This window comes from Aotus nancymaae, unplaced genomic scaffold, assembly GCF_030222135.1.
Source record: "Aotus nancymaae isolate 86718 unplaced genomic scaffold, 86718_ANA_hifiasm-v0.15.2.pri h1tg000025l, whole genome shotgun sequence".
NCBI classification, from domain to species: Eukaryota; Metazoa; Chordata; class Mammalia; order Primates; family Aotidae; genus Aotus; species Aotus nancymaae.
Window position 1 is genome coordinate 24,747,263 of NW_026988438.1, and position 288,358 is coordinate 25,035,620.

A 288,358-nucleotide genomic window follows, 5' to 3' on the forward strand; every position below is an offset into this window, starting at 1 on the left:
GTGAGATATTTGGAGTGTTCCAGTCAGCAATTAGACATTAGCAAGCAGAGGCTGGGCGCAGTGGCTCACACCTGTTATCCTAGCACTTTGGAAGACCAAGGCAGACGGATCACTTGAGGTCGGGAGTTCAAGACCAGCCTGGCCAATATGGTGGAACCCCATCTCTACTAAAAATACAAAAATTAGCTGGGCATGGTGGCACACGCCTGTAATTCCAGCTACTTGGAAGGCTGAGGCAGGAGAATCGCTTGAACCCAAGAGGCGGAGGTTGCAGTGAGATGAGATCACATGCCACTGCACTCCAGCCTGGGCGACAGTGCGAGACTCTGTCTAAAAAATAAAAATAAATAAATAAATAGCAAGCAGAGAACATCCTGCAGTTTTTGAGTACCAAGAGCACCAAGAATCTGTGTGCTTCTCCACAATTCCCCACTAGAGGGAGCACTGGCTCTTTCCTTTTTCCCTTCCCCTCCCACTCTTCTCCCTTCCAGCATTTTATCTTTGGCTGGAGGCCCCCTAAAATGTTTAATTTTGCAAGTTGACCCTTGCAGCTAAATCCCAACCTAAACTCTGATTTCAAGCAAGTATCAGTGTTGTAGGTAAGATAAGTATATTTTAAGGAACCCAAGAGAGGGAGTTACCGAAGTCTCCTGCAGGCCTGTTCTAAAAGGTTTCCTCCTCCACCCAATGTAAATTTCACAGTCAAATCTGTCATAAAATTCCTTGGGATGATTTGGGCTTAAAAACAATATACATACTCTGTATATTTACAATTTGCATCTTGAGAAATATTTTGAATATTACTTCATTGTGTCTATTTGAAGTAATACCTGTGTGAGAGATGAGCAATTTGAAAATCGGATCCTGCTTTATCTCACCAGCACGACTGCCTTAGACACTTCTCAGTGAATCCAGCTTTTGTCCCTGTTAGAGAAGTGGGAGAGAGGAGGTATTCAGGAAAGTCACTAGATCCTCTGGCCAAGAGAAGCTTCTCAGCTCAACAAGTAATAGTGTCCCACAAACTGAGTTCTCCATTGTTTCTTTTTGTTTGTTTTGTTTTTTTGAGACAGAGTCTGGCTCTGTCACACAGGCCGGAGTGCAGTGGCGTAATCTCAGCTCACTGCAACCTCTGCCTCCTGGGTTCAAGTGATTTTTGTGCCTCAGCCTCCCGAGGAGCTAGAATTACAAGCATGTGCCACTATGCCCGGCTAATTCTTCTATTTTTAATAGTGACCAGGTTTTACCATGTTGGCCAGACTGGTATTGATCTTTTGGCCTCGAGAGATTCGCCCACCTAGGCCTCCCAAAGTTCTGGGATTACAGGAATGAGCCACCACACGCAGCCCCATTGTTTCTAGAGCACAGGCAAGGCTGCGAGAGTCACAGTTTCTAATCTTAAACCCCCTTTGCTTAGATAAACAACAGCTTTCTAGCTTTCCTCAGACCCTGGATGCCCAGTAACAATGCATTCTTCAGATCCTTTAAGCCTCTGGACTGTTTTCAAATAAAATACTGGAAATTGCAGAGGTCTGTCTCCCTCTCATCCCAGCCCACTATCCTCCAGGTACACAGACCTCCTGTAAACTGAGATTCCTTCCCGGGGCTGTTAGGCAAACTTCTGAAGTGCCTAGGAGTTAGATATGTGATTGGCTTTATCTGGGACAATTATATGAGAACATGAACGTACTATATGTTGAGGACGGGAATGGAGGCCTTTGCCTCCACAGCCTCCAGAGGCCATCTGGAAGCTGCCAATGCTGGGGGCCGAGGCTGAGGCTGGCTTTTTGAAGTTTTCATCCTCTTTTGCTTTCACTGCTCCTCGTTGGCAGCACATCTTCCACCCAAGAGCCTCAACAACAAAACTACTCAGAGTCTGACTGCTTCTTGCCGGGAGACCTATGAGACCCCTCTGGGGGATAAGTATGAAAAGATCTGATTTCCAGCTTCTTTGCAATTTGGTCTTCTTAGATAAGTAAATGATGATGAATGCAGTTCAGAAAAATTCAGAAGAAAACTTCAGAAAAATTCTTAGAGCTACAGTTGCTCACCAGTTCTGTAACTAGTAAGAATTTACCCAACATCAGTTTTGTTTGGTAATTAGATTAATAAAAAAAAAATCCTCACTGCCAGCTCCATTAGGACAGTGAAGCCAAGGACTTAATAAAATAGCCACAGTAACAATGGTTCTCCTGCTGTCATCTGTCTGTCAACTCCATCCTACACTTTTTCAGCTGCCTGACTGAACTCTGACATAGGGCCGGGTAGCTATTGTCCTTGCTACTGAAAGACTCCCTTATCTAGCCATTGAAAGCCACATCATAATTCCAAGTAAATAAACCACCACAGTTCTTGACACTTCAGTCATCCCCGTCTCTATCTATCATCTTTAGTATTATTTATGGTAGGCTCAAACTGGGCATGGTGGTGTATGTTCCCAGCTACTTGGGAGGCTGAGGCAGGAGGATCATATGAAGCAGGAGGAGTTTGAGGACAGCCTAGGCAAGATAGTGAGACCTCATTTCTAGAAAAAAAGATGTATAACACACACACACACACACACACACACACACACACACACGGTAGCACTCTGTTTTAACCAACTCCCTCTACGTCAGTATTTCTCGAAGTATGAGCCTCAGGGCACTGGCACCAATTCAAGTGGGCCACAGGCCAGGCCTAGTCAGTGTTTCTTCCTCAGACTCTGGGTTAGGGCTTAGGAATTTACATCTCAGAAAGCCCCACGGGTGATTCTTCCAGGTACCTATGTGTGAAGACCACTGCCCCAGAAAAATTTCTCCTTGCTGGATATCGTGAAGGAAACTAGCGGCCTGGGGAATTGCCCCCAATCACTCAGCATGTCTGGTGATACCATCAGACATGCTGAGTGATTCTGTCCTTGGCTTTTAGAGTCCAGGGAATGGGGAAGATTTATAGCCCAGAAAATTCTTAGGATCCCTTAATGCATAGAATAAGCATGGTGCCCATTTGCCAAGAGGTAAAGCCGTCTCTGGAATTTCTGTTTTAAAATGCTACTCCCAGGTGTCTCAGAACTCAGAACAAAGAGGCTGCCACACAGTACGCAGCGGGCCTGGGGCTGGCTCCTGTCACTATTCGGCTCTGTCCAAAGTAGCTGGTGCTAGCGCAGCCACAACCCCAGCCAATCACACTCACTGCTCATCGCCGGAGTCCTTCCTTAGTGCGCCTCACCCTGAACATAGATCCTTTAAGTAAATAATTCATCGTAATGAAAGTCAGCAGGACACGTAGGCGATTGTGTCCTCCATCACTGACTATGGATCGGAATTCGGCTGGCTAAGCAGACACTCTATCAGGCACTCCCAGAACCAAAAGCACCAAGCAAAGCCTTATGTGGTTTGACCTCAGAACGCAGGAAAACAGAAGCAGGTGGGAAATCCCTTCCACGGCCTTTTATCTCTCTCCCTTCTTCCTCCTGCCCAGGTCACCTGGAAGGAGGGAGTCGGTGAAACATCTCCGTGGAAGAAAGAACTCTCGGGGTTGAAAGCAGTGCCCTCTTTTTCTGCTCTTCTCTTTAGCAGGCCTTTGAACTTCACTGACCTTGCAGACCTGAGTTTTCCACATTACCAAGCCTCACCTGACCACCCAGGCATACAGATCCGATAAAAAGAGAGTGTCCCCCTCCACCCCGACCCTCCTGGAGGGAGAAAGGGAGGAGCAGGAGAAGCAAGAGCAAGGCTCCAGGGTACCTCGGACAGCACCCCGCCTTTGCCTTTGAAGCTTATCCTTGCTATCGCAGGCTGCACCTGCACTCCTGGCCTGCAGTGGCCCTGTGGCCTGGTCACCCCGAACCTCTGCCATCTCCTTTCTGCCGTCTGTGTGTTTCTGGGGCAAAACCAAGCTCTCAGGTCAACCTCAGCTACTCAGTCTTCTAAGCAGTTTCCAGAAAGCAGGAAGCTGCAGGAAATGCTATCTAGACTGTCTCATTTGCATAAACCCCACCCACCTTAGTCAAGGACATTTGTTTTGCTCCTTCCAATCTGATTTACCTTTCATTATCCTCCACCCACTGCGCTCACTCCTTAGCTCAGTAAAACTTGAGTCCCTAATGCCTTCCCAACAATAATAATTTAAATAATTTGTCGCAATGGAAGTCATCAGGGTGCTTGGGAATGGCATCTTCCATCACTGACTACTGGAACTTGGCCCGCTAAGCAGACACCGAAACCAAAAGCTGCAGGGCAAGCCTGTTACGGCCTTCCCCTGAAGGCCGGGGTCACTCCTGGCCCCACTGGTGGCCTCTCTCATGCCCAGGAAACTCCTTCCAGTAAGGGTCCTCTTGCCTGATTTTTCAGTGGTGGTTTAAACTGTGTGCCCTCACTTTTGATGGGGCCCTGGCATCTGAACTCGTCCCCCTGTATGGTGCTGGATCCCACAGAGGTGTCTCCTCGTGCCTGGCTGGGGGCCGTCCACCCCCGTATACTGCTCAGCTCTGGACAGCAGCCAGGATTGAAAGACGTCCTCCAGACTACAGGAAATCGCCCCCACCCTGGGGGCATGTACTGCGTTTCTCAATGCCATCCTGCCCACATTTTTATCACTGATACCACAGATCATAGATTTGGGTGGGCTGGGAACTCCCCAAACCCTTCCATCCACACTGCACTCCTGTCTTCCCTAGAGACACTTGGCCACCCCTGAAGATAAGGATGGTGGTGACGATTTTGTGACAAATACATTTCATTTCATCCTTATGACAATATTACAAGATAGCAGACATACCTCCATTTTTCAGGTAAAGAAACTGAGGCTCAGAGGTTGAGTGACTTTCCAAAGTCACACCAATAGAAATTTCCAGCAAGGATTTGAACAGGAGTTTGGGCCCATAACACCCATTAAGCCAAGCTCTTAGTGCTGACCAGGGCTCCTCTCACTCTCTTCCTGTCAATGCCCTGAAACTTGCTTCAACCTCCGGCTTCACCTGGCACCTTTCCAGGGACCCACTCCCAAAGGGTGGGTAAATGTCACCTTAGCTCTGCTCCTTAGATGCAGAGACACTGCAGAGAGGATGGGGTGGTGGTGGTGGAGGGAAGCAAGGGAGGGAGGGGACCCTGGAGGTGAGAGACAAGCTTCACTGGTGACCCCGGGGTTTCTCTACTCTCTGCTCTCTCCGTCCCCACATCAGGATCTACCCTGGGTGACGAGACTGAGAGAGGTGATGACTTGGTGGACACTGGCACCACCCCAGGTCCCCCTCCTATTTGTTGCTGCTCTTGGCTACACAGCCTTCTTTGGGGAGGTGGGCAGAACCACATTCCACCTGACTTGGGGGGGCTGAGTAGTTCTCCTGTCTTCCCTCCCTAAACTTTATTCATGAATTTGCTTCTCCAATGCCATGATGTGCCAGGTTCTGGGGATACAGGTGTGATCTATTAGTAGCCGAGTCAGGGGAAAAGTGGAGAAAGCTGAGTCAACCCTGAGGGGCTCTCGGGAAGCCATCATGACCATCCTCTCCAGCCCTTCAGTCCTTTCTCTGAGACTAGTGTGACCACCCCGGCCCCCACCAGCTCTACTAACACCTTAGCAGAAGGAGCACAAAATAATATGCAGGCAACATGAGGCATCCCCGGTCTCAGCACTGCCCGGCTCCCCGCACCACAGCTGCAGGCCCCCTCCTCTACCTGTTCCTACTCCCGCACCAGCCTGCAGTGCTCCCCAGTGTGGCAGAAACACCTCTAACATCCTTAGCCTGCCTTGGAAGAGCTGGCCTGTGGCTCCCTCCACACTCATCATAAGCTCTTGCCAAGAGAAGCCACATCACCGCTGTCCTTCCTCCACACCCCTGTCCTCCTGGTGCCCCCTGCTGGGGGTGCCATCTGCTATTCACACTCTCAAGGAGCCCCTTTCCCAAAAGATTCCTCGGACTCACCCCCAGCTGAGCGGGTGCTCTCTCCTTCCTCAGGTTCACACAGCACTTTTTATCTCAGCTGGAAACATTTTTCTGCATTTAAAAACCCAATTTTATCTACCACCAATCTTAAGACATTAAATGATTTCCAAAAATTTCTGGGTGATATCAATTGGATTCGTCCTAGTCTAAGGTTGACTACTGGTCAACTAAAACCTTTATTTGATACCCTAAAAGGCTCTTCTAATCCAACTTCTCCTAGGACCTTGTCTCCCCAAGCTTCAGAGGCTTTACACTTGGTCCATCAGGCTTTGTCACAACAAAAGTTGTCTAGAATTAAACATAATGTCTCATGGTGTTACTGTGTGCTCCGCACTTCTTATACTCCTACTGGTGTTTTTTGGCAACACGGTGTTTTGGAATGGATACATCTTCCTGCCACCCGCTCTAAAGTTATTTCTCCATATTTTGACCTTGTGGCTGTTTTGATTACCAAAGGCAGACAACGTGCTCTTACTTTGTTTGGTTTTGAACCTCCTGTTATTATCATTCCCTATTCTGCTGCACAGCAGCAATGGCTGTGGCAATTTTGTGATTCCTGGCAATTGGCATTTGCAGGATATCCCGGTCAGATCTCCTGCCACTATCCAGCTGACAAGATTTTACATTTTTATTCTCAATGTTCTCTCATTTTCCCTCAAAATTGTGTTAAAGCTTTACTTTGTATGACTGGTCTATCCCCGTTCCTCTTAGTAATTCTGCCTCTCATTATCAAGTTCCCGGAGGCTGGAGCACTCCCCTTGTCTCCACTCCCTCTGGCCACCTGTTCCCCTACCTATGGCGACTTTTTACTGCTTTGGTACCTACTTATCACAAAGTTGGTTCCCGCAGCCCTGCCTTCACTTCTTCCTCCCCTTCTTATCACTATGTTAAAGCTTGTGTTGCTGCTCCTTATGCTCTTCTTTATGGTTCTATCAATATTACTTATGCCTCTGGACAATATTTTATTTCTTGCTCCTCCTGTACACTTACCAATTGTTTGGATTCTTCTGCCTTTCCCACCCCCACCATCCTTGTTGTTCACCAACCACCTTATGTTATGCTTCCTGTTAATATTTCTGGTCCCTGGTATGATGAGCGTAGCCTGCAGATACTCCATCAGATTCGGGACCTTGTCATTCGCCCAAAACATTTTATTGGCTTGCTTGTTACTGGAATTTTGGCTATTGTTTCTATCGTGGCCACAGCTGCTACGGCGGCCGTAGGCCTTGCTCACAGTGTTCAAACTGCTACTTATGTTAATCATCTTGCTCAAAATGTTTCTGTTTCTTTGGGTACACAAATGGATATTGACAAGAAGTTGGAGGTAAAACTTAATGCTTTAGAACAAACTGTTACTTTATTAGGTGATAAGGTGTATAATATTCAGTCTCGTTTGCTGTTACGTTGTCATGTTGACTTTAAATATATTTGTGTTACCAATACGCCCTATAATGACACTCAGTGGAAATGGCCTTTAGTTAAAGCCCATTTACAAGGTATCTGGAGTCATAATAACTTGTCCCTTGATATTCTAAAACTTCAACAGCAAATTCATGCCATTGATTTCTCACGCCAAGACCTCCCACGGGATGATACCATTGCTCGTGATATTGTTAACACTTTATCCTCCTGGACTCATGACTTTCATCTGCCGTCCTTTTCTAGCATTTTGGCCATTGGCGGCTGTGTTCTTCTGCTTCTCATTCTTCTGCCCTTCCTCTTTCGACTTGTGTTCTCCTCCCTCCAGCGTATACAGCTCAAACTCTTTGAGCTACATTTAAAAAATAATAATAAAAATGGGAGAATTATGGAGATCGCTCCACCAGCGTAGAGACCCCTCCGTGTCTCCGCCATGACGGAGTTAGAGCCCGGACATATTCTCCCCACGCTGAGGGCAGTCGAGCTGAGGAAAAAAGAAGGAAGTGATAGAGGCCTGAGTTTGCAGAACCCTGTTCTTGATCCACTGAGCTAATGGCATGTCTGGGTGAGGCCTGCGTGACTATCTATGAGACTATTGTCTATTGAAGTTCCCATTCTGGGCTGGTTTTATGACTCTGTCTACCTGCATTCACTAAATCCCGTGATCGCTCACATGTTACTAGAAAAATGCTACCCCTCAAATTATTGCTCGCCTTGATGTTGTTTACTGTAACTGTAGTCATTGATGAGAGGATAAGAATCTTAATAGGATTAGAATCTTTTGTTTGTTTTGGGTTTAGTGATCTTTAGCTTAACCTGTATGCTACCCCCTCCCATACTTACTTTGTAATTTTCTGTTCCCTTCTGATAAAACTTTTGTAATGGGACCTACGTCAGACACTGTATGAAAAAACGTATATAAGCAACTGTGCACAAAGAATAAATCGCTGATCTGAGCATAGCTTTTATCAGACCTCCAGACCCATTTCTTTCTCTATCTCTCTTTTCTTCCGCGCACTCTCTCTTCCAGGTATTAGGACCCTCTTGCTGGTCAAGAGATCCCTGGCAGACGTGCCGATCTCACGGACCCCAACACTGCTTGAGCACAGGAGGCCGAGGCTGCAGTGAGCCGTGCTTGCACCACTGCACTGCAGCCTGGGAAACAGAGTGAGACCCTGTCTCAAAAACAGTGGCAGGCTGGACGCGGTGGCTCACGCCTGTAATCCCAGCACTTTGGGAGGCCGATGCGGGGGGGATCATGAGGTTAGGAGATCGAGACCATCCTGGCCAACATGGTGAAACCCCATCTCTACTAAAAATACAAAAATTAGCTGGGTATGGTGGTACATGCCTATAAGTAACTGAGGATGTTAACATAGCCCTTTCTTCTTTTCTCCCTAGGGATTTTAATTTACCCTCCAAATACATACATTTCAATGTTCTCCTTTTAGGATTAAACACTGAATTCCTTTTTGGGGATTCTTTCCAGGGACCAGCATGAAGGGAAGGAATTACAGAGGTGAATTCCTTCATACACGCCCACCCCTAACCACGAGAACACTGGCACCTGGGTCTACAAGCAAATGTAGTACTTGCTGATTCCTTTAAAAATTATAAATTTTGGCTGGGCGTGGTGGCTCATGCCTGTAATTCCAGCACTTTGGGAGGCCGAGGCGGATGGATCACCTGAAGTCAGGGGTTCAAGACCAGCCTGACCAACATGGAGAAACCCCGTCTGTACTAAAAATACAAAATTAGCCAGGCTTGGTGGCGCATGCCTGTAATCCCAGCTACTCGGGAGACTGAGGCAGGACAATTGCTTGAACCCAGGAGGTGGAGGTTGCAGTGAGCCGAGATCGTGTCATTGCACTCCATCTTGGGCAACAGAGCAAAAACTCCGTCTCCTCCCGAAAAATGTATAAATTTTATTTATACTTTAAATAAATGTAAGTATTCCTTTAAAAAGTGTAAATGTTTTACTGTTTTTTGTGGCTCGGGCTTTTTATTATTTATGCATTGCATTGTGTTGTGAAACATTTCAAGCATACACAAAAGCAGAAAGAAGTGTATCATGAACCCCTATGTCTCCATGACCCAGCTTCAGCAACTGTCTACGTTGCACAAATTTTAGTGGATTTCTAACTCTACTCAGTCCTCTCGAATTTCCCATGCAGGCGAAGGGGGAAGAGACAGACCATCTGTTTATTAATTAATCTTAAAATTTCTAGAAAACTTGCACTTCCAATTCTGTTTTATGAAAATCCTGACTTCTGGGCTGAGGAACGGCAAGCCCGGCTGCAGGGCCCAGGAGGCTCTCGGCAGGAGAGGCTGCTGTTGGGGAGGACGAGGCCGGAAGCCCTGGAGCTCAGCCATTCATTCCTGCAGCAGAATGCTCCGCTGGGGAGGGGCGCCGCCATTTCTCAGTCGCGGCTGAAACCGAGCCTCTCAAGGGCTAAAGGTACTCACCGTGAGCCAAGCAAGGACGCCACGTTCACAGCTCTGCTCAGCTGTTACTGTTCTGGGAGGCTGAGGTTCCTCTGCTGTCTCTGGTCACCCCACCAGCAGAGCTGTCCTGCGCTGCAGCCAGCTTGTCTCACGCTTCCACAGAGGCTGCTCCCGCGCTGGGTGGAGGACTGACTGAGAGGGGCCCCCAGGCAGAGCCCAGGGACGGAAGAACCTCCTCACGCACCAGGCCCGAGAGTGCTAAGCCATCAGCGATTTTCCAGATGGTTGCTGCCAGGCGCGATTTAAGACGTCTTCCCTGATTCCACTTAGGAAATACCGCAGACACCTGAGGCGGGGCCCAGGAATGCGGGAAAGGCTCTTGGGCTGACCCCGAGGAATTTGCCTGAGGAGGGCAAGTGTTTGTTCTGATAACTTATGAGGAAGGCAGTGGTGTCCCGGGCTCTGCTTGGATAAGTCGCGGCCTTCAGGACCTGCTGGAGGGAGACCAGCGTCCCAGCCTCTCTCTCAAGAGAGCTCCCTAAGGAATAGACGAGCTAGGAAGGGGCTGGGGCAGCAGCAGCTCCAGGGGAAGAAGGGGCTCAGCAGGTGCAGGAAGAAGGGAAGTCAGGTCAGTCCTTTTTTTCTTAACTTAGCTTTGTGTGCCTGATTTTATTATTTCCTTCCTGATTACCAAACTGATGCTTTCACATTCATTGCAGAAAATTAAGAATATATTTAAAAATGAAAACAAAAATGCTCTTTTGTTACACACGTATACACACACACACACAGAGAGAGAGAGAGAGAGAGAGAATGGAGTAAAAGTTTGGGCTAAGAACTCTGGCTTTGGCTGGTTGCTGTGGCTCATGCCTGTAATCCCAGCACCTTGGGAGGCTGAGGTGAGTGGATCACCTGAGGTCAGGAGTTCAAGACCAGCCTGGCCAACATGGTGAAACCCCACCTCTACTAAAAACACAAAAATTAGCTGGGTGTGGTGGCAGCTGTCGTCCCAGCTACTCAAGAGGCTGAGGCAAGAGACTCACCTGAATCCAGGAGGCAGAGGTTGCAGTGAGTTGAGATTGCGCCACTGCACTCCAGCCTAGGTGACAGAATGAGAGTCTGTCTCAAAAAAAAAAAAAAAAAAAAAAAAAGAGAGAGAGAGAACACAGGCTTTGTATTTAAGCTATTTTCAGCTCCCACCACTGGCTTCTGGAAACTAGTTCATCTCTGAGCCCTGGCACCCTGGGTACTAAGCCATGTTTCATTTGATTGTCTGGAGGACTATATGAGAAATATTCATAAAGTTTCTAATATAACTCCTGGTCCTAATAAGCCCTTGATAAATACCAGTTCTAATGTGATTGACAAATTCTTTGAAAAATTTAAATTTGCCTCCATTGTCCACCTAAGAGATGTTCCCTGCTTCACTGGAAGACAATAAGCCAGCAAGATGCCACCTCCACCCAGTCATCCTCACACGGGGGACTCACTGTGGTCAGCAGAGAAATGAAAGGACAGTGACTTGAGGCCAAACAAAAGTGTTTCTCCAGGATGGGGACTTTGCCATGGTCCTGCCTTGTCCCTTCCTAGTATCATCGTCTGTCTGGGTGTGTCCAAGTCTGTCTGTCTCCCTGGTTCAGCTCCTAGTCTAGCGTCTGATCTCATTGGTTAGTGGTTAGTGTCTTGAGGCTGTCAAAGCTACAACCTCGCCCCTGCTTAGTGCAGTGCCTTACCCACTAAAGATGATAAAGAACTTTTCTTTTTAGATGGATTCTTGCTCTGTAGCCCAGGCTGGAGTGCGATGGCTTGATATCAGCTCACTTCAACCTCTGCCTCCCAGGTTCAAGTGATTCTCCCACCTCAGCCTCCTGAGTAGCTGGGATTACAAGTGTATGCCACCATGCCTGGCTAAATTTTGTATTAGTAGAGAAGGGGTTTCATCATGTTGGCTAGGCTGGCCTCAAACTCCTGACCTTAGGTGATCCGCCCACCTCGGCCTCCCAAAGTGCTAGGATTACAGGTGTGAGCCACCATACCTGGCTGATAAATAACTTTTTTTTTTTTTTTTGGAGGCAGAGTCTTACTTACTCTGTTGCCCAGGCTGGAGTGCTGTCACAGTCTTGGCTCACTGCAATCTCCAACTCCCAGGTTCTAGCGATTCTCCTGCTTCAGCCTCCCTAGTAGCTGGGATTACAGACACCTGCCACCATGCCTGGCTAACTTTTCATAGTTTTAGTAGAGATGGAGTTTTACCACGTTGGCCAGGCTGGTCTAGCACTCCTGACCTCGTGGTCTGCCGGCCTCAGCCTCCCAAGTGCTGGGATTATAGGTGTGAGCCACCGCGCCTGGCCTAAAGAACTATTTTTTTTTAATGTAGATGGATGGAACTATCCATAAATTATTCTTACAACTACATCTGGCTTCTGTGCAGCAAGAATGTCTCTGCAATCTGTATGACAACAGCTAAGTTGATGAGGGACAGAAGTAAAGCCACTGGGAGGTGGCCAGACAGAGAACAGTGTTCAGCTTGCAGAGGCTCAAAGGGCACATTTCTGGAAGGGCCTGCAAGCCCTACAGTACCCAGAAGATGTGGCGGCACCTCTGATGTGGCAGGCTTCTATTGATAACCCGTTTTGTTATCTATCAATTTATGTAATTCGTACTTGTTTATATTTTCAATCAGGGTTTGGAAAAGAGATGAGGGAGGTGGAAGGGGGTGTTAATCATGGTAGAAGAAATGTGTCCTGGAAGTAAGCCCTGAGTAAAGGCACAGCTGCCTCGAACGATTGAAGTTCTATGACATGCCTGGCTCTGTGCTTGGGTCTTTGGACAGCAAAGTTGAACTAGGATGTGGTCATTAGCATACAACAGGGCTTCCTAACCTCTGCACTATTGACACTTGAGGTCAGACAATTGTGGGTGAAGCAGGGTTTGTCTGCATTGTAAGATGTTAGCAGTAAGATGTTAGATCCCTGGGTTCTACCCACTAGATGCCAGTAGCATCATCACTCCAGCTGTGACAACCAACAGTGTCTCCAGACATTGCAAAATGTACCTCTTCCCCATTGGAAACCACTTGGACCTCCATCCAATGTTAAGTAACAAGGTAAGACAGTGAGCAAATAAGTGCTGAGGAAATCCCGTGGACGTTTGGGACCTCTGGAGTCCAGGCAGGCTGGGAAACCGCGTGGAATGGAGTGGTTGCAGAAGACCCTGGGGGTGGAGGTTGGGGTAGGGATTGGGAAGGGCTTCTGGGATGGGTGGATTCCAGTGGATAGATTTTAGGCAGGAGGAAAAGCTCAGGGTCAGCAAAGAGGAAGGGCGCTAGAAGGGCAGTCAAGACTCTGAACTGACTGCAGAAGAGGGTATTTGTTTTCATTAAAAAATAACAGCATCCATGGCCAGGAGCAGTGGTTCATGTCTGTAATCCCAATACTTCGGGACGCAGATGTGGGCGGATCACCTGAGGTCAGGAGTTTGAAACCAGCCTGGCCAACATGGCGAGACCTCATCTCTACTAAAAATACAAAAATTAGCTGGGCACAGTGGTGGGTGCCTGTAATCCCAGCTACTTGGGAGGCTGAGGCAGGAGAATGGCTTGAACCCAGGAGGTGGGGGTTGCAGTGAGCCAAGATGGTGCCATTGCACTCCAGCCTGGGTGATAGAGTGAGACTCTGTCTCAAAAATAAATAATAAATAAATAAGTAAATAACAGCATCCATGCTTTAAAAATTGCAAGGCTCAATGAGGAGTCTAGGCTTCTCCCTCAGTATAGTTTGGTGGTTTGTGTGGTTTCAAGACTTTGTTCATATAAGCCGATGGGCCGTGTCGTTCCAGACTGAAGCCACTCCATCCTCCAGGCTTCTTCCCAGCTGTGGAGGAGCTGGGTCTTCAGCCATGTTTCGCCCTGAAGAACCAAGCCCTGGACTTGATGATGTGCTGGTAAATGTCTAACAGTGGGCTCTCAGGGGAAAGTATTTTGATTTGTAGCCTTTGTCAATCTCCATGGTGTAAATACTCCCACCAAGGGCAAGGCCAAGCTACCAGTAACTTAACAGCTGGCTAGCAAAATAGAAAACTGAACAATCAGCTCCCATGAGCAAGCAGGAGCTGACTCCAGCCCACTTCTGCCTGCATGGTGCTCTATGAGTCCTGTGGATAACTTTATTTTTTAGCAGCTCAAAAAAAAAGTCTTACATAGTTATTCCTGAGCCAAACTACAAGTTCAGAGCATAGGAACAAAGAGGAAAATCCTTCCTGCAATAAAATGTTTGACTGTCCAGATTGTGGTGATGTTTCTGGCTTGACGAGGTCAGAAACTAGGGATCTTGATACCGCATCAACGTGTGCATCTCAGGTCCAATTCCCAACAGCCCAGCTTGGTTCTGCCCCAGTGTCTGTCCTTGGAGTTGTGCCTGATGGTTTTTGCCATCACAGCTCACTGCAGCCTCGGAATCGCAGACTCAAGCAATCCTCCTGCCTCAGCCTCCCAAATAGCTGGGACTCCAGGTGTGTGCCACCATGCCCTGCCAGTACCTGACCTTATTACCAGTTTTCATCTGAATCCACTGGGGAATGGGATAATTTTGTTTTTCTTTCTTGACCAGGAATTGCTTAATCCTGAAAGTTTTGTGAGAAGACATGGTAAGAACAGGGCTCACATGGCCAGTGGTGGAGCACAGGAGAATGGGAGCACGGGAGCAAAGGAGCACAGGAGCACCGGAGGGTGGAAGAGTGGGAGCGTGGGAGTGCAGGAGGGCGGGAGAGTGGGAGTGTGGGAGTGCAGGAGGGCGGGAGAGTGGGAGCGTGGGAGTGCAGGAGGGCGGGAGGGCGGCAAGGTGGGAGCGCGGGCCTTGCCTACTATGCTCGTCCATGCTGGCCTTTCACTTGTTCAAATACATGTGGCCTCCATTTCAGGGGTCAGCACCAATTTTTGAGGGGGAGGGGCTAATTTAAAAAATGTTTACTGAACTGGATTATTTATCTTAAATGGAGGCTTTTTCCACCTAAATTGCCATGAAACTTATTTTCATGAGAGGGGCAAACACTGCCCCTCTCAGGGGGTTCTTCTCTCCGGGATGTAGTGGTGGGTCACGCTGAGGCATGATCTCTTAAGTCATCTCCAATCCTCTCCTGGCTGATTCCTCTAGAGCACAAGACCTGCCCTAATGACGGCATGGCCCACCCTTCCCAACCCCCTCGCAACGCCACTCACAGTGTGTCTGCTCATGCAGGCTGCCCTGCGGAGTCTCCTGGAGAGGCTGAGCCTGCCAAATCTAGTGACTGTCCCAGGGAATGTTGGTCGTCCCTCTCCTGCAGGAATTCACCCAGTGGTCACCTGTCATCATGCTCATGGTACATTCAAGGTGCTGTGTGTGCTGTCCCCAGAGAAGCTTTATTGAGTTCCCCACCGAGTTTCTCTGCCAGGAATAGCTGGAGCCTGGGAGCAGCAGTTTTTGGCCCTCAGAGAGCCTCTGGGCTTTTCTCAATAATCAGCGTGCATGTGACAGGTACCACTGGGCTGGCGGGTCCCTACTTCTGAGGGCTCAGATTGACCAGTGGAAAGTATAGAATTACGTGCTATTGGGAAATCACAAAGCTTGGAAGGAGCAGAGAGAGCATGGGGATAAAATTTAAACACTAAGAAATCAGCAGTGAAAAATGATTTTTAGAAACGCTGCCACTTAGTGAGCCCTTATGAAGTGTCAGGACATTTGAAACAAATGGCTCCCCTGTGGCGTCATACCACTGGCCCTGCGGTCAGATGTCCTGAGAGCTGGGCAGATGTTTCTTTTTCACAACCTTCTCAGAGGGGTTTTGCCCTCACTTAATAGACAAGAAAACTGGGACTTTGCCAGACAAGTTGAACGTGCAGGGGCCAGCAGCTATGACACAGAGAGCTGGGACAGAAGCCAGGTCTGCTGCCTCCAAATCCCAGGCATGTGGCCATCGAGCAATGACACCACACCCAGGGTCCTGAGGGGAAAAGTGCCACCCAGTCTGTCTGTGGTGTAAGAGTTTATGTCCAGCTAAGCCCAGGCAGAAGCACGTCACCTGTGGGTGCACAGTGTGCTGGTAGAAAGCGATGCTGGTGGGCAGGCATTCTAGCTCTGCCCTTTCTCATTACACAGCCCTAGCCTGGTTACCTGCTCCATGCCTCAGTTTCCCCCTCTGTAAAAGGAACAGAAGGAATGGCACCAACTTGATTGCACTGCTGTGAAGATTCAGTTAAAAGTATGAAGTGCTTAGAACAGTCAGGAGTCAATAAGCATGGGCAATGGGGCATTTGAAAGTGTGTGCTGAGTTTAAGATCAGTGAGTGGTGCTGAAGTCATTAATTCCTTTCCCCAGAAAACAAACCCTGTGGCTGTCTCAGGTGAGACGCGCTTACCTCCCCCGCACAGATGGTGGAGATTTAGGCTGCGCTGAGGAGAACTGAAAACCCAGGTGTTAGAATTCTCACCCATCCCAGAGGGTGATGCCATCTGCACCGAGGAGAATTCTGACGTCAGAACCAAAGAAACACAGAGCAGAAAACAGCATCCCCTTGACTTTGGAAGAACGCAGCCCTTTAGGCAAGGCTGAGCCCATGTCCTCCCTTGCAGTCCTTAGAACAGCCAAGATGGGTCAAAACTTGGGCCTGGTTATTGGAGGCCCAGCAGGGCTTCTGGCCTCTAGTCGGTCACCCCTGCTAAATCTGTGACAAAGGCAGAGCTGGGGCTGGCAGAGCTGATAGAGATGGCTGGGGCCCCACCCCTGCCTAGGAAGAGCCAGCTCCGATCTGCTGGGGGACAATGGGCAGGAGAGGAGAGGGTCCACTGGGGCCAGGAAGGGGCGGCTGGCTGCCTGCGGTGCTCCTGTGGCAGGGAGAGCCGGGAGAAAGCCGTGGGCTCCCAGTCAGCACCTGCAGGACTGTAAGCTTTTCTGGCTCCAGATCCCTTCTTCCCCTCCCAACCCCCGGCTCAGCAGCAGGGGACTCCCCTTGGCTTCTCCAACAATGTCCTTCGCAGTTAGGCCCCTTCTCAGACAATCTTGGAAGACGGAGAAGAGAGAAAAGAATGGAGAGGGAGAACGGAAGAGGTGGAATTGGACAGAAATGCTGCATTTGTGGGCGGAGCTGGGGATGGGGTGGGAGGAAGCTCTGGGGAAGGCGCAGAAACGATCCAAGGGAAGTAGGTCAATTCCACAGAAAAGAACTATAGGGCCACAGAAAGACACAGAGCAAGCTTAAATGCATGTGGCTAGGGGTAGAAGCCCACCCGAAAAGGCTTCATATGCTACTATTCCAACCAAACGACACCCTGGAAAAGGCAAAACTATGGAGATGCTGAAAAGAGCGGTGATTGTCATGGGTTAGGGGGAGGGAGGCATGGATGAATGGGTGGAGAGCAAGGGCATTTTGTTTTAGATGGAGTATCGCTCTGTCGCCCAGGCTAGAGTACAATGGCGTGATTTCGGCTCACTGCAACCTCTCCCTCCCAGGTTCAAGCAATTCTCGTGCCTCAGCCTCCCAAGTAGCTGGGATTACAGGTGTTAGCCACCATGCCCAGCTAGTTGTTGTATTTTTAGTAGAGATGGGCTTTCACCATGTTGGCCAGCCTGGTCTCGAACTCCTGGCCTCATATGATCTGCCTGCCTCCACCTCCCAAAGTTCTGGGATTACAGGCGTGAACCACCATGCCCCACCACAATGGCATTTTTAGATCAGAGGAGCTATTCTGAATGACTCTGTAGCATGGTGGTACATGTCATTATACATATGTCAAAACCCATAGGCTGCACAACGCAAAGAGTGAACTTTAAACCATGATCTGCAGCTAATAATAATGAATACGGGCTCATAAATTGTAACAAAGTGCCACTTAATGAATTGTAACAAAGTGTCACACTAATACAACATGCTAATTAGAGGGGGAAATATGCAAACAACTAATTAGAGGGGGAAATATGCAAAGAATTAGGCACAATGGGAATCCCTTTGTGCCTAATTTTTCTGTAAACGTAAAACTGCTCTTACAAATGAAGCCTATTAATTAAAACAACAAAATGCAAAGCAAAAACTAAAACCGAAACAGCAAACACCCAGTGGGTTGAGCTGGAGTAAGAACGGCTGCAGCACACCTCCTGGGCCACTGAGTCCTGGGTGTGAGAAGCAAAACAGCCAGTAAGGTGTGGCTGGGACTCAGCTCCCCAGCCTCTGGCTCAAGCCCAACTATGCCCACAAAGGTCACCTGATTGGATTTCCTTTTCCCTCAGCTCACTTAAGGAGGCTTTTCTGTCCACAGCTTGGTGCAGAAAGCAATCTGGTTAAAGGGTCTGGGACATCGGCTGGTGAACGTAGGGGAGATTTTACCTTTAGATGAGGCACTAGAAATGATGTGCTCCCTGGCAGCATCCTGACCTGCCCCTCTTGACTTTGATGCTAACCCTGCTGCTTTTCCTCAAGGCTCAGCCATCCCATTTCGATGCTTCCAGAGGCACAGCCTGAACCCAAGGGCAGGAGCTGCCACCCTCCCACTGGAGAGATCTCAGAATGGACACAACTGATTCCCAAGTACCCTTAGAGCTCCCGGAAGAGGGTCCCCTCCCGTGCCCAAGACCAGCGATGCTCCTTGGAGCCAGGTGGCCCCAAAAGGATGGCCTTTGGGGAAAAAGGGGCCCCCTTCACAGCCCATTGGCTCCAGGTCAGAAAAGCCACTGGGTTCACACTGCTTGGGGACAGGAGGGCTCTTGGCACTGGTCTGTATTTAGTGGTCTGTGTGGAAAGAGGAATAAGCCCTCAGCTTCCATGGGACACTGGAATAATCTAGGTAATCTCAGCTCATCACTTACCTTTTCACTATTCACTTTCATACTTTTCCATTCATGGTAAGCAGAAAGTTGAAATGTGAGCACACAGCAAAACCTGAGTCTGCTCTATTTACCCAGTGGTGTGACCTTGAGGAGGTCGAGCGCTCTAAGCCTCAGTTTCTTCAGCTGTGAAACGGGCATTGTGCCAGATTGCCTGGGATGGAGTTACCTAACGGAGATCACTCCTGGCTTGGGCTCAGGGATGCAGATGCCTGGCAGGCACACACCCCTGCCTCCGCCCCACAACCTCTCCCAGCCCCACAACCAACTGCCCCCACCCCCGGTCACTAGGAGGGACACTCTTCATGGATACTCAGAGGTTTAACTTCCTTTGTATCCTGACACAGCATACATTCCTGAAGAGTCAACTCCGGGAGGCTCCAGGCTAAAAACTGGCATGAGTGGGGAGGAGGGAGGAGGCGAAACCACTCCGAGAGAATTCTTGTCCTGCAAAGAGAACTAAACAAATGGTGCTCCAGGCAAAAGCCAAGCAGATGAAGGAGGCAGGGGATGAAGGATGGCTGGGAGGGGAGATGACAGAGCGACTTCACAGAGGTGCAGGTAAGGGGATGGGGGCTTGAGAGGCACCTCTGCCAGACCGCAAGGCAGGGACATAAAAGGTGCAGGGGAGGTGGAGCTGGTCAGGGCTCGACCCTAGCTCCACACAGAGGCATCTGCCATGGTGCAAACACACGCTGTGGGCCAGGTGGGTGGGTGCTGGGGATTCGTCCCATACTCTCACTGCAGCCAGGCAGGTTAATCTCTGTTTATTTTTTCAAAACAAAACTAAAAATCACCACTCAATGTATCTGAGCAGAGCGCCTGATCACAGTTAAAAGCTTTCTGTAACGTGCAGCCAGAACGTCACAGCCTGGTGGTCAGAAATGAGAGCTTCTGGCGCTGCTGGGCCAGGGCCCGGCAGCCTGAGCGCCCCTTCTTCTCCCTCTGCTCCTGCTGTCCTTGTGCGGCCATCCAGTCAGCAGCAGACAGCAGCCCGATGCTGCTCAGGTCCGTGGCATCTAGAGATAAAAGGCGTCTCTGTTCCCCACAGGCTTCTGCTTCGCTTGCCTAGTGGGGTATACACCTGGCACGCCATCCCCTCAGTGGTCCTTAATGGTCCACAGAGAAGGCGCGAGGCAAAGCCCCAGTGCCGATGCTCTGAGAATGAAGATTAAAAGGCAGTTCTGGCCCTGAAGTGTCACCCTCAGGGCCCACTCCTTGGCTGTGCCCTCCTGGGTCCGAAGGTGGACACATGAGTTTGGTGTCATCATCGCTCGTGCTTGATGTTGGCTTCACTTCGCTCCAAGGCCACCCCGCTGCCATTCCGAGGGGCGTCCTTCTTGCTCCAGTCCTTTTCCGTGTAGAGCTCGCCGAGCACCGGGCAGTGTTCAGAAGCCACCCCGCCCCAAGACCAGTTATCTGGAATCCAAGGGTTCGTGAGGCCTTCTCTCACCACAGCCCAGTGACCTCAAGGAAGAGGAAAGAAAACGAGAATCAGGACGCGGGTGTGTGGGGGTCCTGGGCTGGCAGGTGGAGGGCCACGCTGCATGTCTGCAGGCCGGAGAGCCCGGAGAGGCCGCCTCAGGTAGCTGGGAGGTGCCTGTGCATTTGCCTGTGCATATGAAAGGTCTTGGCCAATTTGATATTCCACCTAAATGAGGGTTTCTGCATTTAGGCCACGAAACCACCCAGAGGCCAGGCCTCCTGTCCATCCAGACTCACAGGGGCACATGGGCTGACTTGTCCTCATACACGCGCTGCTGTGAGTCTGATCGCAAGGCAGAGACAGATGCCTCATAAAGACATCCAAAGCAAAGGTCCAATTTTGCAAAGCAAAAGACACTAAGGGAGGTAGGGGTAGAAATTCTTTCTACAGAAAGGGTAAAAAAGAGAAAATTACAGAAGCTTATGAGAAAGTAACAGTATTTTAAAAATGAGGATTTAGAAATCTATGAAAAAGGAGGTATATTTGAATATAATTAAGTAATGAATAGTTACAAAACCATTCGAGAATGGCTGGAAAGCGCAGTGCGGTCCTCTGAAGCAAGGCAAGGCTAGTGCAGGATTGACAGGGGCCTGGATTTGGGGTGGAGCTTCGGCACAGGCTGCCGATTGCTGTGTGATGGGAAACTCCTCCCTGAGCTCAGTAACTGAACAGGGAGGGAACCACTAAAAGGATTTCCAACTTCCCTCCAGCCCTATGGGCTCAGCTTCCCCAGCTGTCTTCCTTCCGTGGACACCTACCTGGGAGCCCACACAGGCTGCGGGCTGGTCTCTGGCCCTGGCCCATAATGCATTTCTGCAAACCGAAGCTAGTTTGACAACTATCACTCTCCCTGAGACCCACTTCCTTTATCAATTGGGTCCTCCCATGACAGAGTACAACAGGAAGCCAGTGCCCCGAGAGACAGGGGAGAAGCTGGTGACAGTCAAGCCCAGACGTCCTGGTCTTGAAGATCTTGACCTTGGCTGCACGTTAGCCTCACTCGCAATAAAACCCAGGCCCTGCGACTTCTCTTATTTTTAAATTTCTCACTGAAGTATAATAGGCATCAGTGGGGCTTTGCAAAGTGTCCAGTCAGAGTTTAGATACACTGTTCTTGTCTTTCATCAGAAGACCTTACTGTCTCTTCCATGTTGCTGACTGTCTCCTGACTCAGCAGGTTACCAGTTTGCAGGGAGGGTGAAATCACCCCCACACCCCGCTCCTTGTGGAGCACTGAGCACTTCTCCTGTCCCATTGTGACACTACCTGAGACATCTGCTCACCTCATGGCATGTCCACCTCCCAGCATGTCTACGCTGCATTCTACAACACAGCGCTGGAGCGTCTGACAAGTGTTCGCTAGAGGACTAAGTGTCCTAAAATTAACATTATCAGCTCATCTCTGAATCAGGACTCTGCTAGTCTATCACCAGCTTTGCCTGAAACACATCTGCTTGCTGTAGGTCAGCGGGTATTCTAAAATTATTTGCCACACCCCCTTTCAGTTTGAAAAGCATCTCGGATTGAATGACGGTGATAGTCATCTAAACAACAACCCCATGCATGCCCCAAAGGAGGTGAGATGACGCATAGGTTCAGACATGCTTCTCTCACTCCAGTCCTGAACAGGGAAAAGGTCAAGTGAGTTCTGCCTCACCTGTGAAAACCTTCTTTAAGCTTTTGCTGATCCAGATGTTATCCAGAGACTTCGAACCTTGAGGGTTCTTGGTGCTGATGTTGGTAAAGGTGTGCGCCGGGATCAGGTGGTAGAATTTTTCTTTCCTCAGGATATCATAGTCATTGCTGTCTGGCCCTTGGCCAAAATCCCCTAAAATAACGACATCTTTTTCTCCTGGAAGTGGAAGGAAGAAAATGAGTTGAAGAGTTGGTGGGAAGTAAAACCCAACATCAACCACGGCCCTTTGAAACGGGACTGTGATTCTCTGATTTGACTCCCATGGGGTTAGGATTGCAGCATGGTTCTCATTCTCCTAACTTTTCCAAATTTCTTGTGCATATCAACCCCCCCATCAATATTAAGAATAGGTCAGCAACGCGTTTGGAAGTGAGGGGTGGTGTGACACAAAAATCACCCTTGTTGAAGCTTATGGGGTCCAAATCTTATGATAAAAAAAAAAAAAGGCCTAAGGGTCTTGCCCAGATATTTAACAAAAACTCAGCATACATTTACTGGGCACTTACTGTGCAGGAAATCCAGAGATGAATAAAATGCAACTCCTGGCCTGGCTGGGTACGGTGGCTCACACCTGTAATCCCAGCACTTTGGGAGGCCAATGTGGGTGGATAATGAGGTCAGGAGTTCAAGACCAGCCTGGCCAACATGGTGAAACCCTGTCTCTACTAAAAATACAAAAATTAGCAGGGCGTGGTGGCAAGCACCTGTAATCCCAGCTACTGAGGAGGCTGAGGCAGGAGAATCGCTTGAACCCAGGAGACGGAGCTTGCAGTGAGCCGAGATTGCACCATTGCACTCCAGCCTGGGCATCAGAGCGAGACTCTGTCTCAAAAAAAAAAAAAAAAGGAACTCCTGCTCTAAGAGACAGACTAGAAAACAGACAAGAGCAGAGAGTAGGTGCAAAAACAAAAACACATACTGAAACCAACATAGCATAGGGAAAGGTGGTCAGGGAGGGCTTCTTGGAGGAGGCAATGCCTGACTTGGGTCTCAGAGGAGGCACAGAAGTGCTCGGTTCAACACAAATGAGAGGGAACCCAGGCAAGGCCAGGGAGCTAAGAAACAGCCTGGTTTCCTGGGGGTGGGTGGGTATCTGAGGTTCAGTATCGAGAAATCAGATGTTAAAGATGAGGCTGGAGATATAAGCAGTAGCCGCTCCTAGACTGGAAACTGTGCTGTCTACCTGAGAGTCAAATTCAGATCAAGAGACCAGGGGAAAACCCTGGGTCTTCCCGGCATTCAATAGGCAGCCCGCAGCATCCATCCATCCCAGCATGTTGATACACATAATATACCGTTTTCCTGCTGCTGGTCGCTTTTAAGGCTGTTCCCAGTAGCCATTGCTATAAATAATGCTGAAGTGAACAGCATCTCATTGAAATATCTGTATCCCTGCTTTTTTTTTTTTTGAGACAAAGTCTCACTCTGTTGCCCAGGCTGGCGTGCAGTGGGCAGTGGTGCAGTGGCACAATCTTGGTTCACTGCAACCTCCGCATCCTGGGTTCAAGTGATTCTCCTGCCTCAGCCTCCTGAGTAGCTGGGACTATAGGCACCCACCACTATGCTTGGCTAATTTTTATATTTTTAGCAGAGACAGGGTTTCACTGTATTGGCCAGGCTGGTCTCAAACTCCTGACCTCAAGTGATTGGCTCGATTCAGCGTGCCAAAGTGCTGGGATTATGGGTGTGAGTCACTGTGCCTGGCCTACCATGCTGTGTATTTTCTCAGTCCTGGCATCAGCCATTTCTCTGAGGAGCCCTGTTCCCTCCATCGGAGAATGGCATCAGAAACAAGACCTGGGTGCCAGGTGTGCCTGCCGTGTCTATTTTTTGCACAGGGTATTAGTGTTTTATTGATTTATATGAACTCTCCATGTATAAAAATATCAATAGGGACTGGTTTTTAGTTTCTCATTTGCCTTTTCATTTGCTCTATGATCAAACCGAAGCTTTCGAAAAAACACAAAAGTTAAATAAAAAAATGTTAAATGTAGTACAATCTGGCAGAATTTTCCTAGAGAGCCTCCAAAATCAAACAAATATCCACCAAGTTCTTTTTATGGTTCCGTTTCTTACATTTCACTGTTATTTTCCCACTGCCCCCTATGTGATGACACATTTCACTCTTTAACTTGTCTAGAATTTACTTTTATTTTTCATACAAATAACTAACCCCCTCTGCCAGTATCACTTCTAGAAGAATCCTTTTTTTCTCAACTAAATTATAATAGTTGCCTGTTATCTTAAATATCTTTTGTGTAACATATCTATTTCTGAGCTTTATTCTACCCATCTTTTTTTGAGCGATTACTATATGTTTTAATATTCTTTCATTTAAAATGTTTACGTATTCTCATGATATTGAAACTTTTATTGCAAATTTTTTTTTAAATCTAAACTCAAGTTAATTTTAAGGCTGTTCTCTGTTCCTTGTGTCTCCTTCTAGACACTCTATACAGAGAGGAGCAGATGTGTATATTTATAGTTGTTTTCACTCAAGTGATAGTAATTTTACCTATCAAGTCCTACTTTTTTTTCTTCACAGTACATCCTGGAGATGGATCTGCTTCAAATAAACAGTTTTTAAGGTTTTTTTGAGAAGGAGTCTCACTCTGTCACCCAGGCTGGAGTGCAGAGGTGCGATCTCGGCTCACTGCAGCCTCTGCCTCCCGGGTTCAAGTGATTCTCCTGCCTCAGTCTCTCGAGTAGCTGGGATTACAGATGTGTGCCATTGCACCTGGCTAATTTTTGTATTTTTAATAGAGGCAGGGTTTCATCATGTTGGCCAGGCTGGTCTCAAACTCCTGACCTCAGGTGATCTGCCCGCCTCCGTCTCCCAAAGTGCTGGGATTACAGGCATGAGCCACTGCGCCCAGCTAAACATTTTTTCTTTTTAAAATGTATGGGGCGGGTGGGGGGGTTCCTTTTCTCAAATGAGATCCTGAAGGAAGCCCCAAAAGTAGAGAGGGTAAAAGTGGAGCTTCTCTGACTGAAGTGGAAGGGGAGGGCTCTACAAAAAGCCCTTGGGGCATTGGGGGTTCAAAAAATGTTAATGCTTGAGTCCCACTCTCAGAAATTGGAGTCCACCTGGAGAGACTCTGATTTAGTGTCTCTGGTGGCCTGGTATTCAGCACTTCCTGAAGCTCTCTGGGATTCCATGCCCAGCCAGATGTGGGAACCACACCTAGAACATTGAGAGCTCTGCTGAGACCTGGTGCAGTCAATTACGCGGAAACATGGTAAGTACGGGTACCTCGAGCTGTCAGCACGGCTCACCCAAGAACGCCATGCCATGGTTCTCCACTGATGCAAGAATTTCTTAAAAAAAAAAATCTTTGCTAAAGGCTTATCATTTCCTTCACTTTACCACATGTCTAAGTATTTTATATTTTCGATTTTTATTATGAATGGGATCTTTGCTTTATCTCATTATATTTTCTCTATCTCATTGTATTTATCTCATTATCTCATTATATTTTCTCTAATGATTTATCTCATTATATTTTTATCTCATATTTATCTCATCATATTTCTCTAATGATTATTATTTTGTTAATTTTTTATTTCCATAGGTTATTATTGATATATATCAAAAGGACTAATTTTTATTTTTCTTTTGTAACTAGGCAGTTTTCTTAATTCTATTACTGGGAATAATTTTTTTTTAACTCTAGGTGTAACAAACTGACAATCATATTCTCTGAAAACAATGACACTTCAGTGTCCTGTCTCCCAAGTCCTCATTTCACCTTATTAATCCAGATTGACTAGGAGGAAGGGTGGTCACAGAGGGGCTGAAAATGAAACAAAACCCAAGACAGGAGCATATTTGAAAACAGTGGCTCTAGGCTGGGTGTGGTGGCTCACATCGGTTAATCCCAGCACTTTGGGAGGCCGAGGTGGGCGGATCACCTGAGGTCGGAGTTCGAGACCAGCCTGGCCAACATGGTGAAACCGCATCTCTACTAAAGATACAAAAATTAGGCAGGCATAGTGGTGGGCACCTGTAATTTCAGCTATTTGGGAGGCTGAGGCAGGAGAAGAGCTTGAACCTGAGAAGCAGAGGTTGCAGTGAGCCTAGATTGCTCCACTGCCCTCCAGCCAGGGCTGGAGTGAGACTCTGTGTCAAAAAAAGAAAGAAAGAAAACAGTGGTTCTCAGCCCCGGTTCTAAGAGAAAATGGCTGGATGACTCTGAGTATGGAATTCGAGGTTTGTCACTTCCCAGCTTCGAGACCTTGGCAGGCCTTTTAGTCCATAAAAGAGAAAGAACAAGCCATTTCCTCCCAGGTTGGTGTCAGGATTAGAGGAGCCACCAGAAGCGCCTGGCATGGGCACTCACATATAGCTTGGGCCCTCTTCCTGATCAGTTTCCTGATCCAGCTTCACATGTTTATCAGGGAGAGACACCCAGCAGAAAGTTAAATATTTGTGTGTAAGAACTACGAGGGGACTTCAGGGCCAAGAGGGAAAGGTTTTTCTCTTAAAGCCTTTTAGACATTTCTCCCACAGTCTGATTTACTCTAGAGGAAGTGGGATAGTCATGAAGTATTTTCCACGTAAAGCGAGTAGAAATCCTGAAAGAACACCTGCCCCCCAGCTGGGCTCTGTGGGACTCCCCTTGGCTCTGCCTGACCCTTGTCCCACAGCAGGAGGTGGCATTTCTGCCACACCTTGTGAAGGAGGCTTTAGGGAAAGCAGTTCATAAACGAAGTCATAAATGTATCTTAGACACTTGGCAAATCTTTTTTTCCTGGCCACGGATGTGCTTCGGGAACAACGGCTAGAGGGAAAGGAATCTGTAGGGAAGCCACTCGGGCCACCACCAGAGGGCGCGTGTGCATTGCAGGTGGCGCCCTCCTCCAGGAGGCATGAGGACAGTGGGTGGGATGGAAGCCTCTCCTGCAGGGCCACCCACGCCGTGGAGAAATCAGTGCCAGCTTGAATAACAGTCATGGCACTGTGCTGACCACTTCCTCGATAGTATGACACTTAACGGCCACAACCCGTGGGGCAGGTGCTATTACCATCTCTCCTTTCCAGGGAGGAACTGAAGCTCCCAGAGGTAGGAAGATTTGCCCAAAGTCAACAGGCCAGGCCTCAAATCCAGGGCTCATCATAAAAGGCTAGAATGAAAGAACCACATGGATGTGGCCGCTGTTCACTGCGACACGAAGTGCGTAGGCAGACACTCAATAACTATGTGGTCAGTCACCAGACAAGTGGAACCACAAATGCCCCAGAATTAGAGCGCAGTTTGATTTGGAAAGGAACAAAGAGAAAGATGCTACATTCACTGAATATCAAAGAAAACAAAGTTCCCACATAATGAGGGAGGTTTTCATGGGGATGCAGGCCTGAAAAGTTCTGGGCTAAAAAAGACAATTCCAAAACCAGGAGAGATGCTGGTGGCAAGGGTCAGTCGAGCCAGCTCTGTGTAGCTTCAGGAGTGACAATGCTTCTCTTTTTGAATGAGCACATCCGGATTTCTGACAACTCATGTTCTTCTGGTTGAATCTGTGTCGGTGATGACATCAGGCAGTTCTTGCCTCTGAAAATCCACAGGTAGATGCACAGGAGCCTGGTTCTCTTCCTAAAAAGCCGCTCATCTGGGCTGGGCTCCTTTGTCACTCCCTTTATTCCCAGCAGTGAGAGGAGAACGCTGGGGGCTGACTTCCTCAGAGAGTCTCTAGATTCATAAAACGCCAGTGACAACTGTGGGAACCGGTTCCCACCGAGGGACCCCCTGCCCAGATGTGAAGTGTTATTACACACCCTGTTTCACTCTTGCTCAGTTCACAGAGGGAGACCCTGTCCCCAAGCCCCGATGAGGTCTGAGAAGAAGGTTCCACCAGGGGACCAGCATATCCCCATTGACGTCAGCCTGCATGCACGTTCCAGACAAAGGCAGAAAGGCCCAGAGCTTGCTAACCGTATCAGTTCTGCTTGCTCTGACAGAAGCCTATGGAATGAAGGCTTTGTCTTTGCTTTAGCTGAACCCCTCTGCTGACCTGTTTACCCTGGTAAGACCTGGGCAGGCTGGATTGCTTCCTGAATCCCTGGGTCTGGAGTGTCACCAGTTAATAATTAATTGGGTATTAGTTACAAGCAGGGGACACAGGCAGCATGAGTCACTGTCCCTACTCGGACAAGTCAAGGCCAAGCCAGGCTGTGGGTCAACATTACCTTGGCAATCTGGAATAATAACCTGCCCAAGGTTTTCTGCCCAAATCCTGACCACTCCCTGGATACCAGGGGCGAAGTAGGGGGAAGGTGACTCCCTAAGGCTGTCTGAGAACTTAGGAGCCGGCATCTTTCCTTTCTGCTTTCACGTACAGTTTGAGGCCAGGAACAATAGTAATGTCCACAGATGTGACAAGCTATCAAGTCGTCCTTTTTCCAGATTAGAGTCTAACAATGGGTGGACAATCTCCCACACAGCCGCTTCTTGGATAGCACATCTTCTGACTGTTTTTAGCCTGGGGACTCATCCTTGAAGTAGAACCTTGGTCACGGCATGTCCTGGTTCAAAATAAAAGCTGCTGCACACAATATTCACAGCAGCATTGTTCACAATAGGCCAAAGATGGAAGCCAGCCAAGTGTCTATCAGCAGGTGAATGGATAAGCAACAAAATATGGCAGGCAGATGCACAGTGGGATATTACTCAGCCTCAGAAAGTGGGGAAATTCTGACACATGCTACGACATGGATGAACCTTGAAGATACTCTGCTAAGTGAAACAAGCCAGACACAAAAGGACAAATGTTACATGATTCTACTTATATGGGGCACCTAGAGTAGTGAAATTAATAGAGACAGAAAGTAGAATGGTGGCTGCCAGGGGCTGCGGGGAGGGGCGCATGGGGAGATATTGTTGAATGAAGATGAAAAGGTTCTGGAGATGGATGGTGGTAATGTTTGTACAGCAATCTGAATACATCAGTAGCACTGAACTGAATATGTAACATGATTAAAATGACCAATTTTATGTTACATATATTTTACCACAATAAAAAAATCTTTTTTGTTAGAAATGCAATTTCAAATACATACATACATCCTTTAAAATGCGAGCCTATCGTTTGACTGAAATATTTTTGTAGCCAAATCTTCATGAATCTCCCAATGTGAGGGGCCAGTTTAACAAGGAAGTCTTTAAAAAGCTAGAGAATATTGGTCAAGACTCAAAAGGCAGAAGAGAATTCCAGGCCTCCAGCTACAAGCTCACCTAGACAAGGTCAGCATTCTGAAAAATCGATCCAGAAGGACAAGCTCACGGTCTTGACAGCCTTGTCACCCTTTCCTTTTGGTAAACCAAGTGCAGAAAACCATCTATATTTGTTGGGACATAGCCCCCCTTTCTGCTGGAGTTCAGCTCCTTTTTTTTTTTTTTTTTAAGAGATGGCATCTTGCTCTGTTGCCCAGACTGGAGTACAGTGGTGCGATCATAGCTTACTGCAGCCTCCACCTCCTGGCCTCAAGTGGTTTTTCCTCCTTAACCTGCCGAGTATCTGGGACTACTGGTGTGTACCATCATGCCCGGCTAATTTTTTTCATTTTTTTGTAGAGATGGGGTCTCACTGTGTTGCCCAAGATGCTCTTGAATTCCTGGGCTCAAGTGATCCTCCAGCCTTGGCCTCCCAAAGTGCTGAGATTAGAGGCATGAGTACGGCGCCTGGCCAGAATTCAGCTCTTTTCATGTTCTCTTAATTCTTCTAGTGTTTTAGAGTCAGCTCATGTACATGGAGTCCCTACTGTGTGCTTGGTATTGCTGCAGACAGTTAGTTAACCCTCTGGGTACTGCTATGAGATGAGTACTGTCCCCCATCAGATGGGAGCTTGAAGTGGTTTGGTGACTTGCCTGAGGTCCTACACGATTGAAAGCCAGCATTTCTGACAGGTTCAGGGCTTCTTCAGCATGCTCTGTATCCCACCAGGGAGAAAAACTCAATTCAGCGATAATCAGGAATTTACCAATTCTCCTTGTCGCCGCCCGTCTCTCTTTCACAGGAAGAGCACATGCAAATCCGCAGGGAGCACCACCAGAGTGATGCCCGAGGCAGCTGGACCCAGGATGAACTGTCCTGGGGGGAGGGCATCATCACTTACATTCTTCCCCCCAATCCTTTCCATCTAAATGAGGCTAAAGAGCCACAGAGCCGACACCTTGGAATGCATATGCTAGGTCCACAGAGACAACGATGTGGCCGTGCAGAGTCAGCTGGACTCCATGGGATGCTGGAGGTTTGACTGTCCCCCATACCTGCAACTCATGTTGCTGACAAACAGCCAGCCCAAGTGGTCAGAGATGGCTCGGAAGAGGCAGCGCTGCTGCTCTGCAAAAGAGTAGCCCAGCCATGGAGAAAGACAATTTCCTACCTTTCAGGGTTTCCTGTAGGGTCTGTGCAAAGCTCGCCAACCGGTGGCCATCACTGTGATTCTTGCTTGGATTCTCGCTCCCCGGGAGGGTCAGGGCTGCCAGGTGAAGGTTAACAAGGGTCAGGTCGTGACTTCCCACCTGGGCAGCGGGAAACAAAGCAACAGGGAGAGGCTCAGAAGCTCGTATTTCCTGTATCCGTTACAACCAACTCATAAATGGCTTTGTGCAGTGTTGACAACGGTAAACAAGAACAAGGCTGGCTCACACCCCCAGGAAATAATCCAAGGTCTTTAATCTTCGATTTTTCCAAGGCGCCTGCAGGAACAAGAACTATTTTCTTCTACCAGTCCACCCCTAACATCCTACTTCCTACTCCTCCCTTACAGCCTAAAAGATTGGGCATATCTGCATATCTGTAAATGTCTTGAGTTTTTTTCTTTCTTTCTAAGCAGTCATATATAAGAAGGAGGTGGGAGGCCAGGCATGGCGGCTTATGCCTGGAATTCCAACACTTTTTTTTTTTTTTTTTTGAGAAGGAATCTCACTGTCACCCAGGCTGGAGTGCAGTGGTGTGATCTCAGCTCACTGCAATTTCTGCCTCCCGGGTTCAAGTGATTCTCTCCTGCCTCAGTCTCCCAAGTAGCTGGGATTACAAGTGTGTGCCACCACACCCAGCTAATTTTTGTATTTTTAGTAGAGACTTTACCATGTTGTCCAGGCTGGTCTCGAACTCCTGACCTTAAGTGATCTGCCCGCCTCAGTCTTCCAAAGTTCTGGAATTCCAAAGTTCTGGGATACCAGGGATTACAGGCATGAGCTATCATACCTGGCCACAACCCCAAGCACTTTGGAAGGCTAAGGTGGGAGGATCACTTGAGGTGATTTGAGACCAGCTTGGGCAACATAGCGAAACCCCAATTCAATCAATCAATCAAAGAAGGAGGTGACTCTGACAACTGGTTGGTATTAGACTTGGAGCTTTTCTCCACAGGGCCAGTCCAAGGTCTCCTGCCAGGACCCACTGCTGAGATCCGCCACCTCCTCCTCCTGACACCTCCCACACACTCCCCTCTGTGTTCTTTGCTCTCTGGAGCCCACTATACCCGGATGCTCACTTTAACCTAATTTCAAATGTGTCCAAACCAAAAGCTTACAGAACCTAGGCAGCTCGAACATGCCCCAGCCCTGCATCCCAAAGGGCAAGTGCAGAAACACGGGGGCAGTTTGTCTCTGGGCATCACAGCACTGCTCAGCTGCTCAGGGCTTAGCAATCTCGCCCTTCCGTTTATCATGGCAACCAACACAGCACTGCCAGGAAGGGAAGGGGTTTAGGGGAAGCCCCCAGGAAGTGGAGGGTGCCAGTCTTATCTTACGGATGTGGTCCCAGTTTGCCACCACCCAGGACCAAGAGCTCTGCAGCTGCAGCTCCGCCTGCTAGAGAAAGCATCTTAAGGCCGGGTCGGGGGCACGGTGCCTGAAGAGATGAGCCTCCTCTCTGCACCGCACCACCGACCTGGCCTAGAATGTGACGTGAAGTACAAGGGGCCAAGTGCCTGTTTAGGGGGCCGCTTTATTTAGAGGATTGGGGCTAATCAGCATTTTCTCATTAAGCCCTTAAAAACAGCCTGCCTTGGGCTGGGCGCGGTGACTCATGCCTGTAATCCCAGCACTTTGGGAGGCTGAGATGGGTGGATCACGAGGTCAAGAGATCGAGACCATCCTGGTCAACATGGTGAAGCCCCGTCTCTACTAAAAATACAAAAAATTAGCTGGGCATGGTGGCACGTGCCTGTAATCCCAGCTACTCAGGAGGCTGAGGCAGGAGAATTGCCTGAACCCAGGAGGCGGAGGTTGCGGTGAGCCGAGATCGCGCCATTGCACTCCAGCCTGGGTAACAAGAGCAAAACGCCGTCTCAAAAAAAAAAAAAAACAGCCTACCTTTTGGTGATACTGGCTGGTTCTGACCTAATGCGGCCAATACTGGAACAGCCACTTGACATAAAAAAGAGGCCCAGGGTGGTGTGAGAAGGCTTAAAGGTGATGATACCTGGCTGACTTACACATCAGTACCACAGATACAACCCAGGGACACCCCCAGGTGTATGTGTGCAGACAGAGCCCCGTCAATATCATAGACAGAGGTATGAGAGGGGGTGCTGGGTGCGACAAATACTCTGAGGGTGAGCACACACCCACCCTCATCAACTCACAGCTACGAGTGTATAAGGTGGCTTGGGGACTTGCAGCCTCAACACGGGGGTTGCTCCCAACCCTCAGCTGGCACATACCTCCTGGGCTGGGGTTTCAGGTGACTGTCAGGCTCCAGAACTTCTCTGGAGCACACAGAAAGCAGGGGGCCCACACCCAGCAGGGGATGTGCTTGCTGGGCTCCAAGGCACCGGACCTGCTTGCCTGGCCTGTGAGTTCACGGTCAAGGGTCACGGGGATAAGGCTCATTGACTGCCAACTTCATGACCTGCTTTGGCTTCTGCTGCCCAGCTCCTGACCATTTTGCAGTTCATTAACACTTCCCAAGGGCATCAGGGAGAACCAGAGAGGCTGCACTCGATCAATCTGCTGAGCTGCTCCCAGACTCTGCGGGGAGAGAGACTCCCACATGGGCGATGCCAGTGATGGGGCTGCCCCTGGCCCACAGCCCAGAGCTCTTCCTGAACCCCCTACAAACCCAAATGACCCCTTGAGGGGCCCCTCTCCCTGGTAATAAAGGAATCGGGCCTGAGATGCAGCTGAGAAGAAGGGGCACCTCCGGTCAGTTCTGCTGCCCTCCAATCCAGCCATTCCCAAACACCAGGCCTTGTGAACCAGTGCCGGGAAGGTGAAGGATCACTGAAGGGGCTTTTGGAAAGCAGGCCATCCAGGGCCCCATTCCCCAAATTCTGTGTCTGGTGGGGTTTAGGAATCCCTGACTGTAGGAAAATCTCCCCAGGAGACTCTGATGAGGGTCAGGTTCAGGAGCTATCCCGGATCTCCCTCCCTCCCCCCCCCTCCCCCCTTGCCCTCTCTCCTGCCCAGATGCCAGAGTTACTGGGGCTGAGAGTCTCAAAATCTCTTTCATTCCTGCCCCGGTCAAGTTCGCCTGCCAAGGAAGCCCCAGGAGAGACAAAAATCTCCAACCATGAGGGACTGAAATCAAGGCAAAAGAGGGTCTTGCTCATGGTTTTATAAAATGAGACCTTTTCTTTCCTTTTTAGAAAGAAGTGGATTCCACGTCACAAAGTGTGGAGCGGGTACCTTGAACCTCGCGAGATACGGGCTGGGGCCCGCTGGCTTCCCGTGCCCGTTGCTGGGCGAGCTCTCCTGTGAGCCCGCGTCTCTCAGCTCCACGCTGGCTGCTGCGTCCCACAGGAATCCCGCATACCCGGCTCCCTGCAGCGGAGAGGGAGACAGTGTTGGTGCCAGAGCCCTAGTGGTGCCTGGCGAAAGGAGGCAGAGAGGCCAGAGAGACTGAGAGGCAGCAGTCCCTGCTCTGGTTCAAGCTGCTTCTAAACCAAAAGCCACAGTCACTCTCCCTTGCCGTTCCCCAGTCCAAATAATTTCACATATTGCCAGTTTCAGAGCTTTCCATACAGCCAGGGTGGCCTGGGCTCTTCTGTCTTTGCGGGGAGGTGGGTGAAGCCTAGGCTAGGCGCAGAGTTATCTTCGGAATCATTGTATCCCATGAGGTAGCGATTCATGCTCCCATTTCCCAGATGAGGCCACCGAGGCTCAAAGAGGTTAAGTGACGTTCCTGAAATCCCACAGCTGATCACAATGCTGAGACTAAAACATGACTCCAAGGGATGGTTTTTGTTTACTGATTAGCTGCAGCTTACAATAAATGGTGCCAGCACCTAGTAAGAGCCCACTCAGTGTTTGCTGGGTGAGTGCAGGTCACAGCTGACAGTCCTAATGGCCTGTGGCTGCTTGAGGGCCCTCCGAAGGTGGATGGGGCCACAGCTGAGGTGTGAAGCTTGGGTCAGAAGCGCCAGGGCTGGCGGTGGGGCAGGGTCCTAGTGCCTGGTGTTAACCCCTGCTGCTCTGAATGTGCCTGCTTTGCGCTGGCCGCTGCGGGGGGCTTGTGAAAGAACACAGGCTTCTCCTTCCCATCCCACCCCAGCCTCTGCTGGTTATGAGAGTGCTTCCTCTGCACCTGCTGTCTGGGAGCCATCTGCGTGTCATTGGAGGGGCCAGCAGTGCTCGTCACCACTCTTCCTCATTGCAAAAGCAGGGGAAGTGACTCTGCACAACCACCCTCCTGAGCAGCCACCACAAAGTCCCCAGGGTCAGCTCAGGTCTAAGCCACACACCTGCCAGGCTCAAATCCTTGTCTGAACATGCATGTTTTTAGGAGGAGGGAGGGAGGAAGGAAATAAATGTATGCTGTGCAATTCTATATTTGAAATTATCTAGCCAGGTGTGGTGGTTCACGCCTGTAATCCCAGCACTTTGGGAGGCTGAGGTGGGGAAGTCACAAGGTCAGGAGTTCGAGACCAGCCTGGCCAACATGGTGAAACCACAACTCTACTAAAAATATAAAAATTAGCCAGGCGTGGTGGCGGGCACCTATAGTCCCAGCTACTTGGGAGGCTGAGGCAGGAGAATCACATGAACTCAGGAGGCAGAGGTTGCAGTGAGCTGAGATCGCGCCACTGCACTCCAGCCTGGGCAACAGAGCAAGACTCCATCTCAAAAAAAAAGAAAAAAATTATCTCCTTGCCCACCCACTGGAGAGCACGCTGGTTTGAGAACGAGAAGACCCAGGCCTCAGTCCCACCTGAGTCACTTAGCTGTGGGACCCTGGGGGAGCCATTCAGGTTTTCTAAGCCTCAGCTTCCTCTGGTATGGAGGGAGGTAAGTATGACTGTCCTGCTGGCTCTGGAGGGTTATCTCTCCATCTGCCATTTCCTAAGCCATGGTGCCAGAGTAACTTACCTAAAGCATCACTCAAGTCATCTTCTGCCCAAAAGCCTTCAGGGGCTCCTGGAAGGCCCTGGAGGGGGAGCCCCTGCAGTGGGGCTTGCTCCTTCCTCTGCCTCCCACACCTGCTCAGCACTGTCTTCCCCGCCCCCCACACTTCCCTTCTTGCTGGTGCTGCTCCTTCCACTGCTGGTTTCTCGCCCCCTCCTGGGAGCCTTTCCCAATGCCTCTGACTTAGGCGCTCCCCTCTCCTCCAGAACAGCAGCTGGAGGAGCAGGGTTTCCAGCCAGAGATGGCAAACTGGGCTCAGGTCCAAGCGCCACCTCACATTGCAAAAGGGTGGCTTGTGGGCAAATTTCATCCTATTAGGTCTCCATCCTCACAGCTGTAAACCACCCCTCTGGCTATCGTGTGAGTCCTAGGGAGCTGGGGAGAAGATGCCTGGGCAGAATTTCAGGCACCGGAGAAATGGTCCCAGCGGTTACCACTTTCTTATGTTTGTCTAGGGACAGAGATTGAACATTTTCAACCCGCAGGTATATTCGGTTTGATTCACATAGTGTTTAAATTTTTTTTTGGATTATCTGTTCATCTTTAAAATTCAGGAAATTTCTCATTAAAATGAAACTAGGAGGTTTGGCCACAATGGGCCCACAATACTGCATGGAACAACGGGGTGCACATGGACTCAGCTGCAGCCAGAGCCAGGCATGAGCTCTCTCAGTCCACCACAGGCAGCCAGCCTGCCACTCATGCCCATCCTGCCTGGCCCTGGCCTGTGCTGTGTTAATGACACATTCTAACGCACAGTATCTTTTAAAATCCTATAGCCACCATATAGGTGAGCTAAGGAAGGGTTATCGCTCCCATTTTACAGATGGAGGAATTGAGGCCGAGAGGTTTTGGTGGATGGAACTCGGGTCTCCCTGCAACCTTATGTTGTTTTCCAATGGCCTCGATACCCTGACCTGGAGCAGGGTTACCTGTCTTGCCCTCCAAAGGGCTGTGTGCTCCCTGCGGGAGGGGCCAGGTCAGGCTCCAGCTGGGATCCCCACTGTGTCTCGCAAAGAGTGAAAATGTGCAGGCCTGGATAGCTGGGGCTGTTTTTCTCCCCATTGTGTATCTTGCATGAAACATAATGCCTGCTACATAGCCACCTTCATTAATGATTTGTTGAATGAATGAATATAGTGCTGAATGGACTATAAAAGGCTCATGAAGCTCAGACACCTGCATACATGTAAAGTGCGATTAGAAAGGGAAGGTAGCATTGTTCTTACTATTTCTCTGTGGACTGGAAGGGAGCATGGTGGACTAGACAAATTTGAATTCAGCTTTATCTCCAGCCTTCTCTGAATACGTGCTGACTCACTGTCAGTGGCAGGAGCCATTTACACCCCCAAACATAAAACCCAGAGGCATAAGATTTACATGCACCTTTTTAAGTAGTAGCCAAAAAGAGAGTAGGGGCTTACTGTCAAAAAATGGCCACTTTTAATCCAGCACACATTTATGACGTAAGAGCCCAAATTACAAACATTAATCATATAAGTATAAATCACATGTGTTTGTAAGCATGTCAGGTATACAAGGGATTAAAAAACCTGCATTTATAGGAAAATTATGTAATAATACATTTTCAACTCCAGTTATTATCAGGAGTCTGTTTAAAAATCTAAAACTCCACTGATGTTAAGCATGGCAAGGTGAATAAATCTGGTCTTGAATAATAATATGAGGGGAAATGTGTATTTACAGAGATTTACCCTTACCTGCCTATATGGGTGATACTGATGAAAGAAAATTCAAAACCAAAATCTCCTGAACATTCCAATAGAACATTTCTATATTGGAATTATGTGCATAATTTCCACCACTAGAAGCAAATACTTCATGTGTGAACTAAGGTGAATCTGAAGTTTTCAGTCAATGAGTAATGAGCTCTGCACGAACTTGGCAGAAGACAGAACTGTGGCGAAAGGATCAGAAGGACAAAGGACAGAAACACCCGCTTGTTGCCCTGGCCCTGGACAGGATTTCTCCTCTCCTCCCAACACCCTAAGCTCTCATTTCCGTCTGGGCAGGAGTCCATTCCTGACCTAAACATGAAACAAGAACCAGGGCATTTGGAAACCAATGTCAAGGATTTAAAATGGGCAGAAATACAAAACTGCATCAAGGATATTGACAAAGGAAATTTTTAAGTGCCCTTAATTAGAAAGGAAAAGTGTGTTTAAATTAAATGAAGAGAAAGGCCAGGTTTTGCAGATGAGGGTACCTTCTGGAGCTGACTCGAGGGCTTCTCAGCAACCACGGCTTTCCAGCATCCCCGGGGCCCCTTCCACTTGCGGATGTTGGGCAGGGTCGGCTGGTTTAGCTCCATGCAGAACTGCAAAGACAGAGCACAGGTCAGCGAGCATGGGTTCGCACCTAAAGCAGTCCCGGCTGGTGGCCTGAGAAGCCAGGCACTGCATGATTCTGAGTCATCAGCCTTATTCAGAGACTGCTGAGCTACGTCCCCGTTTTTTCAAACACCAGGGTTTGCAAGACCCAGACGACTAAACAAGCACCACACATTAAAAAGAAAACTGCCTGTGTGTGAAACACCAAATTATCACCTGGGGACTCTCAGTTCACAGAAATGGATTCTCTCTGTGGCACTCTTGCCCAAACAGTTCAAAAAAAAAGTCATCAGACTCCTTTTCATCCTTGTAAAAGCAGCGGACTGAAGGTCCCAGGAGGATCTGGATCAGTGTCAAATCCAAAGAAGAAAAAAGATGGATACATGGTGCCTTTCCTTTTCCGGGCTCAGCTTAGTGGGGCAAAAAATGACCTCCAGCTTCAACTTGAACCACCATAGTGCTCGCTGTGCTTTCCTCCTGCTGCGGACGGCTGCTGCACCCATGTATGTGCACGCAGCATGCACTTCGTTTGCTAATGCGTGTTCCACCAATGTGGCTGTAAAGTGATTGTCACTGAGGCAAAATAAAATTGCACTCAGTAGGATAAGGAGCGGAAGAACTATCCACTTCAAAGTATGGAGACCAGCTCCTCTAACTCACGTCTCAAACACAACCCCTTCTCTTGGGGACGTGCCCCCTTGTCCTTCACAAGCCTTGGAGCACTGCACTCATTTGTCTCTCTACCCACCCCTATGAGTGACAGCCTCTTGGCTTTCTTCCCAGCACATCACCACTATGTTCCCTTAAGATCTCTCATTCAGCCCCACTGACGCAGTTTATACCTCTATCCAGAAGACCCCAGCATCTGTACCTGTTGCAGATTGCTCTCCTGAGTTTTTAACTGGACTTCCCACCGCCTCCTTAACATCTCCACCTGGAAGTCTCCTTAGCCCCTCACACCAGCAGGTCCCAAAGGGAACATGTTATTTCCTCCCCCACCCAGTGCCCATCTCGGTCCAAGGCACTTCCATCCTTCCCACTGCTTGAACTCCCTCGCCTCCCGCCAGCGCATTGATTCCACTGTCGCGTGTGTCTGGGGTGCCTCCTTCATGTTCTCCAGCCCACCTGCTGGAGCCTGTTTCAGAGTCCCATCTTCTCTTAAAGGTTGGGGGGGGGGGGTGGTGGCCCTGGCATAGCTTCTAAGAAGTCTGTCACTGGACCACCGTATAGCTCTTCACTGGATTCCTGTCATGGCTATGCGGATGCGCACCTCTGTGGTCCTCAAAGTGTGGTCCAGGGATCAGTAGCCACAGCATCACCTGAGAACTTGCTAGAAATCCCCTGGCTCCATCCTGGACCTACTGGATCAGCAGCTCTGAGGTGGGCCCGGCGATCCGGCCACCCAGGTCCTCCCTCAGCTTCTGCCCCAGATCCTGGCAGTGTGTGAGCAGCCACCGCCCTCCCAATGCCTATGCTGCAGAAAGCCGCTCTCATGCCCTCTGGGCAGCCCACATCCAAAGGTTAGGAGAGCCCAGTGTCTAAAGGCCTGGTCTTTGCCCTCACGTTGCTTACTTTGTAAGAGGGAAGATGAGGCACCAGCAAGTACTTAGCCAGTCATTTCTACAGGGACAAGCGCTATGGAGAAGATGAAACCAGGGAAGGGGAGGGAGAGTGCTGGGAGGTCTGCTTTAGAAATGGGCTATTCTAGGAGTGATGCTGCATTTACAGTTAGTCATGTAAGCATCTGTCTTTCTCCAGCCGTGGACTCCACAGGCAGGGACTGTACCTGAATCTCCTTTATAAACCACCACCTGGCACAGAGCACAGCACCCAGTGATGCTCTCAAGCATCTGCTGGTGAATCAGAAAACTTAAGGCAAGACTGCAGTCTTCAAATCTGTGCATGACAAGCAAAGTGGGGAAGGCTGGGGTTGATGGTGGAGAATTTCTCCTTAGGCTATTATCCAAGTCATTGCCTCAATTGTAACCTGACTCTTTGCATACAGCTATGTTCTATGCTGCTGAGTTTGTCTGGAAAGCATTCTTTCTGGAATTTGGTCATCAGTGACTTTTAAGAGTTCTACTTTCAACACTGCCCAGAGCAGAGTAGCTGTGGACAGAGTCACTGTTGACAGGGTGAAGGAGTGGGGAAGGTGGAGAGGGTGGGGTTTCACCCTGGATAAGTCCCCTTGGCCAGATGCTCCTGGCTGGAAGCCATCCTCGGATGGGAAATAAAACACTTTGGAAGATGCAGCCGGAATTTATCGACTGTAACTTTAGGGATCCTGCGAGGAAATGTACTTCACAAAGGGTCCCATTTCCTGCGGGCGAATCATGCTTGCTGAGCGATCATTAGTGCTGCATCCAAGAATCATTACAAACGGAGCAGCTCTCCAGTGCCCAGCTGGTGCTTCGCTGTTCTCCATGCAGGGGGTCCCAAACCTGGTTGCTCATCAGAATCTCCTGGGATGCAGATGTACCCTGGAAAGCTCTATTTTTAAGAAGCCCCCACACCCAGCCCGCCAGGGGATCAGCCAACCAGGTAGATCAGAGAGGCCCAGCCTAGGGTGTGGGGGACACACCACAGTGCTGTGACTCACTGTCTGCAGGCAGCAGTGCCACCAGGATCATTCTCTTTTTCCAGAATTCTAATCTCTCCTAACCCCCAGGAGGATCTTCCTTCAGATACCTGAGGGCAGGTGAATCTCCCATTCACACCCAAACTCCACCCCAGCTTAGAAAACCCCTTCCTGGTAACACCACTTGGATGGGAGGGGTTGGGAGTGTGAGGAGGTGGCCCAGGCTGACAGCACTGGTTTCCATGCCCACGGCTCTCACAGGTGGTCTTTGGAGCTGGTCACAGTGTGAGCACCAATGTCACCTGGGAACCTTTTCAAAATGCAAATTCCCAGGCTCTACCCCTGATCTACTTAAGACTCTCAGGAGTGGGGCCGAGAAGTCTGCATTTTAACAGCACCCCTAGATAACTGACATGTTCAAGTTGATTTCATGGATGAAGAAAATACATTCTCATTTTTCTTTGCAATTAATATTTAAAAACCTTTCACCCACAGGCAAACTCTAGGAGCCCTAAGGGAGCAGAATCCCTGACCCCTAAGAGCCATCTTTATTCTGTACACCTGAAGCCTCAACCTTAATAACCTCTCTCAGCCCACAGAGCCACTCACCCCTCGCTCTGCCCTCTTCTTCAGTATTTATGTTACTGGGGATCATTAATAACTTGAGAGACCAGGGAGGTGAGTGTTTACGGCTACAAGCATTCTGTGTCCTAATTTTCATGATCAGAGTTAAGGAAGGGGTAAGCATTTTCTTCTATTTTTAGGACTCAAAAAAGAATTGTTAACTTAGCTATCTCCACTAACTGTTCAAAGAAAACCTAAGATGGTAAGCACTTTTCAGACCCTTGTTACTCAAAGTGTGGTCCATGGACCAGCAACATCAACCTCACCTGGGAGCCTGCCAGAAATGCAAACTCTCAGGCCCACCCTAGACCTGCTGTACCAGAATCTGCATCATTTTCTCAAGGCCCCAGCTGAGCTCTGAGCTTCTCAAGCTGGAGAATCCTGCTTTAGAGCCTTCCTGTTGACCCGTACCAAGGCAGATGCCATTGTACGCACCGTCTTTATTATTCCCGGCACAGCTAACACGAGGCAACTGCTATCAGTTATTCATGAGCACAGTGCTGCACAGAAAGGTTAAGCCCAAGTCTGAGTTCATACTCAAAGTTACACAGTTAGTGGTAGGGGCTGGTTCCTGCTGCTGTACCTCCTGGCCTCAACAGGTGGAAGAGGGGAGGCAGGGCAGATTCAAAAGGGTTGGGGCTGGCCCCCCTCTACTGAATCTTTGGCTCCCTTCTCCCAAAAATTTCAAAGGAAAACAAAAGCATCCTCTGAGTGTTCTCAATCTGAACTCCACCTTCCATTGTTTTATTTAGGGCAGCTAGTTCTCACGTTTTTTGCTTTGCCCACAAAATGGAGAAATAATTCTCTTACATAAAAGCAGCCCACCAGGGCAGAAAGGTGACAATGGAAGAGGGAAGGTTTGTGTTCATCACAAAGTGTCCCAGATCAGTCTGGTCTCCAAAGCCCAGCTGCTGCCACCCCACCCTCTCAGGTTCTGAACCCCCAGTGGCTAATTCATCACCTATCCCCATCTGGTTCTTGTTTTTAAAACCTTGGATTAGTGGACCCCATCCCTGATTGACTGAGTCTGCTTCTTTGAGATTCTGGCCAAGGTTTGTACTTCTAACAATTTCCCACAAGCAATTCTAAACTACAGTTTGAGAAGCTCAGGCAAGGCTAGACAATTGCTGATTTAGCACTCAGCTTTCCTAGTTTTAATTCCTGTGGCCTGGGAATACAGCTTATATTATTTTAAACAAATACTATTTCCGCTCTCCTGGGACCGTGTATCTCAAAAGCCTCTGAACTTGTGGCTGTTAACAGATAACCCTGTGAGATCATGTATGAGGGCAATACACTGAGCCTGCTACACTATGGCACACAGTGGGCATGCAATGGGCGTTTGTTGAATGGACGAATCAGTGGAACCTCTCCTAGGGATCCCAGCTTCTCTCACCCAGAATCAGTTATAAGAACTACCAACGGGTTTGATTTGTTTCTCCAGCAACAGACCAAATGGGGTAAAATCATCATTGTTTAACACCCATCCCATAACCAACTGGTTAGAAGGGAGAACACTTGCTCACTACCTCACCCTTGGGCTCAGCCACAAGCGGCCTCAAAGTCAGACATTTATTTTAAAAATTTTTAATTTTAAAGTGAAAGCCAGTTTATTAAGAAAGTCAAGGAATAAAGAATGGCTACTCCAAAGGCAGAGCAGTGGCACTGGGCTGCTTGACTGAGTATACTTAAAGTTACTTCTTGATTAGATGCTAAACAGGGGGTAGATTATTCATAAGTTTTCCAGGGAAGAGGTGGGCAATTCCTGGAACTGAGGGTTCCTCCCCTTTTTAGACTATAAGGGGAACTTCCTGATGTTGCCATGGGATTTGTAAACTGGAGCTGATGGGAGTGTCTTTTAGCTTGCTCTTGCATTATAATTAGTGTATAATGAGCGGTGAAGATGACAAAAGGTCACTTCCATTGCCATCTTGGTTTTGGTGGGATTTGGCCAGCTTCTTTACTGAAAATTGTTTTATCAGCAAGGTCTTTATGGCCTGTCCCTTGCGCCGACCTCCTATCTCACCCCGTGACTTAATGCCTAACCTCCTGGGAATGCAGCTCAATGGGTCTCAGCCTCACTTTACCCAGCCCGTATTCAAGATGGAGTCTCTCTGGTTCAAACACCTCTGAAAGTTGGATATTTAAACTCAAATCTATGAGATGTACAAGGTACTGGCATTTAGAAATGCCAAGTCCTAAAAGCAAAGACCACTTTGGCTACCACCTTGGGCTGTGCTGCATCTTGCGTCAGCCCTGGGTCAGCTGACTCTGCAGTGACAAAGGGTTCTAAGGCTTGAAAGCAACCAATTTGTTACTTGTGGACCTTTGGGCCTTTTTTTCCTCCTACTTTGGCTCCTCCCTCTTTCTGAAAAGAATATTTCATAATTCATCTGGTGCTGACTAGGAAATAAAAATAATAAAGGTGAGCCAGGCATGGTGGCTCATGCCTGTAATCCCAGCACTTTGGGAGGCCGACGGGGGTGGATTACGAGGTGAGGAGTTTGAGACCAGCCTGACCAATATGGTGAAACCTCGTCTCTACTAAAAATACAAAAATTAGCTGGGTATAGTGGTGCATGCCTGTAATCCTAGCTACTCAGGAGGCTGAGGCAGGAGAATTGCTTGAACTCAGGAGATGGAGGTTGCAGTGAGCCGAGATTGCGCCACTGCACTCCAGCCTGGGCGACAGAGTGAGACTCTGTTCCAAAATAATAATAATAATAGTAAAGCCGTTCCGACTCCACTCAGTGGTCTGTCCAGCCGCCATCAAGCTCAGAGATCCTTTAGTCTTTCCCTTCCAGTGAAATTAAGATGCAACCTGTGAGCAATTTATAAAGATGTGTTGCTAACGGTGACCACAGAGTTAGCTGGCAGCAGAATATCAACAGTACTGGTAGGCATTTTAAAGTAGACTGTGAATGGCCATCCCCATCCTGCTTCCTGGATGGGTGGGGAGGGCATGTTTTCATTTTGAACCCTCTAGGTCAAATTTCCAGATGAAGCTGCTGCACCGAGGTGGGTGTTTCACTTGCTTTCCTGACTCTGGACGTGACTTCCCTTTGACAATGAGTTTTGCACATGGCAGCAATTTCCTCTGTGTCCTCAGCGGCAGCACTGAAAACGCCATCTCTTTTGGTGGATGAAGATGCATAGGTGAGGTCTCCTTAAAAAGATAAATCCTTACCATAAAAGAGAAAAGCCCTTGTCTTAGGCCATGCAAAGCCAGGAGACTGAACTTCATTTGAATACAATAGGACACAGGGCAAATGACAGAGGTAACATTTTTAGAAATGTGTACGGTAAGCAAGGGTGCCCGTGTGCCAGAAGCTTGAGCATGGGCATGTTAACAACCGATAGTAGAAGCCACTGCACCTGAGGGTATCTGTGGGCGACCACACGGGGGCAAAAACCGAGGAGTGGGTAGGGTCATTACAAAATGTCAATGGAGGGACCGCATTAGGAAAAATAGCTAATGCATGCTGGGCTGAATAGCTAGGTGACGGGTTGACAGGTGCAGCAAACCACCATGGCACATGTTTATCTATGTAACAAACCCACATATCCTGCACATATAGCCCAGAACTTAAAATAAAAATAAAAACTAAAAAAAAGTCAATTTATGAGAAAAGTGAAAATGTGAAAGCCAAATCATCTCCAAGTGTAAACGAAATATTAACCATGTTTGGCCTTTTAAATATAACAAAGAAGTCTACTACAAAGTTTTTCTAGGATATTTAAAATATCAAATCAAGATGTTGATATTTTGAAAGGCCATGTGGCCTACAGAAATCTACTTTCTCTGCTGAGGTCTACTGAATGCCAAGTGACTTCATGCTTCTTCGTGGCCGTACAGGCCCTGGCTCTCCTCTGGGTGAAACAGGAGCTCGCACACTGGATGTAACATGGTCATAAAGCAAGAGCAAGGAGTATGTCAACCTTCTTTCTCTCTCAATCTGTATGAAAGAAAACATTTCTCATTGGCTCATGCCTTTGAAAGAGAAGAGTTGGGTTCCCGCAGAGCCAAGAGGAGGTGTAGCGACCTTTGCTCCAGTGCAAACGCAGGCATGCATCCCAGAGCAGGCAGGCCCAAGGTAGAGCAGGGAGCAATGTGTCTTGGGGCTCCAGGGCCACTGGAAACCCTCACACCACACTGCCACAGCACTACCTCTAGGATTCATTCCTAGAGGCCCAGGAGCTCATGGAGAGAGAAGAGGCAAGTCATTCCCTGGGCCACTTAGAGGCTCAGTGAGCAACTATCCTTTTCCAATAATGAAAGAGCCAACCGCGCTTGCTTCTTCGTAGCTTTGTCGGTTACCTCAGAGGGCCACATTGACGGGTGGAACAGGAGCACAGAGGAGCTCTGGGACCCTGCACACATCACTCAACCTTCTGCCTCAGTCTCCCCATCTGTTAAGTAAAGGGTTGGGAGGAGATGACCCCAGCCTAGGGTACCTCTAGTTTTAAAAGTGCCTGATTCTAGAACTCTGGGAGGAAAAGGCAGGAGGGAGGGGCTAGCCTACAACTGAGAGAGGAAATATGAGTCTCATAAACATGAAAACCTCTTTCTCCCTCCCTCTCTGTGATAATTGCCATACGAGCTCCACCTAAAGACCCCTTGCTAAACTGCCTGGAATAAGAGCTCACTTTTAAGCTCTTATTTACTTAGGTAGTAATCCCAAGAGATTAATTTGGGTAAATCCAACAATGGTAAGAAGACACAGATGGCCAGGAAGCTACAACAAGGTTAACTCCTGAGTCCTGTTTTTTTTTTTAAAAAAAGCCAGGGGGAGGAATGGGGAGAAAAAGGGAACCAACATTTGCTAAGTACCAAAGATATGGCAGGCACTAGTCACAGCCAACACTCAGCCCTCACGACAACCCTGGGGGGTTGGGAATAACAGTCCCATTTGACACACGACGAAACCAGGGCTCAGAAAGGTAACATGGCTGGGACACTTACTGCCACTCAGAAAACAGAAACCAATCGACCCGTGAGAGTGTGTGTGTGTGTGTGCGCGCACCACATGCATTCCAACTTTTCAGTTCCCTGGAGCTGCACAGCCACCACCCTGCTGAGGTCAGTTTTGTCACTGATGCCTTGGGTCACATAGGCCCTGATGACCCAGATTTCACAGAATGCTCAGCACATCAGTCAACTTTCTCCCGGGAGGGGCCGGGGCTGGTGGGCCATGCCCGCTCCATGCCACACGCCTAGCATTCAGAGCTTCATAAGGAAGCCCTGCTCTAAATGCTCAGGCCCCACCCTTCCTTGTCAAGAGGAGCCATGGCCTTCCTGCTTCTGTGTCACAATGCGCCATTTGTAGGGTGGTTCTTCCCCATTCTTCTTCCATGGGGGCCAGGAAGGCATGCTGGATGACGGTGCATCCTTGTTTAAACGTTCTTATCACACAGAGGAAGGTAGAAAGCAAACAAGGAGGCATTTCCTCAGCCCCTGCCATTAGCTAATTATTAGCTGTTTTTACAGAACCAAGGGAAGTGGCACCCACGTGCTGTGCCGCCACCAGCCAGTGCTGGCTCTGTTAGCCTCTCCATTGCCCCAAAGATACCAACCACATGGTTCCTGAGCAAGATGGTTACAAATAAGCGAAGGGAGCCCCAAAACAGAACAACAGGAAAACCTTTGCAAGGGCAATTATGAAATTGACAGCAAGAGGCAGTGGAGACTGAAGTGAAGTTGGGAGCAGGGAGGAGCTGCCTGGGGCACAAGCACACTCCTTAGGGATTCTGCACTTCCACACCGATGCCATTGTCATCACTGTCACCTTCATCACTCATCTCTGCCCTTTAGGAAGTTCCAAAGGTTCTTTACTTCTGCAAAGGTCTTTGGATGCTAAGACTCTTAATCCTAGATGGGAATTAAGACTTCCATAGTAATTTAATGGGCTTTATCTTCTTTCTCTTTAAATTAATGGCAGGGCGCAGTGGTTCATGCCTGTAATCCTAGCTCTTTGGGAGGCCAAGGCTGGTGAATCACTTGAAGTCAGGCATTTAAAGCCAGCCTGGCCAACATGGTGAAACCTTGTCTCTACTAAAAATACAAAAAATTAGAGGGGCATTGTGGTAGGTGCCTGTAATCCCAGCCGCTTGGGAGGCTGAGACAGGAGAATCACTTGAACCTGGGAAGTGGAGGTGGAAATTTTAAATTAGAATAGAGATGGGATCTCACTGTGGGAATCACTGAGACGGGATTTCCCAGGCTGGTTTTGAACTCCTGGGTTCAGATGATCCTTCCACATGGGCCTCCTGAAGTACTGGGATTCCAGGCGTGAGCCACTGTGCCCAGCCTGCTTTGTTTTAATCTACCTGCCTGTGATAACCAGATGGCAGCACAGGGACCTGGGGAATGAATGACCAAAGACATTCGCCCCCAAAACGTATGATCAGAAAGGACATGACTCTTTAATTTTTTAGAGACAGGGTCTTCCTATGTTGCCCAGTTTAGACTCCAGCTCCTGGGCTTAAGTCATCCTACCTTGGCCTCTTAAGTAGCTGGGACCAGGTGCAAGCCGCTACACCTGGCTTGACTCTTTCCTTTTTAAATCTCTGACTGACACAAGACAAGAGTCTTAATAAATAGCTTAGTTTTTTTCATCTGAAGATAAATAGTCCTCACCTTAATTTTGTCCCCCTAGCTTTGTTTATAATAAAATGGTTCTTTAGAGAATTTGTCTTGACATCAACCTGTATTTGTTAGGACCTTCAGGAGCATGTGAAGCCCTAAATAAGCTGAGTAGTTTGGTCTGTGTGTGTTTAAAATGGCCATAGGAGTGGCAAGCCAGAACTTGGTGGGAATGTCCACTGCCCACTCCAGTGCTCTAAACAAACCCGTGCAGACTCCAGCAGGAAACACCACCACCATCACTCGGATTTCTCTTCTACGAGAAGAGTTCTTTCACGTCCTGAATGCTTAAGTCCACTTATTATTTAACAGTAGGGTTAAGAACACAGACTCTAGAGAAAGGCCGCCTGGATTCAAACTTTGGATCTACCACTTACCAATCTGGGCAATGACTCATGTATTCTGTGCCTCAGTTTTACCATCTGTAACAAGGGGCAAAGAATCATTCCTGCCTCATGTATTTGCTATTTCTAAAGCAGGTGGCACAGGCCTAGCACTCAGCAAGTCTCTATGCCCTCCTGGTTGTTGGGCACACTGGGCTGCTCCCTCAGGCCTAGACCACAGAGAGATAGACCCCCCTTCAACATTCCACACCTGGCAGCATAATTTCTGAAATACAGCAGTGGAGGAAGGAGGCAAGAGTCACGGTTGGGGCCAGGAGCCAGCATTGCATGCTGGGAGGTAGATCCCCCCAAAATAAAGCATTGCCGGCATGGATGGAAGGACTGGAAGCTGTGGTTGGTAATATTCTCTGATGATGAGAATTGACTCATCTGATCATTCATTACTAACTTCACAAGCACCAAACAGGTGGCCAACCTGGGCTAGGTTCTTACCTTAGGCAGTTCAGGGCTGCTATAACAAATACAATAGACTGGGTGGCTCAAACAACAAATATTTATTTCTCACAATTCTGGAGGCTGGAAGTCCAAGACCAAGGTTCCAGCGATTCTATTCCTGGTGAGGGCTCACCTCCCAGTCTGCAGATGGTGACCTTCTTCCTGTGTCCTCACATGGCAGAGAGTAGATCATCGATCTCATGTCTCTTCTCATAAGGGCACTCGTCTCGTTGATAAGGGCTGCACCCTCATGACCTAATTACCTCCCAAGGACTCTACCTCCGAACATCATCACATTGGGGATTAGGACTTGAACATAGGAAGCTAGTAGTATGCAGGGGATACAAACATCCAGTCCATAGCAATTCTGGAGCTATAACGGGGAGCAAAACAGACATGGTCCTTTGCCCAACCTGAGCTTACAGTCTTACAAATAATCACCTGCATGTAAAACTGCAGCTGGGGCCTGGGGTGCAGAGGACTGCTTCCGGGAGCTTGTGTGCATCCAGGATGGTGTTGGTGTTGACTTAGTTGGGGAAAGCTTCTCCAAAGAAGTGATGCTTGAGCCCAGACCTCAAGGATAAGAGGAGTTAATCAGGCCAAGAGGAGGGGAGAGCATTCTAGGCAGCACAGGTAGCATGTGCAAAGGGCCTGTGGTGGGACAGAGCATGGAGAGTTTGTAGGACAGAGAGGCCAGTGTGGCTGCAGCATAGATAGGGAGGGGGCAGGGTGGGAAAATGAGCTTGCAGAGGCCTGGCCATGCAGGGCTTCCCCACACCCTGAAAGAAGTTTGTTTCTTATCCCTTGAGCAATCCTAAGGTCACTGCAGGGTGTGAACAGGGGACCTGAATTTTGAAAAGTCCATGGGTCTATGATATAGAGTACAGGTTGCAGAAGGGCCAAGGTGGTCACAAAAATGCCAGCTGAGTACTGTGGTAAGAGAGGTGGGGAGCTTGACTGGGAGGACAGCAGTGGACAGGCTCCAGAGATAATTAGGAGTTAATGTGCTTGGTCCAAAAGAAGAGAGAACAGTATTCAAACAAATCCTTTACATGAATGTTCACAGGAGCACTATTCCCAGTAGCCCAAAGATGAAAACAACCCAAACATTCACCAGATGAATGGATGAACAAAATGTGGTATATTAATGCAATAAAATATTATTCAGCCATAAAAAAGCAATGAAGTATTGATACACAGATGAACCTTGAAAACATTATACTAAGTGAAAAAAGCTAGACAGAAAAGGCTACATATTGTATGATTCCATTTGTATAAGACATCCGTAGTAGGTAAATCCTACTTTGGACAGAATCCAGATTGGTAGTTGCCAGGGGCTGGGGCGAGAGGGAATGGGGAGTGACTACTTAATAGGTTTCAGGTTTCCTTTTTGGATGATAAAAATATCTTGGAACTAGATAGAGATGATGGTTGTATAAGATGTGATGATCCGAAATGCTGCTGAATTGCTTACTTTAAAATCGTTGATCATTAATTTTATGTTACATGAATTATACCTCAATAATTTAAAAAGTGACTTGTGTGATGGGCTAGATGCTGAGGGTGATACAGAGGAACCACTCCTTCAATCAACAAACACTGAGGAATTCACAGGCACCAGGTGCTGCTCTGGGCTATTGCTGTGGTGGAGCTCCCGGTCAGGGGAGAGACGAGGTCAGTGCTCCCCGCTGGGGAGGCTGCCTCTGGACTGGAAGGATTCACAGGTCTCTCCACATAAGATTACTGAGCACCTAGGGGCGGTGCACAGCCCAGTAATTCTTGGAATACTGGTTCTTTGAAGTGTAAAAAAAGACAGTTTTAGGGCAAATTAAATAAGTACTTCTTTCCAAATTAGGCACTAAACTTGTGAGTAATTATTGAAATGAATTATTCTAAGTGGAAACAGGTCTGAAAATAGTACTGACTTTTGGAGGATTTTGTGGCTATTTCTGGAACGTCTAGGGAAGTTACAGGCAGAGAGAGGCAAACCCCAGGTGAGAGCGAAACACTGGGATGGCCACGTCGTGGTTTGAACCGGACCTTTCCTTCCATAGGTTCTAAGGTTTACATGCCTGAGATGCATGCCGGTGAGGAAGGCTGAGAAGGCAGAGTTTCATTTGGCACTCCCTGTTGAAATGCTGAACCCCAAATTCGGCAGGAAATGTCAGCCATGCCTGTTACAACATTTAGCTTGTAAGCAAAAAGGGATCTGCCCCAGGTTTGCAAGGTGATGATAACTTGTTTCCTCAAACAAACCATGTTGATTTAGCCAACCATTGATCTCCCTTTCTAGAGTTTTCTTCCTCTTTGATGTTTTCAAGTTTACAGGCTCAAAGAATGGGTAAGACAGACACAGGAGAGAGACAGTCTCCAAACCCAAGAAACCACCCAACGATAAAACTGAATCGCAGGAGCATGTTTACCCCTGAGGTGTCAAAAGTCAGATATGCCAACAGAAAGGGCAGGGGTGGGAAGAAGGAAGATGGAAGACAGCCAACACAAGGGGAAAGGATTAATAATTATTTAGGTGCTCAAATCCAAAGAAAATGACTTGTGAGTAGGACCAAGCTGGTAGCTGATAATAACTCCCAATCCATCCCTACTCTTTTACATGAACGTCCACTTATTTTTTAATCCCCAGGGATACATTCTTTCAGTCTGTAAACACTGAAGACTGCTGGTTCCCTCTCAGGCAGGCTCTAGACTGCCAGGCTCCCAGAACTGCACATGCATATTTCTGTGAAGAACCCAGAGCTTTTCAGGAATTGTCACATTAAACAGAATTAGGACTTATGGACCCTCAGGGAAATCATTCTGGTTGCCATTTTTCTTATGCAATGCCAGCCTCCAGCTATTCTAAATGGTGTTTATGCAGCCGGCTCTCCTCTGCAATGGCAATAGTCATAAAAATAAAGGCTTCAAAGCCCTGGGTGAAAGTCCTACTGATTCATGACTTACTTTATTTTGATTTGCATTATGTCAAATCCTAGTCTTTAAAGCCTGCATGTTTCCTACTTTATTTCAAGGCAAACCACACAGATTTAATTGTTTCATTTTTCAGTGTGGGGAGCAAGAACTACAGGTGGCAGTTCATGAAAGAGCATTCTCACTTCCTGAGAGAACGTCCTGAGAGTCACTGGTTCTCAGTTTTCTTTTGTGCTAAAGCCAAATCCTCAAGCTATCTTTCAGTTGAGCTCCTTTCCCATTAAACTTTTGGCCAGAAGCGCTTAAAAATAGACAAACTGTTTGGTGCTAGTTCCACAGGCTTTTCTGGCTCCCTCCAACATACTGGGAGTGGGTGGGCCAAAAGCAAACTGGACACAGAGTAAGAGAGACGGGTTACAAAAATCAAATTAAATACCAGGCAAGGGCCATATCAGGGATGCCATGACGGTGTCCTGCAGGCCAGGAAGAGACACTTCATATTAATAACTTGGAACCACAGCAGCTTGCATTTCCTAGAATGCTCACCATGTGCCAATGCTGCAGACCCTTTATGCACGTAAAGGCACATGCCACGTGCATGTGCCACACACGTGCCACGATGTGGTCCACGTGATGGCTCTGCATGGGTGGGAGGCTCATCATCCTTGCTCGACAGAGGAGGAATGCAGGGCAGAAGGGGTTAAGTAGCAGGCTCAAGATTACCCAGGGGGTAAATGACTGGGCCAGGACTCAAATCCACATCTATCGTCCTGACCCCACTGCGGGATTCCCCCCAAGTGACTCTAAGGAAGGAGTAATAGGATCAAGCTTGTGTTTCCAAAGGGTTACTCTGGTAACAATATAAATGAGGAAGTGAAACAAAATGAGACTAGAGAGATCAAACTGTAATTCTGTATGTTTTACTTTTTCTTCTTACTTTAAAATTTTCTAGAATTTTGACTTTTCTAGCCATAGTATGAATACCAATTAACTGGTGTGAGCTTTATCCATGTAAAAGTCTCTCCCTCTCCCACAAACATATAACTTTTTCACAGATAAAAGCTGATTGAGTGCTGTTTCCAAATAAATTAAGCACTGAAACCATCAAAAACATCCCTGCCACATCCTGAAATGAAGCATCAAAATACTTGTTGCTTCCTCTCCTCTGACTCGCAAATGTATCTTTGCAAAGCAAATGTCCAACAAGAATGTGTGGGTCAAGAGAAACAAAATAAACAATTGCTACACAGCGATTCATTCTCCAACCAGGAGATTTAGGCGGGTGGATGGAGGGAGGAAACACACAACCTACCCGCTAGAGGTGAGCTATAATACAAAACTGTGGTCTCCTGAATTGTAACCACGGGAGAAAGGCCCTGATGCTCTCCCAATCCCAGAATGTGACATCTTCTTTTCCAGGTTTACCCCTTCGAATTGGACATGCTGCGGATCTTGTTTTAATCCTGGACACTTCTGACCCCTGGAAATCCCCAGTGCTATACACACTGGGAAGATGCTCTGCTCTATGACTCAACAGTGCTTCCATGGAGCCTCTTAGATAGATCGCTTGACTGCCTCCTTGTGTAGGAAGTCACTGACAGGTAAACCAAGAGAGCAGGTAATTTCAGAGTCACTTCTACGTGAGGTGCTGCTTTATTTTCTTTGGCTGTCTTCTTCAAAGCTAATTAATTCTGCTTTTTTTTTTTTCCTTGAGACAGGGTGTCTCTCTGTCACCAAGGCTGGAATGCAGTGGTACAATCACAGCCCACTGCAGCTTCAACCTTCTGGGCTCAAGCAATACTCCCGCCTCAGCCTACTGAGTAGCTGGGACTACAGGTGTGCACCACGATGCCTGGCCAATTTTTGTATATTTTGTAGAGATGGAATTTCACCATGTTGCCCAGGCTGGACTTGAACTCCTGGGCTCAAGCAATCCTCCTACCTCAGCCTCCCAAGTAGATGGGACCACAGGCATGCACCACCATGAACAGCTAATGTTTTTATTATTTTATTTCTTGTAGAGACAGAATCTCCTATTATTAGAGCAGGTAGTTAGTCAGACATGAGCAAGACAGGAGAGGGCCCTCCCCTACCCCATACACCAGGACTGTCAGGTGACCATCAAGTGATGGTCAGGCAGTTGTAAAAGTGTCTCCCTAAAATAGTAATTGGTCACAGTCGACCCCAGGAAAAGGCAGTCTCCCAACAGAAAAATACCTGGAGTTGGTGATCGGCAGCTTCCCCATAAGATCCCAGGAATTGGGTGAGTAGGCTCAAACGTGTACTTAAAGGCAAAATGGCAGAGTGTAACTGGTATATGACCTTCCTCCAGGAACACGCGACTGGTAAGGCCAAAATGCCTCAAGTGAGCATGTGTACAACTTCACTAAACACATTGTACATGCTCCCCTCCCAAGTGCTAGCAGACCACTGGGCACGATGACAGCCCACTCCAAGAGAAGAATCAGGGGAGATGAGACACAACCTCCTGAAAACATGCCAGCATATGAAATCCCAAGACAAAGGTCAAACCACATACTTGAATCTCTCAAGTCACCCGCTTGGCCCTCTTCCAAGTGTACTTTACTTCCTTTTGTTCCTACTCTAAAAGTTTTTAAGAAACGTTCACTCTTGCTGTAAAACTTGCCATGGTCTTTCACTCTGCCTGATGACCCTCAGACAAGGCAAAAAGACCCTCTGAGAAGGCAAAAAATAAGGTTGCTGTAGAGCCTATGGATTCACCATTACTAACACTGCATTGCCCAGGCAGGTCTCGAACTCTTGGGGTCAAGCAATCCTCCATGCTTCAGCCTTCCAAGATGCTGGAGTTATGGATGTGAGCCGCCATGCCAGGCTAACTCTGCAGGTAAAAATGAGTCTGCATTTCATGGACAAGAGTTGACGGGGGCAAGTCTTAGGGCATGGGCAAGAACAGGGTGGTGGCAGAGTTGGTGGTGGTGGGGGGGAACCAAGTCCAGGATCTAGAAGGGAGTCTTGGATAATGCTCCTAAGGGATGTCAGTGAACACTTTTGAATTTCTACAAGGATGGAGCAAAATTTCTGAAACAAGGTTGGATGCATTCCCCAAAATTTGAAATCTTGTTCAGGCCTAAACTCGTCATTTCAAGGCCTCCTGAAGGTTAATAAAAATATTTTATCAGTTGTAGGAATTACTCATTCCAAATGCATTGTTAGCAATGTGACAGAACTCTCCACTGAATTATTTTCTGGCAAAGCAAGCTTTAATGGCCTGCTCAATCAGGATAATTTTACCTGCTGAGACCATCAAGCATGAATGTGTTTAGCAACTTAGCAAAAACTGTATCACCTGCCTGCCCTTCTGTTGCACTTAAAATTACTGACTAGCCCAAACTTCGCTGAATACAAAGTCATGATCTCCAGAAATGAATGAATGAATCATTCATGAAAAGTGAGAAACCTCTAAAAAAGTGAATTGAAAGTTCTCTCAGCACCAAGTCATTGTTAGCATTTCCTGATAAGAGGTATTTGAGGGTGGACTGAAAAAAGCAGGAAATTGCATATAACTCCTGTCATCGTGGCTGTGTGAGAGTTTGTGTGAGGTGGTGGCTATGTGCAACAATTTTGAAGGGACAGCAGTGAGTTGGGCACATTTTCTTTCTGCTAGGAAGTAAAACAGAGTTAAGAGACTAACAAGGCAGGAGGGAAAAGTGCTTAGGATATACCCAAGGGCAAGCAGAGGCCCTTTCATTACTGGAAAAATCCCAGAGTGGGTCTTCCTCCACCCAATAAATAGACTGGAACAGCAACTTTCAAACATTCTGGACCATGGCAATCTGGTATATTCTATTTTTCTGCCTGCCAACAGTCATCCGTCCACCCACCCGGTTGTCCATCCACCCACCCATTCGTCCATGCACACATTCACACATACATCTATACATATACAGTCATCCCTGGTATTCATGGAGGACTGGTTCTAGGACCTCCCTCAAATACCAAAATCCACAGATGCTCAAGTCCCTGATACAAAATTGCATAGTATTTGCATATAATCTATGCATACCTTCTTATAGACGATTACTTATAACACCAAATACAATGTCAATGCTATGTAAATAGATGTTATACTCTATTGCTTGGGCAATAATGACAAGAAAAAGTGTACAAGTTCAGTAGAGATGCAACTTTTTTGGTTTTGAATATTTTCAATCCATGGTTGGTTGAATCTACAGATGTGGAGGGCTGACTATACTGAAACAAAGACTGGGTGAAATTTACTAAAATGATTTTATGATCTATTATTTGAGAGTGAAACTCAGGTCTTTCTCACTACAAAGTCCTTGATCTTTCTAGAATATCATGAGGCTTTCTCCTTTGCCTTTTATCTTTGCCAAAACCATGTGAAATGTTTTTGTTGGACTTTTTGCAAATAATGCCTTAGAAGTCTCCTCAAGCAAAGGAAACTGTCACCAAATCCAGTCCAGCTCTGGGACACTAAAGAAGTATGAGTTGCTCTTCAGAAACCCAATAAGTGAAAAACCACGCTCAGTAAATATGGTGGCCTTCGGCCCCCAGCAATACATCTAGCTTTCAAAAATCACGTGATGCCAGAAAGATTAACTGCTGAATTTTCATCAGAAACAAAGGAAGCCAGAGGCAGTAAGATGGCATATTCAAAGCACTGAAAGAGAAAAACGATCAACCAGTCTTACATCCAGGAAAACTATCTTTCAAAAATGAAGATGAATTATAGTCCCAAACAAAAACTGAGAGAATTTGTTGCTAACAGACCTGCCTGACAAGAAACCCAAAAGAAAGATTTTTAGGCTGAAAGCAAGTGACCCCAGACCAAGTGGAATCTTTATGACAAAATAAACAGCATCAGTAAAGGTAATTATAAAAGACACACTTGCATATTTCTCCTCCTCCATTTTCTTAACTGATTTAAAAAGCATTTGTGTAAAACAATAGGTATACGACTGTACTGCTGGGCCTATAACATGAAATGTAATATAGGTAAAAATAATGACAAAGGACCTACATGGGACTGGAGATGTATTGGAGTAAGGAAGTCTACCAAATGGTAACTGAAATTCACAGGAACAAATGAAAACTAGAAATGGTAAACAAAATGGTTAATATAGCTAACTCTGTAAATATACACTACTCTACTTTTGTATCTTGTCTACTTTAGAAGACATAAAAATACGTAAGATAATAGGCCAGGTGTGGTGGCTCATGCCTGTAATCCCAACACTCCGGGAGGCCAAGGTGGGAGGATTACTTGAGTCTAGGAGTTTAAGACCAGCCCGGGCAACACAGAGAAACTCTGTCTCTACTAAAAATAAAAAAAAATTATTATAGCCGAGCATGGTGGTACGTGCCTGTAATCCCAGCTTCTCGGGAAGCTGAGGTGGGAAAATCACCTGACCTCAGGAGGTTGAGGCTGCAGTGAGCTGAGACTGGGCCACTGCATTCCAGCCTGGGCAACCAGAGTGAGACTCTGTTTCAAAAAAAAAAAATTATATATATATATATATATATATATATGAGAGAATAATTTTTATAACAATGTGTAGTATAAGGTGTAACATATACAGATGCATAAACAGCACAAAATGGGGAAAGAGGGAATAGTGCTATATAATAGTAACATTTTTATATCTTACTAACATTAAGTGAGCATAAGTCTGAAATAGAGTATAAATTTGAAGTAAGTTAGTACAAATCTGGTAAGTTAAGATATATATGGGTAGGCTGGCAAGATGGCTGAATAGGAAACTCTCCAGTCTGCAGCTCCCAGCAAGATCAACACAGAAGGTGGGTGATTTCTGCATTTCAAACTGAGGTACCTGGCTCATCTCAATGGGACTGGTTAGACAGCAGGTGCAGCCCAAGAGGATGAGCCGAAGCAGGGTGGGTCATTGCCTCACCTGGGAAGCACAGGAGGTCGGGGAATTCCCTCTACTAGCCAAGGGAAGCCGTGAGGGACTATGCCATGAGGAATTGTACCTTCTGGCCCTGATGCTATACTTTTCCCATAAATTTCACAACCCACAGACCAAGAGATACCCTCGGGTGCCTACACCACCAGGGCCCTGGGTTTCAAGCACAAAACTGGGTGGCCATTTGGGCAGACACTGAGCTAGCTGCAGGAGTTTTCTTTCATACCCCAGTGGCACTTGGAACACTAGGAGACAGAACCACTCACTCCCCTGGAAAGGGGGCCCAAGCCAGGGAGCCAAGTGGTCTAGTGCAGTGGATCCTACCCTCACAGAGCCCAGCAAGCTAGGATCCAATGGCTTGAAATTCTTGCTGCTAGCACAGCAGTCTGAAGTTGACCTGGGACACTTGAGCTTGGTGGTAGGAGAGGTGTCCGCCATTACTGAGGCTTGAGTAGGCGGTTTTCCCCTCACAATGTAAACAAAGCCAGCCGCTGGGAAGTTCAAACTGGGCAGAGCCCACTGCAGCTCAGCAAAGCAGCTGTAGGCAGACTACCTCTCTAGATTCCTCCTCTCTGGCAGGACATCTCTGAAAGAAAGGCAGCAGCCCCAGTCAGGGGCTTACAGATAAAACTCCCATCTCCCTGGGACAGAGCACCTGGGGGGAGGGGTGGTTGTGAGCACAGCTTCAGCAAACTTAAATGTTTCGGCCTGCTGGATCTGAAGTGAACAGCAGATCTCCCAGCACAGCACTTGAGCTCTGATAAGGGACAGTCTGCCTCCTCAAGTGGTCCTTGACCCCCATGCCTCCTGACTGGGTGAACAGGCAACAAACAGAATGGGAGAAAATTTTTGCAATCTATCCATCTGACAAAGGGCTGATATCCAGAATCTACAAAGAACTTAAACAAAACAAACAACCCCATCAAAAAGTGGGCGAAGAATATGAACAGACACTTCTCAAAAGAAATGTATATGGCCAACAAACATATTAAAAATCGCTCATCATCACTGGTCTTAGAGAAATTCAAATCAAAACCACAATGAGATACTACCATCTCACAGCAGTTAGAAGGCTGATCATTAAAAAGTCAGGAAACAACAGATGCTGGAGAGGATGTGGAGAAACAGGAATGCTTTTACACTGTTGGTGGAAGTGTAAATTAGTTCAACCATTGTGGAAGACAGTGTGGCCATTCCTCAAGGATCTACAACCAGAAATAACATTTGACCCAGCAATCCCATTACTGGGTATATACCCAAAGGATTATAAATCATTCTACTCTAAGGACACATGCACACGTATTTTTACTACAGCACTATTTACAATAGCAAAGACTTGGAAGCAACCCAAATGCCCATGAATGATAGACTGAATAAAGAAAATATGGCATATATACACCACGGAATACTATGTAGCCATAAAAAAGGATGAGATCATGTCTTTTGCAGGGACATGGATGAAGCTGGAAACCATCATTCTCAGCAAACTAACGCAGGAACAGAAAACCAAACACCACATGTTCTCACTCACAAGTGGGAGGTGAATAATGAGAACTTGTGGACACAGGGAGGGGGACATCACACACTGGGGCCTGTTGGTGGGTTGGGGGCTAGGGGAGGGATAGCATTAGGAGAAATACTTCATGTACATGATGGGTTGATGGGTGCATCAAACCACCATGGCATGTGTATACCTATGTAACAAACCTGCACGTTCTGCACAGGTATCCCAGAACTTAAAGTACAACTAAATATATATATATATATATATATATATATATATGCTAAATTCTAGCACAATCACTAAGAAATTAACTCAAGATAGTGAAAAAATTATTAAAATAATTAAAATGTCATATTAGAAAATATTCACTTAATGCAAAAGAAAGTAATGAGGAACACAAGAATAAAAAAAGACCTAAGACATCAAAAACAAGAGGTAAAATGGCAGACATAAATTCAACTACAGCAATAATATTAAATATGAATGGATTAAACAATCCAATAAAAAGGCAGAGACTAAAACTGGATTAAAAACAAGATCCAACTATATGCTGTGTACAGGAGACACATTTAAGATGCAAAGATACAAGTAACTGAACGTAATAGGATGGAAAAAGGTATATCACGCAAATAGCAACCATAGGAAAGCTGAAGTTAAAATATAAGAAAAATAGACTTTAAAACAAAATCTGTTATTAGAGGTGAAGATGAACATCCCATAATAATAAAAGTTAATCAATTAAAAAACCCAGTCATTATAAATATATGTGTACCTAATGACAGGACCCCAAGATACATAAAGCAAAAACTGAGAGAATTCAAGTGAAAAACAATTCAATAATAATAGTTGGAGAGTTCAATACCTACTTTCAATAACAGAACAACCAGACAGAAGATCAACAAGGAAATAAAAGACTTGAACTACAATATAAACCAACTAGTCCTCCAGACATCCACAGAAGACTCCATCCAACAAAAGCAGAATACACATTCTTCTGAAGTGCACATGGAACATTCTTTGGGACAGACCCTATGCTAGGCCATAAAACAAGCCTCAATTCGTTCACAAGGACTGAAGTCAAACAAAATATGTTTTCTGACCACAGTGATATGGAATGAAATTAGAAATTAATAACATAAGAAATTCACAAATTTGTGGAAATTAAATAACACACTTGTAAATAACTAATGGGCCAAAGGAGAAATCACAAGGGAACTCTAAAAATGCTTTGAGGTGAATTAAAATTAAGGTACAACATACTAGCTAAAGCAGCACTTAGAGTGAAATTTATAGGGGTAGATCTTCTTTAGTGATGTAAAGAAAGATGTCAAATCAATAACCTAAGCTTCCACCTTAAGACAGTGGGCAAAGAAGATCAAACTAAACCTAAAGGAAGGAGAAGGAGAGAAACATAAAGATGAGAGCAGAAATTAATGAAATAGAGGGTGGGAAAAAAAAGAAAAATCAATGAAACCAAAAGTTCTTTGAGAAATTTAGCAAAAACTGAGAAACCTTTACCTAGACTGATTTAAAAAAAAAAGGAGAGAACACTCATGCTATCACACCAGAGATCTTCACTTTCTATCTGAGCTCTGGCTGCCCCCACGGTCTGGGGTGTCCCATAAGGGAGAAAGCCAGATTGATGCAGACCTCACCAACAGCTGGTTCCTTCTCTCAGTGGCTAAAGCTCCTCCAGCTTCCGCCTGCTTTGGCCACACTTCGGTACCTTCAAATACTAGTGTGCATTTTCCCTAGCGTTTATATTGCTATTTGAGGGAAGGTTATTCTGATATAATTTGCTCTGTCATTATCAGAACTGGAAACTCCAGGTGCCCTCCCGGAAAAAAAGACGGCATCTCAAGGAGGTAGAACGCTCACAGGAAATGTTTTTAGCATGGGCACGCTATGCTTAAACCGTGGGCTAGACAAGTTCACACAACCAGCCTATCGTTTATGAGCCACCATGACAGGCCAGCACAACTCTCTCTAGTTGATGGTAACAGAAGTCTCAGCAAAACATGGAGGCAGGGGTGGGGTGGGGGTCATGATTTTTCATGGCCAGAATGAACCAGGCTCTCCTGTACACATTTAGACCCAAACTACTGCAAAAGGCAACTCCACCCCCAAAACCTTTAGGCCTGACTGAAATGACCTTTCTGTCCTTGAGGTAGGCCCTGCCTTGGCCTCTGCCTGAGTCTGTAATTCACATGGATATTATAAGACTTCTGTTGTTTTCTTCAGTAAATCCAGAATCAATTAGAAGACTGAGAAGTAATGAAAATTTTAGAGTATGAAGAACAATTAATTAAACAACCACCATGAGTAAAAGATGGCAGTGATGCAGACTCCCCAAGCTGCTCATTTGACCTAGATAAGCTAAGTTCCAGGCATGATTTATTTCCTTTTCTCACTCCTGAATTCACATTGTTGTGTTTAAGTGGCTACAAAATTAAAATTTATATTTCAGTGTACAATCAACGTTTTCATTATAAAAATCAAGTAACTGTACAGAAATTACCAAAAAATAATTGCATATACATAATTTTAAATTCTACATAAAATTATTTCATAATACTTTTTAATACTAGAAAGCAAAACACTTTTGAAAACTAAAATGCTTTGGTAAGTTAGGTTAGAAGTTGGTGAGCTATGACGTGTTAGATTAACTGGGACAGAGGCCAGGTTCTTAAGAGGTAAGGATAGCCGAGAAGGGATGAAGGCTGGCTGTGTAGGATGAGAATTTACCTTTAAGAAAACTATCAGTAGAGGAAAGAAGAGAAATAGGACAGTGGCAAAAATGACAGGAGGGCAAATGCCAGCACGATTGCAGGTTTAAGGAGATCTACATGAGTCTGAAGTTACAGAGGAAGGAAATGGTTCTAGAAAGAAGGAGATTAAGAATGGGAGCACAGATGTCTATAAACCAGATAATTCCTTTAGAATAACCCATGTGGGGTCAAACCATAAGCCACAGAAAGAGAACGGATGGGATGTTGTTTCTACACCAGTGGGACATGATATTGTCTAAAATCTGACTGGACTCTAACCACATAAATGCCCCCACCCTGCACCCCATTGACTGGGCACTAAACCTCACTGGTAAGGATTGATTCATTTCCTCACTAGGTTTATCTCATTCAGTAGATGAGAGAAGCTATTTCAAGATGTTGAGGGGAAAGAAATGAATCCTACCTCCACTAGTGTCAAGAAGTATGAACCCGAGGGCTCCATGGAGAAGCTTCAAGAGTGTTGGGACCTCCTGAATATGGAACCTCAATGAATACCTCTATGTGTGGAGAGGTACATATATGCATCTTTCTGGGAAGAGAGCATGAAGCTTTCATCTGATATTTAAAGAGGTCAGTAGCCAAGCACCATTGATCTAAAACAAGAGTTGGCAAACTCTATCTCTGTGAAAGGCCAAGTAAGATATATTTTGGACTTTACGGGCTATACTGTCTCTGTCACAACAATTTAACCTGTTGTTACAGTGCGAAAGCAGCCACAGAAAATAAGTTGAATGGGTATATTTGTGTTCCAATAAAACTTTATAAAAACAAGCTATGGGCCAGATTTCACCTGCAGACTGACCATAGGTTGCTCTGATCTAGAAGGGCCTCCCTGTGCAGGATTCTGGGCCACTCAGGGCGGCTCCATCTCTGTGTACCATCCACCCTTCTAGCTCTGTGCACCTCCAGCCACCTATTCCCTTCCTCCTGCTCCTCCAGCCACAGCTGCCCAGGGGATCTTAAAAAGTTCAGTCCAGGAATATTAAATTGATTTTAAAAGCTGAAAATGGAAACAAAGTTATCTAATTATTACTTTTAATGTTTTTTTCTTTTGAGGCAGGGTCTTGCCCTGTCACCCAGACAGGAGTGCAGTCGTGCAATCATGGCTTGCTGTGGTCTCAGCCTCCCGGGCTCAAGTGATCCTCCCACCTCAGCCTCCTGAGTAGCTGGGACTACAAGTGTGTGCTACCATGCCCAGCTGATTTTTAAAAACTTGTAGAGAGAGGGTCTCACTATTAGAGAGACTTTTAAAAACTTTTGTAGAGAGAGGGTCTCACTATTAGAGAGCCCAGGAGTTAGAGACCAGGTTGCCCAGGCTGGTCTTTAACTCCTGGGCTCAAGTGATCCTCCTGCCTCAGCCTCCCAGAGTGTTGGGATTAGGTGTGAGCCACTGCACCTGGCCTTAAATATTTTTTTGATGTCTTGAGAACATTAGGTGAGGATCTCTCTCTTGACAACCTGTTTGGTTTTTTTTAAGCACTTTCACTACTGTATTTAAATAAACATTTGTGTAATTGCGAAGGTTTTCCTCTTAAATTACAAAGTGAGCTACAGGAGATAGGAAAGGGAAAGGTCCTGTCCGCAGCTGTAGGCATCTTCCAGCCTAGACCAAGCCCTGATGAAAGGAGGTACTCAATACACACTGGTTGAAAGAATAAATATATGTTTTACATAGTTGTAACCGCCGTAGGTATAACGGCTTACTCTCCCTTACGGCAAATATCATACCACATTTCTATGAGGCTAAAAGATCTTATCACAGCCTCATAGAAATGTGGCATCCAGGCCCTTGGGTAGATCTACCACAGATTTTTTAACCTCTCTCCCTACACAGCACTGAACTGCCTCCCACTTATTCACGATTATAAAGCATGCTATAGCGTGCTCATTATTTCTCCATTTTTACAGATCATTTCCTTAAGATACACTCCCAGGAAAGGGATGACAGGTCAAAGGAGAGGGACATCGCAATTGCTAATGAAATACGCTGTCCAAGAACTTGACAGCACCATATCACCTGCCCTCCCCAGCGGTGGCCGGGGCACAACTTCACCATCACACATCATGCTTTCAAACTTTGCTAATGCAACACACTTAAAATGAACCCTCATGGTTTAATTTGCTTATCTTTGATATCTGAGAGAACTAAAGACAGTTTAAAAGTCCTATTTGGGGACTCTAATTTTTGCTCACTTTGAAGAAAAGCTTTTCATAAAAAGAAAAAGGTAGTGAGAACCTCTAAATATATGTGGTATCTTGTGATGATTTTCAAATAAGGAACAAATCTGTGCGTGTGTGTGTGCGTGCGTGTGTGTGTGTGTATTTAATGAACCATGGAGCCTAGCCCATAATTCACTAAAATGCCCACTTTGTGGCAGCCAGGTGCTGGGTGGATCCTGAGCGCTCAGTTTGTGACGGGGAGCTGGTGGCAGCTGTGGTGGCTGCAGTGAGCCTCATTAGACTCCACGCCACGGAATTTGGGCTCCACAATTCTGCTCATCAGCCTTTTCAAGGAGAAGTTGCCAGCTTCCTGCTGATAGAAATTTAGCCAGGAAAGTGATTACAATGAGTTTACTCGTGATTAGCCACTGACTGATCTGGCTAAACCTAATGGAAAAAACAAATTTATACATATATATGAATACTGATCATTCAAGGTGGTATTCAAGTTCAGCTCCGACTACATGAAGGGCTAAGTGTTGGGGGGAAAATAATCTAAGGGATCTGAAGAATCTCATTTTGATATTTTTAAAAGAACACACACACACACACACACACACACACACACACACACACACACACATATTTAAAAAGTATCTGGCCGGGGGTGGTGGCTCATGCCTGTAATCCCAGCACTTTGGAAGGCTGAGGTGGGCAGATTATTTGAGGCTAGGAGTTTGAGACCAGCCTGGGCAACACAGTAAAACCAAGTCTCTACTAAAAATAGAAAAAATTAGCAGGGTGTGGTGGTGCAAGCCTATAATCCTAGCTACTAGGGAGGCTGAGATGGGAGAAGTGGTTGAGCTCAGAAGCTGCAGGTTGCAGTGAGCTGAGATCGCACCACTGCACTCCAGCCTGGGCAACAGAGTGAGATTCTGTCTCAAAAAAAAAAAAGCACCTCAAAGTATATATATTTTTATAAGTTAAGATTCTTGAAGCAATTCATTTGGACACCAAACCCAAATGAAGGATGTGTCCAATCCACGTTCTCCATCCTCTCATATGTGCTCTTGGCCCCCATAACCTCCTGCTAGGTGGATGGTCTCCAGGCAGCCCTCACACCCTGCATGCTCCTTCACTTTTAGGTGCTTCTCTGACATTGTCCAAATCTGGAACTCAGAACTGGCTACTGCCTCCTCTCTATCCCCCATCCCACATTCTCTGTCCCTCCTGCTAGAGGAGGCTAACACCAACCGTACAAGTCTGTTTTGCTACAAGTCACACTATCAGAAGACCTGGGCATTGGCGCCCCACCACCTGGGCCAGGACTGATCCTCTGGACCTGCTCCCACTCCCGGGAAATGCAGAGATAGAATCGTCCAGTATGCCTGCTAAGGCTGATGTCCAGATTAAATGAGATCATAGAAGATGGGCAGCTGGCTGCACTTAGGGGATCTGGGAAATGGAGCCCAGTCTGCTGGGATGAGTCCCGGATTACCAGTGCACCTGCTGTGGACCTGGGGCAGGGGGCACTTCAACCGCCTTGGCCTCAATGTCCTGTCTGCAAAACGACAGGGTTGGATTAGATGATTTTAAGTCTCCCTCGTTCTGACATTCTGGGATTCTATGCATGCCCTTCAAATGTAAATGTATCTCTATAATCAAATGTATCATTATAACTTTATCCCTCATGGTAAATAGTACAATTTTAGCACAGAGCAAGCACTCAATTGTTGCAGAAACTAAATTAATTGCAAGTCCAAATCACAGTAAAAAAACACTCCAAAAACACATAATAAAAGAGGTAGTGTTTATGGATGTGCATGTGTGTATATTCAGAAAACACCCTCATGAATTACAGATACAAGCACTTTGCATCCTTAGGTTACTCACACATGTCTATGTGAAAATGGTTTACCATCCTCTTTCCTTCTGAAAATTCCTGGTAAGTTATTAACCTATCATTTTAATGTTACCCACCACTAGGGTTCGCCTGGAAAGTCCCTGACTAATTTTTCAAGTTCAATTTTTCTTTTTTTAGATGGAGTCTCACTCTGTCACTCAGGCTGGAGTACATTGGTGCGACTGTGGTTCACTGCAACCTATGCCTCCTGGGTTCAAGCGATTCTCCTGCCTTAGCCTTCCAAGTAGCTGGAATTACAGGTGTGTGCCACCACGCCCAACTAATTTTTGTAGTTTTAGTAGAGATGGGGTTTCACCATATCAGCCAGGCTGATCTCAAACTCCTGACCTCAGGTGATCAACCTGCCTTGGCCTCCCAAAGTGCTGGGATTACAGGTGTGAGCCACCACACCCAGCCCAAGTTGAATTTTTCTAGTCCCAGGCTTGCTGATGAAATGCACACACTTTGTCACACATGTAAAGGACTCTAAGACATCTTCGAGGTCATCTGCTCGATCTTCAGGAAAACTAGACTAGAAGTTGGGATCCAGGGAGGACTGACAGGCATCTTTTCCTAGACAATTTGGCAAAAGGAGCAGCGGCGATGTAGCTTCTTTCACATCTTCTAATGGCAACAAATCGATCTCAAATTGGGCTTCTCCAGAGAGAAGTAAGGACCAGATGCCAATGATGACGATGATGACGACCACATCAGCAGCTAATTAGCAGTAGAAGGGATAGCACAGCTACTGCCGTTCTGGTGCTTACGATATACATAATGGCTTTTCTTTCACACATCTCACTTAGTTCTTACAAGAAAATATCATAACAGGGTAGGTATTATTGTGAAGCTGTGTGTTAAAAAACAACTGAGGCTGGCCAGGCACGGTGGCTTACGCCTGTAATCCCAGCACTTTGGGAGGCCGAGGCAGGCGGATCACAAGGTTAGGAGTTCAAGACCAGCCTGATCAACATGGCAAAACCCCGTCTCTACTAAAAATACAAAAATTAGCCGGGTATGGTGGTGAACGCCTGCAATCCCAGCTACTCAGGAGGCTGAGGGAGGAGAATTGCTTGAACCTGCGAGGCGGAGGTTGCAGTGAGCCAAGATTGTGCCACTGCACTCCAGCCTGGGTGACAGAACAAGACTCCATCTCAAAAAAAAACAACAAAAAACTGAGGTTAGCCAGTAACTGGCCTCACAGGTCCCTCAGCTAGCAAATGGCAGGGCTGGCTTCAACCCCCACCTGTGCCCTCACAGCAGGAACTCAGTGGACTTGTGATTATGACAGTCATGGCCTGGGAGGCAGCACTGGCGAGGCCACCAGGCGGGGGTCCTGTGCCTCCAGAGGGCCCAGCTCACACAGGCAGCTTCTCAGGCAGGCACTAGTCTCAGGCTGGGTCAGCTGGTGGCCTACCCTCTAGTCTTACCACAGTAAGGGTGACCTCCAGCTGGAGTGACGGGCCAAACTATTGTTTGTGGCTTTGCAGGAAGCGGTTTGAAAGGGTCATTGAAAAATGATCTTTCTAAATCAAGCTGTACCAATATTTTTACTTCCTTTTATGAAATGCCACATTTAAAGGCATTAGATGGGCCTGTGTTTAGAGCCTGGGAAACACGTCCCTGTGACTTAAGTTCAGAAAAACAAAAGTGTCCCACTCTCAGAGCAGAAAGAACAGAGAACTGCATGGCATGTATCCTTCTTACAGCAAGTTCTTGCTCTTGGGACCTAATGGATGTTTGACCAAAAAAAAAAGCACATTTTAATCCAAAACACTTTTTCAGATCAATGTCACATGCCCTGACACTCACACATCTTAGAGTGTCTGCTCATGGTTCTAACCATTTTTCGAAGCAAGAAATTGGAAGAGGAACTTAGATTGTTAATTGTATGGTTTATAACATTTTTTAAATAAATGATAAGTCACTTTTACCAGTCTGGGAACTGGCTCTGTGTAGTGTTAGCAGGGAAGAGAAACTCAGAAGCCTGACCCCTCAAGTGTCCCCCACCTCCTACCCAATCTACTGCACCTAAATTAAGACAAAGAATAAGAGGCAAAAACTAGAATCCTACTGATCTGTGTCTTGGGGTCTCTGTGTATCTATGTACTGGGCTTGTGTTCACCATTCACCTCTTCCTGGAACAGGTGATTTGATGGTAAATAGGGTAGGTGAAACAGGAAAGCCCTCAAACACAGTAAGGACCACTGGAGCAAGCAATTGGAGAAAATACTAGAAAACTGCGTACACAAGGGCAAAACTTCCCCCTCTTCAAAATGTGATCAAGAATCAACTCTGTGACCGGGCACAGTGGTTCATGCCTGTAATCCCAGCGCTTTCGGAGGCCAAGGCGAGTGGATAACCTGAGGTCTGGAGTTCGAGACCAGCCTGGCCAACGTGGTGAAACTTCATCTCTACTAAAAATACAAAAAAATTAGCTGGGTGTGGTGGCAGGTGCCTGTAATCCCAGCTACTCAGGAGGGTGAGGCAGGAAATTGCTTGAAACTGGGAGGTGGAGGTTGCAGTGAGCCGAGATTGCACCATTGTACTCCAGCCTGGGCAACAGAGTCAGACTTCATCTCAAAAAAAAAAAGAAAAGAAAAGAAAAGAAAAAAATCAACTCTGTAAAATGAAGCCCAGGTGTTGAAGAGTGGGAAGGAACCACAGAGAGCAGTTTCACAGACTAGGAAAGGAACTGAGGCCTTCAGGGAAGATCCTCCACCAGACAGAGCAGCTCAGCAGAGGCCACACCAGGAGGAGAACTTGGCTCTGCCACAGGGAACCTCCTCAGAGCTGGCTCTGGGCTCTGTAGAAAACAGGAAAACCTTGGCACGTCTAAAAATGGGAAGGATGTCTACCTAAAATCAAGCAATGTTTAAGCAAATGGCTGGTCATTTTAAGTTAAAAATACTAAGATCCTAGTAACAAGGCCTAATATTTGCAAGAAAAAGCACTTATTTTCTATGAGACCCTAAAAGACTGCTGCCTTTTTAGCTTTTTATGTTGTTTTACATAATTTAAATCTTTTATTGTTCAAATTTCATCTACCAGTACTTGTGAAGGAAACGGCCCCTTTGGAATAGCTCCCATCTTACAACAGGGAGGCCTGTGCAGGTCCCTACTGTTGGGATCGTCTGGCTAGAAGCGACCAGTTCTATCACAGTGGGGTGTCGGGAGTTCAGATTACAAAACTCAAAGGCAGGTTGCCGTTTGAAGCTCAGCTGCATGACAGTAAAAGAGGTTTGAGATTTGCAGAATGTGTGTCTAACTAAGTCCTTTTTTGCTGGCTCTACCTATTGAATTAATACTATTTTCTTAATGAAAAGAAGCAGCAGGAGAACTAAAAATAAAAACTGGGTTCTCACAAATAAAATGACCGTGTTTACTTCTTCTCTTTTGGTGCCAAAAAAAAAAGGGCTTAATTGCCTATAAAAGACAAATTGACAGCTCACAGATTCTTTCTGACTAGTTAATAATAGCGATGGTGATAATAAATAATAGTCTACAGCAGTGTTCTTAAACTTTCGAGCACATAATCACCTGGGGGCTTTTTAGAATGTAACTCTGATTCGGGGGTCTGAATTCAGGGAGCTGAGATTCTGCGTTTCTAACAAGCTTCTAATGCTGCGGGTCTGCGGGCCACACTTCGAGTAACAAAGCTCTACATTTGACAGTAAGTTTTCTTGGTAGCTCTTTAATCAGTCCAGGTGGAAGGGAATCTGTAAGTCATGAGGCCCTTTAGGAACTCATCTAATTCCAGCATATCAACTGGGCCAATCCCCCTTTTTTTTTTTTTTTTTTTTTTTTGAGGTAGAGTCTTGCTCTGTCGCCCAGGCTGGAGTGCAGTGGCGTGATCTTGGCTCACTGCAACCTTCGCCTCCTGGGTTCAAGTGATTCTCCTGCCTTAGCTTCCTGAGTAGCTGGGAGGCACCTACCACCATATCTGGCTGATTTTTTGTTTTGTTTTATATTTTTAGTAGAGACAGGGTTTCACCACGTTGGTCAGGCTGGTCTTGAACTCCTGACATCAGGTGATCTGCCCACCTCGGCCTCCCAAAGTGCTGGAATTACAGGCATGAGCCACCATGCCCGGCCTCAACTGGACCAATCTTGATGCACAAAATAGCACTATGCCAGGTAATATATCATATGTCACTCAAAATGTAACTAGCTTTCAAGCTCATGATGACTATTTGCTTCTGAACTTTTTGAGAAATGTTTGCTACTTGCCTGGCACACCGGAAGCTCAACAAATGCCTGTAGCATAAGGGAATAAATGAATGAACAGAAGGAAGGAGGAGGACACTCAGTGAATCTGGCTCCCTGCTGCCCTCTGTGTGTATTCAGACCATCTTGTAAAGCTTTCTACTGGTCCTGTTTTCAGATGGGGGGAACAATACAAAACCATCAGGAGACTTGGGGAGGCAGGATCGGGGTCGGGGGGGAGGAGGAGGAGGAGGAAGAGGAAGGAACACAGGCAGCAGCTAACTGTTGGAGATCACTGAGTACCAGGCACAGTGTCAAAGTCCTTTACATGAACTATCTAATTAGTCATAAAACCTCTGTGAGTTACAAATTAGAATCGTTTCCCTTTTATAAACTGGGAAACTGAGACATGAGAAAGGAAGTAATCCAAGTTAATCCAGTTAGTTAGGAGGGTTTAGGGCCTGCTCCACTGAAGCCTCAGCATCAAAATCAAATCCTCAGGGCAGCACAACTGGCTGCGCCACCAGCCACAGTAATCTCTGACCCCACTTCTCTGTTAGGTTTTGCAAGTCGTTAACACCCACAGATTGGCTTGGCTCTGCAGCCTCAATAAATTGGACGTACACCTAGTTCAAAAGACATAACCGTTATTTCTGTTTTCATTTTTGTTTTCTGTTTTTGAGACAGGGTCTCACTTTCTCACCCAGACTGCAGTGCAGTGGTGCGATCTCGGCTCACTGCAACCTCCACCTCTCAGGCTCAAGCAATTCTCCTGCCTCAACCTTCTGAGAAACTGGGATTACAGGCAGAAACCACTACTGCCCGGCTAATTTTTGCATTTTTAGTAGAGACGGGGTTACACCACATTGGCCAGGCTGGTCTTGAACTTCAGACCTCAAATGATCCACCCTCCTCAGCCTCCCAAAGTGCTAGGATTACTGGCGTGAGCCACCGTGCCTGGCCATAACCATTATTTGGCACCTGCATTTTTATTATACTGATATACCCCAGCACTGGGCTCTACATTTGCTAGCTTTGTCTGATGGTTTTTTAAATTGAGGAATAAAACAAATAAGCATAATGAATACCAAGCTGACAATTTTTTTGAGGGGGAAAAGGTTTTAAAAAGTTTCAAGAATGTACAAGGAACTCATATACCCCTTTACACAGAAGGATCAATTGTTTGTATTTTGCCTTATTTACTCGATGAATTATGCTCATCTTTCTCTGGCTCTATCTGATATATATACATCACTATTTTTTTTTCTTGGATCATTTGAGAACAAGTTATAAACATGCCCCTTTATTCCTAAATACACCTGTGTTAATTCCTAAGAACAGGGGTCCCCAGTTTGTGCTCTCCTTATGAGAATCTAATGTCTGATGATCTGAGGAGGCAGTTTCATTTCATCCTGAAACTATCTCCTCAACCCAGGTCTGTGCAAAAATTTTCCTGCATGAAACTGGTCCCTGGTACCAAAAAGGTTGGGAACCGCTGCTGAAGAACAAGGCCATTCTCTTACATGATCACAAGCCAATGATCAACTTCAGGAAATGTTAATGTTAATATAATACCTTCATCTCATTTACCATCCACATCCATTGTTGCCATTTGGCCCAGTGATGTCTTTTATAGCCTGACCACTATGTTTTAATGGCTGAATGCATATTAAGAATTGATATAAGTAATTAAGAATTAATATGAGTAGAGTGCTTTGGCATTTAGAAAGCGCTTTTGCTACATTAACTCATTTGTTTCTTGCTTTGCCTCTCTGAGGTCAGGCAGCAGCTCTATCCTTGGTTGACCTAAGATAGAAATGAGGCTGAGGGGACATCAAATCCAAAGCAGTGTTCAGCCCCCATTCTCCCCTCACACCACTGGTTGGTGTTTATTTTAAAGACTTTATTTGTTTTGGTGCCAACCAGCAGACTGACTACTAACCCAAACATTTTATTTTTTGAGACAGGGTCTCTTGCTCTGTCTTCCAGGCTGGAGTGAAGTGGCATGATCTTGGCTCACTGTAGCCTCAGCCTCGTGGGCTCCAGTGATCCTCCTGCCTCAGCCTCCCATGGAATTGGGACCACAGGTGTGCATCACCACACCTGGCCAATTTTTTTATTTTCTGAAGAGATGAGGTCTCACTTTGTTGCCCAGGCTGGTCTCAAACTCCTGGGCTCAAGCAACCCTCCAGCCTCAGTCTCCTAAAGTGCTGGGACTACAGGCAGAGCCACCTCACCTGGCCCCCCACAGTTTAAATTCCAAAACTAAATGAATACAGTTCAAGTGCTTATCTCTCTAACCAAAAATAAATGAGTATTGTTTGGGTGCTTTTCCTTCATGTTAGCATTACAGATTCTAATTATCACCTGCAGCTATGTATGCGGGAAGAGTCTTGAACTCCCCAGGGTCTGAGAGCTTAGTATCAGTTGGGAGGCCCCTGATGGGCAAGTAGGGGGGCCTAGCCTCCTCAGCACCCACCCAGCCTGTTTTGTGGAGCCCACCCCACCACTCATGCCAAACCTGAACCCTCAATTGGCAAAGGATCCCCAACTGCAGGCCTGATTTGAACATAGAAAGCCGAGACACACTAGGGGGTCTCTTCCAGTGCACAGTGAAACGTTAGTTTGGGGGCAGGGAGGCAGTTTCCCAATCCTCAGTACTAGCCTAAAAAGAGTCACAAACTCATGAACTTGACTACTGCATAGAGAAGTATTGGTTTTGGAAATGGAACTCTTGGGATTCAAATCATCACTCTTCTATTGAGTTCATTTGCCTTGGGCAAGTTACCTGGGTCTCAATTCTATCGTCCCTACACCCAGATAATAACACACAGCAAGCAGAAATGGAGTGAGGTGGCCAGCACAGATTCCAGCACGCAGGAGGCCTCTGGCTCCGGATGATTCAAAGCACAGAAAGCCTCCTCCAGAGTATGGCCCCCCGCAGCGCGAGCCTATGCCTTTCACGCAACCCGCACGCAACCCTGAGGGAGCCAGGCACAGCCAAGTTTATAGATGTGAACACAGTGTCAGCAAGGTCGGGGGCTGAGGTTAAAATTCTGCATGATTCGCTGACGGTCAAGAATACAAAACAACTGACCGTCTTTTCAGTAAGGGCTGTCTCCGGTGACAGGGAGGTGAATTTTTCCTATGTGGTGGCCCTCTGTTCTCGGTTTGTGAATACGGGGCAGAAAGAGCAAAATGTTTACCTTTTCCAAGGCCTCTCTGTCAAGCAGTTCTTGCACAGCTAGAAGCTTGATGCTGTAAGAAAAAAATCAAAACCACACTTGAAAACTAATCATTTCATGTTACCAAGGATCATCAAACAAGTCACAGAAAAAAAGGCTGAGATGTCATCCTGCATTTCTGTGTCACCTCACATCTTAGGGTGACCTTTTGCTTAAATCAAAATGACCATTTTGAAAGTATTTAAAATGTTTCTAAATTCTGAAAGTAATTTTTACCATATGATCCAGGAATTTCACTTTTAAGTATATTCCCTGAAGAATTGAAAACAAGAACTCGAATAGATAATTGCACACCGATGTTCATAGCAGCATTATTCACAACAGCCAAAAGGCAGAAACAACATAAATGACCATCAACAGATGAATGAATAAGCAAAATGTAGTACATACACTTAATGGGCTGTATTACTCAGCCTTAACAAAGGACATTCTGATACACGCCACGCTGAGGATGAACCTTGGAGACACGCTAAATGAGATAAGCCAGTCACAAAAGACAAATACCATATGAATCCACTTGCACGAGGTATCTTAGAGTAACTTGCACACAGACAGAAAGTAGAATTGTCAGGGGCGTTTGAACCACAGCGATTCCATCTTGAATAGGGGCTGGGTAAAGTAAGGCGGAGACCTACTGGGCTGCATTCCCAGGAGGTTAGGCATTAAGTCACAGGGTGAGATAGGAGGTCGGCACAAGGTACAGGCCATAAAGACCTTGTGGATAAAACAGGATGCGGTAAAGAGGCTGATTAAATGACTAAAACTGACTAAATCCCACCAAAATCAAGATGGCCACAAAAGTGACCTCTGGTCATCCTCACTGCTCATACGCTAATTATAATGCATCAGCATGCTAAGAGACACTCCCACCAATGCCATGACAATTTAGAGGTGACATGGCAATGTCAGGAAGTTACCCTACATGGGTCTAAAAAGGGGAGGAACCCTCAGTTCCAGGAATTGCCCCTTTCCTGGAAAACTCATAAATAATCTACCCCTTGTGTAGCATATAATAAAGAAATAACCATACAAATAGCAGGCCATTCTCTCTCTCTTTTTTTTTTTTTGAGACAGTCTTTGTCATCCAGGCTGGAATGCAGTGACCTGATCTTGGCTCACTGCAACATTTACCTTCCCAGTTCAAGCCATTCTCCTGCCTCAGCCTCCCGAATAGCTGGTTTAATAGTTGTGTGCCATTATGTCTGGCTAATTTTTGTATTTTTAGTAGAGATGGGGTTTCACCATGTTGGTCAGGTGGGTCTCAAACTCCTGGCCTCAAATGATCCACCTGCCTCAGCCTCCCAAAGTGCTGGGATTACAGGCGTGAGCCACTGTGTTTGGCCCTAGCCAGCCATTCTTTATTTCTTTACTTTACCAATAAAGTTGCTTTCACTTCATAGATTCGTCCCAAATTCATTCTTGTACAAGGTCCAAGGACCCTCTTTTGGGGTCTGCATTGAGACCCCTTTCCGGTAACAGAATGGTGCTTATCAGGGACTGGGAGAAAAGGAGGATGGAGAGGTATTGTTTAAAAGGTATAGAATTTCATTTGGGGATTAAGAAAAAGTTCTAGAGGGCCAGCACAGTGGCTCATGCCTGTAATTCTAGCACTTTGGGAGGCCAAGGCAGGAGAACTGCTTGAGCTCAGGAGTTCAGGAGCAGCCTGGGCAACATCACAAGACCCCGTCTCTACTAAAAATACAAAAAATTAGCTGGGCGTGGTGGTACATGCCTGTGATCCCAGCTACTCGAGAGACTGAGGTAGGAGAATCTCTTGAGCCTGGGAGGTCAAGGCTGCAGTGAACTGAGATCGCGCCACTGTACTCCAGCCTGGGCGACACACTCCATCTCAAAAAAGAAAAAGAAAAAAAAGAAAAGAAAAAAAGTTCTAGAGACAATGAATGGTGGTGATGTTACACAATAACGTAAATGTACTTTATGCCACGCCATTAACTGTACACTTAACAAGGGTTAAAATGCTAAATGTTATTTATGAACATTTTGCCAGAAAATATTCTAAAAGTAGCTGACAGCTACTTACTGTAAGGAATTTGAATACATTCAGAAGAATACAAAGAAGAAAACATTCACCCAAATAGCTAAAACCATTGCTCGCAAAAGGACCCTGCTCAGCCACTCATTTGTTTTCCAAACATTGACAGAGCCCTACTGTGGGCAGGTGACCGAGGATCCATGATGGTTATGGCATTCCCTGCCTGGAAGGCACTCACGGCCAGTCCAGAATGTGATGTACTGTATGCCAAGTGGGCATACAGAGACGCAGAGAGGAGCCAGGCCCAGCCGAGGCCAGAGAAGGATTCCTGGAGGGACCAGGTTAACTTTGTCAGGGAAGGGGGCTAGGAAAAAAGGCGATCGCAGAGGAGGTCTCCAGAGGCACCAAGGGGAGAAATGACTTGCCGGTTTCCGGCACAGGCGCCTGAACCGAGGCTATGGCCAGCAGCCAGGGTGACAGAACGAGAAGAGCACGCAGATTCACAGGGGAGGTATTTTCCCCTTTTTGACATGTTGCTCTGAAGTGTTCATGGACCCAATGAACAGGTGGTCAAGCCTGTGCGGGAGGCCTGGGCTGGACTCTGCACACAGTAAAAGCATGCGAGCTCCAAGGGACTGTTCAGGGAGTGGGTCAGCTGTGGATGGTGTCACGGCACTCGCTGCCCACCCAGCTAATGTGCTAATGGTCACTGGCCATTTCCTCCCCACTCCAGCAACCTGCACAGGTTCTGCAGCATAGAAATGGGCCCACTCTTGAAGCATATGCCTCCCTCCAAAGGAATTAGACAACTTTTTCTTTTTCTTTCTTTCTTTTTTTTTTTTTTGAGACAGGGTCTCCCTTTGTCACCCAGGCTGGAGTACAGTGGCACCATCTTGGCTCACTGCAGCTTTGACCTCCAGGGTTTAAGTGATTCTCCTGCCTCAGCCTTCCAAGCAGCTTGGACTACAGGTACACGCCACCATACCAGGCTAATTTTTGTATTTTTAGTAGAGATGAGGTTTCACCATGGTGCCCAGGCTGGTCTCGAACTCCTGAGCACAAGTGATTCACCTGCCTTGGCCTCCCACAGTACTAGGATTACAGGTGTGAGCCACCACAACTGGTTAGAATTAGTCAATTTTTAAAGTTCACCTTAATTTGTAGACTTCTTCATACCCTTTGTAAAACTAAGCAAACACTGTCTCACCAAATGCAATGGCTAATTTAAAAGCAGTTTCAAGAAGTACAATAAAAGTTTTCAAGGCTTATAAGAAACCACCACCACCAACAACAAATTAGGCCGGGTGCAGTGGCTCACGCTTGTAATCCCAGCACTTTGGGAGGCCAAGGTGGGTGGATCATTTGAAGTCAGGACTTTGAGACTAGTCTGACCAACATGGTGAAATCCTAACTCTACCAAAAATACAAAAATTAGCCAGGCATGGTGAGGGGGACCTGTAATCCCCTCTATTCTGGAGGCTGAAGTGGGAGAATCGCTTGAACCCGGCAGCGGTTGCAGTGAGCCAAGATCGCACCACTGCACTCCAGCCTGGGCAACAGAGTGAGACTCCATCTCAAAAGCCAACAAAACAAAACAAAACACACACACACACAAAACAGCAAAAACAAAACAACAAATTAGCAAACATCCAGGCTAATGGACAAGAGTGTGGGCGTTCTCTCTGCTCCAACCCTGTTGGCTTTGGTTCCATCTCTTAGGCAGGTTTGCTTTTGCTGTTTGTCTGTCTTGGAAGGGTCTTCCCCAGGATCTTTCCAACACTATCTGTCTCATCCCCTCATTCCAGTCTAACTCTGAATGCCATCTCCTCCAAGCAACCCTCCCTGGACACCCGAGTTAAACCAGCATCCCAGATCACAAATACGCTATTTTCTTCAGTGGACTTTGTGCTACCTTGAAACATGTGTTTATTGGGGTGCTTCTGTCTCCTCCCAAAAAGCATGGAAGCCCCCTTAAGGCTGGGGGCTCAGACATTCTTGCTCATTACATTTGTGGTGTCTACAACTGGCACATGGAAACTCTCAAGGAATTTATTTGCTGACCAGGCCTGGAGGCCGTCAGGCCAAGTTGCTATCATAGCTCACACATTCCAGGCTGAATGGGTAATAGCAAAGGCCATGCCTCAGTTTCTCCTTCTGAAAAGAATGCCTCAAACAAGATGACGGGGTGGATCCTCCCTTGGCGACAGGTGCTACGTGCATTTATGTAACTGACTGCTATTCATGAAATATGGCTGGTGGCAGATCAAGGACATTGGCCACTTCTCAGCACATTCTGATTCCCAGTGTGCAAATCCAGATTCCAGGTTACCAATTTGGACAGCAACTTATATGCTAAGTTAGGACTATGCCGTTGTAGCTCAAATTTCAGAAGCTTAAACTGCCTCTGAAATAACCACGATAAATATTTACACTGGAGGGACTTTTCAAATAGTCTCCCATTCCTGCCCCTTTTATGGTCATGAAGTCCAATTTAGTATCGGGTATCAGATGGCAACAGTTTAGAGAAAAGGTCTCAACACTGTTAAGATATTCAGCTCTATTTTTCTCCCTACTATTCACTAAGATACTACATTCAAGCCACAGCAGAACAAGATTTGAAAACCAACAATTTCAGGCTCTGAAATGAAATGACATTAAAATAACTTCAACTGACTCTTACTGAAGTCAAAACCTGAAGGATGCCACACTCTGCTCTCATCACTTACTGTCCTCCAGAACACACACGACACAGCCCGGCATGCACGGTGCTACTCTCCAGCCCTGCAACCTCCACGGAACTCTCCCCACTGAACTTAGATTCAGCTTCCAAATCCTTCTCAACACTCCAGTGAGCCACAACCAATCTACTGCAATTGGCATATGAGATAAAAACCCATTTATCATCTGCTCTAAAACCAATACCAAATAGTATCAGTGCGTTAGGAGTAGGGAGAGGGGCAAAAAGAAACAAAACCCAGAGACATTCTTACACTACTAAAACCCAGCAACGCCAAATGCGATCGTTTAGGGGCAGGGGGAGAGGAGATGATAAGACACTCAGATTTACACAGTTTGTGTTTGGAAATGAGAACAATGCATATTAAGAAGCTACTGCTACAGTTGCTTATAACTTGGGATTTCTTCAGAAAGCTGTTTTGTCCTCCTGAGAGTTGCAGTCCTTAAGGGTACTCTGAGATGTTTCCTGTTATATAACTATCCTGATTTTATTTTTAACCTTATTGGAAATCCTTCCAGTTTAGGGTATTTATTTCAGTATTTATGATATCAGATTCTTCTAGCACATCAGATACTCCCTGGGAGGAAATTTCAGACATATGAAGGAGCAATAAGCCCATTTACCAAATCGTCCATTCGACATCATCTAACTTCTTGCCCTGGAAGGAATCTGATAGCTCATATTTTCAATTCTGCCCCTTTCTCCCTCCTTTCTTCTGCTGATTCTGCAAACTTACACTGAATACCTCCTATATTTCAGAAACTGCCATGCATCTGGGGACAAGTCCTCCACAGGAGCTCACAGAAGTTAGGAAGCTGCTTTAGCATATGTCTGAGGAGGAGGAAGGGGTCTCCCTGAGAGTCTCCTGGGTTCCAACGTGGACCAGTAGAGCCGGGCCTAAGAGGTTGTGTCTGTCAGTGGCCTGGAGCTTGGTCCGTCCTCTGAGAACAGCAGAGCCCCAGGAAGATGAAAGCTGTGATGAACTATAATTTCTTTTTCTGTACCCTACTTTGAGAAGAGTGGCAAATCACACAAAAGCAGCTGATAGCAGGGATTTATTTAGATAAATGACAGCTTGAAGGGCAAGTTCTGAAGTCAGGATAAGCAACACTTAGGAGGACCTAGAATGCATGCAATTAAGATCTATAATGGGATTATAGAAAGGGTGTTGGGGAAAGTGCCAGGCAGACACGGACAGCACAGAAGATAAGCAGCAGCACCAAGGAGACAGAAGCCAGAGGGCACCCTGCAGTCCAGATGGCATGGGACACAGACTGCATGAGCCTCGATGGCCCCCAAAAAGATACAGGATAACTCTATGGATGTTTCAAAAGCACTTAAAGGATAAGCTCCCAACTATAGAGACACTCATGCTTCCAGAATAGATTATAACCAAAAGGATGCTACGGTCAGGAGTCACTCTGGTTCCCTTTCTCTGAGGGTTCTGGCACTTTGAGTTCCCATTGCATTTATTAAATGACATAGTATAGTCCATGAGACAGAGCAGCATGTAACAGATAGAGAATGAATGTGGTATGATGGATCCATTCATTCACTGCATGGATAAAAGATCTAAGGCTATACATTATGCACCAGGCACTCCTGGGTGCTGGGGACACACTGATGAGCAAAAGCAGCCTCTGCCCCTGGGCATCTGAGTGTCTAATGGAGGAACCAAGTAAGTGCATCAGTTGCATAATGGACACTCTCAGGAGGCAAACACACGGTGCCATGTGCCTGTAAAGCTGGGAGCTCCTGGGAAGTGGCCTCTACACTGACACCTTTGGGCCTGCACAGCAGAGGGGAGGATGGCAGTGTTCCAGGTAGGGTGGCAGGAACAGCAAGAGCAAAGGAACGAGGGGACAGAGTGAGCATGGCCTGCTCAGGGACTGTGCGCCAACCAGGGACATGGGGCGGTGGGGCTGAAGGTGGGAGGTAGGCACCCAAGGATTATTCTGCGGAAACAGGTGGGGCTGGGCCTGCTCCGAGGGTTTGTCAAGCCACATCAAGGAATTTGGCAAGGGGTAGCCACAGACAATTCAGGGCAGTGATGTGGCAGAGGCCCAGGGACACAGAAAGTAACTAATAAAAATATGAATATGGCCATGGTGTGGAGAATGGGTGGGGGTGGGGTGGGGGTGGCAATGCTGGAGGTAGAGAGACCCGGGATGGGTCCAGGTAAGAGATGAAGGTGGCCTGTGCAGGGAAATGGCACTGTGCTAATTCTACACAGGTGAGCAGCTGGTAGGGCCTGATGAATGAATGGATGAGGGAACAAGAGAGAAATTATCACCCTAGTTTCTACCTTGTGAAACTGGGTGCTGAAGGAACCATCTACTTAGAGAGCCGAGCTGGGCTGGAGATGCAAATCTGGTCTTGGACACACTGGGGTTCAGGGCCTTGGGACCTCTGAGTGGAGTTTGAGGAGGTAACTAGCTGTACCTCAGCAGGTCCTGGGCTATAGATTTGGACATCAGGAGCAGGAGGATGGTGACGAAGGGGAGAGACTATCCAGCAGGCTGTGCGGACAGAGAAGATGGTCCTGGATAGGTGCCCAAGGGCCATCAACATTTAAAAGCTGGAGAGGGGAATGGGAGCCTGTCATGGAAGCGGCAAAGGGACTGCCAGGAAGGTAGAAGGGAAACCTGGAGCACGTGGCCGGCAGCCATGGTGGGAGAGTGCTGCAAGAGGGCGGGGAGCAAGCAAAGGCTGGTGGCATTGGAGAGAGTGACTGCAGGGAGTGGTGGAGATGATGCCAGGTTTCAGTGGGTGAGAAGTGGGTAGAAGTGAAGGAGGAGAAATGACGACATTAAAATCTAGGTACAAGATGTTGGGTGGCTTCTCACAGATGATTTTCCAAGGAGAATAACTCAAAGCCAGCAGGTATTAGCCTTATTCAAGTGAAAGCAATTATTAAAGCACAAACAGTCCCACTCACAGCTGTGCATTCACATTCGCTCTCTCTCTCTTCCCCCCATGCCTTCCCTCCCCTCCCCAAATGATATAATCATGGAACCCAGTTTTTCTCTCAGAGCATAATCACTATTTGCAGGATTTGGAAGAAAACAAAAGGTCATGAAAGTTGTAAATGATGCCTGGGGTAGTTTTGTTTTATAATATAATACTTCCACACCCTCCGCTGCAAGAAAAAGAAGAATGTGAAGACCCTAAACTGAAGAGCCCACACCAAACCCCAGTGCCTCCAGCAATGCTGGTGACACAGGCCCTGTACCTCGTGTACCAGCCCACACTGTCTCCAGGACTGTGCAGCAAGTGACAGCGAAGGGGTGAGGGGTTCAGTAGCATAAACCTGGGGAGAGAGGGCCTTTCCAGGCAGCCTATCAGTAAAGGAGAGAGGAGGCCCAAGAGGAGAACACGGGGCAAAGGTGTAATTGCAGCCGGGGCCCGTGGCTGAGGGCAACGGCCACTCTCTACTCTCATGTCGCAGTGACAAACCTTCTGAGCAGGCCTGGACCCACCTGTGTCTGCAGAATAACTAACTCCTTCACTCATATCACTGATTTCATTTTCCATAGCATTTGTTTTTTTTTTGAGGGGAGTCTTACTCTATTGGCCAGGCTGGACTGTAGTGGCACAATCTCAGCTCACTGCAGCCACTGCCTCCCGGGTTCAAGCAATTCTCCTGCCTCAGCCTCCTGAGTAGCTGGGACTAAGGTGTGTGCCACCATGCCCGGCTAATTTTGTATTTTTAGCATGGAGTTTCACCATGTTGGCCAGGCTGGTCTTGAACTCCTGACCTCAAGTGATCTGCCTGACTTGGCTTCCCAAAGTGCTGGGATTACAGGTGTGAGACACTGTGCCCGGCCTGTATTTGTTTTATGTGGGGTGGAGTTACTTAAGAAGTTTTATGAAAGTCAAATTCACAAACGGCATCAATCCAGATGTCCGAACACACCTCCTTTCCCTTTCAAGGAAAGTTCCAGGTTAACTTCTGAGTAAATTAAAAAAGGAACCCCCCAACCCTTCTTTAATAGAGATAGGGTCTCACTGTGTTGCCCAGGCTGGTCTCAAACTCCTGGGCTCAAGTGATCCTCCCACCTCAGCCTCCCAGAGTGCTGGGATTAGGCTGGGCACGGTGGCTCGTGCCTGTAATCCCATCATTTTGGGAGGCCAAGGCAGATCACCTGAGGCCGGGAGTTTGAGGTCAGCCTGACCAACATGGTGAAACCCCATCTCTACTAAAAATACAAAAATTAGCTGGGCATGGTGGCATGTAATTGCAATCCTAGTTACTTGGGAGGCTGAGGTAGGAGAATTGCTTGAACCCGTGAGGTGGAGTTTGCAGTGCATTGCACTCCAGTCTGGGCAACAAGAGTGAAACTCTGTCTCAAAAAAAAGAAACAAAAACAAAGTGCTGGGATTACAGGTGTGAGTCACTGTGCCCGGCCAAGAATCTCTTGTCTCTTGTTTTTATCACCAAATTTTAGAAGCCATCATGGGTGTCAGATGCAGGCCTGTTTTCTCCCATGCTTACTTTCTTCCCTCATTGGCTCAGAGCTGAGGAAACACAGGGGCCATCAGTGTCTGAACATCAGTGGACATGCCCAGGGGGAGGGGATGGGCTCCGGAGAAGGAGCTGCTTTTCCTAAAAATGTCTTTGACAGCGCTGCATCCCATCACTGCCAAGACATCCTTCCTTGCCAAAGCCAAGTGCAGGATTAGGATGTTAGCACAGAACAATTTCCGTGGAATTTAGCTTGGGCAGTAACTGTTCTTAGCGGGTTTGAAAGAATTAGTCCGCAAAACAATCCGGGCAGGAAACTTCTTTGATGACAGTGCCCATATTTTTTGTTCCATTCAGGTTTTCAACTGCTTGAATTGGTTACAGTATATATTCTGTTTTCTTAGAAAATTGTCCAATCCACTCAGATTTTCAAATTTTGAGCCCAAAATTATACGAGTAATCACTTTAAACCTAATAACCACCTCTGCATCTGCTTCTGGCCACCCCCTCCCTTCTTTAAGATGGGTAGATATTGTTCTTATTTTGAAAATCAGATCGTAAGAAATCAGTCTACTTTATTGATTTCCTAAAAATTAGCACCAGGATTATCAATTCTACCATTCCTTTTGTAATTAAGGTTCATATTTATCTTAATTCTCTGATTTTCCATTGTTTTGGTTTCTCTCTCACCTACTTTTGTTTAAGTGATTTATTATATATAGAGCCATACTTTTTTTCTCAATGTATTTATCCTTGTTTCAAATTTCATTATGCAGTCTTCCTGTTACTTTCTATGTAGTCTACAGTTGTAGTTTTGATCTCTTATTGGATTCAATAGTTATTTGAATTGTGTTTTTCTATCTCTGAGTAATTGGGTTTTAAATTTTATTTTCTATAGTTCTAGCACACTTTTTTTAATTTCAAAATATTTTTATTCCTTTTCAAAGTAAAATATCATGTTTCATAAACATTTTTTTTTATTGCATTTTAGGTTTTGGGGTACATGTGAAAAACATGCAAGGTTGTTGCATAGGTGCACACGTGGCAGTGTGATTTGCTGCCTTCCTCCCCTTCACCTATATGTGGCATTTCTCCCCATGTTATCTCTCCCCAACTCCCCACCCCCTGCTGTCCCCCCACTCACCCCCAACAGACCCCAGTGTGTAGTGCTCCCCTCCCTGTGTCCATGTGTTCCCATTGTTCAATACCCATCTATGAGTGAGAACATGAGATGTTTGATTTTGTGTTCTTGTGTCAGTTTGCTGAGAATGATGGTTTCCAGGTTCATCCATATCCCTACAAAGGACGCGAACTCATCGTTTTTGATGGCTGCATAATATTCCATGGTGTATATGTGCCACATTTTCCCTGTCCAGTCTATCATTAATGGGCATTTGGGTTGGTTCCAGGTCTTTGCTATTGTAAACTGTAGCACACTCTTATTAGGGGAAGCACCCTGTGTATTTCCTGATTTTTAAAATGTATTGATACTCTTTTGGATCTACTTTGTGCTGAGTTTCGCGTTTCCATTTCCCAAGCATTTGAGTAGTTCCAGAATGTGCTTTTGGATCTATCAGTGTTCACTTTTAAGTTTTCATATTAATATAGGAAACAAGAGTGAGTTCAAGCTGCACTGTCTACTGGCCGCTGGGTCTTAAGGAACCTGAAGAACTCAGCATCGGGTAGGAAGAGAGAGAGAACCTAGTGCCCGCCTCTGTGGCCAGGTGCAGAGGTGAGTAATGTAAAGTACTTTGCACACTGCTTTGCTCATAAGCCTCTCTAAATGTCAGCCATTACTACTCATCATTCAGAGCCTTTCTTTAGGCAGTAACACCTCTCGAAGAACAGAATAAAGACTGAAACAACTTTTTTTTTGATACCATCCCATTTTAGATAAGCAGCATTACAACCCTTATCTCTCCTACCCTCTTTGATCTTCGTTAGCCATACCCTAAGGCTTAGATCCAGAATACAGGCATTTGCTTGTCTTTCTATTACATAGCTTATTGTAACAACAATTTTTGACATTTGTATTTGTTTGTTAATCAGACTTATAACAATAATTTAAACTGCTCTCTAGTTTTACAGAATCTGGTGCTTATGTTACCTACTCTTGAGCTCTGTTTTAACTCTTGAGCATCTATGACAGGCTTTAAAGTGAATTTTAAAAAAAGGAGCAGGTTTGTGTACTTCTCTAAGCCCCTGTATGTCTGAGAAAGTCTTTCTGATTGGCTTCACAGACAAAAGGCACCTCGGCTGAGCATAAAATTGCTTGGGTTGCAGCATAACCCCCCAACTTTGTAGAGGGTTCACAAACTTATTTGATAATTAGAAGAACTTTTAATGCTTCAGATTCTCAGGCTCCACACGTAGGTTGGTGTTATGGGGCCTGGGAATAGAGCCAATTTTTTTTTTTTTCAATTCCCAGATGTTTTAATTTTCTGACAGGTTCTGTAAACACGGTTTCTGTGTTACACAGAACAAGTCTAAAGTCGACTTAAGTTTTGTTACTTTTTGCTCTGTTTGGATGAAATGCTTATCCCCCTCTTTTACCCGTTATTCTTTATTATTCCCAGGGTGTGCTCAGATGTAGCTGTCTCTTCCCTGACTTTGTTCAGAATGAGCTTGAGTGAACCCTTTGAAATTCACGCACAGTCCCTCGTGAGCACAGGGTTTCCTTCTGTCACAGTTTGGATGACGGATCACTGATTTCAATAATCACCAATGCCAAAAATCTGAATGTGGGCAGTCAGTTCCATCTTCCACATGTATAACTTTGTCTCTTGTTTTTCTCTTGCATTTTCCAGAACCTTTCTCTACTTTTTCCTCCCTCACTCATATTACTGATTTGATTTTCCATGGCATTTGTGTTGTTTTCTGTGGCTGTTCTAACAAATTATCACAAAATTGGTGACTTAACACAACAGAAAGTCATTCCCTCAGTTCTGGGGGCCAGAAGTCTCAGGCTCACTGGGATGAAATCAAGCTGTTGGAATGGCCGCGCTCCCTCTGAGGCTCGAGAGGAGAGTCTATTTTTTTAATCTCTGGTGGCTGCCTGCATTCCTTTGTTTGTGGCCTCATCACTCCACTCTGTCTATGGTCATGTTGCCTTCTCTCCTGTCTATCATCACATTTCCTTCTTCCTGTCTCTTACAAGGATGCTTGTGATTGCATTTAGAACCCATAAACCAGCATGACCCAGTATAACCCCCTTACCTCTCAACATCCTTCACTTAATCAAATTGGCAAAACTTTTTTTTTCCCATGTGAGGTAATACTCACAAGTGCTAAGAATTAGGATACAGAAAACTTTTGGAGGCCATTATTCAGTTTACTATACATGAATACTTTTCTATACTCTTGCTAATTTGGATTTTAGTTCTGTTATTAGATCCTTAAAACCTTGCCTTATTGAGTCCATCCCCTTGTTTTTCCCTTTCTGTTGCTTTTCCATATCAAACAACCTTTCTTCATGTTTTACTGTTCCTGTTCCAGGGAGACCATGTCCTTTTGCTGTATACTGAGGATGCCACACATTTTCCCAAAACCATCTTCTGGATTCTGCTGTAGATGGTTTTTCAAAAGTAGAAAGTCCATCTAAGTCTTCAGAAGCTCTTGCTTTTATCTTGTTCTGCAGGACTTTTCTACAGCCTTTTTTTTTAAGTCTTTATGAATCCTTAAACAAGGAAATATTTGTCCAGCTATTAGGAGTGGACTGAGTGTCAGCCCATTTTCTACCCGCCTGTGTAAAGGACCAATCTCTCCTTCTCAGACCCACCTGGGGAGGGGACAGGGAAAGAGCTCAGCTTCTAGCCAACTGGAAACCTTTCACTCCACTGAGATGCCACTGAACAGAGGTGACGATGGACAGCAAAAGTCAGGCTGGCTGCTGACCAGAGACTCAGAAACACTTCCATATACATCCTTTTTTTTTCCCCAGCAGCAAACTGCCTATTTAATGACACTTTTTAAAAAGCTGAAACATTTAACCTAATCTAAGATCTGAGGCCCCACAGGAAAGTCCATTAGAAAGTTAATGGCTTGGCTTAGCTGCAATTTTATTCCTAGAAAATTTGGAAGAAAAGGCAGGGGAACAGACTGAACTGCAGAAAGAACCAGCGAAGAGGAGAAAGAGGATTCAGTTGAAAGTGTTTTCCAGATGTTGGTACCCTGCTAAGCCTTGATTACATTATTTTACTTACATCTGCAAATTTCTCCTTGCAGACATCGTTGTAACAAACTGCAGATTCTAAAGTTAAACTAAGTATTCAAAGACTGACTGTGTGATTTGTACGCTACAATATTAACTTTTCAACCTTCTCCCCCTGGCCCTTGGCTTTGGGAGATCTTCATCCTCAACTGAAGAGGCAGGGATTTTGATTCATATTTTACAGCATCAGAGAGATGAAGTGGCTGATGCAAGGTCCGTATAGGGATGAGCCCAAGCTTGTAATGATTTAAAAGCAAGCACTGCTTTTTATTCATTCAACAAATATTTACTAAGCAGCTACTATGTGCCAGACATAGTTCTCGACACCAGAGGTAGGGTGATAAGGCAAGGAATAAATCAGAATCTTCACTCTGATGAAGCTTACATTTTAATGAGGGGTTGGGAGTGGTGGCCTGCAGGTCAATATTTAACCACTGGCTCCAAGGGTTGGGGATGCAGTTGCCGCATTTGCCAATTTCTGTGGTGTCTTCCGTACTCCCACCAAGGCCCATTTGAAGTCACCAAACTGGTATGACTGAATGCAGAACTGGGAAGAGATGTGTACAAAAGGCTCCTGAGAGCCCTTCCACACAGCTCCACCCAGCATGCAACAGTGAGGAGGTGCTGAGGTCTGGATGTCAGTATCCCCTCTTCCCCTCAATTCCTATGCTGAAATTTATTTATTATTATTACTTTTATTTATTTATTTATTTATTTTTTGAGACAGAATCTTGCTCTTTTGCCCAGGTTGGAGTGCAATGGTGTGATCTCGGCTCACTGCAACCTCCACCTCCCGGGTTCAAGCGATTCTCCTGCCTCAGCCGCCCAAGTGGCTGGGATTACAGGCGCCTGCCACCATGCCTGGCTAATTTTTGTATTTTTAGCAGAGATGGGATTTTGCCATGTTGGCCAGGCTGGTCTTGAACTCTTGACCTCAAGAGATCTGCCCACCTCGGCCTCCCAAAGTGCTGGGATTACAGGCGTGAGCCACCTGTGTTGCAATTTAATGACTGGTGTCATGGTATTTGGAGGTTAGGCCTTAGGGAGGTGATTAGGACATGAGGGATTAGCACCTTTATAAAAGAGGCCCCAAGAGAGCTGCTTTGCTCCTTCTACCATGTGGGGACCCAGTTAGGAGGTGCCATCTATGAAGTAGGAAATGGGCTCTTGCCAAACACTGAATTTGCCGGCACCTTGATCTTAGACTTACCAGCCTCCAGACTGTGATAAATAAATGTCTGTTGCTTATAAGCCACCCAATATATAGTATTTTGTTACAGTACTCCAAAAACACTGAGACAGGAAGGATCTGCAATGAACATTATGTAGTTATCATATAATTGTTCGTTCAAGGGTTAACTGTATCCTGAATACAATACAAAATAAATTAATGCCATCATATAATGTGTCTAGTGATAAATTTATTAAAAATAAAGCCAGGCAAGGGAACATGAGTGACAGGGAACATGGGTCCATATGTGCCCAGTGTGCTGTGAGGAGGCCACAGAGGACCTGTCCCATAAAGAGGCATTTGATCAGAGATTGGATTTTCTCATCTATAAAATCAGGATAACAATTGCAGCTATTTAGAAAATCAATGAAATGGCATCTGTGGCAATATATTGCTTCTAGCATATAACAGATATACCATAAATGACAGTTATTAATATTTATCTGAATTGAAATGGACATGATCTCATACATGATTCTTACCTTTTTTATAACTGATCAGAATATAAAGCTTTCATTCCTCAAAATCACATTGGTATTCTAGCCACCTAAAAAAACAGTATCTAAATGACTGACCAACAACCTGAAAATGTTCCTATAAAGGTGGAATTGCTTAGTTAAGATTTTAGGGTGCCAGGCTGGGGCATGTGGTTCTGCCGTGCCCCTGTTATTATTATTAAATAATCTGATTACATTCTTTAACAGTTAGCACTTTAATTGTAGATCAATCCAGGCTCGTCCTTCTTAAAGAAGTACAAAGAATATCATAACTTTTCTGGAGCTGAGCATACAACAGTTTTGTTCTCCATCTTCTAAAATTAAAAATAAAGAGAAACACAGATAATAAACATATACTATAGAGCCCACTCTTAAATACTTTCTAAGCTGTAACATTCGTTCAAAATGCAAGTTTGTTTGTTAAAAGATGATAAGGAACAAGCTCCAAAAGATAAGGTTGTATAAAATGTTGAAAAGAAATTACATATTGGGTTCTTTTAAATTGAAGAATGAAACTCTTCCCTCAAACTGAGAAAAATTACTACTTTGATTATTTAAGAACTCAGTGTAGTTGGCTGGATATGGTGGCTCATGCCTGTAATCTCAGCACTTTGGGATGCCGAAACAGGTGGATCATTTGAGGCCAGGAGTTCGAGATCAGCCTGACCAACACGGTGAAACCCTGTCTCTACTAAAATATAAAAATTAGCCAGGTGTGGTGGCGGACACCTGTAATCTTAGCAACTTGGGAGGCTGAAGCAGGAGAATTGCTTGAACCCAGGAGGCAGAGGTTGCAGTGAGCAGAGATGGAGCCACTGCACTCCAGCCTGGCGACAGAGCAAGACTTCCTCTCAAAGAAAAAAAAAAAAAGAATTCAGGGTAGTTATAAGTTCGTTATGGGCAGAGGGTGAAAGGAGAAGGAGAAAACATTTTTTCTCAACCTGCAATCTGACACACTCTGAACCACGTGTCAGAAACATTCTCATGTTCTCTGCAGGATATGAGATGGAGTGGTTGCCATTAGCTCTGCTTCAGAGATGAGGACAACGGGGCCAAACGAACAGAAAAAGCAAAGTGCCATTTGCCACTGGGGCTCACGGCTTCTACAGGCACCTCTTTCTTTCATCCCAAACTTCCTCACCAGTCACATCCAACTGGTAAGAGATGAAGCTATAGAACTTCCATGAGGTTCTTTTCGGTTATTCTTAATCCATGTGGTTATGATGACACAAGTCCAGGTATCTCCAAAGCAAGGAAGGGCTCTCTGATTGGAGCTGTTCATATCCCCAATCCAAGTGAATTGGGGACTTCTCCTTGGAACTTGAGTCTTTCCCTTCCCCCCTAATTTTTTTCCATGTTTTATTTTATTTTATTTTTTTGAGATGGAGTCTTGCTCTGTCTGCCAGGCTGGAGGGCAGTGGCATGATCTCGGCTCACTGCAACCTCTGCTGCCCAGGTTCAAGCGATTCTCCTGTCTCAGCCTCCCAAGTAGCTAGGGCTACAGGCGCACGCCACCACACCAACTAATTTTTGTATTTTAGTAGAGAGGGGGTTTCACCATATTGGTCATGCTGGTCTCGAACTCCTGACCTCAGGTGATGCACCTGCTTTGGCCTCCCAAAGTGCTGGGATTACAGGCATGAGCCACTGTGCCCGCCACCACTCCCCTAATATTTTTCAACATGCTTTCACCCAAGAAGGAACCATCTGCTCAATAAAAATCAGAAAATGCTGCAAACATCATCTGAAGGCATTTGTTCCTTCAGGAAAAAGTCATTTTTACCACCCTTCTTCCCAGTTGTTCTTCTTGAATTGTTCTTTGGTTATTTCTTGGCTTTCACTGGAGGAAGCATAAGAAGCAACAAGATCAAACTAGCTTTTTTCATCTACTGTGGGGACAGCGTCCCTATCCTCCAGGACCTCACCTGCTAGCAGAGGGCTCTTGCTGGGCCTGTTCCCCTCTGTACTTCCATTCTCCTGCGCTCTTCCTGCGCAACCTGCGCAGGCCATGTGGGATGGACTTCTAGGGGCCAATCTTTTCTGATTTTCTTACCTTTCCTTTCCATTCACTAGCTTCCCCTCAAATATCTTTTGTGTTTTACGTATCTCTTTATGTGTATCTAAGCCTGTGAAAATGAAGTAAACACACACTCTCTCTCTGTCTTTAAATGTATGCTGGATAGCTATCAGGTCAGTAATTAGGAGGTTTGAGCTGTTTTTGGTCCTCACCTTTTTTTTTTTCTTTCTTTCTTTTTTTTTTTTTTTTAAAGAGACAGGGTTTTGCTATGTTGCTCAGGCTGGTTTTGCACTCCTGGGCTCAAGCAATCCTCTTGCCTTGGCCTCCCAAAGTGCTGGGATTACAGGTGTAAACCACCACACTCGGCCTGGTCCCCACCTTTTTGTATTTTGGAATTCATAGGGGATTCCTTGTTACTTGTTTTTTTTTTTCTGTAAAATGTCCACGAGTTTAGGTTTTGCTGTCTAGTTGCTCTTTTGTTGCTAACATTTTAATTACGATTTCTTTCAAACCTACAAGAAAGTTTAGGGCACTATACAGTGAAAACTCATAGACACACCGCCTACATTCCACAATTACCATTATCATTATCACACATCTGCCCACCTAATCAGACATCAGTCCATGTTATTTTCTAAGATGCATTTCAAAGTATGTTACAAATCAATGGTTTGGTTTTTTGATATTTCCCACAAAGGAAAGGTAATTTCTCTTATTTTCTGTAGGAAAGTCCCTACAGACTTCCAGACACCAACCCAAAACCCTACTTTCTTGCTCTACCTAAAAGCCAATATGAACACTTCTCCTTCAGAATGGCCATTCTCCCTCCCACTGGCCTGTCTCTTCCACCTTCTAATGCTCTCATCCTAAGCTTGTCAAGCCAGCATGACATGCCTATATTTCTAAAGCACAACTTTACATTTAATCACGCAGTTTTAGCAAAAAGAGGGTAATATTTTCACATAGTACAGTAGTCACCCCATATCTGCAGTTTCACTTTTCAAAATTTCAGTGACCCACAGCCAATGGAATATTAAATGGAAAATTCTGGAAATATACAATTCACGATCTCACACTGCACTGCTCTGTCTCACCAGGGATGTGAACCCTCCCCTTTGCTCAGCGTCTTCATCTGTAGATGCTTCCCTTCCTTTAGACACTCAGCAGGTTTCCTATTATCTCATATCAGCACAAGAAGAAGAGTGAGTACAGTATAATAAGGTGTTTTGAGAAAGAGAGAGAATACATTCACATACATTTTTATTACAGTCTATTGTTATAATTTTTTTTAGTTTTTTTCTGCTCTTCCTCCCCCTCCTGTTACAAATTTTCTATTTTATTATTAGTTATTGTTGTTCATCTCTTTCTGTACCTAATTTATAAGTTAAACTTTACCATACGTATGTATGGATGGGAAAAAAATATATACAGGGTTTGGTATATCTGAAGTCTCAGAAGATATCCCCCGAGGACAAGGGGGACCTACCGTACTCAGGATAAATGAGCCCCCCTCGTGCACGTGAAAATGGAATGATACTGGCTCTGCCCTGGGCCCTTAGGGACCATTACCCAGCTCTTAATAACAACCAGAGTATCATTTCTGCCCAGCCAGGCTTACTGCTGCTGTTCTCAACCACGCATTGCCATCATCTTAAGCACTTCTTGTTTCATTTCTCTGGGAAAGAGTAAGAGTGATTAACTGAACATGCAAGAGAAAAAGAAATTTCCGCTTTCACAGCACACTGAAAATTAGAAAGTTAGCTAACACAATACAGGGTCTGTGATTGCAAATTAATAGTCCAGCCAAAATTCCTCATCTGGCATTCAGTGCTAACCTTTCACCCCTTAGCAAGGCTTCTCTTCCTTTTATGTCAGGCGAAATTTACCTCTGCGTTTTGTCAGAGACCATGGCCTCACTAATCAGCAAAAAGCAATCCCCTCTCTCTCCCTGTAACACAAACCAGCCAGTTAGGCTCTCTGGGCAGGGAGTTGTTTGAAGTAGCAATTATAAGAGCACATTTCCTATGAATCTTTTGGTTATTTATTTTTAAAGTATCAGAGGCATTTGAACCAGAGTGACTCCATATTGAATAGGCTGGGTAAAATAAGGCTGAGACCTACAAGGCTGCATTCCCAGGCGGTTAGGCATTCTAAGTCACAGGATAAGACTGGAGGTTGCCCCAACATACAGGTCATAAACACCTTGCTGATAAAACAGTTTGCAGTAAAGAAGTGGGTCAAAACCCACCAAAATCAAGATGGTGATGAAAGTGACCTCTGGTCATCTTCACTACTCATTACACACTAATTATAATACATTAGCATGCTAAAAGACACTCCCACCAGTGCCATGACAGTTTATAAGTGACAATTTACAGGAAGTTACCCTTCATGGTCTAAAAAGGGGAGGAACTCTCAGTTCCAGGAACTGCCCATCCCTTTCCTGGAAAACTCATGAATAATCCACCCCTTGTTTAGCATATAATCAAGAAATAACCATAATTATTGGCAACTGGTGGCCCATGCTGCTGCTCTGCCTATGGAGTAGCCATTGTTTATTCCTTTACTCTCCTGATAAACTTGCTTTCACTTTACTCCATGGATTTGCCCCAAATTCTTTCTTGTGCGAGATCTAAGAACCGTCTCTTGGGGTCTGGATCGGGACCCCTTTCTACTAACAAAAGCAGTTATTTATAAAGCATATAGTTACTGCAGAAAATTTTTAAAATACAGAAAAAGTAAAGGAAACATCAGCCATAATTCTGCTACCTAGGAATTACCATTAAGGTCTTGATATGTATCCTTCTAGACCTTTAAAATATGAATCTATACATTTAATAAAATGGGAATCATTGCATGGGCTGCTTTCTGTTATTTTAAGTTGCCACCAAGTAATGTTATATATTACTCTCATTATTACTCATTGACATATGACCTCGTGTCATTGTTATTTGACATGATTTTAATGGAGCTGTATACACATATATAGATACATGCTATAATTTAATAAGTCTTTTTGAACATTTGAACATCAAGGCTATTTCAAACTTTTGTGAAAAACTTTGAACTCTGAACAACTTTAACTGTTTCAAACAATCCATTCCCAGGAATGCTAGGTCAAGAGCCTGTGTGCATTTTTAAGGTTTGTACTAACTTTTGCAAAATTGCTTTGCAGATTTAGAATTCCACTAGCAGCTGCATAACCCACCCCCTTGCTCTGGGTAACTCTGAAAATCCTGATCAATCCAATAGGTGGAAAAGGTGTTATTAGGCAATTTACATTTACATTTACTTGAGCACTAAAGAGACTGAAGACTTTACTGACCATTGCCAGTTGCTTCCTCAGGACCAGCGAACAATGGTGACAGGAGGGGAACAGTCCCAGGGGACTGTCTCCACCACCCCTGTGAGTCACATGGGAAGGTCCACTGAGCTCAGCAGCCCTGTGTGGGGCAGTCAATAGACAACAGGACCTCTGCACCTTAGCTGAGCTTTGGAACCTCTTCCCTCCTTCCTCTCCTTTGGTAATTGGATGTATTTCTCTGGATAAACTGGAACACTATGTATAGGATTTTAAGATTCCCAAATCTAACTACTATCAATATCTTGCCCCAGAGGTTTTGTGTGGGGGCCTACCAGCTGGAATAAGTATGATTAAAGCCCACCCACTGGAGAGAGAGGGAAACAAAGGTATTTGAAAAGATTTACCCACTGGCTCAAAATCATATGGGTAAACTAGACCCAGGAGATGTGGCTCCCATCCTCTCTTTGTCTTTGGCTGAAAAGGAAGACTTACCCACAGAAGCGTACACAATGTGAAAGAATTTGGTTGTATTGGACACATGCCTGCAGTCTGCAAGGAGGCCCAGAGATTTTCCAGAAGGGGAGAGGGATCTCCCAGAGACATCACAGGCACTTGCTTGCTCTCGCCTCCCACCCGGAAACAGCCCTAATACCAGGGGAAGGGGACCAGCCCTCACTCCCCAAGGATCTAACCACAACACTGCACTCAACCATGCAGAACAGACTGGCACAAAAATCCCAGGCAGCAAGGGCCCCAACACATGGTGCCTACAGGCCTTGAGAATGAGAGTGGGCATCCCTCTTCAGGGACAAATGGGCACTTACTCTGCATTGAGAGCCTTGGCTGTCTGTGAAATTTCAAACCTAGTTTCTGGAATCAGCTTCCAGATGTGTGGGGATCTGGCTGGCCTCTGGATATCTGTGCATCTGCATTACAAAGAGGAAAAAACGTTCCACCTACCTCTCCAGCAATTAACTTCTGCAGCTGGGTGTCCATACTGAAAGCTGCAGTTAAAAGGTCGAGCCCCTTAAAAGCAGCAGCAGCAGCCCCTAGTCCCGCCAAATTGGCTTTCATCTCCTGGGGAACAGGCGGGTGCCTTAGGGGCTTGATGACCCCGCATAGCGCTGAGGCCCCCACTGCCCTGATGCAACGCTGCGGGCCACAGAGTCACAGGGAGGACAGCAGCGGGTGGGCTCGGGTCTGGTTTTCGTTAAGCAACAGCATCTCACCCGTGTCTTCAAAGCTACGGTTCCCAGACGCCACCACTATGAATTCCAGCTGCTATGCATGAAACCCTATCCTCCAGCCTGCAATTGAGGCCCCTCTGGTCCTTCATAGTCTACAATTTAAAATACCAAATTCAGGGGGGCCCAGGAGCTCCTCACTGACTCAGAACCTCATGGGCAGATCAGAGTCAAGTCTGGAAAGCTGCCTGGGATCCCAGCAGAAACTGCTGACCCCATGATACCGAGTGGCTGCATGACAGGGGCCTCTAATTATATGAGCTTGATTCTCCCAGCTCAGGGAATTCCAAAGGAGTTTCTGAATGAAGTCAACTTCAAAAGCACTTCCAAGAAGGTGGCAGGAGGAAATATCCATCCCTGCTGGGAAGCTCCCGCATCAATGTCAGCCAGCGCTAGTTAGCTTACAACAACTGCTGGCTTGTATTTCTGGTTAGGATAATGGTTCTCCAGGTTTAGCAAACATTACCTGGGAGTGTTCCTAAAACACATAGCTGGGCCCCACCCGCAGAGTTTCCTACTTAAGTCGGTCTGAAGTGAGGCCTGACAATTTGCATTTCCAACAAGTTAGCAGAAGAGGCAGATGCCGCTAGACTGAACAGAGTATGATATCAAATTAATGATGCCACTTTGACGAAGATTGCACCATAGCCAACTTTACGTGGTATCATGGACGAGCTCCCTGACCAGACCTGTGGATGAGGAGCAGCAGCAGTCTCTGGGGGATACCCAGTGGTTTTGTGGGGGTGCAAGATGGGACAGCCCAACTTCATCTCTCAAATAGGACATATATTTCCTGTGGATGCTGTTTGAAAAATCAAATGTCACCATCTGAGAGCAGTCAACCCAGCCAACCTGGAGCCATGATGTCAGTTTACTATGTGCCCTTCTTTCCTTCTTCCATACTTGTCTCATCCTCTGTCCTGCCCACTCAGAAGAGCTTCTACAGCTTTTCCCAAGAACAGTTAACCCACCTGTGATCTGGACAGAATCGATCCATTCCTTTCCCCCAGGACCTGCTTCCATCCCTACTCTAAGAAAGCTTTCTCTTTCTAAATCTTTCCGGAGCCCATCTTTCTTGATCTCTCATCACTGGCACTGGTATCTGCTCTCTCCTTGAAACTCTTCTCTCAAAACTCTCCTGGACCACCAACATCTCCTCTGAATAATTGCCTATCCTGTGGATCCCCCTTATCCATCACTTTGCAGGTTTGCCTGCCACATACTTTCATTCACACAGCCCCCCCAGAAAACCTGTGTCAAGCAGCGCGCTAGACAACAGCGATGAACAGAGGACAAGACAGACCCTGCCGTGCCTGTGCTCTCGTGGAGCTGACAGTCCAGCAGGGTACATGCCCACCAACCGATTTCATGACAAACATGGTCAGGCCCTCCAAATGACAAGTGCAGGGTGATGAGCCTTCATGTGACGGGGCGAGGGGTAGTCGAGGCTGTGGGGAGGAAAGGTCTTAAGAGTGGAGTCATATTAAGGAATGTGGCTGAAGCAGTGTCTGGAGTTAGAGCTGGCCTGGCACTTCCTTTGCCAGGGCCTTTAATGTTGGTGAACTCAAGGACCTGTCTCCTGTGCTCTTTCTCACTCCCTCTATGCCACTCCTAGCCAATCACGTTTTTTCCCTTACGATGACCACCAATGATCCGAACAATCTTTCTCTCTAGTCCCTGCTTTGCTTCTGGACTCCAACTCTGTCTCTTCATCATCTGCTGGAACTGTAACTACAGTGCCTCGCAGGAACTTCAAACTCGACATGGTAAATGAGACTTTCCAAGCAAGTTGCACCACACCCCTTTCCCCATCTCAGACACCATCTGATCAAGCCCCAGCTACACTATTCTTGAACCCCCCATTCCCCACCTCATCCACCACATCTAAAAAGCTACCAGTGCCAGTTAATTCCATCAACCCAACTACCTCCTGAATCTGTCTATTATAATATATTAGCTTAGCATCTCCAAATCCAGAGGCATGCTTTCTAATTTTTTTTTGGAGTTGGAATCTTGCTGTGTTGCCCGGGCTGGAGTGCAGCGGTGTGATCTCGGCTCAGCAACCTCCGCCTCCCGGGTACAAGCCATTCTCCTGCCTCAGCCTCCCAAGTAGCTGAGATTACAGGCATGTGCCACCATGTCCAGCTACATTTTGTATTTTTAGTAGAGACGGGATTTCACCATGTTGGCCAGGCTGGTCTTGAACTTCTAACCTCAGGTGATCCACCCACCTTGGTCTTCCAAAGTGCTGGGATTACAGGCATGAGCCACCTCACCCAGCCACAGCCATGCTTTCTTAAGGCATACTTCTGTTTATGATGATAAAATATATGCTTGTTATAGGAAATTTTGAAAATACACAGAACAATAAATTTAAAATAACCATTGTTTACATACTGGTATATTTCTACACGTACATATGTCTTTATGTCTTACATTTAGAAATTTCAATCATATCATGAATATATTCAGTAGACGGTTACATGGTGGCCCCCAGTACTCAGCCCTCGTATAGCTCCCACTGAGTCTGGCTTAGCCGTGTGACTTGCTTTGGCCAATGGAACATTAGCAAGCATGATGCAAGTGGAGATTAAGAACCACTACATTAAATAACCTTAAAAATTATTTTTAAAGGATACATGATATTCCAGGGGATACATCCTATAATGGACTATTTCCTCTATTGCTGGATATTTAATTTTTTCACATTTTTCTGACTTACAATTAATGAATATCTTTGCATATATATGGGATGCATTTCTAATGAACTCCTTAAGCTGGATTTCTAGAGGTGGACTTACTAGGTCAAAAGATTTATACATAGTTAAGCCGCTTCAAACTGTGTGCCAGAAAAGCTATTTCTAGCTATACTCCCACCAGCAATTTAGAAAAGTATCTTTCTTAACATAATCCCCATTGGGTTACTTGCTAGAGGAAAACTGACATCTCATTTTACTTTGCATTTGTTTGATTACCCATAAGTTAAACATTTCTCCATGCTACTTGGCTGCATGTATGTCTTCTGTGCAGAATCTATATCCTTCCTTTGGCTAATTTTTCTATTGAGATATAAATGATCATCACTTTAGATTTATATAAGTAATTTCTATATTACAGGCTTTAAACGTTTTTTTCTGTCACTTGAGTTAATTTTTCTACATTTACTTTACATTTTGTTTCTAATGCTTGTGATACACAAAAGTTATTTTTTAAAAGCAGTCCAACCCACTGCTCTTCCTTCTGATTTTTTTTCCTCAGGGTTTTGTGCTTAAAAAGCCAACCCCTCCTTAGAAAAGAAGATACTCTCATATATTTTCTTTTTCTTTGAATTTAATTTGGAATGTCTAGTTGGAATTTAGTTGTGAGGAGACGATCTAATTATTTTTCATCGGTCATTTACTAAATTATCCTTCCTGTCTCCCTACTAATTTGTGCTGCTTTTTCATCATCCATTAAATTCTCATAAATGCTAGGGTTGGCTCTGAGTTATTATTCAGTTCCTTTAATCTGTGTCTCTACTCAGACACCAATTGCTATTTTAACACTGTGCATGCATAGCATGTTTTACTATCATGCTATTCACTCAATAAATACTTCCCAAGCCCACAGAATGTGCCAGGTATAGTTCTGGGCACTGAAGATACTGCCAGTGAACCAGACAAGGCGCTTCTGTCTGCTTGCCTTTCTGGTATGGGGCGAATGAAGGTTGAACAAGCAAGCTTCTGGGCATCAGCTCTCCTCATCTGTGTAATGGGAAAAACAGCAGTAAGAGGTGAAGCCAGACGCGACTGCAGGCAGCTCCGGTCGGAGGCCATGCTCTGAGCCACCACACTATAAATAAAGTGTGCAATTCAGATGAAAATCGAGGAGAAGAAATGACAGGAACGAGTGTCATAGAGATGGGATGGTCGGGGAAGGCTTCCCAGAGAAGCCATTTAAGTAGAGGCCACAAGAACATCACAAGAACAAGTGAGTCATGAGAAAGAAAAAGGTCTACGCGGAGGCAGCAGCAAATGTGCAGTTGGGAAGAAGTGTTATGTTTTCTAGGAGAAGGAAGGCAGGAGAGCCAGAGCTAGGAAAGCAAGCGCTCGAGGGAGGAGGTGTTGAAGGCTAGCCAGGCGGGCCACACAGGTCCCAGGAAAGGACACAGGTTTATTCGAACAGCCACAGATGACACAAGCAGCCAGGATTTGCTTCATGGCTTAAAAAGATGGCTCTGGAGGGTGTGCGGGGAACAAGCTGAAGGAAACATCGTTATCCTCTTTTATGAAAAAAAATCCCCTCGCTATTTTCAGCTGCTTATTCTTTCAGAGGAATCTTAGAATCATTTGGTCGTGTTCCCAAAAATTCCATGGGGATTTCATTGGAATCATATTAAATGCCCTTTGCATTGGCTTGGAAGACCTGTCATCTTTATAAAATGTAGTCTTCTCGGCCAGGAATCTGGTTTATTTTTCCTTTTATTCAAATCATTCAAAAAAACCCACCAGTAACAAGTTTGAAATTTTCTTTACAAACACCCAACCTGTATTTCTGGGCCCTTATTATCACTCTCCTTCTCTGTTACAACAAATTAACTCTTAAAACAGTGGTCCTGCCTTCCCTCCACTCCCTCTACCCACCCACTACCTCACCCACAGCTGCCTGTCTGCTTCAGAAACCTTCGCTGCCTGCAGGAAGTCCAAACCCACCTCAATGTACTCTCCATCCTCCCCCGAGTGCTCCTCCACGGTCTAAGGGAGCTTGTCCTCCCTCTGCCCTGGCTGACTCAGTCACCTCCAAGGCCAACCAGCACAAGGTACCCGACATAGTTTGGATGTTTGTCCCCCACAAATCTCATGCTAAAATGTGACCTATGTTGGAGGCGGTGTCTCATGGGATTTGTGTCTTACATCCCATATACAGAAATGGGATAGTTTCCATATCTGTGTTTGGGTCATGAGGGTGGACCCCCTCATGAATGGCTTGGTACTCTTCCCACAGTAATGAGTGACTTCTCGCTCTGGTAGTTCACACGAGATCTGCCCACAAACCACATGCAGCCTCCTGCTAATTGGCCCTAAACATGTGCAGCCCATGTGACTCCTCTGACCTGTGGTGTTCAGTGGTGGCTCTGAATAGCCGCCCATTAAAACCCAGCTACAGGAAAGGATCAGAAATTCACACTAAGTTGACTGGCAAAAACCAACAGCAGCAGAAGAGAGCACGCCACACCCCGGCACACGCAGGACAATAATAAATAAAATAGTAATAAAATAATAACAACAATAATAAAATAACAATAATAATAAAACACACACACTCATCAATAATGGCACACATGTATGTGCCCAGCCAGCTCAGGCTTGGCTCTAAGATCCTCCTCACAGGGCCCTGGCAGCCCCTACTACAGAAACAGAGCTGGCAATGAGAAAGAAAACCACCTTGCTAGACTTGACCTACAGAGTAACCTACTTTTTTTTTTTTTGCTTTTGCAGAATTAGACACCTTAACCGCTAATTAAATTAGATTGCTAAGAGAAAATCCATATAAAATAATGAGTAAACAGCCTTGAAGTTAAACAGACATGGGATCAATGCTAGTAAGTTACAGCAAACACTTATGGTATGCTTACCACATGCCCAGCACCATGGCTGGTTTTAACATACATTGCATAATGTAATCCCATACAGCCCCACAATGTAGGTACTGTTGTTATCCCACTCTACAGATGAGACCACTGAGGCACAGAAATGGCTGCAGAACTTGCTGAAGGCCAAACACCTGAGGCTTGAACCTATTCTAGCTCCAGGTCTTTGCTCTACCTCTCCAGGAGGGGTTTCCAAGCTTTAGCGTGAATGGGGATCACCCGGGAGCTTGTTAAACTACAGACTGCTGGGCCTCATTTGAATCTTGATTCCATAGACGATGGGTGGGGCCTGAGAACCTGCATTCCTAACAAGTTCCCAAGGGATGTAGATGCTGCTGTCTGGGAACCACACTTGGAGCATCACTGCCTCTAATGAGGATAAGCTCAGTTGTGTGGAACTCGCAGGAATACACAGGAAAAGTACTTAGTACAGTTCCTGGTACCGCAGAGAGGACTCACAAGTATTCTTTCTCTTCCCTCTAAACCAAGTGTATCTCAGGCATCAGCCAACAGAGGGGTGGGGGGCCCATCTGTCTTCCTGTTTCTCAAACTCTACCAGACCCCCTGCCTCCAGCATTGGGCAGCCACTGCTGACTACTCAATTCCAGTGACACAGCACACCCACAGTGCCCAACCACTGAGTATTAAACCACTCTCCACCATACTGTTCCAATGCATCAGCACAGAGACAACCGTCAAAGCCACTGGGCCTGAATTGTGTCTTCAGCCAAACACTGAGAGGTACACATGCTTCATTTTGCATTTCTAAATGTCAACATCTACACCGTGCAAGTGCTGCTTACTCTTTGTAAAGGGCTGCTGTGAATCAAACGAGAAAGGGGGAATACAGGCCCCAGTTTATTTTTAGCACGAAGTCCTCCTGGTTTGAGTACTTGTCAGTTGAGCAGGCCTCTTGTGCCTCTGGCCTCAGGAAGCCCACCTACCCTGCCCCCATCCAGCCACACAGGATCCAGCATCTCTGCCACTCCAGCCCAGGGTCGCCGCTGAACTCAAGTAACCTGGTCCTGTTGGCCCAGGCCCAGGCAGACGGCTCATTTGGGTCACTAGGATTCACACTTCAAAAGGAGGAACACGCTGATGAGATAAAAATAAAAACTGCTGAGTACAGAGGAGGCACCGTTCCTGGAGGGCCGCAGGCTTCAGGCAGGCCCTGTCTCTGTTCTACCCTAGGGGTGGCCAACGGCCTGTGTAGACAAAGGCAAGATCCTGGCTCCCTGTCTAGGTTAAGAAAGAAAACAACAACACTTCACTGAGATTCCAGACAAGCAGCCAGTTCACCTGGGGTTCAAAATGTCCAGGAAATGGTGACTCTTCTCCTAAGACTCCAGGATTACTAAAGTAGAAACACTTTATAAGCAGTACTTCAAGCACACATCCTTACTGAACTTTAGCATGATGACTCAGCAGAATTCTATGCAAAATATTCTGCAGATTTCAAAACCAAAAATGGTGGCTGCGCACAGGAAAGGACCCTGGAATTGAGGTCACCTCATGGAGCAGGTTCTAGGGCTGGAACCCTTCCCACGCCTATCCCCGTCCTAAAGACCTTGCACGGAAGAACCACCTTCTCCAGATGAGTTGCTGCTCTACGACTGACCAGCCCAAACTCCTGGGTTCCAGCCCCATCTCCTGTGAACACATGGTAGGATTTCAAGCAGGTGGCCTAACATGCCTGGGGTCTAAAATGGACATACCAGGGTCAGAAGTTCTGACCCAGATGGACCATGTTCAGAATGTGCGGTGCCCCTTCCACCCTCACTTACCTGCCCAGCAAAGAGCTCCTCATTCTGTATCCTTCTAATCAAATATCCCTTCTTTGAAGAACCTCCCCAATATCTTGGGCACATTACAGTGTTTCTCACGTGTTGCCACAGCTGCGCTCATATTCCCACTACCATTCGAACCATGCTGACACCATAGTTTGTTTTCCCCTTCCACTAGAATCTAAACTCTAGGAATGCAGGAGTTGTATGCAAATTAGGGCCTAGCACCTGGCAGGCCCTCAATAATATTTGCCAAAAGAATGGTATCTGCTTGCCTCCCTCATAGAATTTTTGTTTGTTTGTTTTTTGTTTTTTGAGATGGAGTCTTGTTCTGTTGCCCAGGCTGGAGTGCGTGGCACAATCTCAGCTCACTGCAACCTCTGCTTCCCAGGTTCAAGCGATTATTCTGCCTCAGCCTCCTGAGTAGCTGGCATTATAGGCGTGCACTAACAGGACTGGCTAATTTTTATATTTTTGGTAGAGACGGGGTTTCACCATGTTGGCCAGGCTGGTCTTGAACTGCTGACCTCATGTGATCCACCTGCCTCAGCCTCCCAAAGTTCTGGGAATACAGGCATGAGCCACTGTGCTCAGCCTCCTCATAGAGTTTCTAGGCGCACAGGAAAGCATACCAAAGTGCCCTGTACCTGGAAAGGCCCCGTGAAAATGTAAATAATTCTCCCTACCTATAATTGACGAGGTGTAAAGCTTTTGTTTTTAATGGCAGATGAATATTAGGAGGACTCTACATGAGATGCAGGGACTTCATGGGCCAGACAGCATCCTTGCAGCTTTCCAGCCTCACTCTGTAAGGTGCTGAGTGATATGGCTTCTAGCGCTTGTGTCCAATATGGCAGCCACAAGCCACATGTGGCTACTGGGTACCTGAAATATGGTGGGTCTGGGTTGAGATTTTGAAGAGTACACGAAAAGAATGTAAAACATTTCCTTCATAGTTTTCATATTGATTATGTGCATAAGTGTGAATATTTTAGATATACTGGATTAAATTTAAACAAATTAGAATGACTGTCCCCCATTTTTTCTTGACTTTTAAAGATGTGCTACCAGAAAATTTGAAATTGCGGATGTGGCTCACATTACACACAGCCCCATAGCAGATAGTTCACCAAGTACTGTTCTCTCCGACCTAGCCCTGGAGCCCAAGGAGATTTGCTCATTTCTTGGGATTATACGATAAAATCCTATGTCTTAGCCAGTGTTTCTGGTCAGGGATTTAGCCCTATTATCACTCAATCTTCAGCCAAGCCCCTTGAGCCAGGAAAGCTTCTGTGGGCGGGGTTGGGGCAGTCTGGCTGGCATGGGGCAGTGGCCCACATATCATCTGGGGCCCGAATGCACACAGGCCCGGTGTGTGAATGGAAGACACGGCGCCCTCAATTCAGCCTGTCCTGCAGCCTGAGCTCATTGTACTCAGCAGATTCCTGTTCTTATTTAGGTCAGTGGCCCCATTACCCCAGAGTCTGAGAGAGAGTTTCTATGGGGTTTTGTCTGTGCCACTCTTTGCTATCCTTGTCTCCTGTTTGCAGAAAACGCAACTTTGCTGGGCAGTCACACTTTAAAAATAGTCAGAGACCTGGTTTATGCTTGCTACTCATTCCCCACCTCGCTGCTCACTTTGGGAATTTCTTACCATTTTCAAAGGTTAAATACATAATTAAAAATTGAATGCCACTTCACGTGGCAGAAAAGAATCATATTCTATGCTTTTAACCTGCTCGGTTTTCCAGATCAGCCCCTAGCACCACGCTTTTACCCTTCCAGATGCAGCGTTGGGACCCGAAGCCTGCAGGCTGCATGGGCACAGACACATGAACACTTTGCAAAGCTCCAAAGAGGCCAGAAATACTTTATGGGCTGCTCCTGCCTCTCCCATGTAAAATGTGGGTCATATCTTCCTCACTGCAAGATCATCAGGTTGCAGTGACTTAAGTATGATACAATGTGAAAGGAGATGTATCTTCTTTGCAATATTGTTTCCTTATATTGTCTATTAAATCATTTTATTTGTACAAATAATACATGACTACATTCTCACTGCAAAGAAAATCCCAATAATACAGAAGTGAGTGAGGGACAAAAAGTCTCACCTCACTGCCACCTTCAGAACTTCATTCCAGCTTTTGTTCCTCATGGAATGTGATGTGTGAGTTTGTGTTGTCTCTATCAGCTGCTGACCCCCTCCCTGCCCATCTCACACCTCCCTGAGGGCCAGGTCCCTGAGCACACCTAACCCCTTCCCTGCTGAGAGTCAGTGTGGTTGACAGTGGGGGACTGGAAATGAACTGGACGCACAGGCCAGTGGTGAGAACAAAAATGAGCCTGGACCACTGCCCCTGGCTTTATGCACAGCTAAGCTTTAGCCCTGTCTTATAAGGATTCCAAAATGGTCTTTCCCACCAGTTTCTAGAGGGCAGCGGCCACAATTTACTCGTTCCTACACCTCCCGCATCAAGCCCAGGGTCTCATACCCAGGAAGTCATTAACAGACATCTGCCACACTGTCCTAAGGCTCAGTTTTTTAAAAAAAAATGAAAACAAACAACACACTGTCGCACAGTGATTTCCAGCCACTCCAGAAATTCTGGGAAGCCTTCCAGAATATAGAGGGGGAGGAGGTGCACCCAGGAAGGTGGAAGCCCCAGGCTCTGCAGCTCAGGTGAGCCCCATCTATCTGCCAGGCTTGGGGTATCTGCAGGCTTTGCTCTACTGGGGTCCTCCTCATCTGTCCCAGGGGCAGCTGCAAAGAACTCAGCGGACCCCTAAATCACATTGGGATACCTCAAGGCAAGGTGAGCATCTCACTTAGGTGGGCAGACAACCCACACCCACATAGCCCAGTGAGTTTTTTGCAAAGGGGTTTGGTCCAGGGAATGGCTTACAGCAAGTCCTATACAAAAGTCCTTCCTCCTTCTTCTCCTCCTCCTCCTCATTATCAATGCTGCTGTTCTTAGATAAATTATTATGCCTTCATCCAATGCAGCCATTGTAAATGCTACTTATAAGGGCATTTACACCTGGGCACAGTGGCTCCCAACTATAATCCCAATGTTTTGGGAGACTGAGGTGGGAGGATCGCTTGAGGCCAGGAGTTTGAGACCTGCCTGGGCAACAGAGTGAGACCCTTTCTCTATAAAAATTTTTTTTTGATTGGCTGGGTATGGTGGTGCACACCTGTAGTTCCAGTTACTCAGAAGACTAAGGTGGGAGGACAATTGAGCCCAGGAGGTCAAGGCTGCCGTGAACTGTGATCACATCACTTGCACTCCAGCCACGAGTGCCATTTACCACGCAAAAAGGGGGCGTTCTGACCCTGGGTCTCCAGGCACAAAACTCTTCCCTCTTTGGGAGTCAGGGACCCAAACCCAGAACCCAACACTTATCCCCAACATGCCAAGAGTGGCCACCAGCACATCCCACCCCACCTGGTTAATCCAGGGCAAGGACACAGACACAGGAAGAGCCCTGCAGAGCTATGACCTCCACCCTGCCTGTGAGAAAGCGCTGGTTTGACTGTCCTGTTTCAGATGCCAGGCAAGAGCTGGGATCAGTACAGCATAGGGTTCAAAAGCTGGGCTCCAAACTCAAGAGAATTCTGGGTTGAAATCCCAGCTCCGCATACAAGCTACATGACCTTGGGACTCATTATCCTTTGTAAGGTCCAGTGTTCAGGGCTATAAAATGGGGCTAGTGGTAGTTTCACCTTGTAGGGTCACGGTGAAAGTTAAACAACAAAAAATATAAAGCACATGGCTTGGTTCTCAAGGACACCGAGTCATTCAAGAAACAGCTTAGATTAAAATACAGCCTATTCAGTACCTGAGTCAAGTTGAGTTATTTAGTCTCACCACAAAGCCTCTATCATTTAAAAGCAATCTGTGCAGTTCATTTCCTGTGGACACCCTCGCAGAGCCTGATGCCAGCTCCACCACCCTCAGAAACAGGCTACAGTACTGGTTGTGAATTGCTCTGGCAGCAAAAGTTTACTGTGTGGAGGCTCTGGGCATGCTTGATCCAAGCTAGCAAACAGGATGAGAAACCCACGTCCCTATGGAAAATAAGCAGCACCCCCAGGCAAGACCCTGACTAGGACACCCAATGCCGAGGCCCTGACTGAAATGCAAGGCTGTCGGCAGGATCTTGGGCCCCAGAACTCCACACAAGGGTCTGGCTGGGAATGACTCATGTCCTGCAGATTTTTCTAACCCATGTTCGCACTTCTCAGCTCTCACACTGACTCCTATTTAGCCCTCCACTGTGGAGGCACACGATAAGAAGGCAATCTGTTCTTTCAGCTGGGAGTCAACCTCTATGACAAGTCCTTGAGTAGAGAATGTCTCAAACTTGAATCATGAATCACCTGGGAATCTTGGACATGGGCAGGTCCTGAGTCTGTGGGTCTGGGATGGGGCCCGAGATTCTGCATTTCTAACAAGCTCTCAGGTGATGCTGATGCTGCTGATCCAGGGACCATACGGTGAGTCGCAGGGGGGTGGAACCCTTTGAATGAGAATTCTAAGGGAAGCCAGAACTCACAAAAAGATTGCTGAGGAAGGGCTCAATTTGACCTCAGGCTCCATCTGGCAAGAAACAGAGAAAGTTTCTCATCTCAGATTTCTAGATCTTGGGAGTAAATGCCCCTGCAGACATTTTGGAAAACATCATCCAAGAGGTTGCATGGTGAGGGTTGGCAGAGATAAGGGACAGTTAGGGGAAAGGCTGGAAAGAAGAAAAGAAGACGAGTTGGTGGTTTACAGCTGGGGAGGCAAGGAGGGAGGAGGGGAGTGTTACCTACTGTGCACCAAACACTGCACTTCATTTATCCTTGCAGTAACTTCAGGAGGTGGGCAGTTCATCTCTGTTTGCAGATCAGGAAACAGAAGCTCAGACAGGTAATGGGACCTGCCCCGAGTTACTCGGCTGATAGTCATCAGAAACAAGTTTTGAACCTAGTCCAATGTTTCCTGCTCCTACACCTGAGTGCTTTTCTCCATGCCATGCTGCAGAGAAGATGCTCGCAATCTTCACCCAGCTCCCCTGAAAGTTAATATCTTACAAAACACAGTACATTATCAAAATCAGGAAACTAATAGTGATGCAATACTATTAAGTACTCTAGAACCTATATTCATTTTTTGCCATTTGTCCACAAATGTTCTTTTCCGGGTCCAGGATTCCAACAGTGCATTCAGTTGCCATCTTTCCTTGTCTCTTCCAATCTGGGGCTGTTTCTCAGTCTGTTTTCCATAACTCTAGAATATTTTAAGAGTACTGGTCAGTTATTTGTAGACTGTCTCTCAGATCTGACTTGTTGATTGTTTGTGATTAAATTCTGATTACGCATTTTTGGCAAAAATGCCACAGACATAAGATTGTACTCTTCTGGGGCATCCTATCAGGAGATCATACAGGAAGACAGGTATATCCCATTACAGGTGATTTAACTTGGGTCATCTGATTTAGGTGGTGTCTATCAGGTGTCTCCAATACAAAATTTTCCCCTTTGTGATGAATAAGCATCTTGCAAAAAGATACTTTGAATTATCCAAACATTCCAACAGGTGGTTCTGGTACACGCTCATGTTTGAGAGCTACTGCTGGGCTCGTGGAGCAATGAGTAGGGACAGGCATGAGAAACCTGGTGACAGGTTTGTTAAGATGGAGCTGGCACAACAGATAACCTGCAGAAGACTCCAGCAAACCTCTGCAACCACAGCCTTTAGCAGGAATCCAGTCTGGGAAATGTAATCTCAGTGATGACCAGAACGAAAAGCAGAAACCAAAAAAAAACTCCAGGTCAACCTCCCAACAGCAATGTTCTGAAGGACAAATCTAGCATCCTGCAGCATCCTTGAGAGAAAATTAGAATGTGAGGATAATGATTCCCTGAAAGTAAGTTCTTCTTTTTAGACTTGGCCTCTTAGCTTAAGCAAAATTATGCATGCTTCAAGAAATATGATGCAGAAGAAAATACCCATAAATCTTAGAAAAGAACAGGAAGAATTCAAGATTTACAAGGTAAAGCTATCTTTAAAGTCGTGTAATCAACCTAAATGTCCATCAATGGCAGAATGAATAAAGAAAAATGTGGTACATATATGCCACGGAATACTATGCAGCCATTAAAAAAATGAGATCATGTCCTTTGCAGGAACATGGATGGAATTGGCGGCCATCATTAAACTAACACAGGAACAGAAAACCAAATACCACATGTTCTCACTTATAAGTGGGAGCTAAATGATGAGAACACATGGACACAGAGAGGGGCGCATCACACACTTGAGGATGGAGAGTGGGAGGAGGGAGTGGATAAAAAAAAAAAAGAAACAATTGGGTACTACCAGGCTTAGTACCTGGGTGATGAAATAATCTGTACAATAAATCCCCATGACACGAGTTTACCTATATAACAAACCTGCACATGTACCCCTGAACCTAAAATAAAAGTTAATAGCTATTCTTTATAAATGCCTACACAGGGCCAGGTGTCCCACGGAGCGTGCATTAGAGTTGGTCTTCCAGACAATCCCATTCAACAGGTTGGAAGAGGAGCTCATCATATTCCATAGATGCTTTTCCCAATCTGCACCCGCAGCCCCTCAGTTCTGGTACTCCTGGCCCACTATCCTCAGGGAAGTGCCCCCCACCTTCCTCGCTGTTGGGAACCACTACAGCTTTTGAAAGTAGAACTGCCGAGTGTCTCAGCATGGGGTAAAGCAAGGGGTCTTATCACCATTTTAGGGTCAAAGCAGCTGAGACTCAGAGAGGATACTGTCACTTAGAAGAGGGAAAAGGGTCCCTGAAGTCAGGCAGTCTGTGCTCCCCACCCACTGTTGCCCCCAGGGCTCTGCAGACCTGGCCCAGGATGCTCAGGGAGCCCAAGAAAAATGTCCTGGGAGTTTAGAGTCATTACAACCCTGGACATGAGGCCTCATTCCCATAAATGCCATGCTCCTGCCACCCACACCTACCCTCTCTTAGCAAGTCTTCATCCTCCCCATTTCTCAGGCCATACCACTAATCAGGCAAGTTACAAATTCTAAAGTAATGAGCCTTCAATAATGATAACTAAAAATTTCTCTTCCCCAAAAATTCTTATCACCAAGACAGTCCCTACCCTGGAAAACTGAGTCAACTCAAGTTTCCTAATACCCAAAGGAGATACTGCTGGTGAGGGCCACCCTTGATAAACACAAGGGTCTGAGTCAGTCTGTGCTGAGCATTCTGTGGTGGCAAGACACCACAACTTCTCAGAACTTTCTTCAGATTTCTCAGAAAGCAAAAGACCTCTCATTTTCTCATTTTCTGAGGACAAACTGGCATTTCTGGGCCGAGATTCCAGTGGAAGACATGCAAAATGTGTGCGTCGTGCTGGGACTAGCTGGGTAAGTGTGAAGTCGAGGGCCTGTGGGCAATGTGTAGGGTACTCTGCGTTAGAGAAGGAGAGGAAGAGGCTCTTCCTGGTTCTCCTCTGTGCTCCACCCCTCACTCTAGAGGGCTATCTGCACATCTACAAGAGCACTTCATCCCACCAGCTGCACTGCCCAGGCCACAGCACAGCAGTCAGTCGGGCCCCGCAAGACGGGCGGTGGCAGGAGGAGGGGGCTCCACCAGAGCGACCACGACTGGCACACCCATGGAGATGGCTCTTGCTGAGGCCTCCTGGGAAGGAGACAAGAAGGCCAAAGAAGTGATCAATCAGAAATTGTGTACTGACAGATGGGGTTCATTTCATCCCCATATACTAAGGAATATAGAATGCCTAATCCTTTAAAGCTTTCCTTTTGCTTTTCAGGGAAGAAAGACTTGCCCTTCCAGCACTGGAGTGCTCTCAGTCACGCGTGATGCCCCCAAGAGCACCATGCTCACCTAACATCTTGTGAGCTTACTTACTTACGTATTCACTGACAGATAAAAATCGTACAGTCACGTACCGCATAATGACATTTCTGTCAACAATGGGCTGCATATACAATGGTGGTCCCATGAGATTATAATGGAGCTGAAAGATTTCTACTGCCTAGTGATGTTGTGGTCATCCTAACATCACAGCAGTTACTTTTTAAAAAAATAAATTTAGTGTAGCCTAAGTTTACAGTGTTTATCAAATCTACAGGCGTATACAGCAATGCTCTAGGCCTTCACATTCACTCACCACTCACTCACTGACTCACCCAGAGCAACTCCGAGTCCTGCAAGCTCCATTCGTGCTATATATAGGTGTACCATTTTTATCTTTTATACCATATTTTTACCGTACTTTTTCTATGTTTAGCTAGATGCGCAAATCCTTACCCTAGTGTTACAGTTGCCCGTGGTATTCAGTACAGTAACGTGCTGTGCAGGTTTGCAGCCTAGGAGCAATAGGCCACACCATAGATAGTCTAGGTGTATAGTGATCTCTACAATCTGGGTTTGTGGAAATGCACTCTAGGATGTTTGCACAACAAAGAAATCACCTAAGGACACATTTCTCAGGACTTATCCCAGTTGTTAATCAAGGCATGACTACATATATTTACAGTAAACAACATGACGTTTTGAAATATGTATACATTGTGGAAAGGTGAAATCAAGTGAATTAATACGCACATCTCACATCCTTACCATTTTTCTGTGATAAGAACACTTATAATCTACTCTCAGTAGTTTTCAATTATATAATACATTGTTATTCTCTACAGCCACCATGCAGTACAAGAGATCTCTTGAACTTATCCATCCTATCTAACTGAAATTTTGGATCCTCTGACTGACATCTCCCCAATCCACCCCCACCCTACCCCCCACCCCAACCCCTTTAACCACCGTTCTACTCTCTGCTTCGGTAATTTAATTTTTTTAGATTCCACATGTATGTGAGATCGGTTCTGAAATAAAATTGCAAAGTTGCTAGAAACTCAGTTCATAAAGGTGTCAGGCCTTCTCTGATGGATTTCTCCACTTCTTATGTGAAGGAAACCACCTCTCTGTCATGGAGGGGGCAGGTAGTGGACAGCATTCTGTCAGGAAGCCATCCATCGCTGGGCTGCTTTGCCCCAGGCACACTGGGTCAGGGCAGGAAGCAAATCTGGCATGCTCCCCCTTCCCCACTTCGGGCCTGTGTCTGGTCTCAATGAGCAGCTCTCCAAGAAGGCTGTTCCCCTCCCGAGTTACTATGAGTTAACAGTTTACTGCTGTGGAACTCGGAAGGGAGCCCCAACTCTCGTGTTGTCCAGGACCTTGCCAGGTCCCTGCAGAATGAGCACCCATGACACCTGATCACTACCAGAATACATGAATGAAGAGAAGAGGACATGGATGCGGGAGGGATGGGCTGGAAATCAGGAGCTCTGCCTGGGGCATTAGGAAGGATTTCACAGTTGGAAAAAGAAAGATTTTGGTAGCCTCCAGGTTTTTGAGTATTTGTGTCTGGTAATTGTAGATTAGGTGAGGACACATTCCATCACCACTGGAATCAACGAATTATTCCTGGCACACTCAGGGACACATCGATATCTGATAAAGAAATGAATCCCTCCAAACTAAAGGTTAGGCAAGTGAAGATGCGGTGGGCCAATGAAGAACCCCCTACTGCCTCTCCATCCACCTGCCTCATGGCAGAACTCCATGATCAATTGCTCTACGCTTTCAGGTCCAGCCCAGACCTGGCCTGGGATTCCTTCTAGATACTAGAGTCATATCCCTGGAAAGCCAGATAGGGGGCTTTTTCCCATGCGTGTGAGATCTGAGATGAATGTTTACAAGTTCTAGGGGATTCGATTCAGAACACTTAGGTTTTGATGGGAGGGAAAGCAGAGGTAACAAGCCGGGGAAGGAAGGTGGTAAGAGGAGGAGCCAGGATGGGGAACTCCTCTGTGCTGCCCCCACCTTAAAGAGACACACACTCATCTTGGAGAGGGTCACAAGGAAGAGATGGGGCAGGATGCCAGAATTACTTTGGGGTAAAAATCACTAACTCAAATATCCTGCCTCAGGTTGAAATTTTAATTAATTAATTAATTAATTAATTCATCCATCCATCCATCCATCCATCCATCCATTCAAGAATTTCTTCCTCCAACATGTAATTATGGTGCCTGGACCTGGATCTGAAGCTAAAGCTATTTCCACGGAAGCCCTCAGGGCCTGGAGAACATGCCAAATGAGAAGACATTCACTGAAAGCAGCATACCACCAAATTCAGAACTGCAGACACCCACATCCTCTTCACCACACAGAGCTAGAATTCTGAAGGTCCCTATCAGATGGACTAGATCTTCTTTTGGCCTCACAACAGAAGTAGCCATAGTTCATCTGTGATGAAAAGAACTCAAAATATGGAGTTCAAAGCCCACACAAAATAAACCCAGAACTAGAGAGTCCTGCAGGGCCCTGAGGATGTGAATGGGGATAAGAGGCTCCTGAACCCTCAAGATGCTCACATTATGTCCACAGCCTAATTTTACTGTCATCTCTCCCACACAATAGTGACAGGGCCTCCCAGGCTCTCCCAGAGGGAGGTGGTGATTACCCTGCGGGAGCTGTAAAGAGAGGACACCAGGATGGGTGTGGCTGCTCTGCCTCTGGCCACAGGCTAACCAAGGGACCTGATGACCTGGGTTTTTGAATTCCTCCTGGAAAACACAGCCCTAGGGACATTTTCTTGTTCAAGACTGCCCCTCACCGAAGGCAGAACAACACCCACAATGTCCAAAGGTGGGGCCATCTGAAGGCTGTGGTCCTTGGAGCTTTTCTAGACACACGACTCTTCTAGGAGAGGGGACCCAGCACCTCTGGGAAGCACCCCATCAACACACAGAAGATATACCCAGAGCCCAGCCCTGGGCGCTTCCCATGGCCTCCCTCTGCTTCTGCCTTCAGGGGACCGCACTCCCCTGGGGACCTCCCAAGGCTGGCATGAAGTGGCCGCTCTCTCCTCATCCAGCTGCATCGCTCCCTTGCCCTCCTGGGAAGCATTCCCTCTGCTCTCCAGCCATCCCTCATCCCGCCTTTATCACTCTAAAGGCATTCTCTCTTCTCCAGGCTCCAGGCTTCTGCACACTCTCCCTCTCGGGAACTCTGCTCTCTGGGCCTCTTCTCCATCTAACTTCTCCTTGTTGGCATTTCCAAGCTTGGCATCCCTCATCAGTTCTTCTGGGATCCTTCCCTGCCATCCCACTCACCGCAAGATGTGGCAGCATGCCTGCTGCCAATGTCCATGGAACCCTGTGCCTGCATCATGATGCACCGCTCTGTGCCCTGCTTACCTTCCCAACAGGACTGGGGGTTCTTCATTGCAGACTAGTGCCCAGCAGCGTCCGGCTGAGACCATCAGGAGACAGCAGTGGAGAGTCCAGGCCTGAGCTGCCCCTCACTGCCCATCCCCCCCTCCAGTAACCAAGCCCCACCCAGGAAACCAACAAAGAGAAGGGATGCCCTGCACAGCCTTCCATCTGGTCCGGGGATCTGACCACCACTTGTCCTCATGGAGCACCCCAACCAGGCTGCTGGAGCCAGACAGAAGACAGAATGCTTCCCACTCAGACACTCTGCGTTTCTTGATCCAGAAGATCTCTAACCGAGTTCATGAAAACACCATTTAGTTCTAGTCATGGTCCAAGGAGTACTTATTACTTCTTAGATTTTAATCTCATTTTTTAAAAAAAAAGTAGGAGGAGCTGGGTTTTATAATAGGCTATTTCATAACCCACGTGTGTTGAGTTAGACACAGGCCTTCACCGGGTAAGGTTCTGTGACTTGAGTTACAGGTTGGCTCACTTTGCGACAATACTGCACGCTTCTCTGATTGCTGTACTTTTCAGTATGTCTACAATTGTTAAAAATTCTTTTTTTAAAAAAAGAGAAAGAAGAAATACATACACACAAAGACGGACAGTGTTAATGTCCTGGAAACTGGACATAAAGAAAGGGGTCTCTCCCCGAGAAGCAGGCACACAGAACTCCCTGCCCCACCCGGGATGCTAGTCTTCCCTCTGCTATTGCTCAGAAACGCATCTGGTGGAGTTTTTCTCCTCAACTCACGTGATACAAGGAGTTTGCTGCATCTGTTCTTTTGCTTTCTTCCCTTTTAAGAATAATTTGTGGTTTGTGTGTTTTTACACAATACAGATTAGCTGGCGGTGGATGCGTCACTGCTCATACGCCGTCACTCACAGTGTTTAAAAATAAAAATCGCATCTGCAATGCAAAGCTCATGTGCTCCTCTTTTAGAAAACAGTGAAGGGCTTGGGTGCCCAGGGCCTTCTTTTAAATTCAACTCAGGCCTGTGTACCTGTGTAGAACACAGAGATGAGGCATTTTAACCTGTGGGATTCCGACAACCCGGGCAGAGTTTCGTAAAGACTCTTGTAAAGACCTAGATTATTCCAAAGAAGAGCCCCTAACCTTTACCTCCTGAAACTGCCCCTTCAAACTTAAGGGCATGTGGCAGGGGTCACAGAACAGTTTAGGATTCCAGATTCCCACACCAGAAAAGACTGCAGTTCCTGGTCACAAACTCTCCCCATGATAAGCTCCCTGAGACTAACAGAAATGAGCAACTTCCTAAAATGAAACATGTCTGATGGAATGGTCAGGGTGTAAGTCTGCATTTAAGTCCAAAGTGCTGAAGATCTGCACCTTCTGGGATGACTCAAATTATAATAGACCAGGCAGCTGAATGTCACTGAATCATTCCCAGTCTGAGCCTTCTTCTCTCTTCTTCTGTGTGGGGTGAAATCTCACTGTGGAAAACCAGTTCTAGTTAGCTCCAGCCAGTCCCACCTTTGGTCTCAGCTGTCACAGGGGCAAGATGTGGCAGCCGGGAGGACAGCAGCATCACTGGCGGCTCCAGAGTCTACTGCAGCATCTCTGCCCCTCTCCTGCACTCTCTCCTTCTGTCTGAGCCTCATCTTCTCTCCCACTCTTATCTCCTGTGCATACATTCTCCTCTATGCTTATCTGTCCAGCTGTGCTGGAAAGGTTTCAGCCTAATTTTCAGTTCTCAGCAGAAGCCACTCTGGCCTAGGAATGACCAGGCTAACCTCTCTCCTTGTCCTGTTTATTCCCTCTTGTCATTTCAAGCACATGCTCAATTTCAGGACCAGGACCCAAGGTGTCCAAGGTAACGATGCTTGGCACAAACCAGCACTTCTCAGGAGAACATTTCCCTGACAGAAACGAGGCACACTTCATGACCTGATACCAGTGTGCTCACTTCCAAGGACCGTTTGATTTTATGCCACCTGGTTCAAATGAGCAAACAAAAGTCCCCGAGTAAAAGTGGACATAGAAATCATTTCAAGTCTAGAGACCTCTTAAGCCTTTTTCTGGGGAAGAGGTCAGTGACTGGTAATGACTTAAGGGAAGGCGGCCTGCAAGAGACCAAAATGAGGAAGGCTGGGCGTTCCAGGGGTGGTGGCTGCAAGTCAGGCCTGAGCCTGTCCTGAGACGCAACCCAGGAAGGATAATGACCCTTACCCCAGCGTGGGCTTCTCTCTAACGGTAACCTGGGATAACCAAGTTACATGCTTTATCCCCAGTGTCCCCTGCTTTGAAGTAGTCATTTGTTTAATAGCTGTACCCAGATTAGTGTGATTTTTCTGTGCCAGTCTTCCACTAGGTATCAGAGACTCAGAGGGCTAAAATAAACCCAAAGGAACAAAGGAAGCCAAAGGAAGCTGCCAGATGTTTTCCCCTCTGCAAGTCTGCCAAGGTGCCCCCAGGTGCTGGTTTTCACTCCCACAGATTCTCCCACATGGTGGCCCATGTCTAAAAATGAGCTTGCAGCTCTGAAGAGTCAGGCAAAGACTGTTTCTCAGTCAGGATGATGTTGATTTTTGTCTGATTATGGGAATGAGAGTAGGGGATAAGACACACAAGCCAAATCAAGAGTCAGCCCAAACTTGAAACAATGGTTAGCATCTCACCATGTGTTGTATTTGTTTGTTTGAGACAGGGTCTCACTCTGTTGCCCAGGCTGGAGTGCAGTGGCGCAATCATAGCTGACTGTAGCCTCTCACTCCTGTGTTCAAGCAATTCTCCTGTCTCAGCCTCTCAAGTAGCTGGGACTACAGGCATGAACCACCATGCTCAGCTAACTTTAAAATTTGATGTTGAGACAGAATCTCCCTATGTTGCCCACGTGGGTCTCAAACTCCTGGGCTCAAGTGATCCTCTCAACTTGGCTTCCCAAAGTGTTGGGATTATAAGCGTAAGCCACCACACTCAGCCTTCACTACGTGTTTTATACATGCCAAGCACCATGCTAAAGGAGACTTCCATACTTTTCCACATGCCATCAACATCATGTAATTATGATGACTGTTATTTTAAGATATGGGGTCTTACTATATTGCTCAGGCTGTCCTCAAACTTGTGGGCTCAAGCAATCCTCCTGCCTCAGCCTCCTGAGTCGCTGGGACTATAGGCACATGCCATCGTGCCAGGCTCATGTTATTTGTTTTATTTTATAGATGAGAAAACTGACACAAGACAGAGCAAAGTAATTTGCTTAAAATGTCAGACACAGTGTCAGACAAAGGAACTGAACCAAACCCCTTTGCAGGCCTCTCCTCTTTATCCCAGTGTTAAATACCCTCAGCAAGAAAACAGGGGGAACTCATTTCTTGGAAGCTTTCCTTCTCAGTCATCTTTGGACAGGGACAGGGTCATGCACTTTCTTCTATCCCCATAGCACCTACACCGAGTCCTCTGCACCCAAGGCAGGTGGCCAACAAAAAGCCCTTAGTGATTGGATTTCAAGATTCTATCATTCAACAAAATTCTACCTACAAAAGATAATACTGTTAAGAACATCACCAAAGATTTAGGAAAACTAATATCTATGGATAATATAAATCAGCTTAACATTCTATACCATAGTTTTTGCACATTTAATTAGGTTAGTTTTAACACTTCAAAACCAAGTAAAATGATTCATTGATTTGTTTTTCTTAGGATTTGGAATTTTAAAAAAAATCTCCATCAACCAGACAAATGTTCTGTACTTCAGAATTTAGATCAACATTCCTTTTGAAATTTCTGCAAATTGGATTAACCAGCCAGCAAATATTTTGGGGGGACCACCCTGTGTCAGACACTGTGTCAGGAGCCCCTGTGTCAGGAGCCCCCATAAGGGCTAAGACCCTCCCAGCCCTTGTGGGGGCTCTGCTTGTGTTTCGTGTCCTGTGGGGGCTGGTACAACAAGCAGGGTCTGACACCTACAGACACCAACTGCGGGAGCCCTGGCAAAGGGCAGGAATGTCTCAACGGTGCTGGTTACAGCAGCAGACTATTCAAGATTTCCACTGTGTCTGTCGAATTGAACCCACTGAATGGCTCAACTGGTCATCCGGTAAACAGATATTTTTAAAACATGGAAATCAATATTCACTAATGCATTATAATAAAGCATTCCCAAATATGAAATTATACCAACCCATAGCAATACTTAAACACTTCCATAATGAAACACCAGAAGTAACCCATGGGCCTCACGAGCATTCATTTACTCATTTTCTGAACATATTTAAAAATAAATATCTGTAATTAGCCATTCACATAGTTCAGAGCTCAATTTTTTTTTAATGCAAACCAGTCATTTCAGCAGATGAGCAGGAATCAGAACAAGAGAAAAAGGATGAAGAATTAATTTTCACCATTTATTTACTGGATGAAGCAAAAGCCCTGGTTGAAATTTTATTGTTACAGAATTTGATTACTGACTCATAACCTTTGGGATCACTGGACCCCGCCCCCACCCCCACCTACTTTCAATACACAGTAATCCCTGCAGGACCCATCCAGCTTGTGTGTCTCAGTTCGCCACAGCACCGCTGGCTCCAGCCTGCCAACTCCTAACAGAATGTTTCACACATGCATCAAAGCCCATGACCACAGCACCCAGACTGACCCCAACCCAGAGCCAGAAGGTACCAAACACACACGATGACCCAAAAAATACATCATTATACTCCACTGATGTCAGTGCGAAGAGGAGGTGCCTCTTTCTACCCATTCCTGGTCTCATCATCAAATACAATCATTACTGCTATGCTGATGATGAAAAAGGGTACACTTTCAAAAATTCTGTAGTAAAACGAATAAGGCTTATGGAAAGAAAGAGAGAAAAAGAGAGACTAAGACAGAGAAAGAGACTCATAGACCATCCATTGAATAGTGGTGTAAATTTGTACCCAGAGAATTAACAAGAGAGTAACAACTACAATTTTAAAAAATACCAGTGGAGTTAAAAACCCGTTAAATTACTAATAAGTAAAGAACTAGGACTTGCAGGGACTCAAACAGGTATTTGTACACCCATGTTCATAGCAGCATTATTCACAATAACCAAAAAGTGGAAGCAACTTAAGTATTCATCAACACTTAATTAATAAACAAAATGGGGTATATGTACAATGAAATGCTATTGGCCTTTTTTTTTTTTTTTTTTTTTTTGAGATGGAGTCTCACTCTGTCGTTCAGGCTGGAGTGCAATGGCGCAATCTCGAGCTTACTGTAACCTCCGTCCCCCAGGTTCAAGCAATTCTCCTGCCTCAGCCTCCCGAGTAGCTGGGATTACAGGCACCTGCCACTGCACCCAGCTAATTTTTGTGTTTTTAGTAGAGACAGGGTTTTACCATCTTGGTCAGGCTGATCTTGAACTCCTGAGCTTGTGATCCACCTGCCTCGGCCTCCCAAAGTGCTAGGATTACAGGCGTGAGCCACCACACCCAGCTTTATTGGGCCTTAAAAAGGAAGAAAATTCTGACACATGCTACAACATAGGTAAACTCTGACAACATTATGCTAAGTGAAATAAGCCAGATACAAAACACAAAAGGACAAATACTATAAAACTCCACTTGTATGAGACAAGTAGAGTGGTCAAATTCCTAGAGACAGAAATTAGAATGGTGGCTGCCAGGGGCTGGAAGACGGGGAATGGGAAGTTTGTGTTTAATGGGGACACAGTTTCAGTTTGAAAAGATGGAAAGAGTTCTGAAGATGGATGGTGGTGAAGAGAACAACGTGAATGTACTTAATGCCACTGCATACCTAAAAATGATTAAAATGGAACACTTTAGGTGAGATATATTTTACCACTATTTAAAAATATTTTAAATAAAGAAAAGAATGCAACTTTGCTTAACATTTTAAAAAGGTAATACTGACTTCACTGAAGAGGAGGTAAAAAGAGTTGAGGCAGCTGAGTTGTAAGAAGGGCAAATCGCACAGAGCTCAGAGAGAGCCATGCAAAATCACTTCCGGAACAGAGCCACGGCCAGTGCAAACCAAGAAGGACAAGGTGAATGCGTTCTGTGTGTCTCCGCAGCTTACAGAATTCTGCTGGCTTTGTGCACCACTGCAAAATACAGACACGCTGGGGAAACACTGGCTTCCACATTATTGACATCATTCCCATGTTTACAATCATAATAGTAGATGAGCTAACCTGTGTTACAGAAACACATGTTGTGGCAAAAGCGGTTTGCTATTTAACATTTCGGATACTAGTTTGTAAGAAAACTGAAAGAATGCTTAGCTTACTAAATTTTAATCAGTCCCAATTTTGCATATATCCTAGTGGCAGCATGACCCTGTCTACACCTCCACCCACGCAAGTACACATTCATGCACCCTCAGTTACACATTTATTTTGAATTACTTTTCACTGCTTCCCTTGAATTATTCTACTTCTGCTTAGATCAGTGTAGAAACTTTTGATTTAGTCATGAAGGAAAAAAAAAAAACAACAACTATTGGGTCCTTCCAGTGGGCTGCTAGTGTGTTTTCACAAGATGACTATATAGGAGACTGTGGTGCTGCATTTTTGCTGTCCTTGAATGAACCTGACAGAACCCTCTAAGACTTCCATTGAAGGTGTGAATTGGGGCCAGAGAAATGAACCCTGCTTTTCCTTCTGGGAATCACACTTAGAACTTCAGGTTGGCCTCACTTATGAAAGACTTTCAGGGGTCAAAAGAGCGGCCCTGACTCAAAGCCCTTTCCCTACTGGCCATTCCCATCCTTTATGGTAAACCCTTGGGAAGTGACTGCAGAGGTAGATTTTGAGGAAGAGAAGTGTAAAAGGCAGAAGGAAGGGAAAGGCAGGAGAAAGCGGTGTGCCACTACCCAGCGGAGAGTGGGCCCAGAGAGGTGTGCTGGCAGGGCCGGAGCACCAACAAAGTCTAGTCTGCCCGTTTGGGCCCTGGGTCCAGGGGAATGCAAAGCTAAGATCATATTTTGATCGTTTTCTACAAATATCAGGAAGAAACCAACCCTGCAAAGGAAATAAAAGTTCCAGAAAGGAAAAAGTGAGGGTAAATGCACTTCAAATGTGTCGACATAGTAGATGAATCACAGCCAGTTTTACTTGTTCCAGTGTTAAATGGGCCCTTTCAACAGCTGGCAAAGGGATATTCTGATTTGCTGTACACTTTTAGGCCGAGGTAAGGGCCCTCTATTGAGCATAAAAGAAATTTTATATAGAAGACACTATAAATGTCTGCAAAGCTTAATGACACACCAAATGAACACAGTGTCACCAACACAAAGGGCATAAAATGAAAAATTAAGCCTGCTTAGGAAGCATGAGCAGATGTAGAGCCATGATTTTCCTCACCTTATAGGAGCCATCGCTAACTCAGGATGCATGAGTTGGAAAGGGCAGCATCTTCCTAGGGTAGCAATATGATGGGCATTAGGGCCAGGGACCTGGAATCCACATGCTCACCAGTCACTGGTAAATCGGGTCTGCCACATGGATGCCTCATACCAGTGTGATCAATAAAGTAAAAATTCAAAGCTGGCCATTCTATTTCTAATCTATTCCCAAGAGAAATTTTTGCTCCCAAGTACCAACAGACAGGTATAAGACTGTTAAAAGCAGCATGCTTGTAATAACAAAAACTGGAAATGATCTAAATGTCCATCCACCACAGAATGAATGAGTAAATTGTGGGATACCCACACAATGGAACATAGTACCGTGGTGAAACTGAATAGATTGCAGTTACATGCAACAGCAGGCAGGGGCCTCAGGGACCAGAGGTTGAACGAAACAGAAAGCGAGCTGCAGATGAACAAGTGGCATGCTATTCCATTTATAAGAAGTGCAACTTGGGAGGCCGAGGCGGGTGGATCACGAGGTCAAGAGATCGAGACCATCCTGGTCAACATGGTGAAACCCCATCTCTGCTAAAAATACAAAAAATTAGCTGGGCATGGTGGCGCATGCCTGTAATCCCAGCTACCCAGGAGGCTGAGGCAGGAGAATTGCCTGAACCCAGGAGGCGGAGGTTGCGGTGAGCCGAGATCGCGCCATTGCGCTCCAGCCTGGGTAACGAGAGCGAAACTCTGTCTCAAAAAAAAAAAAAAGAAGTGCAACAATGCATCTGTGCAGGGATGCAGACACCTGTGGCGAAACTGTCTGGAAAAGTAACGGAATAGAGAATACAAATTTCCAGCAAGTAGCCTTCCCTGTGTTGGGAGGGCACAAAGGGAGCTTCAAAGTAATGGTGTTCAGAGGCAGACATATAGATTGTTCACTGGATCATTAATTCTTTATATTTTAGGCCAGGAGTGGTGGCTCACACCTGTAATCAGCATTTTGGAAGGCCCAGGCAGGCAGATCCCTTGAGGTCAGGAGTTTGAGACCATCCTGGCCAACATACTGAAACCCCATCTCTAATAAAAACCCCAAAATCAGCTAGATACATGTCTGTAATCCCAGCTATTTGGGAGGCTGAGGCAGGAGAATCACTTGAACCCAGGAGACAGAGGTTGCAGTGAGCTGAGATCATGCCACTGCACTCCAGCCCGGGCAAGAGAGCGAGACCCTATCTCAAAAAAAAATTAAATTTAAAAAAATTCTTTATATTTTATACATATTTTATAACAGTGTTGGATTAACTGATATAATAAAGATGCTTTCTTAAGAGGGAGTCAACAGTCTACTGCCTGGTTATGAAAGAACTGTAAGGAGACTTTCATGCCTCAAACTGAAGGGACTGCCACTCTTTAGGAGAGGGAAGAAATGGAGATTGGTTGCTCCAGAGCTTACTCCTGCCCTCACACAGTCCTGGGGGTGGTATTCCCAGGTGCATGTGAATCTTGACTCTGACTGTCATTCAAATAAGATGGATGCTGGGTTGAGCACTGATCGTGGCTGCTAATTGGAATGCCTTCTCTTTCTTGCAAGTGCTCAAAACACAGCAGTGCTCTGGAGAAGGCATCAGCAGACTGCAGCCCACGGGCCATATCCAGCTGGCCACCTGATTTTGTACAGCTTGGAAAGTAAGAATGGCTTTGGCATATTTTTTTAGTGGTTAAAAGATATCAAAAAACAATAATACTTTATAACATGAGAAAATTATAATTCTGTGACATTCAAATGTTAGTGGCCATACAATTTTGTTAGAACACAATCACCTTCACCTATTTATCGGCTGTGGCTGCTTTCACTCGACAACAGCAAAGTGAGTAATTGTGAGACAAGGTGGAAACCCCTGAAATATTTATTATCTGAGCCTTTGCAGACAATGCTGATTCCTGCACAAGAGAAAAATGAAACAAATCAAGTACAGAAGAACCTAAGACACACAGTTTGCTCCTTTGTTTATACTGAGATTCATTCCACAAAGAATTTGTGGCTGTTTGTGAGAAAACATAATAACAACATACATTTTTTTAAAAACCCCAAAAAACGAGGGCTAGGAATAACCTGGAAAGAACAGGAAGGTTGTGGGCCCAGGGAGAAACACCGTCAAGAATACAAAGTCTGGCAGGACACAGTGGCTCACGCCTGTAATCCCAGCACTTTAGGAGGCTGAGGTGGGAAGACTGAGCCCAGGAGTTCGAGACCAGCCTGGGCAACATAGTAAGACCCCATCTCTACAAAAAAAAAAAAAAAAAAAAGAATACCAAGCCTCCACAAGCATCAATACTGGAATACAAATCTGTGTATTAAGCCAGCCAAAGGAGAAAGGTAGACAACTGTAGAAAACTTTAAGAGTCACAGGAAAACAAACAAAAACATTATAGTTATGCAGACCAAAGCAGTTCTCCCATCAGGTGTGAAGCTCGCAAACAGACTGGCAGTTTTGACAACACCCCCACAGCACAAGTGGCAACAGGCTTTGGGGCTTTCTGTGACAGAAGCCAGGCATGCAGTTCTCCAATATGCTGGGGAAAGCAGTCCAGGGAGCCCTCTTGTCAGGCTGGTCTCACAGGGAGACATGACCACACTTCAGCAGAAAGAGACCATGCTCAGGCTGACCAAGTCCTCATCATGTTCTACTGGGAGCACAACTCAATTGTATTAGCCAAGTTCACAACCTGTGCCAAGAGAGTCAGGTTCTGTTCTCATGGAGAACATGATGATATGTGTGTGCCATCTGCACAGCGAAGACACTCAGGAACACCACACAGTCAGATGCTCCAAGTCAACAGTTAGAACAATTGGACTTTGAGCTGGCTCAGGAGTGGGGTTTCGGGATGAGGCCACCCTCCTGGCTCTCCACTCAGAGGCCTGCCTGAGCCCTGTCCACCTGAGCTGCCCTGACTCATCCAGGCTGGACCTGCTCACCTGACCCCAGAGCTGCAGGGGTTGCATGGCTACCGCTTTCCACAAAGGGAAGGCGTCAAAGGTCACATGAGATGACCACTGGGTCCTAACTGGATGCAGATAGCCCAAAGAGCATGAAGACAGGAAGCACAACTTGGAAAAGGGTGAAAAGACACAGGATACTGGGTTTAACTTCACAGGTGCAGTTTTAGTGCTGCATCTGTGAATTTGTGCCGTGTCCATCGCTGAGGGGAAGTACCCTCTGCTCCACTTCCATTTTAGGATCCCCAGGTTAGAGATCAGGAGTCCAATTCTGACCTGACTGCTTTCCCGCTGCGCATCACTGGGCAAGTCCACACCCTACTTGTAGAGACGAAATGAGAAGCTTGTGACAAAAGCCCTGCAGGGCTCCAGGCAGGGCAAACGTGGCCGGCAAGTGGTTTGGTGTTAACAACAAAAGAATGATCAGCCTATTTATAGAACTTTAAACTTATTTATAACTTTAAATCATATTTTACATATTGTTTTTAACTGCTGTATCATTTTTCAAAGGTGAGATATTCAAATGATTCAAAAAAAATCAAGATGCTGTAAAAAAGAGAGGTACACTGAGGAATCTGGCTCCCATGCTGTCCCAGCTGTCCCTGCCCCGCCCCCCACGGACTGACATTGTGTTGGCGCTTTGGTGTCTACCCAGCATCTCTCAATTATTTACAAATAAACACAAATATTCTCTTACAAGAAAAAGCAAAGAAGATATATATTGTTCTGTACCTTACTTTTTGCTCCGAACACTACAGAACAGGAATTTTTCCATGTGGGCATTCTCTTCCTTCTATCCCAGCTATGGAATGTCCCATTTTGTTGCTGGACTACAGTCTGTTTAAGTGGACACAGAGACTGTTTCCACAACCAACGCTGCAAAGCCAACCTTATCCACACTGTTAAGACAAATTCCCAGAAGCGCACCTAGATTTTAATTTCCCCATGCTATTATTTTATCAGTCATTTTTATTCTTGTCAATGGCTTTAGTCAATGGTAAGAAACATAAGAGATGGGAACTGGGATGGCAAAAGGCTGGGGAATCCCAGTTTTCACTGGTGCCATTGGAGAAGGAGTAGCAGATGGGACAAGGCTATCCTGTCGTTCTGCCCCCCTCCTCCTCCTCTTGGCTGACATTGCCACACAGAGAGTTGAAGAAAGAACAAATAGGGACATGGGCCCTAAAAATAAATGTGCATGTAATTTTCCATGAAAGAGGGAGCTCTGAACTCCATATAACCCACTGCTCCATGATGCTGAGGTCTTGGAAGCACCAACACAAAATCCAGACACTTCCTAACTTGGATTGTGTTGCCATATTTCTTTATCTCCTGCACATTTACATCTTCACTTACCACCTCTCCCTGAAAAATGAGGGCAGTGTTTGGGGGCTAGGCACATGAGGGAGTCACAGAATACAGGCCAACTCGAGGTGCTTCTCACTCTGGCTGCCCTCAACTCACAAATTCAAAACTGTTTATTTCTGCCTCCGATGTGTTAGGCTGTGCTAGACAGATGTTAGGAGTGCAAAGATATAATCGCTTAAGTCAAAATGATTGATTCTGAGACAGGCATTGCATTCCACAGCTATCAAACACAGAGGTGAGCACAGGACACCAGGAGGGAGTCACAGCCAGGAGGGCCACGCAACAGCATCTGTGCATATCGACAGCACAGCCACAGCCCTCTAAGTGAAGGGGAACAGAGGCACGTGAGGGGAAATTAGGCAGTGGGGTGTGGCAGATGGGGTGTACAGGGCACGGGGCAGAGTCACGAGATGCAGAGGGCATGTGGACAGGAGACTGTAAACCGCCTGTAGACCCTGACCAGTGGTCCCTAAACGTCTGCCTTCACCAGCATCACCAGAGAGCTTGTCAAATGCACATTCCCCAGGCTACCCACAAAGGTCAGCCCTAGCAGGTCTTGGGTAAGCTCAAGAAAGCACCCCAGGGAATCCTTCTACAGATCCAACCCGGCTTTAGGAAATGCTGCTGAGGGCAGTGGAAGTGTGGGGTGGTGGTCCAGGTCACCCTGGAGCTGGCAGCGGGGAAAAGGTGAGAGGCCAGGAGCCAAATGAGGGGGACCCCAATTCAGGAGTCCGGGCGCATGATGAGGAGGTGGGGGACCTGAGTCTGCAGAGCAAGGGACAGATCTGGGGTACAGCTGAGTAGATGTATGACTGAAGCCACTGTCCCAGCAGGCATGCAGCAGGGAAGGAGCCCGATCAGTCCAGAATTGGAACCGGCTTCCCAGAGAAAGTGATTTTAAGTTGGGACCTGAGGATGAGATGGTATTTGTGAGGTAGCCAGGCAGACATGTGCGGACTCCTAAAATAGTCACCTAAACTTCTCAGGGCTGCCCTGAGAGCCACGATCCATGTATGTGTTCCAGGCATGTTTAATAAAGTTTCTCCCACCTACCTCCCTGCTTTAGGACTGTAGCTGTGGGTACAGTCACAGGATCCTCAATATTCCAACAGGAAGGCCAGGGAGGGGCACCATGGACCTGGGTTCTGGGAAGGGAGCAGCAGCCTTTCCTTCCACTACCCCCAGAATGGAGAATGAAAGTGTCGGCAGGGCATGAAGGAGACAGGAAGAAAATGGCTGCCGCTTCGTCCCCTTTGCCTCCCCCTGACACCCCCAGGAAGCCAAATAGAAAAAGTACAATGGGATGGGACATCTGGTACTAACGAAGACGAATGGAGATCAGATATGCGACTTTCAGCCCATACACAGGGGTGAGTGACCCTTCTCCTGCATCGCCTTCTCCAGGCATCAGCTAGGTATTCTAAACATCTCATGCCAATTACCTAATTCCTTTATTAATGAACCTAATTTTGTTGGAAACAGTCTTCCTAGTCTTTCCTATTGCTCTCTACCTCCGCATGCTGCATCCAAGTCCCTCAGGGGGGTGTCTGGGAGCCATGGCTCAGTTTGCTGGGGAGGAGCCGCTCTTGGAATCAGCCGGGAAGCTCAACACCCACCCCGGCCCCTCTCGGGCCAGCAAAGAGCATCCTGAGAGTGGAAGCCAGGGGTCGGGGACAACCTTAAGGTTCCTTGGGGGACTCAGGTGACTGTGCTTCACACACAGAATCCAGCATCACTGCTGAGGAGGTTGAGCCAAAGGGCCCAAGCCTTCATCCCGAGCCCCTCTGCTTACATCTCTGTGCTGTGCACACACTGGAGGAGGTCTACCTGTCATTTCTTTAACAGAAAAGATGTGCTGATTTCTACAGTCTGCAAACCACCGTACAGACACGGTTCTATGTAATCATTATCCTGTTCCTAATTTTCTTTTCTTTCTTTCTTTTCTTTTCTTTTCTTTTTTTTTTTTGAGATGGAGTCTTACTCTGTCACCCAGGCTGGAGTGCAGTGGTGTGATATCAGCTCACTGCAACATCGCCTCTCAAGTTCAAGCAATTCTCCTGCCTCAGCGTCCTGAATATTTGGGATCACAGGTGTGCACCACTATGCCAACCTAACTTTTTTTCCTGTGTGTATTTTTTGTAGGGACAGGGTTTCACCATGTTGGCCGGGCTGGTCTCAAACTCCTGGCCTCATATGATCCGCCTGCCTTAGCTTTCCAAAGTGCTGGGATTACTGGCATGAGCCACTGCGCCCAGCTTCTTTTTTTATTTTTAAGACAGTGTGTTCCTTTCTTGCCATCTTGGTCAGGCTGGTCTCGAACTCCTGAGCTTCAAGCAATCCTCCTGCCTTGCCTCCCAAAGTGCTGGGATTACAGCATATGCCACTGTGTCCGGCCCTGTTCCTAATTCTAAAATAATGCATCACAACTTCAACCATCTTTATAGCACTTGACCATCTAACCCCAAAATATGTATATATTACTTATTAATAAATCATGTAGAAGTCCTAATGTAATATTATACACCTTATGAAATGCAGCTAAGCTAGAAATGTTCAAAGATGGGATAACATGCACACAAATAGAAGTTATGGGAACCACCAGCCCCCACCAGCCCAGTAGTGGTGAGGGAAGGGAAAGGCTGGTTACCAGCGGGGGTAGTAAACCACTGGATCCATTGCTTCATTCAAATGTATCTTTAAAATACACGTTTGGAAAAATAAAGAGGAACTCTGCAAGAAAAAGTTGGTTTGCAAGTTGATACATGGTTCGCGGTAATTTCTTCTATTCTTTTCTTCCCCTAGGAAAAGTACCATCCTGCCAAAAGCCAAGGCCATAATCTCTTTTCAAGTTTAAATCAAACCTCCAGAATTCATAAAGGAATATTCTCTTGAACAGACTCAGAGAAAGGATTCTAGACTTTAGGCTTTCTAAATTAACTGAACATGCACTTGGATTAAGTTATCTCCCTGGAGTAATTAAGAGAGGAAGGCAGCTCATCACTTTAGAGACACCGTTTACCTCCGAGGGCTGCTAGCCTTGTGCTAGGCACAGTTGGAAGCCACACCAGTGCAGGGCAGGAGAGCACAGCCTACCTCATGGGGGCTCATGGTGGTGCACAGGTGACCATGGTAATTACAATTCTGGAGGGCGTCTGAGGGGGCACAGAGGAGAGAGGGCCTAACATGCACTCCTGCTGGCTTTTCCAATACCCACGTGACGCTGGTTCCTAAAGGAAGAGCAGGGGTTGGCAGAAGAGAGGGAAGACTGTCCCAGGCAAAGCCCCGGTGAGATCTGGAAGAATTTCCAAGTGGCAGGAGAATCGAGGGCTTAGAGACAGCTGAAGGAATCACGAGACGAGGAGACCAAGAAGGGGCCCAGGTGAGGGGGGAGGGCCCCTGTGGCCGTGAGGAGTCTGAACTCACCTAAAGCATAAGGGAGCCCCAGTGCTTTTAGAAAGATTCAGCTCTCATTCAGAATTCCACCCTGACTGCAGCATGTGGCTAGGAGAGGCGAGGCAGTGAGCCTGAACTAGAGACCTGGCCTTGGCCAGGCTGGAGAAGAAAGTGACGAGAGCAGTGAACAGCAACCACCGGGATGGCAGTGGTGGTGATGACACTAGGAGCCAGGTGTGTGGTACAACTGCTTTACACTTATTTGTTCCATTAACTGACACAACAGTTTCCTGAGGTAGGAACATTGTCACCCCCATTTTCCAGGGAAGAAGATGAGGGCCTGAGGGCTTATGTGACTTGCCTTAAGTCAGACACTTGAAGAAAAAAGTGAAACAATAAGACATAAAAACTGTGAAGGTGCCAGGCGCAGAGGCTCACGCCTGTAATCCCAGCACTTTGGGAGACTGAGGCAGGGGGATCACCTCAGGTCAGGAGTTTGAGACCTGCCTGACCATCATGGTGAAACCCCGTCTTTACTAAAAATAAAAAAAGTAGTCGGGTGTGGAGGTGTGCACCTATATAATCCCAGCTACTTGGGAGGCTGATGCAGGAGAATCACTTGAACCTGAGAGGCGGAGGTTGCAATGAACCGAGATCACACCACTGCACTCCAGCCTGGGTGACAAAGTGAGACTCTGTCTCAAAAACAAAAACAAAAACAAAAACAAAAAAACTGCTAAGGCAAATAAGGTGTCATGAAATCAACCCAGATGCTCATCAACAGCCGATTGGATAAAGTGGTTCCTATATACCATGGAATACTACACAGCCATAAAAAGGAATGAAATCATGTCCTTTGAAGCAACATGAATGCAGCTGGAAGCCATTATCCTAAGTGAATTAATGCAGGAACAGAAAGCAAATACTCTGCGTTTTCACTTATAAGTGAGAGCTAAGCATTAGGTACACATGGACATAAAGATGGGAACAAGAGACACTGGGGACTCCCAGAGGGGAGGGAGAGGGGAAAGGGTTGAAAAAAGCTCCCTATTGGGTACTACACTCACTACCTGGGTGATGGGATCATTCATACCCCAAACCTCAGCATCATGCAATATACACATGTAACAAACCAGCATATGCACCCCCAAATCAAAAATAAAAGTTGAAATTACAAAACATTTAAAAATGAAAAAAGAAACAAATAAGATGTCATTTAAAGCACACAACAATAACTATGTTATTGCTTTAGTGACATAAAATTCACATATAGAATTTACCCATTGCAAGTGTAAAATTCAGTGATTTTTAGTAAAGTTATAGTTATGCAACCATCACCACAATCCAATTTTAGAACATTTTAATCATCCCAAAATATTTCCCTTGTGCCAATGTGCAGTCAATCCCAACTCCCAGCTCCGGTCCCAACCACAGATCCACGTTCTGTCTCTAAAAACATATGTGATAACAGTTTAAGTCCAAATATATTTAATCATGTTTGGATTTATTATTTTTCCTTCCACTGAAGACATCCAAAGTACCTAAGAGTTACTTGAGGAGAACCAGGCAGCTTTATTTTTAGTTTGTATAACTTTATGCCATATGCTATTTCCCTCCCACTTCTTTTTCCTCACTGAAAAGGATTTATTCTGCCCTTGGCATTGGTTTCTCTAGGATTGTATTATAATAAAGTCAAACGCATATCAAGTTAGCATGATCTGAAGTCAATATACTATCTTTTTAATTGTAGATGTTTCTCTGTACACAAAAAGAATACTTTATTCCAGTGAAGCTTTCATTTTGTTTTATGGAGTCATTACTAAGGAAAAATTATAATCTTCTTCACAGAACTACAACCAGCAGTCCTGGAGTATTTCCAACCCTGAAAATGCTTTACCTGCATGTTCACAGCTATCATAGTGCTACAACATAGCATCAGAATCAAAATAACTTTATTCCAAAATCCGTTGCATGGGAGAACTTGCTGAATTCACGAGGCTTCCATGAGACCTGATTTTCCTACCCTAAAATGAGGCTCAAGGGTAGGAAACCCTGCCTCTTCTTTCCTTCTTCCAAACTTCTGCTCTTTGTGGCATACCGTGAGGGAGGGGGTTGTCTTCAGGCCACTCCTTGAGTGATTTGCAGTCTTCCAAATGCACTGACCATCCCCACCCCAGCCACCACCAGCAGGCCTGGCTTTATCCTCTTCATGAATCTTCCTTCCCAGGAGCCTTTCTCAGAGGCTCTGCCCTTCCCTGGCCCCACCCTTTCCCCCACTGTATCACCAGGGTGGTGGATCTGTTTGTGGTTCCCAAGTTCCTCCTTTACTCAGGAAGTCTCAGCGAGAAGCAAGGGCGGGTGAGGGTTCCCTGGGCCTCCCCTCCTGAGCCCTGCCTTCTACTCACGCTGCACACTCAGGACCAAAACGGCCCACGCCATAGCCTCTTGCCTCCCAGCTCTCCCTGAAAGCTCACATGTATTCATCACCTCATGGGGACCCGGCAGTGGCCTGCTCAGCCCCTCTGGCTTCACCTCCTCCCCATCCAGCTGAGGCTGCAGGGTCTAGGGCTTCTACTAAAGCCAAGGAAAATCTGTCAGGTCCAGCTGTGGTCCCCACAGTGGTGGCACCGCTCCTTGTACCTTTAAAATGGCTCTGGAGAAGCAGCTCTCAACTGGAGATGATTCTGCTCCCAAGGGCATGTTCATTTGGCAATGTCTGAAGACACTGAGCTGTCACACCTGGGAAGGGAGGTGAGGTTCTCATGGCATCTAGGGAATAGAACCAGCGATTTGCTAAACATCCTACAAAACACAGGTCAGCCCCACAACGAAGAGTCTTCCGGCCCAAAATGTCAAATGTCAACTAAATGTGACTCTATAATAATCTCAAATTTAAACAAAAAAGGGTCAGGCATGGTGGCTCACACCTGTAACCTCAACACTTTGGGGGGCCAAAGTGGGAGGATTGCTTGAACCCAGGAGTTTGAGACAAGCCTGGGCAACATAGTGAGACCCCATCTCTAAAAAAATATTAAAAATTAGTCAGGTATGGTGGCATGCACCTGTAGTCCCAGCTACTCGGGAGGCTGAGGTGGGAGGATCACTTAAGCCCAGGAGTTCGAGACTGCAGTGAGCTATGATCATGCCACTGCAGACCTGCTGGAAAGCACATCCCACTTTATCCATGAGGGCTGTTAAATCAAGTTTAGCATAAAGCTGCCCCCTTACATATTTTAAATTTGGCCTAAAGGTTTCTCTCTAAGTAGTGAACTATAACCTACGTGGAGGTGTCAATAGACTGTAACCTATTCTTATGCCAGTCACTGAGTTTTGGCCAAAGTGGACCAATTGTTTCAACCATGTTCAAATAAGGCAAGCTTTGTAACCAATCCAGCTGTTTCTGTAGTACCTCACTAATGTTTTCTGTACACATCACTTTCCTCTTTCTGTCCATAAATCTTCTTCTACTGCATGACTGTGCTGGAGTCTCTCTGAGCCTATGCTGCCTTGGGAGCCTGCCTGATTTGGGCATTGCTCTCCACTCAATTAAACTCTATTAAAAATTTAATTTGGCTAAGATCTTTCTTTTAATAGGGCAAATACCAGCCCTTGCTAACTAGTTGACTGCTAAGTTTTTTAATCTTAGAAATGGACCAGTATTTTGAAGGGGCCTCTAAGAGGCATGTAATCTCTTTGATCCAGGTATCCACACTTGTGCAGGGCCTGCACACAGGACAGAACGTCACCATTCACCCAGTGAAAGCAATCAGAAGGCAGAAAAGGCCAGTGTCTTGGAGGAGACAAACAGCACATGAAGGGCCCTGGAAATGCACACTGATTTAGAACTAGCAGCAAACATCAACTCCTTCTCATCCAGCGGCTGTCTGGTAAAGACCAGGGACTGGGTAACACGGGCAGGGAGGCAGTAATCAATCTAGAATGTTCAGGGCAATGGATTTCAACTATGTTTTATGTACTGGCAATTGACTCCAGGGCCCTAATGCAGAGCAGCACCTCTTTTACCAGCATCATGTGTTACGCTTCCTCATAAGATTTCATTTAATGAAAGGCTTCCTTGACTAAAAAGAATTTTAAAACCACTAGTCCAGGCCGGGCATGGTGGCTCACACCTGTAATCTCAGCACTTTGGGAGGTCAAGGTGGGCAGATCACGGGGTCAGGAAATTGAGACCATCCTGGCTAACATGGTTAAACCCTGTCTCCACTAAAAATACAAAAAATTAGCCAGGTCTGATGGCATGTGCCTGTAGTCCCAGATACTCAGGAGGCTGAAGCCAGAGAATTGCTTGAACCTGGGAGGTGGTGGTTGCAGTGAGCCGTGATCATGCCACTGCACTCCAGCCTGGGTGACAGAGTGAGACTACATCTCAAAAAAAATCACTGGTTCAGCATCTGTGTATCAGGGTGTATCAATTAAGATTCTTAATTGCAAGAAACAGAAATCAACAATGCCTGATTTAAGCAGAGAAGTACTTTGCTAAGAGGATAATAAGGAGGTAGGGGTGGGCAATTAGAAACAAGAGGCAAACATACCCCAGGACTGGTCAGGTGAGGACCCCACTGCAGCAATGCAAAGCCCTCAGTGCCACAGCCTGTGCAGCCAACAGCACCAGCCCTGGCCACCACTTACTGCCACTAGCCACACAATCTCTGCCATCCCAAAGACTCAGCCCTCTATAAATTATTCCCACAACCAGACTGAGTTATTCATAGTCCCTGAACTTTTGGTGCCACTGGCTCTCAATCAGAGATTAGGATGATTGCACCGACCTGCAGAGCCCAGACCCTAGCTGCAAAGGATGTTGGGAAGTGAATCTCTGCATCTGTATTTTTCCCACTGGGTGGTGGACTCTGCTGCTCACCAAGTGTCGTAAGGAAGGAAATTTTCCAAGCACAGAAAGGGATCTAAAAGGATGACAGTGGGTATGTACAGAAAAAACTCTCTCAAGCTGTGTTTTTCCTCTACTTTCACACCACAACAATCAACACAGAAGACTTCTGTATTAGTTCGTTTTCACACTGCTATAAAGATGTATCTGAGACTGGGTAATTTATAAACTAAAGAGGTTTAATTGACTCACAGTCCCACATGGCTGGAGAGGCCTCAGGAAACTTACAATCATGGCAGAAGGGGAAGGGGAAGAAAGGCACGTCTTACATGGCAGCAGGAGAGAGCATGGGGGTGGGGGAACTGCCAAACACTTTTAAACCATCAGTTCTCATCAGCACTCACTCACTATCATGACAATAGCATGAGGGAAACTGTCCCCATGATCCAATCCCCTCCTACCAGGTCCCTCCCTTGACACGTTAAGATTACAATTGAAGAAGAGATTTGGGTGGGGACACAGAGCCAAACCATGTTAGTGACCAAATGTGTAGAGTTTTTCCCACACACGTCAAGCATCAGAAACCAGTTGGGTGTCCTCCAATGCAGTTTATATACTACCTACCTGGAGGGACTACCAGACCCCCCACTGGTTTGGGGCTCAGTCTCCACTAGTTACAAGTCTGAACCTCCAGAACTTCTGATCAACTGGTTTCAAGTTGGGGTTTCCATGATCCCCTGTTTGGGTTTGGTTAATTTGCTGAAGCAACTCACAGAACTTGGGGAAACACTTACTTAAGGTTTACTGGCTTATTATAAAGCAGAGGTGTCCAATCTTTTGGCTTCCCTGGGCTACAGTGGAAGAAGAATTGTCCTGGGCCACACATAAAATATGCTAACACTAATGATAGCTGATGAGCTTAAAAAAAAAAAACTCCTAATATTTTAAGAAAGTTTATAAATTTGTGTTGGGGTGCACTTAAAGCCATCCTAGGCTGCATGCAGCCTGCAGGCCATGTGTTGGACAAGCTTGTTATAAAGGATACTGCAAAGAATATAGATGAAGAGATGCATAGGACAAGGTATGGCAGAAGGGGCACAGAGCTTCCATGCCCTCCCTGGGTCGCTGCCCTCTAGGAACCTCCACATGTTCAGCTATCCAGAAGCTCTCGAACCTAGTAGTCTTGGGTTTCTATGGAAGCATTTCTTCTCTCAGGGTATGAGAGAAGTCCGTCTCAGGGAGGGTCTTGAGAAAAGACCCACAATCAAAAAGGGAGGGGAAGATTAGAGTCCTGCCTTGAGGCAGGTGAAAGGAAGGCAGGACAGAGATTCAACTTTCCTGAGGCCTAATGCACCCAACATTGTAACAAAAGAGTGAAACTAGGGATATGGCGGTTATAGAGCTAGGAACCGTGGGTGAAAACCAATGTATATCATAACAACACCACAGTAAGACAGAAGAGACCTAAGTCCCCATGAAAGTGAAATATACTGACAAGAGGAAAAAAGGGGCCAAGTATTATTTATGTTGTATGTATAACTATTTAACATAAACATGTATTAGCATATTTTTTATGTTTTAAATATTTCATATAAAAAGTAAAATCCCCTACTTGGACATCAAAAATGAACTCCACAGTTTGGCCTTGAACTATGTAAACACCAAGGTCATGGCACCTGACTCTGATGTTAGCAGCCATCAGGCAGGTTGCTTTGAAACTAATCAGATGCCAGCTACCGTTGAGCTTGGCTGAAACTAACTACAGAGAAGAGTTTACAATTAATGAGTGAGAAGGCAGTATATGGCCAACTGTATATATAGGTCTTCCCAAGTATACTTACTCACTGAGAAAGTGGAAGAAGCAAAGACACAATTACCACCAAAGATAAAGATCTATTTTAAAAGATGGGCATATTTATAATTCACACATACTCAGACACTCCGTGGGAGGAGACACGTACAAACATATGTCTGTGGTCAGACAAATACAAATCCATGGAGATGTGAAAAGCAAGAAAGATTTACTAAAACAAGATTCAATCAATGATGTCTGAACTATGAAAGATAATTCCAAGGTCTTTGATCTTGTTTGACCTCTGACAAAGTCTGACTCACTGTTGGAGTTGTTTTGCACAAGTAAAATTTAAACGCTTATAATTTAGAGTCACTATATATATATATTTTTTATTTGTTTTAAGCCAGCAACATGTGTTTTGGCTTTTCTGCGGGGTCCACTCATTTTTGTGTATCTATTCACACACGAGTATACCTGGAAAATCTGAGGTTTAGAGTATAGTCAAAATTGATTTTTGCTTAAAAATATGAAGCATGGGGCTGGGCACGGTGGCTCATGCCTGTAATCCCAGCACTTTGGGAGGCCAAGGTGGGAGGATTGTCTGAGCCCAGGAGTTCAAGACCAGCCTGGGCCATATAATGAGGCTCTGTTTCCACATAAACAATAAAAATTAGCCAGATGTGGGGGTGCGCATCTGTAGTCTCAGCTACAGATAGAGGATGAGGAAGGAGGATTCCTTGAGCCTCAGAGTTTGTGGCTGCAGTGAGCTGTGATCATGCCACTGTACTTCCACAGCCTGGGCAACAGAGTGACACCTTGTATCAAAAAAAAAAAAAAAGAAAAGAAAAGAAACATGGAAAAAGGTCAAATGAACCAAAACTATCCTATTCTGAGTGAGAAGATAAGATGAAAGGAGACTGAAGTGATATGGTAATAAGGACAGTTAAACAATTGGACTGGATCTCCAATGCAGTTGGAGGATGAACAGGTAATCTACAGTGAATGACCAAGCCACATCCAGAAGCCGAAACTAGCTGGAAATCTTAAGAACACAGCATTTTTATAGATTAAAGACACTGTATTTTTCAAGGCGATGTCCGAGGACATATATGTAATACTTTGAACTTGGAATCTGTGGGAGGGGAATGAAGAAAAAAAGACACTTTAATCTTTCTTGAGGGGAGCTCTGAAAAAAAAAGACACTTTTTAAATGAAACCAAAGAGAAGCAGGCTCTGCAATGACTGATACAGGTTTCCATGAAATGAAGAGCATAATGACTTAACTCTCCACAGCAGGGGTTAAAAAGAACAAGGAAATAAACATTTTATATATATAAAATATGTACTTTTTTTTTTGGAGACAGAGTCTTACTCTGTCACCCAGGCTGGAGTGCAATGGTATGATCTTGACTCACTGCAACCTCTGCCTCACAGATTCAAGTGATTCTCCTACCTCAGTCTCCCGAGTAGCTGGAACTACAGGTGCCCACCACCATACCCGGCTAATTTTTGTATTTTCAGTAGAGACGAGGTCTCGCCATGTTGGAGACATCATAGGTTCCAGAAGTCTGGGGCAGTCACCATCAAGAAGCCTCTCTCAGGGGCCAGAACTCTTTTGCCAGTATGGATTTCTCAAGTTGGGACTGAATAATTAAAGCAGTTGCAGTTTTTTTTTTTGTTTTTTTTTTACAGCTTTTTCTCCCAAAAAAAGGCAGCACTCTGCCCTGATATGTGTGCTCTACAATAAAAACCAAATCTAATATATATATATATATATAAACTGGCCAGTCATGGTGGCTCACGCCTGTAATCCCAGGACTTTGGGAGGTTGAGGCGAGCAGATCAAAAGGTCAGGAGTTTGAGACCATCCTGGCCAACATGGTGAAACCTCATCTCTACTTAAAAGAAAAAAAAAAAGTTATGGATATCTCCAACTCCTGACCTCAGGTGATCCTCAGGTCTGCTTCAGCCTCCCAAAGAGCTGGGATTACAGGTGTGAGCCACCGCACCCAGCCAAAATGTATAATTTTTAATGTACATAGAAAATGTCATTTGTGGGTGATGGTGCAGGCAGCAACCCATGAAAGATGTTCCTTCAAGGTTATTTCCTGGCCCAGGGGCCTGTATTTGCAGATATTGTGATGAAATTGCCAAAGCTCACCTCTCATTGGAGTTATTTTGGTGAAATTCCTAAAGCTCACCTGGCATACTGTCCATTATATTTTGGTTTTTGATAAAAAAGTGCTAAACTTCCATCAAAAATGCATAACTTAAGTGTGAAAACCAGAGGACACCAAATACTTCTCAAGGACATTGTTAAAGCCCAGTTCAGACAGAACACACTCCAGCCAGAATCATGGAGTGTGGGAGTTCAGTCAGGGTGGTGGGAAAAATTTTAGAGGAAAAATTATAGTTATAGAAAATAGTCACAAACTTTCTTGGAAGGCCAGGGGGATTGTATAGCTTCAGTAAAAGGTTTGGCTGAAGGCAGCTGAATTCTCTTAAAAGCTTAGGGCACAAATGTGCAGGAATGTAGAGGAGTTCATCTAAATAGCTTGTTTACTCAAATGTTCTTAAAACCAATTTTTGATCATATGCATGGGGAACTGCTCTTTACTCAGGGGGTTGGCAAAGTCAATTATCCTCTAGTGGTGTTAACTCAAAACCTTTGTCATTTAATCTGTACTAAATAAATGTGAACTTCACTGGCTGATTAGGGCCACAGCTGCTGACTCTGAGTGGCCCAGACCCCTAAGCCCACTCTTCCACTGATATCTGTGTCTGAGTGCATTTGTTTATCCATCGCTAAGTCAGAGTCTACCAGTCAGACCCAACAGTTGGTGGCCCGTGTGAGGAATGCTGCAACACAGATCACAATGGAACCCTCAAAAATGAAAGTGAAGAAGACCGCGCAGTCAGTAAGTTGATACGTCACTAAGTCATTGGTGTCTGCTTAGGATTATGACATCCCAAATGGAGTTCTCCTAGGCTCTTTTCCAGATGGAAGGTTTGCTTCTGTAGGATGTTGGGTACTTTTTCCTATTACAAAACAATTATTCCAGGTTATGTCCTGGTACAGTGATGCCATGACTAAGGGGTGAGGAAGAAGGGAAGATGGAGTGAAAGAAAATCAACACAAAGATACCTTGTCTGTTTTCAGCTTAGAAACAAGGTTGAAAATGACCCACACAGATCTGAATAGACGTTTTTCCAAAGAAGATATACAAATGACCAGCAAACACATGACAGGATCCTAAACATCATTAGTTCTTAGGAAAATGCAATTTAAACCCCCAAAAAGATACCATTTCAATCACACTAGAATGGCTTTAATCAAAAAGACAGATGATGACAACTGTTGATGAGGATGTAGAGAAATTGGCCCTGACACTTTGCTGGTGGAAATGTAAACTGGGGCAGCCACCCTGGAAAACAATCTGGCAGTTCCTCAAAAAGTGAAACATAAAATTACCCTATGACCCAGCAATTCTGCTCCTAGGTATATACCTAAAAGAAATGAAAATATATGTCCATATAAAAACTTGTACATGAATGTTCTTAGTAGCATTATTCGTAATAGCCAAAAAGTGGAAACAACCCAAACATCCATCACCTGATGAATGGATAAAGAAAATGTGGTACATCTATATAGCAGAATATTATTCAACTATTAAGAAAAAAAAAGAAATACTGATACACGCTTCACCATGGACAAACCTTGAAAATATTACACAAAGTAAAAAAAGATATAAAGGTCATATACTGTAAAATTTGTATGCAATATCCAGAAAAGGCAAAGTCACAGAGACAAAAAGTAGATGGTAAATGGGGCCAAAAGTAGATGGAGCTGATGGGCAGGAAGTAACTGCTAAGGGGTATGGGGTCTCTTTTTAGGCTGATGAAAATGTTATGAAATTAGATAGTAATAACTGTCACATAACTGTGTGAATATATAATACTAAAAACCATGGGCACAGTGGCTCATGCCTGCAGTCCCAGCACTTTGGGAGGCTGAGGTGGGTGGATCACAAGGTCAGGAGCTTGAGATCAGCCTGACCAATATGGTGAAACCCCATCTCTACTAAAAATATAAAAATTAGCTTGGCATGGTGGCATGCACCTATAATCCCAGCTACTCAGGAGGCTGAGACAGGAGAATCGCTTGAACCTGGGAGGCAGAGGTTGCAGTGAGTTGAGATCACGCCACTGCACTTCAGCCTGGGCAACAGAGAGAGACTCTGTATCCAAAATAATAAATAAATAAATCCAGGCCTTGCACAGCCCAGCATTCCTGACCTCCTGGGATGAGGAGGAAGAAATCCTCAAATCGAATCAGATAATTTCAAGTGCTGGCAGGGCTGCACTCCAAGAGGAAAGGGCACTTTACCCCCAGTTAAATTTGTCTCTTCATACTTTCTAGATCTAGAAAGGCTAGGAAACAGCTGTCTTCTTTCTTAATCTTCTGGCCCCATATCCAAGTTTATGCATTGCTACCTCTGCACCTAAAGGAGTTTGGGCTCTGGGTAATTCCAGTCTCATCAAACACATCACTTCATGCAAGTCAGCTTATATTCTTTAAGTTTCCTTTTGTGTAAAGTGGACATAGTTTACCTACCTCACTGAGGTGGTGTGAGCATAAAGTTAGTTAATGAATCTCAAAGGCAACAAAAAGTAAGACAAAATAAATAATAAATGTTAGTGGTCACTTATTCTTGCCACAAATGCCTGAGTGCTACTGTGCAAAAACCCCGCTATATGTGCATGGCTCCTGCCCTTATGAAACCCTCAGTCCACAGGGCAGACAGCACCAACACACAATTACAACAGAGTGATGGTCATAAGGGAAATGTGCTGCCAGGGGAGCCCATAGCTGATGTGCTTAACCATGGAAGTCAGGGAAAGCCCTGCTTGAGTTGGCTTCACTGGGGTCACTCTGAATCTTGACCTTCACCGGCAATTCTAAATGGCACTGAAGACCAGCTTGGCTAATATGGTGAAACCCTGTCTCTACTAAAAATACAAAAATTAGCGAGGCTTGGTGGTACATGTCTGTAGTCCCAGCTACTCAGCAGGCTGAGGCAGGAGAATCACTTGAACCTGGGAGGCGGAGGTTGTAGTGAGACGATATTGAGCCATTGCACTCCTGCCTGGGCAACAGGGCTAGACTCCATCTCACATAATAAAAATAAAAATAATAATAATAATAAAGGGCATTATATTCTAAATGGCACTAAATCTCTACCTGAAATTGGTGCCCAGGGTTTGGCAAATTCATGCATCAATCTTACCTGTAGCCAAGGGCAAGCAAGGAACTTGGCCAATTGGAGGCTGCTGCATGGGGGTGGCAGTGTAGAAGGCTCCAGGTCACTGCTCTCATTTCAGAAGAAAACCCAGACTAGCAAATCTGAAGGAGAGAAGTGTGAGGGAGATGAATCCTAGGCCCTAAGAGCTGGACCATATCTACTATGGCCCAGCAAGGAAGCCATTCCTCTCGGCAGAGTAGTGTGTCACTCCAGGAACTCAAATGAAGCTTTCTCTAGCATTTAAACTGTGACACAAGTACCTTGAAATTGTCATCTCTCCAGAAAACAAATTAGAGGAGCAAGTTGCTCACAAACAGCCCAGAAGTAAATCCCTAATTTTCCTTGAACCATCTTGTCGTGGGTTGAATTGTGTTGCGCAAATTCCTGTGTTGAAGCCCTAACCCCCAGTACTTCAGAACGTGAGTGCATTTGGAGATAGGGCCTTTAAAGAGTTGATTAAGGTAAAAGGAGGCCATCTAGGTAAGCGCTAATCCATTATGACTGGTGACCTCATAAGAAGTGATTTTTGGTACAGAGGAAAGACCATGTGAAGACACAGGGAGAGGACGGTCATCTGCAAATCACGGAAAGAGGACTGAGAAAAAATCAAGCTGGCCGACGTCTTGATCTCAAACTCCCAGCGTCCAGAACTGTAAAACGATCATTTCTGTTTTTTAAGCCCCTCAATCTGTGGGACTTTATTATAGCATCCCTAAAAATCAAACACATCTTTCTTTCTTTCTTTCTTTCTTTCTTTTTTGAGACAGAGTCTTGCTCTGTCACCAGGCTGGAGTGCAATGGCGCGATCTCAGCTCACTGCAACCTCTGCCTCCCGAGTTCAAGCGATTATTCTGCCTCAGCCTCCCAAGTAGCTGGGGCTACAGGCGCACTCCACCACTCCTGTCTAATTTTTGTATGTTTAGTAGAGACAAGGTGTCACCATGTTGGCCAGGCTGGTCTCTAACTCCTGACCTCATGATCAGCCCACCTCAGCCTCCCAACGTACTGGGATTACAGACGTAAGCCACCGTGCCCAGCACAAACACATCTTATCTATAGAACAGCTACTCTTCCTTCTCAGTATTCAAGGGTATTTGGTAGCAACTGTGATTATTTTCTCTCTCTGTGGAAAAAGCCTCAGGATTGGAAGGGACTTTTGTGATTTGAAAGAAATGCATGTATTTAAATACATAATCTTAACCAATAGAATCAATCAATGGAAACACCACAGCAGTCTGCATGAACACAAATATGGTATTTGAAATCAGGGGTTATGGGTGATTTCACAGTCTCATTTCTCATTCTTCGTCAAGTTTATTTTGCTTGGGTTGACCAATGACAAAAAGTCCCATTTTTTGTTTGTTTGTTTGCTTGTTTGTGAGACGGGGGTCTCAATATGTTGCCAGGGCTGGTCTCAACCTCCTAGGCTCAAGTGATCCTTCCACCTCGGCCTCCCAAAGTTCTGGGATTATAGGTGTGAGCCACTGTGCCTGGCCTCCTGATTTTCATAGTTAAGTGGTTGCAAATGGTAATATCTTAAACATCCATTTTGTAATTCCAAATGCTCTTAATAAAATTTACCTCAAGGTTTAAAAGATAGAATTCAACTTAGAATTCCTTTTCTAAGTTGAAATTCTAACAATACCGAACAACTACTTGCATTTTTATTACAAATTCAGGAGACACCCAAACTGACATAACATAAAAAATTACAAATCAACTCCAAACACTCTTGCCTGGCATTAAACTGAGTTCAGCAAATGTATACTGTAATGGACAGTTTCTTGTGCAGTTTCACTTGTGTGGACATGTATTCAATATTTTAAGAATTAGACTTTAAAATTCAATTCAGAACATTTTTAAAAGACAGTGTGGCATCACAAACTTGGGAAAGTATTTATAAGCCATCTAGTCCCATCCTCCTGCCTGAATCCTTCTCAGTTTACAGCATTCATTGGTTTTGTGAGCAGTTCATCTGCATCACTGAAGAAAATGCTGACTAGTGCAGGTATTAAATCAAAATAAAACTCACTAGGACTTTGCCTTTTTTATTTCTAAGAGTTGCAGGAGACTTTTCAGGAGAAATTGGGATAATATATCAATTTGAGTCAAACTATCAATTTATGAGTCAAATTCTTGACTTCATAAATACAATCATGAACCATTTAACAATGGGGATATGTTCTAAGAGATGGATCATTAGGTGATTTCATTGTTGTGCAAACTTCACAGAGTGGACGTTCACAGACCTAGATGGTAGAGCCTGCTCCTAGGCTATAAACCTACATGGTATGTTATTGTACTGAAGACTGTAGCCAATTGTAATACAATGGTCTTTAAACAGAGAAAAAGTATAGTAGAAATACAGCATACAATGTAAAATATGGCACATCTGTGTAGGGCACTTGCCATGAATGGATCTTGCAGGACTGGAAGTTGCTGTGAGTGAGTGGGTGAGTGGTGACAGAATGTGAAGCCCAGGACATGACTGTGCACTACTGTAGATTTTATAACACCGTGCACTTAGGCTATGCTAAACTAAAAGTTTTTTCTTTCTTCACTAATACATTACCCTTAGCTTACTGTAACATTTTGACTTTATAAACTTTTACATTTTTTAATCTTTTTGACTTTTGTAATAACGTAGCTTAAAACTCAAACACAGTACAACTGTATAAAAACAAAGTATAAAAACATTTTCTTTCTTTATATCCTTACTTTATAAGCTTTTTCTATTGTTAAATATATTTCTTTTTTACTTTTTAAACTTTTTTGTTAAAAATTAAGACACACACACATTATCCTAGGCCTTCATGGGATCAGGATCATGCAGATATTACCAGGCAACAGGAATTTCCAGTTCCATTATAATCTTCTGGGACCACCGTCATATACACAGGCCGTCACTGACCAAAATATTACTCAGTGCATGACTGTCTTCTCCAGAGATTGACTTTTTCAGTCAATCTCCTAGAGGAAAGAATGGTGGGTTAGTAACAACCTGTAGTTACCTGTTGGGGTCTACAGTAAACATGTACAGCAAACACTGAATCTACGTTAAATAAACAACTTGGGTACAATACTAATCTTTTTAAAAAACATAACAGATGTTCTCCTAACCAACTTCCACTCAAGGGACCTATTAAAGTGTCCCCATTCCCTTTGTAAAACAAGCTGAGGGATGCCCATGGTGCAATGAGGATGCCTGGCTTGATCAGCTGTGAGTAGGGCATCATGTGCTTACCAGAGAGTCAATTGTATCTGTCCTTAAACTGTATATGTCAGTTGTACATATTACTATGATCTTCTAAAATGTGATGATCAACTGGTGAAATACAAGCATGAGCGGAAAGATGAGTTGTTTCTAAGAAAACGAAGATGGATGCTTGAAAAGCTTCTTAAAAAGCAAGTTGTTTAGGAAATTGCTGTCAAAATAAGCATGGGTAAGACAATTAAAGTCATAAAATTATACTATCCTGCAATCAGTTTGCTTTGCAAATATCCTTGCTAAACCCTAGGACAAATACACATGCTCACAGACGCATCATGATATCATTATATATCAGGATACTTATGAAAAATCATAACCTAGGGAACCCAAGCCAGGCTGGTTAAGAGAGCATCTAGTCTAGAATGCAGGCTGGGTGATGAATAAATACAACTACTCTGAGAAGCATTACTCAACAGAATAGCTTTGAAATAGTCTATTTCAAAGTTTGATTTGAAATAGACTCCAAATTAAACTTTGGAGTCAAACTGCAAAGACTTTGGATTGTAATCCAAGTTCCACCGTCTAAAAGCAGTAACATTTCTCAGCTTCCCTGAGCCATGTCTTCTGCATCTATAACTTAGCTATGGGCCTCAGCCACAGCAATTGTCAGTGTTAATTATCATTGTTTTTGTTCTAGCACAACCTCTACTACCAGTGGACACGAAAAGTCTACGATGGTGAGGGAGAGGGGAGGAACACGAAGTATTTTGCTATTTAAAATGAGTCCTCAAATTAAAACTTTAAAAGATTGGGAATCACTTAGAAAAGAAAACAACAACAACAACAAAAATCTACCCATAAGATAACACAATAATCCAAAGCCACAGAGGCTGCCCACCAAGAAAGGAAGGAAGGGGCTCTGAGACCGCTGGCAGTTGAGACCAAGGCCTAATGTCACCCAATTATTGACTTTTTCCCATTCAAGAAACAGAAACTGCTAAAAAAAAAAAAAAAAGTCAGACTGAATTTGCTTCACAGAAAATACCCTCTAAAGAAGTGTTTTTTAACAGGATACTGGATAGATATATTTTTTTAAAACAACAACCCACCTGAGACCTCCCTCTCTTAGCATAAGCTGAGAAAGACAAAGTACCAGTTTTATTCTCCAGTTTTTGGGTGAGCAAACAAGATTGCAGATCCATAGAACATCCAAAGCACGTGCAACCTTAAATGTGGCAATGGGAATGACGCTGTTGGCTAAGCACTGCATTTCAGGAGTACACGGCAGCCTCTAAGTAAAACAATTTAAGGCCCGGCTTAACAGCTTAATCAGGTAATGACTGAACCAAAATAGAATTCACAGGAAACAAGGGCTGACTGGTAACAAACAACAAATCAATATTAGCTGGGGACTGTAGTCAGTATAGAAAACCTAGGGTTTTCTTTTCGTTTGTTTGAGACAAGGTCTAGCTCTGTGTCCAGGCTGGAGTGCAGTGGCACAATCTCAGCTCACTGCAACCTCCACCTCCCAGGCTCAAGCTAACTCCCTACATCAGCCTCCCAAGTAGCTGGAACTATGGGTGTGCACCACCAACCTTGGCTAACTTTTGTAATTTTGTAGAGAGAGGATTTCACCATGTTGCCCAGGTTAGTCTTAAACTTCTGAGCTCAAGTGATCCACCCACCTCGGCCTCCCAAATTTGGGATTACAGGTGTGAGCCACCGCGCCCAGCCAACCCAAGCTTTCTTTATTCAAGAGTCTGCAAGAGGAATTCCAGACTTCTCTTTATAATGAAATGTTTACTCTGAGCATACCTCTCCAGGGTTCCCAGTCACTTGACTTCAGCAGTTTGGCTGCTGTCAATCAAGACATTACATAAGAACTTTGGCCTGTGTATACTCATGAAGAAGAGGGTAAGGAAGCTGCTAAGGTTCCCTAAATATTTGTTGAGGACTAACACCCTGTCAGGTAAAGCAGGACATTTTTGTGGCATTTCCTGGATGTTACGATGTGAGAAGTCATCAGTGTGGAATTCCACCCAGCTGTAAATTACCACACACAAACCAGAATGTCCATGATGAGCAAACAGAATTTCAGTGAAATGCATCACTTTACTTGTTACTGACAGAGATCATTATTAGGGAATTCTGGGATAAAATCCTTTGTAAAGTAGAGTAATTTTTTTTTTTTTTTTTTGAGAGACAGGGTCTCACTCCGTCACTGAGGCTGGAGAACAATGGCATGATCACAGATCACTGCAACCTTGAATTCCTGGGCTCAAATGACCCTCTTACCTCAGCCTTCCAATTAGCTGGGACTACAGGCATGTAGTCCCACTGTTACTACCCTACTCATCTAAGTTTTAAATTTTTGTAGCCATAGGGTCTTGCTATGTTGCCCAGGCTGGGGAAGGTCATTTTGAAGATAAAATGACACACACCTTCCTGCTTATAAGCTTGGCATTTGTATACCAGATTCTCTCACTGTGAGGATCCCTGTGTGGGAGGCTGCCGTGTCCCTGGCTGAGTATTTCAGATCGTAAGCCTCAGTGGATGGCCAAGCTTGGACCTCCCCCTCCTCAGCAGTGTGTGTGTGCATGGAGGAGGGGGGACGCTGACTTTCAGCCTCAATTGTCACTACGTCACTACATTCCTTCCTCTAGACCCTGACCTCCCATCCACCTGACTTGGTCCTCTCCCCTCATCCCTGATCAGATGCTGAGTTCTCACATACCTGCAAAGGCAAGCAGACAGCAACCAAATCTCTGTGCTCTCAGGTCTCTTAGCACGCTTCACATCCTCCCTCATCCCACACATCATCCTGGAAATACCCGCTGAACGTGTGTGTCCTTGAGACAGTGAGCTCTCTGACCACAAGGCGGGGTCTTTCCATGCCCGTGCTTCTGACCTCATCAGGTAGTGAGCTGCTCAGTGTTGAACTGAATGTATGTGAACCTCTCCTGATAGAAATAGTTACCTAAAGTCCCCAGAGTGTGCCCTGGTTCTATATGTCATTGATGCTGAAGAGCGTATCCGTGGCCTTGTCAGATGCCCCATCTGCAAAGGACAGACCGGCCTCATACTCCATCTGCTATGGACCTAAGACCCCACACCCAGGGCACAACAGTGGCTGAGGGGAAGGGGAAGGGGAAGGTGAACGCCCTGCATCGTGTTAAAACAACACAGAGGCACATGTGTCAGCCCCAGGGTTTCTTATTATATGTGCCTCTGCACCTATCCCCTAGAAACCTCAGAGCATTTCAAACTAGCTACCTGCTGAATCTCACACTATCCAAAATACAGGCAAGTCTTGCCAGTTTTTACCTCTAAAAGGCTTCTCATCTCTGCCCACTTCCCCATCTCCCCAGACATTATTGCCTTCAGCCTGAATCCCGTGATAGCCTCTTCACTCAACTCCCAGGACCCACTCCATGCGCCACCCCCAGCAGCCAGACTATCTGGTAAGAGGTCGTTTCATCAGCCTCTGCTTCTAACCATCTGTGGCCTCCTCCTGCTGTTAGAAGAAAAGCCTTGAAGGCCCCACCTAATCTGGCGTGGCCTTGCTCTACAGCCCCACCCACCTGTCACTCTAGAACTCTGACCCTCTGTCTGGAACTAGCAATCTCAGGGCCTCTGCACTTGCCAGTTCCTCCGTGGAGCATGCTTTTCCCCAGCTTGTTCCATGTCTGGCTTCTTCTTATCCATCAGCTCTCAGCTGAGGCCTTCCCTGACCCCCATCTAAACAGGCTTCTCTTTACCTCACCTCCATCACCCTCAGCATGCACCAATATCTGTAATTATTGATCTGTGTGTGAACCTGCTTGTCTCTCTGCCTAGAACAGAAGTTCCACAAGTGCAGGGACTTTGTCTTCTTCTCTACTTTATTACCAGAGCCTGATACAGAACCTGGCACCTAGTGGGAGTGCCAAACAGATCTGCTAATTGATTGAATGAATGGATGAATGAGTGAATAAGAAAAGAATGGATACTCCCTGAGAAAATCAATACCATCAAACTCCCAAAATGGGCCCAGCTTCCTTGAAAAAGTAACACCTTTCCATTTAGTGAAATAAACCCTAAGTCCTGCCTACATTGAAACTTCCCTGCATTCACACTGTCTTCTCTTACAAATCCACAACATTCTTCTTACTGACCATCTTTCTATTTAGAAACAACTTAGAGTTCCTTGGCTCAGAAAACCGGAACTTGACCTTGGAGTCAGGCCCAAGGTCACAGACTCACACTTGAGGGGCTGGGTGGAGAGCCCTGACACCCTCTGAATTGGTTCTACCTCTGGCCCCAAGCCCCATCCTTTAGAGGAACAAAAATGAGAAAAAAGCAGAGGCTCCCAGAGGCATGACGTAATCTCAGGGTTGTAGGGAAGCTCTACTTCTCCCCAAGACCCTGTTGCCTGGCCAGCCAAAGACCCAAGGGAGGGAGGAAATGTGGGTGGGCTGGGAGTGAGAGGCAGCGGAAGGGCATGGAGTCTGGGAAAAGACACGCCTAATCCGGCCTAATCCCTCTGCTTTGAAAGCAGACAAACTTCAAATCCTGACTCCAATATCTACATTTCTGAAGGCCACACAGATGCTATTTAACCTATCAGAGCCTCAGTTTCCACAAATGTAAAATGGATTTCACGATTTCTACTTTAAGAGGATTGCTGGGCAGTCTATCCCCAGATGTTACACCTGGCGGCATCCACCTACCCTTTAATCTCCCAGGATGAGCCTATTGTTAATATGAGAAAAATACAACCCTGTATCAATCATTCCCTGTGACTTGCCCCCCAAATCTGGGTTTACTAGACTGTTTTGAGGCTGGGCCATACAAACTAATCTACATTGACTTAAGTTTGGTAAGTAACGGGGCCAAGCTAATCCCTGAATTTAGCTTATATATGCACAGCAGACATTCAATACATATTTTTCAATGAATGAATTAAATGCCAAGAAGGGTTATGTTTATATTGATCCTACTAATCAAGTCTAATAAAGTAAAATCTCTTTTTTCACTATCGGTGTGTGTTGCTAGGCACTAATCCACCTTGTGCTTTGATACCACAGACATGTGGCAAGAAAACAGATTTAAGCCATTATAGGGCTAAAGACTTTGACACTCAGGTTCTCTCCTTATGTAGGCCACAGGGAAAATAAGCAACTGGGTGTTAAAGCTCCTTATTTCTTTTAGAGATTATCTTTCAGCTCCCTTAGGGTTTATACTTTCAATAGCCAAAGGGACTCTCAAAACAGAATGACTTCCCAGTAAAAAAATAAGTAAAAATGAAAAATGAACCAATCTTCATTCCAGATGTGAATGTCTCCGAATGTTGCAAGCATATTTAGGAGAAGCATTCCCCTTTAATCTTGCTCCATAAATACTGAACAAGGAAGAATATTGCCTAAGACTGAGATTTGGCTAAAGAGTCTAATGAAACCTGTCAGTTCTGTACTACCAGCATGGCATCCCTGAAGGCTCCTGGTGACTGTATGATTATCAAATAATGCTGTCCTACCTTATGCCTCACTTGCAAAACAGTTTCTTATAGTTCACACTTGCTGTAAGAAGGGTAAGAGAAGACTAACTCCCATCCCATACAGCTACCCTTCAGCCTAAGAAAACACACCTACTAAAGCAAATTCACAGGAAAATTAAGTCACTATTCCCTTTGCAAAGGAACTGCCTGAGAGTACCTTTAAAATGCCTTTAAAATGGATTTAATTTAAGAAACTGTGACTGGCTCACAATTTGGCAAGTGCCCTTGATGAGGCACAGGGTGGATGCCTAACCAAGAGGCAGGTTAAAGGTGCCATGCTTACAAAACACAGCATGCCTGCAAAGGGCATAGGTCTAAAGTCAGAAGGTCCGGGTCCCAGCTGTCACTAATGAGCTGCATGATGGAGTCACATTATTTAACTTACTTGGTTTTAGTTTCCTTACTCAGAGATGAAGAATCATTAATAAAAGCCAGTGTTACCTACATCCCAGTTATTAGGAAAATCAAATAAAATGTGAAAGCTGGCCTCACCAGCTTTCAAGTTAGAAAACACAAAGGTATGCCCAGAAGTTAGGAAACTTTTATTCAAGTATACATGGATGCAAATAAATAAGAGCCACCCAGAAAATCATGTGCACCCATTCTTGCTCATACTAAATGTATTTCCACTTACTAATATAGGAACAATTGGAATGGGAGAGATTTCTGTGAATCAGGACGAACACAAGCTCTTAGAGAATGGATGCTGCTATCATTAAGGACATGAGATCTACTCTGTGACAGCTTTTGACGCCCTAGGACAGTCACACAGGCAATGCACTCACCCCACTCTGTAGGGGATCAGGCCCTGAGGCCATTGTTTAATGTTTACCAAACATGAGCAATGTGCTAGGAGTGTGTGGAATACTGAATCCATTGTGACCAGGCAAAGAGAACCACCAACCCCCCAACACATTTGGCCTAAAGTGACAACATCATGGTGTAGGTCACCTTCCCAGTCACTTACAGGTGATCCTTCTACACCCTGGAGGGTTTGGGTAAGCTTTTCCTGCACTTTGGCCTGATGACAGCAGTTCAATGTCTTCAGCAAATCATCATCTCTCTAGGAAACACAAAGAAGAAGAAAAAAAACCAGGACAACCCCAGCACCTTCACACTGGACAAGAGTTATCAGGGCCCCTGCTCAGTGGGCTGCAGGGTGGAGCCAGCGCTGAGGCTGGCTGTCTTTGCTCACTCTCCTATTCTCTACCTTTCACATTCATATGTCCTAGAAGCTGAATAAGCTCCTCAAGCCTTGGCCAGAAAGAACATCGCAAGGTTGAATAACTATAAGGATGATCAGAATAATCAGAGGGGAGAACAAAAAGTACAGTTGTACCTTGGTATCTGCAAGGATTAATTCCAGGAGCCCCGGTGATACCAAAATCCATAATGCTCAAGTCCCTGATATAAAATGGCATATTATTTACTTATAACCTATGCACATCCTCCAGTATTTTTAATTCATCTCTAGATTACTTAGAATACCTAATACAACGGCTTGAACAATTATCAAGCCGTTCTTTATAAATATAAATGTAAATGTTATGTAAATAGTTGTCACACTGGATTGTTTAGGGAATGACAAGAAAAAAACTCCATACATGTTCAGTATAGACGCAACCTTTCTTTTCCTGAATATTTTCCATCTACAGTTAGTTGAATCTATGGATATGGAACCCACAGATATGGAGGGCAACTGTACCTGAAAAGCTCTGCATGAATTCACTGACCTTGCCAGAAAAGCCAGTACAGGGCAAGGGACTTCCAAGAGACACCCAGAGGGACAGCTGATTGGCTAACACCTAGTGGTTCTCAAACTTTAGTGTGCATCTGAACTGCCTGGAGGGTATGTTAAAACACAGAAATGCCAAGTTTCTGAGTTAGTAGCTGATGTCGCTGGTCCCTGGGAGGACAACACTTTAGAAACCACTAACATAATAAATGGGCAAGGGCTGCCTAGTCAGTCAGTCCCACTAGACCAACGTTTGATGCCCTAGGACAGTCACACAGGCAATGCACTCACCCCACTCTGTAGGGGATCAGGCCCTGAGGCCTTTATTTCATGTTTTCCAAACATTAACAATGTGCTGAATCCATGGTTAATTAATCCGTCACATTCTCACTCTTGGCTGAATGTGTTGGAGGTTGGTGGTTCTCTTTGCCTGTTCACAATGGATTCATCCATCACCTCCCTCCCAAACTGAGCCACTAGAAACGTACTAGGAATTAAGCAGCTGTATCCTTTCCTGCCTCCCCCCTCCTCATTTCCCATTCATACACCCAGGCTGCTATGGATAAAGAGAACAATTATCAAGCCATTCTTTATAAATCTCTCCCGGGGCTGAGTCCAGCTCTCACCTGTGCACAAGGAGACTCTGCAAAAGGAGTGAGTTAGGCGGCAAAAGAGAGGACACAGCAGCGCAGGCAGAGCATTCAAGGTCTCCCCAGGCTAGTTCCCTCTGACCCAGTGTGGAGTCCCTCTCTCAGAGATGAGAGCGTGCCACTGGGTCAGTGCCAGGGAAACGTTGTGACCTGATTTTCTCCTCACTAATTTTCCTAGTGATCTGCCATGCACTGTGATTTCCCGCTGAGAGTTCACTTTGTGTCACCAAACTGCCACCCCTGCCGGCAGCCTCACCAACAACTCAGTGCAAAGGAAATCAATGAGTAGCCACAAACACTGCACCCCTGGTGGGTGGCAGGGCAAAACACTTCAAGTCCAGGATCATAGCACTTATGACCTGGAAGGGATTGCCACAAATATTTCTTTCCTTCCCACACCTGATTACATTATACAGTATGCTATTTTACTAACAGCAGGAGTTACTGCCAAAATAATATTGTTTTTGTTTTATGATGAGGCTAACAGAAGTTCCTACAGAGAGCAGTATTGTGAATAATGTAAATGCTCTGTGGTAATGGCCTATCCTATTAGACTCTTTTCTTTGGTTTAAATGGGGAAAATCTGGCCAATTTTCACACACACATCAGCTTGCTTTTTTCTGGCTATGGGACAGAAAAGGTTACACACATTTTGGGCTACAATTGTAGGGCTGAAAACCAGCTTCAGGTTAAATAAGGAAAAAGAATGGAGAGTGATTCATTCATAGCATTTTGGTAAATATAGACACTGTGTTTGTTTACAAATACTCGGCCTGTAAGATGATCTTGTGTGCACAAATGGGCATATTGGATGGAACAAATATGATTTTCCCATCCATTAATAATCAAAATCCAATGAGCTCTCTCTCACATGCAAAACTGCATCAGTTCCCATGCTCTGAGTGCCTGACTTGGTGTACACCCAGCATTCTCCAAAGCAGTAACACCAACACAGCCTCCACTTACACCAAAATCATGAATCAGTCTCAGATATCTCACACACAAGACATGGGCCACAAGCCCAGCTGTATTCAGAAAATTCTGGAGCAGAAGGACAGCTCATTCTCAGTGACAATATTGGCTGAGGCTTCAAGAACATTGATTAAAAACTCTTGCACCCTCCTTACACACAGAATCCACTCATTTGTATCCCTAGATGAGGCCACGTACAAGCTGCCTTCACACCCAACACCCATGGTGGTTCCTGTCCTCACCTGTTTTCCAGGAGGGTCATGCACACCACCTCTCGCACCCCAGGGTTGTTGGCCTTCTCCACGGAACAGCCCTGCAAGTTCCACGTAGCCAGCCTCAGCACAGGCCTCCCATCCCTTGTGCCTCCAAAGGCCTCCACGGAGGGCCGAGTGGAGATAATCTGCGTGGGACCCCCTGGTGGCAGGTCCAGGTCCTCACTCTGCAGGCTCAGGGAAGTAGGGCTCGGGTGAGGCTTGGCGGTGAAGGTTAGGCCCCCATTCGTGTGGGTGGATGGGGGCCTGGACCGCTCAGCAAACACCTGGTGTCGTATCCTGTCCAGGAAGGCAGCATTGATACCATCCATCCTCACTAGGTCCTCAACGCTGCGAAAGGGCCCATGCTCGCGGCGGAAGTCCACGATGCTGAGGGCCATTTTCTCCGAGAGGCCTCGCACGCTCATGAGCTGGGCCGGGGTGGCTGTGTTAATGTTGACACGTGGGGTGAGGGGCACAGCTGTGGCCAGGTGGTGAGGCTGCTGCTCCGCCAGCAGGTCCCGCCGCAGGGAGCTGGGAGAGTGCTGCGCGGAGCTGCCTTTGCTGCTCACACAGATCTCAAACTTGACCTGCTCCAGCTTGGTGGCGCCTACACCACTGACCAGTGCCAGGTCCTCCACCTTCTTGAAGCCACCAATATACTCTCGGTACTCCACGATGCTACGTGCCACAGCACGTGTTACACCAGGCAGGGTCATCAGCTCCTCCTCTGTGGCAGTGTTGATGTTGAGCCGCTCCTGATTCACCAGGATGTTGCTGAAGTTACAGGCTGCGCTGAACTTGCGGCTATGGGACAGGTCCGAGGGGTCCCTCGGGATGGAGCGGTGGCAGCCCAGGGTGCTCCCCATGGTCCGCCAGGATCAGGGCCCAGGAAGGCCTCACCGCTGCAAAAGAGATCTCTGGCTCGGGAGGAAGCCCAGTAGGGCGTACAAGCACTGAAAAATGGAAGGTGCAGGATTCAAGGGCTGAAGAGGTGGTTACTACAGACACACCGAATCCTCCATGCCGTTCACTTGGCCGCCTAGAAAATAAATTAATAAACATAAAACATATTAATAAACATAAAAATCCATTGAATTAAGCAATTAGCATTAGCACCCCCTACCCAGTGCTGGAGTTAGTAACCAGGAGTCCGGGGCTGGTGACTGCTGTGAGCCCCTAAAAACACAGGCACAATGAGGATTGGCCCATCTGGATACTCCTCTGGGGACGTCCGGATTTTACCACATTGTAATACAAAAAGGCTACGAGCGGCTTCTCTTGGGAAGAGACCCATCACCGTCAGCCTCAGGCTTCTCCTCTCGGCCTCTCTCAACTCTGGCACTTGGGTCACCCCCACTCGGGCTCACGAAGACGGGAGGGCCACCCCACCTCCCCCGCGGTCCGGGTCTGACACAGCGCCACCTGCAACCTGGGAAGTCCGTGCTCACCGGTGTGGGCACTGAGAAGAGGCTTATCGACTCCCCCACTCGACTCGCCGCGGGTCCCTGTGCCCCACCTCTCGGCCACTCCGCGGGGCGCCGGTTCCTCTTCCACCTGCGGCTCCGAAGCCTAAGCCCAGCCCCGGACAGCGCGGGCACCCTGGCTCCAGCCGAGGCGCCGCGGAGGTGCAGGTCACTGGCCGGGCCCTGGAAGCCTCCTACGCCGCCTCGGTCTGCCTGTCCCGGCTCTTTCTGCGGGAGAAACTCAGCATCGCTCTCTCAGAGTGAACAAACAGAAGCCGCGGGGCTGCTCGGGGACGGCGGCAGCAGCGGCGAAATCCGCCGCGGAGGCTGCACCAAGACTTGCGGCGGCGCCGCAGTTGCGTTTATCCCGGCAAAAAGTCCCGAGCCCAACTCGGGCGCGGGATCCGCCAGAGCCGGTCCAGACCCAGCACCAGCCACAAGGCTCCCGCTCTCAGTCGGTGTCAAAGCCAAAGTCCCGGCCGCGACGCTCGCGCCTCGGCAGGCACCACGGCCACGCCTCCTCCGCGCGGTAACTCCTCCCCTGGACTCCCGAGGGCACGAGGGGGAGGGGCCCGGGCGCGGGGCGCGGCCTGGCACCAGAGGGTGGAGAGAGGAACCCAAGAGCGCAAGGGCGGGCCTGGCGTGCAAGAGGCGGGGCCACGGAGGAGGGGGCGGGGCCAGGGCGCAAGAGGGTGGAGAGCGAACCCGAGAGCGCGAGGGGCGGCCCTGGCGTGCGAGAGGCGGAGCCATGGGGTGTGGGGGCGGGGCCTGGCACAAACGGTTGGAGAGTGGAACCGGGGAGCGCGTGGGGCGGGCCTGGAGTGCGAGAGGCGGGGTCATAGAGTGTGGGAGTGGGTCCAGGGAGCAAGGGGGTGGGAAGCGCGGGGGCGGGGCCCTGAGCGCGGGGGTGGGTCCTGGAATCGCAGACGCAGGACTTAGGGCTGAAGGGGCGGCGCCGTGCCAGGGAGGGCGGGTCACAGGGAGGCTGTCCTAAGTCAGCTGCCGCCGGACCAGGGTTGCCGCCTGGGACCTAGGACTGGTTGTGCCCGGTAGAGGCTGTTTAGGATCGCCCGAGGCGAGACCTGACCAGCTGCTGCTCGTCCATCTTTGAGGTGTGCGGATGAAGGCCGGGGCAATCCCTGAGAGGGCATCCCTGTAGGTCCAGGGTCTCACGGAGTTTTGCAGAACGTTCCAGAGGGGACTGAATGGGGTCGTCTTAATTTCTGTCCCCACTTTCAGCCTTTTCTTTTCTTCCACCAGTGTATTACCTTTATTCCTTTCAGAGAGATGTCCTCTAATAACGCCAGCGACTGATTGTGCCCCTAGCAGAGGGCATGCACCACCCTCCTGTGTTCGCATAGGTCAAACACAGGTTTGCTCCTTTGCACATTTAGCTCTGTGAGTAAACAAGGATACGTTTCTGTAATTATTAAGCCTCATCATTACGAAGAAAGGAAATGGGGGCTGCTTCCCAAAGCTTAGAACGGCTTTTGGATCGCACTGCTAAATGACAATTTGGTTAAAGATTAAAGAGCCCGCCGCATTATAGTGGATACCCAGAGCTAGAGTATTCGATTAAGCAAACCATGCGGTGATACCGTTGAATACTTTGACCCTGGCCGTTTAGCGTTCTCTGAAGTTTCATTCCCAACCAATGTGACCAGTGCATCTGGTTTCAATTCCAAGGACTGGGTGAGCAAAAATAGTACCTCTCACAGGCAGAAGGTATTTCGGATGTAAAATGAGCGGCAGCCCAGGTTTGGAAAATTATTCTGCCTTTCTGAGGCACATTCCCCTGCTGTGTATATTAGTCAGGAAAACCAAGTCAAACTAGCTTAGACCAAAAAAAGGGGATTTCTTGGTTTCTTGTGGAAAAGTTAAGGTAAGGAACTTACCTCAGGTATGGCTGCATCCAGCCAAGCGATGTCATCAGGACATGGCAGGACTCCCTCCATCTCTGGCTCCACGGTCCTCTTTGTTGGCTTCATTTTTAGGCAAGCTGTCTCCACTTGATGGAAAAATGCCTTCCTCCCTACCACCCCCTTCCAACCAAACACTGAGCTACATTATGCCACTTACTGAAATCCTGGTGCAGTGAGGAAAAAATTGTTTAAGACAAGCAGGAAAACTTTTTTAAAGAAGAGAAAGCTCTTTGTTGAGCAGAATGCCTTGATGGGCAATGTGGCTGTAGAAGAACAGACGGGGAGCGTGGCTACTTGGGCTAGAAGCAGAGAAAACATATATTTTTATCATCCAAACCAGGACACTTTGGAGGTGAAGAGGGGATATTACTAATAATATCCTAGAACAAAATAATCTGGTTTTATTCCCCCATAAACCTAGAAAATGCTCCCTCTTGGTATAAATGAAGCCAAGCGTTGGCTAAACCAAAGTGCATTTAAAAACACACATACATACACCCCACAAAAGCATGCAATGAGATGGCTAACTTTAAAATGACTGATTGTATGCAATGTTGATGAGGACACAGAGCAATTGAGATGGTCATACATTGCTGGTAGAGGCGTAAGATGGTACAACTACTTTGGAAATCAGTTTGGAAGTTTCCTAAGAAGTTAAACATATACCTATCATGTGACTCAACTAATCTACTTATAGGTATTTACCAAAGAAAAAAGGAAAGCATGAAACCCAAAGACTTGAATGTGGGTATTCATAGGAGCTTTGCTTGTTATAGGCAAACACACACACACACACACACACACACACACACACACAGCAAAACAATAAGAAAAATCCATCAGTAGATGAATGAATTGTAGTATATCCAGACAATGGAATGCTACTGAGCAATAAAGACAAACTATTAGTACACGCAACATTGAAAAATCTCAAAATCGTTATAGTGAGTGAAAGAAGCAAGGCAAAAAAGAACATACTGTATGATTCTATTTATATAAAACACCAGAAAATACAAACTGATATACATATAGAGAAAGCAGATCAGTGGTTGCCTGGGGATGAGGGGGAGGGAGGAATGAATTTTAAAGGGCACAGAGAAACTTTGGGTGCTGATGGCAATATAGTTTGAGAGGTGACAGTTTCATGGGCATATGAATGTCAAAACTGACAGAATCATATACTTTAAATATCTACATTTTGGTGTACTTCAGTGACAACGCAACAGCTTTGGAAAAATCTTCAAAAAATGAAAAAAAAAGACATATTCTCTGAACTTAAAAAAAACAAGGCATTGTTTTGGGGGAGAGTGGTGTAGGTGAGCATGGGTGGAGATGAGAAGGTTGAGGGGGATAAAGGGGTCAAGAAGAAGTTGAGCAGACAGCTAACAGAAGAGAATATTCCCCAATTTGGCTTGGGGTGGCCCAGGAAAGTGGGCAACAGAGGCCTTTAAACTGATGATGTCTAAAAGTATATTTTATCTGCTGTGCTATTTCATGATGCAATCCTCCCACCCCTATCCCCATGCACAGACACTAAATCTTTGCAAGATATGTATGTAATGGCCTTCCATAAGTGATGTTTAGGAGAGATAAAGTAAAGGAGCTGAATCTTTCCAGGTAGATTAAAGACAGAAAGAAAAAGGGCAGCTAAAACATGAAAAATGAGAGGAAGAGAGATCCAGGATTCAGTGGAAGCAGAAAATCAGAATGCGAGGAGATCCAGGGAAATATCATTGAGTTTGGGAAGTTGACTGGGGGTCTCATTCTACAAGGAATGGGAATTTGCTTTGCATTTTATTATTCTGGGCTGTAGCTGACATCTGAGCTACATGAGGATGTCCTAGGGCAAAGGTTACATCATTCCAGCCATACACCACATCCTGTGGCCACTGCCCCTTACGACATAGTTCTCACCTGGGGCCTGGTCAGAGAGGACCAAGGTCATTGGCCTTTTGCTTCTTAGTCAGCAGTGTCAAAGTAAACTAGAGAAGGGAGAGGTAGCAGACAGCAAGAAGGGGAAACATTTGTCAGTTTGCAATTTCAACACCCATGGAGCTAGGCACTGGAGGTACAGTGAGGAGCACATTCCTGACTCTTCTATTCCTGGAGCTGATGGGTCAGCAGGACTGCAGACACTAAATCAGTAAGAGTACAGCCTGTTGAAATAGGAGAGAGGAAGAGAATATGGACATAAATCACAAGTGATTTCTTCTAGGCAACTTTCTGGGAAGTGAGGGTCAAGATGAGATTTGCAAGCTGAATAGAGAAATGTTGCCCCAACCCACAAGCCCTCAGTCCTGGCAAAGCAAGCCCCATTTCCCCAGTCAATGAGTTCAGTCAGGCTACTGACAGTGACCTTGGCATCAACTTGTGTGCAGTGGCCAAGCTGGATGCTGTCCTGAATTATTTCAGTGTGACAAGGCAATGTCTCCTTTAGTGTGACCTCAACAGTGGTTTTGTCCCTCTCTATCAGAGTAGGCTCCCTGTGTTCCCAAACTCAGGAAACTACAGGTATTGGCAGTCCACTTGCACATTCTACATCAGATCCTGCCTCACTGGGAGTCATGGCAGAGGGTGGCACAGAATGACCACAGACAGACACCATGAACAAACACCATGGACAGACACCATGACGGGGCAATGAACAAAGCTTCATGGTCTACACACAGGCATGGAATTCTGCTTTATCTTCTGCTCCTGTCTATAGACACAGCCAGAAATACCACCACCAGGAGCATTTTCATCCACTTCTCTAAAGGAGTCCAGTGCTCTGCTGCATAGCAGTGTGTGATAGACTGTCCATGAATGCCCAGTGGGTCCAGCATCCCTGCACTCTCCTCCCTGTGTGATCCCTCCTTACATTCACTCCAAACTTGGCCATGTGATTTGTAAGAGTGAGACAAACAGAGACAAGCACTAGTCCATTCCTCCTGGAATCTTCCCTCCTGGAACCCAGCTGCCATGCTATAGGGAAGTATTGACTCTCCTGTTGTGACTGAGAGGCCACAGGAAGAAAAACTGAGGCATTCCAGCCCTCAATCAGCACCAGGGCCTCAGACTGTGAGAGAATCCTCTGGGACCTTGCAGTCCAGCCCAGTCAACAGTGGATTTGTCCCTCTCTAAAGAGTAGGCTCCCTGTATTCCCAAACTCAGGAAACTACAGGCATTGGCAATCCACTTGCACATTCTACATCAGATCCTGCCCACAGAAGTGAGCCCAGCAGAGACCCCACCACCCAGGAGCAGAGCAACCACCCAACTGAACCCAGCCACCCACAGGACATGAGAGAGGATACACTGGGATTGTTTTAGGATTATACACAATGGGGTTGCTGTCTCAGAGCAGTATTTATCACACAGATGTGACCCTCAGGCCTTGTTTCCCAACAACAAGAGCCACTGCACAGCTTCAGGGAAGGCCTCTTTATAGCCATTAACAGTTGTCCCACTCTCGGGATGCTCTTGCAGGCCTTGGTTTCTGTTGAGGATAGTGTCTTTGTTATCATTTTCAGGTGGGTCACGAGAGCATTTTCAAGGGTTCAGAACCCTCCCCTTGGACATTATAGGCAATTGTCTTATGACTGCTATTTTCATAGAGCAGGGCTGTTTTTTTTTTTAACTATTGTATTTAAATATAATGAATTGACATATATATTTTTGTATGTATTGATTGTATTTGTTTATTTCTATAGAAACATCTCCTTTCCCCAGTAAACACAGAACACAAGACAGAGAGGAACATGGGAGGGGAGAAGAGCCCCTAGGGAAGCAGTCCGGTCTCTGCAGTTTCCCCAGCTGGGTCAGAGGGTCCGCCCACCTCTCTTGTTCCCAGGCAGCTCCTGGCTGACTTTTCAGGTCAGCACTTATCTTGGTGACAATGCTTTTGAAGGCCAGGGAGGTATATGGGATTTCTTCCTGATCTGATCCCGCTGAGCGAAGCCTGGCAGCTTACACACCTGTATCTCCACTGCATGAGGTCCTCTCAGCCAGGTGGGCCATGCACAGCAGTGCGTGTTTACTGCTCACTCCCACCTGCAGCTGTTTGCCTCTGGCGTGGCCCATCTCCTGCCCCATCTCCTTGAGCTCCCTGGAGCCCAGGACCTCCCTGCTGCATGGAAAGCGCTGGGAGCCAGTTTGACCTTCCCACACGCTTTCCTGTGTTCAGCCTTGCCCTGCTGCCCGTTATCTGAGGTTTCAGTGTTGGCACTCTGCTTTCAGCCTCATGCTGGTACTTTTTGGCCAACCTTAAACACAGGTGCTTGCAGAGGAAGGTGAAGAACCTCCCCATGGTCCCCTGCCAGTCCTGGCTGTTTCCATAGGGAAAGCCTGGGGTCATACCTCGGGTAAATTCTACTGATCCTGCACCTGTCCAAGCTGCCCAGTGTGCAGTTGGTTTCCTCTGTAGGAGACACCCTGGGGGAAGTTGGTTCCATTTGGGGTTCCACCACTGCTTCTGGGGTGTGGGTGAAGGGGGAGGCCACAGGGCCTCCCTGGGGGACTGTGCAGGGTGGGTGCAGGCCAGGTAGGGGACTAGCAGGCCGGTTAGCTGTGCTGGTGGCTTCTGCGCTGACTCCTGGTCCTCCTCAGGCCTCTGATTTCTGTGTTGCTCCTTTGACTATTCACAGCACATAAATTAAAAATGGGAATGGCAGGTTGGCTATACCTCTGCTGCTCTGAGTGGCTGAGATGCCCATGCTGCACCTAGTGGATGGGGAAGGAGTGCAGCTGGTAGTGGGATCAGCTGATGGTCAGGTGGGAGGCCTCAGGACTGTGGTATAGTCTCCAGCTTGCAACTCTTGTAGCCTGGGAGGAGATATGTGGCCAGTACTTTATTGTACTTCCAGTGCTGCAAGGATCCTGAATCCCTTTTCAGGTATGACCTATGGACACCATCAATTCAGTCTGCTCAGGGTCCTTATAGCAAGAGAATGGCTGGACGCTTGTTTTCCTCCTCATGGGCCACATTTATTTTTTGATTCTTCATGATTTACTCTAGGGACCTGTCTTGCTTGTGTTGAGGATGAGAAATTTCCTTCTTTCTTTTTTTAAACATAGAATTTCACCCAGACTAGAGTGCAGAAGGATGAGGAATTTCTTGAGAGAAAGTTTTCACAATCCATAGACATATAAGAGTGTTACCACGGGTAAATACAATGGAGTGTGATTGCTGGATCATATGGTAAAAGCATGTTTTGTAAAAAAGAGTTTTGTAAGAAACTGCCAACCTTCTTCTGAAGTGACTGCACCATTTTGCATTTCCACCAGCAATGAATGAGAATTCCTGTTACTCCATATTTGTTGTCAGTGTTTGCAATTTTGGCCATTCTAAGAAGTGCAAAGTGCTATGTTATTGTTGTTTTAATTTGCAATTCCCAGATGACATGTGATGTGGAACATCTTTTCATGTGCATAGTTGCATTTTGTACATCTTTTTTCATGGAGGTGTCTGTTAAGGTCATTTGTCCATTTTCAATCCATTGTGCATTTTCTTTTTGTTTAGTTTTAAGAGTTCTTCATATTTTTGGAATAACAGTTCTTCATCAGCTATCTCTTTTGCGCATTGATTCTCTCTATGTCTTGTCTCTCATTCTCTAGTCAGTGTCATTTGCCATTCCAGCAGTTTTTATTTTTAATAAAGTCCAGCTTATCAACGCTTTCTTTCATGGATCATGCCTTTTGTGTTTTATCTGAAAAGTCATTGCCAAACCCAACCTAGATTTTCTCCTGTGCTATCTTTTAAGAGTTTTATAGTTTTGTGTTTTATATTTTGGTCTATGATCTATTTTGAAGTTTTATGAAAGGTATCAGTTTTGTGTGGATATTCCTTTTTTTTTTTTCTTTTCTGTATTTGGATGTTCAGTTGTTCCAGCATGATTTGCTAAAAGGCAGTCTTTTCTCCATTGTATTGTCCTTGATCTTCTGTCAAGGATCAGTTGACTATATTTATGTGAATCTATTTCTGGGCTCTCTGTTCAGTTCTACTGACCTATTTGTCTATTCTTATGGCAATATCACACTCCCTATTACTGTGGCTTTATAGTATGTCATGGAGTCAGTGACTTCATGAAGTCAGAAGTCAGATAGTATAGTCCTCCAAGTTTTCTTTTTCTTCAATATTAAGTTGGCTACTCTGTCTTTCGCCTTTCCATATAAACATTAGAAGCAGTTCATTGATATCTACAAAATAACTTACTGGAATTTTAATTGGGATTGTGTTGAATCTGTAGATAAAGTTGAGAAGAACTGGACAATACTGAGTCTCTCTATTCATGAACATGGAATCTCTCCATTTATTTAGCTCCTTTTGTTTTTCTTTTATCAGAGTTTTGTTTTTTCCTTATATAGATCATATATATATATATATATATATATATATATATATAGTTAGATTTATATCTAAGTTTTTCTTCTTGAGAACTGCTAATGTAAGTGGTATTGTGTTTTCAGTTTCACATTCCACTTGTTCATTGCTGGCATGTAGGAAAGGGATTGAGTTTTGTATATTAACCTCGTGTCTTATAACTTTGCTCTAATCACTTAGAAGTTCAAGGACTTCCTTTTTGGTCAATTGTTTTGGATTTTCTATATAGGAATTATGTCATCTGTGAACAAAGTTTTTATTACTTCCCTCCAAATCTGCATACCTTTTATTTCCTTTTCCTGTTTTTTTGTATTCGCTAAGGCATCCAGTATGATGTTCAAGAGGAAGGGTGAGAGAGGACATCTTTGCTTTGTTCCTAATCTTAGCAGGAAAGCTTCTGGTTTCTCAACATTAAACACAACATTATCTGTGGAGTTTCTGTAGATTTTTGTTATAAAGTTGAGGAAGTCCTTCTTTATTCCTAGTTTGCTGACTGTTTTAATCATGAATGGATGTTGGATTTTCTCCAGTGCCTTTTTCTCATCTATTGGTACGATCATGTGATTTTCCTTTTTTTTTTTTAGCTTGTTGGTATAATACATCCATTGATTTTTTAAATATTGAAACAGCCTTGCATATCTAGGATAAAGCCTGTTTGGGCATGTTATGTAATTCTTTCTACACAGTGTTGGATTCAATTTGTTAATATTTAGTTGAGGATTTTTGCATCTATATACTTGAGAGGTATTCATTTGTAGTTTTCTTTTTTGTAATGTCTTTGACTGGTTTTGTTTTAAGGTAATGGTGGTCTCATTCAATAAGTAAAGGAAGTGTTAGCTCAGCTTCTGTATTCCAGAGGAAGAAGTTCTAGAGGATTGGTATACCTTTTTCCTTAAATGTTTGGAAGAATTCACCAGTGAAGCTCCCTGGACCTAGTGTTTTCTCTTTTGGAAAGTTATTAATTATTGCTTCAATTTCTTAAGATGATACAGGCCTACTCAGGTTGTCTATGGTATATATTTTTCAGGGTTTTTGTTTTCAAAATGAAGTTTTAAAACAGAATTAATCAATACATTTTCATGATAATGAAGTAATTAAAAAGAGTTGTGAAAAAAATGTCCCGATTTAGGTTCCATTTGCCTGTTTACAGATATTCCAACATATTTGCCAAGGGGTTATACAAGCATTTCTGCTAATAGAAATGGAGAAACCTATTTCTTCTGGTCAGATACATCGATATTGAGGAAAAACAACTTCCAGTTACCAGTTATTCTTACATGCAAACCTGAATCTGTTTTGGTTTTATAAAATGGCTTAGCATCCAATTCTGAAATAGAGCTTGATACCAGTTAGAAACAGGTACCTGCATTCACAACTTCCAGGAGACCCAAAACCTCCTTTAGAGCTCCTACTCTACTGACTAATATAGGGTTTCATTTCATGACTGACAACTGAAGACCTTTGTCATTTCCCCAATACCTTAAATGCCTTTCCAATTGGCACTTTATTTCTTATGGTGCATTTGGCCAGAGATCACTGTGGCAAAGCCCCAACAAAACTAGGTGGCTTCATTTACAGTAACAAAATGAAGAACATTTACCATCAGAGGCACTGTGTTGTCCCACTACCTCCAGAACTATTATTACAGAAAATAATATTCATTAATTTTTAAAGATGATGTGATTATCACCATCACACTTAGGAAATCAAGCTCCCATTCACTTTATTCATTTCCTTTAAAAAGCAACATTTCCAATTAGCTTCAGACTTTCACTTTTTCATAGAACAGTTTTATTCTTTTTTGTTTACTGGATTTAAGAGTTTATGAAATGATTGTCTCAGTAAAGTCCATTACTTTGGTTTCTGGATGCCTAATTAGGAGCCTTCTCCAAGCACAGACTAATCCAGAAGTAGGAGAGGAAGTGAGACAATTATTCCTACCTTATGACAAGTTAGGGGAATGTCCTTGGACCTACACTTCTGGTGGTGGGGTGAGGAGGCTCCTTCAGGCCCACCACAAGCCAGAAGAATGGAGCACTGTGCTGGAGCTGGAGAGTGGAGGGAAGGACTTTCATATACCTAGGAATGGCAGGTAAACCTCAGTTCCTCTGCCTCCACCTTCAGACTCACCTGGCAGCAGCTACAGCCTGGACTTTGCTGGTGACACCTGCCCCACTCAATCTCACATCACCTTTTCTGATTTTCCCATCTATTCCCTTTCAATGTTGTCATTGGTGTTCTTTTTTACCCTTATTTCTTCTAAATAGTGGAAGACTGAAGGCCTGGTAAGGCTGGTCCCTGACCCCACCCCCATTTCCAGGAATGGCTCCCCTAAGAAATAACCATGAAGACCTTATAGAGCATCCCCAGAGTGTGATCTAATGGTGGTGAGAAAAAGGGTTTTAGAGGGCCCCAGACACAGCATTAAATACAGTTGATCCACTCTATGACAAATTGCTCCTTGTTTGTGTGTCTGTTACTCTAAAAGCACAAAGGGAAGCTCTCGGTTCGAGGCCACTGTGACCATAACACAATGCTGACCTCAGGCTCAGAATTTTGGCAGACACTATTATTTAGCTAGAATGTAATTATATTATTTTCCTTTTGATGGTTTGTTTGTTTTTTTGAAGCTACCTTCTACTAATGGCAAAAGATAGTTGTTGTTCCACATATAGTCACGCATTCTCATATACAGATGGTGCTCAGAGGGCAATACACCAGGCAGGTGAACAGGAAAGACTGCAATGTGAAGACTGTGTCTTATAGGCAGTGGTTCTTAGCCATAGCATCTCATAAGGACACCCCAGGGCACTTATCAAAATTCCAAAGCCAAGGTCCTTCCCAGACCAATTCCATCAAAAACTTGGGATGGAATCTAAGTGTGAGTGTTTATTAAAGTTCTAGATGACTCCAGTGCATAGCCTTGCTGGAGAACCAATGCTTTAAACTGATCTCAAGTCTGAGCATGAATGAGACAAAGCGTGTTCTCCACACCATGGCAGCAGGATTAGTATCTAGGACATAGATATTCTAATGACCAAGGCCAACCACCATCTTAAAATCTAAGTGCAGCAGGGCGCGGTGGCTCATGCCTATAATCCCAGCACTTTCGGAGACTGAGTGGGGTGGATCACCTGAGGTCTGGAGTTCGAGACCGGCCTTGCCAACACGGTGAAACCCTGTCTCTCCTAAAAATACAAAAAAATTAGCTGGGCATGGTGGTGCCTGTCTGTAATCTCAGCTACTTGGGAGACTGAGGCAGGAGAATTGCTTGAACGGTGCGGGGAGTGGGAGGCAGGCACGGGGGTTACAGTGAGCCAAGATGGCACCACTGCACTCCAGCCTGAGCAACAACAACAACAACAACAACAACACAAACTGAGTGCAAAGAATTACAGAACTGCAGAGCTGCAGGAAGTCTGAGAGCTCATTTTATTCACCAGAAAACTGAGGCCTCGAAAGGCCAAGTGATTCCTTGCTGAGAATCACTTCCTAGGAGCCCAGGGAAGAGCTCCTTCCCCAGCATCACACTGCCTCTTTGGTGGATGTAATTGCCTCAATTGTGAATTGCTTCTGAAGGAAGCTACAATCTCTTCGAGGAATATGCTAAAGACCTAAAAAGTTAGAGGATTGGCTCTTTAATCCACAAAGTAGGTATGAAAGAAGTTGTAGGGAGCCCAGGAGGCACTATGGACATTCCTCAAAGTCTGTTCCATGGTTGGAAAGCACTGGATTGAACACATTGAAATAATTTTCATCACTGCAGGACTTCTCAGGGCCTTTAATTTGCTAGTGTGCATAGGGAATCTTCAAGAGGATGATGGGAAGGCAGAACTTATTTGCCCATTTCTGTGAAATATTTCACAGGACTAGCTTTCTTGGGGAAATATTGGGGGACACAGTTTCTAAAAGGTCCAGCCCACTGTGTCTCCTACCCTGCTTTACTTTTCTTAATTGCACTGACCACTTATATACTTGCTTACTGCCTGTGTCTCTTCACTAAAATATAAGTTCCTTGAGGAGAGAAACTTTGGCATCATTGCTATATCCCTAGCGCCCCCAAAAGTGCCTAACCTTTAATGATTATTTGCAAAAAGGCCTAAATAGGTAGTCTCTTAAAACACAATTAACTATGACTAGATACCTAGTGGGATTCCTCCTGCTTCTGATTGCAAGTCTCTCACCACAACTTTATGGTGAATTTCGGAGTCTGCTTGCTGGGGGAATCTGGTGATACCTTGGGCTAATATGCAGGCTCTGGCACTATTTAACTCCACAACCTTGGGGAAGTCACTTGACTTTCCTGGGCTCCATTTCCCTCATCTAGCAAAATAAATAGACTGGATTAGACAACCTCCAAAGGTCCTTCTCAGGTATTGTATAACAAGCAGTTAAATTAAAATATCTGATATAATTGGAGATTTTTCTATTTCTCCTTGGAGTTCTATCAGATTTTGTTTCATGTAGTTTGAAGCTCTGTTATCAGGCCCATAAATATTTAAGATTGTTATATCCTCTTGATGAATAGACCATTTTATCATTATTCAGTGCAGTTTTTTCTCCTTGGTAATATTCTCTGCTCTGAAACCTATATTTTCTTATAATAATATATCCACTCCAGCTTTTTTTTTTTTTAATTGGTGTTAGCATGCTATATTCTTTTCTATCATTTTACATTTAACCTATTTGTGTCTTTTCATTTCAAGTGGGTTTCTTGTAGGCAGCACATAGTTGTTTCTTGCTTTTTAAAGAAAATCCTACCTCTCAGTCTCTGCCTTCAAATTGAGACCTCTTAAATTTAATGTAATTATTTATGTGATTAGGTTTAAATTCATTCATTTTGGCTGTTATGAATAATGCCACTGTGAACATTCATGTAGACGTTTTTGTGTAGATATTTGTTTCATCCTTCCTGAATGACTAGTGATGTTGAGCATCTTTTCATGTGCTTACTGGCCATTGGTATATCTTCTCTGATGAACTGATTATTTTTATGATTCCATTTTATCTTGCTGTTTGTTTTCTATTTGTCCCGTTTTCTTCTTTTTCTGTCCACTTTTGGACTGATTACTTTTTTAAAACAGACTTTTTTGAGATATAATGTATATACTCTATACTTTGCCCATTTAAAGTGTATAATTAGGTGATTGTTGATATATATAAAAATGATGGAATTATAATCAATTATAGAACATTTTAATCACCCTTAAGATAAACTCCATACACTTTAGCTATTACCCTCAAAACCTCCCACTCCTATTCCTGCCCTAGCCCTAAAACATTAATCTATCTTTTGTCTCCATAAATTGCCTATTCAGGACATTTCACATAAGTGAAGTCATATGACGTGGGTTTCTTTTACTTAGCATAATGTTTTCTACATTTATCCATGTTATAGTATATATTAGTGCTTCATTCCTTTTTGTGAGTTGATTCCATGATATGGATATACAGCATTTGCTTGTCCATTCATCAGTTGATGGATATTTGGGTCTTTTCCACCTTTTGGTTGTTATGAGTAAGGCTGTTATGAACATTCATGTATACTTTTTTTGTGTAGATATATGTTTCACCCTTCGTGGGCACATACCTAAGTATGGAATTGCTGGGTCATGTGGCAACTCTATGTTTAACTTGTTTGAGGAACTGCCAGATTGTTCCAAAGTGGCTGCCACATTTTACATTCCCACCAGCAGTGAACAAGCATCTGTAAGTGGTAACCAACATTGTAACCCAACAATGGTTACCCACATTGTAACCAACATTTGTTAGTTTCTTTTTGTCTATAGGCATGATGATGGGTATGAAGTGGTATCTCACTGGGGGATTGGAGTTGCATTTTCTTGATGACTAGTGATATTGAGCATCTTTTCATGTGCTTACTGGCCATTGGTATATCTTCTTTGATGAACTGATTATTTTTATGATTCCATTTTATCTCCTTTGTGGCTTATTAGTTGTAATTTTTGTATTATTATTTTAGAGGTTATTTTAGGTTTATAGCACGCATCTTTGACTTCTCATCTATCTTCAAGTGTTATTACCACTTCATGTGGATTCAAGTACCTTACAAGAGTATATTCCAGTTCTCCATTTGCAGCTTTTGTGCTATTGCTGTCATACCTCTGGTTAAATTAGATGCATTCCTCTGTGTTGTGTACTGGTGCTCTGTTATCATGAGGGAATAGACTTTTCATGGACAGCTAGAGAAGGGAAATTAAGTGGGATAATCTTGTACTTTTCATTGCTCCTGGAGGGCAAGATTACTCAAGCTGTCAGGATCACCAGAGAGGACATCAAGCAGGTTCCAGGCTCAAATGGAGGGAAGAGAGGGGAGACCCTAGAATGCTAGAGATCCCTTAGAAATCCCTGAGGAATCTTCACTAGGTTCCTAATTTCCTAAGAATCACCCTTCCTATATCCCTTGGCATCCACACCATTGGATTCATGATTAATAAATTCATTAGTTCCAGTGATTACATGTGAATCAGGGTGGGGCAACAGAGAGTCACAAACTTGGTGACAAAGGGACTGAGGGTCAAATAGAACAGTTCTACCACTTACAGATGCATACCCCAGGGGCAAGGTGCTAAGCTCTCATGAACCTCAGTTTCTATACCTGCAAAATGGGAATAAAAATTCTTACTTTACCACTTTGGTTAAAGGATTAAATGAGGTGATCTCAATAAAAGTAGTAAGCATGTGGCATAACAAACACATCATTAATATTTATATCCCTCCTATATGCCTCATTGTCCGCTTTACTCAATTATATTTTTACATGCTTTATGTTTCTCAGGCATTCATACAGTAGCAGGGATTGCATTACATATGAGAGCCTTTCTTCTTCTTCATACTCTGAAGAGTCTAGTGAGCTCAAATATTTGAATAGGATTGTCACAAACTCCCTGCTTTTCAATGTGTAGAACTGCCGTTTATTGGACTGACTTGATGACAGGCATGTGCTGAACTCTTTACGCGCCTCATTTGCAAAGCTCATTTCAACCCCATAAGGATGAAGCAGCGTATCTTAATCTTGGCACTATTGAGACATTTAAGGCCAGATCATTATTGGTTGTAGGGGGTGGGCCTTGCATTATGGGATGTTTAGCAGCATCCATGGCTTTTACCCTCTAGATTCCAGTAGTACCTCTTCAGCTATGACAATCGAAAATATGTGAAGACATTGCCATGTATGTCCTAGGGGGCAAAATCTCCCTTGCATGAGAACCACTGGGATGGGGTTGGTGTCATTCCCATTACCTGTGAGAAAGCCAAGGTTCAGAATGGTCAAGAGCTTTTCTCAGCATCACACAGTTACCAAGTGATGGAGGCAGGATTCAAACCAGAGTTCAACTAGCTCCTAAGCCATAATGTGTTATGGTGACTCCAGAATATATCCTCTCTCCTCTGCAAATAAAGTCTCTGATACCTTTGACATCCCTGGCTTTAAACTCTTGTCTTTTGTGCTGAAGGTGTCTGGACTCTGGACTGTCCTGTCTGAAAACCACAAATATCCCCCCAAAGGTGAGATCAGACAGCCACAGACAGGGCCCAGAGGCCACACACAACATACTGCAGGCAGCTGGCCCCCATATGTGCTTTTCCTTGACATAAGGGATATAACAGCTGAATTATGTTCCTCAAAGGATTTGTTGAAGTTCTAATGCTCCATACCTATGCATGTGACCTTATTTGGAAATAGGGTCTTTGGAGACATAATCAAGTTAAGATGAGGTCATTCAGGTGGGCCCTGATCCAATATGACTAGAGTCCTTATAAGAAGAAAATGTGTAAACAGACATAGAGGAAAGGCAACCACGTGAACATGGAGGCAGAGAGTGCAGTGACATTGCCACAAGCCAGGGAATAGCCAGGCTACCAGAGCCGAAAGAGATAAGGAAACATCCTCTCCTAGAGGCTTTGGTGGGACCACAGCCCTGCCAGCACCTTGATTTCAGACTTTGAGTGTCCAGAACTGAGGCAATCCATTTCTGTTATTTTAGGCCATGGCACGTCATTATTGCAGCTCTAAGGCAGCAGGACAGGAGAGCACACCTCGGGTCGTCTCCTGGCAGCCCTGGCCACGTCTGTATTTCTTCATTTGACAGTATTTTCTTTGATCCTTGTTCTCCAGTAAGTTATAATATCTGGCCATTATTCAGTCATGAAAGATATTTCACTTTGCCATGACAAACCCACATGTTAGATTGCACCTCCCATTAGTGCAATGATGACCTGGAAGTGAAACAACACAGGCGTGTTCCTGGGTAGCACCTGTCCCCTCAGATGTCCTTGCTCATGCATGTGTCAGTGGTGGGGCAACTGAGCCTTATCTTTCTTGGTAACAGGAGGTACCATATCATTCCCTGAGATAAGCAGAAGCAATTTCATAGAACCTGACTCAGTGGACTTGGCTACCTGCAGGTCATGGATAAACAGAAGGAAACCAACCTTAGACAACCATGAGTGTGATACAGACAGGAAGCAATCAAAGGTAGCCAAGGTCATCGCAAATCTAAACTCCAGGGCAGTTTATTCTGGGCAAGTGAACAGGAAGCATCAAACAGAGGTAGTTTGAGATTCTTTAAAACTAAAGCAAGCCTTAGAAGTTGTGGCATCCCAAACAGGTTCTTCATCTTTCCCAGCCAAAGGATGTTCTGGATTGTTTAAAGGATTCCGTGGACAAGTGAACTTGAGAAGTGTTCTGTGCTTTAATCTCTGTCTGGGACATTCAAAAGGCCCATTACCATATTAAAGACATTGAGAGGATTGGCAGTAAAGACACCCCTTCACCTCCTTTTAGGATGTGGTGGAACATCGCATAGATCACTGATACGTTTGCACCCATTCCACTGTGCAGAATTTGAGGGGGAGGCTCGGAGCAACTAGATGTTTTTTCAAAGCTCATACAGACAGTAAATGACTCAACTCACATCTTCACATTCCAAATCCAGTGCTTTTCCTATTTTTTCTCTTTCCTTTTATTTGTTAATAAACATTTGAATGTTACCATGTGGTGACATTCAAGAATATAAGAATGAAATATAAGAATGAAAAAGGTTGACTTTTGCCCCATGTATCATTTACTCTCTCTGGAGTAAAAGAACAACAGAATAACAAATAATGGAAGGGTTATTGGGATAGGGAAAGAAGGGTGCTGTGGTTTGAATGTTTGTCTCCTCTAAAACTCACGTTGAAATTGAATTCTCAATGTGGCAATATTAGGAGGTAAGGCCTTTTAGAGGTGATTGTGTCATGAAGGCTCTCTCCTCATCATTGGATTAAGCCATTAATGAATGAATGGGTTAGTGGGCTAATGGATTGTCACAGGAGTGGTATTAGTAGCTTTATCAGAGGATAAAGAGAAATCTGATCTTGCATGCTCATTCTCCTGTGATGTGATGCCCTGAGCTGCCTTGGGACCCAGCAGAGTCTCCCCCAGCAAGAAAGTACTTGACAGACACAGCTTCTCAACCTCCTCCACCTCCAGAACTGTAGGAAATAAATTCCTTTTCTTTATAAGTTACCCACTTTTGGAATTCTGTTATAAGCAACAAAAAATGGACTAAGACAGAGAGAATCGCTGCCTTTGGGACAAATATGGAAGCAGTCTTGAGGAGTCAGGTTAGGTTACTGATGTTCTGCTTAGTCCCATCACAGGAACCCACCATCCCTGCCACCCACTGCCTCTCCTGAGGAGAGCTGGTGGCCGGAGGCCTGCTGACCGGGCTGCGCTGGGGAGGCTGCCACAACCTGATAAAGCTGACTGGTCAGGGGTGGCCAGCCCACAAGTTCTCCACGCGGTTGTAATGCGCCTATTCCCCCAAAATAGGGTGGCCAGTCTGATTCCTTTAAAATTTGAACTGGAGGCCACAGAGATGAGGCAGTGAGCAGGGGGCTGAAGATGAAAGAATGTCTAAGGAGGTGTGGGGTATCTTCAAGGGTCCTGGGAAGGCCGGGGAAGAGAGGGGACAGTATGTGTGAGTTAGAGAACAGCAGGGAAGGAGACCGGCAGGCAGTGTGGACGGAAGAGGACGGACAACAGCACAACCGCCCCCTGTTCTGGTTTCTAGAGGGAGGGTGGCTTCGTCACAGCTCCTGATGGTACATTTCTGAGAGGCCCATCTCCCTCAAAGTAGCCACCCCTACCCCCACTCTCCTTACTTGAGCAAGCCTGAGAGGGGCTCTTTTCTTGGTTACTAGGGAAGCTAACTCTGTTTTTTAAGTTGTGGTAAAATATATGTATATATACATTACATATACATTATGTTATACATATACATACTATAAACTACCATTGTAACCAGGTTTAAGTGTAGAGTTCAGTGCCATTAAGTACATTCATATTGTATAACCACAACCGCCATCCATCCCCAGAACTTACATTTTCCCAAATGGAAACTCTGCATCTATTAAACAGTAGCACTGCATTCTCCCTTCCCCAGCCCCTGATGGCCACCATTTTACTTTCCGTCTTCATGAATTTGACTACACTAAGTACTGGATTTAAGTGGAATCACACAGTATTTGTCTCTGTTGGTGTCCAGCTTGTTTCCTTTAGCATAAAGTCCTCGAGATGCATACACGCTGTAGCATGTGTCAGAACCCTCTCTGTAAGGCTGAAAAATACCCCATTGTATGCAGAGACCACATTTTGTTTATCCATTTATCCATCAGTGGACACTTGGGTTGCTCTCACTTTTTGGCGATTTGAATAATGCTGCCATGAACATCGCTCTGAGATTCTGTTTTCAGTTCTTTTGGATACATACCCAGAAGTGGAATTGCTGGAGCAAATGGTAATTTCTATGCTTAATTTTGTGAGGAACTGTCTTGGTGTTTTCCACAGTGGCTGCATCATTGCGTCTTCACATCAGCAGTGCACAATTCCTCCACGTCTTCACCAATTCTTGTCATTCTCTGTTTTTGTCTTCTAGTAGTAGCAAGAGTCTAACTCTCTTTTAGTGGAGGCTCTGTTTTCCATATGGTCATCATCGTTGTTTTTCTCAGTTCTTCTTCATGCCGAGTGGGCACCAAGTCAGGACAGAAGTTCTGCTCTCTTCCTTCTGCCCTCAGGAAGTTGCTCTTGACTCTGCGGCACCAACTTTGAAAACCAGACTCTGTGTGTTTCCCAGGATCGGCGGAACTCAGACCTTGATCGTGGCAGGAGGTGCGGGTGGTGGTCCCTTTGTAGCCCTCTGGCCCTGTACTGGCAGGGAGTAACAGATACAGAAAAGCATGAGATGACCTCAAACCACGTCCTTCCCCCTTGCTGCCTGGGGTCTGGTGTCTCCATCCCAGAGTGCCCTTTCCCAGGGCTGTGGCTCCCTTAGACTTGAGGGTCCCTGACACATAGCTCCTCCCTTCCCCATCTGCCCTCTAACAGAGTGCAGGAAGAAGCAAGGGCTGCTGAGTGGTGAAAACGTGAGCACTGAGGTCTGAGAAGGTGAGGTGTCCAAGGAGCCCCTCTCTGGGGTTTTATCCTGGCTCTCAGCTTTGGGTGCACTACCCTCTCCAGCTTACGCCACAGGGAGCCTCTCCAGGCAGAGGTAGATCAGGATTCCTAGGCACCCAGGCTTCCTCCTCCCCTCTTCACACTTTCCAAACAGACTTTTCAGAATGTAAGCCCCATGAGGGCAGTGGGTATACCATTCTGTTCACTAACTCACTGCTAGCATCTGCTGAATCCCTGGCACAAAAGGCACAGTTTTAAACAAACAGCATTTGATAAGTCATTAACACATTAAAGTGAGTAAAAATCATTGTGTTCTTTTTTTTACCTCCTTCTCCGTAAATTTCCATCTCATTCATTTAGTTTAGTTTTTTTTTTTAATCAACAAAAGTCCATAGTTTACATTAGGATTCACTGTTGGTGTTGTACATTCTATGAGTTTGGATGAATGTATATGTGTATAGTGACATGTCCACCATTGTGGTATTATAGAGAACAAGTTCACTGTCCTGAAAGTTCTCTGACTATTCATTCCCCTATTCCTCCTTGCTAACCCCTGGCAACCCCTGATCTTTTTACTCTCTCCACAGTTTTGCCTTTTCCAAAGTGTCATACAGTATTATCCTTTTCATACCTGTATGATAATACCTGAAATCATACAGTATTATCCCTTTCATATTGGATTCTTTCACTTGGTAATATGCATTTAAGGTTCCTCCATATCTTTTCATGGCTTGATGGCTCATTTCTTTTTAGCACTGAATAATATACCATTGTTGGGATTTACCAGCATATTTATCTGTTTCCCTACTGAAGGACATTTGGGCTGCTTCCAAGTTGTGATAATTATGGATACAGCTGCAATAAACATCTATATACATGTTTTTGTGTGGATAGAAGTTTTCAACTCATCTGGTAAATATCAAGGACCATGATTGCTGAATCATTGTAAGACTGTGTTTAGTTTTGTACAAAACTACCAAACTGTCTTCCAGCGGCTGTACCACTTTGCCTTCCCACCAGCGGTAAATGACGGTTCCTATTGCTCCACATCCTCACCAGCATTTGGTGTTGTCAGTGTTATAGATTTTGGCCATTCTAATAGGTGTGTAGTGGTATCTTATTGTTTTAATTTGCATTTCTCTGATTATATATAATGTTGAGCATCTTTACTTGTGCTTCTTTGCCATTTGTATTATCTTCTTTGGTAAGGTGTCTGTTCAGATCTTTTGCCCATTTTTAAATTGGGTTTTTGTTTCTGCAATGTTGAGTTTTAAGGGTTATTTGTATATTTTGAATAAGTCCTTTATATAATGTCTTTTGCAAATAGTTTCTCCATTATGTGGCTGATCTTCTCACTCTCTTGACACTCTTAATCAATAGACACTACCAACAGAATGCTCCCTATATATGGAAAATCTTATCCAGTGGTGTCCATCACATTTACTTGATAAGAGTTTTGAAAATTTTCTATGTTTGCATTCCACCTGTGAGATTCCTCTTCAATAGGTTTGAAATGAGATTCCAGATACCTTTTATTTATTGCTTGTTTGTTCGTTTTTGTTTTTGATACAGAGTCTCACTTTATCGCCCAGGCTAGAGTGCAGTAGGATAATCTTGGTGCACTGCCATCTCCGTCTCCCAGGTTCAAGCAATTCTTGTGCCTCGGCCTCCCAAATTGCTGGGATTACAGATGCCCACCTGGCTAACTTCTATATTTTTTAGTAGAGACGGAGTTTCACCATGTTGGCTAGGCTGGTCCTGAATTCCTAAGCTCAGGTGATCCACCCTCCTTGGCCTCCCAAACTGCTGGGATTACAGGCGTAAGCCACTGCGCAGGCCTCAGGATATCTTTTAAAAGCTTCTTTGGATTATAATGAGTAGCTGTGATAGGAACCACGACATTAAGAGTTAGAAAGACAGCCCCATTATGACACGGGGCTGCCTACTTGGCCTTCTTACGTGCCCTGTCCCACAGCTCCATCTGAAGGCCAAATGAGACCCAGAGCTCTATAATTCACTGCTAACTGGACATCACCTGCCATCTCAAACTTCACCTCTTTCAAGCTAAACCCATAGATGTGCCCATCTCCATCCAGAAACCAGCTCCACCTCTGAGCTTCCTGTCTTGGGAAGGTTGCGATTCTAATCTACCATTTGGCTAAACTCTTAACATTGGACTCCCCTCTCTCTCAGACAAATCTAATCTATGAGCAATCCCTGGTGGCTCCACCTTTAAAATAAATCCAGAATCTGACCTCTTTCCTGTGTCCACTGCCTTGGCTTCACCGGGTCTCTCAACTTCTGCCTTTTCCTTCCAGTCTGTTCTCATCGCTAAGCCAGAAAGCAGTCAGATCATGTCCCCCCTGCTCACCACCTTCAACGGCTCCCATTCAGTCAGAGTAAAAGCCAATTCTTCACGATGGTCTATAACGTTGCTCACAATCTGCAGTGTCCCCTGCTTCACCCCTGCAACTCTTCTCCCAGGTCCTTCCGGCCACACGGGCCCCTCTGACAGGGCCTGGAACACACAAGGCCTCAGAGGCTTTGCATTGCTATTCTCTCCTCCTGAAATTCTCTTCCCCTAAAGAGCCACAAGGCTGGCTGCCTCGTGCCCTGTAGGTCTTCAGAGCCATCCTGTGTAAAATTTCAAACCTCCTACCCCCTCTGCCAACACCGCTATCTTTATCTTTCTCCTAAGGATGCAGCACTGGTTATACTCCATATTGACTTGCTTGTTTATTTCTGTCTGGCTCTTTCCACTGGATGCCAGTCCCATGAGGGCAGGGATATTGGTTTCCTCTGCTGCAGAGCCCCAGATCCTAGAACAGGTCCTGGTGTGTAGTGGGTCTTATCCTCAGCACCTCCTCCTTCCCTCTCAGCCTCTCCAACACATCTTCTCTGTCTCACAAGTCCTGAGGTGTCTTCCTTTTTACTCTCTCTCATCTCCATCTTCTCTACTTGATCTCCATTGCCCAGAACTATTGCTAAAAGCCTGAGGTCTCCTCCCATTCAGTGCCTTGTCACAGCTGCCAAAGGCCTGCAGGTCTTTCTAGAAGACAGGTCTGCAGCAGTTCCTCAGTGATACCCCTTAACTCTTGGGACCCTGTTCAAACATCCTGGCTCCAGACACAAGGTTTCTGCTGATAGAGCCCCAGGCTGCTTCTGCAGCCCCGTCTCGGGCCCCCCTCACCTCCATGCATTGTCACCTGGGCTGGTTTTCCTCTCCTTGCTTTTGCACATGCTGTTCCTTCTGCCTGGCATACCACTGTCACTTCCTGTACCCGCCCCTCCTACTCTACATCCAGCAAGCTCTGATTTAGCCTTCAAATTCTAGCGGATGGAACCTGCTTTAAGCAGCCTTCCCAGATCCCCAGGCATATATATATATATATATATATATATATATATATATATATATATGATATCCCTTGCTCCCCTAGCTCCCTGGGCAGACTTCAGCAATATCATCCTGCACCACAGCCAGTTACTTGCTTGTCTATCTCCATCATTAGTCCAAGTTCTCTGCATGCCTGGGCCTGGCACACAATAGAGACTCCGTATATGTTTCCTGGGTGAATCAGTCTCCGGAAACATGGACCAGTGGCCCAACTCTGCAATAATGCTCCAAATGTACACGGCATTTTTGCCAGCTAATGAGTACACTGTTTGTTAGTGGCAAGAATGTTCCAGAATGCATCATGGCAGGAGAGCCTGAACACTGGGACAGAGGAGATAGCTGAACTGTCAGGGGTGCCCTTGTGGCTCCAGTGGGACTAGCTAAACTGCCTCCCATATTTCTACTTTGTATGTGTTTGTGGCTGTGTGTAGATATATGTAAATATATTAAAATATGTCTCTGAATATATATATGCATTTACATATAGTATGTTCTACACACCTGTATTTCTATGTGATTGCAGGTCTTGGAGGTATCACTGGGACTTGGCTGGCTGGCTGGCTACTCTCTACTGGCCTCATAGACTCTTATACCTGGTTGAGCCTTCTGCCTTCAGGCAGGTGAAAGGATTGACCATCCAAATGGATACTGTGGTCACTTTTCCCCAAAGTCTACAGAACTAAAATCTTTACTCAGATGTATGTTTCTAATATGTACGACCTTGTCTCAAAATTTCCTTTTTTGTTAATTTTAGTCCACTCTCTTCTGTAGTCATAGAAGACCCCTGATCAATATTCTCGTGAAAAAATTCTGATGTGTTGAAGACAGTAATTACATGTATCGCATTAGCCATTTTTAACCTTTCCTCCCAAATTGTCTTTGTGATTTAGACTAATGATTTCATTTGACATCTATTGACATGTAGTTCATTCATTCATTTAGAGACTCCGCTGGTCATTGAGCAAATGCTCACTGGGTGATACATGATGTACAAGGAAACAAATCAACAAAATGTTTGAATAATGATAAATGCTGTGAAAAATAAATGTGCCCCTGTGACAGAATGCAGGAACAAGGGGGTTATTGCAAATCTGATGTACAGGAGCACATCTCCGCAGAGGTGACATTAGAAATGAAACCTGGTGCTAAAATGAGCCAGCCTCAGGTGCCCTTGCCGGGTGCCCCGCCCCCTACCCGCCCCTGCGCATGCTCCACTGACTGCAGCTGTTTATTTGTGCGTTTGTCTATTTGTCTCCACATCACCCAAGACCCAGCTCCCGGGGTCCGGCCCAGACGTGACCCACCCTTTCACCCTCATATCCACGTGCAGTATTTGGCAAGCAGGTGGAGTTCAATACATGCTTGTAGCACTGTTGAACAACAATGACTCAACCACAGGGTAGATAGTGGCCAGTCACATGATGGAGAGTCACAGTGCTATGATGAAAACAACAAATTTCTGGAACCAGCTGAAAAGTGGATTTGAAGTATTGGGTTACCAATTAATCATTCTCAAAAAGGAAAAATAAACATATACTGTCAGGAAGTATTTAGAGGACATTATGGGGAGTGGGGAGTTGCAGTGATCTGGAACGCTGCTAAAAATAACATTTTAATGTCTTTGCTGCTAATTCCATCATCCTAGTTCCAGAAGCCATGGCTGCCCACAGCTAGAAGGGCTTTGCACTCTGAGCACGGTGAGGCTACAGAGCCTTCCATACTTTAAAGTGTGGCCAGGGCTCATCACGGCTCCCGTGTTGGCAGACGAGAAAGGCATGTTTATTGAGCTGGCAGAACCGCCAAGTGTGTGACTCAGTCTGTGGGAACCTGATGTGCCTGCCGGTACAGCCAGCGTCCAAAGAACAGGCACACTCCCAAAGGAGTCTGTGAAGGCAGACCATCGGTAGGCATTGCCTCTGAGGACCCAGGCATCTAAAGAAAGTTCCAGAAATATAAATCAGTAAATTCTCATCCAAAATCCCATCAATTGGCTCACCTAGGGAATCATTTTTGTGTCAACAACAAATACCCTTGTGTTAAGTCCAGATGTCTGAGCGCCAGTGATGGCTTTCAGAACTGCCATAAAAAACTTTTGGTTAGTATTTATCAAGTGCTGATGATGTGCCAGGTGCTGGGCTAAGTGTATATTTTATCCTTATCTTTGTTAATTCTCATGGCAAACCTATGAGGCAGGTATTATTATGAACCCCATTTTATGGAAGGGGCAAAATGAGACTCAGAGAGGTTAAAAAACTGGCCCAAGGTCTCACAGTGATGAGCGGCATTTGTCCTCTGCTCAGGAAGTGAGTACGTTTAGCAAAGTTGTCTGCTGTTGCTAGTATTCATTCTATACTAATCCTATTGGTAAATGTGAAACAACAATGATACATTTATACAGCGATAATATTAACCTATAGAATATTAACCAACTGAATTTGATAATATTAACCAACTGAAATTGAGGCACTTTTTTTTTTTTTTTGAGACGGAGTCTTGCTCTGTCACCCAGGCTGGAGTACAGTGGCACGATCTCGGCTGAGGGCAACCTCCTCCTCCTGGGTTTAAGCGATTCTCCTGCCTCAGCCTCCCAAGTAGCTGAGACTACAGGCATGTGCCACCACACCCGGCTAATTTTTTGTAGAGACAGGGTTTCACCGTATTAGACAGGATGGTCTCTATCTCCTGACCTTGTGATCTACCCGCCTTGTCCTCCAAAAGTGCTGGGATTACAGGCATGAGCCACAGCGCCTGGCCAAGGCACTGTTTTGAATCCTTCTTTGGGAGATTCCAGATTTTGTGCTTGAAAAAGAAAATCTATTGAGAATATACTGAGTACCCTGCCATGATAATAATTGCATTTAACAAGTATTGAACTCATACTAGGTGTCCAAAATGGAATTTGAATCCAGGCAATCTGACACCAAAATACATTTTCTTAATCACTGGGCTAGAGGTCCTCAAAGTTTGCCCTGGCCATTCCTGAGGCCTTTCCAGGGGATCCACAAAGTCAAAACTACTTTTCTAATAATACTGAGACATGATTAGCCTGCTTCTCCCTCATTCTCTCGTGAGCCTGCAGTGGCATTTTCCAGAGGCTGGGTGATATGTGATAGCGTAACAGATGGAATGCAATCTTCTGGAAAGCCAGACATTCAGGAAATAAACAAAAATGAAAAAATGACGCTTAGTCAATATTTTTATTTAGAAAATAAAAAGCATTGATTTTCATTATTTTTAATACATTACTAAATAAATATTAAAGAATATGTTTAGTTTTAACTCATAATATTGGTAGATGTAATCCAGGAATGTTCTCTAGCGTCCTCAGTAGTTTTCAGTGGTATAGCAGTCTCCCAAGATTATAGGGTTTGAGAACAGCTGCACCAGGTCCCTTCCTGGTGTGGCTTGCTAAGCAAGAGTGCCCACCTGAAGCTCAACCTTCTTCCAGAGCTCATGGGCCATGCTGGTGCCTTCATCAGGCCTTGCCTCACCCCACCTAGGTGAGGCATCCTCAGGAGAGCTCCTTCCGGGCATCCCAGCTCCATGTGACAGGAAGGCTGAGAAGGATCTGCTCTTCTGGGTGAGTCACAGATATCTTTTTCCACCAGGGACTGAGCTCCACCCTCTGTTCTTAAATCTCTGTGTTTCATACCACAGCTGCCTATTTATGAATCTCACACATATGATGAGGCCAACAGCTCTCTTTAAGAGCTCTCTGTGGAGGGGACTGTGTGGACAGTGGTAAGTTCACTGTCACTGAAGATTTTCACAGACAATGAAAATCTGTGACAAGCAGAGTGAGAGCCTGTTGGGAGTGCTATGGGTGGGATTCTGGAAGCAAAAGACTAAGCCACATTTTCTGAGATCCCATCTAAGTAAAAACCCTGACTACTTATAACACCAGGGGCCATTATTGCTGATGAAACCAATCAGGCAGTGCTGTTTTTATACCCTAATTCTAGGGTATAAAAGTGAATTCTAGGCAGTGGCATTCATGAAGAGGCTTGCAATACGTCCAGACCCTGAAGCATCTGTAGGCTACTGCCTTGTCTGCTGAGATGTTGGAGAAACCATGGCGTGCACAGCACCAGAAGTTAAGCCTGAGCCTTTAATAAGCAGATCGGGTGAGTGGAGGAAGCATGGAACTCTGAGATGAGGGAAAGTGGACAATGCTGCCTTCCTTGCATGGCTGTGCCCATTCTAGCTGGGCCAGGTTTCCTTCTCAGTGCTCTAACTCCTCATGACTATTCATGAGGCCCTGTGTTGACATCACCCTTTGCAGCACACATTGTACTTCTACCTGTTATCGGCCATTAAGAATTTTGTGATGAGCACGTGGGACTCAGTGGTGCCCAATGACTTGCCCAGTGCAAGTGTCCAGCAGAACCTAAATTCAAACCATGCTTCTTGGGTTCTGAATTCTTTTCACTACACCAGTCTGTTCACTGTCACCTGCAGAGACCAGGTGTCAGTGAACAGGAGGAAATGAATGTTCTCTTGGCCTGGGCCAGGCAAGATGTCTCCTACACGCCCCCATCTCTAAGACTCTGGGCAGCCCACAGTGACCCAGCAACCCCCTGACCCTGGAACCTGTGACATCATCTGAAAGCCAATGCCTGGACAAGAGGAACCAGCAAGGTGCATCCAGATACCTGCTGGCAGGCAAAGAGGAGGGAGAGGAGGCAGCAAACTCACATGATTGAATCCTTTATATTGACAGGCACTGTACTAGACATTTTATTTTAAAAGTAAACTTTTTATTCAACCAAATCATACATGAAGAAAAGCATACAGATCATAAAGGAATAGCTTGGTGAATTTTCATAAAAACAGCATACCTTATACAGCACCTAGATCAAGAAGCAAGATATGGCAGCCCCCAGTCGCCATAGCAGCCTGAGAACGCCCCGCCCCAGAAGCTAAGCAGGGTCTGGCCTGGCTGGTGCTTAGATTGGAACCACGTGGAAAGTCCAAGTCTGGAGGCTATTGGCTTCCTGCTCAAAAAAACAGAAGTAAGATATTACCAGCACTCCCAGAAATCTCCCATGTGCCTTCTTCTAGGAACTACCCCCAAGGACACCCACCACTCTGACCTCCAACACCATGGATTGGCTTTGAGTGTTTTAAAGTTTATATAAATGGACATGCAAGATGCACTTTTCAGTGTCTGGCTTCTTTCTCTCTCAAAACTGAAATGCATCCTTATTGCGTATGCAGTTTGTTCATTGTTACTATTGTGCAATATTCTGCTGCATGATTCTACCACGCTTTACTTCTCCATTTTCTGTTGGACTTTGGGTGGCTTCCAGGGTTTGGCTTTTGCAAATAGTGCTATGAACATGTGGTCATACTTGTATGTGTCTTTTGGCAGCTATATGCACATCATTCTCTTGGGTGTATAACTAGAAGTGAAATTGCCGGGTTGTATGGCAATATGTATGTTTAACTTTGTAAGAAACTGCCAGATAGTTTTCCAACATGGATATACCAACTTCCACGCCCACCTCCAGTGCCTTGATGTTCTGGTTTCCCCATAGCTTTACTAACACTAGCTATAATTGCACCAGGCAGTCTGCATGTGTCATTTTGCTGCAATCTTGGTAGTGGTTACGAGTGTGGACTCTGAAGCCAGACAGCCCAGGTTCTTATCCTGACACCACCCTTTTAATAGCCCTAAGACCTTGGCCAACTTCCCTAGCCAATCTGCACCTCCGTTTTTTCATCTGTTAAGTGAGAATAAGAACAATAGCCCTGGCCAGGTGTGGAGGCTCACCCCTGTAATCCCAGCACTTTGAGAGACTGAGGGTGGTGGATCATCTGAGGTTAGGAGTTCAAGACCAGCCTGGCCAACACGGTGAAACTTCATCTCTACTAAAAACACACCAAAAAAATAGCTGAGCATGGTGTTGGGTGCCTGTAATCCCAGCTACTTGGGAGGCTGAGGCAGGAGAGTCACTTGAGCCTGGGAGGTGGAGGTTGCAGTGAGCTGAGATGGCGCCACTGCACTCCAGTCTGGACTACAGAGTGAGATTCTGTCTAAAAAACAAAACAAAATAAACAAACAAACAAAAGTAGCCATATCCTCTTAGGGTGGTGGTGCCTGTAACATGGTTACCACTCCACAGATGTTGGGTCTCACAGATATTCCAAGTGGGTGCCAGGAGGACTCCACAATGGTCTTTAGGGGGCCCCTGGGAAGCCCCTGCCCCTCAGCCTCTTCTATTGCCCATGGCTGGCTCCCCTTGGAGAGAGTGCTGATGGTAGCCATGTCTGTGTCAGATGCCTGGGAATGGTCAGTCCAGGGTCCATTCTGTGGAATGCAAAGATGAATATTCCTATGGCTCCTGGGGAGGGGCTCACCATCTAGTGGGGCAGGAGATCCAGGGACAAATTGTGACCCAAAAATGACAGAGAAGCTGGTATGGGGCAGATAGGGAGTGGGAGGATGTGCCGAGCTAACTGTGCATGGGGGCATCAGGGAGAACTTCTCAGATTTATACCTGATGCACCTGAGAGGTGAATCAGGTATGAGTCAACCAAATGTGAACAGAGAACCACCAGCCGTGGGTTGGGAGTGGGGAGCAGGCTTCTTATTTCAGTGTTTCCCAAAAAAGAACGGGGCTAAAGAGATCCCCGGGCTTGTACGGATAGTTGCCTTTTCTCTTCTCACTACTTTTCTAGCTCCTTCCCCATACACATAGTCCCCAAATTGCTTTGGAAGAGCTAGTGGTTAGGTAGAAGGGAAAAAGTCTGACATATTCAGAACAAAGTGCAGAAATTGAATTTCAATAATCGTTGGTCCAATGGGCTATGCTTTTAAGTAAATGAAAGACTAATAGATATTTCTTTTTATTCATATTTTTAGAAATGATGGTTTCCTATCCCCATTTAGTTTTTACCTTCTAATTTTTAGCCAGAGGAGAGGTTCTCCCATTTTTAAACCAAGCACCGCTGTGAATCATGCTGCATTAAATATGAAAGTTTGTACTCATGGCAACTAATGGTGCTGGAAAATAGAAACACAGTTTTCTATTAAAACTGCATGAGATGAACAGTGCCCATGAAGAAAGCTTTTTAAAGAAAACCAGTCCTGGTATTTGTTAGGGCCAAAATACACACAAAAGATTCCCTTGGAGTCACGACCAACTGAAACAGAAGCGGAGTCACAGAACTCAGGAAAGGGAGGCCTGGCACGTCCCTTAGACCTTCTGAGCCACCGTTTCCTCCTTTGTAACCAGGGAGGATTAAGCCAGCAGGCCTCAAATGGCCCATTCTAGCTCCACCATTTGGAGATTCTAAAAATAACATGACCACTGGAGAATACCTGCCTCATTTTCTCTCCTAGTGTCCTGCTCCGGGCTCCCTGGCTCAGTCCCCTCTGAATCTGTCATTAGAACACTCCAGCACTCTACCAACCTTTCCTGTTTGTTCTTCCACCAAAAGAGAAGAAGCCTGTGAAATGCTGAGTGATTCTGGCCACTCTCAATCAGACAGTGACACTGAAGCCTTGGCCCCCAACATCATCCATGAAAAGCAGACACCTTTCTCTCTAGGCTCTGTTTTCAATCCTAAGACTGAAACTCTTAGCCAGGAAACACTTCGGTTAAAAATTTTAATCATCATCATCATCATCAAAAATCTAATCTAGAGACCAGTCAATCCGTACCTCTCATCGACAGGAAATAAACCAGGCACCCAGGTCGTAAAGTAGTTTCCTGAAGTCACATAACTGTTAGTGACAGAGCCAGGACCGAGTCCCAGGCTTTCCTGCCAACATAGCAGTGTTTTTATTAACCAGAGAAGGAAAAGGAACTAACATTGGACCAGGAACTGGTGAGTGCCCTGAATCTCAGGGAAGATTGCTTTCATTGACCCCATTTCACAGATGAGGACACTGAGGCTCAGAATCATCACATCTTGGTTATTCTTGGTGGCAGGAGAAATAAAACCTTCCTGCTTACAAAGCCTTGCCTTCCCCGGCCTGGCCTGTCACTTCCCTTGTCGGCATTTGGGGTTTTTATAGAACAACACTTGCATTGTAGCCTTTGGTTTTTAAAGCACCAACTGATTCCTCTGACTCATATTTCCTGGGTGCACATTCTGTGGGATGCAAAGATGAATATGTCCCGTGGCTGCCGAGGGGCTCTCTGTCCAGTGAGGGACAATTGTGACCTGGCTGTGACAGAGAAGCTGGTGTGGCACAGATGAGGAGCAGGAGGATGTGCAGAGCTAACTGTGAGGGCGTCAGGGAGGGCTTCTTGGAGGTGGTGGCAGGAGCTGAGGCACACAGGATGAGGAATCATTTATCCCAAGCAGCAGAAGAGCTGGCTTTATCTAGGTGGAAAACTCAAGACTTCGGTGTAAAAACAGATGTAATTTTTCGGCTCAAAACAACTAGAACAACAGAAAGACATAATCAGGTCTCAGGATAATCGGGAAAAGGGCTTCAGCTTCCCACATTCAACATCATTTTTATTAGTGTTATTTTAACTTATCTTTACTGCTAATGGCCCACAGCCACCCACTTTCGAGGCAGCTTCCCGGCAACACCAGCTCTCTGATCTAATTTTATCCACAAGAGATTTGAGTTTAGAAGAACATGTGAAGAAGCTTCACTTAGTAGAAAAGGGAACTGGCGCCCTGGACCTCGGCCCCCAGCATTATCCATGAAAAGCAGACACCCTTCTGGAGCGTGGACACGGTCGAGGGGCAGAAGTTGGGGAAGATTTAACGACTGCAAAACTGCCTATGGAAGGTCGCGCCTCTGAGGGACAGCCTCTTAGGCCACCACCCACGCTGTAGTTCCCCAGCTCTGGGGAGGGTGATATGAGTCTTTGGAATGTGTATTTTATTTTTGTCCTGCATGGGTTTATAGCCTAAATGAGGTCTCTGCCTTCAGAGCAGAAAGGACCAGTTACTCTGATTGACCTGGGGAGGAGCCCCGGCTACTTTGCCCTGGGATGCCACTCTGTAGGTCATACAAGGACACCTCCAAGGAAGCATCTTTGGGTGTCCCTAGTGATAAGCCTCCTGTGTCAATGTGTCTGCGCGGAGGGATGTGTTCACAGCTGTTCCAAGGGTGCACAGGAGAAGTCACCACAAAGTCTCTTTATGACTCAGGCCTGAAGGGTGGGTGGAAGAGGAGAGAGTACAGATTCCAGTATGAATCAGCCGTCCCTCCTAGCCCGGCAGCCTGCCAGGTTTTGCCACTCCCTTCTGATGCCAGCCTATCTTTCAGCCTGTGCTCCACTGATGCCTGGAGGACTGCTCCATCTAGTCCCCTCACTCAGCTTGGGTCGGGAACACCTGGATGTTCACCCCAGGCATGTTGGGGCCTCTAGTGATACAGACCAAGGTAACCAAGCAGGGATGGGGTCGGGGTAGGGTTGGGAGGGCAGGGACAGGCACAGTCAAGGTTGTGGGGCTTCTCCAGAGGCCCAGAGAAGCTTGAGCCTGCAGAGGTCTGTCTCCTGTCCTTGGCAGCATTCAGAATTTTTGCCCACAATCTTTCTGCTCTGCAACAGAGGCAGGGTGCCTTCATTCATCTCTGAGTATTTAGTGTCCAGCACAAGGCATGACCAAGGATAGATGTCCAAGAAATGGGAGCTGCAGCCAGCCCCATGAGTTCTTTAGGTCTGACTCAGGCACCTCCTCAAGAAGTATTTCTTCCCAGACATCCTTTAGCTGTATCCATGCTCCCCACTGTGGGACCCTGCAGCCTTGGTGCTCTTGGTATTGGGGCCTCAAGATAATTCGCCGAATGAATGGAGACTCTCAGGCTGACTCTCCTCCAAGGAGTTCCCAGGTCCAGTGCTGGAATCTACCTGGAATCCTCTTCCCTTTACATTCACCTGCTCAGTTTATGTAAACATTTGAGGGACTTCTAGGTGCTACACTCTCTTACTGGGCTCAAGGGTCACCTGCAGAGAAACTTTCTGACCCTTCCCTTTAGGGGGCTCCTCTTCCCCATGGACACTGCACCTAGGTAGATCTCTCAGCTCCCAGATGAAAATGGTCTCTTGAGCACAGAAACCAGATCCAATTGTCTCTCTGCCGACATCCGCTGGTTGTGCTTGATACCCGACTCGGTTCAGGAAACATTCACAAAAGGCACATCTCTTAGGGGAGAGGCCACCCTGAAGCAGACAGATCCTGGCTGCCATCCCAGCTCAGCACTTGATAGCTTTCTCCCTGTAATGGCCTGTTGAGTCTAAAAATGAGGCTCTAAACTACCTGGCTGAGTTGTCAGGATAGTCATTATCCCCTTAATGTCAGGGGATAGCAGGACAGGACAGGCCCCTTAATAGCTGGTGCTTGGTGGTCCAAGTACCTGGGGAAGGTGGGGTGAGGAGGAGAAGTTACAGTGGGTTTCATTCTTATCTACCCCAATCTAAGGTCCTCCTCTCCCCCACTCCCAAAGTCACCAAGAGAACAGAGCCTGAAAACAAGAACTAAATACTGATGTTTTATTTTGGGATGTGCAAACTCAAGGTATTGGGAGTGAGAAAATGGAAGCAGGGCAGGAAGGAATGGAAGGGAACACAAGGTGATGTGTTACCAGGTTGGGCACTGCTTCATGACAAGCCTTGAGGAGGTGCAACAGTTATATCCACTGGCTTCCCCAGCTGTCTCCCATAGGCAGTGCTGCTTTGGAGAAATGGTGCCTTGCAGCAGTCCATGGAAGGGAGGGAAGAAGGGAGAATTAATCTGCCTGGCTCTTACCTACCTCCCATTTTCCATTAATCAAATTTTACCCCATATGCATTAACTCCCCCAAACTTCTAGGTATGTTAGTGGCAATTTGGGATGCCAGGTGCCATTCCCTGAGCCAGGGCATTCCATCCAAGTCTGTGAAGTGGTGGGAAGAGACAGAAACTCTGGACATGCAGCCAGTGAGTACCAGAGGGAGAATCTGATGCAGGACACACACCGTGTCCAATACTGTCCAATACTGGTTTTCATTTTCCAGAAAAGGAAACATGGTATAGTGATCACAGATCTTTCCCAGGGTTATATGACTATTAAGTGATAAATTTGGGATTTGAGCAGAGTCTGGCTCTGGAAACTGTGGAAGACCAAGGTAAAGAACTTGGATTTTATCTACCAGGCAAAGGAGTAACTAAAGGGATTTAAACAGGAGAGGGGCATGCGATAAGGAGCTTTGTAAAGAAGCTCCCAATCTCTACTATGCTCCACTTCCCCCAACTGGCTAAACTTCAGCAGAAGCGGGTGGCCCCAGAGAGGTCAGGGCATCCAAGACAGGTTTGGGGGGTTTTGAGGAATCTTGGACTAGGCCCAGAGCTTTATTTGGGCTTCAAGATTGCCCCATTATCTTCCGGTTTTCATCTGAGCCTACACCTACCAGAGACGAGCTGCTCAGAGGCAGGCATGGTCTGGGTAGAGGCTAAAATGAGGAGAAGAGGAGATTGACCTAAAGACCAGGAGCAGGAGGACCATCCAGTTCCCCATCATTGGCCTGTGGCTCTGCAGGTCCTGCTATCTGCTGATGAAACCTCTAGGGTTGCCTGAGATGATCAGATTTCATGAACTGTCAGCTGCACTGATCACATCTATTGGTCGATATCTGGTATGTATCCATGTATTTCCTTCAAGCTCATCAGAAGGGAAGAAAGACAACTCACAGCCTTCCCACCTGCACGTGCAGGGTCTCTCACCTGGGTGACCTGGTGTGCCTCCTGCCACTGGCTCAGCTCCTCAGCCTTCTGCTCCATGTTAAGCTGGACGTGGAGACTGTGTGGGATGCAGACCTACTTCAGACCACACAGGAGATCGGTACGGTGGCATAGCAGGTGGGTGTCCGGACACCACCCAGAAGCTGTTATTGTTGTTTAAGGAACTGAATATTTTAAGTGTAGACATTTTGAGCTCTTTAAAAGCCCAAAATTTTTTACAGCTTTGCAAAGTAGACATTAAAAAGTCACTGAAGCATCCTACATGCTATAATTTCTAGTGAGGTAAATGTTTGTTCACTACAACACACAAAAACAAAAAGCTCTTTGAATTCTTCCTCTTTTTGCTTTTTAAGAGTAAAGCATTCTTGAGACCAAAAAGTGAGAAAACCACTGTTTCTTGCTATGACCTTGTAAGGAACCAGTTACAGAATTCCAAGTACTGTACCATAGAAGTCCCTGGCTGGGCCTAAATTTTTGGCCTTCCTAGCTCAGGAAGGTAGCTTTTGGTGACCTGAGGGATTTTTACCAAAGTTAGCTTTCTCAATTTCTTGGCTTTGTATCTATTTTTCCTGTTATTTTCTCTTTTTCCCCTCCTCTATTCTTGTTTTTAAAATTTTTCTCTTTATTCTTTCTTTTTTTTGTTTTCCATTATTCTTTTCCTTTTCTTTCTTATCTTTCTTTATTCTCTCTCTCTCTCTTTCTCTCTCGACAGAATCTCGCTCTGTCACCCAGGCTGGAATGCAGTGGCACCATCATGGCTTACTACCACCTCAACCTCCTGGGCTCAAAGGGATCCTCCTGCCTCAACCTCCCAAGTAGCTGAGACTACAGGCATGCACCACCACACCAGGGTTTTTTTTTTTTTTTTTTTTTTTTTTTTCACTTTTTGTAGAGACAGGATCTCACTATGTTGCCCAGGCTGGTCTTGAATTCCTGACTGAAGTGATCCTTTTGCTTCCGCCTCCCAAAGTACTGAGATTACAGGCATGAGCCACCGTGCCTGGCCTCATTTTTAATTTTTTTTTCTTTTTCTTAATTCTTTTTTGTTTTTCTCATTGTTTTCTTTTTCATTATTTTTTTCAAATTTTGCCTCATTTAGCTTATCAGTATTATTAGCTAATATTGCTAATTATAATTGTTAGCAGTAAGTCCAAAAGCCTGTAGGGCCTTTCTAGTACCTCTGCCAAGGAGGAGACTCACACTGGCAACTACAGGTTCCACAAGACTATTGCCAAGGGGACTTTTGCCGAGGCAAAACTGGCCTGGTACATCCCGACTGACACACAGGTGGCTGCAGAGGAAGGTGAAGAACCTCCCCATGGTTCCCTGCCGGTCCTGGGTGTTTCCACAGGGAAAGGTTGTGGTCATACCTTAGGCAAATTCGACTTATCCTCCACCTGCAAGGAAAGGGATTCTCCCCTAGAGCTTCCATACAGGAATGCAACCCTGCCGACACCTTGCTTTTAGCCCAGAGAAACCTGTGTTGAACTTCTAACCCACATTCTAACTTTTAACTATAACATAAAAACTTGTAGCCGGGTGCCATGGTTCAAGCCTGTAATCTCAGCACTTTGGGAGGCTGAGGTGGGCAGATAACCTGAGGTCAGGAGTTTGAGACCAGCCTGGCCAACACGGTGAAACCCCGTCTCTATTAAAAATACAAAAATTAGCCAGGCATGCTGGCATGTGCCTGTAATCCCAGCTACTTGGGAGGCTGAGGCAGGAGAATTGCATGAACTCAGGAGGCAGAGGTTGCAGTGAGCTGAGATTGTGCCATTGCACTCCAGCTGGTGCAAAGAAGCGAGACTCCATCTCAAACAAATCAACAACAAAAAAAACCTTGTGTAGTTTTAAGCCACTAAAAAATACTATCATTTTAGCTTTATTTTTAAGTTTAATTTATTTTGGGGTATAACAGTTTGATAAAGTTTAACATATGTTTAGATTCATGTAACCACCACCACAATAGGATATAGACAGTTCATCACACACAAACTCTCTCATGCTTCCCTTTGCAGTCACATACCTCCCGCCTCTAACCCCTGGCAACCACTGATTGTTTCCCTGTTACTATCATTTTCCTTTGCCAGAACATCTTTACTTTGTTCCACATCTTAGGAGAAAAAGCATATCTTTAGTATTTATTTTGGAGCATGTCTGTGGGTGATGAATTCTTGCAGATTTCATTCACTGAGAATGTCTTTATTTCATCTTCGTTACTAAAAGATGTTTTCACGGGATATTGAATTCCAGATTGACAGTTTTGTCCCTTTCAACACTGTAAAAATGTTATTCCATTTCGTCTGGCCTCCTTTTTTTTTTTTTTTTTTTCCCTGAGGAATCCACAGTTTTCAAGTCAATGTTTCCCTCTATATAAAGTGTCAGTTTTCTCTGGCTGCTTTCAAGATGTTTTGCCTTAGTTTTTAGCAGTTTAATTACCATGCATCTGGGCACGGTTTCCTTTGAATTTTGTTTGTTTCTTTGCATCCTACTCTCCTCCTTCTCCCTCTGGAACTCTAACAATACGAATATTAGACTTGTTCGTATTGTCTCATGTCTCCAATACTCTGTTTATTGATTTTTAATATTTGTCCTTTTGTTCAGATTGAATAATTTCTATTCAGTCTTCAATTCACTTATTTTCTCCATTTTGCTATTGATCCTATCCAGACAACATTTTATTACAGTCATTATGATTTTCAGTACCAAAAAGTTTCTCTTTTGTTTTTCTTTGTATCTTCTATTTCTTCGCTGAGGCTTTTTAATCTTTCCATTTGTTTCAAAAGAATTTTCACTTACTTCTTGGAACATGGTTATAATAGCTGCCTTAGCATCTTTAATAATTTCAACATTTGTGTCATCTTGCAGTTGGCATCTGTTGATTGTTCTTTTGCCTATAAGTTGAAGGTTTTCTTGACCTTCACATGTCAAGTAGTTTTGGGTTGTGTCCTGAACATTTTGAATATTATCTTATGAGGATCCAAATTTTAAATTTTGTTTTGTTTTGTTTTGGCAGGCAATCTAATTAGGCTCCAGACTCGAGTTCTAACCTGTAGTCTGTGGTTCTAATATCAGTCCAATTTTCAAAGCCTGTGCAGTGCCATGGAAGTCTGTTGTATGTATGTTGCCCAGTGGCCATTTGGGGGCCTGGATCATAGTCTCATGCACAGTTCAGTTTTCACACCATGTGCAGCTTAGAAGTAAGCCTAGGAGTTCATATGGAACTTCTCTCTTGAGCCCTCTCCTTTCTGAGATTATTCTGGCACTTTTGGCCTTGTGAAGTCCCATTTTTTTGTCCTCTGTTTAGAAAGCTAGGTCTTTAGTTTTCCTGCCTTACTGCATACATCTCATAGCTATACCTGAGTCTGTCCCACCGGGCAGAGTATGAACAGAAAGAGAGAAAAGGCAATGGCATTTTGTCCCACCCTCTTGGGACCACACTTCTTTAGTGGAGGGATGACTCACCTCCCTCAGAGCATTAAACATTTTGGTGCTCTCTGGACTGCTGCTGTCATTGTTGTTACTTCTGCCACGATGGAATTACCTGGGGGTTGGCTGGGGGAGAGTGGAAAAAAAATTAAAAACCAAGGACTTTCTCCACTTCCTATGATTCTTAGAAGTCCCCACCACCACCTTGGACCAGAAATAGGATTCTTTTTAGAGTCCTGCTTTCTTCTGGTGTGCACATCCAGGTCAGACTAATGAGTCCAGGCCAGATGATACCAGAGAGGAGAAAAAATGCGACTCATGGTGGTTTTGGTGGCACTTCATATTTTGATCTATTTCTCCAGTCCACCTGCTCCTGTTTACTTTTCCTTGTCCTCAGATAGCTGTTCAATGTAGTCTGTCCAGGGTTCATTGTTGCATTTGGAGGGAAAAACAGAGTAGAGTATGCTTACTCCATCTTGCCCAGAACAAAAACTCCCATATATATGTCTTAATCTAACACTATAAATGGTTAATAAACTTTGCCTTCAACAACAGGCACAATGACCAATGCTAATTGCCAGGATTGCCTCCGATAGCTGTGTTCTTCCTGCTGGATTGAGACTCCTGGGCCACTTTAAGGGTTGGCTGAGGCAGGCACTGCTATCATGGCTCGCTCCTGAGGCCAAGCCACTTGAAGCAGCTCCTGCCTTCTCAGGTCCTGGTTCCTGCCTTCATCTTCCTACTCCCCCCACCCAACACAGTCCAGGTGCCAAGTAAGGTGGCCGCATCTCAGAGCTTGCTTGAGCCATGACAGAAGCATCAGGGAGGAATTGGAGCCTGGAATGTCTGACTGAGCAGTTTGGAAATGACTTATTGAGTAAGGAAGCTCCTGAAGATTCTCAAGGAGCAACATCATGTATTAAAATAATAACTAACGTTTGTTAAGCCGTGTACTATGCTGCATGTTTTCATGTACATTATTGTATATACATTATTACGTTAAATTTTCTGATGTGGTTTGGATTTGTGTCCCCACCCAAATCTAATATCAAACTAATCCTCAGTGTTGGAGGAGGGGCCTGGTGGGAGGTGATTGGATCATGGGGGCAGCCATCCCCCTTGCTGTCCTCATGATAGTGAATGAGTTCTCATGAGCTCTGGTTGTTTATAAGTGTGTAGCACTTCCCACTTTGCTCTTTGTCTCCTTCCTGCCACTTTGTGAACATGTGCCTGCTTCCCCTTCACTTTCCGCCATAATTGCAAGTTTCCTGAAGCTTCCCAGCCATGCTTCCTATACAGCTGGCAGGACTGTGAGTCAATTAAACCTCTTTTCTTCATAAATTACCCAGTCTCGTGTAGTTCCTTATAGCAATGTGAGAACAGGTGAATACATCTTCCCGATAGGTTGCAAGATAGATAATGTTTTTCATTTGCAGATAAGGAAACTACTTTTACCTGGAAGTGACATGTTACTAACATCAAAGGGTCAGGAAAGTGGCATCCTAACCTATGTTGAGGAGGAAAAGAACTGGATGAGCCCAGACACATATAAGCTTGTGACCTTGGGTATTAATTCTCTCTTCTGCAAAAAGGCAATAGCTATGGTGCCCACCTTGTTGTGTAGGTAGGATAAGATTATGAATGTAGCATGCTTAGCACAGTGACTGGCACAAAGGAGGCACTCATGAATCACCATTTTTGTTTCCCTTCTTCAGCATAGCTGAACCAGGCACATACAGTTCTACTTGAACCTCCAAGGACTGTCAGATCTCCTGGACCAGACTTCATTTGTAGTGATAATTGGATGCTTATTATCACCCAGAGATCTGGCTCGACAGTTATTTTGCACTTTACCAAGGAAAAACAAGTAGCTATGCCTTGGTGGCAGTCAGACGGCCAACACATTAAAATGAGTTTGCACAACCCCGCTACTTTACCTATGGTCAAGTGTTTAAAGACCTCATCTCATCTATTTAATCAATTCCATTAAAATTTTTTTCTCTCAATTTCTGGGAAGATGCAGAAAAAATAGGTAATGTGTATTCATCTCTAGCATTTTCACTTAATGTGTGAGGTCACAATTAAAAGCAGCTACCACACATTTGGTCAAGAGTTCAGGGACAATCTGCTTCAGGGCAGCAGGGAGCAGTAATGTCTCCATTTAAGACATGGGAGCCAGTGACTAGGTCAGTGATTTTCCACTGGCTTCAATGAGAGCCCTAACAGGGAAAGGGGTAAGAGCAAAGGGAGAGGAGATTGTGGAAGGGAACACAGCTAGGCAACTGCATTGTGGAGACACGGGGACTGCCAGCCAATTGTCGTGGACTTGCCTATGCCAAATGTTTCAGAAATGGACTAAAGTGGGAGGAATATCATAGCAAGGTGGGACTGGGTGGCATGTAGGGGGAGCAGGGAATCAGAGGAATCCTGTTCTTAACAGGTGCTTGCTACTGGCCAGTTGTTTAACCTGTTTGACTGAGCCTTGATTTCTTTATTTACCAAGTGGGCAAAAAAATACCCATCTCATATGATTGTGGGGAGAGCAAATGAGATAATGCATGTGGCACAGCCATGGGGACTGGAGCCCAGGGCATGCTCAATAGTGCTACTTTCCCCTTTCCAACCCAGATGTCAGAGGGGACCATCTGCCCTCAAAGAGCTAGAGGAGAGGATCCCCACCACACCAGTGCCCAATTTCAGATTTTGGTGAAGCTCCAGCCATAATATTTCTTGATTCCCCTCCGCTATGCTTTCCTCAATTAGGTTTTTGATTTAACCCAGATGTTGACCTCAGCTTCAGACACACACACAAGACTCAACGCTCACACTCTTAGGCACTCGCACACACATGCATGCTTACAGACATACACACTCATAAACATACATACCACTCACACACACTCATACATCCACAATCTCACACACATTCTTACATGCAATACAAACACTCTCAGGCACACATATGTGCTGTCGCACACACAAGTACATAGCTGACCTATGTTCACTGAAATAATATTGTTCAGCACATTGTGTATACTGCATTCTAGTAAACGTCTTTTAAAAAAGTGTATTAAACTCACGTTTCTGTCATTATCCTGTTATAAACACTTTCGTTCACAGATTAAACTCTTAACAACACAGGACATCAGTAAGGATAAGCATCCTCTTTTGAACATTTGTCTATGAACACTTCACTACACACACATGCCCTCACAAACACAATGCTTCCCTCACACAGCCTTGCATTCAAGACCTCTGTGTGTGCTCCAGCTGTGCTGAAACTCTGGGGCTATGGAGGAGATTTATGCTATCAAAGCACAGGGTACAAACTGAGTACAGACAATCTGGTTTTTTGAAATCTCAGATATGTCCACTTGGGCTGTACTTTCTGCCACATTTCCCCTGCCTGCTGTGATCCCTTTCTCCCCTTCCTCCCCTCTTGCCTTGCTCTGCCTTTCTGGCACCCACTAGGGTACTTTATTCTACTGAAGGTAGTCTAGCGTTTCTTTGTTGTCTTCTTTCAGCTCAAGCCCACAGGCTCTTGTTTTCTATTTCCAAAGGCTTACCGAGGTGTTCTCCTAAACAAACATGGCTCCTGTCCCAGGGACTTCTGGAGCAGCTGGAGAAATGCAATATGCTTGTTTTGCTCTGCTGTCTTCTTTCCCCCTTGGTGACGTATCTTCAAAAGAAGCACAGAGCAATCATATTAGCCACTTGATAGCACATTTGGTAAGGGCTTAGGTGGAGGATCAAGTTGAAATCAATGATTTACATTAGGTTTTTGAGTTTACATTTGTTTTCTCATTCAACAAACCTCTCGTGTGCTCCTCCTATCTTTAGGCCTTGCAGGTTCATTGAGATGTCCTTGAGGTTCTGAGGAAAATGATCCACAGTCTCCTGAGTTCTCCCTCCCAGTTGAGTGGGAGGCTGCCCCTGGCAGTAATCCTGGACTGTAATACAGGATCCTGGGAGGATGGGCTGGGCCGGGCTGGGGGCTGGGTGGGTAGGAGCCTGCATGTGCAACTGTGCTGATAAGTCATATCTGATGCCAGAACTGGAAGAAAAACAAAGTCACCAATGTAAAGGGGTGGGTGGAACAGGGAGACAAAGTCATGAGAACCAGGGCTGTCCACCTGGAGTGAAGGTCAGTGCAGAGGATGAGGGTGCAGTCCAGGGGAGCTAAACTGGGGGTACTTCACCTGAATGCTTTTCTGGGCTGGTGAGCCCCTGCACCTCACCACTATTGGACAACTCTGCCCTCCCCAGACCTCGCCTCTGCACTGATGCCTCTCAGTACTGGCTCTCTTTAAAATCACCTGGGCGGCTTTATGAGAATGCCCGTGCCTGCCTCCACCCCCACGGCTTCAGGTTTGCTTGGTCCGGAGTGAAGCCCAGGCACTGTCTGTGACCATCCTCCAGGTGATTCCAGTGTGCAACCAGCACTGAGGCTGCCCCAGAGAGTGTGGGATTAGGGCTGTCTCCATCTGCCTGGGGCTGGCCTTGATGTAATCCAGCGAGCTTGGGATATAGGAGACTTCCAAGAGGCTCAAGGTTAAAGCTGACTGAGGCCCAGCGACTCCCCACCTCTAACTCCTGTGTTTAGCTGTCTCTCGGATCTGGGAGCAGTGGGGAGGCATGAGTTAGGCACTGGCAGGAGTTGGCGTCCAAAGGCCACACGCTCGTAAGTTCTCTTGAAAGTCCTCACTTCTCGGTCCCCCAGTTTGAGGGCTGACGGTTGGCACAGCCACAGTCATGAGGGTCAGAGAGCTCCTTCCTTTGGGACCTGGCTCCTCCTGCTGGGCCTGGAGGGCTGGTGGGCCTCTCAGTTCTTTCTGAAAGCCACACTTCCCCAAATGTCTGGGGCACTGGGGAGGGATTGGAAGTAGCAGTGAAGAAACAGCGATATCTTTAAAAATGAGCGTTTGGGTAGAAGAGCCGTGAGAATACTGCATGTGGCAGTGGGTGATCACAGCAGGGTTGTGTCTGGAACCGACGGAGGTTTCTCTGGGGTCCGCCCTGCTGTGCTCTGTCAGGCTGTTGGCCTGTGAGTGGAGCACCCGGCGTGGATCTTCAGGGCTTTGGATGATGCCTTTCAATACCAACAGGCAAACTTGGGCATAGACTGGTGAATAAAGCAGCTAGGAAAGGATTTTGTTGATAAACAGGGTAGCCATGGGGGTGAAGATGAGGGGTTTGGGGCAAGGGTAATGTGTCTCTATAGAGGGATGTTTGCTACCACCAGAATGGTGTCAGCATGTGAGGAGGGGGCAAGCTGGTATCAAGATCTTGGGTAGTTGCACTCAAGGACATGGCTTGACCTGGACTCGGGTGACTGGTGAAGGTGGTATGGTTGTGCTAGAGGCTGATTCAGTGGGGCTCGAGCATCCCTGTGGCTCACACCCACTGTTCTCTGCAGGGAGTGACTGGCTCAGGGGTCCCCAACTGGCATCTCCAACTGTCCCTCCAGAGCACCAGCTCCCTGGGCCTTCTGTTTCTCCTGTGCCATCACTGCCATCGTGCCTCGGTGATCAGGCATCCCTGTAGCTCTCATGCTGGGCTGCCTCCAGGCTCTGGCCATCTCTCCTCTGGATCGGGGAAAGATGGAGCCTGTCTTGGATGTGTTTTTTCTCTTAGGTTCTCTGGTTCACAAGGCTAGGTTTTTGGAGGTGGTAAAATTAAAGGTCACTGAAAATGTGGCCCATTTGCTTTTTGGGTTCATCAGGCCAGACCCAGTGCTTCAGGTCTCCACCATGAACTGTCGGGCCGTGAGCTTCCTCAGAGAAAGCCTCTCCAAGGAGCACCTCCTGCTCTCAAATGGGAAGACTCGTTTCAGCGGCCAACTTTCCAAGGAACACAGAATTGAAGCGCAATGTTATCAGCATGGAAGAGGGGGCCCCTGGGTCCACCAAAGGCAAAGAGAAATTTCTGGATGTACACTGGGCATTATCAACAACTCCAGCCACTCTCCTGCCTCCTTTCAATAACTCATCATCTTCTGTGGAAAGGAGCTTTGTCTGGTCTGGCTGATCTGGCTTAGCCCAGCCTGTGTCAACCCCCCTTGCCCATCTGCTTTGGGGTAGCTTGGAGGTGGTGAGGAAGAAGTGGTGACACCTTGATCCAGGTGTGGTATGAGCTTAGACTTCAGTAGGTGAATTTTTCTAATCATTCCTCCCTTCCCCCTCTACCCCGGCATACACTGACTTCTTTAAAATAAACCAAATCGGGAAGAACAGCTCCCCAAATAGATCTCACCTGCTTGAAAACCCCTCAAGTGTTTTCTATTGTGGAAAACCCTGTTTTCTCCTCCCCCAGCACGGCCTGTATTAAAAACCTGCTCTTGATAACAAGGACTTTCAGGTTAGTCTGCAGCCTAAGGTAGATCACCTCTACGAGAGTAAAGAGAAGCAGACCAGCATGGTGCATTTAACCAAAACTTTATAAAGTCTCCTTGTGTGGTCCACTTAAACGTATGTATGAAATGCTCAGATTGCCAGCCTGGGCAATATAGAGACCCTATCTCTACAAAAAATGTAAAAACTAGCCGGACGTGATGACTTGCACCTGTAGACCCAGATACTAAGGAGGCTGAAGCAGAAGGGTCTCTTGAACCCAAGAGTTTGAGACTGCATTGAGTGGTGATGGCACCACTGCACTCCAGCCTGGGCAGGAGAGCAAGACCCTGGAAAAGAAAAGAAAAGAAGAAAGGAAAAGAAAAGGAAGAGAAAGAAAGAGAAACGCATAGATTGTGACACCTTACATTTCAGCAACCAGGACAGGCTTGATGTCAAAACACAAGAAATAGCACAGAATCTATTTCTGCCCCAAAGGGCCTTTTCCAAGTTGTACTCAGCCTGGAAATTTTTGCCAACATAAATCTAAGGACAAGACATTTCTTCCCAGACATACAACACAGGTGAGACAGATGGGATGGTTGGCGTGGGGAAGCTCACAGAGCATGGGGCTGGTTCGGGGTTCTGGGCTGCCAGCTTTACAGAATTCACACCTCAGCATATACGTCTGCACAGACTCATTCAATAGCACGTAACAACCAGGGGAGCTAAGAGTCCTGAACATATGGCCTGGAAGTTATGACTTTGAGCAACTGTAGCCAGAGAGAAGAAGCCTCTTCTGCTATGGATTTGGAGCCTTAGCGGAGGGCGTGAGCCATCTAGGACAGACTGGAGGGCGACAAGGAAGTGTGGGCACAGACATCAGTAGAATAAAAGAAGACACTGTCAGTGGGAAGGGATGAAACATTTCCCACAGCCCCACCTGGCTAAGGTTTCACCAGCCACTAGCGTGGGGGGCCTGGGAGTGAATACAGGAGACACATTACATTTATTTGTCTTTGTAAATTCACATGGAAGTTGATGATTTGATGAGAGGCATATAGTTTATTCTGTAGTGTAGGATTGGCCACAGGAGTATAATTTAATTAGGGCTGCTCTGCATAATGATTTGCTTAATTTGAAGTCCATTCCTCCCCCTGGCAGTGAAGTCTCTAGGCCTCTGATGGGTAAATGGGAAATTAGGTCATCTATGGATGATATAGAGTGTAGATTAGCCAGGTGCAATGATGCACACCTGTATCCCAGGTACTTGGGAGACTGAGGCAGAAGGATCACTTGAGCCCAGGAGTTCAAGGTGGTCAGCCTGGGCACATAGTGAAACCCTCTATTAAAAAAAGAATGTCGAGCACATGAACAATGAATGCCTACCTAGGGCTTCAACTGGTGTTGCTCCAGAGCCAATATGCTGTCAGGTATGCCAGACCTGTCACTCTCATTGCGGCTTCTGCATGGCTATATGTGAACAGGAGAGGTGGATTTCAAACTAGGAATCATTTTAAGGATCAAGTCTAGGGTGCCAGTAATGTCACTTCTGGGCTTATTTCCCCACAGCAGAGCAGGACAGCTTGTTGTGGAGCAGGAGATCCTTGCTCCATCCACACAGGAATATCTTAGAGACAGCTGACAGTCTGCATTTGGGAATGCTGACAGCGCTGGCACAAAGGAATGCTTATTTGTATATGTACTCAAACAAAGAAGAGTAGAAGATACTCAGTAAAACTCCAGGGATACTAGGAAGGGTGTGAGGCTTATGTAAAATAGAAAACCTCAGCTGAACAAATAGCAGTAATAATAAAAAGGTGGGTAGTGGGGAAAGAAATAGAATATTTTTGGTTACAGCTGCATTTTCATGTTAACAGTTTATGAAATGTGGTTCAGAAAAGGGAATAGGACATGATTAAAAAGGAAACTGGTCAATAGAAAAATATTGTGTGGGGGGTTTATTAAAGAATTTTTTAAATTAATGTATTCGTTTTTCTGCTGTAACAAATTACTACAAGCTTGGTGGCTTAAAACAACGCTAATTTGGCCAGGTGTGGTGGCTCACACCTGTAATCCCAGCACTTTGGGAGGCCAAAGTGAGTGGATCACAAAATCAGGAGATCAAGAGTATCCTGGCTTACACAGTGAAACCCTGTCTCTGCTAAAAACAAACAAACAAACAAAAAAAAAAAATAGCTGGGTGTGGTGGCATGTACCTGTAGTCCCAGCTAGGCAGGAAAATCACTTGAACCCAGGAGGAGGAGGTTGCAGTAAGCTGAGATCATGCCACTGCACTCCAGCCTGGGCAACAGAGTGAGACTTCATCTCAAAGAAAAAATACCACAAAAAACAAAAGCCAACAATGCTAATTTATCTTACGCTTTTGGAGGTCAGAAGTCCAAAATTGTTCTTAAAATCAAGGTGTCAGGAGGGATGTGTATTAGTCTATTTTTGCATTGCTATAAATAAACAGCTGAGACTGGATAATTAATTTATAAAGAAAAGAGGTTTAATTGGCTCATGGTTCAGCAGATTGTACAGGAAGTATTGCACCATCTGCTTCTGGGGAGGCCTCAGAAAACTTACAATCATGGCAGGAGGTAAAGGGGGATCAGGCATCTCACATGGTGAAAGTGGGAGCTGGGGGCGGGGGACTGCCATACTTTATAACAACCAGATCTTGAGAGAATTCACTCACTATCCTGAGGACAGCATGAAGCCATGAGGGATCAGCCCCAGTGGCCCAAACACCTTCCACCAGGCCCCACCTCCAACACTGGGGATAACAATTCAACATGAGATTTAGGTGGGGGCAAATGTCCAAATTATATCGTACTACCCCGGCCTCTGCCAAATCTCATGTCCTTCTCACATTGCAAAATATAATCATGCCTTCCCAGCAGTCCCCCAAAGTCTTAAATCATTCCGGCATTAACTCAGAAGTCCCAAGACCAAGTCCAAAGTCTCATCTGAAGATGTGTCCCTTCCACCTATGAGCCTGTAAAATCAAATTAGTTATTTACTTTGAATATAAAATGGGGGTACAGGTGTTGGATAAACATTCCAATTCCAAAAGGGAGAAATTGGCCAAAAGAAAGGGGTTACAGACCCCATGAAGGTTTGAAACCCAGCAGGGCGGTCATTAAACTTTAAAGCTCCAAAATAATACTTGACTTCATTCTCCACATTCAAGGAACACTGGTGCAAGGGGTGGCTCCCAAGGCCTTGGGCAGCTAGCCCCTGTGGCTTTGCAGGGCTCAGTGCTTAAGGCTTCTTTCATGCGTTGGAGCATGCCTGCAGCTTTTCCAGGCACAGAGTGCAATCTTCTGGTATATCTACCATTCTGGGGTCTGGAGGATGGTGACCCCCTTCTCACAGCTCTACTAGTCAGTGGCCCAATGGGGACTCTGTATGTGCTGCCTTAGTAGAGGTTCTCTATGAGGGCTCCACCTCTGTAGCAGGTTTCTGCCTGGGCACCCAGATTTTCTCATACACTCCCTGAAATCTAGGTGGAGGATGCCAAGCCTCTTCTACTCTTGCACTTTGCACAGACACAGGCTTAATGTTTTGTGGGAGCAACCAAGGCTTACAGCTTGCACCTCTGAAATGGTAGCCTGAGCTGTACCCAGTCCCTTTTGAGCTGCGGGTAGAAGGGGAGCAGCTGAAAGGTGGGAAACAGTGTCCCAAGGCTGGGCAGTGGGGCTCTGGGCCTGATCCAGAAGCCATTATTCCCTCCTAAGCCTCAGTGCCTGTGATGGGAAGGGCTGCCTCAGAGATCTCTGGAATGCCTTTGAGGCCTTTTTCACATTGTCTTGATTATCAGCACCTGGCTCTTTATTAGATATTCAAATCTTACTAGCAAATGGTTGCTTGAATTCCTCTTCTGATAATGCTTTTTCTTTCTCTGCCATAAGGCCAGGTTGCAAATTTTTCAGACTTTTATACTCTGCTTCCCTGTTAATTATGAATTCCAAATTCAAGTTATTTCTTTGCTTCCACATCTGGGCATCTGTTGAAAGCAGACAGGCCACATCCTGAATACTTTGCTGCTTATAAATTTCTTCCACCAGATACCCTAAATCATTACTTTCAAGTTCATACTGTCACAGATCCCCAGGACATGAATACATTGCAGCCTAGCTCTTTGCTAAGGCATAACATGCATGATCTTTGCTTCAGTTCTTGATAAGTTCCTCATTTCTGTGTGAGAGTTCACCAGCCTATCCTTCACTATCCATATTGCTATCAGGATTTCATCACAACAATTTGACCAGTCTCTAAGAAATTTCAAACTTTCCCTCAACTTCCTGTCTTCTGAGCCCTCCAAACTCCTACAACCCCTGCCCATTACCCAATTCCAAAGCCACTTCCACATTTTTACATGTCTTTATAGCAATGCCCCACTCCTCAGTACCAATCTTCTGTATTAGTCTGTTCTTGCATTGCTATAAAGAAACACGTAAGACTAGGTAATTTATAAAGAAAAGAGGTTTAATTGGCTCATGGTTCTACAGGATGTACAGGAAGCATTGTGCCAGCATCTGCTTCTGGGGAGGCATCAGGGAGCTTTCAATCATGCCAGAAGGCAAAGGGGGAACAGGCAGGAGTGGAAGTGAGAGAGAAAGTGGGGAGAAAGAAGGTGCCACACTTTACAACAACCAGATCTCTGGAGAACTCACTCTCTATTGCTAGGAAAGCACTGAGCTGTGAGGGATCCGCCCCATGACCCAAACACCTCCCACCAGGCCCCACCTCCAACATTGAGGAGTACACCTCACCATGAGATTTGGGTAGGGACAAATAACCAAACCATATCAGGCCGTGTTCCTACTGGAGGCTCTAGGGGAGAATCCTTTTTCTGCCTTTTCTATGTTTCAGAGGCTGCTCACATTACTTGACTTATGGCCGCTTCCTCCATCTTCAAAGCCAACAGGGTAACATCTCCAAATAATTATCTCTCTCTCCTTCCATCATCAAATATCGGACTCCTCTGCTTCCCTCTTACAAGGATTCTTGTGATTATATCAGACACATCTAGATAATTCAGGATAATTGCCCCATCTCAAGATCCTGAGTTTTGCGGGCTGCAGTGGCTCACACTTGTAATCCCAGCACTTTGGAAGTCTGAGGCAGGATGATCACTTGAGCCCAGGAATTCAAGACCAGCCTGGGCAACACAGTGAGACCTAGTCAACAACAACAAAAAATTAATAATAAAATAAGAGGCCAGCTGTGGTGCTTCATGTCTATAATCCCAGCACTTTGGGAAGCTAAGGCTGGAGAAGAATTTGAGCCCAGGAGTTCAAGACCCCAAGACCGCCGTAGGGAACATGGTGAGACTTTGTCTCTACAAAAAATAAAAATAAAATAAAATAAAATTAGCTGAGTGTCATGGCTCACACCTGCAGTTCCAGCTACTCAGGTGGCTGGGGTGGGGGAATTTCTTGAGTCTGTGAGGTAAATAGAGTTAATCATCATGGCTCACTAGCCAAGATGGCTCCACTGCACTCCAGCTTGGGTGAAAGAGTGAGATAGCCAAGATGGCTCCACTGCACTCCAGCTTGGGTGAAAGAGTGAGACCCTGTCTCAAAAAAAAGGAAAAAAAAGAAAAAAAGAAGAAAAGGATCCTTAACCTAATTATATATGCAAAATTCCTTTTGTGATGTAAGGCAACATATTCTAGGAACATTTGGATGGAGGAGGGAATGATGTTTGCCACCACGACATTGTAAACGATTACCTTCTTTTTAAGACCTAATTTTGGAATAATTTTAGATTTACGGAGTCCAGAGATTTGTCTTTTAGAACCATTTTTTCATCTCTGATTCCAGTTATACAAATGTTTTCACATTAAAAATTATTTGAAAACCATCTGTGAAAGTACTTTGAGTTCTTTGGAAGAAAGATGCTGTTTAGTACAAGTTGTTTGTGATACCGCTGACCTCCTTAAGAGGAAAACCATGCAGTTTATTGCTAGGAGCCATCAGCCTCTTCTTATCCTGGGGTTGATTCCTTAGGAGGCACACCTAAGCCTCATGACCATCACTGCCCCATGCAGGCAGGTGAAGTTACTTCTCTCTACCTATTGGGAAACACATTTTACTCCAGAAAGTCCTTTTCTGTGTCATTTCATCCCCACTTTCCTCAGTTGTTACCTTAGGCACTTCTAGGCACTTGCCACCTGTAACTGACCAAGCAGGTGGCAACTGGGAACCTGAGTCACTGTGTCCCAGGCCTGTGAACCAGCCATCTTTAGGGATGCTTTCAGGAGGCTTAGGGAACACAGAGCTCTCTTTAGCCAGCTCCTAAGAACCTTCCTCTTCCTTTTGCTACTGGCCATGTCTCTGAAATCAGAGCTAGCTCTATTAGTGATTTGAGGATACTTGTTGGCATAATGTCTTCCAAACCCAGGTGTGCACTGAAATCATCTATTGTACTTTGTCAAAAATACACATCCCGTGAAATGAATCTAGAATGTTTTATTGCACAAAAAAGCAGGAATTACTCAAAGACCAATAGGGATATGTCAAAAGGACACACGAACCAACTTGAAAGCTAAATCTAGGACAACTTGAGCACAAAAATAAATAGTGATAGTAATGGATTATAAAGCATTGAATAAAATAAGAATGTATGATGTCATACTAACTACCTAAATAAATAAGTAAATAAACAAGCAAATGTTCTTGCTAAATAAAAGTCCACATCAGAGATTCACCTCTTAACATAGGTCTGGAATGAGACCTATTGAGGTAGTATTTTAGGAGGTGAGTGTTTTTATTTCTATTTTCTTCTTTCTTTTTCTTTTTTTTAGGCAGTGTCTTATTCTGTCACCCAGTCAGGAGTGCAGTGGCATAATCATGGCTCACTGCAGCCACGACCTCCCAGGCTCAAGAAATCCTCCTGCCTCAGCCTCCTGAGTAGTTGAGACTAGAGGTGCACACTACCGTGTCTGGCTAATTTTTTGTAGAGACAGGGTCTCATCATGTTGCCCAGGCTTGTCTCAAACTCCTGAGCTCAATTAAGCAATCCTCCCCACTAGGCCTCCCAAAGTGCTGTGATGACTGGTGTGAGCCACTGCACCTGGCCTTGATTTCTTAAAAAGCACTGTGGAGGGTTCTGGCACGATGGCCAAATAGGAACAGCTCCAGTTTGCAGCTTCCAGTGAGATCAATACAGAAGGTGGGTGATTTCTGCATTTCCAGCTGAGGTACCTGGCTTATCTCAATGGGACTGGTAAGAGAGTGGGTGCAGCCCATGGAGGGTGAACTGAAGCAGGGCGGGGCATTGCCTCATCTGGAAAGCATAAGGGGTTGGGGGATTCCCTCTCCTAGTCAAGGAAAGCCTAGAGGGACTGTGCCATGAGGAACAGTACTCTCTGGTCCAGATGCTTTGCTTTTCCCACGGTCTTCGCAACCCACAGACTAGGAGATTCCCTGAGGTGCCTACACCACCAGGGCCCTGTGTTTCAAGCACAAAACTGGGTGGCCATTTGGGCAGACACTGAGCTAGCTGTAGGAGTTTTTTTCCAATGCCCCAGTGGTGCCTGGAACACCAGTGAGACAGAAGCATTCATTACCCTTGAAAGAAGGCTGAAGCCAGGAAGCCAAGTGGTCTAGCTCAGCAGATCCCACCTCATGCCAGCAAGCTAAGATCCACTGGCTTGAAAATCTCACTGCCAGCACAGCAGTCTGAAGTCAACCTGAGATGCTTGAGTTTGATGGGAGGAGGGGCGTCTACCATTACTGAGGCTTGAGTAGGTGGTTTTTCCCTCACAGTGTAAACAAAGCCACTGGGAAGTTCAGACTGAGTGAAGCCCACCTCAGAGACACAAAGCTTCTGTAGCCAGACTGCCTCTCTAGATTCCTATTCTCTGGTCAGGGCATCTCTGAAAGAAAGGCAACAGCCCCAGTTTGGGGCTTATAGATAAAACTCCCATCTCCCTGAGACAGAACAACTGGGGGAAGGGGCTTCAGCAGACTTAAACATTCCTACCTGCTGGTTCTAAAGAGAGCAGCAGATCTCCCTGCACAGTGCTCAAGCTCTACTAAGGGACAGACTGCCTCCTCAAGTGGGTCCCTGACCCCCATGCCTCCTGACTAGGAGATGCCTCCCAGCAGGGGTCAACAGATGCATCATACAGGAGAACTCCAGCTGGCATCTGGCAGGTGACCCTCTGGGACGGAGCTTCCAGAGAAAAAAACAGGCAGCAATCTTTGCTATTCTGCAGCCTCCACTGGTGATTCCCAGGCAAACAGGGTCTGGAGTGGACCTCCAGAAAACTCCAGCTGACCTGCAGCAGAGGGGCCTATTAGAATGAAAACTAACAAACAGAAAGGAATAGCATCAACATCAACAAGAAGGGCATCCAAACAGAAACCCCATATGAAGGTCACCAACATCAAAGACCAAAGGTAGACAAATCCACGAAGATGAGGAAAAACCAGTGCAAAAAGTTTGAAAATTCTAAAAGCCAGAATGCTTTTTCTACAAAGGGTCACAACACCTCACTAGCAAGGGAACAAGAGAATGAGTTTGACAAATTGACAGAAGCAGGCTTCAGAAGGTGGGTAACAAACTCCTCTAAGCTAGCATCCTCCTAGGAGCACGTTCTAACCCAATGCAAGAAAGCTAAGAACATTGAAAAAAGGTTAGAGGAATTGCTACCTAGAATAACCAATTTAGAGAAGAACATAATTGACTTGATGGCAGGGGAGGTGAAAAACACAGCATGAGAACTTTGTGAAACATACACAAGCATCAATAGCTGAATTGATCAAATGGAAGAAAGGATATCAGAGATTGAAGATCAACGTAATGAAATAAAGCATGAAGACAAGATTAGAGAAAAAAGAATGAAAAGGAACAAAGCCTTTAAGAAATATGGGACTACGTGAAAAGACCAAACCTACATTTGATTTGTGTACTTGAAAGTGACAAGGAGAATGGAACCAAGTTGGAAAACAAGATATTACATTTCAGGATATTATCCAGGAGAACTTCCCCAACCTAGCAAGATAGGCCAACATTCAAATTCAGGAAATACAGACAACAACACAAAGACACTCCTCGAGAAGAGCAATTCCAAGACACAGAGTTGTCAGATTCGCCAAGCTTGAAATGAAGGAAAAAATGCTAAGGGCAGCCAGAGAGAAAGGTTGGGTTACCCACAAAGGGAAGCCCGTCAGACTAACAGTGGATCTCTCTGCAGAAACCCTACTAGCCAGAAGAGAGTAGGGGCCAATATTCAACATTTTTAAAGAAAAGAATTTTCAACCCAGAATTTCATATCCAGCCAAACTAAACTTCATAAGCACAGGAGAAATAAAATCCTTTACAGACAAGCAAATGCTGGAAGATTTTGTCACCACCAGGCCTGCCTTACAGGAGCTCTTGGAGGAAGCACAAAATATGCAAAGGAACAACTGGTACCAGCCACTGTAAAAACATACCAAATTATAAAGACCATGGACACTATGAAGAAACTGCATCAGCAAACAGGCAAAATAACCAGCTAGCATTATAATGACAGGGTCAAATTTACATATAACAATATTAACCTTAAATATAAATGGGCTAAATGCCCCGATTGAAAGACACAGACTAGAAAATTGGATAAAGAGTCAAGACCTATCAGTGTGCTGTATTCAGGAGACCCATCTCATGTGCAAAGACACATATAGGCTCAAAATAAAAGGATGGAGGAATATTTATCAAGCAAATTGAAAACAAACAAACAAACAAAAAAAGCAAGGATTGCAATCCTAGTCTCTGATAAAACAGACCTTAAACCAACAATGATCAAAAAAGACAAAGAAGGGCATTACATATGGTAAAGGAATCAATACAAGAATAGCTAACTATCATAAATATATATGCACCCAATACAGGAGCACCTAGATTTATAAAGCAAGTTCTTCCTATCCATGAGAATGAAATGTTTTTCTATTTGTTTGTGTCCTTTTTTATTTCCTTGAGCAGTATTTGTAGTTCTCCTTGAAGAGGTTCTTCACATCCCTTGTAAGTTGTATTCCTAGGAATATTATTCTCTTTGTAGCAATTATGAATGGGAATTTACTCATGATTTCGCTCTCTATTATTGGTATATAGGAATGCTTGTGATTTTTGCACATTGATTTTGTATCCTGAGACTTTGCTGAAGTTGCAAACTGCCTGAAGTAATTTATAGATTCAATGCTATCCCCATCAAGCTACCATCAACTTTCTTTACAGAATTAGAACAAACTACTTTAAATTATATATGGAACCAAAAAAGAGCCCATAGAGCCAAGACAATCCTAAGCAAAAAGAATAAAGCTGGAGGCATCATGCTGCCTGACTTCAAACTATACTACAAGGGTACAGTAACCAAAACAGCATGGTGCTGGTACCAAAACAGATATACAGACCAATGGAACAGAACAGAGGCCTCAGAAATAATGCCACACATCTACAGAGATTTCTTTTTTTTTTTTTTTTTTGAGATGGAGTCTTGCTCTGTTGCCCAGGCTGGAGTGCAATGCCATGGTCTTGATTCACTGCAATCTCCACCTCCTGGGTTCAAGTGATTCTTCTGCTTCAGCCTCCCAAGTAGTTGGGATTACAGGTGCCTGCCACCACATCCAGATAATTTTGTATTTTTAGTAGAGACAGGGTTTCACCATGTTCGCCAGTCTGGTCTTGAACTCATAACTTTGTGATCCACCTGCCTTGGCCCCTCACAGTGCTGGGATTACAGGCGTGAGCCACAGCACCTAGTCAGAAATAATGCCACACATCTACGACTATCTGATCTTTTACAAACCAGACAAAAACAAGCAATGGGGAAAGGATTCTCTATTTAATAAACGGTGTTGGGAAAACTGGCTAGCCACATGCAGAAAATTGAAGCTGAATTCCTTCCTTAAACCTTATACAAAAATTAACTCAAGCTGGATTAAAGACTTAAATGTAAGACCTAAAAAAGTGGGCCAAAGACATTTATGTGGCCAACAAACATATGAAAAAAAGCTCCTCATCACTGGTCATTAGAGAAATGCAAATCAAAACCACAATGAGATACCATGTCATACTAGTTAGAATGGTGATCATTAAAAAGTCAGGGAAACAACAGATGCTGGAGAGAATGTGGAGAAATAGGAACACTTTTACACTCTTGGTGGGTGTGTAAATTAGTTCAACCATTGTGGAAGACAGTGTGGCCATTTCTCAAGGATCTAGAACTAGAAATACCATTTGACCCAGCAATTTATATATTTATATACCCAAAAGATTATAAATCCTTCTACTATAAAGACACATGCACACGTATGTTTATTTTGGCACTGTTCACAATAGCAAAGATTTGGAACCAACCCAAATGCCCATCAGTGATAGACTGGATAAAGAACATGTGGAACATATACACCATGGAATACTATGCAGTCATAAAAAAGGATGAGTTCATGTCCCTTGCAGGGACATGGATGAAGCTGGAAACCATCATTCTCGGCAATCTAACACAGGAACAGAAAACCAAACACCCCGTGTTCTCACTCGCAAGTGAGAGTTGAACAATGAGACCACATGAACACAGGGACACATCACACACCAGGGCCTGTCGGGGGCTGGGACATAAGGGAGGGATAGCATTAGGAGAGATACCTAATGTAGATGACTGGTGGATGGGTGCAGCAAACCACCATGGCACATGTATACCTATGTAACAAACCTGCACGTTCTGCACATGTATCCCAGAAACTAAAATATAATAATAAAAAAAGCAAAAAAAAAAAATAAGACAACTGGGGAAAATTAAATATAGACTGGATATTAAGTGATATTAGGGAATTATTGCTAATTGTCTTAGGTGTGTAAAGTAACATGATATTGTAAGAGAATGTACTTACTTTTAGGAGATGCATGCTAAAGAATTTAGAATTGAAGGGGATTGATGTCTGCAACTTACTTTCAAATGGTTGTGGGCCAGATACGGTGGCTCATGCGTGTGATCCCAGCACTTTGGAAGGCCCAGGCAGCGAATCACCTGAGGTCAGGACTCAGAGACCAGCCTGGCCAACATGGTGAAATCCTGTCTCTACTAAAAATACAAAAAAAAAAAATTAGCCAGGCATGGTGGCAGGCATCTGTAATCCCAGCTACTTGGGAGGCTGAGGCAGGAGAACCGCTTGAATCCAGGAGGCAGAAGTTGCAGTGAGCTGAGATTGCGCTATTGCACTCCAGCCTAGGCAACAAGAATGAAACGCCGTCTCATTAAAAAAAAAAAAAAAATACAACCTTGCAGGAAAAAGTACAGAAAAGACCATAAGTCATATACAGACACGACTGAAATTAAATAATATAAACAATAATATAAACATTTCCTTATATTTGTACAGAGGCAGTTTCAGGTAGTAATTAAGATTCTGGAGCCAGACCGCCAGTGTTCAAAGTGAAGCTCTGTCACAACTGGCTAGCTGTATACCCTTGGGCACATTACTTTTCTTTGCTGGGCTTCACATGACCCCAGTTTGGAAAATTTTGCCTTTTGACATTTAAATAATTATTAAATCTATTTTTGTAGGTAGAATAGAAATTTTTATGGTACATTTTATAATATTTTGGTTTTAGTTTTACAAACACATACATATCTCCTTCCTGTATACTATACAATATGTTTATATAGGGTCATTGAATAAAATGCATTTGATAGTCAAAAATATAAAATTCTATGTCATAGACAATCTACATCTGTGAATCAGAAAATGTGCATAAGAATATTCATAATAACACTGTTATTAATCAAAAAATCTTGGAAAGAAGCCCAAATTTATCCACAATAGAATAGATAAATGTCTTGATGTAGATGCATGGAATGGAATATAATTCAGGCCTGAAAACTTAATAAAGTGCTCACAAAATATCATAAATTAATCCCAGGATCCTAATACTTAAACAAAAGATCAAATCACAGGATAATGCAGACAAAATCCTACCTGTATAAAGTACAAGGCTTTGAAAACTAAATATCATTTAGCTTAGGGAATCTAACATACGTGATAAAACAAAGGAAAAAAGAATGATGAACACATTATTTAGAATTGTATTTACCTCTGAATGAAGGAGAAAGAGTATGGGCTAGGGCAGGAGCTCATGAAGGGTTTCAAAATTAGTGGCAATAAATTTTATTATTTATTTTGTAAGCAATTGCTACTTAATATCCGTAATTTGTAAAAGAGCACAAACATTTGGAATCTTAATTTTGAAATTAACTAGCTATATAACGTTGTAAATTTTATAAAATAACTAGCATATGCCACCTTTTAGTAAATAAAATAAAAGTTGTTGTAGTCATTTATTTGATAGCAGAAATTGACCTAAATTTTGCCCATTTAAAAAAATGTTTTATCTCTTCCCATCAGTTAAGCAGGTTGGGAATGCTCACATGGCATTGTATCCAGTAGCTGTTGGGTGCTGGAAAAGTTGTCAAAAGCAAAAAATAAGAAGAAAGGAAGAAATATCAATTTTACACATTTCTTGAAGGGGAAAAGATACAATATAATAGATCATATAGAACTATATATAAGGTCTTCTGATTTATAAAATTGTATAAATTAAATTGCAAATATAAAAAGAGCACTCAGGTAAATTTGCCATAGTATAAAACTCTACATAAAAAATAAAAATAAAAAACTACTACACTCTAATAAATATTGGTTATTCTGAATAAAGTGAAATTAATTACTGTGGAGATCAATATCTTCTGATTTTTTAATAAAATATAGTTTAAGTTCTGGGGTACATGTGCAGAACATGCAGGTTTATTACACAGATATACATGTGCCATGGTGGTTTGCTGCACCCATCAACCCATCATCTATATTAGGTATTTCTCCTAATGCTATCCCTCCCCTAGCCCCCCACCCTCTGACGGGCCCCAGTGTGTGATGGTCCCCTCCCTGTGTCCATGTGTTCTCATTGTTCAGCTCCCACTTATGAGTGAGAACATGTGGTGTTTGGTTTTCTGTTCTCATGTTAGTTTGCCGAAAATGATGGCTTCCAGCTTCATCCATGTCCCCGCAAAGAACATGAACTCATCCTTTTTTATGGCTGAATAGTATTCCATGGTGTATATGTTCCACATGTTCTTTATCCAGTCTATCATTGATGGGCATTTGGGTTGGTTCCAAGTCTTTGCTATTGTGAACAGTGCTGCAATAAACATACATGTGCATATGTCTTTATAGTAGAAGGATTTATAATTCTTTGGGTATATACCCAGTAATGTAATTGCTGGGTCAAATGGTATTTCTAGTTCTAGATCCTTGAGAAATGACCACACTGTCTTCCACAATGGTTGAACTAATTTACACACCCACCAACAGTGTAAAAATGTTCCTATTTTTTCACATCCTCTCCATCATCTGTTGTTTCCTGACTTTTTAATGATCGCCATTCTAATTGGGGTGAGATGGTGTGGTTTTGATTTGCATTTCTCTAATGACCAGTGACAGGGAGCTTTTTTTCCTATGTTTGTTGGCCACATAAATGTCTTCTTTTGAGAAGTGTCTGTTCATGTCCTTCACCCACTTTTTGATGGGGTTGTTTTTTTCTTGTAAATTTATTTAACTGTAAACTTATGTAAGTTCTTTGTAGATTCTGGATCTTAGACCTTTGTCAGATGGATAGATTGCAAAATCTTCTCCCATTCTGTAGGTTGCCTGTTTATCCTGGTGATAGTTTCTTCTGCTGTGCAGAAGCTCTTTAGTTTAATTAGATCCCATTTGTCAATTTTGGCTTTTGTTGCCATTGCTTTTTGTGTTTTAGTCATGAAGTCTTTGCCCATGCCTATGTCCTGAATGGTACTGCCCAGGTTTTCTTGTAGGGTTTTTATGGTTTTAGATCTTACGTTTAAATCTTTAATCCATCTTGAGTTAATTTTTGTATAAGGTGTAAGGAAGGGATCGAGTTTTAGCTTTCTGCATATAGGCTGGGAAATTCTGCCTGATGACATTGTAATAATTATTAAATCTAGATGGTGTACAAAAAAAGAGCACTATGGAGAATAGTGATGGGCAGTCAAGGTTCAGCCTCTCTAGGTAGAACACAGCCAAAGAAGTTATAGAAGAAAGACCTAAAGTATTTGTTGTCTCATTCATTCTTTCATCATTTATTAAAACCTAGTATATGTCAGGTGATGTACAAAACTGGGAATGGAAAAGAGTAAAAACACTTCCTGTCTTCTCAGCTTCCTGGAGATAGCTCTGGAGGGCTCAGAGCCCAAAACAAGGAGGAGGACTTGCTGCGGGGATCAGGGAGAGAAGGGCATTCAAGACCAAGGGCAATACAGAGGTGTGGAAAACTGCATTTGAGAAAACTCGGCTCCCTTCCAGAACTCCTGTGCAATGCTCAGGGTGACTGGTGCACGGGAGGGCAGGGCATGATGGTCGCTGGGCCTCAGAGTTTAGATTTTATTGTGCAGGCAAAGGATGCACTGCAGGGTTGCAGCACAGATGAGCAGTTATAACTGCTGACTTCACACATACCGCGTGTCCCGCACCGGGCCCTGCCCATTGTGCCTATTCAGTTGTGTCACCCTTACCACAGCCATATTGTATATACAGAGAAGGAATGGCAGAGCCAGACGGAGGGACCTTCCATGGTGCTCTACTGGCAAGCAGGAATCCATGTGGCTGCAGAGCACACACTAACACCTCAGCTGGCCAGCAGCCTTGACCTCACCTGGGAGCTTCTTAGAAATGCGAAATTCCAGGGCCCACCACAGATCCAGGGACTCAGAATCCGCCTTTTAAGTTGATCTCCCAGAGATTCCTACACACCAGAAGTGCTGGTTGAGTAGGTCACTCTGACCGCCAGAAGAATGGCCTGAGGCAGGGCAGTGTCTGGGAATTAGCAAGACCAGGTGGAGGACTGCTGCGCTGCGGTGGGATTAGGGGATTGGCCCGCAGCCACGTGCTGCCATGTGCTGAAGCCCCCTTCTCCCTCCTGTGGGCCTCCTATCTGTATCTCGACCACACGCTTCTTAGGAATGGCCAGGTGCTCCCTCGGGCAACCCCACAGATTAGCATGGTGGTGTCCATCCGCCAGAGGCCAGTGTGTATGGGCTGACTCAGTGCTTTGTGCATGGATTATGAACTCCAGCACTGGAGCCGTGAGGTTGACACAAATACACACCATTCTGTGGTTCCAGAATCCTCGATCTGAACTCCAATCCTGCTTTCCAGGGATCTCCTCCTTCCCCGGGCTGTTTCAGCCACTTCCTGCTCTCAGCTCCCCCTGCCGACGCAGCCACTCCAGCAGCAGGAGTGAGCCATGCAGGTAACATGAGCCAGCACATAGGAGGCCATTGTGGGAGCCCACGTAGCAGACAGGCCACTGGTTCCCTGGAGGTGGCTGCAGTGTCGCCATCACTGGAACAAAGAAAAACAATAGCTGCTGTGAACGTCCTCATTTTACCCCCGCCCCACCCAAATAGTAGCCTAAAGTAGCAGAAACTAACACAGAACTGGAGATCTGTTCTGAGGAGTTTAGTTCAACTGAGAAGGCTGGAATATTACTTGATTGAAATGACAGGTGTAATTTCTCTGAGTTCCACAATCACCAGGAAGTTACACATTATTAAGCCAGGACTGGATCCTAACCCTCAGATGACCATGGGTGAGGGCTTTCATTCTAAGTACATGGCTTTGCCCATCAGTTTGCCCAGGCAGATGCCTCTATGCAATTCCTTTCCTTTGCTAGGATTTTGACTCTGAGGATTTCAGAGTGGAAGAGAAATACATTTCCACTGAAGGCATTTCTATTGCCATGAGGGAAATCAACACCAAGTCATTCTGATAGTCCCACAACTCAATCCTAATTAATATTAATCATAATTACTAATATTTATTGGTATTCTTTCCCTAAAAATGTCCACTGCCATTAAGTTGCCCCAAAATTCCCTGGGAAAAGGACAAGGACTGGCTCTCTCCCTCTTCTGTGTCTTTGAGAGCAGGACTCTTGGAATTGCACTGACCGGCCCAGACCAGAAGTTAGTTCAATGAATGGACTTGGAGAGGATGTGCAGGCCCATCCAGACACACTGACTGGTTTCCACCCCAGGAATCCTGCACTGAAGAAAATGGAGACTGTGGAGCTGGTGGAGAGCTCAGGGGTTTGAGCATCAACCACCAATCCATCTGTAAGCTTTCTGTTCTCACACAGATAAAGAGGGAGCCAGCCCAGGCCTGATGGCTCACACCTGTAATCCCAGCACTTTGGGAGGCTGAGTTAGCAGGACTGCTTGAGCCCAGGAGTTGGAGACCAGCCTGGGCAACATAGTGAGACCTTGTCTCTACAAAAGATAAAAAAAAATACCCAGGCGTGGTGGCTCACACCTGTAGTCCCAGCTATTTGGGAGGCTGAGGTGGGAAGATCACTTGAGCCCAGGAGGTCAAGGCTGCAGTGAGCCATAACTGCACCACTGCCCTCCAGCCTGGGCAACAAAGGGAGAGCCCCCATCTTTAAAAAAGAAAAAAAAAAGTTGTAAAAAGAGGGAGCCAGCAGCAGGGAGGAAAATAATCAAATCAATAAGATATCATTGCCAAGCTCTCTGGGAATTAGAAACTGGATTTAGTAATTCTGCAAAATAACGGATGGCCAGAAGCCCCAGTCCTACCAAACCACTGAAAAGATGAGCATCTTCATTCGATAGAGGCAGCTGGCCATTGGGGGCAGTACGGGGACACCGGAGGGATAAAACTATGGGGGTTGGGCAGCTGCTCTCCGGGGGGCTTTAGGCCCACACAGTGTAGTTGATGGGTTGGCTCTAGGGCCTGGGTGTTTCTCTCTTGTTGTAGCTCATTGTTGCCACAAGCAGGGAGAATTTGGTCAGCCTGGAAGAGGAGGATATGTGTCTGGTGAGCAGTGTTGGCGACATGTGTTTAGCCATGCCCTGACCTGATTCCTCTGCACCAGTGAGGGCCTCCAGTCTTGGAGTGCTTCGGACAACTCTTGAAACCCCTGGCATGCCCGCATAGGAGTTTTCCCAGGAGTCAGGAGAGATGGGTAGCTGGGGCCCCACCACCATAGCAGTGTGAAGCCCCTGCAGGGCCATGCGTTCTTGCTCCCACTCTTTTCCATTTCCTGTTGAACCCTCATCTAAGTCTAAAAAGCAAAGCAGCCATCTCCAGTGCCCCCTGCCCTCTAATCGACCCTGTTGGAGTTTCACTGCCTTGGAGCCCAGGTAGCCCATCTTTGACCTCTCTGGGCCTCATTTTCCTCTTCTGCAAAATGGGCTGAGTGTTAACTGGCATAACGAATTGAGGGCACTTTGCTCAGTGCCTTGGTTATACTAAAAAGCCACACCTGGAAGCTCGGCAGCTGCAGTTATTATCTCACCACCCCACCCACTCGGAGCAGGCCAAGGGGAAGGACAGGAAAAGTAGGCAGCAGCCTTCCTGGCTTCATGAAGAGTTGGGTTCAGGACATGGAACAAGGAGGAGGCAGGAGGCTGGGTGGAGGGAAATGGCTTCTGGTGCTTCCCAGGTGGAGGTTCCCTTTGCCTTGGGAAAATCATGTGGTTTGGGGAGGATTCCAAAAACAGCAGGCTCCAGAACAAGAGTGGGAGGGCCAGAGGCAGAGGTGAAGCCTGCCGGGTCATTCCCTTCCAGAGGCAGATTGGAAAGGAAGCTGTGTAGGTGCTGGGAGCTAAAGCCATTCATCCAGCCCTCAGATGGCAAAAAGGAGTGTCCCTCTGCATTCCTTGAGGTCTCATGACAAAATGCCAGCAGATGACAACATTAAACAGGAAACCTACTACTTGGCAGTATTATTGGTGAAGAATTAAATTATTAGATGAGGAATTAAAATGCCGTGCCCTGTGCACAGACTATTCCCAGCCTACTACAAAAACAGAAACCCTGCCTTCTGTTGTAAGAATGAACCAGAAAAAGAAAGTCTCCACGTGTCCCAGGAAACAAAGCAGGCACCAGGAGCATTCTTAGTGATTAAAGAGAACTATGACCTGGTGGGACAAGGCTCAGGCTTTCAACCAACCCCAGGATGGGGGTGTCTTAGTCTGTTTTGTGGTGCTATAACAGAATGCCACAGATGAGTGACTTATAAGAAAAGAAATTTATTCTTACAGTCCTGGAGGCTGGGCGGTCCAGGGTTGAGGGACCCACATCTAGTGAGGGTCTTCTTGCTGCATCATCCCATGGAGAAAAGGCAAAGAAAGAGTGAGAGAGAGCAAGAGAGACCCCCAACTCACCTTTATAACAGCTCACTCTCGATGACAAACACACTCCTTCATAACCACATTAATCCACTCAGCCTTTCTGACCTGAGTACCTGTTGAAGGTCCCACCTCTCAACACTGCGCATTGGAAATTAAGTTCCCAACACATGAACTTTGGGGAACACAACCAAACCAGAGTAGGGGGCTTTGCTGGGGTGCAGGTTTCTAATCTCAGACATGAGAACCTGTCTGGCCTTGACCTTTCCCAGGTCTGAATGGCCAAACTTCATTGTGTGAGCTGTGTCTGTGGCCCCTCACAGGGCTTTGGGGGAACCCACACTCCTGCTTTGAAACCCATCCCAGACATGTTTCACATCAGACACCAGGTTTTGGGTTGAAGAGCAAACACTGGATATCCTCTCTGGGTGTCAGAAAGGTTGGGGCTTGTGAGTTTGGGTTGTTAATGATGTTCTTCATTAAGGGAGCAGTTCCATGGAATCTGTCCCCAGTAATCAAGCACTTATCTGCAATGCAGATCTGGACCTTGCCAACTGTCTGGCATTGGAGAAGGCCCTTCAGACAACCATCCTCCTGTCGTGGCTGGCACTGAAGTGCTCTAATGATGGGAGGGCCCGACCAGGTTCCTGATTTCACAGAGGACCGGAGGTGGAGGCAGGGGAGGGCATTTCACTGACTGAAAGTTTTATGGATTAGACGTTACTTTTGTTATTGTTTTGTTTCATTATTATTATTATGGACTAGACACTGTAAACCTGTTGTCTTTAGTCTTCAAGAGAACTCCTGAAGTGGGGCATGTCACATTCATTTTAGAGATGAGGAAGCTAAATTTTACTTTGGTAAAATAAACTTGCTTGCTGTCTTAGGGCTTGTCACTAGGTCTGCCCCATTCTAAAACTCCATCCTTTAACTATGTGGCCCCCGTACTGAGTGACCTCCATCAGTGACCCCTCTAGGGGTCTATGAACAATGTGTCATCACATGTGGTGGCTGCTGTGCCACTCTTCCAACCCTAGCTTTGGGTCTATAGTGGGGCTGAATGGTGTCCCCTAAAAAGATTTGTTCAAGTCCTAAACCCTTGTACCTGTGAATGTGACCTGATGTGGAAATAAGGTCTTTGAATATTTAATTAAGCTAAAGGTCTTGAGATGAGATCATTCTGGATTTAGGATGACTGGTGTCCTAATAAAAGAAAGGAGAGAGAGAAATGATACACAGAGACACAAGGAGAAGGCCATGTGAAGACAGAGGCAGAGACTGCAGTGATGGGTTTCAAAGCCGAGGACCGCCAAGGTCTGCCAGCATCCATCAGGAGCCAAAGAGAGGCTGGGATAGATTCTGCCTCAGAGCCTGCAGAAGGCGCCAACCTGGCTTGATTTCAGACTTCTAGCCTCCTGAGTGAGAGTACCAATTTCTGTCGTTTTAAGCCACCAAGGTTGTGGTAATTTCTTTCGGCAGCCACAGGACGCTGACACAGGCCTAATCTCCACCGTAGGACAGTAGAACTCAGAGCCGTCTCTCGTGTCGCGTGCCTTCTGTATGTCCAGGCACTGGGCTGGACCCGCGCCAGCTTGATTGAGTCTCTCACTTTATGAGGCGGGTGTCATTATTTTTGTGCTCATTATCCAGGTAAAGAAACCGAGGCTCAGATAAGCTATCAGTTCCAAGTGGAGCTACCTGGTGGAATGGACTCTGACCCAGGCAGTAGGACTCCAGAACCTGCATTCCCAGACAGTGACGGGGGAGGAAGCAGGGGCTGGTGGTTAAATCCTTGCCCAAGAGTGCAGAGAATGTGGGGGCTCTGCCCTGGTCTGGAGGTCCCCATAGCCTCACAGTGGCCTTCAGCCTCACAGGACCACTGAGAGCACCCAGGGCGTCCTCCTCTGCCCCTCCAGTTAGTAGACCAGGGAGATGGGTGCAGAACTTTCCCTAGGGGCACACAGCTCTATGAGGCAACCAGCCTGGGAGCTCAGCACTCTAATTCTCAGTCCTGTGTCCTGGAAATGCCCAGAGAGTGGGGCTTCTTCCTCTGGCCCAACTGTGAGCATTCCAGAGTGAGAAGCCTGCACCTGCTGCCTGATCCAGGATTTACCTGGAGACGACTGACACAAACAGAAGGACGCTTCAATACAACCTACGTGTCCACAATCCCTTAGAGGGATTCCCAAATCCCAGAACCTGTTTCTGTGATATGTGGTTTAGGGAGGGAGGGGAGGGATGCGGGGGGCAGGAGTGGCAAAGACCCACCTCTGTCCAGCAACAGTCATGGTCTTGAACGTGAAGAACTTGCTCTCCCCATCATGGCCTGCTGCACAAGGAGGTGACAACATTGACTGCAAAACCTGCTGGACGTCCAACAAGGATGTCCTCGCAGACCTGCAGGTCACCTTTGAGGGCCCTGAGTCCAGTACCATGTGAAACTCCTGCTGAGGAATTACTTCCCCACCTCCCCACCCAAAGGCTTCCTTCTGCCTCAATGTGGGCACCAGCAGTAAGATCCAGAGGAACTGGACGGCTGACCTGCGTGTCTAATGTGTGCTGCTGACCGTCAGGTGCCTGCTGAGCCACCTGGAGTCTGCACTTAACCAGGGGGCAAGCTGCCAGCTCTTGGTGAACCATGTGTAGAGATCTGGGGGTGGGGGGTGGCATTATGGGCCCAGGCGCTGCAGCCTCCTCCACCGACCCTGTAGTTCCCAGGGGCCCTGGAGTGGCCAAGGATCCCATGGCCAATGCTGCAGTGGGCTCTTCTTCCTCATCCCTCCCCTTCCCTTCTCCTCCCTCCAACTCTAAATTTAAATGATGATGGGGGCGGTGGTTGGGAAGGGCATGGGGGCACTGGGACCTAGATTTCTTTTTCTAAATAAAATTGGGAGGAAAAAGCATCGAAGGTCCCAAGCTTGGCACACCTAATTTGGTGGCAACATCTGAGCTGAATTGACATGAAGTTCTTTATCATCTTTATCCCACTTGGTGTGAACATTTTGCTACAGTGGGTAGCTAGTCAGACACAAGAGGGCAGGAGAGGGCCCTGCACCCAACCAGAAAGTCAGGTGCCCGTCAGGTGATGCTCAGGCAATTGTCTGCCTCTCTAAAATAATAATAGGTTGCAGCCAGCACCAGAGAAAGGCAGTCTCTCCACAGAGAGAGAAACACCTGAAGCTGGTGATCAGCAGCTTCCTGGTAAGATCTCAGGAGTTAGGTGAGTGGGCTCAAGCATGCGCACTGAAAGGCAAAATGGCGGTGTTGAACTGGTATAGGGCCTTCCAGGGACATTCCGCCGGTAAAAGGAAGACCGCCTCAGGTGAGCATGCCTACAACGCCGGTAAGCAGCACACTGCGCATGCTTCCCTCCCAAGCCCGAGCAGGCGATTGTGTACGCGGACAGCCCACCCAAGGGAAGAATCAGAGGAGAAGGGACGCAAGACCCCAGAAGTATGCCACCATATGACACCCCAAGTCAAAAGGTCAGACCCCACTTGTCCTCCAAGAAACCCACTTGGCCCTCTTCCAAGTGTACTTTACTTTCTTTTCATTCCTGCTCTAGAGCTTTCTAATACTTTCACTCCTGCTCTGAAAGTTGCCTCGGCCTCTTCTGCCTCATATCCATGAGTCGAGTTCTTTCTTCTGAGGTGGCAGAAGAAAAAGGTTGCTGCAGACCCGCGCAGATTCGCTGCCAGTAATAATTTCACCTTGGACATATGAATGTAAGTCATTTCAAGGTGCTGCCCCTGACTCTACTGGGTATTCTTTACGATATGGCATATGCACTCTAATTCTATAAATCTAAAATCTGGAAAACTCTCAGTCCTAAAACGCATCTGGTCCAAGAATTTCGTGCTAGAGTTTGGGGCTCTCCTTTAAGTTCTCCTGGAGGCAGATCTGCTGGCACTGGGGTGGGGCCAAGCCTGCCCTCCACCCAGACATGGTCAGATGTGTGGAGGGAGACAGCAACCCCGGCTCTCACCTGCAGAGAGGCAAGTGTGTGGACAGGTTTCAACCTTGAGAAAAGGTTTAATTTCATTTAGGGTTCCATTGAGGTAGTTAAGTGAATTTTTCAAGTCAGAGAGACCTGGGTGCAAATACAAGTTTTAAAAGCGAGTGACCTAAACATCTGCGAGACATCTGTAAAATGGCGACGATCACATTTACTGCCCAGGGTCATATAGGTGTGAGTATTGAATGAGCAGGTACCAGGCCAAGCACAGTAACCCAATACATGGAACCGCCCTTTCCCCACTCCTTAATGCAATCCTTCCCCTCAAAGCTGGCCAAACTGCAAATTCTCTGGAAGAAAATAGCATTCTTTCCAGTTCTTAGCAACACATATCTGGTACCTAGAACTAAGAGATTTTTCTGAGAGTGATGCGGTCATGCACTCCATTTGCCCAGCACCTCCCAGAGAGTCACCAAGGACCCAAAGTGCTCTGCCAGCCTCAGCAAGCACGGCGCCTGGGTGCTTACCACAGCACATCTGGGGACAGAGACACAGGGCAGTGAAGGCCACCATAGGGCTCCCACCTTACTGCTCTCATTAGCTATTAAAGGAGGTATTGATTTTTAAATGTCATATTTGAGTTCCCAGGGGCCTCTGGAGAAAGTACTATCCTAGGACACCAGTCAGGGAGTGTGACATTAAGAGACTCTGAGGATGGGCAGGGTCGTACTTCACAGAGATCATTCTCCTGACACAGAGGGCCTAGGGGCTGATGCTGGTGAGGCCAAAAGCAATGTGGAACACACTGTCTTTTATTAAACCAGGCTCCTCTCATTTTATTTGAAATTGTGGGGTCTTTTCCTTAATTCATGGTTGTCATTAAGACAGTGACCTCGTGTAGCTAATCAATAAAAAGCATATGGAGTCTTTAATTGTGCACGCCCTGGTGGGAGGTCCAGGGCATGCGTGCCTCACACACCACTCCTGCCACCTGCCGTTGCCAAGATGACTACACTTCTTGTGGAATTTGTGAATCTGACCATGAGGACAGGGAGGGGCTGGCCAGTTGGTCTGGGAGAGGGGAGATTATATTTATATATATTTTTTACAGATTGAGCAACCCAAATTCAAAAATCCAAAACCCGAAATGCTGCAAAATCTGAAACTTTTTGAGGACCAAAATGATGTTCGAAGAAAATGCTCATTGGAACATTTCAGATTTTCAATTTTTGATTTAGGATGCTCAAGCAGTATCAGGCAAAAATTCCAAAAATTAAAAAATAAAGAAATCCAAAACACTCTGGTTCCAAGTATTTCAGTTAGGGGATACGCAATCTGTATTTTATCCTGAGGGATATGTGCTGCCTATAAGTCTATTTGGACCAGGGCAAACTATTCTTATCCCCTTGATTTCAGATGGGAGAAGGAAGGCTTCCTGAAGCTGGTCTTAACACTGCAGCCAAGTCACAGGCTGGTCAGATTTTGCTGATGATGGAAGAAAAAAGAATATTCTTACTGAGCAACAGGGTTGAGTTTGCACCTTTTGTTCTGTCCTTCACTCCTGAGGGTAACAGGTGTTCTCATTTGGAGGCACCTGCTGCCCTGGAGGGTGTGTTAGAATCTCCTGGGGAGAAAAAGAGAGGGAGAGGGTTGCATAACTTGGGAGAAAACGCTACTTATAATAAGAATTTCTTTCTTTCTTTCTTTCTTTCTTTCTCTTTCTTTCTTTCCTTTCTTTCTTTCTTTTCTTTCTTTCTCTTTCTTTTGAGATGGAGTCTCGCTCTGTTACCCAGGCTGGAGTGCAGTGGCGCAGTCTCAGCTCACTGCAACCTCTGCCTCCCAGGTTCAAGTGATTCTCCTGCCTCAGCCTCCTGAATAGCTGGGACTACAGGCACGTGCCACCATACCTGGCTAATTTTTGTATTTATAGTAGAGACGGGGTTTCACCATGTTAATCAGGCTGGTCTCAAACTCCTGATCTCAGGTGATGCTTTGGCCTCCCAGAATTACAGGCATGAGCCTAGGATTACAGGGATGAGCCACCACACCTGGCCAATAATAAGAATTTCTAAATGATCTTCTCTCCCCCTGAGAATGATCAAGCAATGGACCCATTCATTCACTAATTCTTTCCCTCCCTCATTCATTTGGCAACTTCTCCTAGGCCCACAGCACATCCCCAGCTCCGGTGCTTTCACAGCTTTGAAGATGGTGCCTGGGAGTGCTCTTGTTCAGTCTCTAAAACCCAGAATCAATTGTCCCCTCCTGGCCAGCCATAGTGGCTCATTCCTGTAAATCCAGCACTTTGGGTAGCCGAGGCAGGTGGATCACCTGAGGTTGGGAGTTCGAGACTAGTTTGACCAACATGGAAAAATCCCATCTCTACTACAAAATTAGCTGGGCATGGTAACAGATGCCTGTAATCCCAGCTACTCAAGAGGATGAGGCAGGAGAATTGCTTGAACCTGGGAGGCAGAGGTCGCAGTGAGCCAAAATCATGCCACTGCACTCCAGCCTGGGCAACAAGAGCGAAACGCCATCTCAAAAAATAAATATGTAAATAAATTTTAAAAAAAAATTTTTAAAGTCTCCTTTTCTGTCAGATATTTTCTGCTTCTTCCCTATGTCTCTCACCTCTGAAATCTCCTGAGTACAAGACTATTATATAATTCTGAGTTTAAGGTCTATCCATTGTCCTGTCTTTGTTGTCCTTTAGCTGTAAACTCTAAGGGAATGGACCACTGTGTGTCCTATTGGTCTTTATATGCCTGTCCCTAACCAGGGCCTGGTATATCGAAGATGCTCAGTAAGAGTTTGTTGAGTGACTGAGTGAAGGACTTTCTCACAGCAGGCAGCTTCTAAGTGTGATAAAATTGGTATGTGTGTGGGTCAGGGAGGCAGGGCTGCTGAGTGACCTCACTCCAGGGACGGTCTTAACCATCAGGTGCTGCTGAGTCCATAGTATAGTGGACACTGTGGTGCCTTCCCAAGATCCTCTCAACCCCTTCTCAACCCCTCCCACGGGTTCTGTATGCTCTGCTCCAGCTTTGCTACTGAGGGCTGGTCCTTATAACCCTCCACAGAGGACCGCCCCTGGGCTCCTGGAGCTGATAGGGCAGCAGGTGCCGCAGGCTGACAGGGCCTGGGAGTTTAGTCCCCTCCAGGGTGACTGCCAGCACCCACCTGGTAGTGAGAGTGTGAGCAGTCGACTCCCTTGCCTCAGGGACAAATTCTAAGATGCGGTGCCTGCTCTAGAGCTTCCTGTGGAGTCAGGCTGGAGCTGCGGCTTTCCCTGAATTCGTGCCCTTGCTTGGCTTCCTCCCCTTCCTCTGTCTTGCTTCCCCCTCTCTCAGTGCCCCCTGCACCCCTACCCCTAACCATGACTCCCTTAACAAAGCATTTGCACAAGAATCTTTGACTGAAGTTCTACTTGGGGAGGAGGTGGTTTCTGTGCCTCATCTTTCTTATTTGTAAAATAGAGATTCTAAGAGTATCTGTCTTCATCATGAGGTTTCAATAGAGTACCCCTGTAAAAAGCAACGCAGAGCAAGACTCTCAGCCAGCACTTTAGTAACAGAATGTTCGTAATAGAGCTTTCCAGTTTTAGTTAGCACACTGGGCTCCCACAAATAAAGACTGGATTTTCTAGGTCCCACCCCTAGCAGTGGGTTGATGGAGCAGTGTGGGTAAGTTCCGGCCAAGTGCATTGGGGTGATTGCCTTTGAAGGTAAAACGGTGCTCTGCATTCTCCTCTCCCCCTTCCTGCTGGCTGGAGTGTGGCTATGAGGGTGGGAACTGGCACAGCCATCCTTGACAACCAGGTAGAAGCTGCATGTTGAACAAGGTGAAGCAAAAGGATCCCAGAGACTGACACTGAACCACCCTCCCAGGCCTAGGACTCCTACCCCGACAGGCATGTAAGAGAAACTTCTTAAGTTTATTCAGAACAAATATTGGGATGGCAAACTCTTTGTAACAGAAGACAAACCTATATCTTAACTTCTTCAAACTCTGAACAGAAGGTAACTGCAGGAGAGAAGTTAGAAGGATCATCTCTCGAGACAGCCAACCCCAGCACCAGCAAGCAGGGAATCCCACTTGAGCGTGTGCTTGATTTCTCTGTCTTTCTTCATTTGGTCTCTGTCTCTATTTTTGAATGGAAATGGGATAAGAATAGGAGAATATAGGAAAAGAAAAGAAGTAACAACTCTAAGGAGAAGGTAATTTTAACTTCTTACTTGAGCCTGGTGGAGTTAAAATGAAAGTGAGCAGGAAGAGAAGAACTTGCCCCAGATCAAAATTGTCCAGAAGGCTTAATTTTAATTTAAAATTTTTTTGAGATAGAGTCTCACTGTGTTGCACAGGCTGGAGTGCAGTGGTGCAATCTCGGCTCACTGCAACCTCTACCTCCCTGGTTAAAGCAATTCTCCTGCCTCAGTCTCCTGAGTAGCTGGGATTACAGGCACCACCACTCCCGGCTAATTTCTGGTCTCGAACTCCTGACCTCAGGTGAACTGCCTGTGTCGGCCTTCCAAAGTGCTGGGATTACAGGCATGAGCCACCACACCCAGCCAGGCTTATTTTTTAAAATTTTAAAAAATGTGCTAAATTGCCCTTTCCCTCATTTCCAAAGTTCATCGATAGCAAGGGAACAGAATCTGCCACGATCCTCCCATGATGCCTCCCTCCAATGAACTGGCTATGGGACACATTCTTGCCTATGCTGCAACACTTTGTAATATTGTACAAAAGTCATCTGGGGATTGTTGCAATTTTCCCAAAGGTGAAAACAGACCCAGAAGAGATTAGGTTGATTTTGTTAGTGTGACACAAGTAAGTACTTGGTGCCTCTTTCATGGTGCTTATTCAGTCACTGCTACTGCCTAGGGGCATGTTAGTATCCTTGGAGTGAAGCATAGAATATGGAGATTCTTATGTATAAGGGCCTGAGGGAGAAGCAAGAAGGCACTAAGAAAAGAAAGATGATTCTCAGGCTCAGTCCTATTCTTCAGGGCCGGTTTTCTCAACCTTGGCACTACTAACATTTTGGCCTGGATAATTCTTTCTTGTGGGAGGCGGTTTTGTACACTGTAGGATGTTTAGCAGCCTCCTTGGCATCTCCCCACTAAATGCCAGTAGTGCTACCATTCCCAGTCCCCAGTCATGGAAAACAAAAACGTCTACAGATATTACCAAATGTCCCTGGAGGCTGTGTGCAAAATCGCCCCTCGTTAAGAGCCACTGTTCTAGGGTCTGGCTCTACTGAGAGAAGCAGTGGAAGCAGCACCTGAAGATCATTTTTTATTATTGTTTTTGGGTGACCTTTTCCCCTAAAAAATCAGCAAACAGTAGCCTTGGGGAACACACAATCTGTTTGGGGTTCAACTGACAGAGGGAAGCTCAGAGGGAGGAAAAACTCTGCTCTTTAACAGAAACCCAAAGGATGTAGCATCACCAGAGAACCACTTAGAGGGCTGCAAGCAAGGGCAGTGGACATCGTGAGAAAGGGGAGGAAAAGAGGACAAGAATCGATGCTCAGCAGTGCCTGATTTAAGTCAATAATGGGTGTCTCCATTGTCTTTGCCAGTGATTGGCTGACGGATGAGCATGTGACTCAATTCTGGCCAATGGGATGTAAGAGGAGAACTAGGGGACCTTGGGAAAGATTTTCTTCCTAGATAATGCAGAACTAGCTGGAGTGAAAGCTCCCTCTCTGCTCTCCTCTTCCCTTCCCATCCTATGCCAATATGAGATACTTGGAACTGCAGCAGTTATTTTGCAACCATGAGGCAACAGCCAAAGATCAAAGCCTATTGAAATGTGGGAAGAGCCTGGGTTCTTGATGACATGGCTGAGCTACTGAGCCAACTTTGGGACTATGTACCCTTAGACTTCCTATTAAGTAAGTAGTATATGTTCCTATGTTTTAAACCGGGGTTAGCTGAGTTTTTCTGTCATTTGCAATCAAAGTCATTACTCACCAATGGAGATGTTTTCAACTGCAACTAATAGTAATATCTAACTAAAAGAAACTTCTAAAAGGAGTGGGTATTTTTCTCACCTAACAGGAAGTCCTGAAGTAGGTGATTCCAGTGTTGTTTGGTGGTTGTGCAGTATCAGGGCTCTGGGTTGACTTCTGTGTGATTCTCCCAGCCTTTTCCTCCTGGTCACAATATTGCTGCCACAGCTCCAAATATCATATGCTCACTAAAACCATGTTCAAGACAGGAAGAAAGAGGCAAGTTCTCTTTGTCTATCCCTCTCTTTTTATCAAGAGACAAAAAATGTTCCCTCAAGCTCCTAGTAAACTATCTCATGGTCTCATTGATCAAAACCGGACTATATATGAAGACAGCCTGGGACGGTGAGTTCTTGGCATTTTAAGTCTCTGTCATGAGAGGTGGGCTCTACCAGAAAAAGGCTGTTGGGTCCACAGATAACAGTTCCTGCCACAAAATAATGGTTCATCTCACATTCCCTATTATCAGAAAATCAGTATTTCCCTACTGAGACTCTTATCCCACTCCATCCCTAGTTGTCTAGAAAGTCCAGGGACCCTTAGGCCACCTGTAGTAGGTTGGCCCAGCCTTCACATGCCACTAGGAGAGAGAACTAGAGTCGATTAGTTCAGTCCGGCGCTCACCCCGCAGCACATGATGTAACTGCTGAAGAATGGCTCCCTGATGGCAGTGTTGTTCATCCCCAGATGAGATGACCTTTTGCTGGCTGGGAAGCCTGTCCTGGGTGCAGTAGTTCTAGGGAAGACAATCATGTACCCTTGGCACTAAGCCAGCCATGAGGCTCCAGTCTGTGCTCCAAAATTACCAGCTCCCAGTGCTCAGCTTCTTCTCAGGGCTCAAGCTGGTCCTGGGAGCTCTGATCAGGAGCCTGGAGTCACTGGCTCCCTTCTTCCAAGTGAGCTTTCTCTTCTCCCTGGACAACTGTGCCTGTAAGGGGAGGCCTATGCTGTGACTTCCAGGGGCCCCCAAAACACCCTTTACAGAGGCCATTACTCATAGTATTTGCTCTACTGTGACATGGCCTGTAACCTATTTTGCTAAAGGAAAGAAACTAATAAAAACAAGTTTAATCCCCAGCAGGGCTTTCCCTCTAATCCAGTCCCCTGATGTATAAACACATATGCTCCCAGAGTTTAATCCTGGTGAGCAGCAGCCCCTCTGGTAAAGCATCTATGACATCAGATGACAAGATGACAGCCCCTGGTAGATTTTGTGTAGGTCTGTCCCACATCTTCCCGTGTAGTCCTCTTTTTTGTCTTCTGATTGAGAAGAGCACAGCCTTCCAATTCAAGATTGGTCCTTGTGAAAAATGAAGCACCAAGCAAGATCTCACTCCCCTGTTGGGACATTTGGAAGCTTGTGTGTGTTTGCAGAAATTGCTGCCTGATAGCTTTTTCACTGGCAACAGGGAGCAATTTGGCATCATATATAATCCTGGATTACTGACTTGATTAATATTTCATGGTGTCTATTAGTCATTTACATTTATAGAAACATGAGTCATGAAAAATTAAAGTTTTAATTGCTGAGTTTCTTTCCTTTTACTTTCTTTCCTCCTCCTCCTGCTTTTTCGTTAGAGAATTTTTCTCTTAGCTGAGCTGTCTTTCAAGTCTTGGGAGCAGAGTTACTCAAAAGAATCAGGAAATTTGGAGAGTCAGTCTGAGGACAGATTGTACACAGCAAGACAATAAGACAGTATCAGGAGGAGTATAAGATAATGAATAGCATTCTTCAGCTCCAGGATAAGGCCCCGGAATAAGGAAATGATCCAATGTATCACTTTTCTCTTTCAGCAAGGGCAACTTTTTACCAAGAAACAAGAATTTCAGACATAAGGACACCCCAGCATAGAGATCATGAAAAATGACATGCAGGGATAGCCTGCTCCTGTGCATTGGTTTCTGTTAGTGGCCGTTGTTTCTGTTTTCTTTCGTTTTGGTTTTGCACTGATTAGGCATTTCAGAGTTATGTGAAGCCACATACACCCAATATGGAAGAGCCAGAACAGTAGCTAGACAGATTAGCCCACCTCTGAGAATCTCCTGGGGAACTACCCTTTGTAGTTGGACTTCTATGGCCAACAAAATCAGGCTCACTCAGTATTGCCACTCTTTTTTTCTTTTTGAGATGGAGTCTCGCTCTGTTGCCCATGCTGGAGTGCAGTGGTGTGATCTCGGCTCACTGTACCGTCCACCTACCAGGTTCAAGCAATTCTCGTGCTTCAGTCTCCCAAGTAGCTGTAATTACAGGTACATGCCACCATGCCCGGCTAATTTATGTATGTTGAGTAGAGACAGGGGTATTACCATGTTGGCGAGGCTGGTCTCGAACTCCTGACCTCAAGAGATCTGCCTGTCTCAGCCTCCCAAAGTGCTGGGCTTACAGGTGTGAGCCACCGTGCCCGGCCCCCAATGTTGCCACTCTTTTGATAAATAAATGTATGGCCTTTGGTATTCTGTACCTCTGTCATATAACTGCACCTCTTTATTGGGGTAAGGAGATTTGCTTGTATTTGACTCAGTGATTTCAAATAAATGCTTGACTTCAGATTCTTGGATCAGTCTCTCTGGGAGTGATTTGTCAGGTGAGGTTGGCAATTGTGAGGATTTGCAAAGTGGAGCCTTTGGTTCCAGTTTCAGAGGACATCAGGTGCGTGAGAGATGGGCTGCTGGGGTTAAGGGAAGAAGAGGTCTGTTTTGCTTTTGTAGAAAGGCCTAGAAATCAACTTGGAAGGGTAAGTGATGCAGGAGGCAAAGGTCAGTGAGGCGGAAGGCATGTGCTTGTGTGGCAGGCAGATGTGTGAAAAGTGGTCTTCTATCCTGAATATTAGAACAACTTTCTCAGGGAAATCTCTGAATCTCTCATCTAATTGCTAATTAGACAGAAGTATAGCATTTTCCAAAGCCTATTTGATTTATAGTTATAATAAAATATATTTTTAGATGAAAATAATTGTTTTATGTCACTTCAATTTTAACCATGAAACTTATTTAATTGAAAAACGAACAATTCTTATAACCTCGAAATGAAGCAAAGTATTATCAACCAAATTTTCAGCAATAGGAAATACTCGCAACTGTGTTATGTAAGATTTGCTATGTGTTGTCACAGATTTATGACACCAGCGATTCAATACTATGAAAGTTTCTGAGAGGATAGTTTAGATATATAGGAAAGTGAACCAGGTATTTTGTCTCAAGGATTAATTTCTTTTTAAGCCACATCAGATTTGCATGAACGTGCTTATATTAAACTGTTTTTCCATATTGTTAATTCTCCGTATTCTACAAAACTAAAAAATGCAGGTCACACCTGTTATGGATAGTTTATTTTAGCATGTCACCTCTACTGTTACTTAATAATTCCTTGACTACATTTTCCTAATATAGTACAATATTTAACAATGAGGAGAAAGTACACCTCTAGAACATCAGCATTTCACTTCTTGGTTAGTTCGAATGATTTCATCATCTGAATTCCTTGAGATATATAAAACAAGTTTGTCCTTTAAATGAGCTACTGGCAGGAACTTCCTGGAACTGTGAAATAAGCGGTGCAAAATAATTCATTTTGGAAATGAAGGAAGCAAGTGTGTAGAAAACACACTCCAGATTTTTAAGGAACTGAATTTTGTTATTATGCAGATAAGGAGCCGAAACATGTGTTATTATTTTTTACGTAACATTGGCAGAGATGGTATGTCTGGTGTTTGCTGGATAACGGTAAGTTCTGGCTGCTAGCTACTTCATAGTCATAAAAAATCTCATGCCAGTGAATGAGGCAGCCATATCACTTGTTGATATGATTGTAAATAAAGGAAGTCTTCCTTACACAATCACTGAGTCCCAGTTATTATTATGGCAGAGGAGAATTTAAAAAAAAATAAAGGAATACTAAGATAGCATTTGCAAAAGAGAATCAAGAAAGCTGTTGCCTTCCAGGCACTTGGCTGTTCTGTGGACAGAGCCCTGTGGAATACTAGGTGTGCAGCAGTCTATCAGCAGCGAGGGAAGGTGTCCCACAGTACGATAACAGAGACAGTGACTCTAGTAGGGCCATTCATGAAAACATGTACACACTACTTTATTAGAAAATAAAAGCCCCCAAATTCAGAATAATAAAACACAAAAAGAATCAACAAAACAGCAAAAACTGGCCATAGCAGCAAGTTTCAATAGATCACCCAAAGCAAAGCAAAGCCATTGATGTGGCCACCTTACCTCCTCTGTCTCCTTCTCTGTTAATGCTCACAGCATGGGAAGCATGGAGCTTGGGTTGTCAAGAGGACACATGAAATCCATTTTCTCTCTTCTGGTGAATTTTTAGCCCTGACACTGTTCCCAGGACAGCACTTCCAGTGCTTAATATGAATGCAAGCAGTTTAGAAGTATAACTCGATTTCTACTATTTTTGAGAAACAATTTTATTTTGCTTTTGTTTTTGACATGGAGTCTTGCTCTGTCACCCAAGCTGGAGTGCCGTGGTGCGATCTCAACTCACTGCAACCTCTGCTTCCCGGCAACCTCCGCCTCCCGGGTTCAAGTGATTCTCATGCCTCAGCCTCTTGAGTAGCTGGGATTACAGGCGTGTGCCACCATGCCCAGCTAACTTTTATTAGTTTTAGTAGAAATGGAATTTTGCCATCTTGTCCAGGCTGATCTTGAACTGCTGACCTCAGGTGATCTGCCAACCTCAAGTGTTGGGATTAAGCCCAACATGCCAGGCGTGAGCCACCATACCCAGTGGAAAACCAATGTAACAAGAATTAAGTTTAGAAGCACACAAATACACATCTGCACCCAAAAACACACACACAAGACAAAATGGAACTAGAATAACTGGTCAGGCTGTAAGTGCTTGTTAGCAGACTGAAAAAAAATACAAAGAAGAAAAATTGATTTTAATAGAATTAAGAAATTTTCTTTTGATTTCCAATGTATGGACTCATGAAAGTGGTCAAACTTCCACAATATTGCCGACTTTATATGAGAATTTTCAGGAGTTCTTTTACTTCAGTATAAATGTTGGTCGGGTTGTTCACTTCCTACAAAATTGTGTAGGAACATGCAGCGATTCACTCAGAAAAACATTTATAGTGTATCTGTAGTACAAACAGAAAGATGACCTTGGCATTTGCTAAAAAGGAAAGGCAAATTGCTTTCCACAGAAACCTTTCGTACAGTGTGTCTTCGTGGCTTCCAAAAAGTAAAGCCCCAAAGAAAACAAAGACCGTTTCTGCACTGGGACCAAAGAATGGTTTGCTGTAGTGAGTGAGGGGAGGGGGTTGCCGAGTGAAAGTGTCACGCTTTGCACTCATACTTAGCCGACTCAGAGCCACAGCAAGATGAGGAACCCCTGAACAATGTTGACCTTCCAGTGTGAGAAGAACCAGAGCTCAGCTCAGCTCAGCTCAGCAGCAGCAGCCCCAAAGCCGTGGCCCTAAAAAGCCCCTCCCCCAGGCTATCCATCAAGGTCAGCCACGCCCACTTCAGATCAGTCCACTTCCACCTCAGGGAATCTGGAGGCCTTAGTCTGTTCGGGCTGCCTTAAAAAACCACTGGAGATGTGGGGTGGGGGACGGGGGTCTAGAGACTAAAAGTCAAAGATCAGTGTGTCTGCAGAATTTTTTCTTTTGAAGTTTGTCTCCCCGGCTTGCAAATGACTGTTTTCTCCCTGTGACCTTACATGGTCGCCCCCTGCTCATGTCTGTATCCTGATTTTCTCTTCTTGTCAGGATGTCAGAGGTGTTTGAACCAGAGCAATTTCATCTTGAATAGGGGCTGGGTAAAATAAGGCTGAGATCTACTGGGCTGCATTCCCAGGAGGTTAGGCATTAAGTCACAGGGTGAGATACGAGATTGGCACAAGGTATAGGCCATAAAGACCTTGCTGATAAAACAGGGTGCGGTAAAGAAGCTGGCCAAAACCCGCCAAAACCAAGATGGCAATGTAAGTGACCTCTGGTCATCCTCACTGCTCGTGCGCTAATTATAATGCGTTAGCCTGCTAAGAGACACTCCCACCAGCACCAAGAGAGTTTACAAATGCCATGGCTATGTCAGGAAGTTACACTATATGGTCTAAAAAGGGGAGGAGCCCTCAGTTCTGGGAATTACTCACCCCTTTTCCCAAAAACCTCATGAATAATCAACCCCTTGTTTAGTATATAATCAAGAAATAGCCAAAAATACGGTCAACCAGCAGCCCTTGGGGCTGCTCTGCCTATGAAGTAGTCATTCTTTTTATTCCCTTACTTTCTTAGTAAACTTGCTTTCACTTTACTCCATGGACTCACCCAGAATTCTTTCTTATGAAAGCTCCAAGAACCCTCTCTTAGGGTCTAGATCAGAACCCCTTTCCAGTAACAAGGACAGCTGTCTTAATGCACTAGGGCCCAGGCTAATGACCTCATTTTAACTTATTTCCTCTTTAAAGACTAGCTACAAATAGTCACATGCTGAGGTCATATGAATTTGGGAGGACACTATTAGCTCATCACACTGGGGTAGCAGACTTCTGATATTCTATCCCTTCCTACTGTCGTTTTCAACCATTGTTTTTAAAGCTATCCATGTCATACTTGAAATTCAAATGCCATTCAGCATCCCTTCCCTGACCTGTCCCTGCTATTGCCTCTCCTCACAGATGAAAACAAGTTCAACTCTTTTCATCTGAGGTTTACCTCCTAATCAGAAAACATACTCCATGTTTATTCACTTTAGTGTACCTTCTAGGCTTTCTACACTACAAAATAAGGATTTAATTCTCTTATATTCTCCTCACTCACTTTTACTCTTCCTAAATCTCCTGCTAAAGTTGTAGCACAAGTTTAAAGCTTAAATCAATATTCAACATGTGTACTATGTGACTGCAAATATGCTTCACAACTGGGTCTAGTACAACAATAGAGTCATTTCTTGTACTTAGATGTTTTTTTCCTGGAATTAATCAGTGTTGTTTCGATTTTTAAAGAAATGTTAATTGCAAGTGTCCTCCCTGGAGCCCTGCTTCCTGTTCCATCCTCTGGGGTCGCTTTCCCGCCTGCAGTGTGGGAAACCCTGGAGGAAGAGAGCGAGGGCGAGAGGGGGCAAACGTTGACGCGTGAGGTTCCATGCATGTTTGGGCTGGAGTTATCCCTCTTAGCTTGCTATTTTTTGAGATATTGATTAGCTAATGAGCCATGGCTCATGATTCCTTAATTCTCCAATTCTTTTTGTTGTTGTTGTTGCTTATCCTTAATTTTCCAATTACTTAGCCTAGAGCAGAGGTCTGCACACTTTTTCCATGGAGGTCCACATAGTATCTTTTAGATTTCCTGAGCCAGCAATGTCTATTGTAACAACTTAACCTTACTGTTGTGGTGTCAAAACAACCATATGTCAATGATGAGCGTGTTTGTGTTCCAATAAAACTTTATTTACAAAAAATAGCTATGGAAAAGATTTGGCCAGTTTACCATAATTTGCTGATCCCTGACCCATAAAAGAGTGCTTTTTAATTTTTCTTTTGAAACGATTTCATTGGCAGAGAAACGTGGGTTTGTGCCCCCAGGGTCTGTAGCGGGTTACCTGGGGAATCTTATTACAAGTATAAGATAGCTTTGAAATCTCACTTATCGGGCCGTGTGCAGTGGCTCACGCCTGTAATCCCAGTACTTTGGGAGGCCAAGGTGAGTGGATCATGAGGTCAGGAGTTCAAGACCAGCCTGGCCAAGATGGTGAAACACCGTCTCTACTAAAAATACAAAAATTAGCCGGGTGTGATGACACACACCTGTAATCCCAGCTACTTGGGAGGCTGAGGCAGAGAATTGTTTGAACCTGGGAAGTGGAGGTTGCAGTGAGCTGAGATCATGCCACTGCACTCCAGCCTGGGCAACAGAGCAAGACTCAGTCTCAAAAAAGAAAGAAAGAAAAAAAGAAATCTCACATATCCACAAATTTAGACAAAGTTTGACAAAGTTTGGGTTGATCTTCATAACTCAGTGTTCTGCTGATTAAGGAGGGTAGAGAGGCTAAAAGCTAAAGACAACTCAAATGAGGTTGGGTGTCTCTGGGAAGCTTTTTGCCCAGGACCCCTCTTCTTGTTTAGCTAGAGTACTTGGCTTGGCCATCCAGCAAATCAAAGGCCTTATTTTCAAGTTGCCATGAAGTCTACCGCTGCAGGGAGACAGACATGGTAATCTATTTATTGACTTTCTCACAACCGTTCCCTGTTTAGATTTTTCTTTGAGACAATGACATCCTAAAAGATACAACAGCATTGAGGTTTAGACTGAACAAAGCTCTGTGGACCCACAGCAAAGCCCCACCCTTCAGAAAGATGATGGCCCTGCACTCTGGCCACCTCAAGGGCAACATGGAAATGGTCACAAGTGGGAAAAAAATGTGTTTACGGCAGCATGTTCTGTAGTGCGATGAGAGAAAGAAAACAGTGGGCCCAGATGGAGGAGAAAGGGCTGCCTCATCCTTGCACAGCTCTTGGCGTTGTTTCATTTTACCCCGAGACTCCTCTCATCTCAACTCAGCAGGCTGGAGTTTGGGGCTGTGTTGTAACTAGGACTCTTTTGCTTCCAAACACAACAAGAGCTACTTGAACTCAAAGGAATTAGCCATGATTTTTCAAATGACAAAAACTGAATGTCTTCTCTGAAAGAGAGAGCCGCCGCAGCAGCAGCCAGCTTTGCTGGAAGGAGTTGATTGGAGTGTTTTTCTTTATTCTGAATCCACTCGCCCTGCCTGTCCCCAGCAGATGTGGGCGGGCCTTGCAAAAGGACTCATTCTAGGTGAGTGGGATTCTAAGAGGCAAGGACAAGTGGATTGCCATCCCATCGTCTTGTAAGGCAGCTGGCCTGGAAAATTCAGTCCCAAAAGGCCGCTGTGACACAGCTGCGCGGTCCTTATCACTACTTCACCAGCCTCTGTAATCACAGACTCAGAATTAGAGCAAAAGGGACAATCAGTGTGATGAGAGAGGGAGAAGAGGACCTGTGACCCTGCCACCAAGAGCCCAAATCTGTGCCCACTTTGCCCACCAGATGGACTCAACTATCCAGGACTCAACCACCCTCTGGGTTTCTGGGACCTGTGGGAAGGGATGAGGGGACTTCCACAGCACAGAGTCTAAGCCAATTTCAGCTGAATCCCACAAGATGAAGTCTCTCTTCTGACATCAGGAAAGCAGCGATATTCCAGCCTAGGCATAATAATATGGCTGTTGAGAGATGTTTTGTAATGAATGTCTCCAATTACTATCTTCCACAAAGGAAAGCAGCTAAGATTTGAGGCCAGTTTCCTTGGAAGTGCCATTGTTACCCCTCTACCCTGCTGGGACATAAGGTGGCAGGAGGAGGCATTAGATGTAGATGAGCGCAGCATCCACAAAGCAAGCTGAGTGAGCCTCATGGTTTTAGGGCTCTGGGCACAGCTGTGGGGAACCATTCTAACAACGGTGTCCCCCACATAAGCTCCCTGGCAAAAGGTGCAGGGTGTAGGCTGCATCACAAGCAGGCAGACACATTTTTATTATAGAGTCAAATGGATGTAACATTTTAATTGTTCAGGGCTACTTTGCAGTTCATGAAATAAAACCTGTGCACAACAATGTTTCCCAAAAGATTCCCAACAATCTTTTTTTGAAAATTTAAAAATTTTTATAAATTTTATGAGTACATAGTAGGTGTATATATTCATGGGGTACATGAGATGTTTTGTTACAGGCATGAAATGCTAAATAAGCACATCATGGAGAATGGTATATCCATACCCTTAAGCATTTATCCTTTGAGTTACAAATAATCGAATTACATTATTTAAGTTATTTAAACAATATACAATTAAGCCTGGGAGTGGTGGCACATGCCTGTAATCCCAGCACTTTGGGAAGCCAAGGTGGGCAGATCACTTGAGCTCAGGAGTTCAAGACCAGCCTGGGCACCATGGCAAAACCCTGTCTCATGTTTTGGCAGTGAGCCAAAATCATGCCACTGCACTTCAGCCTGGGTGACAGAGTGAGACCCTCTGTGTGTGTGTGTATGTGTGTGTATACATATGTATGTATGTATATATATGCACACACATACATACACAATTACATTATTGGCACACAATATACATTATGTATGTATATATATACACACACAATTATGTTATTGACTATAGTCACTCTATTGTGCTATCAAATAGTAGGTCTTGTTCATTCTATTTTTTTGTACCCATTAACTATCCCCACTTTCCCCCAATCCCCAAGCCCCCTTCCCAGCCTCTGGTAAGTAACCATCCTTCTATTCTCTAAGTTCATAAGTTCAACTGATTTGATTTTTAGATCCCACAAATATGTGAGAACATGTGATGTTTGTCTTTCTGTGCCTGGCTTATTTCACTTAACATAATGATCGCCAGTTCCATCCATGTTGCAAATGACAGGATCTCAATCTTTTTATGACTGAATAGTACTTCACTGTGTATCTGTGCCAAATTTTCTTTATCCATTCATCTGTTGATGGACACTTAGGTTACTTCCAAATCTTAGCTTTTGTAAACAGTGCTGCAGCAAACATAGCACAGATATCTCTTTGATATGCTAATTTCCTTTCTTTTGGATATATACCTAGCAGTGGTATTGCTGGATCATATGGTAGCTCCATTTTTAGTTTTTTGAGGAACCTCCAAACTGTTCTCCATAGTGGTTGTACTAATTTACATTCCCACCAACAGTGTACAAGGGTTCTTTTTTCTCCACATCCTCATCGGCATTTGTTATTGCCTGGCTTTTGGATAAAAGCCATTTTAACTGGGGTGAGATGATATCTCATCATAGTTTTGATTTGCATTTCTCTAGTGATCAATGATGCTGAGCACCTTTTCATAAGCCTGTTTGCTATTTGTATGTCTTCTTTTGAGAAACATCTATTTAAATCTTTTGCCCATTTTAAAAATCAGATCATTAGACTTTTTCCTATAGTTTTCCCAACAATCTTGTGAGCTAAGTAAAGTATGGATGTGACAAGATTACAAAAGACGTAGCTATGCCGACATCACACTTTTTGTGATTGCTGGGAGCACAGAGGTTCCCTGTCAGTCCTCCTAAAGCAGGAAATGAGGTGGGTCTTGGGCCTTGGGGAAGAAGGGCCTTGTGTTGGATGCTGGAGGATTGGAGGGCAGAGGAGCCAGGGAGGGGCAGATTGAATGGCCTGTGCTAATGCAGGGCCTAAGTGGGAGCCACCACTGAACTGCCTACTTTTTTTGCTAAAAGAGAAGTGATGGTCATTTTTTTTTAATCTCAAAGTGAAGAAATTGTAATATGAAAGACTAGTGATAAGTGTTAGAATAAGTTAATTATTAAATTAATGTTGCATCATTATTATACATAGAGTAATACGCTTGAATAAAAATGTCAAAGATGTCTGTCAACTGGGAAAGATCTAAATGAGAGAAGCCGCTTTGTATGTATTTGTTGCTTACCCACCATGGGTCTGGCACTATTCTAGGTGCTTGGGATACTGCAGTGAGCAAAACAGATCTCTGATTTTTGTGGAGCCTAGATTCTAGCATTTAGAAATAGACTATAAACCACAATTACAATAAGTAAAATCTTTAGGATGTTTGAAAGTGACCCTTGATGGGGAGATACCAGGTTGATGCAAAAGCAATCACGGTTTCTGCCACTACTTTCTTTGGCGGGGGGAGGGGAACGGAATTTCGCTCTTGTTGCCCAGGGTAGAGTGCAATGATGATCTCTCAGCTCACCACAACCTCTGCCTCCCTGGTCCAAGTGATTCTCCTGCCTCAGCCTGCCAAGTAGCTGGGATTACAGGCATGTGCCACCACGCCCAGCTAATTTTGTATTTTTAGTAGAGACAGGGTTTCTCCATGTTGGTCAGGCTGGTCTCAAACTCCTGACCTCAGTTGATCTGCCCGCCTTGGACTCCCAAAGTACTAGGATTACAGGTGTGCGCCACCACGCCTAGCCCTGTCATTCTTTTAATGGCAAAACCGCAATTACTTTTGCACCAACCTAATAAAATGCAGACACAACAGGAATCCCAGCAAGGGGAAGGAGAGCAATGACTGCAGTTGTAACTAGAAGGCCAGGGTGGGCCACTCTGAGAGACACCTGCCCCCAGACTTCAAGGAGAGAAGGGAGTTCATATGCAGATATCTGCAATGCTCCAGTCTGAAAAGAACAGCCGGCCCACAGGCCTGGAGGTCCCAGCCTCCCTGGAATGCTTGGTGGCCTGTGCTGCTGGAGCACAGTGAGGGAGGGACAGCAGTAGGTCATCTGTCAGAGTCAGAGGAGCAGCCACAGGGCCAGATCACAAGGCTCTTAGAAGTCATTGTGAAAAATGTGGCTTTTGCTCTAAGTGAAAGGCAGAGGCTTTAGAGGTGTCCGAGCAGATGGTTAGAACCATTTCATGTTCTCACTATATCCTTCCGACTGCTGCCTTCAGTGGGGTGCTGGTAGAAACCGGAGACCAGGTGGGAGGTTACTGCAGTGAGTTACTGCAGGTGAGGGACAATGTGACTGGGGCTGGCCGGTAGCAGTGGAGGTGGTGACCGGCGTTTAGATCCTATACGTGCTTTGAAGGCTTTGAAGGTAGAACCAACAGAATTTCCACAGGGATCAGATCAGTGAAAAAGGAGACAAGGAAGAGATCAAAGTCTTTGGCCTGAGGAAGTAAAAGGGTGGAGATGTCATGAACTGAGGCAGAGACAGTTGTGAGCAGAGCAGGTTTTTAGGGGAAGAACAGGTTTGAGACATATTAACTTGGAGATGTCTACATGTTGTGTTAGAAATATGTGGCGAGGTATTGAGCATATGAGAATCTGGAGCTTGGGAAAGCGGTTTGGACTGGAATTACAGCTTGGAGCGGTTGGTGTATAGATGATTGGTAAAGCCCAAAGTCTGCATTGGTTCACCAAGAAGTAAGTACAGATGGAGAAGAGAAAGGAATAACTTTCAAGAGAAGATAAAAATAGACTGAACTGTACACTTAAAACTAGTTAATGGTAAATTTAATGTTATGTGTTTTCTTTTTACCACAATAGAAATAAATATCAAGAAAAAGCAAAGTATCAATTAAGTGAAGATCATTTTGAATCAGTAAAACTTCTGAATCATTGAGGATTTTTTTTTTTTTTTGAGATGGAGTCTCGCTCTGTAGCCCAGGCTGGAGTGCAGTGGCATGATCTCAACTCACTGCAACCTCCGTCTCCCAGGTCCCGGTTCAAGCAATTCTCCTACCTCAGCCTCCCAAGTAGCTGGGAATAGAGGCACGAGCCACCATGCCCAGCTAATTTTTTTGTATTTTTTTTTTTTAGTAAAGACGGGGTTTCACCCTGTTGGCCAGTCTGGTCTTGAACTCCTGACCTCATGATTTGCCCACCTTGGCCTCCCAAAGTGCTGGGATTACAGACATGAGCCACCGCGCCCGGCCTGAGTATTTTTAAGAAACATATTCTCTTGACCAGCCATGGTGGCTGATGCCTGTAATCCCAGCACTTTGGGAGACTGAGGTAGGAGGATCACTTGAGCCTAGGAAGTGGGGGTCGCACGCAGTGAGCCAAGATTGCACCGCTACACTCCAGCCTGGGTGACAGAGAGAAACTGTATCTTTAAAAAAAAAAAAAGGGGCAGGGGGAAGAAAAGGAACATATTCTCATCTGCACTGAGGAATGCCGTTAATATACCGCCCCCCAACCAAAAATCAACAAAAGACGAGCTTTCATATCCATTTCATGGTGACCTGGATGAAGGCTCTCAGCTGTGACCTCAGAAATGCCTCTGGTGAGGGGGCTGTGACTGCAGGCCATCTGTGGCCATGTAACAGACTCACTGTATCTCCTGAAGGGACAGATGGAAGAGCCCTTGAGTCACACTTGAGGAGACTGCAACTAGACTCAAGCCGACTTTCGACATTTGAATGATGAGACTTAGCCAGCAGCTTCCTCTGCATGCCAGGCCCTGTACTCGGGCCTTCTGCATGGTTGTCTGCTTGATCTTCAGACGCTGGCAGACACTGGCTAGCTGCTCACCAAACTCATTTCCCTCTTCTCATGAGCACACAGACCATGTGCTCTTCCTTTGGGAAGAGCCATGAGATCTTCCTGAAAAATCTACTAGAGAAGAGCTTCAGACAACCAAAATGTCTAGAGGGACATCCACATAAGAACTGGTGGTGAGTGTTCAACATATGGTCTCTCATAGAACTGAGATGGAACGTGCGCTGAAAGGGAAGTGTATAATATGCGATGCCACAAAGCTCATCTGGTGTGGACATAGCACCAATATGAAAAAAATGGGACCAGGGAAAAATGGTGGAGTTTGATCATGAGATGGCAGCAATTCAGTCACATCTTCAGGCTCCACCTGTAAGTCCAGTTCTCTTGGTGTTTCCACCACATCTGCAGTTGCTTCCACCCCTGAGGTTTGAACCCCTCAAAGTCACCCATGAAGGTTGTAATCAGCTTCTTCCAAACTCCTGTTAGTGCTGAGATTTTGACCTCCTCCTATGAATCACGAATGTTCTAATGGCATCTAGAATGGTGAATCCTTTCCAGAAGGTTTTCAATTGACCTTGCCCAGATCCCTCAGAGGAATCGCTATCTATGGTAGCAATAGCCTTACTGAATGTATTTCGTTAAATAATACTGCTTGAAAGTCAAAATGATTCCTGGATCCATGGGCTGGAGAAAGGATATTGTTTTAGAGACTGGAAAACAACATTAATTTCATTCTGTAAGAGCTCTTGGGTGACCAGGGGCATTATCAATGAACAGTACTATTTTCAAAGGAATCTTTCTGAGAAGTAGTTCCCAGCAGTGAACTTAAATATGCAGTAAACCATGCTGAAACAGACAGACGTGCTGTCATCTAGTCTTCGTTGTTCTATTTCTAGAACACAGGCAGATTAGATTTAGCATAATTCTCAAGGGCTCTAGAATAGTAAATGAGCATTGGCTTCAACTTAAAGTCGCCAGCTGCCTTCCCTCCTAATAAGCGAGTCAGACTGTCCTTTTAAGTTTTGAAGCCAGGCGTTGACTTGTCCTTTCTAGCTATAAAAATTCTAGGTTGTGTTTTCTTCTGACAGAAGGTTATTGAATCTACACTGAAGATGTATTGTTTAGTGTAGCCACCGTCACCGGTGATCTCAGTTAGATCTGGATAACTTGCTGCAGCTTCAACATTGGCACTTGCTTCACCTTGAATTTTATGTTATAGAAATGGCTTCTTTCCTAAACTTCATGAACCAAACTCTGCTAGCTCCAAACTTTTTTCCTGCAGTTTCCTAACTTCTCTCAGCCTTGAACTGAAGAGCATTAGAGCCTTTCCTAGATTAGACTTTGGTTGAAGGGAATATTGTGGCTGGTTTGACTTTCTATCCAAACCACCCAAACTTTATCCATATCAACAATAAGGCTACTTCACTTTACTTTTAATTTTCTTCAAGAACTTTTCCTTTGCATTCACAACTTGGTTAATGGGTATAAGACATAGCTTTTAGTTTACCTTGGCTTTTGACATGACTTCCTCATTAAGCTTAATCATTTCTAGCTTTTGATGTAAAGAGAGAAACATGTGACTCTTCCTTTCACATGAACACCTAGAGGCCATCAGAGGATTATTAATTGGCCTAATTTCAATATTGTTGTGTCTCAGAGACTAGGGATACCCAAGGAGAGGGAGAAAGATGGGGAACAGCAAGTTGGTAGAACAGTCAGAACATACACATTTATGGGTTAAGTTCTCCATCTTATATGGGTGCAGTTCATGGCACCCCAAAACAATCACAATAGTACATCAAAGACCACTTATCACAGATCAGCATAACATGTATAATAATAATGAAAAAGTCTGAAATATTATGAGAATTAACAAAATGTGACAGAGACACGAAGTCAGCACATGCTGTTAGAAAAATGGAGCCAGTAGACATGCTTGGTGCAGCTGTGCCACAAACCTTCAATTTGAAAAAAATGCAGTATCTGAGAAGTACAATAAAGCACGATAAAATGAGATAGATTGTATAAAATGGTATGCTTTTTGCATATAACCTAGACAAATCATCCCGTACACTTTAAATCATCTCTAGGTTACTTATAATACTTAATATAAAGCAAATGCTATGTAAATAGTTGTTATACTTTATCATTATTTAATTTGTATTATATCTATATATCTATATCTATATCTATATATATTGCACTTAACGTTCTGGGGTACATGTGCTGAACATGCAGGATTGTTGCATAGGTACATACATGGCAATGTGGTTTGCTGCCTCCATCCCTCCATCACCTACATCTGGCATTTCTCCCCATGTTATCCCTCCCCAACTCCCTACCCCGCACTGTCCCTCCCCTATTCCCCCACAACAGACCCCAGTGTGTGATGCTCCCCTCCCTGTGTCCATGTGTTCTCATTGTTCAACACCCACCTATGAATGAGAACATGCAGTGTTTGATTTTCTGTTCATGTCAGTTTGCTGAGAATGATGGTTTCCAGATTCATCCAGAGAATGGTTTCCAGATTCATCCATGTCCCTACAAAGGATACGAACTCATTGTTTTTTATGGCTGCATAGTATTCCATGGTGTATATGTGCCACATTTTCCCTGTCCAGTCTGTCATTGATGGGCATTTGGGTTGGTTCCAGGTCTTTGCTCTTGTTAAACAGTGCCGCAATGAACATATGTGTGTGTGTGTCTTTATAATAGAATGATTTGTAATCCTTTGAATATATACCCAGTAATGGAATTGCTGGGTCAAATGGGATTTCTATTTCTAGGTTCTTGAGGAATCACCACACTGTCATCCACAATGGTTGAACTAATTTACACTCCCAACAACCATATAAAAGTGTTCCTATTTCTCCACATCCTCTCCATCATCTGTTGCCTCCAGATTTTTTAATGATCACCATTCTAACTGGCGTGAGATGGTATCTCAATGTGGTTTTGATTTGCATTTCTCTAATGACCAGTGATGATGAGCATTTTTTCATATGTTTGTTGGCCTTGTATATGTCTTCTTTTGAAAAGTGTCTGTTCACGTCCTTCACCCACTTTAGAATGAGTTTGTTTGTTTGTTTTTTCTTGTAAATCTGTTTTAGTTCTTTGTAGATTCTGGATATTAGCCCTTTGTCAGATGGGTAGATTGCAAAAATTTTTTCCCATTCTGTTGGTTGCTGGTTCACTCTAATGATGGTTTCTTTTGCTGTGGAGAAGCTCTGGAGTTTAATTAGATCCTATTTGTCTATTTTGACTTTTGTTGTCAATGTTTTTGGTGTTTTAGTCACCAAAAAGTCCTTGCCTATGCCTATGTCCTAAATGGTTTTGCCTAGGTTTTCTTCTAGGGTTTTTATGGTATTGGGTCTTATGTTTAAGTCTTTAATCCATCTGGAGTTAATTTTTGTATAAGGTGTCAAGAAGGGGTCCAGTTTCTGCTTTCTGCACATGGCTAGCCAGTTTTCCCAATACCATTTATTGAACAGGAAATCCTTTCCCCATTGCTTGTTTTTGTCAGGTTTGTCAAAGATCAGATGGTTGTGGATGTGTGGCATTGCCTCCAAGGCCTCTGTTCTGTTCCATTGGTCGATATCTCTGTTTTGGTACTAGTACCATGCTGTTTTGATTACTGTAGGCTTGTAGGTTAGTTTGAAGTCAGGTAGCATGATGCCTCCAGCTTTGTTCATTTTGCTTAGAATTGACTAGGCTATGCGGGCTCTCTTTGGCTCCATATGAAGTTTAAGGTGGTTTTTTCCAGTTCTGTGAAGAGGGTCATAGGTAGCTTGATGGGGATGGCATTGAATCTATAAATTACTTTGGACAATATGACCATTTTAACAGTATTGATTCTTTCTAACCATGAGCATGGAATGTTTTTCCATCTGTTTGTGTCCTCTCTTATTTCCTTGAGTAGTGGTTCATAGTTCTCATTGAAGAGGTCCTTTACATCCGTTGTTAGCTGTATTCCTAGGTATTTTATTCTCTTTGTAGCAATTGTGAATGCGAGTTCACTCTTGATTGGACTCTCTTTTAGTCTGTCATTGGTGAATAGAAATGCCTGTGATTTCTGCATGTTGATTTTGTATCCTGAGATTTTGCTGAAGTTGCTTATCAGTTTCAGGAGATTTGGGGCTGAGACGATGGGGTTTTCTAAATATGCAATCATGTTGTCTGCAAATAGAGACAATTTGACTTCCTTCTTTCCTAATTGAAACCCCTTTATTTCTTTTTCTTGCCTGATTGCTCTGGTTAGAACTTCCAATACTATATTGAATAGGAGTGGTGAGAGAGGGCATCCTTGTCTAGTGCCGGATTTCAAAGGGAATGCTTCCAGTTTTTGCCCATTCCGTATGATACTGGCTGTGTGTTTGTTGTAAATAGCTTTTATTATTTTGAGATACGTTCCGTCGATACCTAGTTTATTGAGAGTTTTTAGCATAAAGGCTGTTGAATTTTGTCAAAGGCCTTCTCTGGATCTATTGAGGTAATCCTGTGGTTTTTGTCTTTGGTTCTGTTTATGTGGTGAATTACATTTATAGACTTGCACATGTTGAAGCAGCCTTGCATCCCCGGGATAAAACCTACTTGATTGTGATGGATAAGGTTTTTGATGTGCTGTTGCAATCGGTTTGCCAGTATTTTATTGAAGATTTTTACATCTATGTTCATCATGGATATTGACCTGAAGTTTTATTTTCTTGTTGAGTCTCTGCCAGGTTTTGGTATCAGGATGATGTTGGTCTCATAAAGTGATTTGGGAAGTATTCCCTCTTTTTGTATTGTTTGGAATAGTTTCAGAAGGAGTGGTACCAGCTCCTCTTTGTATGTCTGGCAGAATTCAGCTGTGAACCCATCTGGACCTGGGCTCTTTTTGGTTGATAGGCTATTAATTGCTGCCTCAACTTCAGCCCTTGTTATTGGTCTATTCGGGGTTTCGACTTCTTCCTGGTTTAGGCTTGGGAGGGTGCAAGTATCCAGGAATTTATGCATTTCTTCCATGTTTACTGGTTTATGTGCATAGAGTTGTTTGTAGTAATCTCTGATGGTAGTTTGTATTTCTGTGGAATCAGTCGTGATATCCCCTCTGTCGTTTTTTATTGCACCTATTTGATTCTTCTTTCTTTTCTTTTTTATTAATCTGGCTAGTGGTCTATTTTGTTGATCTTTTCAAAATACCAGCTCCTGTATTTATTAATTTTTTGAAGGGTTTTTTTGTGTCTCTATATCCTTCAGTTCTGCTCTGATCTTAGTTATTTCTTGTCTTCTGCTAGCTTTTTGAGTTTGATTTTGCTCCCCTAGGTCTTTCAATTTTGATGATAGGGTGTCGATTTTAGATCTTTCCTTGCTTCTCATGAGGGCATTTGTTGCTATAAATTTTCCTCTAGACACTGCTTTAAACGTGTCCCAGAGGTTCTGGTACATTGTATCTTCGTTCTGTTGGTTTCAAAGAACATCTTTATTTCTGCCTTCATTTCATTGTTTATCCAGTCAACATTCAAGAGCCAGTTTTCAGTTTCCATGAAGTTGTGCAGTTCTGAGTTAGTTTCTTAATCCTGAGTTCTAATTTGATTGCAGTGTGGTCTGAGAAACTGTTTGTTATGATTTCCATTCTTTTGCATTTACTTCCAATTATGTGGTCAATTTTAGAGTAGGTGTGATGTGGTGCTGAGAAGAATGTATATCTATGGATTTGAGGTGGAGAGTTCTGTAGATGTCTATTAGGTTTGCTTGGTCCAGATCTGAGTTGAAGTCCTGGATAGCCTTTTTAATTTTCTGTCCCGTTCATCTGTCTAATATTGACAGTGGAGTGTTAAAGTCTCCCACTATTACTGTGTGGGAGTTTAAGTCTCTTTGTAGGTCATTAAGAACTTGTTTTATGTATCTGAGTGCCCCTGTATTGGGTGAATATATATTTAGGATCATTAGCTCTTCTTGTTGCATTGATCCTTTTACAATTAGGTAATGCTCTTCTTTGTCTCTTTTGATTTTTGTTGGTTTAAAGTCTATTTTATCAGAGACTAGGGTTGCAACTCCTGCTTTTCTTTGCTCTCCATTTGCTTGGTAAATCTTCCTACATCCCTTTATTTTGAGCTTATGTGTATCCTTGCATGTGAGATGAGTTTCCTGGATATAGCACATAGATGGGTTTTGACTTTTTATCCAATTTGCCAGTCTGTGTCTTTTGATTGGGGCATTTAGCCCATTTGCATTTAAGGTTAATATTGTTATGTGTGAATTTGATCCTGCCATTTGATGCTAGCTGGTTGTTTTGCCCATTAGTTAACGCAGTTTCTTCATTGTGTCGATGCTCTTTACCATTTGGTACATTTTTGGAGTGGCTGGTACTAGTTGTTCCTTTCCTTGTTTAGTGCTTCTTTCAGGAGCTCTTGCAAGGCAAGCCTGGTGGTGATGAAATGTCTCATCAATTGCTTGTTCGTAAAGGATTTTATTTCTCTTTCGCTTATGCAACAGTTTGGCTGGATATGAAATTCTAGATTGAAAGTTCTCTTTTTTAAGGATGTTGAATATTGGCCCCCACTCTCTTCTGGCTTGTAGGGTTTCTGCCGAGAGATCCGCTGTGAGTGTGATAGGCTCTCTAACCCGACCTTTTTCTCTGGCTGCCCTTAGCATTTTTTCCTTCATTTCAACCCTGGTGAATCTGAAGATTATGTGCCTTGGGGTTGCTCTTCTTGAGGAATATCTTTGTGGTGTTTTCTGTATTTCCTGGACTTGAATGTTGGCCTGCCTTGCTTGGTTGGGGAAGTTCTCCTGGATAATAACCTGAAGAATGTTTTCCAGCTTGGATTCATTCTCTCTGTCACATTCAGATACACCTATCAAACGTAGATTAGGTCTTTTCACATAATCCCATATTTCTTGGAGGCTTTGTTCATTTCTTTTCACTCTTTTTTCTCTAACCTTGGCTTCTTATTTTATTTCATTGAGTTGATCTTCAATCTCTGATATCCTTTCTTCTACTTGGTCAATTCAGCTATTGAAACTTGTGTATGCTTCGCGAAGTTCTTGTGTTTTTCAGCTCCATCAATTCATTTATATTCTTCTCTAAGCTGTTTATTCTCATTAGCATTTTGTTAAACCTTTTTTTCAAGGTTCTTAGTTTCTTTGCATTGGGTTAGAAAATGTTCTTTTAGCTCAGAGAAGTTTATTACCCACTTTCTGAAGCCTATTTCTGTGAATCCATCAGTCTCATTCTCCATCCAGCCTTGTTCCCTTGCTGGTGAGGAATTGTGATCCCTTCAAGGAGAAGAGGTGTTCTGGTTTGGGGTGTTTTCATCCTTTTTGTGCTGGTTTCTTCCCATCTTTGTGGATTTATCTACCTGTGGTCTTTGTAGTTGGTGACTTTCGGATGAATTCTCTGAGTGGATGTCCTTTTTATTGATGATGAAGTTATTTCTTTCTGATTTTTAGGTTTCCTTCTAACAGTCAGGCCCCTCTGCCGTAGGACTGCTGGAGGTCCACTCCAGACCCTGCTTGCCTGGGAATCACCTGCAGCGGCCTCTGCGTTCTCGCTGGGAACTGCACTCCAGAGCTGTTCCTATTCGGCCATCTTCAATTTATTGGAATTTGTATTATTTCTATAGTATTATTATTTTTTGTAGTTTTTTTTCCAAATACTTTTAACTTGTGGTTGGTTGAATCTCAGATGTGAACTGACTGTCTGTGTTTTGACAATTTTTTTAAAGGGCAGAGAAAATAGAGAATTATAAGGTCTCCCCTGCCCCAACACATACACACACGAGGACTTCCATTCATTGCAATGATGGTCTCAGCATTTAGAGGTTATGAATGGTATCTAGTGTCTTCTGAGAAGATTTAAATACTTCCAAGATAATTTTAGTATGCACCACCTTGTCTTGCATTCCAATACATTAAAAAGTAGTGAGTCCAAGTATGGTGTGTTACAGAAGGAATGGCAACCAAGGTCTCTCTTCCAGGCCTTACAAATGGTATTGCCTGGTAGCAGCTTGAGGAATGCACTTTCGGGAAGTCACCACCTTTCCTCAGTGCCCTTTGTTTTCCTCTTGCCCAGATCTCACTTACTGTATGCTAACGAAATGACAATATGGCACAGTTGGGAAGAACCTCAGAATTCACTCAGTCCGGTGCTTTAAAAACATGCACCACCACGCAGAAACCACCCGCAGCAGCATCTCTGTGGCCACTAACAGTGCAGATGGCCCCTCCAGGCCTGCGGGAGGAGGCTGCCTGGGGGAGGGGCTTGGATGCACCTTTACAGGAACTCCCTAAGCAACTCTGACACTTACTCAAGCTCGAGACCCATGGGTCTAATCCAACCCCTCTTTTATCAGGTGAGGAGGTAGAATCTCAGAGAGGAGAAGGGGCTCACTAAATTGTCGTGCAGCAAATTGGCACACACCTGGACTAGAACCCAGATCTTCTATTCCTGGTTCTCCACCCTTCCAGTTTGTTCCCTTATTCCCTTCTTCACTCAAACACGGGAGCTACCACAATGTGCCACCCCCTGGATAAAGCTCAGGAGTATAATTCTGAGTGAAGTAGACTTAGTCCTTGCCCTTATCATCTAACAGGAGAGACCAACATGGAATTTTGAACCCCATAATGTATAATTACAGTCCATGATGTGGTCTGAGAGAAGATGTAGGGCATCTCACCCTGTACAGGCCAGCAGGACTGCATCCACAAGGAGGATCCCCTCAAGCTGAGATGTGAGGGAGAGGCAGAAGCTGCATGGGGAGGGTTCCAAACAGAGGGGCCAGCTCTGAGGTCACAGGAAGTCACAGCTCCATTGAGCAACTCAGAGAAGTCCAAGGTATCCTAGGACACTTTAGGCCCCAGGATGAAAGGATTTGAGGGCAGCATTCCCTGTGCACTCCTGGAATTACCTGTCCCCATCTGTCTCTAGAACAGCAATTCTGAAACCTGATTGTGCATCAGAATCACTTTGGGAACTTTACAATAACTTCCTGCCCCAGCTTAGCATCGTGATTCAGCAGGACTGGGGTAGATCCCAGGAATGTGTGTTTATTCTGATGTGCAACTAAGTCTGGGAACTTCTGGCCTGGGAGATACCAGAAAACTGGAAATGATTGGGGTTAAGTGGTTCACAGGCTTTGAATTCCTTCAGACCTTCAGTGTGCTCGTTTGTAAAGTGGAAATAGGAAAGCAAACCTGCTTTATGGGCTTGGAGCAGGGTTGTACCAGATATCTGCAAAGAACCAAACTGGGGGCTTGGTACCTTGGTACATGCTCAGTACATAGTGACTGTAATTAAATCCAGGCATCTGGTTTCTGAGAGGGCTATTTTTAGAAAGAAGGATATTTTTATCACTCTGCAAAATATACAGTTGTTTTGAGGAAACCTGCATGACACCCTTCCCAACCTGGGGACAATTCCTATTCCTTCCACACTCCACACTCCCCACCCCCACCCCACTTCCCAGGAGACTTAGGGTCAAGGTTGTTTTAAATGTCTACCCTCCTCAACACCACCCCCAGCAATGCTCTAGTCCCAGCTGCCCATATGGGTGAATAATCTTTTCCCTAAAAATAGAGAGCAGGCACAAGCTCCATCGAGATTGAATTTCACCTCTTGTTTTTAAGGCTGTCAATCTGGCAACCAGTACTGAGGCAAAATTATCTTTTTGAAAATCTTAAATGATGAGAGGAAGGCCTCTGGGGCATGAATTCTTGGCATTGGAGCAGTTATATGGCAGAATCTGCAGATCTGAAAACTTGAGCAAGAGACTTATTTGAACCACAGCTATTTACTCTTGCAAAAATCAGCGTAGACTCTTGCACTGGTTCAGCTCCATGTAGCACAACGAATGAGCAAAGAGGGAAGATGGGGGCCCAGAGTTTGCTTTGAGATACTGTCAAAGTTATTTAACCTCTAGCGTTTAGTGCTTTCCTTCTTAAAGGAGAGTCAAAAGAGAGTATAAAATTGGAAGGGAGATGGAGAAGACGTGACTGATGGGGAGAGGGACTGAAAACCCAAAAGAAAAAATGGGAAGGTTTGAGGCTGGGATTTGCTTGTCCCTTCTCTCTGTGAGTCACCTCAGGCTTCTCCCCTATCTAGTTTTTTGTTTCTTTTTTCTTTTTTTTGACAGGGTCTTGCTCTGTCGCTTAGGCTGGAGTAGCTGGGATTACAAGCGTGTACCACCACTCTTGGCTAACTTTTGTATTTTTAATAGAAACAGGGCCTCATCATGTTGGCCAGGCTGATCTCAGAACTTCTGGCCTCAAGTGATTTGCCCACCTTGGCCTCCCAAAGTGCTGAGATTATAGGCATAAGCCACTGTGCCCAGCCCTGATATTCTAGGCTTCTCTTTGCTGGGCCCCCTCTTCCAGGTTGGCTTCACCCCTAAATGTAGACTGAGTTCCTTCCTTTATTCTCTCAAATCACAATTAGCAAAAGACAGGTGTGTTTAACCAAATTTACTAAAGCCTTAGGGTGATGTAAGAAGATTACAATGCAGAACAGGAAAACTGAAACATCTGACTGTCAGATTCCACCCAGTGCCCCTACAGACTGTCAGCCACGTCCAGCCACAAGGGGCTCCCTGCTGGCTGTCTCTCTTAGCACTATCCTGCTGCCATATTGCACTGATTCTTACCTTTCCTGAACTGGAAGCTACTTCTCCAGCTCCTTCTTATCCAAGTCCGGGACTCTCCTACTGGCTCTCTCATCTATTCCAGCCAGATACAGTTTACACCACAGTTATCTCTGTGAGATCTTCCTGAGCCCAGGAAAATAGACTTTGACATTATAAATAGCATATTTCATATCTCACCCTGAAACACCTACATATAATTTGCTTCCTGTGTTCAGGCTTCCCTGAGAGCAATAGGTAGATAGGTGCTTGCTTCTACCTGGGAGCATGACCCCCTCAGATGCTAATGTTTTCTGTGCCATCTTGGGATAATGCTACTGATATATAAATGGTAGTAGCTTGCCCGCCGCCCTCATATGCCTTCGTGGAGTCTTCCCTTTCTTGCCCTTTGGAACTCATCTCTGGATTTCCATTGTGTCTGGGGTCACAGAACTCAGGACAGTTATGTCTGCTGTGCAAAGGCATACATCTCCCACCCTAGTAACCTCTGCCTCCACCCCAGGCACCGGGGCTCAAATGGGCTTGACTGTCTCTGTAGGAAGCATTGACATTTGCCTCGTGGCGTGATCTGAGACTCAATGGGAATGTTTCTTACCACAAAACAACTCCTTTCAGGTACGATTAGTAACTGGCATCCAACATGAGTCCCTCTTTTCAGCTGCCCATATCCTACATGCTGGAGTGATTTGGGGACCCGGGGAATGATCAAAGGAGAATGTGACTTCTGCCTTGGGATTGTGACTCTTTCCTTACTTGAACTGTGCTGCCTCATTTGGTGTAGTGAAGCTAGCCAGGGATATAAGCATGAAACATAATTAGAGAAAAGAAATAACCAAGAAAAAATCCCATAAGTATATTAAATAACTAATACTTTATAAACACAAACTCTGTGTGTGTGTGCATGTGCGTGCATGCGTGTGTGTGTGTGTGTGTGTGTGTGTGTGTGTGTGTAAAATTAGGCAATACCGGTAGGGCATGGTGGCTCATGCCTGTAATCCCAGCACTTTGGAAGGCCGAGGTGGGTGGATCACAAGGTCAGGAGTTCAAGACCAGCCTGGCCAAGATGGGAAACCTCATCTCTACTAAAAATACAAAAATTAACCTGGTGTGGTAGTAGGTGCCTGTAATTCCAGCCACTTGGGAGGCTAAGGGAGGAGAATTGCGTGAACCAAGGAGGTGGAGGTTGCAGTGAGCCGAGATCATACCACTGCACTCCAGCCTAGGCAACACAGTGAGACTCCATCTCAAAAAAAAAAAAAAAATGGGCAATACCAAGTAGAAAATAAAAAGGGAAAACATCTAAATACTGTCTGAACACCACAATGATAACTTTTTTTTCTCACTGTCTTAAAAGAATCTAATTTCAACTGTTTTACCAAATCAGTGTCGCTATATTTGAATATCATGTTAACTCTAGGAGAACAATGCTTTCTGGGTTGAAGATATGTAGGACTCTGGGCCCCTCCACTAACATTTTAATTCTTATGGTTGTGTTTTCTAGTCTTGTATTCATTTTCTCATTATCAGTCAACAGTCACTTCTGCCCTAGCAGATGATCATACACCTGTCTACTCACCCCTTTTTCACATTCAGCCTGCTCCTCCTCCCACTCCCCTTCTCATGACTTGCTTCTTCCAAGTCTCAGTGGCTTAAGAGACAGGATATCCCATCCTCTTAGAATTACAGTGGGCATTTTCAAGACCAGTAAGTGGACAAATGTTCCTGGTGTCAGAGTGTGATGATCAGGTCTTCAAAAATGAGCAGGGTCAGATCTGTGGCAAGACTGGGGCACCGGGGTAAGGAGGTGTCTCTCAGCCCAGACAGGAACATTGCAGATGTCTGAATATGGGAAAAACATGACACAAGTGATGGTTTAGAAAGATCTGAATGAAATCGGTTATAAGCAATTTTGGAAAGTTACAAAGAAAAATTCTTAGAGCAAAAATAAGTTTTAGTTAAAACTTTAAGTAGTTCATTGGTGAATTCATATCAATTTGGTTTTTTTTTTTTTGTGAATAGTAGGTGGATATCAGCTAATTTAATTATATAAATCTCAAACATTTATTTGTGGTTTGAGATTCTTCCAATTTTAAAAAAAATTATCTAGGATTTCTTTAGGAAGTAGCAAAAAAAAGAAAACAAACAAAAAAACTTACTCCTTAAGGACAACTCTATGTTATGACATTTGCTGGACACTTTTTGCTTATTACCATGTTTAATTAATCAATCCAAGGTGGTAATACTCATTTTCCAGTTGAGGAAATTGATATAGGTATGTGGTGGTCAAGTAACTTGCCAAAGGCTATATAACTGGAAGTGGCCAAACCAGAATTCTAAGTTCTCGCTGATCACAGTAACTGGGACTAGGTTGTGATTACCAGGAAATGCAATGGTGGGATAAGCCTTAAGCTGGTGTTTTGGGAAGGCACAGACAGTGAATGTTTCATGGGATCTTTGATGCCCTCAGATTAAAGTTGTATGTATATCTAACGGAATTAAACACTCCAGCCCCATTGGAACCCAAACAGTGTGTTCTATATGACTGCGGTGAACTGGGACTCACTTTAAATGTATCTGGAGGAAGCATTGACTCAAAGCAGATGGAGCTCTGACTGGCCCAGGCTCAGAAGAGTGGAGACAGCGCTGCTTGCTGGTCTTGAATAATAACCTGGTGACTGGTTCCAGGTGGCCAAGCCTATTTAAATGTCTTTCTGTAGCTCAGACTCTTGAACAGGACCTCATGCAGCTTTCAGAGGTGCTAATGGGATGGCAGATGTGGCTGTAGGTAATTATAATGCAGGCTCCAGCAAGGCCTCTCTGCCCCTCCAGCCCCAGTATGTCCTGCCTCTTAGTTTCACCCACACCACTCCAGTGCAAAGTTCAGCCCCTTCACCAGTTTCTGCCCTACAAATTGAGAAACCCACTTGCACCAAATGTGGCCTGAGGTTAGCCACTTAAGTGACAAGCAAAGGGTGACAGAGTTAAAGGCACTCCCACTACCCTCTCCTTCCCCATCTTCTCCCCTCTTTCTCTCAGGAGTAACAGACACCTCTCCTTGTCCTTTTCACTTCTGCAGCAGTCTTTGGTACTTGGCCATGACCTTGGGGTTTTAATCTTCTTCCCAAGGGGGCATATTAAACAATTTCTTCCCCCAAAATATTGTATTTTCTTTTGTAAGAGGAAACCTGAGGAATAACATTTCTCCATCTCATTACATAACTGTGCCTGGGAAACTTAACAAGGGCAAAGGTTTTTTTGAAGCCCAGAAATTTGATTGATTGTATCCAAAAACTGAGGGAGTGAGAGCAAATCCATCCACAAAGAGGTTGAGAAACATGCTTTTTGGCTGCTATTTAGAACTGCAGAGCAGGAGGTTATGGCTGTGAAGAGGTTTGTGCACATTGCACCCTCTGTCAGAGTGCATTTCGCCCAAGTTTCGTTGCAGTTTGGGATAAAGGCCTGATTTCTTAACAAGAAATCCAAGGACGCCGGAATTTTCTCTCTTCTAAACACAGAGGTCATTTACTCATGGTTCCTGTTTTGCCTTAATTTTTGATGATCTGGACTTTGCCAAAGAATTAGCCCTTGTGTCAAAAGTCCTTGCCGACTGTCATTGTTTTGTCTTTTAAAGTTTTGAAGTGCTACTAGTCAGTGGTGAAACTGAGGCCACGTGGGAAGCAGTTTGTCAGTTCCGAGTTCCCAGTACTCTTGGTCATTGGGGATCAATAAATATCTGTCCCATCTCTCTTGCCCACTCCTAGCTTCCCTTCCCACCAAACCCTGACCCCAATCCTCTTTTCCTTACAAACCAATTAAAGGCAAAGTAAAATCTACCACAACAGAACAAAGTTCACTCTAACACTCAAACTGTTTTAAGGATTTAGACATGATGTGAAAATGCATTTGACGCAGGGGTTGGCATAATGCTGAACTATTTTAACAAAATCAGGTGCAATAGGTTCCTTGCTGAAAGAACCTTTCCCTTTATCCCTGGGTGGAATAATTATAACAACAGCCCATTTTTTTAAGTGATTACCATGCTTACGGGGATGATTTCATTCAATCCTCTGTGGTGGGATTATTCTTATCCCCATTTTACAGATAAGGAAACAGGTTTGGAAAGAATAGGCAACTTGCCTCAAGGTTGCTCAGCTAGCATGACTTTAGGGTCACAGTTTCTGCCTCAGGGGTCTGCTCTAGCATGCACCCTTGACAGGTGAGCTGCCCTGACTCTAGAGATTGGTGTCCAAGGCACTGGCCTTCTAGTAAAAAGGTATAGAGGAAGCTCTTTTTTCAGTGGGGATCTCTGTATTAAAATTATTTCACTGGAAGTAGCAAGATTTTTCTTCTCTGTCTTTTGCCGTGCTTGATAGGTGCTTGAAATTGCATTCTCCAGCCAGCAGCCAGTCAGTTCTGCCCCACACGTTCCTTTTCTACCTCATGCCATTTGCGGTCGCTGTTCCCTCTGCCAGAAATGCTCTTCCCTCAGTGGTTTGCACAGCTGGCTCTGTCCATTGTTGGCCCAAATGTCTCCTTCACATAGAGGCCTTTGCTGACAATCTCCTGAGTGATGATTATATTTCCCTGTTTATTTCATAAGTAATTCCCTTGTTTGTTTGGCTTTCATTCATTGTTATCCCACCAACAGGAAGGCCTGTCCCATCTCCAGTGACTCATTTCAGTGTTTGGAGCAGTGGCTGGTACCTAGTACACACTCAATAAACATTTACTGCGTGAACTAATGAATAAATGAATGAGTGACCATAACCTCCTGATTAGCAGTTCTAATAAATTTGCATAAATGTTAATTATTAGCCAAACTGAAAGCTCTAGGAGTATGGTATAGTGCATTTTCAAGAGGAAACCCCTCCATGTATTTCAGCTCAGTTAGGAACACACTCAGGGCTTCAGAGATCAATGCAGGTCTTGGCCACATGCATGAGAAATAGCCCTTCCCAATGGGAGTGTAACTTTCACACTGAAAAATAAACCCTGTCCTAGCACCATGGCTTACACCTGTAATCCTAGCACTTTGGGAGGCCTAGGCGAGGGATTGCTGGAACCCAGGAGTTCAAGAGCAGCCTGGGCAACATGGCAAAACCCCTTCTCTGCAAAAAATACAAAACTTCGCTGGGTGTGGTGGTATGTGCCTGTAGTCCCAGTTACTCAGGAAGCTGAGGTAGGAGGATCACTTGAGCCTGGGAGGTGCAGGTTGCAGTACCAGCTTCAGTGACAGAGTGAGACCTCCGCCTCAAAAAAAAAAAATCCTTGTTCAAAAAAAACATTTGCTTTGGTTTCTGTTTGTTTTGTTGTTGTTGTTTGAGACAGTCTTGCTCTGTCCCCCATCCTGGAATGCGGTGGTGCAATCTCAGCTCACTGCAACCTCTGCCTCCCAGTTCAAGTGATTCTTGTGCCTCAGTCTACCAAAGTGCTAGGATTACAGGTGTGAGCCACCATGCCAGGCCTGTTTTGTTTTTAAACAGAGCTGCCAGTGTTTCTTAAGAAATCCTGTAAGGTGTGAGGAGGTAGAGAAAAGCAAACACATGAGACAATCATGGTCATACTCAAGACATATGTCAGAACCAGATTTGGACTTTAGGAAGCCCATCTGTTTTTTTTTTGTTTTTGTTTTTTTGAGATGAGGTCTTGCTCTGTGGCCCAGGCCGGAGTGCAGTGATGTGATCAGGGCTCACTGCAGCCTCAAGCTCCCTGGCTCAAGTGATCCTCCTGCCTCAGCCTCTCGAGTACCTGGAACCACAGGTATGCACCACCATGCCCAGCTAATTTTTCAGTTTTTATAGAGATGAGGTCTCGCTGTGCTGCCCAGGCTGAAGGAAGCCCATCTTGGCAGTGGTGTGGATGATGACAGCCAGAGGTAGGTATTGCTGGGCGCCGGCAATGAGACAGAGATTGTGAGGGAGGCAGCATTGAACTTGGAGACGGAGTGTACTTGGTGTTAGGCCTGAGCTTCTGGGGCCATGCGGGGTGGGAGAGAGGCCCCCGTCAATTGTCTAATCCTGCAGATTGTTTCTGAGTTCATCCTCCTCTCCTCCTCCTCATTCTGAAGCCTGGCTCCGTCATTTCCCCCACAGCTCACCTGCGCCAGGCAGTGTCCAGCCCAAAGTTAACAGTGATCGCCTCCTTTCCCCAAATGCATCAGCCTGCCTCTGCTTGCGTTTTGGGGCTCCTTCCTCTTCACACTGATTTCCTAGTATCCTTCTACATGCAGCCTGTCCTCTGGTCAGGCCGCCTCCTCGAAGAGGGGGACGAGCTGAGCTCACACCAGTCTCTCTCTCTCACCAGCACCGCTTGCCTCCCATTTCCCCCCAGCAAGCCCTGCTTCTCCCACGAAGCCATCTGCTTCCCCCTCCTCGTCTCATGACTGACCTCGCTGCATGCCTCTCAGAGCACACTGAAGTGCTCAGACAGGGACTCCTCATGTCCTGCCTCCCGATAGGCCCACCTTCCCGCAGCTGAACCATACCCTGTACCTTGCCTCCTCCGGCCTGCTGTGCCATGTCTACCCTGGAGCCCATCACTTCTCGCTGTCTCTGAACTTCCCTCCTGCAGCTGCCCCTCTCCACTGGGCCATTTCAGGCATATCGGGCAAACTAGTATCTCTAATGTCTGGGTAAACTTTTTCTTGCTGCTCATAAATCCCCTTAATTGCTTCCCCAAGTTCTCAGCTCCCCTTCACAGCATAATTTCTTGAAAGAATTGACTGTAGTTAGTCCTCATGTCCCCTTTCCATTCTGTCCTCAGCCCAGTCCAGTTGGGTTTCCATTCCCACTTGTCCCCAAAACAGCTCCTGCCAAGATCACCCATGGTTAGCAAATCCATTTGCTACTGAAAGGTCCTCTTCTGCGACCTCTCAGCGATAGTCAACACTGCCCTCTCCTTGAAACGTCCCTGACTCCACTGCCTGGTCTCCCTGCTCCTTCACTGGACCCTCCCTCTCCATCCCACTTGCTGGATTGTTTTCTATCTGAGCTCCTAAAGGTTGATTTCCTCTTTAGTGCTCAGTCCCTGAGCTCTGTCATTTATCTACGTGCTTTCTTGGATAATCTCATTCAATTCTATGCCTTTTTTTTGTGTGTGTGTGTGTGTGGGACAGTGTCTTGCTCTGTCCCCCAGGCTGGAGTGCAGTGGTGCAGTCTTGACTCACTGCAACCTCTGCTTCCCAAGTTCAAGTGATTCTCCTGCCTCAGTCTCCCGAGTAGCTGGGATTACAGGTGCCCACCACCACACCTGGCTAATTTTTTTTGTGTGTATTTTTAGTAGAGATGGGGTTTTGCCATGTTGGCCAGGCTGGTCTTGAACTCCTGAACTTGGGTGATCTTCCCACTTCAGCCTCCCAGAGGCTGGCATTACAGGCATGAGCCACTGCACCCGGCCAATCTATACCTTTAAATACCATTAGCTTGACAGTGACTTTCACATTTGTATCTCCAGCTCAGCTCAAATTCATATCTATCTCCTCACTTTTCCACTTTCACTAAACTTGCTTTCACTTTATGGACTCGCCTCAAGTTCTGTCTTGTGCGAGATCCAAGAACTCTCTCTTGGGTCTGGATCGGGACCCCTTTCTGGTAATAGGCATGTTCCGTTCCTGACGTGTCCACTGTCCCCTGCCTCCTGCCGCGCCGTCTCCTGACTCACCAGATGCTACACACTGTCCTTCTTTCCCCAAATGGAGATCTGCTCATCCCAGCATTATTCTCAAAAATTCCATCTTTACCTCAGTCATATGAGAGACAGTCCATCCTCTTTTGAGGAATAAAACAACAATACTATTAACTGCTACTTTCCCTCCAGCATTTATTGTGTTGAATGAATCACAAGCATTGTCTCATTAAATCTTCACAGTTCAATTAAGCAGTTCATATTAGTAACCCAATTTTACAGATGAATAAACTGAGCCTGGACAAGGTAAGTAACATACCCAATGTGACAGATCTAATGAGATTAAAATGCAGAGCTAACTCTTTAGAGATAAGAGCCTATCCTGGGAGATAGGCTGTTCTAAGCTTAACTTCATGTGTCTGTATTAAAACTCTTTACTGGCTCTGTTGAACTCGTGGCTTTAACTGAGGCCGAGTGAATTTTGGCTAAGGTCGCATACTGTTGGTCACATGGATTGGGGTGTTCTTGATTGACTCCTCATTCTGAGATGAGAAGGACAGCTCCTCCTTTAGAACAGGTGGCTGTGAACCTCTCAAAGCAAGGCCTGCCTCTCAGTGTCTCTGTCCTAGGAGGGTGAACTAGACAAAAACAAGTGATAAAGCATCATGTGTGAAGAGCGCTATAGTGAAAATGAAATTGAGTGCTATGATGGAGAGGGGCCAGGTGGTCCCTTTAGATGGATGGTCAGGGAAGATCTCTCTGAGAAACTTGCATTTTCCACTTTGATATCCAATAGGCATATCCAATTTAACTTGTCCAAACTGAACTATTGATTCTCCCACTCTCCCTATACACACTTTTCCAGCCCACCCCATGGGACACCACGGCACCATCCTGTACCCATTAACTTTCCCTCTCTCCTCATACCTAAGCATTTCAGGATTTCTATCGACTCGATCTCAAAACATGTTTTCCATCTCCACTGCTAGCTCCCCAATCCAGGCCCTCACTTCACTGCCCTGGACTATTGCAGAGCCTCTTAACTGGCCTCCCTGATTCCAGCACCAGCACAGTCCATTCTCTAGAGATCTTCCACAGTGGTATTCACAGAATACAAAACTGATGCCGCTCCCTTTTTAACCACCCAAAGGGTTCCCATTGCACGAGAAACTTCATATCCTGGCCCACACTCCCTATATGCTTCGCCTCTGCCTGGTACCCTGGTCTTCCACCACGATTGCCCATCCTCTCTTCTCCAGCCACATTCGCCTTCCTTTTATTCTTCCAGTGCATCAAACTCAGTCCTGACTCAGGGCCTTGGAATTTACTCGTTAATCTGCCTGGGATACTTTTCCTCCACATATACTATATTAATCGTGTTTTTTAATTTCAATATTTTATAAAACTTTGACATCTGGGGGCCTTGCAAACCCGGGAGGAACTGCCCCTTGCAAGGTGAGCTGATTCCTAGAGATAGCAAGCAACTTGCCTTGGAGCACGTATTTGATGTGCAAACCAACCGATCCAGAGCCCATACCTCGGAACCAACCTCTTTGTCAAACTCTCACAGACCAAGCCAATATTTCCCCTGCCCTAAATCGCCCTGGGAGTAAGATACTGGATAACTAGGGACTACCCCTATAGCCCAGAGCCTGCTGGAATTATTCAAATTATCTAGTCCTAAACTCCCTTAGCTTACCAACCTGCTTCTCCCATTCCTTCCCATAAAAACCCCAGTCAGGGCTTCAGCCCATGCTCTCCTGTGCTCCGTGTGCCTCCTGACCGACCCCGGTGCTACCCATGTGGCCCTGTGTGGCAGGGCATGCCCCTTCCTTTTGGGAACACTGAGTCATAAACTCTTTTTCAAAACAATTATCTCGGTGTCAATCACCTTTCCATACCTGATGAAAACCAGTCCCCAGTACATTTTATAACATAGGTCCATGGCCTATTATCATGACAAGGTGCTTCTCATCGTTCAGGTGTGAGCTTAAATGCAAGTTTCTCAGAGAGATCTTCCCTGACCATCCATCTAAAGGGACCACCTGGCCCCTCTCCATCATAGCACTCAATTTCATTTTCACTATAGCGCTCTTCACACATGATGCTTTATCACTTGTTTTTGTCTAGTTCGCCCTCCTAGGACAGAGACACTGAGAGGCAGGCCTTGCTTTGAGAGGTTCACAGCCACCTGTTCTAAAGGAGGAGCTGTCCTTCTCATCTCAGAATGAGGAGTCAATCAAGAACACCCCAATCCATGTGACCAACAGTATGCGACCTTAGCCAAAATTCACTCGGCCTCAGTTAAAGCCACGAGTTCAACAGAGCCAGTAAAGAGTTTTAATACAGACACATGAAGTTAAGCTTAGAACAGCCTATCTCCCAGGACAGGCTCTTATCTCTAAAGAGTTAGCTCTGCATTTTAATCTCATTAGATCTGTCACATTGGGTATGTTACTTACCTCGTCCAGGCTCAGTTTATTCATCTGTAAAATTGGGTTACTAATATGAACTGCTTAATTGAACTGTGAAGATTTAATGAGACAATGCTTGTGATTCATTCAACACAATAAATGCTGGAGGGAAAGTAGCAGTTAATAGTATTGTTGTTTTATTCCTCAAAAGAGGATGGACTGTCTCTCAAATCACTGAGGTAAAGATGGAATTTTTAAGAATAATGCTGGGATGAGCAGATCTCCATTTGGGGAAAGAAGGACAGTGTGTAGCATCCGGTGAGTCAGGAGACGGCGCGGCAGGAGGCAGGGGACAGTGGACACGTCAGGAACGGAACATGCCTATTACCAGAAAGGGGTCCCGATCCAGACCCAAGAGAGAGTTCTTGGATCTCGCACAAGACAGAACTTGAGACGAGTCCACAACGTGAAAGCAAGTTTACTAAGCAAGTAAAGGAATAAAGAATGGCTACTCCATAGGCAGAGCAGCCCCAAGGCCTGCTGGTTGCTCATTTTTATGGTTATTTCTTGATGATATGCCAAACAAGGGGTGGATTATTCATGCCTCCCCTTTATAGACCATGTAGGGTAACTTCCTGACATTGCCATGGCATTTGTAAACTGTCATGGCACTGGTGGGAGCGTGGCAGGGAGGACGACCAGGGGTCACTCTCATCACCATCTTGGTTTTGGTGGGTTTTGGTCAGTTTCTTTACTGCAACTTGTTTTATCAGCAAGGTCTTATGACCTGTATCTTGTGCCAACCTCCTGTCTCACCCTGTGAGTTAGAATGCCTTAACTGTCTGGGAATGCAGCCCAGTAGGTCTTAGCCTTATTTTACCTAGCCTATATTCAAGATGGAGTTGCTCTGGTTCAAATGCCCCTGACCTCCCAGCCACCTCAGCAGCCCTGGATGTCTCCTACCAGATTCTCCTGTGGTACTAAACAGCCTTTGGTGCCAGGGGCAGAGCATCCCAGAGGCTCAGCTGGGTCCACTGCCAGGGAAGGGGACATTGGAAATCCCGGCACCACTGGCCTGGCACCCGCTGCCTATCAGACAAAGTTGTCTGTCAAATTCAGCTCTATTTCTAAATACAGTTACTCCTCAGTTTATGATGGGGTTACATCCCAGTAAATGCATCATGAGTTATAAAAATGATGAGTCAAAAATGCATTTAATCCATCTAACCTACTGAGCATCATGGCTTAGCCTAGTTTACCTTAAATGTTCTCAGAAAACATTTGCTTACAGTTGGGCAAATCATCTAATACAAAGCCCTTCTCATAATAAAGTTATTGCCTGCCTTTCTTTCTTTTCTTTTCCTTCCTTTCTTTCTTTCCTTCTCTCCTTCCTTCCTCCTTTCCTTTCTTTGCTTTGCTTTGCTTTGCTTTGCTTTCTTTCAGATGGAGTCTCACTCTGTCACCCAGGCTGGAGTGCGGTGGCACGATATCACCTCACCGCAACCTCCACCTCCTGGGTTCAAGTGATTCTCCTTCCTCAGCCTCCTGAGTAGCAAGGATTACAGACAAACACCACCACACTCGGTTAATTTTTATATTTTTTAATATATTTTTAAATATAAAGAGAGAGGTTTCACCATGTTGGCCAGGCTAGTCTCAAATTCCTGAGCTCAAGTGATCCACCTGCCTCGGCCTCTTAAAGTGCCGGGATTACAGGTGTGAGCCACAGCACCTGGCCTATAATAAAGTATTGAACATCTTATGTAACTTCAACACTATACTGAAAATGAAAAGCAGAATGGTTGTATGGGTACTCGAAGTACGGTTTCTACTGGGCACGGACTGCTTTCACACCACCATAAAGTCGAAAAATCGTGGGTGGAAACATCGTTAAGTCAGGGACCGTCCCCACTTCACAATCTGCTCAGAGACCTGGGAGGGTGAGGCCGGCCAGAGCCAGCTTTCAGGCCACTGGTTTTCAGCATGAAGGAAACGGTTCCATGGCACAAATTGTTGAGGAACTGATAACCATCTGTTGCCAAGGTAACCATTCTTCCAAGAAGGTCAGACAGAGAAGCAACTCAGATAGTCGATAGTGATGTAATTTTGAACCCACCAGCTATCTGGCGTCAAGTCAAAAAGCACAGCCAAAGCCGGTATACATTTTTTTCTTTGCTTGCAACTTTCTTAAGAGTTCAGACATGGGAACCTTGTCCGCACCCCCGGCCTTTATAGCCAGAGGGAGTGGCAGTATTTGTCACTGTGCCTGGGAAAAAGAGGCCCTTTGTGGAGCAACTTGAGAAGGCTCCTGTGCCAGTCTCCCGCTCCCAGCCCTCGTCAAAGCTGCTGCAGAGGGGAGCCCAGGGAACAGCCTGTCAACTCTTTTCAGGGCTGGGAAAGTCAGGCTTTCTGTCGCCTTGGCTGGGTTGAGGGACTTGGATCCCTGGTCGTCAGCCCAGGATTTGCAAAGTGGGATGGGAAACGTCAGACCTTTCACTGGTTGAGAACTGGGGACTTTCAGAGCTGGAGGAAACCTTGACAGTCCTTGGGTGCAGTCACCCTGCTCCCCTATTGATGAGAAGCGGAACCTGGCAAAGCTCGCACAGCTCCGGGTCCAGCACTCTTGCTGCCAGAGGCAGAAGCTGAGAATGAAGCCTCAGGCCTGGCATCTCTATTTGCTGGACAACCCACTGCAGCATCCCCGCCTGTGTCACCTGGCTCTGCTGGGAAGCACTGCCATGCCTGCCCCTGTCGCCATGCCTGCCTCTGTCATCTCCCACACTCTGCCTCCCACACCTCCATCAGCTGCCTGGGAGTCCATCTGCAATACCACTGACAGTCCAGGCCTTCCCAGCATGTCCAGTAGGGATCTGATTCCTGGAAGAGCAATGACAAACTCTTCAGGATATGACTTAAGACCTGATTGTGGAAAGATAACAGACTTTGAAATCAGCCAGACAAGTGCTCAAAATCTGAATCTGCAGTGGTTCATGCCCATAATCCCAGCACTTTGGGAGGCCGAGGTGGGAGGATTGCTTGAGCCCAGGAGTCCAAGACCAGCCAAGCAGCATAGTGAGACCCCCACTCTACCAAAAAAAAAAAAATTAGCTGGGTATGGGTGGTACACACGTATGGTCCCAGCTATGGGGGAGGCTGGTGGGGAGGGTGTGGGGGATTGCTTGAGCCTAGAGGTTGAGGCTGCAGTGAGCTGTGATTGGACCACTGCACTCAGGCCTGGGCAACAGAGAGAGGAACGAGAGAGAGAGAGAGAGAGAGAGAGAAAGAGAGAGAGAGAGAGAGAGAGAGAACCTGTCTCAAAAATAAATAATAAAATCTGAATCTGTCATTTTCTTGTACTTTATACTGGTCAGGTTACTTAATCTTCTGAGCTTTAATGGCCTCATTACTAACGTGGAGATAATAATCCATACAAAGGAGGATTTAGGGATTCAGTGAGAGTCTACAGAGGGCACCTGGTGTTGGGTTTGGCGCATGGCGGCGCCTAGTAAGTGGCAGCTCTTCCGTCTGGGCCCCTCCCTCTCCCCGGGCCTGTATCTTGTGGCTCCTGCAGGGCCCTTCACTTGAGCCATTTGCTGTCTGCCTTACCTAGAGGTCAAAGGTGTAAGTTTTTCTCATTCCAAGTAAGTGCAGTTCCTCAAATGTTTCTTGAACACCAGCAACAGGGTCCACATTGAGTGCAGAGGATACAGGAGCCACTCTGCTGCCGCTTTGCCTCTCGGACACTCAGGGCCAAATGAGAGCGAGGAGCAGTAAGTCAAGCCCAGAGCAGCCACTTCACAGGGTAGGACAAGTGACAGTGAGCTACAAACACCTGCCGGGGGAGTCAGGGGAGGGCCTGGGGGCTTCATAGTTTGAGCGTTGTCTAAACTCACTCATTCCAACAGGAACCCAGGTCCTACTCCCATCCCAGGAAGCCGGGGGCCTGGGTCCAGAGCAAAAGCATGGAGCCCAAGGCACACGGACAGCGTCTGCAGGGAAGCCTGGATCAAGAACTCAGCAGACTGTCAGCTCTGGGCCAAATTGCAAGAAGCTCCCAAGGGCCCGAGGTAGGCATTCGATACACTTGATTTATTGAAGGGGTGCTCTCAAGCCCAGGGGCATGAGGGAGCAAGAGGAAGCCGGGGGGTGCCGTCTCAGCTGGAGTCAAACTTCAGCCTTCCTACAGGACCTCAGAGCAGGAACCGCAGCATCGAGGCGGCTTCACCAGGAGACAAAGGGGCCAGACTTTTGTACCCTGTGCCAGTCAGTCATTAGCTCTGGGTTTTGGAGAAGGGGGTGAGTGTGCCTGGGTGAGCCAATTCCTGCTGGGCTGAGGATGATTCTGCCAGGGAGGGCAGCCCTGAGCGCTCTGAGCCCACATTCCTAGCTCCCAGAGGTTGGGTGCCCTGGCCCAGCACACTGTCCAGCTGGAGGTTTACCTCAAGAAGGGTAGGCAGAAGCAGAACTTGGCGGGAACAGCCACATGGAAACTAGATATTAGAAGGTTTGTTTTGTTATTGTTGCTGTTTGAGACAGAGTCTCGCCCTGGCACCCAGGCTGGAGTCCAGTGGTACGATCTTGGCTCACTATAACCTCTGCCTCTCAGGTTCAAGCGATTCTTATGCCTCAGCTTCCAGAGTAGCTGGGAATACAGGCATGTGCCACAAGGCTGGCTAATTTTTGTATTTTGATAGAGAAGCGGTTTTACCGTGTGGGCCAGGCTGGTCTTGAACTCCTGGCTTCAAGCAATTCACCTACCTTGGCCTCCCAAAGTGCTGGGATTACAGGCGTGAGCCACTGTACCCAGCCAGGATATAGAAGGTTTTAAAATCACATCCTCATTTTGAATGGTCCAGCTTCCAAAGCTGTGATGACTAAATTGTTATTTAAGCCACCCAGTCTATGGGAATTTGTGACAGCAGCTCAAACTGACCAAGACAACATTCTGCCTGATGTTGGGAGGCGCTTCTCCCGTGATCTCTCCCTCTCCCATACAGCTTGTCAAGCCCTGGTCTCTCTTTATCTGTCCATTTCTCAAGGTTGTGTTGGAGCAAGCATCCTTGGAAGACGAGATAGTGTCCCTTCCCCAGACAACAGGCAGGCTGCTTTGGGCAGTGGGTTCCCCTGGCCCTGCGTCCTCTCCTATCTAGACCCACCTGCATCACCACTGAGGGCCTTGGAGCTCAGGGAGCCAAGGTGATCATGCTGACACTCTGGCTTCTGCTCTTGCTGTGAGTAAGGCCGTCTTTAGTCCCTGACCCGGGAGTCTCTCAGCTCCTGTCAGCCCCATGCACTGTGGCAGGCCCTCTCACCAGCTTACAAGCAGGGAACATCTCAGCCTCTTCACAGCCCTTGGCATCCAGCATCAGTCACTACCACTTCCAGCTGCCGCAGCCTACGCATATACCACAGACACGTGGGAGATTCTTCTCTCAGCCTCTTTGTCTGTCTCATTTCTTTCCTCTCCCAAACCAAGTAGCACCTCAGGCTTCCCCTCACATCAGGTATCTTCGCAGGATCCCTTGCCCCAACCTCTGTCTGAAGGGTGGGTCCTCCAGCACAGCCTACAAAGCCCTTGGGACCTACACTTCCTGCTCTTATGGTCCCAACTCGGAGCTCCTCCCCATCAGAAACTTGCACTGCAGCAAAGTCAACCTTTTCTGTTCCCCGAAGTTCATGCCCTTTTATGCTGTTCTTTCTGCCTGGAGTTATCCTTCATCGTCTCTGCCTCATTTTTCAAGACTGAATTCCAGAGATACTTCCTCCAGGAAGCCTCCCCTATGGTCTGGCTAGCTCAATCACCTTCTCTTATACCCTATGTCCCCACTGCATGTTACACACAACAGCATCAACTAGTACCATAGGTACTGGACAGCTTCCCTGCTCTTTCAATGCTGTGGGCTCCCTGGAGGCAACAACTTTATGTTACTCTTTCCAGTATATATAATGCCTAGCTGGGGTGGTGCCCAAAAATCTTTCTTTTTCCTTCCTCTCTCTTTCTCTCTTTTCCTCCTTCCTTCCTTCCCTCTCTCTTTTTCTTCCTTCTTTCTTTCTCTTTCCTCTTTTTTCTCTTTCTTTACTTCCTTCCTCACTCCCTCCTTCTCTTCCTCCCTCCCTCCTTCTTCCTTTCCCTCCCCTCCCCTCCCTTTTCTTCCCTCTCCTCCTCTCTCCTCCCCTCCTCTCCCCTCTCCTCTCCTTACACAGGGTCTTGCTCTGTGGCCCAGGCTGGATGGAGTACAGTGACACAATCACAGCTCACTGCAGCCTTGACCTCCTGGGCCCAAGTAATCCTCCCTTTTCAGCCTCCTCAGTAGCTGGGACTACAGGTGTGTACCACCACACCAGGCCAGAAATATTTCTAGGAAGAAAAAGAATGAATGAATGCTCGCCCTTTGCACAAATACTTCACTTACTGCCACTGGCCAAAGTGATCTCATTCCTCTGAACTCCCATGGGACTTTCTTCATGACAGTCTCTATGGGAATGTTTCACATTTCCCATCTCCAGCCTGGCTTTGTGATCCTCACTCACAGCCCTTGAGGGTCAAGTCTGTATCTTCTCCTTGTTCAGATGGATCTTAGATCACTCTGGAGTTTTCTAGCTTTCAATTTTATAGGTGTATTATTTTAAAATCCCTAGAAAGCTAATCCAAGAATAGCAAGAAGAGCTATGGAGTTTGTTAAATTTTATTTAGGTTAAGGAATGAGTTTCCATTCAGTGCTGAGCATATGCTAATTTACATGTCTATTTTGGTTATAATAACCAAATCAGTCCCCTGGGAGAAGAGAAGGGCATTGTATTTTCCATGTCCCTCTGTCCATTCACTGTCTCTGAGCAGGTTTCAGGAGGTAAATTCATTCAAGATCCCACAAATATTTATTGAGTGTCTAATAACATTCCTGCCCCAGGGACCTGGATGCTGTCCAGTCAATGCATCGGCAGGGAATGAAGCTCTGATTTTATTTATGGGCCAGAAGCCTGAACAGAGCCTCTGCTGCAACAGCAAAGTGCAAGCTGCCAAGCAGTTGATCTGAAAAATCTGAGAACCCAAAGAGACCTGAGTAAACATATGAATGGATGAATGCCTTTTGACAGCTCCGCCTAGAATGCAATTTGCCCTATTCCACCTTCTCCACTCGTCAGAGCACACATCTTCCAGAATGTTCAGTAGCTCAGCTCAGAGAAGGGCTCTCTCTAGGCAGTAATGAGGGTGGGAAGTCTCCAAACAGTGGACAGAGCAGCACCCGGGCAACAGTGCAGACGATCGCCTGCAAGGAGAGAACAGGGCTCTTTTTTCAAGTCACCATAAATTTATTTCCAATCCTAGTTTAGTTCCTTGGGAAAGAAAGATAACTTCTATGCTTACTTTGTCACTTCTGTATTTGTGAGATGGAAAATAACATTATAATGAGATGAAGAGTCCAGTCATTTTTCTCTTTCCTTTTTTGAAATCAGGGTCTTGCTCTGTCGCCCAAGCTGTAGTGCAGCTGTGCATCATAGCTCACTGCAGGCTTGAACTCTCGGGCTCAGTGATCCTCCCACCTTGGCCTCCCGAGTAGCTGGAATTACAGGGGTGAACCAACTCTCCAGTCCTTTTTCACCACACATCATTAAGAGGTCCAGTGGGTTCTGTGGTCTGAGACCCAACATCCAAACAAGTAGTATAATTTGGAGAAAGGAAGCTGTCAGTTAGGACAGTGGTATGCTGCAGTGATTAAAAGTTTGGTTCTCAGCCGGGTGTGGTATCTCGTGCCTGTAATCCCAGGACTTTGGGAGGCTGAGGCAGGTGGATCACCTGAGGTCAGGAGTTCAAGACCAGCCTGGCCAACATAGTGAAACCCCGTCTCTACTAAAAATAACACAAACAAAAAAAAATTAGCCGGCATGGTGGTGGGCACCATAGCCCTAGCTACTCAGGAGGCTGAGGCATGAGGATCACTTGAACCCGGGAGGTAGATACAGTGAGTCAAGATCATGCCACTGCCGTCCAGCCCAGACAAGAACAAAACTCTGTCTCAAAAAAAAAAAAAAAAAAAAATTGGTTCCTAAGGTCAGACAGAGAAGGGCTGTAGTCCTACTGACACTACTTATGACTAGGGGACCACAGTGGGGGAAGCTGTAGCTCGCCTTTGAGCTCGTTTTCCTCATCTGTAAGTCAGAAACAGTAGCCCTACCTGTCATTGTGCTTTGGCCGTGCGATGCACTCCTGCTGGTCTCAACACTCCCACCCGGTTTGATGCACCCTTCAAACAGGTATGTGGTTTTCTCTGATGCACGCCCCTACCCCAAGGAGAGGTGTGCTTGGATCTGTGTTTGTGTCAGGCTCCTCCGCTAAACACAGAGCACATGGTGGGCCAGTACCTGGTCTTGTTCATCTCTGTATGAGGGACATAGGATTTGTCCACATGAGTGTTCTCTCCCTCCTCCTACCCCCAACCAGCTCAACAGGATTTTCCCTTTGTCTACTCAGATATTCTCTCTTTCCTACCCTCTGAAAAAGAATTTAGTCTTTACTGGGCAAGAGAGAAAATGTCTGTGGAAACCTGGTTAGAGAAAAACAGGACCTGGGTTGCTGGAGGAAAGAGAATAAGATATAGCCAGAGAGACTGAGTTAAGCTACAGGGTGGAAAGCTGACAGATTCTGAGAAGAGCAGAGGAGGATGGTAGGAAAGCCAAGCAGGCTGGGCGTCAGGAAGTGTTTGGAGGGAATTGGGCAAGTAGGATGTTCTGGGGCATCTGCTATCTGCTGAAAAGAGACAAAAGAGAAGTTGGAAATGTTCGAGGGGTTGTGAATTTGTTCCCCATTAATATTCTTTAAAAGATGCAAGATGGCCGGGCATGGTGGCTCTTTCCTATAATCTCAGCACTTTGGGAGGCTAAGGCAGGAGGATCACTTGAGGTCAGGAGTTGGAGACCAGCCTGGGCAACCTAATAAGATCTCATCTCTTTAAAAAATTTAAAAATTAGGTGACATGTACCTGTAATCCCAGCTACTCATGAAGCTGTGGTGGGAGGATTGCTTGAGCCCAGGAAGTTGAGGCTGCAGTGAGCCACAGTTGCTCCACTGCACTTCAGCCTAGGTGACAGAGTGAGACTCTGCTTAAAAAAGAAAAGAAAAGATGCAAAAGAAAATTATAATTTGGTTTTAATTAAGTTTAATTATATTTGGACTGTGTGTTTTGTTTTGTTTTGTTTTGTTTTGTTTTGTTTTGTTTTTGAGACGGAGTTTCGCTCTTGTTGGCTGGAGTGCAATGGCGTGATCTCGGCTCACCGCAACCTCCGCCTCCTGGGGTCAGGCAATTCTCCTGCCTCAGCCTCCCGAGTAGCTGGGACTAAAGGCATGCGCCACCATGCCCAGCTAATTTTTTGTATCTTTAGTAGAGATGGGGTTTCACCATGTTGACCAGGATGGTCTCGCTCTCTTGACCTCGTGATCCACCTGCCTCGGCCTCCCAAAGTGCTGGGATGGACTGTGTGTTTTTAAATGTGTCTCCATACATAAACTAAGCTACATGGAGCCCCAAAGTGTGTCTGGGTTACACTCACCTCTCCAGAGCCTCAAGGGTATCTGATACATACCAGGTATTTCAACTGGTGTGTTGAACTGACTGTCTAATGCTGTTGGCTGGGGAAGTACTTAAAACCTTGTCTTATTGTTTGAGCCGCTCGCATCACCACAGCCACTCTGCTGCCACAACAGAGGGAGCTACTGTACAAAGGCACAGAATTTTGGAGGGACATGTTCAATCTGATAATAGATAACTCTAGGGGTTTATTTTTTCAGCCCTGCATAATCTCCTGGGAGCCACCTTTCTAGTACATGACAACGACCTCCCCACTGGTAGGTAACCTGATGAAGACAATCAGATTTGTTCTCCTTGGAGCTTGGAATTGTGACTAATGCATTGGTCTCAGATCGGGCTGTTTAGCTTGAGCAGATACATAAACTCAGAGGCTCTGAAGCAGCCAGGTTTGTCCTCATGTAGGACAAAGCAGTGAGTCTGTCTGTATTGAGGGAGAATGAGAAGAACAGAGAAATGAGAAAGGGGGCAATCGAGCCCGTGTCCCTGGATCTCTCTGAGATGCCTTTCCAATAAAGGTCCATGTGGCTGAAGCTCATTTGAGGTAGGTTTCACTTACCTGCAACCCAAGACAATGACATCAGTGCCTTGAGCCACAGTCCCTCAGCATTGCTGGTTGTCATTCTGCCAGTCTTGTCCCTGCAGCCCTGGGCAGGACAGGAAGCTGTGGGAGGAAATGCCTCCTGCTCCTAGGGCCTTTGGAGGCAGGTACCCCCTTCCAGGCTGCTGTAGTGCCCGCTGCCTCAACGGGGCCTTCCTAGCCTGGCAAAGGGGACAAGAGGTTAAAGCCCTCACTGTTTCCATCTCCCCTTGTCACCAATGAAAAGAAAAACAAGAAAAACATCTCTTCCAAAATAGCAAGTCAGCAGAACCAGTGGAGGAGCAAGTCATCAATTTTTTCTAGGAAACTGGCAAACACTTTTCGAGGGTGTTAAAGATAATCAGACACAAAAATAAAACTTAATTGGCACTAGTTTCTCCCTCAGGAAAACTGAACACAAAGATGAAAATATAAAATATGTAGGCTTTGAAGAGAGAGGTTTCTGGAAAATCAATAAAAGAAGTCAGTGCCATCTGATTGCTTTTTTTTTTTTTTTTTTTGATACAGAGTCTTGCTCTGTCACCCAGGCTGCAGTGCAGTGGTACAATCTTTGTTCATTGCAGCCTCTGCCTCCCGGATTCAAGCCATTCTCCTGCCTCAGCCTCCTGAGCAACTGAGACTACAGGCATGTGCCACCGCACCTGGCTAATTTTTGTATTTTTAGTAGAGATGGGGCTTCAGCACGTTGACTAGGCTGGTCTCGAACTTGTGGCCTCAAGTGATCCACCCACCTTGACCTCCTGAAGTGCTAGGATTACAGGCGTAAGCCACTGCTCCCAGCCTGATTGCTATTTTTTAAAGTGGAGAGAACACTCTTAGCACATTTTTATTCGTATCTGATATCAAAAGAAATAACATCACGCACTTGTAACTCTGCAAACCCATGGTCAGGGCAGTCCTGCCCTTGGACTGAGGAGATGGAAACCCTTGGGAGAGGCTCATCACAAGTTCTTCTTATGGGAAAGGAAATCAGAATTCCTCAGCAGAGTCTTGACAGAGTGAAGAACCAAAGGGAACCACGACTTGTGAAAACATAGTGTGACTGAATGCAAAGCTCACTTAAAAACATGAAAAAATATGTATTATAATTCAAGGGATTTTTTTTAGAAATTAATATTCTATAAAAGTATCAAGGAAAGGAAAAGATAAGTCTGCTGAATTCTTTGTGCACTTCTCTCATGTGGCTCTGGAAGTGCCTGGATGCCGTGTGTGGCCATCCCCAGGCACCCTCCCCACCCTTCTCTTGCACCCTCCAGTCCTCTCTGAGACCCCATGGCTTTGTCTCACGTTCCACCATGCATTTTGGAAGATGACATCACACACCTTCCTCTCTTCATTGAGCATTTTAACAACATAATAAAAACCATCAGCCAAGGTTCCTCAAAGTCCCCCAAACCAATCCGGCTCCCTTTTTACCTCTCTTTGTATACTAGGGCTTGTATCAGATTTTATTTCAAAAGGGGTTCTGCAGCTACCACTGGCCTTGGAAACTCTTACAGACCGCACTTCAGAAGGAAGAATGAGGCAATGTTCACTTCTTTTCAAGGCATTCATCACATAGCTGGACCACCACCCCAACCCTGCCCACCAGGTTTGCCATTTCCCTTGCAATGGAAAGAAAAAACCGTGACCCATGGAGTGCTCCAGAAAGGTGACCAATTCACTTTCTTTTCTTTCTTTTTTTAAGACAAGTCTCACTGTGTCTTCCAGGCTGCAGTGCAATGGCACGATCTCAGCTCACTGCAACCTCTGCCTCCCGGGTTCAAGTGATTCTCCTGCCTCAGCCTCTGGGGTAGCTGGGATTTCAGACACTTTCTTCTTTCACTTTTGCTGATGGAAACTTGTTCAGAGGGAGAAAGCCCAGGTGCTCTGGCCTGAGGCTCTGACCAAAAATTTTGTCAACGCCACTTTAAACAGTTAAAGAAGTAGTAATTTTGAACCTTTGGCCAGGGCTGTGTGTGTGTGTGTGTGTGTGTGTGTGTGTGTGTGTGGCCAAAGATGGTAACTTTCGGATAGGTCTTCCTTGCTTGATAAAAAGATATTAGCTGCCCTTTCAGTGTGGAAGTTGAGGCCCAGGACAGTTTGAATGAGGAGGCTGGGGCAAAGGATGACAACGTCCGTTTTCTTAGAGGAGCTGTGCTGCAGAGGCGGGTGAGTAGGAGGCCTGGGGACCGGGGAAGCTGGGGTTTCAGGGGCAGGGAATAAAGGTCTTGAAAGGAAGAGGGAGAAGCACAAAGGCAGCTGGCCTGGGCCGAAGGACAAGTGGCAGGAGATGCCTGTGCTGTGGATGGGAGGTGAGCCTGAGGACATGATGTCAAATACTCAAGTTCCCGGCCCACACCTGAACACCCTCCAACACCTCCAAACCTTCAGTAATGCCCGTGGTGTGCCTGCCTGGAGAGCACACTGGAGGGAGGGCTGGGGGAATGTTCTGGAGCAAGCCAGGGGCTGCAGAAACATGGAGAGGGAGCAAGAATGTGTCCAAAGATGGTCAGAGAGGGCCTGGGGACATGTTTCAGGGTGAGAGTCCCCAGTTCACCTTCTGCCCCAGAACTCCTCAGACATAGTAAGGACGGCCCTGGACTTAACACCTTTATGCGGGAAAAGAGTGAGATTTATTTTGGAAGTTAAAACAGCCGGTGATCCCAGAAGGTGGGCGAACCTGGGGATAATTGGGACATAAAATGATCTACAGCAGTTGGCACTCTAATCTCTCTTCCCTTCATGTCTCTTCGCTTTGGTTTCTCATGTCTTCTATTTTTCTCTTCAAGGAAACGATATATTTCTTCTCAGTGCAAACCCAGTGTCTGTTCTTGATTTTGAACTTTCTCTCTTTGTCTCTCAAGACGTACAAAGCAGCTGCCAATTATTCCATGGTTTCCCAGCTGGAGGAGCCCTGCCCTGCACCCTCGCAGCAGCCCTGAAGCAGACGCCTCAGGGAGCGCCTACCTGGGGCACCCCAAGCTGGCACCAGCATACAAAGTGCTCAGAAATGTGCTGTTAACCCTGAAAGGGCTGCTTAATACATCACAGTTTTACTTCCCTCTTTGGTCCAAAAGTTTTGAGAGAGAGAGAGATTGTGTATGTGTGTGTGTGTGTGTGTGTGTGTGCGCGCGCGCGCGCACGTGCATGCTTCACAGGACACCGTAAGAAAGTGAAAAGACAACCCATAAAATAGGAGAAAATATTTTGCAAATTACATTTCTGATAAGGCATATCTGATAAACTCTTACAACTTAATTTTATTTTTGAAATGACCCAACTAAAACAGTTAGCAAAGGGTCTGAATTGCGATTTTGCCAAGGCAGATAAACATATGGCCAAGAAGCACATGAAATGATGTTCAACACCATTTCCCATCAGGGACATGAAAATCAAAACCAAATGAAATACCACGGCACACCCACCAGAGTGGCTAAAATTTAAAAAGACAGCAAGAACAGGTGTTGGCAAAGATGTGGAAAATCTTTGGTGGTGGTGGAAGAGATTTATTCTGCTGGTAGAAACTGCTAATGGAAAAGGTTAAGCAGAGAGTTACAGTTTTTTTGTTTTTTTTTTTGTTTGTTTGTTTGTTTTTGACACAGGACCTGGCTCTGTCACCTAGGCTGGAGCACAGTGGCACGATCTCAGCTCACTACAACCACTGCCTCCCAAGCTCAAGCAATCCTCTCACCTCAGATTCCTACCTCGCCATTTCCCTTGCAATGGAAAGAAAAAGATTTATCAGATATACCTTACCAGATATGTAAGTTATAAATATTTTCTAGAGCAGCTATTTCTAGAGTAGCTGGGACTATAGGTGCCACCATGCTCAGCTAATTTTTGTATTTGTTGTACAGACAGGGTCTCACTTTATTGCCCAGGCTGGTCTGGAATTCCTGAGCTCAAACAATCTACCTGCCTTGGTCTCCCCGAGTGCTGGGATTACAGATGTGAGTCACCTCACCCAGCCTAGAGTTACAATTTAACCCGACTGAAACATATGTCCACACAAAAGCTTGTCCACAAATGTTCATAGCACATTATTCAAAATACCAAAAAGTGGAAACAACTCAAATGTCTATCAACTTTCCTCAACTGTTGAATGGGTAAATAAATTGTGACATATCCAAACAATGGAATGTTAATTCAGCAATCCAAATGACTGAAAGACTGATACCTGCTACAACATGGACTGAGCTTGAGAACATGCTGAGTGAAAGAAGCCAGACATAAATTCTGATTGCATTTGTACGAAATGTCCAGAACAGTCAAATCCATAGAGAGAAAATACCTCTATGGTTGCCTAGGGTGGGAGGTGGGTGTGGAGGGGGAAGGGACTGGGTGCTGACAGGTACCACGTTTCATCTGGGATGATGACAGTGTTCTAAAACTGATTGTGGTGATGGCTGCCTAGCTCTGTGAATATTCTAAAAACCATTAAATGATTCACTTTAAATGGGTGAATGGTATGGTATATGCCTTATAAAAAAAAATTTAGGCTGGCATGGTGGCTCACACCTGTCATCTCAGCACTTTGGGAGGCTGAGGCGGGCAGATCATGAGGTCAAATAATCGAGACCATCCTGGCCAACATGGTGAAACCCAGTCTCTACTAAAGACACAAAAATCAGAAGGGTGTGTTGGCATGTGCCTGTAGTCCCGGCTACTCAGGAGGCTGAGGCAGGAGAATCGCTTGAACCCGGGAGGTGGTTGCAGTGAGCCGGGATCATGCCACTGCACTCCAGCCTGACGACAGAGCGAGACTCTGTCTCAAAAATAAAAAATTAGGCAATATATTGTTTTGTCTAAGACTTCTAAGCACTTGGGTTTTTTGTTTGTTCAAGCTTTTATCATGAAAGTCTAGTATTATCTTACTGTGGTGAGAGACTGTTGCCAAAATAATTTTTTTGAAATTAATTAAGAATTCTTTCTGGTTTAGTATATGATCAATTTTTATTAATATTTTTTAGTGTTTGAAATATACATATATTTAATGACTTACTGAGCACTTAAGCATGCAGAGTGCTATCCTGGATACTTCACACACATGAGCTCTGCTCTCAGCTCTGCAGTGGACACCTCCATTTCACAAGGAGGATGCCGAAGCCCACAGGAGATCATCCCAGCTCCAGTGAACCAGGGACCTGGGAACTGAGCCTGACCCTGTGGCTCCCAGAAGCCTGCTCACCACACTTGGTCACAATGCCCTTTCAAATGGCTTTTCTTTATGCAAATTGCCATTCCTTTGACAGGAGCATTGAGTCATTTCTCTCCTTATCTGCAGCTCACATTGATAGAGTTAAAAGACCATTTTTCAGGAATGGTTCCTTCTTCACATTATTGCTTCAATTCGGCAGTTAAAACTTGACTAGTGAATTTAAAACACAGAAAAAAGCAAAGTGATTCTCAAAAGGACTTAGAAGATGTGAATAAACTAAAAGACCATGTAACTGAATGGATAGATTGAATTTGGTTAGGCTAGCCAATTTCCCCCTGATTAATCCATATCATACATTTAATATCCCTGTGAGATTTAAAAAACTTGTGTAAATAATCCTAAAATTCACCAGAAAGTAAAATCATCATTGGAATACCTAGAGATTTTTTTAAAAACTAGAATAATGGAAGGGTCTCGTTCTACGTAATATTCAACAGTGTCATGAACCTATGCTAAAGATGCAGGAAAAGTAGAAGAGCGAATTGATGCGTAACTCTTTGAAACAAAGTACGTACCAGGCGGGGGGAAACCCAAGCAGAAGAAGAGCTAAGTGTCTGACAACGGTGGCATTTAATTCAGTGAAGAAAGAGAATATTGTTTAATAAAATGAGGCTGGGATGGTTGGTTAGTTATTTTGGGAAACGTTTTAACTCGTCACTACATAAAACTTTAAAACTTTGATATACTAAAAACACCATTAACAAAATTTTAGGACAAACTTCAGATTGGAAAACTTTGTAACAAATAAGCTATATGATTGATGGTTTTGATTTATAAAGGGATCTTACAAATCAATGAGGAAATTGCTAACATCTCTCAATGGACAAAGAGGACACGTAGGTTTTAAACGTATTAAAATGTATAAATAGCCAATAAGCCAAAATTCAACTTCTGTACTAATTGAAGAAGTACAAATCAAAACAAATAAAAAATAATTAACTGTTGAAATATAAAATTTCCTATTTGTTGTTGTTCATTGTAATAGTTTTGACAAAATCTTAGAAAACCAGCATTCTCATTGCTAACAGGGATATAAATCCATGAAAACTTCCTGGGGCCAATTTGAAAATGTATCTCAAAAGCCTTAAAAATATGAATTCATTGTAATCTAACCATAGTAGTACTAGGAATTCTTCCTTTTAAAAAATGGAGAAAGGAAAGGAAAGGAAAAGAAACTATGGATACCTGAATAGGGGATTAGTAAAACACGTTAGGGTACAACCATTCAATAAACTATTTTGCAGCCTTTAAAAATGATGCAGGAGGATCAGGAGTGGTGGCTCATGCCTGTAATCCCAGCATTCTGGGAGGCCAGGGTGGGAGGACTCCTTGAACCCAGGAGTTCAAGACCAGCCTAGGCAATATTGTGAGACCCTATCTTTACAATAAATAAAAAATATATCCGGGTGTGGTGGCTTATGCCTGTAGTCCCAGCTACTCTGGAGGCTGAGGCAGGAGGATTACTTGAGCCCAGGAGTTGAGGAGTTGAGGCTGCAGTGAGTGGCAGTCCTGCCACTGCACTCCACCGTGGGCATCAGAGTTAGAGTTTAGTTAATAATATTGTACCGGTGTTAACTTCTTCATTTTGACAAATCTGCTGTGGTTACCTAAGATATGAACATTACAAGAAGCTGAATAAAGGGCAATGGGAACTCTCTGGACTGTGTTTACAACTTTTTTATAAACCTAAAATTATTACAAGAATTTTAAAATTTTTAAATGGAGAGAATGCTAAAAATGACTCTATAGTTAAGAAAATACTCAATCTGGTGTAATGCTATTCAGAGGATTTTTTTTTCCTAATAATAAAAAGAACATTTTACTTTTCTTTGCAATGACTTTTTAAAACTAAATTTTTAAAATTGTAGATTTGGGGTGCATGTGCAGGTTTGTTACATGGATATATTGAGTGATGCTGAGGTTTGGGCTTCTATTGAATCCCTCCCCCAAAGAGTGAGCATAGTACCTTAGACGTAGCTTTTCAACCCTCGCCGTCTCGCCTCCATCTCTCTCCCCACGTTTGAAGTCCACAGTGTGTATGCTTTCTATCTTTATGTTGGTGTGTATACCTACTGCTTAGCTTCCACTTATAAGTGAGAACATGCGGTATTTGATTTTCTGCTTCAAATCAGACATTTTTTTTTTAAACTGGTTATATCCAATGGTAAAATGCTAGTGTTAGTGCAAGGCAGTAATAGATGTCATTTTGTTTCCTGTGTTTTTGAATTTCCTTCCACATATATATATTAATAATTGTTTTTTAAAGTAAACTATTTTAAAAATCATAAAGAGAAAAAGCAACATACTCTGGTCTGGATTCAGAAAAGTCCTCCCGGGGCCAGCAGACCACCCCACTGTAGTCCAAGCTAGCGCTGAAAAGGCAATGCGCTGCACGCTGGAGAGAAACAGAGCTCTTTCCTGGAGAGCTTTCCAGGAAAGCCAAGCATTGCAATGCAAAGTGCGTTCAGGCTCTGAAACACAGTGGGACAAAAAGGCCTTGAGAACTTTTGGCAGAAGTGTGCTCCGTGCGAGAGCAAGAAAAGCATCTCACAGAGAGAAAAGCGCCTCTCTCTGTGTCCTTCGATGGCCAGGAGGGTGTGCAGCCAGGAGGCAGAGAAGGTTTTCCAGGCTCAGGTGGCCTGGTGCCAGGCCCTGAAATGGGAACAGCAGAAACGTGGTCTGGCAGCTTGGTGTGAAAAGGGCAAATGGGAAGTGGGCCGTGTGCAGGGGCGAAGCAGGCAGAGCAGCCCCTGGCTGTCACTCATGGCAGGGGAAGGTCAGGGCAGGACAGTGTGGCCAGACCAGGCAACGCTGAGGTGCATTCAGACGGGTCTCTCTACCCACCCGTCGCTCTTGGAGCCCTGCTGTGTTCCCAGCAGTGCTGAGGGTTAAGAATAGTGGTGTGTCCTGCCTGATGGCACCCTGTCTACTGGGGACAATGACATGCCAAGTGCCATAATGAAGGTAAGTACAGGAGGAATAGGTGACAAGGGTGAGAAGCAGACGTGCTCTCACACAGCAGTGAAAGGCTCAGAGGTGAGTGGAGAAGCAGCCAGCATGTGGAGGTGTGGCTCCGTGAGCAGCACAGCTGGGTAAGGTTTCTCTCCCCACCTTTGAAGGTCATGGGCCCAAGGGCAAGCCTTACTTAGCACAGCCAGGCGTATCTCCAGTAAAAAATCAGCCAGAGAACATGGGAATTCCATTTCTTGGCAGTCACTCAGAAACCCACAGCAAGGGAATCTGCTCAAATGCAGCGGTTTTGGCTCGATTCCCTCTCATGGTCCTGGTGAAAGTGAGGTTGGGTCATTGCTTCCTTCACTTAACATATTTATGCTTAAAACCAATATCTACCGAGCACCTACTCTGTGCTAAATGACACCAATCCCCAAAGCGCCCTCTTCAGGCAAGCTAAGAAATGGACAGTGCTGACCTCAGTGGGGTCTGGATGGAGATCTAGCTAAGGGGCATCCAGCAGCCTGCAGAACCCCTGGCTTGGCGAGGGCCCTGGGCAACCCAGCAGCGTGACATTTAGTATGATGTGGGCTGTTTCCGCAGATACACTAGACTTGTGCCTTAAAAGAAAAAAAAACTATGGCAAAAGAAGACTTTTCAGAGTCAAAAGGAAAAGTCAGATAATCATCGTGCCTTCAAGAGCCATCTCTGATGGCTATGGAATTGGCCTACTGGCAAAAGCCAAATGATAGAAGATTTTAGGATGATAGTGACTATTTAGGACTTTTCAAAGAGGATTTCAAATGAGTGTAGGTGGCAGGGCACCCCAAGTCATGAGTCCTGGGGCAAATTTCCTACCATTCACAGCCCCAGTTTCCTCTTCTGTATAATGGGATAGCCATAAATGAACCTATTTCATGGGGTTGTTGCAAGGATGAAATAGACAATGTCCATTTCTCACTTTATGCCTGGCACATATGAGGACTCAGCAAGTGTTAGATAGTAACTTAATTCTGAAACTCCATGACATGTTGATAGGTTAAATTCCATCAAACAAACCATGAATAATTTTTACCAAATGCAAAACGGTCATGTTCCAGGTGTGTAAGAATTCTCACCTCACTAATAATTAATACTTGAGTTATACCTTCTTGAACTTTAAAAATTTGTATTCACTTAGCATTTGTGCATTTATCTGCCAGATGACGGGAGGACCAGCCACTACCACCGGTGTACCAGCACTTGTTGGAAAAGTTTCTTCTGTCGGTTTCCTGTGACTTGGAAAACAGTAGTCAATGTTAAATCACAGAACGACTCCTCCGGGCATGTTTCACCAATGTTCTTTGAAAACAAAATCTAAGAGCCAGTAGATTTGACTGACTATTTAAAACCACTTCCTTCAATTTTAAAGAGAACCCTTTAGAGTTTATAATGGAGCCAAGAAAATCACCCGGCTTTCTGCCAATTTTTCCTAAAAATACAGTCAATCTGAGAATTCCCAGAACTCAAGAAAAACTGCAAATGTTCAAGCTCATGAGCTCGACAGTGAAACACAAGGTTCTGCTGCTTGAGGACCACATCATTTATCTTATTGAGGGATGAGATGCTTTTGAGAGTAGAAAGGTCCCTATTAATAATTATGCCAGAACAGCAGATATACATGCAGCTTGTCTTGGGCAAACTGGGCACAATATCTCCTCCTCCACAGGCAGCTAAGCTCCCCAGCACTCTTCTGGGCTGCAGGTAGTGTGGACACACGAGTGCACTTGCCTGCTGCCCATGCAGCCAGGTAGTTGGTGAGGGAAGCGAGAGAGCTGGCAGGGGCTCAACACGAAAGACAGCTCAGAGGCTGGACACACCAGTGCAGATCAACATCACGCAGAATCCTCACTTCAGCTGAAGACACAGACCCTTCAAAACAGGCGCTGTATTTCCCAAAAGAAACCAGAATTTGGGAGTCAGTATCAAAGGAGGCCTCCAAAGCCTTCCTCCCGGAATGACCAAAATGATTCAATCCAGTTCGTAAGCCAGTCCATAAGTGGTGCTCCTGTGCCAGATGCAGTAACCAGGGCGGGGGACCCAGGGAAGTAAGGTGCCATCTATGGAGGGGACAAAGCTTTCCGTCCATACATGCAGGTCAGAGTGACTGGCCTCAGACCAGAGGCAATAGACAAGCCACAGTCTTGAGGAAACTGAGGAGGGAAGGAAGGACTCCATCTGGCAAGGCCAGGGACACTTGGCCTAGAAGAACTGAGCCTGGAGGCTGGGCTGCGGGCCAGGAAGCAGACCAGGAGCCGGCACTGTCTGCGGAGAGAAGGGGGTACACAACAGGCTCAGGGATAATCAGGGTGATTTCCAAAGCACAGTTAATGTATTCAAGGGATGAGCTGAATAGGCAAGAAGAGATTAGGGGCATGTGCCAGGCCTGCCCTCAGTAACTGTGAGGACTGGAGGTCCCCGGCCCCTGGTCTATTCTTTTCTCTCCCTTCTCAGCCCCACCCCGTCACCATCTCTTAGAAGAAATGGTCCATGAGCGTGTGGACAGGTCAGCCCAATCCCTCCACACCAGTTTGCAGATGGCACCTTGCTGTCCACCCTCGGATCTAGGGTGCGTGACTTGCCACACAGTCTTCTTTGGAGCAGATGGAGCCAGGAAGGAGGCCGTCATAGAGCTGGGAGCCAGCTCCTGGCATTGGGACAGGTATTCCAGAATCCCAGGACCTGGCCTGCGGTCTTGAAAGGGCTACACAGGCTCTGGTAAGTAGATCCCCTAAGCCACAAGGACTCCTGGGAAAAGGGTACTTGGAGAGGACCAGAGCAGGGTCCCCTAAAGTGTAGAGCTCAGAGCAGGGCCACAATTGCCCAGGACTGAGGGTGGTTCTTACCAGAACTTCTCTAGTCCTGTTGGAAAGGCCTCTCCCAAGGCCCACTGGTAGGAGGGCCCCTGCCCCATTCCTCCAAGCCCTGACTGCCCTCTCCTTTGCAAGGACTCTAGTCCTGCAGCTGTTCTCAATACCCTCCAGTAGAGCCCACTACCAGGGACATGATCACAAATGTGACCTGCCAGATCTTGAGATGGGGACCTCCTTGCTGGCCCTTGAAGAACACTCTCACTTCCGGCAGCTTCCCTCAAGCAGGTGACCATCCTCAGGGTCTCACCTAGACATTCTGTCAGGGCTCTCAACCCTCACCTGTAAAAACCCTGACACTCACTTCTACCCACAAGATTCTGATGCAATAAATACAGCAGAAGCCCAAGAGCAGAAATTTGTAAAAGCTCCTGGGGTCACTCTGTATTGAGGACAACCAGAGTGAAGGGTCACCTCTCTGCCTGCAGTAAGTGTTTTTTGTTTTTGTTTAAAAACACATTTGTTTTCTGTTTTAATTAAGAACTCACACACTTTCTGTTCAGAAATGGAAAGATTTTTTTTGGAGATCTAATGCTCTGTCCCCAAAGCTACACTCATATATTCTTTCTTAAGAAGAAATCTATGTATCTCTCCATCCATTCATCACACACAAGGGGCTGGGCCTTGTGCCAGGCACATAAGATACAGCTATGAACAAGACAGACAGTTCCGGCCCTCAGGGAGGGTCCCTTCGAATGAGGGAGACATGTTAAACAAGGAATCACTCAGTTATGTACTACACTGCAATTACAATAAGTGTTTCAAATGGAAGACTAGGAAAACTCTTAAGTGGCGGGTGTAACTGGACAACCTGCCCTAACCAGGAAGGGCCTTCTTTGGAGAATCAACATCAGAGCTGATCAGTGGGACAGGTAAGTCTCACTGAGGGTTAGGATTGCAGGGGAGTTAGGGAATATCAGAACACTCTAGGCATGGAGTTCTTGAGGAAGGGAAACCCAAAAGACCAATGTGGCTGGAGTGCGGAGAGAGAGAGAGAGAGGCAGGATGGGGCTGGAGAGCAGAGATCAGACCTGGGAGAGGTAAGGACTCAAGTGTGTATCAGTTATCCACTGCTGTGTAACAATTTAGCCCAAAACTTATTAGCTTCACACAACAAAACTGTATTATCTCACAATTTCTGAGGATGCTAAGCCCAGAGCACCTTAGCTAAGTGGGTCTGACTCAGAGTCTCTCATGAGGTTGCAGTCAGGCTGTCGGCAGGGGCTGCCATCTCAGATGTCTCTACTGGGGAGGATCTGCTTCCGAGAGGGCTCCTGCACTTGGCTGTTACCTGAAGTCTTCAGTTCTTCCTCGCATGGACCTCTCTGTTAGGCCACCTGAATGTACTCATGAAGTGGCAGCTGGCTTCTCTGAGATTGAGGGATCCAGGGAAGAAGAAGCCCATGAGGGAAGCTGAAGTGTTTTATAATCTGATCTTAGAAGTGACAAACCATCCTGTCTGCCATATTTTATTGGTCAGAAGGTATCATGAAGTCCAGTCCACACTCAAGGGAGAGGGTCCCATAAGAGTGAGCATAGCAAGGTACGGGACCATTTGGGGTCATCTTGGAAGCTGAGCCTACAGGGAGCACATTCTCATTCTGATTTTCTTTTTTTTTCCTGCTATTTTATTTATTTTCATTTTTATTTATTTTTATTTATTTTTATTTTTATTTTTTGGAGATGGGGTCTCTCCATCACCCAGGCTGGAGTGCAGGGGCATGATCTTGGCTCACTGCAACCTCTATCTCCTGGGCTCAAGCCACCCTCCCACCAAGTAGCTGGGATTACAGGCATGCACCACCATGCCTGGCTAATTTTTCACATTTTTGGTAGAGATGGGATTTCACCATGTTGCCAGGTTGGCCTTGAACTCCTGAGCTCAAATGATCTGCCTGCCTCAACCTCCCAAAGGGCTAATATTATAGGCGTGAGCCACGATGCTTAGCCCCAATTTTCATTTAAAACAAAATCACATGTTCCCAAGGAAATGTTTTGAGATGATAGAAATGTTTTATATCATGATTGTGATAGAAGTTATGCAACTGCATACCTTTGTCAAAACTCATCAAATTATGAATCTTAAATGCATTGTGCTGAGTGATAGATGTCAGACTCAAAAGCCCACATACTGTGACTTCTGTTTCTGGGAAGGTGGAGTAGATAGACTTTTCCCTATTCTTTTCACTAAGTACGAATAAATGCCCTAGACATTATATGCATATGTATATATATGTATGTATGTATACATAAAATAAACACAAGATTTATATATGTATATAATATATTTTACATATGCATGTGTAAAATAAACACGAGAGTCTGAAAGACAGAAGGTGACAGAATGGCTAGACATCTTGGGACTCAAGTGATGACACTGTGGTTTTTTTTTTCTTTCGTCCCTGTATATCCCAGATTTGAGCTGAAGAAGGTGGCCTTCTGGAATCACCAACCATCATAGACAAGAAAAACCCCAAGAAAAGCCCATTCTCTTGAAGCCAAAGCACCAGGGAAGGGGCAGCCTAGCAAGACAAAAATCCTTTAGACAATTACTGCTCTATTCCAGCAAAATACCATAGGAAACAACTGTACTCTCCCCATTCATGCCAGCAAAGACCAAGGTGGGAGCCGGCAGCCAGGCTAAGAAAGCTCCTAACACCTGCCCAGAGGTGGTGTCAAAAAAAACAAGTGGGGAGCCTCGACTTCCATTCCTGCCAGTTGGAAATGAAACCCCAGCTCTCCAGTGTCAGAGGAAACCCTACAGGGGGTCTGGCCTTCTCCCTGCTCCTGGCAGTAATGGAGTGCCCCTGCCCCTCCTCACTGGGACAGTGTCAGAGGAGGCCAAATGACGAGTCAGAACTTTCACCGTATCTTGGCAGTAATAAGGCTCCTCTCACCTCATAGACGAGGGAATCAGAACTCCCACCCTTCCCCGTAACAAGGAACCTGCACCCTTGGGTGTCAGCAGAGGCTAGTGGGAAGCTTGGGCTGTGACCTCCACCTGGCATTAATTAGGTGGTGCCTTCCACCTCCCCTGCAGGAGCAGTGCCACAAAAAGCCAGCTACAACAGGAGGTTGAAATCAGATGCAGAATTTCATTATGTAATATGAAATTGCCTCATTTTCTGTTAAAAAAAATCACTTGGCCTATTGAAGAACCAGGAAAATCGCAGATTTGGAGAAAAAACACAGTCAATAGATGTGAACATTAAGATGACTGAGATGGAAGGATCATTAGACAAAGATTTTAAAGCAGCCCTAATAGAAATACTTCAATGAGCAATAAAAATGAAAAACTTTTGCTCTACAAAGACCCTGTTAAGAGGATGAAAGACAGGCTGCAAAGTGAGAGAAAATAGTTGCAAATCACATATGTGACAAAAGATGAATAACTAAAAAATACATGTTATTAATAAAATTAACCTGGCTATTTTTTTAAAAAAAATTTGTGGAGAAGGTGTCTCACTTTGTTGCCCAGGCTGGTCTTGAACTCTTGAGCTTAAACGACTCTCCTGCCTTGGCCCCAGTATTAGTCCAGTTTCATGCTGCTGATAAAGACATACCTGAGATTGCAATTCACAAAAGAAAGAAGTTGAATGGACTTACAGTTCCATGTGGCTGGGAGGCCTCATAATCATGGCAGAAGGTGAAAGGCACGTCTCATATGGCGGCAGACAAGAGAAGAGAGAGAAGTGAAAGCAGAAACCCTTCTAAAACCATTAGATCTTGTGAGACTTATTGACTACCATGAGAACAGTATGGGGGAAACCATCCCCCTGATTCAGTCATCTCCCACTGGGTCCCTCCCACAATGCATGGGAATTACGGGAGGATAATTCAAGATGAGATCTGGGTGCAGACACAGCCAAACCATATCAGCCTCCCAAAGTGCTGGGATTACAGGCATGAGCCACTGTGCCTGGTCTATTTTTAAACTCTCAGAGCTCAACAGTAAAAAAGAAAACAATCTAAGTAGAACATGAACAAAAGATGTCAAGAGATGTTTCACCAAAGAACATACACAGATAGCACAGAAAAAAATGGGTAGCATCATAAGTCACTAGAGAATTGTAAATTACAGCCACAACGAGAGACCACCATGCACCTATCAGAATGGCTAACATAAAGCATAGTGACAGCACCAAATGCTTTCCAGCGTGCAGAGAGACTGGATCCCTCATGCGTTGCTGGTAAGATGTAAAACAGTACAACCACTCTGGAAAACAGTTTGGCAGTTTCTTTAAAAACTAAACATGCAGCTACCATATGACCAGCAACTGTTCTAGGCATTTATCCCAGAGAAATGAAGACTTCGGTTGACACAGAAAACTGTATACAAATGTTTATAACAGCTTTATTCATAGTAACCCCAAACTGGAAACAACTCAGATGTCTTTCTATGGGTGAATGATTACACAAATTGTGCTACCTCCTACCATGGGATACCACTCAGCAATAAAACGGAACTAAATATTCATGCACTCAACATCCTGGACGTCTCTCCAGAGAATTATGCCAAGTGAAAAAAAGCCAGTCCTTAAAGATTCCATACTGTATGA

General features: G+C 45.3%; 1 protein-coding gene and 1 long non-coding RNA gene across 4 annotated transcripts; one reads left to right on the forward strand and one right to left on the reverse strand.

Annotated features, from left to right (window-relative positions):
- Positions 1–19,390: 19,390 nt before the first annotated feature.
- Positions 19,391–156,032, reverse strand: EEPD1 (endonuclease/exonuclease/phosphatase family domain containing 1). 3 transcript variants are annotated; one of them, XM_012461284.3, is made up of 8 exons: positions 156,016–156,032; positions 152,646–153,696; positions 72,826–72,877; positions 37,398–37,508; positions 33,455–33,589; positions 30,202–30,340; positions 21,783–21,977; positions 19,391–20,106 (listed from the first exon to the last, which is right to left on the reverse strand). In XM_012461284.3, exons 2-8 carry the CDS (start codon positions 153,521–153,523, stop codon positions 19,907–19,909), a joined length of 1,710 nt encoding a protein of 569 aa, XP_012316707.2. In that variant the 5' UTR covers positions 153,524–153,696; positions 156,016–156,032; the 3' UTR covers positions 19,391–19,906. The 3 variants fall into 3 exon arrangements, with proteins under 3 accessions (XP_012316707.2, XP_012316706.2, XP_012316705.2); XM_012461283.2 differs by lacking the exon at positions 156,016–156,032 and adding an exon at positions 154,174–154,242; XM_012461282.3 differs by lacking the exon at positions 156,016–156,032 and adding an exon at positions 154,106–154,225.
- Positions 156,033–227,579: 71,547 nt separating this feature from the next.
- Positions 227,580–272,770, forward strand: LOC135276502 (uncharacterized). The gene is made up of 3 exons (XR_010344024.1): positions 227,580–227,782; positions 266,462–266,623; positions 272,341–272,770. It is a non-coding gene; the product is annotated as an uncharacterized LOC135276502 (long non-coding RNA).
- The last annotated feature ends 15,588 nt before the right edge of the window (positions 272,771–288,358 follow it).

Excerpts from the sequence above, each read along its gene's own strand:
- EEPD1 (XM_012461284.3), bottom strand. The coding sequence starts at position 153,523 with ATGGGGAGCACCCTGGGCTGCCACCGCTCCATCCCGAGGGACCCCTCG. Across the intron at positions 37,509-72,825 it reads ACAGAGAGGCCTTGGAAAAG|TTCTGCATGGAGCTAAACCA; the intron begins GTAAACATTTTG and ends CTGTCTTTGCAG. Across the intron at positions 33,590-37,397 it reads CCTCGAGTCAGCTCCAGAAG|GGAGCCGGGTATGCGGGATT; the intron begins GTACCCTCATCT and ends TCTCCGCTGCAG.